General features: G+C 40.1%; 1 protein-coding gene across 8 annotated transcripts; it reads right to left on the minus strand.

Annotated features, from left to right (window-relative positions):
* Positions 1 to 15638: 15638 nt before the first annotated feature.
* Fndc3a (fibronectin type III domain containing 3A) lies at positions 15639 to 168622 on the minus strand. Of its 8 annotated transcripts, none has more exons than XM_021181265.3 (26): positions 168365 to 168622; positions 143649 to 143786; positions 115522 to 115597; positions 66322 to 66398; positions 57350 to 57587; positions 52157 to 52426; positions 50529 to 50587; positions 42256 to 42413; positions 42093 to 42152; positions 40972 to 41110; positions 38922 to 38975; positions 36298 to 36422; positions 34402 to 34576; positions 33181 to 33267; positions 31690 to 31828; positions 30595 to 30663; positions 28646 to 28764; positions 26560 to 26665; positions 26298 to 26473; positions 24966 to 25079; positions 24168 to 24317; positions 23789 to 24072; positions 23478 to 23690; positions 20664 to 20830; positions 19747 to 19874; positions 15639 to 17105 (listed from the first exon to the last, which is right to left on the minus strand). In XM_021181265.3, exons 2-26 carry the CDS (start codon positions 143745 to 143747, stop codon positions 16791 to 16793), a joined length of 3597 nt encoding a protein of 1198 aa, XP_021036924.1. In that variant the 5' UTR covers positions 143748 to 143786; positions 168365 to 168622; the 3' UTR covers positions 15639 to 16790. The 8 variants fall into 8 exon arrangements, with proteins under 8 accessions (XP_021036924.1, XP_021036922.1, XP_029325096.1 ...); XM_021181263.3 differs by lacking the exon at positions 168365 to 168622 and adding an exon at positions 167543 to 167802; XM_029469236.2 differs by lacking the exon at positions 168365 to 168622 and adding an exon at positions 167234 to 167256.
* Between the last annotated feature and the right edge of the window lie 119736 nt (positions 168623 to 288358).

Genomic DNA, 288358 nt, shown 5'->3' on the forward strand with positions numbered 1-288358 from the left:
GAACACGGGAGCAATTATTTTGTGGGACAACCCTATCTCTTGAGCCAAGATTATTGGTCACATTTATAGCATGCTTAGGAATCTTTTTTAAAAAGTCTTACACCTTGTAGTCTCATCAGCTCCCAGAGGTTGGTACTATTTGTTTTATGTGTAAGTAATGTGAGTCACAAGACAGTGGAGTGATTTATACTTAGTCAAACATCATGGAACTCTGTAGAGGAAAGACTGAACCCCCAGTGAACCACTTCTGAAGCCCCCATCATCAGCAGAGGAATTGGTTGGGTCCCCTTTAAAAATACTCTATGAAATTAAATAGCCAAAAGGTCATATCACTCAACACATTTTACATTGTTCTTTAGATATACAGAAGAGGTATCTACTGAATATTCTTTGTCTTAGGGTTAAAGTCATTGTCTTGGGGTTTTACTGCTGTGAAGAGACACCATGACCAAGGCAACTCTTACAAAAGACAACATTTAATTGGAGCTGGTTTACAGTTCATTATCATCATGGTGGTAACCATGTTGACATTTAGGCAGACATGATACTGGAGAAGGAGCTGGGAGTTCTACACCCTCATCTGCAGGCAGCAGAAGGAGACTGTGAGCCACACTGGGCCTACCTTGATCATAGGAGACCTCAAATCCTACACTTCCTCCATCAAGGCCACACCTACTCCATCAAGGCCACACCCACTCCAACAAGACCACACCTCCTAATGGTGCCACTCCCTATGTTTCAAGCATTCTTTGGGAGCCATTCCTATTCCAACCACCACAATCATGTTTCAGTGTTTTCAAACTGTTGTCCAAAGGTTTTATGTCGGTGGTGACAGGGACAGTGAGCGCCTGGGAAATGTGAGCCCTTCAGAATGATGATGGTGAGGTGCTACATAGAGGCCAAGGACCAGAGTGTACTTGACAGTGTCTTTGCTTTATCTTCACACCCCCAGCCCCACCTAGAAAGTATGGAGCTTGTTTTCTCAGCCCTTGAAAACATGACTAAGCTTCCTAGTATCTTCTCATATTATTCAGCTGGTGTTTTCTACATGGTTCTGAACAGACAAAGTCCCAAACAAGTAGATGAGGACAACTGACAAGCTAGTTCAGACATCCTTTTTTATAAACTAATTTCATTGCTTTCAGACAAATATTCAAATGTGTTACTAGACCATGCATCGTTTTAAAAAGTAACGTTCACACTGTTTTTCATAATGCTTATACTAACTCTGAATACTTAACATCATCCAATCATTTCAAAATTCCACAAATTATTCATTAATGTAATTTCAGCAGAATGGCTTATTTTCTGTTGACAGGCAACCACAATTCACAATTGCTGAAGGTTCCCATAATACTACCCTTACTAAATTGAAGTATTATAAGCATATTACAGAGTTGTTTTCATTAAAATTTGGAATAATAAAACTTTTAGACTGACCTGTTATTTCAAATCCACTAAGCAGATCACTTCAAACTGCAGCCTTGCTTTAAGTGGTAGACGCTGTCATTCCTTCTAGGCTTCACCCCCACAGTTACCTGGCTGTTGCCAGGTACTCCTCACTCAGTATAAAAGGGGCTGCTTGCCTCCTCCTCTTCTCTCTCTTACCTTTTTACCCTCTTACCCTCTTCCTCTCTTCCTCTGTCTCTTCTCTCCCCATTCCCCTTCCCCATCTCTCTCTATGTGTTCATGGCTGGTCTCCTCTCTCTCTCTCTCTCTCTCTCTCTCTCTCTCTCTCTCTCTCTCTCTCTCTCTCTCTCTCTCTCTCTCTGCCTTTCTCTGTCTCTACTCCCTCATCAACCCCCCCTCCCTATGCTCCCTAAACTCTATGCTATGCATTGTGTGGCTGGTACCTGTGTAAGACTCTAATGAGTCTTAGCTTCCTGAGGACCCCAGAGTGAACAACGTGGAACCAGGGATTGAGGCAAAAGCAAGAGGAATTTATTGTTCCAATGCATTGGGGTTATCTTGCCACTGAAGGAGAGGTGATGACCCCAGGTGGCCTTTTCAGTGAGTTTTTATACCATTTCCTGGGGCAGAATAGAGTGTCAGCAACTAGGCACAATGTGATTGGCAGAACAGTGTGACTTTTAAACTGATTGGTCCTTAGGGAATGAGGTGGCAAGGACGCCCTTTGTCTGCAGGTGGCCAATGGTCAGTGTGCCCTGCAGTTTTCCTGAGGAATATAATCCAGGATGGGAAGGCTGCCTACCATTGGCCTTCTCTCCCTTTCAGGAAGGAAGGGGTCTTTATGCTCTGGGGTCTTGGTGGAATTTTCCAAATGCCCCGAGCTTGACCACTTCATCTGTGGGGGGAGCGGGAAGGGATGCCTTAACATGGGCCCACAGAGGCACTCCTACCACACTGCACCATACCTCGCTCTACCAAACATATCTCTGGCTTCCTTTTCTTTTTCACAAAATACAACAGTAGAAGTGTTAATATACTGAGGCAGGAATAATTCACTGGGCCCCTTTTGAGGTGTTTGTTTGTTTGTTTTGTGTATGTGAGTGTGTGTGTGTGTGTATGTGAATGTATGTGTATGAATGTATGTGTAATGTGTAATGTGTGTGCATGCTTATGCTCAAATGACTGGCATACGGTTGTGCATGCCACAGCACATGTGAGAAGGTCAGAGTACAGGTTTGTGGAGTTGATCCAGTTCTCTCCTTCCATCCTTAGTGGGTTCTGGGCATTGAGCTCAGGTCTAGGCCTACACAGCAAGGACTTTAATTGCTGAGCTATTTCATTGGCATTAATCTTGCAGACAAAAAAAAAAAAAAACCTTGGGCACTGTCAAGATTAATTTTTTGGAAACAGAGAATGGATTAATAACAGAAAAGCCGTGATGGTTTCTCAGAGTTTTTGTGAAAGCTCTGAAGCTTTCCTATGTCCTTATTGAGACGTTCACTAAAAACACACAGATAATTTTGCGAGTTTTCATAATGATCCGAATGTGTGAATGTATGTGGGAGCTGACTGCACGGACTGGTTAATGCGGGGCAAGGGTCTGTCTCCCTGCAGGGTGAACTCTGTTCCTACGTCTCAAACTCTCTCTTTACAGTGGACAGCAAAGCAGAAGTCTGAAAGTACGCTCTGTCCCAAGGCTGCAGAGCAGGTCAGAACAAAAAGCAGAACAGTCTGCTCCTGCCCTTACCCCAATTCCCCTGCTATTCCCAGTTGGCCCAAAAACCAAAACAAAAAATATAGGATTACCAGGAAAAAAGCAACCGCTCCTTCAAAACGGTAGTTACGAAGCAATCAATGTGTCTATGGTCGTGTTTTAAGACAATTTGGTCACTTTATTATCAATTTGCATATGTTTATCTGTGTATTTGGCCAAAGCAGTAGACACAGAGGGAAGTGGAGGGTTGGGGGGAAGTGGGGGGAAGGAGGAGGAGAATATCTGGGACCTGCCACTGACCCCTCTGCTGCTAACTGGTGGTAATGGGAGACTAGGACTTGGACATGCATCTCCTAGGGGCTGTTTTCAAGTGGTGTCTCCACATTCCTCTTCGTACCCACACATTCTTCTGAGCACCTCCCTGTTTTCATTGGGGACCCCATCCTAAAGCTTTAAGTACTGCAAACTGCCATGGTGACATCTCAGGCAGTGGACTGTACGGCGGAGGCTGAGAAGGTTCCTGAACACACTCACTTCCAGCCTAAAGAAGGAATGGCGGGTGCCTTTCCTGTCCTCAAGACTAGAACTATTGTATCCTTGCTCTGAAGCCCTGATCACCAGCGAGGAAATTAAATAAAAGAGCCCGTTAGTTTGTGTGTCCCCATTCCTATTTTATTTGTATTTCATTCATGAGAAAAAAAATTCTTTACATTTTTGTTGCTGTTTGTTTGTTTTTGTGGACTTTAAATACCCGTGGGTAATATGATAGTTAACAAATATGTATAATATATTATTGACTAGAAAAATTCCATAATGCTGATTTCATTACTATAATCATATTTGTATATTTTTATGCTCACACATACTATTAGCAACCTTCCAAAGAAATACGAAGCATGCCCAGGACTTAAGTACTGGGGCTGAAGTCAGAACTGAAAAGTGAACCACACAGAATCCATGTTCTCCATTGCAGCAAGCTCTCTCTCCATAAGGTTACACTGTGAAATTAGTATGGCTGTACTTTAGAAGGCAGGACAACTAAAGAAAGAGGGACCAACACAGGGAAGGGACATAGGAATAAAGTCTCCTTTTGAATGCCCGGTCTGTCTTTCTTAAAATCTCAGCTAAACCCTGGATTGGCTGTGACGCCAGTACAATGCTTGTAAATTCTTCTGTTTTCTGAATTCTCACTGAGTGTATTAAGGAAGTAGAAACTGTCCAAAACATGAAAATGCAATGAGCTTTATATAGAAGCTATTATTTGAAGTCAGTAGCTGGGTTTACCTTTACCTGGTTCTAGAAGCATAGACTGTGCCACGCTTATGCTAATCTAGAGCCAATAGGTTTTCTGTTTTGTCTTTATTTATTTGTCTTTATCCTTAAATCTCTTTTGAAAATCAACTTCCTCAGAGAATTCTCAGATAGTATCAAGCTTTTTAGGCCTACGGAGCAAGCATCCCCTTCCTCAAAAGGTGTTCCTTTTGAGTATTTTTTGGCTATCTATCAGAGCCTCTCCGAACTGAAACGCCCATTCTGCGCCCTGACCCTGGTTCACCTGTGAGCTTGCATGGTCTTCTACTGCCATCATCTGGCAAGGCCCCTGGCTGCATGCTACCTCAATTAGGAATTCTGGGTGAGTGAGAGAAGCTGGGGCTTAGTGAAGACAGGAGACTGTGGATCAGCACGTGACAGGAAGAAACGGTTCTATTATGAGGGGAATGGAAGATTCCGCAGTGTGTGAAACAACTCACCCACGTCTATAGAGCTTTGCCAATGAAGACAATTTCAGTGAAAAGGAAGACAACTCCACTCTGAAAAGGAAGCAATGTGGGATGCAGCGTTTGGGAGGTTGAGGCAGGAGAATCAGAAATTATAGGTCATCCTTGCCATATCAAGCTGAGCTATGCAAAACCCTGCCGCCAAAATTAAAATATCCATTGTTAACAATTACATTAAAATCATAGTGTTAGCTCAGGCAAACCTTTCCAATTCTTTAATTAGTTAATAGGAAGTTGGTAGTGACACAGCTTGTCACATGTTTCTGTCTTCACTTTCGTCACTGTGTCATCTATGTTATTCGCTCTCAGGTGTCTAACTAGATAGAGTAGGAAAGCCGTACCTATGAGCCACATCTTAACACCACTTACGGAGTGCTCATGAATATGGGAGGGAAGCCCCTCCTATCCCTAGTGACCTACAGTTTCATAAAAATCATAGGTTTTCTTCTATCAAAAAAATTATAAAATACACAGCTTTCTAACTGCTTTCTCTGATTCTACTAACTTACAATTCCATGAAAAATAAAATTAGTTAGAATACTAACTTAACAGTATTTGCTGGTACTCTAATGACTATCTTGTTAGATTATTCTGTAACTATAAAACAAAACAAAACCCTAAACTGAACTATAAAGTATTTGAGGAGTAGTAAAAGACTCTTGGGGTTAAAGAGATGGTTCAGACCTTAAGAACACTGCCTGCTCTTCTAGGGGATCCAGGTTCAATTCCCAGCACGCACACTGTGGCTTACAACCATGTGCAACTCCAGTGCCAAGGATTTAGCACTCTTCAAACCTCCAATGGCACTAGGCATGTATGTGGTGCATTAAAGTACATGCAGTCAAAATAACTATACACATAAAATAAATAGTTTTTTAATTGCCAAAGGTTCTATTTTCAATAGATGGCAATTGAAAGGAACCCACACCTGGTCAAGATTCGGAGAATAAAAGACTGGAATTCTCAGTCTGAAATGGGACATCTATTATCACACCCCTCGCCCCAAGGCTCAGGGGTCATTGCAGAACAAGGGATGGACGAGTCTAAGAGTCAGAGGCAGATGTCGACTACAAGTGTTCTGGACACAGCAGGACGGTCGCACATATAAACTCAGTGATTCTGACAGCATGTGTAAGGCCTGTGCAAGCTCAAGCCAGATGGATTCCCTCCACTGAGAGAGGAGATGGGCACATGTCCCATCTCTAGCTGAAGAGCTATTGGCAACTGATAGCTGTGGACTGATGGAGGATCAGGCTTCTTTAAGAGTGTTGACACTGGCCGGGCATGGTGGCACATTCCTTTAATCCCAGCACTTGGGAGGCAGAGGCAGGTGGATTTCTGAGTTCTCGGCCAGCCTGGTCTACAAAGTGAGTTCCAGGACAGCCAGGGCTACACAGAGAAACCCTGTCTCGAAAAACCGGAAAAAAAAAAGTGTTGACGCTGGTAAGTTGATCATACTCTGTGGAAGGCCACACATCAGAGAATATATGGACAACACAAAACTAGACTTGGGTTTTGAGAGAGAGAGAGAGAGGGAGAGGGAGAGGGAGAGGGAGAGGGAGAGGGAGAGGGAGAGGGAGAGGGAGAGGGAGAGGGAGAGGGAGAGGGAGAGGGAGAGAGAGAAAGAAGAGAGGACATAAAGTTGGGTAGACAGAGAAAGGGTTGAGCTGGAAGGTGTTGAGGGAGGGGTGAGCATGGTCAAACACATTGCATGAACATATCAATGAACTAGTTAAAAAAGGGAAATGAAAAATCAACATATTGTAATAGAGGATAGTTGAAATATCAACACAGTTGGAGTTTTAAAATTGTAGTATAAAGCTGTAATAATCAGGAAGGTATGTGCCATGATTTAAATGCATCCTCACCAAAATTTAGAATATGATTATCCTTATCTTGTTAATATGGACCCCTCCCTGTGAAATATCCCAAAATTGAAGAAGAGGCTAGAATTTCCTTAATGCCAAAATTAAATGGTCATCATTAATTCAAACTACAAATACCCAGTAAACCAGGAACGGAGGGAACAGCCTCAATAAATGCAACACATAAAATGTTCATAGTTAACATTAAGTTCAGTGGTGAGACTAAGTCATTTCCTCTGTGACAGAGAACAGAGGATGCTCGCTCTTGGCAGTTCTATTTAGCATAGCACTGGGTGTCCCAGTTGAAGCAATTAGAGGAGAATCCAAAGGGAGTAATAAAAGAAAGACATAAAATTACTTAGGTTCAAAGTCAAAGTCAAAGTCAAAGTGCAGGCAAAAACCTCTAAACATTCAACAGAAGAATAGTTGACTGGACCCTAGACACACAAATTCAGAGGAATGCAGAACTCACTGACAAAGCCTTGAACTAACTGATATTCACAACGTTTCATGTGGAACATTTGCCAACACGTACCACATTTTGAGTCATAGAGAAATTTGAAAACATTAATCTTACTGTGTCCTTTGAGCAGAAAGTCATCTAAGAAAGACAAAACAACAACAACAACACCACCAGTACAAACAGGAGTTCAGGAAAGTTTCCAAACCTGAAAATTAAAATGCTTTGAAATAACTTGTTAACCACACAGCAAACTGGAAAGGATTTTCACAAATACATCACAATAGTGGTTTTCTGGAAGATTATATGAGGCTGCAACTTCTTTCCAGTTTCTCACTTTGTGTTGGAAAATGATTCCCAATAAAACTTGCCGGGCTGCAGTGGCATGTCACCCAATGAAGCAAGGCAGAGGTGAGAGAGAGGTCATGCAGCTTTTCCAGTGGCTTCTAGAACACCAGGTTGGTGAAAAACACTCACAGCGAGTATCTGAGGTTCTTTAAATTAGAATCATTCCCTCTGGCTCAGGCTTTGGAACACTCTCTCCAAGTTAGCAATGTGGGATTGGTGTGTAGCCCTGTTGGAGGAAGTCTGTCACTGGAGGTGGGCTTTGACAATCCACAGCCTCTGCCTGCTTTCAGTTCACTCTTAGATGTAATGTTTGAGGTTGAGGCTATGACTTCTTCAGCTTTCTGCTCCTGCCACTGGGCCTTCCACTTTTTGCCATCCCCTCACTCTGACGTGATGGATTCTTTACCCTCTAGAACCATAAGCCCAAATGAACTCTCTCTTCCTCAAGTTACCTTTGGCCATGGTGTTTTATCACAGCAACACTGAAGTAACTAATATCCGACCACTACCAGGCTAGCCTGGTGGAGGAGCACACACAGGGACCACAACTACATGTACTGGCTGATAATAACCAAGCACCCTGCAGCCTGAGTTTTCTTGGATGCCAATTCCTCTTTGTTTCCAGATGATCCAGCCTAGATTTTAGACTTCTGCAGCTATGCATGGGACAAGCCAATAAGCCCAAACTCCCCAGCTCGTAGAGCCTGAGGTAATGGTACATTATTTTTGGCCCTCTCGTTAGGAAAATGGCTTTTTGTAGAGAACAGATAACTAGAATAGAACCTAGTATCCTGAAACAGTTTGTTGTAATACAGAGCAATAAGGGGTTAAAGGGATGGCTAAGTGGTTAGGGGCATGTACTGCTCTAGCAGAGGACCCACATCTGAGCCATAACTGCTTGACTCCAGGAAGATCCAATACCTCTGGCCTCTGCTGGCACCTGGATTCTTGTGTATACACATCCCTATACACACACACACACACACACAATACACACATTTGTATAATTTTAAACATAGAATAAATCCTTTAAAAGCAGTGGTAAGACTGGAGAAATTGTTCAGTGGTTCAAAACACTTGAAGGTTGTTCTTGCAGGGTTTAAAAAACCCACCTAGGTCCATATGACCACCCGTATCTCCAGTTCCAGGGAATCAGATGCAGCCCTTCCTTTCTCAGGCCCCGGACACACACACATGGCTCACAGAAGTGCATGCAGGCAAAACATTCATACCCATAAAATAAAATCATGATTTTTTCCCCAAAACTTTTAGATGACCATTAAAAAAAGAGCAGTGGTATTGTGATGTAGCCTGCCAACCCCAGGCCAAGGGAACCCACCAGTGCAGGCTGCAGGCACATTAAGACCATTGGATGGAAGCCAGGGATCAAGATGTCTTGGGAACTGGAGGAGAATGAGTGGTCACAGGGTGGAAAGATAGTAAAATTCTTGCTTATCTGGACATGGAATGTTGAAAAAGTAACTCTGTGTGTCTGGGAAGAGAGTGTGTTACCCAAACTTCTGTCTTTGCCTCTGGAAAATTATGAGTGGAGAGAAATGAACTGAATAATGTTTAGTTTTAAACAAAGAGGATTTCCTGGCTTTGAAATAAAATGGCTCAGCCACAAGAACCCAATCCAATGCTTTGATATAAAAAAACATAAAAAAAAAAACCATTAAAAAAATAATGTCCTTTCTGAGAACACAAGGGTTATGTTGAAGATATGCCCCAGTGTACTAGCTAGTTATTTGGGGTTTCTTTTCTTTTCTCTTCTCTTCTTTTCTTTTCTTTTTTTGTTTTTGTTTGGTTGTTTGGCTTTGGTTTCCTTCTTTCCTTCTTCCTTTCTTTCTTAACTTCTTTCTTTTCTGTCAGCTTGATACTAGGTCATCTGGGAAGAGGAAACTAAGAAAATGCCCCCATCAGATGGGCATGAAGGCACACGATGGGGCATTTTCTTGACAAATGATTGATGTAGGAGGGTTCAGGCCATTATGAGCAATGTCATCCTGGGCAGGAGGTCCTGGGTTGTGTGAGAAATGTAGCTGAGCAAAACAGGGAACCAGTCAGCTTTCCCATGGTCTCTGCTTCAGTGCCTGCCTCTAGGTTCCTGCCTTGCTTACATTTCTGCCTTGGATTCATTCAATAATGGACTGTGAGTGTGATGCATAAGTCAAATGAACTCTTTCCTCCCCCACGCTGTTTTCATTCATGGTCATTATCAAAGCAGTAGAAAGCAAGCTAGCACACCCAGTTACCAAAGGATAAAGTCACCTTCTAGTCAAGGAGGTCAGAGAATAAAGTCCTGTCTTAAGTAGAGTATGTACCTTCTGTGCAATGGATTTTGAGGCAAAGCAAGTCTAGACTTTTTAAAGAAGTTACTTCACTGAGTCAGACCACAGCCAGGAACACTATGCTAAGAAGGGAGCTCCCGAGGCTGCCGACCAGTAGAAGCATGAGTGCTTATCAAGAATAAGGTCCTGGGCTAAATCCCAACACACACGGACAGGCACACACACACTCACACACACACACTCAACACATAGACACAGACACACAGAGATACACACAGACACATACTCACACACACACTCATACACATACACACATACACACAAAGACATACACACACAAACACACACTCACTCACACACACACACTCATACACATAGACACAGACAGAGACACACACACTTTAAGACCCTCATCCTAGCTGCCTGGAAGTCAGTATTCTGCTAGCAGCTTTCAGAAGATGCAGAACTCTCAGCCACAGCTGTACCATGCCTGCCTGGAGGCCTCCATGTTCCTGCTGTGATGATAATGGACGGAACCTCTGAACCTTTAAGTCAGCCCCCAATTAAATGTTGTCCTTTATAAGACTTGCCCCAGTTGTGGTGTCTGCTCACAGCAGTGAAACCCTATCTAAGACACATGCTCTGGTCACAAGAAGGCATGATGCTAATAAGTATCATCTAGAATATGAAAAAGAAGCTCAAGGAGAGATCTTTGTTTCTATATCTATGATATTCCTCACAGTGACATTTTCTAGGTGGTACAGGGCTGTCCCTCTAGTATGAGAATTCCAAAGAGATCTTGTCTGTCCTCCGTGCTGTGCTTCACACAGACGGCTTCATAGGCATTCTTGGGGACAGTGATCACATTCGGTGATGAACTGAGGAAGAAGATGCTGAGGGCAGCCTTTTCTCAGTCAGCATCTGACTTAGGCTGTAGTGGGGGTGGGCAGTGGTGGTGCAGGGATATAGAATGTGCCGATGTTCTGCCGCGTATCTCCCCACAGAGCCCTTGTGTCGATAAGTCCTGAAGTTCGTGGAAGGCTGTTGCAGGAGATGCTTTTCAACTGAGATGGCTTCCTCACTAGCCGGGAGCAGACACAGGTGATAGGCTGCTTCATCCCAGCATGTGCTAAGCATGGGGCTGGTATGTGGAAGAAGCTTGTCTCTGTTAATAAGATGAGAAAGTAAAGGAACCTATCACCCCGTGACCCTGCTAGCTTAGTTATCATTTGCAGCTGAGACTGTTCAAACGGAGTTATAGTGGCCTACAACATGAAGTAGGAACCTGTTGAGGCTGTCGAAATTGTGAGCTGGGCGCAAAGTCACTAAATCAGTGAGTGAGTAACCTGAGCTAGCTCTCCAGTTCTGAATCTCTCTGTAAGGCACCATTCGTACAGAGGGAGGTAAGAATGAGACCCTCAGGCTTTGTGGGACAGGAAAGAGGGCCTCTAAATATATGTTTCGACTATACATTTTAAAAGATTTATTTTCATTTTACTTATGTGACAGGCTGCATGCCAGCCTGCCTTGCTACTGGGGTATTGGAGCTTAAGAAAGGCAGAACATGTCCATGAGAGCAGAGCGGTCCCAGCCTGTGTTCTTCTAGGTAAAAAACAGAGATCTTGGATGGATGCTGTCGTTCTCAATCTCCTGCCTACCCAGATGCTGCTGGAGACAGTGTCTGTGAGTTCCCCTACTCACCAGGCAAGAAGAGGACAGCTGAGCCTGGGACAGGGTGGAATCCAGTTTGGATTTGAGTGAGTGCAGAGTACAGAGGAGCTGAAAGGGAAAAGGCCTTCTCTGGAAAATGTAGGTATGGCTCTTGACAACGAAGTTCTCCCCTGACAGTGGTAGATGGAGGAGGCAGTCCTCGCTTGTCCAAACTGTTCTATTCATGGTGGATATGAATGCGTATGTCCTATTCAGGGTGAACCAGGGATTAAACACCATTTGTGGGAAGGGATGCCCAGGAAGGGAAGCTCATTGGCTAAATACTCTGGGTCTCTCTAGATACCCCATTAGCATGGAGAACTCCAGGTCTTTATGCTACGTGACTGGTTGTCATGGTCCTCTCTGTGGGGGTTGTCATGGTTACACGTAGACAAGTGGATCCTGTCAGGGAGCTGGCTGCCTGCCTGCTGCTGTTGTCAATCTTGAGATTTCCTGGGTTTTTGAACCTGCTTCAACCTTTCCAGTTCTTTTATTTGGTGGCATGGTCCACTTGCCACACATTTATGTGTGTATGCATGCATGCATTGCATATATGTATGCATGCCTCCTCTGTGTGGGCACCCAAGGAGGCTACAAGTGGGAGTGGCCATTAGATCCCCTAGAGCCAGATTCCAGGTTTTTAGCACCCTGTATGGCTGCTGGGATCCCAACTTGAATCCTCTGGAAGAACAATATTCACATTTAAACTCTTGGCCATCTCTCTAGCCCTGTAAACTATACTTTTAAGCAGTTTTCAGACATGCAGTTAACAATTCCAAAGCAAGAGCCAGCAAGATTGCTCAGTGGGCAAAGACACTTTGCACTGCGTCCAGTGGTCTGAGTTTGATCCCTGGATTCCCACATGGTGGATGAACAGCGCTAGCAAGCTGTCCTCTGCCTCCGCACTCTGGCTAAGGCACCCTCCCTAGCAATGAAATGAGAATGTATACTAAAAAGGAGTCTTCAATACGTTCACCACTTTTCATCCACTGACTTTTACTTTTCGGTGAGCCCAGGATTGGGGTGGGTAAGAAAATCAGAACCCAGATTCGAATCATGCCACCCAGGCCCTGTTTGCTAAGTCTAAGACCCAGTTCCATCACCAGCAAGACAGTTTTGGTTTGATGGTAGTTAAAAACAAAGCAACCCCCCCAATAAACAAACAAACAAACAAACAAACAAACAAACACCTCCACCACCTTCTGGCCATTTCTTAACCAACTTGCAAAATTTCGCTCATGGTATTCTTTTTAACATCCCCTCCCCTCCGTCCTCTTCAGTTTTCTCTATAGGCCTAAAGTTCCCAAACTGATTCCGCCTGCTGGTTAGGGAATCATCTTGGTGGAGCAGTGTCTTCGGGATTCCTCCCACTGCCTCTACAGACCCTCCCTCCCTGCCCCCAGCCTGGACCTTCTCGGCAGAAGCAGTTTCCTGACAGCTGCTTTGTACTAATTGGACACGAGGTTGTGGAGGATGGGCTTGATGGATGCACTCGGGTAGAGAAGTTGGAGAGTGGCCATATTAAAGTATTGAGAGGAGTGGATCATCCCGGAATTTTCAGTGTTCATGTAAAAGATTCCGCCAACTCGGAAAGGCAACCAAGCAAACTATGAATGCCAGAACCTCCATCACCATTGCTGCGGAAACAAGACACAAGATGAGTCTTTGGTCTGGTTTGAGATCTCTGGCTTCTGTGTTACCATTAATATTGGCTCCTCACCAGGACTCCTCCCCGTTATCCTGTTGTTCCCGGGTCAAGGAGATCCTGCAGCTTTGGAACTGGCACTTTCACGCATCCCAACAATTCCCTGATAATATAGATTTTGGGGTGGGCCTGTGTGGTAGGCTCTCCCTTAACAGCACCACCAGGGGAAGCTTTCCAGCACTGCTCTGGTTAGGTCAGTTCCACTGTGCTGCCCAGTAAAGGTGTGGGCTCGCTCTCCCAAGTGCTGCAGCCTTAAGAGGCTGGCCCAACTCTCTCATGCCTTCACAGTCAAGGCAAGGTCCACTGTGTTACCCAGGCAAGGTGCAGGGTCAGCTCTGAGTGCTGCAGCCAGTGGGAGGTCAGGGCTAGTTCTCCTGTTCTCGAGACCCCAGGTCCAGCAATTGCAGGTGGCAAAGGAAAATGGGAGGGCACCATCCCTGGTCCCACTCCACTTGACACCAGGTGAGTGGAGGAGCCAGGGCTTCTGTGCTTTCACCTTGTAAGGGGTGGGGGCAGCTGGCATGAGTTAGTAACAAGCCCTGGGATGCTCAGGCTGATGCGTAAAACGTCTGCATCCAATGTTCATAAAACGAGAGGAGACAGGTGCAGTGTTGTATGGGACTTTGATGCCCTCTGAGAGGTATGATGGTTTTGATCCAAAAGACTTCTACCTCCTCTGCCTAGACTTTTGCAGTACCACACACACACACACACACACACAATGGCAATAAAAGCAACAAACCCCAGGAGTCTTGTGGGAGCTGAGTGTTAGTGGAAAATGAAGAAAAGTTGAACTTTTCAGTGGTGTGGGAGCCAGCAGCACCAGTAACAGGAAAGCTCTGGGCAGATGAGGAATTCAAGGATGGTCATGGATTTTATTCCTCATGGGCAAATGTACTTAAAATTCAGTCTTACTATGCTGTCCAATGTGGCACTTAACTCCCAGACTGAAGTGATCCTCCTTAAGTGTCTCTCAAGTGAAGGGAACTAGAACTTTTCTTTTTCTTTCCAATGGGAAGTTTATACCAGAATCATCCTTTTCTTTATTTAAAGCAAGACAATGAATCGGGCAAGATCAATTCATTAGGTAAAGCTTCTAAACTCTTTTTTCTTATTCAGACAGGGTCTCACTACGTAGCCCTTGCTGGCTTGGAGCTCATGGAGACGCAGTTGCCTCTGCCTCCCATGTGCTGGGGGAAAGCTTCTAATTTCATTTTTGAGTCTACTAGATTGAATTGCATACTGAGTATGTGTCCTCTCAGGCTGAAGTTCAAATACCACTGGAAAAATGTTTAAGCCCCTTGGACAGGAGATATTTCATTTTCTTATATAGGTAGCAAATGATGAACTGTTTATAAATACAAAAAACATTATCTCAAAAAAGAATGATACAACTTTTATTTTCCATGGATTTTACAGATACTTTTGCTACACAGTTTATGTATTCTTATGAGATTATACTTTTTCACTTGTATGAAGTTCAACCTTATACAATTTTAAGGTGGTATGTTTGGTAGTGTATCTATAATCTTTAAAAAGTTGAGTTTTTGGAATGTACAGTATATGAGGTAAAATCAAGATTACATTAAAAATTGTTTTCTCCTCTGCACTAACACTGCAGTGAGGCTCAAATGGCAAGTACACTATTAAATGACATTTACTATCAAAAATAGGAGTTCATTTGAATTACTATGAAAAACATAAGCCACTGTGTGGCACATTTTACCATTTTAGACATTCAACTATATAGAAATCTCTGGGCTCTTACACTCAGACTCATTTGTACTGCCAAATGTGGCACTTTTAAGAAATTCTAGAAAACAATCGTAATCGCAGTTGTATGGGGGACAAGTTATCACCCTATTCATAAGAGATTAAATAAAATGTAAACAAACAGTATATTAGAGTGACAGGGTTTTCTTACGCTTGGAGGAGCCAAGTTTATCCGTTTCTTTTTTGAATAAAGGTTAATGTTTTTTCTATAGCGCAGATCATTGACATAAACAATTACAATACATGCCCATTCTATTATAAGGGAAATTCTTCAGAGATCTTCAAAGTACAAAACATACATTTCTTTTTGACAGAAGTGCTTAGTAATCACTAAAATGCAGACCTCAGCAACTAAAAATTAGTGACTCGCTACTCTAAAATCCAAATAATAAATTAAAGAAGCTAGTTACAGATGTCTACAGATAACATGTGATAAAACAAAAAATTCATATAAATTCATTGCAGACTGTATTATTACTGGCAGTCATTGACATCGAGGCGAGATGTACAATGTGATATGACAAAATTCAATCTGATCATCCAATAACTCACAAATGCAAGCTCACAAACAATGAACTATGCAATTTGCAAAGTGCTCTAATGCAACGGTACCCACATGCAATCAACAATTTGGAACAGTATCCAAACAGACATTATACATTAAACATTAGTTTCTCAAGAAAGAAAGCAGCTTGAAGTTTACTGGTGCAAATTAATTTTGTCTTCAGATTTGGTACCCCAAACAAAAAGGTTGAGTTTGATTAGAAATTCTGACGGCAACAGCAGTAGTTACAGGAGATGCTGCAGAACCACTGGGAGTCCTTCAAAGCTAGCCTAGACCAGGTGATGAGTGTGGACACATCTCCTTACCTGACAGTCTGCACACAGACCCAATGTGAATGTGTGTGTATATGCGTGTACACACACACACGAGTTTCAAGGCCCAGAAAACAGAAGCTAAACGGGCTTCATATTTAGTTATTATTTAAAAGTCTTCTGTTCTCAAATCCCAAAAGAGGTACTGTTCAAGTAAAGATCCGTATTTCTGGGTCTGAGCTTTCTTGGTCTCACTTGTGAGTTCGTGTGTATGCATTTGTATATGTAAGGAAGAACTCCACACTCAACAAACAGCTTCTTTTTCACTCAGATTCCTTCATCCAGTTTTTGTTTGCTAAGCCCTCCAGTTATTCATCAAAATCCCACTTACCAAACAATTAAGACAAATGAGGAGGTAGAAGTATAGCACTAGATTGCTTTCACAGCATCAGACTTGAACAAGTTTCGTAGAGAACGTTAGTGTAAATTCTAGTCATTCTGAACTGTTCTTTCACATGGCAGTCATCTGCAAAACCCACAGACGTGGTTGCCACTGTTTTACTTATGCTGACTGGTCAACACGATCATAGCAGTGTCCTTTAGAAAGCTTGTTTCACTAGAAGGCATATCTGGGGTTTCGGGGAGGTGTGTAGGGGAGAGAGAGAAAAAAGAAGCAGGGAAAAAAGTCCCAACCCAAAACCAAAATACCCAGCCCTCCCCAGATTGATGTTTCTGTGCTGGATTTCCATGGAGAGCCAGCCTTTGCCTAACAACAGAAGCACTGAAATGCCAAAGCCATATTTCAATAGATAGTCTCAATGCCAGTGCTAAATGCCACCATTTTGTAAAAGCAATACAGAAATAATTTTAGTACATGACAAAATAAAATGTAATACAGTGTTAAAAATAAAGTTATATTTTCACTTGATTACGAAGTACTGAATGATAAAGGCAATCAGAATGGAGAAGAAAGCAAACACCACCAGGATGACTGCAGCACACTGCTCGTCACTTAGAGTACGCCGGGTCCGGGCACTGTCCACGCTGTCTTTGTTGCTGCTGGCCGGCGGCTCTGTCCTCTGGGAGATGAAGAACACTGTGGTGCTGTAGGGACCTACCAGGTCCTGATGCCCTGTAGGGTCTTGGCATTGGCGAATGGCACACACTCGAAATCGATACTCACAATTCAGCTGAAGGCTGGAATACCGGAATGAAGTATCAGGGCCCTTGTAAATCTGTTGAGGAAATATTAGAAAAAGAATGGAGTATAAAGTCTGGACAGAAAATACTAGCACAGCTACATTCTGGAATTATTTCAGATGTGAACACTTCTGAAAATCACTCATCTCATCCTGTGTATGTGCGGAGTGTGGACACTTGCCCACGCAGGCCAGAGAGCAATGCTGGCTGTCTTACCTTCTTCACTCACTCTCTACCTTATTTATTAGTATTTTCTGAGGAGTCTCTCATGAACCTGTAGCTAGCCTGAGGATTCCCCTGTCCACCTCCCAAGCACTGAAATTGTAGGCACATGGCTTTTATGTGGATGCTGGAGCTCAAACTCAGTTTCCCAGCTTGCATAGCAAGTTCTTCATCTGCCAGCCTCAATTTTTTTCTTTTAAATGACATTTAAAAACATGCAAGTACTTGCCTGTTTGCTGCAAAACTGAAGATGTGAGGTCAGTCCTCACAGTTTGTAAGGGAGTTAGATTTAACTATATGCTCCAAAGTGACAAAATACCAAATACAGAACTGGCCATTTGGTTTCCTCAAATAAGAGAAAAAGGCGGCTTTTTCGGTTGCTGTTCTTTGTGAACTCACTGTATGAGAGAGGAGATCATATAATCTTGTTCACTTCATAATTAGGGGACCTGACTACCTAAGTTGTCGATGGGTATCCACTGCAAATCACTTCTTCAAGAGACTGGTCATGTGGAGTCAGACTAGAATCTTAAAACCTAACTCTTTGGCCATGACTTAGAAAAGAGATGAACACTACTGGAGCTACATGGATTTTCCCTGGTGTGTCCTAGAAAAAAAAAGGAAGCTATACACCAGAGCTGGTTTCTCCATGACTAAGTGTCAGCACAGTACCCAGCAGACAGCGGATGCTGAGACACTGCCATTTTCACTAATGAGCTTCTCCTGCCAATGAGAAAACCAAGCCTTGCACTGTCACACCTCTTCTCAGGTGGCTTCTTTCAGCTGCTGGTGGGCTACAAGCCACACTTACAGATAGCCTCTCGTGCTTGCATTCTGTCAGGCTTTCTGCCTGTCCCAATTGCACTTATGTTGTAAATCTAGTTTCTAACAAACTAGTTTATTCTCTAAGAGGCAATGTAAGATCTAATCTCATTTTTAAAAATGCCTGCACAATCCAGTATGTAGTAGGTATCTAGCAAATTAGTGAAATTAGTGACTTCAAGTAAAAATGTAGAGGCTGATAGGAAAAAGAAACTTTCATTATAAGAAGCCACATTTGTATCTTAAAGAAACGTGTTCTGATCCTGAGAAAGCAATCAGTGTTCCAAGTGGAAATGTAGAGAGGATTCATGTCTGAGGTATGGCAGAGTAACTTACATAAGACAAAGAATTCAACGTAAAGCTGTATACATATATAAAGTCATTAATTAAAATAGGCTTTGATCTTATGGGTACAATAAAGTCATTTTTAATTTTTGTCTTCCCCTTCCCCTCTTTACTTAGGTATGGAGGATCTTGCTTTGTAGTATAGGGTGGACTTGAATTCAGAATAATATAATTAATATTACTTTTACTCATAAGGCTCAACAAGCTGAAGTGCTCAAGTGGGAGAGAGAAGAAAGCAATCCTAAGGGGGGGGACACTTGAGAGGGAAAGTGGATGTGGGGGGGAACCTGATCTGGTATTGGGTCAGGGAAAAGGACTGAAGTCCTGAGGACCTGCAGAAAGAATGTAAACAGGCAACCTAAGGAAATAGGAGGTTGGGGGGACCCCCACCCCCCAGAGTGCACCAGAGACCTGGGAGGAAAGAGACTCCCAGGACTCACAGGGAGGGACCTTTGATGAAATGCCCAACAGTAGGGAGAGGGAACTTATAGAGCCCACCTCCAGCAGGAAGACAGGACATCAAGTGAGGGATGGGGTTGCCACCCCACAGTCATACCTCTGACCCATAATTGTTGCTGTCTGAAAGAATTACAGGGATGAAAATGGAGAAGAGCCTGAGGAAAAGTAGGTCGAGTGACAGGCCCAAAGTGGGATCCAGCTCAAGGGGAGGAGGTCCCAAGGCCTGACACTATTATTACTGAGGCTATGGAGAGCTCACAAAAAGGGATCTATCACGACTGCCAACCGAAAGACCCAACAAGCAGCTGAAAGAGCCAGATGAAGATATTTGCACCCAACCAATGGACAGAAGTAGCTGACCCCTGTTGTTGAATTACAGAAGGCTGAAAGAAGCTGAGGAGAAGGGTGATTCTGTAGGAGGACCAGCAGTCTTAATTAATCTGGACCCCCAAGATTTTTCAAACACTGGGTCACCAAACATACAGCATGCACCAGCAAATATGAAGCCCCCAATGCACATACAGTAAAGTACTTCCAGGTCTATGTTCATTCAGGATGATGCACCTAACCCTCAAGAGACTGGAGGCCCCAGGGAGTTTAGAGGTCAGATGGGGTGGAGGGTGGGGGCATCCATGTGGAAACCAGGTGTGGTGGAGAAGAGGTGTGGGATGTGGAACAATTGGAAAATAAATAAAAATGAAAGACTAAAAATATGTACATATAAAATGGTATCTAGGTAATTAGGCGCAGAGGGAAGGAGCCAATGTTGAAGCGGAAAAGAAATTAAAAGAAAAAGGCATATAAAAAAAATGGTATCTTAACACATACCTGTTTGAATTCTGAATCTTTTCCCACCATAACTTGAAGATTATAAATAACTGGGTCACCCTTCATTGGCTGTAAATATTCCCATGTAATTTCACAAATGTGATCATTTATTTTCTCTATTTTGGGGGCTGGATGGAAGAAACGTAAGTAAGATCAGTTCCATTTGATTTCATTTGGCACATTACACAGATATAGATCAATAAAAATCAATAAATCTCAAAGCTTACTTATAAACTTAAATAGTGAACTTTTGCCACAGGCATGTAAAGGCATTAAAGAAACAAAAGTCTTTATGAAGTCACAAGACACTAACTTGGAGAACTCATCAACATCATACAGACTAGTTACAGACGGGGTCTGCTTAACAAATGACTCCCAGTGCCTGATACAACACTGTCCCAACAGTCTCTATTGCCAGTTCTCAGAGTGCAATGGATTTTCAACTCTTTGGATGATACACAAACTTCAATCCTTGCCAGAATCATTTAAAAATAACAGCTACTTTAGAATTAGAAATATGTATAGTGTATATATGTACATGAAGACACATTTGTATGTGAAGCCAAGCTAAATAAACATTTGTCTTTCTTAGGGAAAACCTGGCTCTCCAAATCTGAAACATTTAAATGACCAGAGTTTGTGATATTTAGTCTTTAAGTAACAATAGGAGAAACAGGAAGTCACCCAACTAAGAACACAATTTACTTATCTGATTTAGCATTTTCTGTCAGATCATTAAAGAGAGCAGGGACTTTTTGAGTTAGTGCAACACAGGAGACAGCTTTGATGGCTGAGTGGAGCCCTGAGCATGTGCTCTTATCTAACTGATCTAACTGATGGAGACACATTGGGTGCTAAATTTTAATCGAAATAAAACACTTTATTAAAGAAAATAACTTCAGGAGGTTATAAATTACCTTTCAAGGCAGCTGGAACAGATTTTGGAGTGGTGAAAACATACTCTTGGGAGAGAGGACCTTCCCCAGCTTCATTACAAGCTTGAATGCAGAACTTGTAGGACGTGGACTCACTGAGCCTTTGTACTTTGTATGTATGACAAGGCCCTCTGTACAGGGAGACAAACCTGAAATGGGAATAATCAACTTTACAACAGCAGAGAAAAATGCTTTCCAACCACTACAAGGGTATAATCGGGCTTGAGGTTACTGAGGATCACGTGGCTTCAAAGCCTGGAAACTCAGGAGTAACTGACAATTATGCTTTCCATCAGATAATAAGAATCACAGATGTAGATCTCCCAATCTAACCTGATACATAAAAATGATCACTAATCCAATGTTCAACCCTCCTGAGAAGGTTCTTCTCAGGCTTCTGGTACAGTGTTGACTCTTCCTGCTGCCTTTTAAACGCATCAGAACACCATAAAGGCACTGCTTTTATGAGTTATTTCTAACCAAGTCTTAATCTACAGCAGGAACTTGAGCTAAGAGGTAACCTGTACTTCAATTTCTCTTGTTTTTATCTGAAAGCAAATGGGGATTCTTAATTCATGGGCATAATCCTAGCTAGTTTAGTGACTTTTCTTAGAGATTTAGATAGTACTATGTGAGACTATAAAATTTCAAATAAATTGTTCATATAAAATATTAGGTAGATGCTTTATAATTATACATATTTTCCTTAATATATTACTTACAAATAGGATGTTTCTCAGTATTTTTAATGGGTAGTTTTAAAAAAAGTTGGAAACCAAGAAATGACTAATGAATGGTCAGACAACGCTAATGACCTGGAAATATGTTATGGTTAGGAATAGGAGACAGTTGATGACCTGAAGCAAAGAGATCCGCAATAAGCAGTAGCTGGATAAGCCTGGCTTCTGATCCTCTCAAGTACGTTTTCTTTGAAAAAGAAAGGAAGGGAGGTGGGAAACAAGCACAGATGAAAACTGCTGAAAATGAGAAAGTCATCCTTTGATGTCACCAGATGACAATATGAATCTCCATAAAAACAAAAAGGAGCAAAGAGGAGCTAGGGAACTGGCTCAGTAGGTAAGAGCACTAGCTGCTCTTGCAGAGGATCCCAGCTTGGTTCTCACCATGTATATGGTGCCTCATAAGCACGTGTAACTCCAGTTTCAGGGCATCTACCGCCATTGCTCACCTCTGAGGCTACTAGGCATGCATGTATCGCACACATACATACAGGTAAAACATTCAACATAAAATAAAAATTTTTAAAAATCTTTTAAAAAAGGACAAATAAATCTAAGCTATTAAGCTGGCATAATTTATTAAACTTATATGTTAATTTATAGATCATTAAAGGGCTTAAATTTTCATTTTTCCTAGCCATATTCACACCCCAGCAATTCCTCAGATGCTAAATGAATATAAATGAAATGTTTGCAATATTATATTTTATGTTTATCAGAAGCTTTATCTTTTGCCCACTAATTAGAATGCTTTCTGATAAACCTTTTTGAACTATCCCAAATGCAAAAGCTATAAGCTGGAGCAAACTTTTAAGAATCAATTCACCCAGTGCTTGTAGTATATGCTAAAAATGAATGGTTCTTTAAATCCTGCACCTTTAGCCAAGCACTGAGTTAGAACTGTTTCTAGCAAGCCTTCTTGCTCCTCACTCCAAGAGCAAATGATCTAACAAGAGTGAGAAGAATTTAAACAATTCACCGAGAACAGTTCATAATAAAACTACATGGTTATACCACACAATTGACAAAGAACCTTCTGGGGGAAAAATATACATATAATCATGCCATAAATAAACGCACAGACATTAAGAAACCATAATATGGCCATTAAAGTGTTCCTAAAAGTGATTAAAACCAATGTAAACCTTGGGAAAACTGTCCTTAGTACTTTAAATGCTTAAGTTGGGCAAACTTCTAATTATGTAAAAAGCACAGCAGTATAATTTATAATCTTAAAATATTACAAGATTACCAGCTATAGAAGGCACAAGGCAATGTTTATGTGGTATATACAGAGTAAATAAATAGTCCTAAATTGGTATTTAAATAGTGTTAAAAATAATCTGAATAACATACTCTAACTGAAACACAGGATTTACCATGGGGCAGTGTGGTATACAGGAAGCCAGAGAGTATGTGTAGAGGAACATGAAAGAGGCACATATCAGCCCTTGGATGACAGGCAGTGGGGTAACAACACTGGACAATCAATCACAGGCCAACCAGGCCTTGCTGGTGAGGGAGGGGCTACACTGTTGTTGGTTCGGAGTGCCCTTGTGTCGGGAGTGAGAGTCATAACTACACTTTCTATAAATTGTGTCAAGCTGGAAATCAACAGCACAGTCACTTAACAGCCAAGGTCAGAGCTCATGGGGCAGAGTTCAAGTGCAGCCTACTTAATTTCCCTGAGCATCACTGGAATTACAGCAGGAAAGCCATAGAGAGCCTTCTGAGATCTTGAAAAACATACTTAAATAATTTAAGATGGTTTTGATAAATAGCTTTATTACATTTTAATGAATTTTTTCTGTGTGTTGTTTGTGATACACATGCAGTGAAGTGTGTGAGGTCAAACAACTGGCAGGAATTGGTCCTATCCTTTCACTAAGCAGTTAACGGAGTGTACTCAGGTTGGGAGCCTTGGCAGCAGGTGTCTCTTCCCCCTGAGCCACCTAGTGGCCCTTTATAGTAGTCTTCATTCTGCTCTGGCAAATTATAACATTTATATACATTAACCCCCAAGTTGTACACATGAAAAGGGAAGTAGAAAACCTACCTTCCATTCTTATCTTCCATCTGAAGGTGGTACTGAACAGCATCTGTGGATAACGTCTTTGGAGTTCCTTCTCCCCACTTAAGCTTAAGGTTCTGGTGGTTAAAGGCAACACATTCCAGCCGAGGTGGATCAGGAGGAAGGGGCTTAGTTTTTAATTTAATTGTATGGCTGAAAGGCCCAGCTCCAAGGCTATTCAAGGCTTGAATTCGTATTCTAAATGACACATACAAAAAACAAGTTTGGTTTATGGCTATTTTATGTATTCTATCTTTCTGGTTTAGGCAAACATAAACAGAGATTTTGAGGTATACCTGTATGTTGTATCTGGTTGCAAACTGTCTATGATATAGCTTGTCATCTTTCCCACTGTCAAAGGCTGCTTATCTCCGAGGTCTATGCTGTAGGCAAGGATTTCTGAGCCATGATCATAAGGCTCTTTCCAGCTAATTGCAAGGCAGGTAGAGGGTGAGTAATGGGGGTATTCTATATCATCATCACTTATTTCTTGAAGACAAGTCACAATGGCAGGAACTGACGGTGGAGTCACACAGGCAACAACTTCGCTGAAAGGACCCGCACCTACAACACTCATAGCCTACAAATGAATAAAGTAAGTTAACAAAGACACAATTGTGACAGTGACCTCTAAACAGAAGATTCTGGACAGTGTGTGCCCAGGCAGTCACCTACCTGGACTCTGCAGTAATAGGTAGTAGCTGGTGAAAGTCCTTTTAATTCACAACTGAGGCCAGGCCCACAGTAACACATCTGCATACTTCCTTCAACTCCTCCCCATTCCAGCCGGTACTCAGTGACGTCAGTTCCATTACTCAAAGGAATCTTTATGAAAAGGATACAGTATTCTTTAATTCTTGACAGTAATTAAATATCTCTGGGGCAAAAATCATTCCTTCCTCTAACATGTTAAAAATGAGGTTCTTTGAATTTATTTAAAACATTTCAACATAACCAATAGTGTATAATTTTTATTCATTAAAACTACCTGAAAACCATAACTGCCTTGCAGTGGAAGAAAAGTATGCCCAAGAGTCAGAGTATCCTAGTAAAGACACTGCAGAGTAATCTGAAGACAGAATGTCAACTTACACAGATATTCCACAAGTTTCAAAGGAAATTAAAAATCAGTGACCAATTATAACACACAATAAATACACCGATGATAATGAATTTGAGAAAAAGACATACCAAATCTTATGACTGTTTGTTCAAAGTTCACCAATGGCTAAAATATCTCAGTAAAGAAACAAAACCTTTGATAAAGACACCAAGTGACAGGAACCAGAATCTGAATACCTAAGAGGCAAATCTATCTTACTCCAGCACTTCACTCATTTCTGCCTTGTGAATTTCTCTAGGACTCAGTTTTCACATATCTGAAGGAGCAAAGGGGAAGATAACCTTCACTCTTTTATATGCACTACTCTGATCACTTTGGGAAATTATGTAAGTTAGTGGAAATTACAGTACCTCCCAATTCACTTGTGCACAAGTTGCAGATCTGCATGTCACTTGAGGGGGTCTGCATTGGTCTGGTGGCCCAGGAGCTGTAGTGATATCGTATTTTTCTGAAAATGGTCCAAACTAGAAAAACCAACAGAACACACATTTTCCTTTTTCATCCTTAGATGTTCAGTGCACAGAATCCTGTATCTGAAGTCTTACGAGCAATTAAGTCCTTCAAAATTATTTGTTCATAATTCTACAGGCATTAAAAGTAAAAGACTTAAGAAGTATGGAAATAGACGCAGACTTTTACGTTTCATTTAATATACTTTGCTTCTCCTACTCCCTTATTCTCTTCATGAACTGCTTTTTGTAAAAAGAGTAGGGCACTAGTAAATTAAGGAAGTGAGAGGAAAGGAATGGTGTGAAGAGGGATGAGGGCACCAAATATGAACATGGGAAAGAGGTGGCACCAATCTTATAGGACAGGGTCAAAGATGGGTAGTTAGTGGAAATAAGGGAAGTAAATGTCCAAAGTTGTTTTGTCAAACTAGCAAAAACGCGTAAATGAAAAGGAAGACATTCCATTGAAAATGCTACCAGTTAACTGCAGCCTTGTGAGATTGCTAAGGGCACACAGACTGACAGCTAAATAAGGACTGTCTGCAGACTACACAATTCCATCCACAATATTTAAGTGTACTTACAGATTAAAATATAGTTCAGATGGAGACAGCTCACTCAAGTCTTTAAAACTGTGGTAAAGAGACCTGTGACCTTAAATTTTGAAAAGAATTACTTACGGAATAGTTTTGTTTTGTTTTGTTTTTGTAATGTGCCATACAACTAAGCAACTGCTTTGTCTTAGGGCATCTGCCTTAGCGGAGAGTTAGGGCATCAGCAGCTGTGTGGAAGCACTCTTCCAGCCCTAGCATCACCTCTTAATGCATTTTATGCATCTCTCTCTCTCTCTCTCTCTCTCTCTCTCAGTATGTATACAGACACATACATATACATACACACTTAAATAACTCATATAAACCATAAATGCTTAAATATCAGCATTTGCTCATGAAGCAAAGCATGAATCACATCTGGTTTGCAGTGAGGAGTAAATGCTGCATAAAACCAGTTTTGTGACCATGAAAAACAGGCTTTTAAACATCTGTAAAAGAAGCCATAACTCTTTCCAAGTGACACAACCTCTAACTAAGGTCTCAAAGTACAAAGACAGAAAGATGAGTTATAGGGCACGCTGTTCCTTATTTGTCACTAGAAGCTTATTAAAGCAAAATGGCTTGATAATAGGTGTGACAATCCGTGCTCAAGTGATGACTCAGCTGGCAGTTTGCTCACCCCTATTCTGTTTGCTGCACGAAGTCTGAAGCTGTACGTCTTTCCAGGAAGAAGGCTGCCCACTGTACACTCCACTTCAGAACCTTGGTAAACGTCTCTGGGCTCATCTTTATCTGCAGGAGTCATTTCTACTGCATAACAGGAAATGGGTGATCCACCATCAACCTGAGGAGGTCCTAAGCAGGGACATATTTAGGAGTTTAAACAGGAGAAATACTTTGGTTCTAACTTAATCATAATTCAGTACCAAGATGGAAATTACCCCATCGTAACTGTATTTCTTTTGCTTTGGGTCTACCCTGTAACCTGGGAGGGAGGCATGGGCCAGGAGGCACAGCTGGAGTCTGTACTAGTAAAGATTCAGAGACCTGCAGAAACAAAGCAAAATCAAACAAAAGGCTTAGTCTAAACAACTGGATTGCTTTGATAAAGAATTTTAACACAACATAAAATTGTATTAACAGTGTGAAATCATACTTTACTACCCAAAGAAATAACGTACTGAATAGAATCATGCCTTATTAAATCATTACAACATATTTTTATAGACAAAAGGACATGTACTATAACTACTATTTAAAAAACAAGTGGGAAGAGGAATATATCCTTTCTATAATGAAACAAAACAAAGTATCCAAGACAATAGGCAACTAAACAAATCCTGTCCACAGGGACCCACAACCCTCTAGTTGTTCCAACAGTACAGATGTTTTCTACTGCATTGTTTTTGGAGGTTAAGACTCATAGGATTGGTTTTTGGTGGTGGTGTTGTTTTTTTTAAAAAAAAAATTTTTTTTGGCTTTCTTTTTTAAACCGTCTTTTAACCTAAATGTTAATTTATTTATCGATCTTATTCCTCTAATATCAATTCTACAGCCAGTCAGTTTCTTTAGTAAGACACCTTTATTTAGTATTGCTTTGATTCCTATATTTAAAGTCATGTATTTTCTTATGTGACAAGAGTTTAAACCAGGGCCTTACAAATGCTAAGCAAGTATCTCACCATGGAAAGCTATCAGCCTCAGCCTTGATTTTTACTTAACGATTACCTGGCCTAGTTGTATATTAAGGTTCACATTTAATATTTAATTCTTTTAAAACACAAACCACTTGTTCAACCTTTTTTTAGACAGGCAATCTATGTAAGAATGCTTCACTGACATAGTAGAAATGAATTTCAGATGCTATGTTTGCTGTTCTTAAATGTGGGAGACTCTCCTTTTCTCCAGGTGGTTCTGGAATTCAGGAAGGAGTCTTCTACAGATGAAGACTGCTCTAGCACCAGGTTATGCCTTTACTACCAGGGAGCTTTCTCAAGGAATACAGAGAGCACGGTACCACAAGCCTGCTGGGCAGGACACACACTCAGTTTCACAATACTTGCAGGCCTAAAAAGAAGTTTAAACGCCATTTTTAACGAGAGTGTTTTCATTATGTAAACTTCCACTAGAAAAATATTATTATGAATATTCTAATAAGTGATTCTCGGTTAAATTCATTAAAAATACATCAGGAGCCTAGAGCACGATTCCAGCCCAGGAGTGAAGAACTGGAAGGCATGAGCAAGGAAAGGGGCTCCATATGCTGTCCAAAACTGTGGGGAGGGGTCTGCCTCATCCTGCTGCACTGAGCTCAGCGACTGGGGCTGCTTGTGGTCTGTGCCTGGGCCACAGCTCCTGGCATGCTTTAGGATACTCCTCCAAAACTCACAAGTAGGAAATGTAGAGACAGGGACTGAAGCAAGCATCTTGGCAGGGAATGGAGTACACAAAATATTTCTGTGGTTTGAAATGACTTAAAGATGAGGAAAAGAGCAGTCTCGGCCAGTTCTCTCATGCTCTTGTTTGTTCTCAAGCATACTCAAAGTAGAAACCCTCAAGAGCTCAAACAGTGGGAGGACTGTAAGCAGCCCAAACAGGCAGTCGGGAAGCCTGATGAAGACACCCTCACTGAATTACTGACCCATGAAAATGTTGGGACTGAGTAAGTGTAACTGAAGATGCTAAATGTACTCAATATTGAACCAGGCTCTGAAATACTAAAATGTTATATCTGTGTTTGAACAGTTTATGGTTTCTCCAGAACAAAATTTACAAAGCAGCAAATCAGTATCTAACTACTTCAATTTCTGCTAAATATAAATATCAAGTATCATCCTAGGATTTACCTAAATATGGACTATGAGTAAAATAACCTGTTAGAATATTCTGGTAAATGTAACAATAGCCAGGTTACAAAAAAACTACTCTTGCAGATTTGTCCACACATTTCACCAATAAGGGCAGGAAATGCTGATTCTGCTCCATGTGGTCCAAATTAAAGAACAAACATGTACATATAAGCATTACCGCACTCTGCCCTCCGTCACTAATGCAGTAAACCCGTAGGCGGTAACAGCAGCCTGGAGTCAGCCGGTCACAAAGATGTTCCCTGGTAGCGCCACTGTAGATCATATCCCATTTGTTTCCTGAAAAGTGTAGAATTATGCACAATCAGCTCCGAAGTAATGGTTAACATTGTGGCATCCTGGAGAGGGTAGGCATCTCAGGCTTCACTAAGTTAAGTGTGTATGTAACTGCTCCACTATGTTCATAGCAGCCTTATTTCCAGCCAGAAGCTGGAAAGAACCCAGATGCTCCTCAACAGAAGAATGGATACAGAAAATGTGGTACATTTACACAATGGAGTACTACTCAGCTATTAAAAATGATGAATTTATGAAATTCTTAGGCAAATGGATGGATCTGGAGAATATTATCCGGAGTGAGGTAACCCAATCAGAAAAGAACATACATGATATGCACACACTGATAAGGGGATATTAGCCCAGAAATTTAGAATACCCAAGATAAAATTTGCAAAACACATGAAACTTAAGAAGAAGGAAGACCAAAGTGTGGATACTTCCTTCCTTCTTAGAATGGGGGACAAAATATCCATGGATGGAGTTACAGAGACAAAGTTCAGAGCAGAGTCTGAAGGAAGGACCATCCAGAGACTGTCCTACCTGGGGATCCACCCCATAAATCAACACCAAACCCAGACACTAGGCAGAGGCCAACAAGAGCCTGCTGACAGGAGCCTGATATAGCTGTCTGCTGTGAGGCTCTGCCAGTGCCTGGCAAATACAGAAGTGGATGCTCACAGTCATTCATTGGACGGAGCACAAGGTCCCCAATGAAGAAGCCAGAGAAATACCCAGGGAGCTGAAGCCCCATAGAAGGAACATCAATGTGAACTAACCAGTACCCCTAAAGCTCCTTGGAACTATACCACCAATCAAAGAAAATACATGGCAGAAGCTGTATTTGTAGCAGAGGATGGCCTAGTCAGTCATCAATGGGAAGAGAGGCCCTTGATCCTGTGAATGCCCCAGTATAGGGGAATTCCAGGATCAGGAATGGGAGTGGGTGGGTTGGGGAACAGAGTGAGGGGAGAGGATTTAGAGAATTTTCAGAGGGGAAACCAGGAAAGGGAATAACATTTGAAATGTAAATAAAGAAAATATCTAATAAAAAAATCCAAAAAATCCAAAACAAAAACAACAAAAAAAGTGTGTATGTAACTTGTCAGAAACAATTCAAGCCTAACTTTATGTTTCCTGGAAAAGATTTAATTTTCTTTATGCATGTGGTCTACAACACAAATCTGCATGGCTTTGTTGAACTGAAATATCTCTGTACAATCTTTGGCTTAGACTGGTAATTTGTTTTTAATTAAGCATATTAAATGTGTTTACTGGTCCAGTAATAATATAACAAAGAATATAAAGGATCAGTATCATAACACATTTAATCATAATTATAAGACCTTTCTTTGCAGTAAGCGTGCCTTTTATAGAAATAAAATCTGATGAACAGGTGACTCAAGCATAAAGTTCATATGTCATAAAAACCTTAATTAGAGCTAACCTCCAGAGACCAGTTTTCCTGTAGTACACGTGGGTATAAGCCTTACTTAATAAGCTACTCTTTAATAAAAACATTAAATATATAGTATCTAAAATTGAGTCTGGATATGCTAGGTTTAAACAATATAAACATGAAAAAAAGAAGAAAAAGAAAACATAATAGAGGCTGACATTTGACCCACTGTATTTCCAGAGGTCACTATCTGAAGTGTATCATAATGGGCACAATCATAGCTGCCACAAACACCCTCACCCCTACCATCACCAAATCAAGCACAATTTGCAGCGCAGCAAAACTGTGTTTATGTCAGCAAACAGTGTATAAAGCCTGGAAGAGTGGAGGCTCATCACCAGAACAGGTCTATCAGCTGTACTGGCTATACTTACCATTAGAACCTTCTGCCATCTCCACCACGTACTTATTGATGGGTGCCCCTCCATTGTCTTTTGGTGGATCTATCACAAACAAAAGTGATATTATGGAAATCCCAATAGACAGAATACAAAGGCAGATAGTTATAGGGGGAAAAGAATTACCTGAAACAATTACTATTCACACATCCTTTGTCTACACTGCTGTCACCATTTTTCAATTAATATACCAGTCCTCCCACTGAACCTACCCATATAAAGTTGACTCTAGGGGCTAGTGAGATGGCTCAGAGGGTAAGGACACTAACTGCTCTTCCGAAGGTTCTGAGTTCAAATCCCAGCAACCACATGGAGGCTCACAACCACCCATAATGAGATCTGACGCCCTCTGCTGGCTGTATAATAATAAATAAATCTTTAAAAACAAAAACAAAAGCAAAACAGTTGCCTCTATAATAATTTTAGTGGCTACACAACATTCCATTCATGTAGCTCCAAAGGGAACTTGAAGTCTGTACTTGTAAGACTTTTTCAACTGTCTCCAAGGCAGGATTGAGCTTGCACACCCCACATGTAAGAGGGCATATGTTCTGCAAATGTTCCATTTTGTTGTTGTTTGACTTGAGAGCCAAGATGACGCAATACTGCTGGCTCCATGTTGAGCAATCTCTTTTTCACACGAAGCTGACCCTGTCTATCCTCTTACAGCAGCCTCCCTCCCACCCACCTAGTTCTTTTAGTGTCAAACCTAGTCAGTATCTGAGCACAGCTTTCCGCATACTGTGTCCATCAACAGTATCCCTTTCTCCTGAACAACTCCTTTGAGTCTGCCTTTTGTCCCATAGGAAGGTGCTACAACATCTAACAACACACACGATGAGCCATTGTTTGCGCATGGCTTACTATAACAATAATTTATCCATCTGGACATTTATATCCACAAATCAGGAACTTGAGTTTTAAACTAGTTGCTTATGGATTTTCTTCTTCTCTTCTAAGGATGAATGGGAAAATTTCTAGCAACAGGTACGATTTTATTTTCACAAGGTTGGTCTTAAAGAAAAGTTCATATTTAAATGATTTTTATCAAACACAAAATGAACATCTTACCCCAAGTAATTTTAAAGCCGTGCGAGTGTATCTTCCCTTTAACTGAAGGCTTCACAGGTACTCCTGGTTTATCAGGGCAGGTACTGAATTCCACCACTTCGCTAGGATTGCTTTTACCTTCTGAATTATAAGCAATGACCTGAGAACACAAAGACCTAATGTTCATTACCTGATAACACATTGAACCAAACAGTGAACAAAACACAAGCTCAGTGAAATGACTAAACATTTTGAGACTGAGAAAGAAGTCATCTCTGTTGAAGAACTGTGTGTCTTCATATTAAGTGTGCTTGTAATTGAGAGCCCTAAGTTATTCCCAATAGTTTCCTCTGATGTAAAGAGTGCAGCAGAAATGCCCTAGGCATATTATGGGAAAGTCTCTGTGGTGAGATCTGAGGGCCCAGGGAGGAACCAGGTGAGTGAACTTGGAAGTCAACACCTTTCAAATGATTCCACTTCAGAAGTCTTTAAATCTGAACCACTGGTTCCTGGATTCCTAGCCAACAGAAGCTACAAGATAACAAATACTTATTTCCAGGAAGGAAAAAAATGAGATAGATTTTAACATAGAAATGAAAAAAAAATTCAATCTGGGAGTCATTTTGATTTTAGAAATGATACCCACATTTTCACCTTGTCATGAACTATGTAATTATGAATGAGAATTTTAGTAACTCCAGCATTCTAAGTAACACCAGGGTCTGTGAGAACCTAGTCAAGGACAGTGCTCTGTCTGACTTTCTTGGGTCTTTGCACTGCTCTCACACATCCAGGTAACTTTCAGCATCCCACTATAATTTTAGGTTTGTTTCTACTAACTGTAATTATTAAATAACTCAAGTACTGGGCAAATTTAAGAGCCAAAATATATCCTAGAGTGATGCCATAGGAAGAAAGATGAGTTCCAGAAGTTTCCATACAAAATTTTTAATCTGTCACTACTGCCAACAAGCAAGTGCCACAAGGTTGAATTATAAAGTAAGGCATCACCACTTAGCACCATCAGTCACAACAAGAACAGACCCAGGCAAGGGTTGTCAATGGGCATTAAAACAAGAGTGGAACCCCGGTACAGAATACAATGGTTACAAAGGGCAGAGAATGATTTTGCAGCTAAGAAATTGGTAAATACCACCTCCTTTGAGGGATTATGACTAACAGTATATGAAGAATCTTTCTAAGGCATGATGCTAATAATCATTTTGGATATGTTTTAACATTCATATTTTAGTATCTGTACTCACATTATACAGTATTAGTAATAGGCCCACAAAATGTTAAAACTGGTTGTGAATGTAAATATATGAAGTTTGAAGAATATTATTATATTACAGTAAAAAGTAAAACAGAACTACCCATTACAAATGAAAGAATTAAAATTTAAGACCACAGGAACGGTTTGGAAGGACATATAATGTAAACATGCACGTGGTTTTAACTTTACAAGAAAAATAAAAAGAATACTTTTCTTAATGGGCTTTTAAAATTTACCTTAAATTTATACTTTGTACTTCGTCTCAGATTTTTCACTGTGTAAGCAAGATCTTCTCCATCATATTTCGGCTTAAAGCCATAGCCCTGGAAAGGGAAACACAGTTAGTTTCCATTAGGCATCTGCTTGCAGAGGTATGAAGAGTAACAGCAATGGGAAGGCCTGACTTACTCTTCACCTCTGACTGTGTAGATGAAGTCTCACCTTGACCCTTCTTCTATCTTTAGTGACTGAACACTGATAGGCTACAGGACCTTTTGTAGATGAATTGAGATAACTCAGTCTCAGTAAAATCTGAGAGCCAAGAGAAGGTCTTTGTGTTGAGGGTGGAACTGGAGCCAATGGCAATTTCACTATCAAAGGGATTTCCCAAGAACCAAATTTCTCAGCAAAGTCACAAGAACTAACCATACACAAGTCTTTAACACCCTTACTTTGCCTTGAATACATAACTGTGTTTAAGTGAACAAATAAACAGGTGACTGTCCTGGGAGATAAGGTACCATTTAGGTCCAATATTGCTATTTACAGTTCCAGTGACAATATTTCACTATTGTATTAGCTCCTATGATGAAATTATAAAAGTGGAGATGTAATTGAAAACACAGTATGATTCCAATTAAATGTATACATAAAGATTTATAGTATATTCACAAGAATGTGCCACTATTACCTGATCATAATCTTAAACGAAGCTGGTTTTGTTTAGCAGGAAATAGAGGCAGGCAAGTAGAATTCAGGATGCACTATACAGCCTCCCACGTAACTCCCAGTCTTCTGGGATACACCCACAAGCAGTACTGAATGTGACAGGACTCTGAAACTGCTCTGTGCAGAGGCTGAAAGCTGTGCTGACATTCCCTTTATTTCTTCCTAAGTCAGTCAATCCATGTCTGACTCTCTGGGCTGGGAGATGTAAGGTGCCATGATGGTTAGGTAAATGCTCTACCACTGAGTTATGCAGCCAGCTCTCAAATGCAAAGTGCAGTCTTTATGGTTTCCGAGTATAGACTTCAATATTCATAGAGCCCTAAACCTCTTATATACACCAAGAAATCAAGAGACTTGACTTTCCTACCAATCTCACTTATACAATAGCAGAGCAAGGCCTGATGGAACTTGGGGAATGAGCCAACTCCTGTGGTGACATTTACTGTATTGGGGTTAACATTGTACCAAAATTACTTCATCTCTTATTTAAACTACAGAGTCATACTTACTGATGTTTCCTCTTCCATCTCTAAAATGTAAGCAATCCCTTCATCTGATGGTGTTCCTGAGGGCTTAGTCCACTGTAGGGACAGCCAAGTAACTCCAGCCTTGGTCAACACAGGACTTGCGGGGACAGAAGGAGCACAGCCTGAGGTGTAGTATAGGACCTCTTCACTTAAATCACTGTTGGAACAAATGATTTTTAAAAAAGGAGTAAAAATTATTTTGTTGATAAAGAACCTCTTTTTCCCACTAATACTATTTCTTCAAAATGAAAAAATTAAATTTGTTGTTGTTGTTGTGCGGGGGTTCAAATCAAGAACCTTGACTGAACAAGCTAAGTTTGCGCTAGGCCTAGAAAATCAGAACTGAATGGACCTGAAGAATTGTTTAGGAAGCCCAGATACTAAAAGGTTAGTAATTCTTTCAAATGTGTAAGTTTTATTCAGACATTTTTAAGCTTTGGTAGTGAAATATATTCAGTCAGTGGGGAAAAAAAATACACAGTGGTCCGTAGGAAACAGAACGCAGTAAATCCAGTTCACTGTGTACTTCTGTTCATATGGTATGTATATGGAGCAGAAAAGACAGTTCTTATAAATGTCATTTTATGTGAAGAACATGTAAATGGTGTAATTAAACCCACCAACTCCCAAAAAGGTAAGCAGAAGAATTTCTAAAATAAAACAAAGGCTATTTTTAACAGGACACTTAAAAGGCCTAGGCTTGTCTGAGCTACACAGAGAAACATTTATGAAACAGAAAACAAGCCAGGCGTGGTGGCACATGCCTTTAATTCCAGCACTTGGGAGGCAGAGGCAGGCAGATTTCTGAGTTTGAGGCCAGCTTGGTCTATACAGAGTGAGTTTCAGGATAGCCAGGGCTACACAGAGAAACCCTGTCGAAGGAGGAGGAGGAGGAGGAGGAAGGAGAAGGAGAAGGAGAAGGAGAAAGAGAAGGAGGAGGAGGAAGAGGAGGAGGAGAAGGAGAAGGAGAAGGAGAAGAAGAAGGAGGAGAAGAAGAAAAAGAAGGAGGAGGAGGAGAAGGAGAAGGAGGAGGAGAAGGAGAAGGAGAAGAAGAAGGAGGAGGAGGAGGAGAAGGAGGAGGAGAAGAAGAAGAAGAAGAAGAAGAAGAAGAAGAAGAAGAAGAAGAAGAAGAAGGAGGAGGAGGAGGAGGAAGAGGAGGAGGAGGAGGAAGGAAGAAGAAAGAAGGAAGGAAGGAAGGGAGGGAGAGAGGGAGGGAAGGGAAGGGAAGGGAAAGGAAAAGAGAGAGAGAGGAGAGAGAGAGAAGAGAGAGAGAGAGAGAGAGAGAGAGAGAGAGAGAGAGAGAGAGAGAGAGAAAATATAATATGCACTACTAACAAGAGAGAGGGAGGGAGGGAGGGAGGAAGGGAGGGAGGGAAAACAAAACTCCAGATACAATTTAACGGTTACCGACTATCCACCTAAACTCAACAAAGCCTGTTCACCAGTGGCATTAATATGTTTTATCCTAAATATGATTTATTATTTCATTCACAAATAAACAATAGAAATTTGAGCCTTTCAAGATTAAAAAGGGGAGGTGCACTTTCTATTTGCTTCAAGCACCACGGTTATGAAACCCACTAGATTCTAAACAAAGCCATTAAAACATATACAGTGATTTAGAAAAACAGGAAAAAAATCCAGAAACAAAAACAAACAAACAAACAAAAACCCATAAGCCCTCTGGAGAGACATGTAAAGATTTAACTTATATTTGAGGTTGGAAAAGGTTTTGAGTTTAATCTTTATTGTCACCTCTATGTAACTCTCTTCTGGACTTTGCTACATCATAACTCTATCAACAAAATAAAGCAAACTTTTCAATGGGTAGTCTGACTAAATAATCTAAAATATATATATATTTTACAAATGTCTTACCTTAGACCATAGTCATTTTTGGCTGATAATCTAAATTTACAACCCATTGCTGGTGAGAGTTTGGTAATTTTAAATTGCTTCTGTGAGCCCATGTAACACTGACAGAATTCTCCATTTCCTTTCCCCTAGGAGAAATGGCTAGTTATTATATATAATATGCACTACCAACAAGAGACAAATCCATATGAGTTCCTGTTTGATAGTTGTTTACTAGATGGCACAGTATACAGCATCAGAACTCTGTTACACATACCATGGGTCTTAAGAAAAGGCTGAGACACTGAACATCTTATGTATGGTTGACTTCAGGTGCAGAATTCCAAGAGCAGAAGTAGCTCTCCAAGTAGCCAAGCATGGTTTCTTGAATTAAATATGGTGTTTCAGTCAATGCTAAATTTCTGGCCATAATAAGGTATGGGCCTTATAATCTCCACAGGGGACAAGTAGTGATGGCAACAGGCTGCTCTCTGAGACAGACAAGTAGCCACTTACCACTAACTCAGGAAAAGTTCTTTGTGAAGAGTTTATAAACCTATCTCCAAACCTCCTCCTAGACACTGCTAAGTGTCTTTAAAATAAAGGCCGGAAGCAGCAACTGCTTCAAAAGTTACATATAACACTGAAGTATTCTAGCAGAAGTGGGAGCAGCACAATTAGATAACAAAGAGGAAAAGTTAGGCCACCCCAGGACAACTGGAAACTCAGTAATGCTGGGTGTGAAATCAAATGGGCATCTCCTCTTTTCCCACCTATTTTTCACCCCTGTACCTTGGTCAAGGGCAGTTGGGGCTACTTCTGCTTCTCGGAGAATGACTGCATCTGGCTGTAAAACTGAACTGTCTTATTATTTTTAATAGTATTTAGCTAAACCTACTGCATAGTCTAAGCACAAAATCACATATTCTGAATAATGGTAGATTTTGTTCTCTTGTCTGGACACTATGACTATATCATGAGTTTAAAGTCATTAAATAAATTACAACTTCTTGAATAATATAAACTGGTATAATAGAATGTAGAGTAGTATATTTGGCTAGTGGATACTTTAAAAAGAAATCCCTTGTTTAGTAATGCTATAAAATTATTGAACAATGAATAAGGTTCTTATTCCTGCTACATTTTAGCATTTTCCCTCCCATCACCTATGAAGTCTTCTGTGATTTGTCAAAAGCAATTTTATTCTGAATTTTCTTAGCATTTTTGGAACAAAACCTTCTTAGTTATGCTTTATTATTCTTTTAATATATACCATTGAATCTCCACATTATCAATAGAATTTCCACTCTCTCTGGCACCTTTTCTTTGCTTGGTATAAACAACAGGATTAGAGAGAATGGAATAATTCTCAAATACAAGATAGAAACAAGAAAACAATGCATTAAAACTGTATAGCCCATTGTGTTGCTGTGGCTGTCAGAGATGCTCAAGACCTAATAATCCCTAGTCTCCAAATGTCACCTTAGATGGTGACAGGATGAACAATCTGGCTAGATTAAGGGTCTTGAGAAAGAGGGTTACCCTTGATTATGTGGACCAGCCACAAAGGTAAGCACAGACAGTCTCCTGAGACGGGCACTGAGTCAAGAGTACGGGATGGCAGCATGGCCATGGGCCACAGGAAACTGGCTGGGACAGGAAACAGTTCTAGAACCATTGGAAGGAACAGTCATGTTGACACATTAATTTTGGCTCAGTGAAAACTGTTTTATTTTTGGCTTTCAGAACTGTAAGATGTTGTTTAAATCATCAGTTTTATGGTAATTTTCTATACAGGAAACAAATAGTCTTGCTATTAAGGCTGACATGGGAAAAAAATAGTGCCTTTCCCAAGGCAATTATAAAGCAAAGCTGTTCCCCCCAACTCTGTCTGTCTATCTCTGTCTCTCTCTGTATGTGTGTGTGTGTGTGTGTGTGTGTGTGTGTGTGTGCTCGAGCGCGCATACACGCGCTTAAACCAGTGCCTCGAACTTGTTAGGCTCTACCACCAAGTTATATCCCAAACTCCTCAAGTGACTATTTTGATAGTATGTTGGAACACAGTCCATGAAAGAAGCTATGTAAGTTTTCTGACAACTTGTGAGAAATCTCCAAGTGAACACAAGTCTTGTAAACTGTTCCTCCATACCATTGACTGTTCCTCTATAGCATGGTTGTTCTTAGAATGTGCTTGGTGCCCCTCCCAGGAGTAGTGGGTAGAGTTCACTTTAGATTACTCACTACAACTTGCTATGTTATTTGTTTATATGCCTCTATGGAAATGCATGTTTTTGTCTTTGTTACTGTACACTTTACTCAAACCTCCCTTCAGACAATACATTGTCTGATGCTCTGAATCAAGCTGGCTAGTGCATGAGACTTTGTCGGCCTCACTTTCAGGCCCCATCTCCCACATTCACACTGCCAAAGAGAGTGGTAACAATGGTGGTTGCTGAAACACACACCATCCTCCTTCACGGGCAAGTCCGGTTAGTTATGTTCGCTAAGGACACTTACTTAACCATCTAGTTGCCCACCATACAAAATATTGTTTCCTAAGAGAAATACAACTAAAACATAGAAAACATTATTTTGTGTGAAGATACACCGCTTAAGTTTAACCACTAATAAAGATTCAATGTACTTACTTCATCCCATTCTAAAATAAAACTTTGGATTTTAGAACCATTGTCACTAGGTGCCTGAAACAGGGTCAAAAAAAAAAAAAAAAAAAAAAAGAGAGAGAGGGAGAGAGAGAGAGAGAAGAAATTAGACATAAATAACAAGCAACCTACTTTATGTCACAGATGTTGTCTGTGACTTAGCCTTTAAAAATGGTCACAGAGGAAATGAGTGCAGGTTCCATGGTTAAGAGCAATTGGTGCTCTTACAGACAACACAGGTTTGGTTACCAGAATCCACATGGTGTCTCGAAACCATCCCTAATTCCAGTTACTGAAGACCTGATGCCCTCTTTAGGCCTTGGTGGACATCAGACATACAAACTGCACATAAATACAAGCAGGCAAACACTCATATACATAAAAACTAGAAAAATAAAGCAAGAGGCCATCTACATAACTATATTAACTTTCATAATTCTTTTAAAAATCATTTGCCCATTAGATTTTATCAGGTTTAAATTCCCACTATTTTTACTGTAACTAACCTTACAGTGTAATTAGATAATCTGTAATATACCAAAGAACAGAGTGCTAATGGGTATGCTGCTAGACAGAGGGCTGTGCTGGGATCCCTGTTGCTAGACACAGCATGCCCATCACCCCAGACTGCATAATCTGTTTGGCTTTAGGAGAACTTCTTGGCATTTCACTATAGCATTAATCATTCTTGGAATGAGAACTCCAATCTCCTTTCCATTAAGTTTCCCCTCCTACAACTTCAATCCGCTTCTCTTTTGTAGAACAAACCATCTTAAAACTCTGTATCTAAAGAAACTCTACTCTGAGATTCCTAATATCTTACATTAGAATTTTACACAAAATATTGAGTCAGAATAGTAACTACTAATTGACACAGCAAAAACAGTTCCAAGTGATTACAATGAGAAGAGGGGGAAGAAACGATTCTTGGAAGTCCCAGCTGTTTTGTAACAGAAGAAAAGATTTCATAGACAGAGACTGAAAGTAGGGAGAAGGTAAAAATTTATTTTCCAAGAGTTCATGGCTCTAAATTGTCTTAGTCTAGCTGCTAAGTCGTCATGGTTCCTTTACTTAAAAAAGCTTTTTTTTTTTTTTTTTTTTTTTTGCGGGGGGGTGTGAAGATATAATGCCCACTTTCAATAACCCAAAGTCCACCTTCCTGTTGTCCTCCAAGGAAACTATTATGTGTAAAGCGTTTTACATACCTCACTGAATTATCACCCCATCTTTATGTTGTCCCTTTATTGAAATTATACAAAAGACAAAATGAGAGCTTCAAAGTAATTCAACTTACTAAGACAACTGAGAGAGAATGATAGCAAGTTTTAAAAAAGAAGTGGGGTAACGGGGACAAAAGTCAGTTGTAGTGTTTGCCTAACACATGGAAGACTCTATCATCAATCCTCAAGTCTCTGGTATGGGAGAGGGTATCCTCAGATTATTTAAAAGAGAATCAATTGGGCACCATCTTGATCAGATTGAGGCTTTTTTTTTGATTGCCAGTTGATGTGGGAGGGTCCAGGCCACCATGGAGATACTATCTCTAGGTAGGTGGGCCTAGGAGCAAGCCAGTAAGTAGTGTTCTTCCATGGTTCTACTCTGACTTCTAGTGAGACTCTAACCTGTGCGATAAAATAAACTCTATTCTCTTGCAAGTTGGTTTTCGCCAGTGACAACAGCAGCAGAAAGTGAGTTATCTGAAGGCATAAGAAGCAAGCACCTACTTTATTGTACAATGAGAAAAACATGCTATTTAAGTTAACACTCTTTTGGTCTCCAAAAACAATTGACATTTTTTTTTTTTTTTTTTTTTGGTTTTTCGAGACAGGGTTTCTCTGTGTAGCTCTGGCTGTCCTGGAACTCACTTTGTAGACCAGGCTGACCTTGAACTCAGAAATCCGCCTGCCTCTGCCTCCCGAGTGCTGGGATTAAAGGCGTGCGCCACCACGCCCGGCAACAATTGACATTTTAACACATGGAGAGAAAAGGAAAAAAGAAGAGTGTCTACTTAGAAATCCTCCATGGATATTCTTACCTTCCACTGCAAGGTGAGTGAATTTTTGGTCCGGTTGGCTATTCTTGGTGCATTGGGGGGATCAGGCTCACAGCTTAAGGTCGTAAAGCTTTCCGCTTCTGAAGGAATTCCCTTGATTGAATTGGACTCTGCCTGCACTCTATGGGATAAAATAGTTTTATCCACTTTTACTTTCAACAGTATCAGCTTTAAATATATACAGGTAGTAAGGTGACTTTCAAATATTCTACCAAGAAAATATAAGAATTATCTAGAAGTAAAGAATATCTCTTAAAAATAGAAAAATAGTATAAACCAGTGTTTTTATTTTACTGTAACTCAAAGTAAGAAAGAGAATTAAAATGTAGACATGTCTATACACACCCACAAACACACACACACAATTTCCCAAACTAATAATTTTCTAAAAAAAATATTTTTAGTTAACTTTCTATTCTACTTGACTTAAAAAAATTTGAATATTAACCCACGCTATTCATGATTCAATAATGGTGTCAATCCAGTTGAAACAGATTAGGTTGGACAATGCTTTGATTGGAAGTACAGAAAACTTACAGCATTAATGTAAAATGGGAATACTCCTAACTATAAATGTTCTTTTGAAAAACAGGGTGACCAAATATTGAGCCTCTGCTGGGGAGGCCTCTGAGTAAAAACTTAACAAAATATACTGGGAAACTATAAGATATTATCAGAATTGGTCCTATTAAATGTGGAATTCTGAGATCCTTAAAAATCCCAAGGTCCCTCCAAAACATGATGCAGATGACTACACATCGAGCATCGTTTATGATTCTGTGTATAAACACCTCAGAAGCTAGGGCAAGCTCGCAGGGCTAAAGCAAATCTTGCAGATCCTCTACAGAGTCCTTCTAACCCTTCACCTCTGACAGGGTAATTAGCTCTTTCCTTTACTTTACTGTAACACATTTGAGTTAAATATTTTTAAGTGTTGTGGATGATTTTGAGAAATGATAATAACGCAGTAGAAAAATTAAAGTCCACTATTTAGTTTAAAATATAGTCTAGATTTTAAAGGCAATCATTAATGACAACAACAAAAGCTAAGTCTCGCCCTCTGCAGTGCTTGTCACATGGAAGCAAGGGTACACAGTCCTTACTTTGCATGGTAATCTGTGGCTGGTTTGAGATCATTTAAAGTGACACTTGTTTCTTCTCCTCTGAAAAAGGAAAAAAAGAATACGTAATACAATTGGCAATAAGCCCTTTATCACAAACTGTTAACCCATGTAACATAAAAGAACAGGACCAGAAAACACCTACACATAAACACTTCTGTATTTCCCTTCCTTCCCAGTGCTGGACACCAGGACTTCATAATTAAAGAGCTCTGGTACAGCTGTCTCGTTCACTTCGCCGTTAATGAAGCTGGATGGTGGCGACCAGGTGAGCAGGACAGTCCTTGCCTGAATGTCTGAGGCCTAGGAAACAAAATGGCAACAGGTGAAAGCACTATGAATCAAATGCACAATGAGTAGTGAGCTCTCTGATGGGCACAGAACTGCACAAAGCAGCAGCAGCCCAAACTACCCCAAACAGCTCACAGCAGGATGCTCTATGCCAGAGGAGATGAATTTGTTGTGAAGACGAAAGACAGACAAAATAGAAAGACTGATGTGGTCCATTCCAAACTGTACAGTGAGTGCCACATTAAACGATGGGTGAAGGTAACTTTTAAACTCATCTGAGCATTCATTTTCTATTCACCAAGTATATATCAGGAAGGAAACAAAATGAATTAAAAAAATGAACGAAGGGCATTAATGTTTCAAGGAGACAAACCACAAATGCACCACACATTAAAGAGTGTAGGTGCAAGCACTGTTATAAAGGCAGCTGTTACAATGAGACACTGCTCTAACCACCAGACAGGAGAATATGAAAAAGCTGAGGATTAGTATGTTGAGGGTACAGAGAAATGGGCATGTAGAATGAGAACAGGAATGTATGCTGTTACAGCCCTTGCTCAGGGCTATTTGGGAAACAAGTAGTTTGTTCTACCTATTTACCTTCCTGTCTCTGTCTGTTTGTCTGTCTGTCTGTCTATATCTATCTATCTATCTATCTATCTATCTATCTATCTATCTATCTATGGTCAGCCTGTCTGTCTGTCTGTCTACCTACCTACCTATCTCAGGTCTCACAATATAGGCAAGGCTAAACCAGAATGTGAGTTCCTCCAGCCTCAGCTTCCTCAGTTCTGGGATTATAAACCTGTATACTTCCATGCCAGACTGTATTTACTTTTAGATTTAAGAATTTCACTTCAGTATTTTCTTCTCTCAGGACACTACCCTACAAACTGTAAAAGTGCACAAGTACACTCACTTCAAAATGTTCACTGCAGCATGACTGAGGGCAGCAAGCTGGAAACACAGGTGCTGGCCTCTAATACTGGTGCTACCTCTTAAAACATCCCTATTCATGTATTTAAAAAGAATGAGAAAAGTTTCATTAATATACTGGTGATACCTAAGGGTATGGAAAAAAGAAAAGCTGGGTGGTAGTGTATAGTACTTTGTTAAATAGTAAGTGCTCAAAGACGCCTGAAATGTACTATACAAGTAAACTTACTGCTACCTTTTGGTGTTTGTTTTCTGTTCATATGTAGAAGTTGTAAGAGGAAAAAAGACAAGAGGTTTTAATTGCTTTATACATACATGCTCTTATTGAATAATTCTGAGAGAGAGTATGTTTCTCGTATAGCAGTGGCCTAATAAAAGAGAAAGTGGTATAGGAATTAGACATAGTCTGAAGATTAGCACAGGAATGGGGCTGGTGAGATGGCTCTGAGGGTAAAGGCACTTGGTATGTAAGCTTTGTACCCCAAGTTTGTAACCAGAACCTACATAAATGTGGAAGGAGAGGATTGACTTCACAGTACTCTTCGACTGTCACATGAGTATCAAGGCAAGCACGCTTAGGAACACATGGGATGAATACAATGTAAAAGATCATATATATATATATATATATATACATTAATTAATTTCATGTATATGAGTATACTGTCACTCTCTCAGGCACACCAGAAGAGGGCATCAGATCCCATTAAATATGGTTGTGAGCCACTGGGAATTGAAACTCAGGACTTCTGAAAGAGCAGTCAGTGCTCCTAACCGCTGAGTCAACTCTCCAGTCTCTCATATATATTCTTAATTATTGTTTCCAAATGTAAAATTAAACCACATCACAGCAAAAACAAGCCTAATAGTGAATATAACTTTCTTTTTGAAAGTTCTCCAAGCCTGAATAATTTCCAAATTTTCTGCTTTTGTGAAGTTAGGGGAACACAAAAGTTTACTTACTGTAATGCTGTCATAAATTCTTCAATGGACTTAAAATGACTCTACATTAAACAGTGTCTATCTGGCTATTAGCTGGTAGATGGGACAGACTTTTGTTTTTGTTTAAACATAAGCACACTGTTCCTGTCACATGCATGTGTGCGCTCATGTACATCCCATTAGGTGTCTTGACCCCACAGAATGACAAGGTCAATAGGACTAAGGAGATGGTTATGGAGCTAGACTAACTGGCATTGATCGGCCTTCTGAAATCCATCTGCCTATTAGGCCTGTGGTTCATTACTGCACTTCACAAAGACAGACAGTAGGAAAGCATTAAGTAGGAAATCATGAAATGAAAACTTTTTTGGCCAATACTGAATTCTTTCCTGCTTCTTTCATTGGACTCAACCCTAAGCTTAAGATGTTATATAGCCATGCACTTATCAAAACTAAGAACACCGGGAAATCCTGTTACCTAAACACTATTTATCCTAAGGAGAAGCCAAGCTCTGTTTCTAACTATCACCTACACAGACTTTTCCAGGATTATGTTCAGCTTGGCAAATACAGCTAAGAGAAATTTTGGGCAGACTATTTTTGCAGCCCTTTGTTACAGAAAAATGTTTGCTCTCTACTTCTATTAAAAAGCTAGACTCTTATTCTTACATATATATCCATATTAAGTAAGCCATTTGAGAAATGCTTACTTGGAGTGAGCAATAGAAAATTATCTGAGAAGTTCATTTCAAAAAGAATTTTTTGTTGTCGTTGTTTTTGTAATATAAAACACAACGTCTTGTCATACACTTGGGCCAGGGGTTCTGGAACTCAAGATTCTTGCCTAGGCCTCCCAGGTGCTGAGACTGTAGGCAGGCCCCATGCCACCACACCACCATGCCTACTGCTTTAACAGATCCTGAAGGATTAGGAAAAATCTAATCTAGATCTCCTAAGGAAGGAAAGTAGGTGATTAATTCGGGAATGATTTAACTCCTAAGTTTATACAGAAAACTAACTTTTAAGGAAAACCTGGTAATTTCACTCTCATAAGAACCAGGTAGGTGTGTATGTGTGTGTGTGTGTGTGTATACGCTTGAGAGTGAGCGAGCAAGGGTTACAGGAGACTGGTAGGCAGTTATGAAAGTCCTGAAAATACTAAGTGACCAGAAATGACAATTGCAGCTCGGCAATTAACAAGAAAGAACGTAGGACAAACAATGCTTTAGAAGGCTGTTTGTGTTATTGGGGCCAGGTAGATTATAAAAAGGTTATCTAAAAGAAACAAAAGTGGACCTACACACAACTACTCTAAAATTCGTGTGTGAGGAGTGATGTGTATGTGTCAGGGACAGGGCAGAGAAGCACAGGTCTCAAAAATTCAGTCCTGCTGACTGCTGGAGAACTAAAGGTAAAGGAGGAGTCAGAGGTGAGCCTGACACTGCAGCCTACTCAGATAACAAGTGTCCACTGGGGATGTATGAAAATCACACATGGTCTCTCATTCTATGTCGTTTTCATTTTAGACAAAAAAGACGGAAAGGTTTTGAAAGTAAGATAAACTATCTTTTAAGTATTGCTGGCAAAGCAACCCATTCAAGTGCTCTTTAGGATGTCTTTCAGCTGATTTAGAAAATGGATGGAACTGTTTCCTCTTGTATGCTACTTTAGAAATACAATATACTTTCATATTTATCTCATTCGATTTTCACTGCTCTCAAAAGCAGGCAAAACATGCACACCTGTCTTTTTACAGGAAGAACATTTAGAAGTGTTAAGTGACTCACGGATGCTCAACCAGTGGGCAGTCTGAGTAGCCCAGAGCTGAATCCAACTCTGTGAAGCAGCTAAGAAGTGACACACCTGTGTAAGAACAGGTGTGAAAATGGACAGTGGTCAAGAAGAACAGGCAGACAATGAAAGCGACACTAGAAGCTGCTGCATTGTTATGAACCTGTGAGGCAGGTTGTTGTGTTTGCCAGTTTCTAATACAGTAAAACTTACAGGAAGCTAACCTTGAAAGGAACTCAGAATGCCATGGACTGTGACAAAGACTGTACGGTAAAGATTACAATATTTTTGAATTTCCAAAAAATGCTAAAGTAGAAAAAAACAGCCACACTCAACTGTCGGATGGATGTGTGATTAAGAAGTGAGGAGCTGGCCTGTAGTGCGCTAGCAATCCTAGGATGCAGGAGCCTAGGGCGGGAGGGCTATAAGCTTGCAGACAGCTTGGATCACATAGGAAGACCCTGCCTCTGAAAACAAACAAAGGACACACACAAAGTGAGAAAGGAACTTGAGAGCTCTGGCTATGAAATCTGAAGACAGACAGTTCTAGAATTCGTAAACACAGAGAATGGAAAATGGTTCTGAAGAAAGACAATAATGACCTAACAGCAAACACATTTACTTCCAGGCGTGACTGAAACACATGTCAGGATTTTAAACTCAAGAGTTCTATCAAAGATCCCCCACAGAAGAGAACTGCATGCTAGCACGGTCGGTTCAATATACAGGAGGCTATGGCACCCTTCTACTCTATCATTTGGAAGACATGGCTTCAGAAAGGCTTAGCCACATTCCAGGCCAATCAACCCTGAGAGCACGGCTCACTCTGAAGTAAAATGCACACTGACTTTCCCTACAGTGTGCAGCTGAGTTCCACAAGTGAACGTCTTTTCTATTTACGTGGGCATAAATGTATGCTGCAACTGTGCTCCTCCAATGGGCCACGGCCAGTGTCTTTTACACACTGTTATGTGTACAGTACTGCCCCACACCCTCTGCCCCATCCACAACCAAACACCCACTTTTCCTTGAAATTTCAGCTCAAACATTCTTTCAGAAGAAAATTTCCCTAATGCCCTTGGCCAAGGTTTAGTTTCCTTATTAAACACTTGGCAAGCATTCTCTTTGTTCTGGTGGTTCACAATACTTAAAAATGTTTGAAAATTTATTTTACATTAAACGTTTACTAACTGTATGTGTATAGGTGCTTCGCCTCTATATATGTCTCTGCATCACATATGTGCCTGCAAAGTCCAGAAAAGGGTGTTAGGTCCCTGGAATTGGAGTTATAGGTGGTTATGAGCTGCTGTGTGGATGCTGGGAATAGAACCCTGTCCTCTGAGAGCACCAACTGCTCTTTTCCTCTGAGGTATCTCTCCAGCCCTGACACTTAAAAACTGTACATTTATCATGTGATAATGGTTTTATTAAAGGAAGCTGTAGGGACTGGGACCACACTTTGTTTTATAGTCCATCTCCAGCTCCAAGTATGGCATTTTGTTCAGGGTCAAATATTTATGGTGTGAATAAATATATTTAATTTTATGATCTCAATACAAGCATGCAAACCACCAAAAAAATGACTTGTACTTTATAGCTCATAAAATTAATAATAGACAGCAAATTAATCACCCAATCATTAAATAAAAAACTAAAAGAATAAAATTATCCCTCCCCACTTTTAGTATTATACACTTTACTAAACTACATCTTTTTATTTTAGCAAGTAGATTATTTTAAAACTTCACTTTCTGTGGCCACTTTTTAATATTATCTACAAAAAATAACATTAGGTGTTATGTCAACCAAACAGAAATCTTACTAGGAATAGGTAGGGCCACTTCCTTTTCTTTCTTCTTTCTGTTTTTGGTTTTACATAGTTTACAACACCAAGAGATAAAGGTATGACACAGTAACCACGGGCATCTGGTTGGTGTGGGGCAGTCTACCGTCCATGTCATATTCTGCACATCCTCTGTGCACACAACAGTATTTCCATTCAAGCACTGCTGCTTGAACCAGATCGTCTCAGGACGCTGAAGCAGCTGTGTGTCACAGACAGCTGTGTTAGTGTATGTGTTTGATTTGGGAGCACACTGAGCTGCTAAACTGGCAGGTAGAAGGAAACTCAGCCAACTACTACAGAAAGCTGCACAGTTCTTCCCCTGCCATCACAGGCATGACACAGTGACAGTAGTTAAAGTAGATGAGGCATTCTGAAGAACCCACAGCTCTCCTAACCACACTACAGATTGTCTAGAACTGAACATGTAACTTTTAAGGTTCTTTTATTTTTAAGGCTGAATTACTTGCTGCTCACTGAAATTTCTCTTCTAATCCATACCACAGCATTAAGAGTGTTACTCTTTGTTCAACTACCTGTTTATAATCATGGCAAAACCATTCAAGAGAAGTCATGCTGGGCTTAGGACAGACAACCAACTGTGAGCCTTCTAACAGGTGACACCTTGGCATTGCTGCACACAGGTAAACTGCTGCACAACCAAAGCCATCTAAGAGACCATGCCAGAAACCCAGGAGTGATCACCCACAGACCACCCCTCACACTGACAGTGAACACTATCACAAAGATGGCCATGTGAGCCCTATCTTTTTTCTTAAGTGAACCCCTTGAGAAGCTCTAGGTCAGAGCTCTAGGGATTGCTTGCACTCCAACCCTGGCTCTTACTACTTCTTACTTGCTTGTTTCAGTTCCTATCTGTAAAACAGGGGAAACAGTATGTCATGAGCTATAGGAATTGAGTAACACATGTGCATCTCAATTACTCTGGAAAGAGACTGACATCAGCAAACTTTGTCAGCTACTGTGTTCTTCTACTTTTATTCCATCTACATGGTCCATTCTTAAGAGAAAACAAGTTAGAGTGAGAGAGAGCTCGAATGTTTGAATGTATCAGCGGGAGGTCACAGAACAAGAGAGACATGAGCAGCCTAGTTGATGAGGACTGATGCATTCACCCTTTCTAAACAGGCAAAATCAGAACAATCTAGAACACCTTCATGGAGAGGCTGTTAACAATGGCAACAACTTTTAATTTGTTTAAAACTAAGCAAAAAGCTCCAAGTGTGTTTCTTGCCATACTGATGCCATGTCTTCTAGGGGCAGAGAGGTGAAGTTCTTTGCTTTGTAAGCTGAGGGCCGTTTTTAACCAATGCAAAATGGCCTTGTCCTGGCTGGTAAAGCTCTGGGCAGCCTGGTTGATCCCTCACCACGGTATGCTGACAATGGTCCTTGCTCCTGCCTCCTGTCTATGCTCTGTCTGCACTTGTCTCCCTCTATGGAAGCCCAGTGGCATTTTCTTCATTGCTTCAATGTAAAATATTACTTTCCACATTACTCTACCTTCTATACTAGATTTGTCTACACATTTTTTTACTTATTAACATGCAGGAATAGCATAGTAAAATTTTTCTGGATGAGTGAATAAGTAGGTTAATTTCTTTAAGAATAACATGACACAGGAACACAAGCCATACATAGTAAGAGATTAAAATCAAGCCATGAAAGCAGAGTCTGGACTAATGGGGGCGGGAGGTGGGGAGAGGGAAGAGAGAAAAGAGCTACAAAGAGTGCATTGATCGCTGGACTCAGAAATGAATTCCAAACACTGGTATGAACCCCAAGTAACTAAAGGATGATGGAGGAGTGATTATAGAGATTTGTTTTTGTTAGGCTGTGTATCTCTGACTTAAACCTTTACATAAAAGCTAGGATTAAGTCTTAGTGACTGGTGTCTCTGCTAGCTTGCTTATATAATGGTGCAGAGTCACAGCACTTAGAAAGTAGAGGAAGAAAAGAACAAATTAGAGCAAATATTGTAGTTTGATGTTTTCACTAATTCGCACTAAGTTTTTTTCCAAGACTATATCATTGATTTATGTATAATTACGATATCAATTTTTGTCAATAGCACCTTTGCCTATTTCTGCTTTCTTCATATTTTGTTGATAAAACTATTACAATTGATATTTCTTGTTCCACCTTTTATGAATATGAATGCTGCAGTGAACATTTTAATGTAACTTTTAAACAGAAAATGTGATCCCAGCAGTATACTTCCTTGTTTCTTTTAGGTGTCAATGTAGAACTTCCTATGCTTAACAAATTTGAAATTTTTCACTTTGTATGACCATGCCATCTTTTGTATGAGCCCTTGGTAATGTATATACACCATTTTATGTAAGCTTTGTCTTATGTACTTTCTAACTTACTATACCTAGTGTTACAAAGACCTGGGAACTACTCGTGTTCTCCTTGTCTCAATCATGCTTCACCGAGGAAGAATCCCTCTCAGAACACTCACTCCAAGATGAGCCACTACTGGCCTCACATTTCTATGAAGTTAACACAAAGTCTAAGTGAGAATGACAAAATTCTACATGAATACATTAATTAGCAAACACACACACACACACACACACACATGAGCTACTTACCACTGGTTTGACAATGTTGGAAAGAAATGCTTCAAATGCTTTAGTTTCTTCATCTTTTTCTTTAAAAGAATTAAAAAAAACAAAAACAAAAAAGAACTTAAATGCAAAGTTCTCGTCCTCTCCTTTGGTTGTTTTCTAGTTTTTAATCCTTAGTCACACACAGGTGTCTGCAGCCCTTCACAGTTCATCTGCTTCGGTTTCTATGGTACTCGCATGTGTGCATGCAAGTATGCATGTAGACACCACCTATTGTGGCTGTTCTTACATGAGAACAGACTCTCACTCATAATGGACACACCCTCTCTCCTCTGGAAGGCTGCTTGCCATTCTCACATCATCCTTTTCATTGTTCTGCTTTGTACTCAGTGCTGTCTAAGATGGCTTGGAATTTACAACGTTCCTGTCTCAGCCTCCCAGGTACTGAGATTACAGTCATGCACCACCACACCTGGCTTTAACTGGTGAACTAAATATTTGATCATGGTTGCCCAGATAGATGCAATCTGCTGTAGTTCATAGCAACCACTGACATAAAAAACAGAATAAAACAAGCTAAAAAATAAAAACAACAACCAAAAAACCCTTTAGCTCAACTCACTTGGGACATTAGTGCAGAAAAGGATATTCAGACAATCTCAAAAATTGGAGAACATTTTAGTAAATGTTAACATACAAATCATGAAGCCATTAAAGCATTGATTAAAAGGTGCAGAATGAATGTTAAGGAAGATGGAGGTGAGCATATTAATACTTTTGATATTGTTCCCAAAGCTGGGTGCATCCTAGTTGCTGTCACAATAATCAGCTGCATCATTTGATAATTCAACACAGTAAGAATTACGAGTATCACATTAGACAAGTACATTCAAGGACTAAGAAGATTAAGCTGTTAGTATTTGGGAAAAGGCATGTTAGTCTGCCTCACAGGCACATTGGATGAAATATAGTATGGTCTACCTTTAGAAGTTAAAACAGGCAACAGTATCAAGGAAATCTATGGAAATTAAGATAGGCATCAGTGAGAGGCTTAGCATATTGTCAAAGTACCTGGGCACAAACCTCCTCACACTTGAGACAGGCTGTTAACCTAGCTTTTATTTACCTACAGAGACTTGAGTCTAATATATGATAACAAATAGTGTTCAGAGTTTATATGGTGACAGTCACATGTTAGGAGAAGGATCTAAAGAAAAAGTAAAACCTCTGAAGCAAAGGGAAGGAGAATACTATAACTAACTATAGAACATGCAGAGAGAATTGGTTAATGACATAACTAGTTATCATGTATTCATATATAATGAGGCTGGAAAAAATAAAGTTTTGGTACAAGGTAAAACAGCCTTATAAAAGGACCAGAAACAGAAGAAATGACATCTTGGTTAGTCAGTTTTCCTATCAAAGGAAACTTCTTAACTAGTAACATTCATGATAATGTGAAATTACTCCATTGAGATTTCCAAATGCTAAAGCAGCTGTCTAGCAATCATTAAGATTATAAAACATTTCTCACAGTTAAGAAAGCGCTAGGCTATAAATTTATGTGGTCTAGGATGAGATGGTTGAAGGGTGACAATATAATTTTGGCAGTGTAAATGAAAGCTATGAGAGACACTCATGCCCAGAGTTACCTTCTATTTCCGGGTCAACTTGTGTACAGCCTCTCCCACGCCCCGATCTGTTTCTTGCAGATCCTGTGTTCGCACCACTGGTGTTCTGCCCTTTTATGAGTCCATTGTGTTCACTTATGGGAGAAGGGCATTTCTGCGGTGATGGTGGGGGGCTGCTCATTTTATCTTTCTGTGTTCCTTGGCGATCCTTTAATTTTTTCTGCAAGCGTTCATATGTTTTACTAGATCTTTCATCTCTGAAGTTGGACCTGCCGTGTGTAGAGTGGGCATCTAGAAGAAGTAATGCACAAGTTTTAAGACTATCACAATCTCCAAAGGGTTCTGCTACAGCGGAAGCACAGTCAGTAAGCCCATCATCTCATATAAAGTTTATTATAAAATATTATGATACTATGTCTCCACCAACAGACTCAAGCAAGCTTCATGACTTGGTTACAGCTCTATGTAAGTTAGCACAGACATTTCTTTCCTTAACCATTTTCCTAACTATCTCTCCAGAGGACCACAACACTGGTCTGTAAGCTGCTGAGCAATAAGATCAGGCCGACCTGGTTACATGTTTCCTTCACTGTACTATAAGCTATTACCTCTCAACCTTCATCAATCTCAACCATATAAAACAGAAAAAAGATGTCACCAGTCTGAATTATAATTCTAAAACAGAAAATCATCTCTGAAAAAGCTGCAGGAGTTAGCAAACAAAAATTTAGTGTTAAATTTATGTTTTAATTTAAAAAAAAATTTTTATTAGATATTTTCTTCATTTACATTTCAAATGCTATTCCCCAAAGTCCCCTATACCCTCCCCCCGCCCTGCTCCCCTACTCACTCACTCTCACTTCTTGGCCCTGGCGTTCCCCTATACTGGGGCATATAAAGTTTGCAAGACCAAGGAAGGGGCCTCTCTTCCCAATGATGGCCGACTTGGCCATCTTCTACTACATATGCAGTTAGAGACATGCACTCTGGGGGTACTGTTTAGTTCATATTGTTGTTCTACCTATAGGGTTACAGACCCCTTCAGCTCCTTGGGTACTTTCTCTAGCTCCTCCATCGGGGGCTGTGGTGGTTTGTATATTCTTGGATCAGAGAGTGGCACCATTTGGAGGTGTGGCCTTGTCCGAATAGGTGTGACCTGGTTGGAGTAGGTGTGTCACTGTGGGTGTGGGCTTAAGACTCTCACCCAAGTTGCCTGGAAGTCAGTCTTCCCTAGCAGCCTTTGGATGAAGACGTAGAACTCTCAGCTCTGCCTGCGCCATGACAGCCTGGATGCTGCCATGCTCCCACCTTGATGATAATGGACTGAACCTCTGAACCTGTAAGCTAGCCCCAATTAAATGTTTTTTATAAGACTTGCCTTGGTCATGGTGTCTGTTCATAGCAGTAAAACCCTAAGACAGGGGCCCTGTGTTCCATCCTATAGATGACTGTGAGCATTCACTTCTGTATTTGCCAGGCACTGGCATAGCCTCACAAGAGACAGTTATATCAGGGTCCTGTCAGCAAAATCTTGCTGGCATATGCAATATAGTGCCTGCGTTTCATGACTGATTATGGGATGGAGCCCCGGGTGGGGCAGTCTCTGGATGGTCCATCCTTTCATCTTAGCTCCAAACTTTGTCTCTGCAACTCCTTCCATGGGTATTTTATTTCCTATTCTAGGGAGGAATGAAGTATTCATGCATTGGTCTTCCTTCTTGATTTTCTCGTGCTTTGGAAATTGTATCTTGGGTATTCTAGGTTTCTGGGCTAATATCCACTTATCAGTGAGTACATATCAAGTGACTTCTTTTGTGATTGGGTTATCTCCTCCAGATACATCCATTTGGCTAAGAATTTCATAAATTCATTGTTTTAAATAGCTGAGTAGTACTCCATTGTGTAAATGTACCACATTTTCTGTATCCATTCCTCTGTTGAGGGACATCTGGGTTCTTTCCAGCTTCTGGCTATTATAAATAAGGCTGCTATGAACATAGTGGAGCATGTGTCCTTATTACCAGTTGGAACATCTTCTGTGTATATGCCCAGGAGAGGTATTGCAGGATCCTCCGGTAGTACTATGTCCAATTTTCTGAGGAACCGCCAGACTGATTTCCAGAGTGGTTGTATCAGCTTGCAATCCCACCAGGAATGGAGGAGTGTTCCTCTTTCTCCACATCCTAGCCAGCATCTGTGGGGAGCCGGTGTGGCGGTAGTCCCAAGATGGCACCTGGGACTGCAGCCAAGTCTTATGACTTGCACCTGACTTCCTCATACACCTGAAAATAGCCACGTCCATTGTGAGAGCTGCACAGGCGCACCATGACACAAGATCAGGCCATTTGACGAAGGCCAATGAGCTGAGATTATGCTGACTGGGCTGATGGGGCATGGTTGAGGGGTTATACAAGGGATTGCGATTGGGGGCTAAAGAGATTCTTGCTTGCATGTTGAAAGGTTCCTGAATAAACTGCTTTGGGAAGAATGCTGTTTCGTCGCTCTTTTCTGCTGGTCGAAGACAGAAGCAACCAGCATCTGCTGTCACCTGAGTTTTTGATCTTAACCATTCTGACTGGTGTGAGGTGGAATCTCAGGGTTGTTTTGATTTGCATTTCCCTGATGATTAAAGATATTGAACATTTTTTTCAAGTGCTTCTCAGCCCTTCGGTATTCCTCAGTTGAGAATTTTTTGTTTAGCCCTGTATCCCATTTTTTTTTTTTTAATTAGGTATTTGAATTTCTGGAGTTCAGCTTCTTGAGCTCTTTGTATATATTGGATATTAGTCCCCTATCAGATTTAGGATTGGTAAAAAAATTTTCCCAATCTGTTGGTGGCCTTTTTGTCTTTTTGACAGTATCTTTCTCATTTTGTATCTGACATATGTACTGAGAAAAATATTTAAAAGCCTAATAAGGTCCCATTAACAGTGATTTATGAAAATTAGCATAATATTTTTGAAATGAATAAGGATATACAGGATTTACTCTTCATATGAACCAGCAACACTCTTAGAAAAAAACAAAGGTATATTTGCATAACCTTGGGTTTGGTAATACTTTTTAGATAAGACATAAACAACATAAACAAAGCAAAACAAACAGGACATTATTAAAATTAGGACCTTTTTTCCTATCAAGGGATATCACAAGGAAAGTGAAAAGACTGAATGGGGTGGAGGAATACCTGCAAACCATGGATTTGATAACATAACAATAAAATGCCAATTCTACTAAAGAATGAATATTTCCATAGCCAATGAGCATCAACAAAGTAAGAAAAAGGAAATCAAAACAAAAAAGGAAATAAAATTCACAAGTAAAAAAATGATTACGAAAGAAAGTACATTTTAGCAAGGACATGGAAAAACTGGAACCGTCATACACTACTGGTAGGGACAGAAAATGGGGAAACCAATGAGCAGGCAGCATGGCAGGTGCTATTCACATGCTCCAGCCCTTCTACTCAGAAGTGTAAAATATGCTGGCATTGAGATCTGTGTATGTTTGCAATAGCATCACTAACAAAAGTCAGTCAACATATCACATGTCATCAACTAATGAATGGATGGTACAAAATGTGAGGTGCACATAGTCTAACCTTCAACCACAGAGCCGATGAAATGCTACCGCATGTCACAACATAGACAAGCCACAAGCTAAAAACCCAGGCAGAAAATATCCTGTCTTACATGAGTATTACAAATGCTTCACATACATTGCTATATGCATGTCAGTGAAAAGTCTGGAACAGGCAAAAGCACAGACAGAAAGCAGCTGAGAGGGAAGGGGCAAAAGCAATCAGGACAGACTACTTGACAGGCTGAAGGGTTGTCTCTAGGATGGCAGAAAGGGTAACTTAGAATTACAGACTCCCTCATCTAAGAATCTGAAACCTGAAATGCCCCCAAGTCTGGAACTTCGAGTACTCATAATACACAAACACAAAACGCCATAACTGAATGGTGATGCAAAATTATTAAACATTATATGAAAATTATCATCAGGGTATGTATATGAAAGAGTCTGTGTTACAATTCCTTATATCCAATTCCTAAGATATCTTGTGTATTAGTGTACATGTACATGTAAAATAATCCAGATTTGGAAACACTTCAGAGAAAGGAACTATACTTAGTACCCTTTTTTAAACTGTAGTTTGGTTACACATGTGCATTTACATTTTAGCTATTCAAGATAAAATAAGATTATCCATGGAGTAAATAAAGCCTATGTTGTAACAGAGTGCACCGGAGAGAATTGAAACCACAACAGCTAACTACTCTGACCTTTCAGGGACAATCTTTCTGGACCTCAGCTCCTTCTTCTGTATCCTGGGAATATTACAAGAGCTAATGTATTCATAAGAACAATGTACAGTGAAGTCTGATCTCCATAACAGTATGCTAACAATGAAACATTTCACTGGTCCCATTCTGAGGATCCACACATGTTACTGACTAGAAAACCAGCACTGGCAGACCCTCAGACCTAGTTTCAAATTCCCAAACTGAGAGAGCCTTGAAAGTGAGGCTTCCACCGTCCTGAGCTGGTCAGTGCATTTATGGCCTTCACTATCCTTCAGAACACTGTGAAGTGTAGCTGTGCACACTTTTACTTCTTACCTAGAGATTGGGCTACACAGTTTTGATTTAAATGAAGGCTGATAGATATGCTCTGGCAATAGAACAGGAAGGCAGTATCAGAAAAGGAGATTCTCATAGAAGATATAAAACGACCTACAAGTAGAAAGATACTGTTTAAAGCCATAGCAAAGAAAAAGATTATAAAGATTATTGAGTTATGTATGTGCGTGAATGCATCAGTCTTGTCTTTTCAGCAATTTAATAACTGAAGACAACTTTGGGCTTCTCAATTCTTCATAGAATCCAGGAACTTTTTGTAGTAGCATCATCGCCTTTAAAGTTTAACAAAAGCTAAAGGTTTAAAAATATCCTTAGAAAAGACCTGTTGTCTAACATGACCCTGCTAGACTGTCTGATGTAAATCACATCCTGATTTTCTGTTTACTTATCTGTTTGCTGGAGACCTATTGCATCATGAAGACAAAGTTCCTAAATAGTACTTGGGTAACAGAAACACACTGTGCTATCATTACCATGTGCAGTTTCCTTTCTATGACACGAAGCGAGCATCTGTTATGTCCACGTAAGGGTTAGCCATAACAAGGCAGGGATGTTTGAGATGTCTTACCTACATCTGCATATACTTGTGAAGACTGATACTGCGGCATATACTGTGTTGCCATGTCGCCAGCTCCAGTCACTGGTGAGTACATATGGCGTGGTGGAGGGGGCATCATGGTCGGGACAGGAATGAAACCAGGCAGAGGAGGATGTGGGGAGCGGTGGATAACTGTGTGGCCACCAGGATGAAATTCTGGTGATTGCGGAACCACAACGACTCTCCGAACACCATTGTCTTCAATAACCTATAAAATGAACATCAGGTTACAAGTCTCTCCTGAAGGAAATAAGCAATTCTCTTCAAATATAATCTAGTAAAAACATGTATGTACTATTAGGTCTTAAAAGACTGAGAGTAACCATGAAAAAAATTTACTCAATACATTAGGGACTAAATCAGCACTAAACAACAAAATAGTTCTTGCTATACAATACGAATGTTATCTAAAGTAGATCTTAAAATACTGATGGGAGTGACTACACTATGAGTTAACACTGAGCTAAGACATTGCGTATTTAGCTTATGTATTAGGTACATTTGGTGGTTTGGGCACAATGGGGTCAAGAATTTTGTTTTCTAGATCATAACAGGGTGGATCAAAAAAACAAGCTGTAAGAAGACTAAAGAGCACCAGATATCTTAGGTCCAGGTTAATAAAAGTATTTGTGGCATTGTAGCTTAAAATTATATTTCCCCTTCTCTGGAACTCAGCAGGGTGTGGTGCTGTATCCCACTACCCAGAGGCTGAGACTATAGGATCCCAGAGTCCCCTGACAGCCTGGTCTACACAGTGATATTCTGGTCTGAAGAAACCAACAAACCGAAAAATGTTCCCCATCCTATACTGCCACATTCTAAAGTATTACAACTTTGAGAATCAATTTTTTAAGAAATAAACCCCCTTTGGATCTCACAGGACCTTTAGGAATGTGAGGGTTTTAGTACAGACAGGAATGCCTAAAAGGTATGAGATTTTTAATCTCAAAACTAGGAATCCTTTCACACCAAATGGCTAATAATACACTTCTGAAAAAACAGAAAAATTATTATACAAAAGTGCTCATTTAAAAACAAATCCTTTTATATGTTAAGGATAGCAAGTCTTGTATTTATTTATTTATTTGGCAAGTATAACATTTCTGTGGACACAGATCAACCTGAGTTACTTTCTACTTAAGTGTGAGAGTATTCCTTGACAACACTTGACTGGAATACCAAAGGAATTCACTGCTTATATGTAATATAGCTAACATATATACTCCACAATGCATGTTATTTCTATGCAAATCTTCAGGCAAATGCACAGCATGTACAGCGCATGGAATCAGATGCATCTGGAACCTGACAGGGAGTCTGGAGTGGTGTATACCTTTTCAGCCTCAACCCTAAGAATGTCCATTAGTGAGATTTTAAAACAGACTGAGTGAACTAGACCTCAATATCTGCTGTGACAGCATTTCCTCTGTTATCCCTCTCATTCCTAATTCCTAGAAGACAACTCACCCTGAAAGGATTTCTAGTTCTCAGTATTGCTCCAATTACCTTTCCTGGCTTTGTGTCTTTGTGTGGTATGCATGTGTACATGTTCTCATGTATGTAAGGGTGAAGGTATATGTGCACATGTGTCTCTGTGGAGGCCTAAGGTTAATGTCAGGAATCTTAATTATCCTCCCACCTTATTATTTTGAGGCAGGGTCTCTTAATCAAATGCAAAGCTGCTGACCAACCAGTCCTAGTAGCCAGGCTCCCCTGCTTCTGCATTCCCAGGCAATCATGTGGTTCAGTCCTGCTTCTGCGGCAAGTGCCGATGAGGCATCTCCACAGCAGTCAGCCTTTCTAATCTATTATTATTATTATTATTATTATTCTTTTCTTCTTCTTCTTCTTCCTTCTTCCTTCTTCTTCCTCCTCCTCCTCCTCCTCCTCCTCCTCTTCTTCTTCTTCTTCTTCTTCTTCACCAAATCCTACACTCTAGCTGCAGTGAGGATGGTCTTGTCAAGAAGTTGTCATTCTGTACCTTGTTCTTCTGTTGAGATTATTTTCCTTTTCATTTTGTTTCCTCTTAATCTATAAACAGGTGAATCCTATCTATCCCTCCAAATCCAGATACAACATTATCTCTTCCATTTAAAAATTATTTCTGAGCAAAACAAAGAAATGGACAATTTAGGAGAATTTTGTACAACATAGTGATATAGCCTAGAGTTTTCTGATCCAGAGTTCACTGTGCCCTCTAGAGAATATCTGGTTGTGTTTGGGGAGATTTTGGGGTCTTAGGTCAGGAATGCTGCTATCTGTCTTATAACACAGGGGATGAACCCGGTGTAAAAATTACCCAGAGAAAATGTCTACAGAAGTAGGTCTAGAAACTGTGACACAACTTTCTACTTGATAGGATTATTTTGGCTGCTGACTTGAGAATAGAGACATGAAGGACAAAGGTGAGGATACTTCTGAAAGCCAGCACTGTCACCTAGGCAAAAGCTGATGGTGGGCTACTGTGGGCTACAGGAGGTGGGTTAGGGTGCAGGCAGAAGGGGTTTAGAAGTAGCCCACATATGCATGTATTTAAAGGCAAGAAATTAGCTGACGATTCCATGTGGGAAGAGAAGAGAAGACTGTGCCCACTAACTGTGATGAGCAAGGCTGGGGCAGAACAAGTTAAGTTTATGGGGTTTAGCATTTAGGGTTTTCAAAAGGATTCAAGGATAAGAATTTTATAAATTTATAAGCCATCTAAGTGGAAATGTTTAGTAGACCAGTAAGAACCAGTTTGCACTTCCAAAAAGATCAAAGGACAGCCTGTACAACAGGAAGAAACCATAATTCCTTTGTGGAGTTCAGAAGTTTGTTAAGAGGTGTTAAGGGGGAAGGTTCAACCTGTAAAAAGCTAATGAGTCAGGTAGATGGTCAATATGAATTGGCCACTGATTTAGCTAATGGGTTATAAGACTGTGACCCCATGAAAACAGTTTTGGGAAATTCAGAGGGAAAACTGGCTAAGGTGCATTTAAAAGAAGAAATGAAGAGAATTAGAGTTCACAGCACAATTTTGGAAGTCTTGCAAAGGGGAATACAGAGACAGGGTCCTGGTTGTTGAGAACAGTGGACCAGAGACATCTTACATGTTTTTCACTGCTCACTGCAAATTATTTAATTCTTACAACAACACTGTAAGTTAGATACTATTATCTCTATTTTTGGATGGAGAAAAGTTAGATACTATTATCTCTATTTTTGGACGGAGAAACCCAGGCATAGGGATGTTAAGTAAATTGCCCAAGGCCAAAAGGGCAGCAGTGTGCAGGAACTCACGTTAGAACTCAGGCAGTTTGACTCCTAATTCCATATTCTTACTAAAGCAGAGCACAAGCTGAGGAGAGAGAAGTTATTATTTAATTGGGAGCTTTACTTTTGATCAATGTGAAGAGTTCTGTAGAGGATAGAGTATGAATGTATTTGTTGTCACTGGGTCCTACACCAAAAATTGTTAATTTGGTAAAAGATGTGCTGTGCTGTGTGTGTGTGTGTGTGTTTACCACAATTACAAAAGCTAAACTGTAACAGCAGAAATGTCATTGGGAAACAGCAGCCAAACCAAACCAAGAAAACAACACAAAAGCAACAAAGATCTGGACCAGAACAAAAGAACACAGACCACTTCAGCACTTCAATGAATGATTAGGAGGTCCAGAGACCTCAAAACTGCCTCAGGTCTCCAGAGCTGCTAAGAAAGCCAGCATGAAGACACCAAATTTCACATCAGCTGGTCCTCTGGCCATGAGGAGTAAAGTAAAAGTAGTAAGGAAAGTTAGATTGTTAGTAAAAATTAAAACACAAGATAAGCAATTCCTTAGCTACAGGTACCATCTAGGAGGTCTTATTTCTTCCATTGAAGGCAGAAAGGTTGTGCTTAGTATCTGGCATTTTATATGGTAATATGTGCTTTCCTGGCCTTAGTGACCAGTCTAAGGTCAATCTGTTTTGTTTTTCTTATTATTGGGAATAGTACTGGATTTTTTTTAAAAAGAGAAATGACATGTATGATTAGAAATATGAACACTCAGTTCAATTAGAAACTCATCACCACACTGACTCTTAGATGAGTTCCTCCTGTCTTTGCTTCCTTCCCAGGCTTGACAAGTTCCCCACCTTCAAGTTTTAAATGATAAATACTAGTACCTGAGCACTCTGCCAGGAAATCCCTATTTCCTGACACTCAAGTGTTTGTACATGCATGTACACGCTTGCGAGTGCACGCGCACACACACCAACAAGTTCACACACAGCCTCCGCCCTCTTGTCCTCATCTGAACTCCTATAAGTTTTCTTCTAGTCTTTTCAGGTCCATGCTCTTCCCATCTGGCTGCTTTCCAAAGACAGCATCAGGATCTGCTAGGAGGCAGAAGCTCTGAAGAATGTACTGATTCACCACTGGCTGCTGACATAATTTAAACTTAAAAAACCAAGCACAGCTTAAAAGAGTAACTTGAGACTTATAATTAAGCTAACATGGATCTCCCCACTACTTTACAAAATCTACAATCCTACAGGACCCCTCTCATCTGAACTACCACCTCCATGGCACCAAAAGAAATAAGATTATTCATGGCTGGGGGGGGGGGGGAGTGTCCACTTTATAGCCCAGGCTAGCCTTGAACCCGTTCATCCTGTTTCTACATCTTAAGCCCTGAATTAGTTATGAACCACCATGTCTGGCTCAAGAGGACCATATGCATGTGGAGGTCAGTGGCTGACATGAGAGGTCTTCCGTAATAGATACTTGCCCACTATTTCCTAAGGTAGAGTCTTTCACTGAAGCCAGTGTTCGCCAATTCTCTGGCTGTAGCTACTGAGCCTCTGCTGGGAATCTCCTGTGTCTGTCTTCAAATGCTGGAATCACACCTCACCCCTCTTGACTAATGTTTTGTTTTGTTTTGTTTTGAGGCAATTCTATTCATTCATTCATTCATTCATTCATTTATTTATTCTTACTATAAAATTTTGATTTTATTTTTTCCAGAGCAAGAAAGGTATCAAAGCATATTATATCATTAAACCTTAATGACTCTTTTTTTGCCATTTCTTTTTTTTCAATTAGGTATTTTCTTCATTTACATTTCAAATGCTATCCCAAAAGTCCCCCAATACCCTCCGCCCCCAAACCAATCCCACTTAATTCTTATGAAGGTGCTAGGGGATTTAACTCCGGTCCCCAGGCTTGTCAGCAAGCACCTTGACTACTATGCTATCTGGTAGTCCAAGGAGAATTTTTGATGATGCCATCCAAGAGTTAAAGTCAGGTATTTTATAAACTTTTCAGTAAGATATTAAGTTACTCCATGTTGCAATGCAAGGCTCATAAGAAATAACTTCACATTTGTCAGGGAGCTGCAGTTTCTTCTGTTCTTGTCACCATTTGCTTTTTTTAAACTTTACATTTCCTTTACTTTGTTCCCCTTTTGCTCTCTTAACTTCTCTGGCAAATATTTCTGCCTCTATGTTGTGTGTCAGTCTCCTGCTCCTTCCCTTTCTTCTTAAGGAGCATTAACAGCATATTACTATAGCCAACAAAAAGGACAGGCTCCAGAGCTTATCAATAAGGAAGGAGTATATATGGTCTCAGCTTACAGACCACAAAGCATCTTTTCTAAACAGCCTGTCTGGTTTGAAGCTTTCTTCCTGTTTTGAAGGGTAAACATACTAGAAATCTAACAGCTGAGGTTGCTCACTGTAGTGTAAAATGATAAAAGGACCTAGGCAGTGGTTATTACTATGTATCCCACTTCATTCCTGCCAAACCAAACAATCGACATTTTCTTATAGCCATACATATGCCTCCATCTTTCCCTCTACTTATGGCTTCTTGATGTGCTAGCATTATGCTCATGTGTCAGGTTTTGGACAATGTGTCAAGTGCTTAGCTGTGAGTACAATGTGGATCTTATTAAGGTTTTCTAGTATTAGAAATTATGTGCCATTGAACTGGAGTATGTTAACTAGGGGTAATGAGAACCTGCGCATATTGGCTTACTGTATACTTACAATATTTCAAAAGACTATTTTTGTCTTTAGATTATCTCATATATATACTTCAAACTAATAAATTTCCTAGAGACAATCTTGATTTTTAAATTAAGATAACAATAATAAACTCACCAACTTCCCACAATCCTTCCACAAAGATTATTATTAAAATTTACCAATTTATTTGACAAATACTTGTCAGATACCTACTATATCTAAGTACAAGAATTAATTAAAAGGCAGCTTCTATCTCCAAGGAACCTAAGATCTCATGGAAATAACAGAAATCTTAGTTTCTCCCCATCTAGGGAGTTAGGACCTCAATCTAGAGATAATGGACTGACTTCTAAGTATTCATTAGGCTAGCTGTTTGGTGTTGAGGATATAGTGACTGGTGTCCCTAAATGAGCTGGATAACTTTGGCCTCACTCTCTATTTGTATTCAGTTCTACTAGCTTCCACACTGCGCTCAGGCATGGGATAGACTTCAGTTAGGTCATCCACAATGGCAGTTTCTGTTTCTAGAACCAGTTTTCACCCAATAAAGGCAAGGCAAATGTCTACCTTTCTTTAGACTCCTTAACACCTTCCCTATGGCTTGCTCTGCTATGCTGTTATGGAACACAACCCAGCTCAGCTCTATTTTCACTTCTGCCTTTGCTCTCCTTGTACCAGACTCATTTGACCAATGACTGTGCTTTTTGTTTGTTTCTTCCTACGAAAGAAAGAAAGAAAAGGAAAGGAAAGGAAAGGAAAGGAAAGGAAAGGAAAGGAAAGGAAAGGAAAGGAAAGAAAAGAAAAGAAAAGAAAAGAAAAGAAAAGAAAAGAAAAGAAAAGAAGAAAAGAGAAAAAAACCCTTTGTAACCTTGAGGGAGAAGGGAGGTAGAGTCTTGCCTCTTTCATTTTCAAGGATGGCTGATGCAGACTACTACATATCTGTAGAATACTGTTGTGTATAAGAACTGGTAAACATTATCTTCTTAAGAAAGAAAATTAGTCAACAAACTGATAAACACAGGTATGCCAATAAAAGTGACTAAGTTTGCTTCTACACTCATGATTGAGTGAAATGAGAAGGTTGAGGGTTGTCATAAAAACAGAAAGTATTGTAAGAGAACAGAATAGGCTTGGCACATGGATTCACTCCTCTAATTCCAGCACTAGGGAGCAGAGTCAAGGGGATCATGAGTTCAAGGCCAGTCTAGCTACATAGTGAGAACCTATTAAACAGTAAGCCAAACATGAGCCCCAAATAAACAACCACTACCACTACCAACAAGATTCAAACCCCCACCACCTCTGCAAGAATATCCTGTAATTGGAATAACTGCCCCACTCATCTTTATGTAAACAGCATGTGAGACAGTTTTGGCAATGATAAGACTCAGTAAATGTTTGAACTGAATTATACTTGAGGATCATCTCTGAATACGTGAACAAAGTTTTGAGGAAGAGCAAGCAACATAGCAGAAGCAATAACAGACAATATGCCAACAAAACCTGGAGAAAATCACATCAACATTTTCTAATTTTTAAAGATCAGGAAAAAATAGGTGTTTAGGTCTGAAATGCATCAGTGAGCAAGTTAGTTAAGCCCATATGTAGAATGGAAACTATAGTAAGTGAAGGACTCAGTGAGTTTAAGTAGTGACAGTGACCAGAGGCTAATCTACAACGATTACAGGGTACTTTCTAAATATACAATCTCGTGTCTTCATCGAATTACAAGTCAAGCACACAGAGTCAAGGAAGCTGATATGCCCTAAACCCAACAGCCAGCAAAGGCTTGAGATAAAGGATTCAGCTTGTCTGATATTCCAGGCAACGTCTATCCTACCATACTAATTTCTGCTGTCACACAGAGGTATGTTTCATAATATAAACAAGAATCTACCACAATAGTCTACTGATATTCTGCTATAGTCAGGGAGGAAGTAACACGTGGTCTAAAGAGCACTTAAATGCAAATTTGCTTTTTAGAAGAGACTATGAGTATTCCCTAATAGGGACTTGATTCAACAAGCACTGAGCACAAAGAGTCTCAGTAGTGGAAAACACTGAGCACCTCAGTTCTACAATTTAATTTCATGTGTCTGTGTATCTGACCTAGCTATACGTAATTCTTTAAACTAGCAATTATGGTACAGATGGCACTGATCTCAGTCTCAGGGCTGCAGGGAATGGCTATAGTGTAGACAGCAATGATATCCCTCAGTCCTCAGTGCTGCAGGAGGGGCTTCAGTTTTTCTTTTTTTCTTTTTTTGAGACAGGGTTTTCCCTATCTTGGAACTCACTTTGTAGACCAGGCTAGCCTAAAACTCAGAAATCCACCTGCCTTTGCCTCTCAAGTGCTGGGATTAAAGGCATGCAGTACTACCACCTGGCTCCTGCAGTCTTAAGTGCTCTTGTATAAGAGGCAGGTACAGCATCAAACACATGCAATCCAGCCTCTCAGGAGGCAGGAAGACTAAGTCTGAGGTCAGCCTGGGTTAGAAGGAGACATGGAAACAAATTCTATTCACCACAATGTGTCCAATTGATTACTGGAAGTACCTGAAAACAGTTCTATGAAACAAGGCTGGAAGCACTAGCCTGGCTTAAAGTCAATCATCTAAAGAGCTCCATGGAAGCAATTTAACTTAGTTACACAATTTGCATATTCAAGGAGACAAAACACTAAAATTTCTTTTGGAATTTAGTGCTTAAAGGTAACTCTGAGTGGTGAATACTACCAATATTTTCTTCCCTCCTTTACAAATATAGTAAAATATTTAAAATGGATTTACTGAAGATACTCCTCTGGATAATATCCAGACCTTTCACAGCATATTTTCACCAGAATCAATGTCAAGGAGAGTACCTACCTAACTACCTACCTATTAACTATCTACACACACACACACACACACACACACACACACACACACAGAAATAAAACACAAAACGCATACCTGTGGGGCATATCCAGGAGGCACATAAATAGGAGGCACGGAACCATTTGGGGACATCATTGGAACCTGAGCAGGACCTGAATGGGTTACAGAAATGATGCAATAATCATCAGTGCTTAGGAAGGCGCAGAACAATATGATTACTTCACCTAAGCTGAACATTAAGCTAACAGTGGCTGTAATCTTATACGGTGGAAAGAAATGAACATTTCTGAGTTTTTATATACCATTTACTTTATGTTTTATGTAACACTTATTCATATAAGTTATATAGAATAACACATATGAGTTTTTATGTAACATTTACTTTCTGAAGTATATGTATTATCTTTAAGTACATCTACAGTTCTCAAACTTGCTCAGGTCTTATGGGTATCACCTAAAACCTAAAATTTACAGGCTTTCCAACATACTTCGTCAGTTTGTAATCTCAAATCATTATTTACTGTACAAATACCCCACGTGACTCTAATGATTGTGCAACTAGGAAAATCAAACTGAACTTTGAATTTAAAAATAACAATCAATTAGAAATAGAAAGTGAACCCCCACCACCACCACACACACACACAAACTCAAAGGCAAAAGGGGGAGTAGTGAGAGGAGGAATAGTAAGGTCTCTGAGGGGTTCTTAAGGGTAAAGACTTGTGCAGTGTAGAGGGGTCTAAGTACAGGTGGAGGAATGTACATGTGCATTCCTCTGAGAAAAGTTTGCTTTCCCTGAATATATTCTAAACAATGTGAACTTCATTTGCACTCTGTCTTTCACTTTTATGGTATCATCTTTCCAGATAACCTTTATAAATGCGATCTTATTCTCTCTTCACCTTTCTAAGAATAAAATAAGTAGTCTTGAAGTTTTATTCTTTCTAGAACAAAACCTCACTTGTTTTAAATAACATTTTAGAAAAATATCTCATTTGGATCTTTTCTCCCAGTAACTTTAGACTGCAGTATTTCATTTGCTCCAGTTTATAATCATTTGAAAGATCAACAGATCTGGTAAAAAAAAAAAAAAATGTTGGGGAGGGTGACCTCTTTTACATGCAGAGAATCTGCTGGTGAGGTGAATGGTATCACTGGTCGGGGCCACTGTGACTGAAAAGCAAGCAGGTCCCAGAAAATCCAGATTCCAGCTTTTCTAGGAAGGAGGAGGGGAGATCAGAGCTACCTGGGGCGATGGGGGCCCTTGAAGAAAGAGAAAAAAAAACATTAAGATACTGGGCTTCGAGAATAAAAGTACTAAGTCATGGCAAATAAGCGGAACTGAAAAGAAAGGGGAGGGAGAAGAGGAAGAGAAGAAAGACAAGAGAGAAGCAGGAAGGGAGGAAACATTAAATAGCGAAAAGGAGGGAATGTAGAAGGGAAGAAGGTAGAGATGCAAGGACGGAGAGCAAGAGCAGGCCGAGGTGGTTACTAGAAAGTAAGCAGAGCGAGTGCAGACTTCTGCAGTACACTGTGCCACCTACACGGTGTCAGCCACACACTTGTCCAAAAGAAACCTGGAAAATGCACGGAGCTGCAGTGCCCAGGCCTGGCCAGCAAGAGCTCTACAGCTAGCTAAGTAACAGCACGTCCTCCAAGTAAATGAAGGTCTTCTGACTATTACCTTAACACTAGGTTTTATGGGAGTGGTTTGCCTTCATGTGTGCTTAGCCATGTGTCTGGTGCCTGTGAAGGTCAGAAGAGAGTGTTGGATCTCCTGGGTCTGGAGTTATGGATGCTTGTGAGCCACCATGTGGATGCTAGAAACTGAACCCAGGTCATCTATAAGAGCAACAAGTGCTTTTAAATCCTGGGTCACCCCTCCAGCCCCTCTAAGTATTATCTTAATCATAATTCATGAACACTAATACTACAAGCCACGTTTTAAATGTATTTTTCTCTTCATAATCATTTAATCAAGCAACTAAATTTAACATTACCCACTTTCCGGAGAGAAATGAGGCAGAGGGAACTTAAGTTTGCTCAAGTGGTCCAGTTGGAATTTAAAAGCTAAGTTTCATTTCTTAGGATATACATCGCATGAACATTGAAATGCTTCTCACTGTCAGTAAGTGCCATGAGCCATTAGATCTTGTCTTTAAGGAAATTAAGTCTACCTTTGTTTTTATTTCCTTGAAAAACATAACAGAAAGCAGGACCACAATTCTAAATTTAAGTAAACATTACCTATTAATTTGCTAAATAGCATTTGTGAGCGCCTCTTTAAAATCTCTATTTAAAAAGGCTTCATTCAAAACACATTTCTGCTCTCTGGAGAAAGGGGGACAGTTGTACACTAATGGTCACTTTATTCATTAACTAATTCACATAAACCAGTAAACTAGCCTTCTAAATTATAAGACCCGCCCTAGATATTATTTATAAAATGTGAAAATTGGCTGAGAACCAGAGATTTTATTGAAAATTGTATTTGTTTACTTAATCAAGGAATTTAATACTTACTGAGCTCTATGCACTAAGCTTAGACTGCAGGCTCTTTGCACCCACTGCCAAGCTGAACCTTGTGTCAAGTCATTAATTGTCAGACAGAGATTGATGAAGATGATGTGGAAATGAAAGAAAGCAGACAGGCATCTTCAAAGCAGAACTGTTCTTTAATCAAAACAACTAAACCCGGTGTTCTGTTTCTCTGTGGCTAGAGCAGTAACTTTCAGGCGATGCACCCACACTCCCATCTCAGCCTCCACAATGCTAGGATCACAGACATGTGCCACTGGACTCAGCTCACAGTTTACTCTGATAGCTGCTGGAACAATTTATCATTTAGTTTCACAAAGGACTCCTTTATGACGTGATCACTTTGACTACTTAAGTAAATTTTCTAGTTCGGAGGCAGAAATGCCACATAGTTAGATTTTAAAAAGACAATTTATCAGTGCTATGTACATTTATCTAAAATAATGGTGGGATATATTCAACACTGAACACAACCTGCCACACCCCCAATACATAGACAGTAAACACAAGTACTGATATTCAGATCTACAATGCTGGCAGCACCATGCTGCTTGTCCTGCATGCATCAAACTCTAAACCCTGGATACTCACTGACACAATGCATGACTACCTCTCAGGTCCAACAATACTTTCTAACTCAGAAAGCTCTAGAAAATTAACTACAAACTGTCTTAAATCTGTATGCAGAAAAGCAGACTGTGTCCAGGGAAGAAGCAAGCCTGTCACAGGAGTACATAACATGTCCACCTGGCACAAGAAGGCTGTACCTCAACAACTGTAGCTACACCTAACAGCTCCTTCAGAATTGACAAGCTTTAGGCAAAAGCTACCCCAAAGCACAGAGTGACTGCATTACTGTTAAGGGCCTACTTATGTTTAAAATCTGCAAAAGTGGGTACAATTCTGTTTGTCATTTGCCTTAAATATGAGAAACTCCCCACCCCAATTCTTAAAGGTACCATCAATGATTTATACCTAGTTCATTTTACCTAACATAAACTAAACCTATCGACTTTCTTAATCTACCATTCATATTCAAATTTTTTCTTTATTTCTTTTAGAAAAAAACAAAACTACAGATTTGTCTAAGCATTTAAAATTAAATAAGCAACGGACTGCAGACTGCTGCCGCGCACAATGGCTTCCAAATTATCTGATGCCAATTTTCAGATCAGTCTTAAAAGAGAAAACACGAAAAAAAAAAAAAAAAATCAAGAGGCCAGCCAGAATGGGGCATGCTGTGAGATTTAAAATCACTCTAACTCATAGAGTCTACAATTTTCATAACCACATAACAATTTGTAGTATTTCTAAAGCGAACAGATTTGGCACTAAAAACACACAACACGGCTTTAGGTTAATACAAAAGCTTCCTATGTTTTCAAATAAAAGCGAATGCTCAAAATCAGCAAATCTTACCACTCATTTTGTTTCTACAGGAGCAGCAGCCAGCGAACAAGAAAACCCAACAAGGAAACGGCGTAGTACACGTTAGCAGCTTTAATTGGAGAACAGTTTCGCTTTTTTTTTTTTCCTCAAAGCTGGTAAGAGGAAAAGATCCTTTGACCGAGTCACGTGACCGGTATCACATGACCCGCAGTGAGCCGGGAAAGACCGGGAGAGGAAACAGCGCAGGGCGTACGCTGGGGTGCTACTGAAACAAAACACTTAAAGGTTTCTTCAGCTGCTTTCCTGACTGCAACACGTTCTGCCTTAAGAGCCAAAGTAAACCCTAATTCAAAAGAACCTGGTGGATAGGCACGCGATGGAAAACCATCCTCTTCTGTGTTCACGGTTTGGTTAACGCAGCCTGCTGATCTTTCACATAGAAAGATTGGGGTAAAATTAATTCAAAGCCTTGATCCAAAATATGAGTGTATAATTTGTGACCATTTCATGCTCGATACTTAAGCAATGCCTATAACACAGAGAGAATTGCCCACACAATAGAATTAAATGACAAGTTCCTTACAGGTGGAATATATTTCAGGCTTGTTTTGTTTTTCCTTAAAAGCTAATGAAGGCTTCCGTTTTTATTGTCAGTGTACTTTGTTTTTAGTGATTATTTTAAAAATAGAATTTACTCTTGACATTAAGGAAAGATCCTTAGTGGATAGTATTCTTAAAGCAGGAAAGTGAAAAATAGTTAATTGAGGTGAAAACTTATTCTTTTGGAAAAAGATATGCCCCGTAAATTACTTAAGAGGGCATATAAGTTCAGAGGAACTTTATCAATTGCTTACACACATAAGCAATGGCTGGGATCTGTGACACACAACTCAGTGGGGAAGATATCGGATTTGGGTACTAGATGATACTAAAAGTTAAAATGAGCTCCAATACTTACTAGCATGGCAATGTACTACTATTGGGCTCTATCTCCTGTGGAAAGGTTAAAATGATCAACCTCAAAGCACTGTTGGAGAATCAAGTTAGATAAACTAGTGCATGAAATACACTGTTTGGGACCTCTCAGTAACTGATAGGTATTGTAAGTAAAAGTATGATCGCTGACTCTCAGAACTAATGATTACACAGTGAGATGAACCATGTGGAGTGTCCTCCTTGTTAACGCAAGCTGAGGCATCATTACTAGAGAAGCTGAGGCAGGAGCAGCTAAGTTACTTGAGGGTACATAGGTAAAGGCATGGTTGCTTCATATGATAATCACATGTTAAAGTGCAGGCCCTATTTAAAGGCCCAGTGTCTCTCCTGAAAGTAAAAACAAAAACAATAACAAACAAACAAAAAAACCTGGCAGGACACAGCCCTGGCAACTTGACTCAATAAAAGCAAGTCAGCCAGCCAGAGGTGAAGAGACACTTGTTTAAAGTGGAAAAGGGTAATAGCTGACCTTTTATTCCATTATGAATGCATTTCCCCTGAGGCTGTGGGAATGGGCGCTTACTTCCCTGTTCTCTCTCACAGCGGCCACTCTGCCCTCCTATGCTATGTTGACAGGGAGTTGTATTTTTTTTTATTTCTGCCCCAACAGTTGCTGTCAAGACAATGACTTCAATGTCCAAACTCTAGATCTATGATTTCTCTGCTCCTTTTCCTGCTTTGTTCTTAAAGCTGAGTTTAGAGGCACAGTTTGAACTTATTTCTTACAACTCTAAGTACATCCTGTTTCACAGCTAATCTTACCAAAATCACTATAAAGAGACCTAATACTCTTCTTTTAAATTACTAATGAAGTTGGTTAGACAATATTTGATGGCATCCATTAAGCACACTGAAGTGACTTCCCTAAACCTAAGCAGTAGAGCCCAGTGATGGACACTGCTCTCCATCCAGCCAGGTTGTACCACTCAGGTTTCTGCTCCTCCAAAGTTTGCTTTTATTCTTATCTTTACAGTTTTCTAGTAGAGAAGTATATTAATGGTAGACTACTTAGCTACCCTAACAATGCACACCGTCCTAGGTCTGACTCCAGTATCATGAAGAAAAAAAAAAAACATAAAAGGAAAACAACCCTTTATATAACCAATTAATTTACTTAATTTTGAGGCTTATAAAAATTAGATAGTATTATCTTCTGTAACTTCTTCCTCCACATGCTGGATTCTGTCTAGGCATTTGGGACAGATTAGTAAATGAGAATGGATAAATCTTACATTTGAAGAGGTGGCTCAGGGTAAAGGTGTTTGCTACTAGCACTTGACAGCCTAAATTCAACCCCGAGTTTCCACATGGTGGACTAACACAACTAGACTCCTGCAAATTGTCCATATGCACGGCTTGGCACTTAACACCCCTGTCTTAAGGTTTCGTCACTATAAAGAGACACCATGATCATGGCAACCTTTTTTTTGTTGTTGTTGTTGTTCTTATGGAGTTGCCATTCCCTTCAGCTCCTTCAATTCTTCTAACTCTTCTATAGGGGTCCCCCACCTCAGTCCAATGGATGGCTGTAAGTATCTGCATTTGTTTCAGTAAAGCCACAGCAACTCTTATAAAGGAAAACATTTAACTGGTACTGGCTTACAGTTTCAGAGGTTTATTCATCATGTCAGCATTCAGACCAACATGGTGTTAGAGACAGAGCTGAGAGCTCTACATCTTGATCCATAGGCAGCAAGGAGAGACTGTGCCACACTGGGCCTAGCTCCAACAACAAGCTTCCCAACCCCTAGTGGCATACCCTTCCTCCAACAAGGCCACACCTCCTGATAACACATTTCCCTATGGCCAAGTATCCAAACACATATATCTATGAGGGCCATTCCAATTTAAACCACAACCTCATTTAAATTTTTTAAAAATAATGAAAACATAATAAATCAATCAGAGTGAGATGAACCATAAATGTTTGCAAGTATGTATGTTGAAAACATGTCTGAAGGTAAATAATATGACCAGTGATGATTCTCAGTTTCACTGAATGATCATTTTTTTTTAATAAGAGAAAGCAACCAGTATCAAATGCCTAAGGGACATGACAGGATGCTTAAGCTGCCTTAGAATACTAGAGTTACTAGAGGAACATGGCCAGACAGGTAGTGGGGAGACAGAAAAAATAGTCTCCTGGGCCTTGTAAGATACTGTCAGATCTTTGGCTTTTACTGTGCGGGAAACAAGGTAGCTACTGATGGACTTTAAAGACATTATCTGAAATATATCTTAAAGGAATTCATCTAACTTATACACATTGCTTGCTGGACTATAACACTTAAAATCCCTAAGTTAAGCCTTTTTATATAGGCCACGATCCAGTAATAGAAAGCACAAAGAACTGGACCTAAAGTATCCATGCAATATGAAGACACTTATATGAGCCCCAAAATGGGTGAGATGGGTCTGGGGATAAGAAGATGCAAGATGTGGACATGTGACATTTGAGATGTTCCAAAGGCATCAGGACAAAATACCTCATCCTAGAGACCACTTAACTATTCTGGGATTCAAAGATATATCTGAGAGATAGATCCATTGTCTGTGACGAATGGGCATTTAACCCATGAGACTTGCTAACACCAATAACAAGTGGACATGCTAAAGGGGAGACATTTCCGAGGTCTCCTGGCCCACACCTTTAAGATACTCTTCTATACCCAGGAAGAAAAATGCTAGACTTAGGATTATGTAATTGCTATTTTTGAAGAGCAGTACGAAATACTTTCCCTAATATATCACACTCCTTTCAGCATACATTGCATGAGAGGTTCTATCAATTCAGTCTCACTGCTACTTAGAATGCAGATTTAAAAATCTGGACAGTCTTATCTTGTTCTTATTGTACATTACCTAGTTCCTGTTTTGCATCTTTTTATTTCTATGTGGGTCGCCTCTTTTAAGTAGATTCCTAAGTTTTCAGCTTTCTAGGTACTTACTCCTTTGGGCTAAACTAACTGTAATTATCTTCTAGTTTATGCCTTGTTTTTCAAATACTTTATGAAAATGTACAAATGTTTCTAATTGAGTTGGAGTGAAACATTGTTGGACAGCACTGTGTGTGTTTAAAGATATCTCCAGTCCATAATTATGAGATTAATACCTCTTGGGAGCACACAATGCCAGTATAACATTTTGTGGAAAACCTTGTTTTAGGAGAGAATGATTACCTGAGGATCCAGTCTAACAAACAAAACCAGAAAGCTTCAAAAATCATACTTCAATTAACCACAATCAAAAAAATTTTCCCCAGACCACTCTGCTGAGATTATACTAAGGACAGCCACTAAGATCAAACTCTTACTGACAAATCTAATTAACATTGCTGACAAATCTCTGCTTCTCCTTAACATCTAATCCTTGATTTCAATCTTCTGATCATGCCTTTTAAGTGCTTAATGGCTTGTGTTCTTTTATTTCAGGTGTTGCTTTCCTGAAGGTTTGTTCTTGGCCTTACTCAAGATGGCCTTACTTACACTCATAAAAGCATGGGATAATGCACCTCTGCAGGCTTTTCTTCTGGGCTCTAGGTCTACAAAATGAAATCCATATGAAATTCAAATCAGTTGTTTTTCCTTCAGTACACACGCTACCTTCTGTACTTCCCATGGCTTTATTTTAACAGAAACTTAAAGGTAACACTAGATTTTCTTCTTCCTGCTCATCTCATATCATTACCTGGGAAGCTCTGACAGTTTCATCCCTTCTCTCCTACTGTTTTCATTGCCGAGGAGTAACAAGCTAAAACTATCTCAGTATCCTCCTAGTGGGTCTCCTAGTCACCAGTCCCTTGCAATAAACACCCGTTTCATACTACTGCTAAAATGAACTAAAAAACAAACCACTTGTATTCTCCTCTGCTTAAAAGTTTTTTTATTGATTATGAAAAAAAGGTCCAACCTGATGAAATACTACTCTATTCCTGTCAATACTAAGTGAACAATATCCTTTTTGCCATTGTAACAAAATATTTTCAAATGACTTTGATCATTATTTGCTATTATAATTAGTGATAGCATGTAGCAGATTTTTTTGTAGAGAGCAGATGAAGTCCTGAATGAATGTGTCATACTGTCAGGGTTATAACTAAGCAAGGACCCAGATACATAGGACTCATAGGAATAAGGCAAGGACTTCCTGGCTCAGGCTTTGGGAATGGTGGAACCTTTTGGGGTTGTTGGAGCCTTTTGGGGTCTAGAACTGACTCCAGGAACTATGGAATGTCAGCTAAAACCAGTTTGTTCATAAAAGTGTCAACTGCAGCTTCCTCCTCAGGGATCACTGTGCCTGTGAGTCCCTACAGAGTCCTCCTACTAAGGTTGGCAAACTCAATTCTCTAAACAAGCTGAGATTCCGTAAATCACACGTGGGATCCCACCTTGTCTGAAAATGTCTGTACTTTCTTCATTCCTCTTCAACCTAGGTAGGTCAAGTCCTAAACTGTGCAGAACTCTGGAGCTACCCCATCAAACTCCTATAGCTGTGAGACCTGAAAAGTTAAAATGCTTGTATCTTACTTTCCTCAGCTTAAAATAGAGACAACTACTGTTCTATATCATGTGGATATAATAAGGGCTAAATGAAGTTCACAGCATAAGCAAGGATACCCAATATAAGTAGTTGTGTTTGCCTTGACACACCTACCTGAAAATTGACTGTTTCAAAAAAAAAAAGGCTAGTAGAGTGTCAAAGTAAAGAATTAGTGTGGTGCCTTCTAGTTGGTGCCAGGCCACCTTGGATTCAAACTCGGCGGACATTCCCACTGTCCCCAGAGGACTCTCCAACCCCAAGGTGCCCTATCACTCCCAGGATCTTAGGATCACTGGTGAGTACAACACAACATCTATTCCAATAGGAACAGGGGCGCAGGAACCCTACTCGATCAGTGGCTCGGGTTTCTTCAGTCAGCACTGATCTACCTTGGTTTCAAACTCAGCAGAGAGCCCCATGGCCCCCAGAGGAGGTACCACTTCCAGGAGGTCTAACACACCCAGGATCTTAGGATCCCAGGAGATTGTTCACACCAGGATCTCAGGGTCTCATAGGAAGCTTGACTGCCAAGAACTCTGACACACCCAGAATCTCAGGATAACAGGATCCTGGAATCACATGATCACAGAGAAAGCTGGACTCTGAGGATTTCTTATTCAACCAGGATTACAGGAAGGGCAGGCTCCAATCAGATATATCGAGGTCAGGGAGTACTTGAGATAATCAGATGGTGGGAAGCAAACTTAAGTACAGAAGCAACAGAAACCAAGGTTACTTGGCATCATCAGAACCCAACTCTCCCACCATAGCAAGGTCTGAATAAACCATAACACCAAAAAAAAAAAGATATGGATCTAAAGTCACTTCTTATGATGATGATGAAAGACATAAATAACTGCCTTAAAGAAATACAGGAGAACACAGGTAAACAGCTAGAAGCCCTTAAAGAGGAAACACAAAAATCCCTTAAAGAGTTACAGGAAAATACTACCAGGTGAAAGAATTGACCAAAACCATCCAGGATCTAAAAATGGAACTAGAAACAATAAAGAAATCACAAAGGGAGACAACTCTGGAGATAAAAAACCTAGGAAAGAAGTTACAAGATATGAATACGAGAGATAGAAGAGAGAATCTCAGGGGCAGCAGATACCATAGGAAACATTGACACAACAATCAAAGAAAATGCAAAATGCAAAAAGATCCTAACCCAAAACATCCAGGAAATCCAGGATACAATGAGAAGACTAAAACTAAGGATACTAGCTATAGATGAGAAGGAAGATTTCCAAATTAAAGGGCAGGTAAATATCTTCAATAAAATTATAGAAGAAAACTTCTGAAACCTAAAGAAAGAGATGCCCATGAACATACAAGCCTATAGAACTCCAAAAAGTCTGGACCAGAAAAGAAATTCCTCCCATCACATAATAATCAAAACACCAAATACACAAAACAGAGAAAGAATATTAAAAGCAATAAGGTGAGCTAGGCGGTGGTGGTGCACACCTTTAATCTCAGCACTTGAAAGGCAGAGACAGGAGGATTTCTGAAAGAAAGCATTTTCAACAAATGGTGCTGGCACAACTGGTTGTTATCATGTAGAAGAATGTGAATTGATCCATTCCTATCTCCTTGTACTAAGGTCAAATCTAAGTGGATCAAGGAACTTCACATAAAACCAGAGACACTGAAACTTATAGAGGAGAAAGTGGGGAAAAGCCTTGAAGATATGGGCACAGGGGAAAAATTCCTGAATAGAACAGCAATGGCTTGTGCTGTAAGATCGAGGATTGACAAATGGGACCTCATGAAACTGCAAAGCTTCTGCAAGGCAAAAGACACCATCAATAAGACAAAAAGGCCACCAACAGATTGGGAAAGGATCTTTACCTATCTTAAATCAGATAGGGGACTAATATCCAATATATATAAAGAACTCAAGAGGGTGGACTCCAGAAAATCAAATAACCCCATTAAAAAATGGGGCTCAGAGCTAAACAAAGAATTCTCACCTGCGGAATACCAAATGGCTGAGAAGCACCTGAAAAAATGTTCAACATCCTTAATCATCAGGGAAATGCAATTCAAAACAACCCTAAGATTCCACCTCACAGCAGTCAGAATGGCTAAGATCAAATTCAGGTGACAGCAGATGCTGGCGAGAATGTGGAGAAAGAGGAAAATTCCTCCATTGTTGGTGGGATTGCAAGCTTGCACAACCACTCTGGAAATAAGTCTGGCAGTTCCTCAGAAAACTGAACATAGTACTACCAGAAGATCCAGCAGTTCCTCTCCTGGGCATATACCCAGAAGATGTTCCAACTGGTAAGAAGGACACATGCTCCACTATGTTCATAGCAGCCTTATTTATAATAGCCAGAAGCTGGAAAGAACCCAGATGCCCCTCAACAGAGGAATGGATACAAAAAAATGTGGTACATTTACACAATGGAGTACTACTCAGCTATTAAAAAGAATGAATTTATGAAATTCCTAGGCAAATGGTTGGACCTGAAGGGCATCATCCTGAGTGAGGCAACACAATCACAAAAGAACTCAAATGATATGTACTCACTGATAAGTGGATATTAGCCCAGAAACTTAGTATACCGAGATATAAGATACAATTTGCAAAACACATGAAACTGAAGAAGAATGAAGACCAAAGTGTGGACACTTTGCCCCTTCTTAGAATTGGAAACAATCACCCATGGAAGGAGTTACAGAGACAAAGTTTGGAGCTGAGACAAAAGGATGGACCATCTAGAGACTGCCATATCCAGGGATCCATCTCATAATTAGCCTCCAAACGATGACACCATTGCATACCTGATATAGGTGTCTCTTGTGAGACTATGCCGGGGCCTAGCAAACACAGAAGTGGATGCTCACAGTCAGCTATTGGATGGATCACAGGGCCCCCAATGGAGGAGCTAAAGAAAGTATCCAAGGAGCTAAAGAGATCTGCAACCCTGTAGGTGCAACAACATTATGAACTAACCAGTACCCCGGAGCTCTTGTCTCTAGCTGCATATGTATCAAAAGATGGCCTAATCAGCCATCACTAGAAAGAGAGGCCCATTGGACATGCAAACTTTATATGCCCCAATATAGGAGAACGTCAGGGCCAAAAAATTGGAATGGGTGGGTAGGGAAGTAGGGGGGAGGGTATGGGGGGACTTTTGGGATAGCATTGGAAATGTAATTGAGGAAAATACGTAATAAAAAATATTAAAAAAATAAATAAAAAAAATAAGATATGAAAAAAAAAAAAGAAAGAAAGAAAGAGCAACTTCCAAATTCATCTGGAATACCAAAAAAACCCAGGATAGCAAAAACTGTTCTCAACAATAAAACAACTTCTGAGGAAATCACCATCCCTGACCTCAAGCTGTACTACAGAGCAATTGTGACAAAAACTGCATGGTATTGGTACATTGACAGGCAGGTAGATCAATGGAATAGAATTGAAGACTCAGAAATGAACCCACACAGCTATGGTCATCTGATCTTTGACAAAGGAGCTAAAACCATCCAGTGGAAAATAGACAGCATTTTCAACAAATGGTGCTGGCTCAACTGGTGGTTAGCATGTAGAAGAATGCAAATCGACCTATTCTTATTTCCTTGTACAAAGCTCAAGTCCAAGTAGATCAAGGACCTTCACACAAAACCAGAGACACTGAAACCTATAGAACAGAAAGTGGGAAAGAGCCTTGAACATGGGCACAGGGAGAAAATTTTCTGGACAGAACACCAATGGCTTCTGATGTAAGATCAAGAATGGACAAATGGGACCTCATAAAATTGCAAAGCTTCTGTAAGGCGAAGAACACTTTCAATAAGACAAAATGACAACCAACAGATTGGGAAAAGATCTTCACCAATCCTACATTCCATAGAGGGCTTATATCCAATATATACAAAGAACTCAAGAAGTTAGACTCCAGAGGAACAAATTACAAAAAATTCTCAACTGAGGAATACTGAATGGCTGAGAGCACCTAAAAAATGTTCAACATCCTTAATCATCATGGAAATGCAAATCAAAACAACCCTGAGATTCTACCTCACACCAGTCAGAATGGCTAAGATAAAAAATTCAGGTGACAGCAGATGCTGCGGAGGATGTGGAGAAAGAGGAACACTCCTCTATTGCTGGTGGGATTGCAAGTTGGTACAACCACTCTGGAAATCAGTTTGGTGGTTCCTCAGAAGATTGGACAAAGTTGTACCTGAGGACCCAGTAATACCACTCCTGGGCATATACACAGAAGATGCTCCAACATGTAATAAGGACACATGCTCCACTATGTTCATAGTAGCCTCATTTATAATAGCCAGAAGCTGGAAAGAACCCAGATGTCCCTCAACAGAGGAATGGATACAGAAAATGTGGTACATTTACACAATGGAATACTACTCACCTATTAAAAACAATGAATTTATGAAATTCTTAGACAAATGGATGGATCTGGAGGATATCATCCTGAGTTAGGTAACCCAATCACAAAAGAACACACATGATATGCACTCAATGTTAAGTGGGTATTAGCCCAAAGCCCAGAAGCTCAGAATACCCAAAACAGAATTCACAAATGACATGAAACTAAAGAAGGAACACTATACTTCTATCCCTCTTAGAAGAAGGGAACAAAATACTTATGGAAGGAGTTACAGAGACAAAGTGTAGAGTAGAGACTGAAGAAATGACCATCTAGAGACTGACTCACCTGGGGAACCATCCCATAAACAACCACCAAACCCAGACACTGTTGTGGATGCCAACAAGCACTGGCTGACAGGAGCCTGATAAAGCTGTGCCTGAGAGGCTCTGCCAGTGCTTCACAAATACAGAGGTAGATGTTCGAAGCCATCCATTGGACTGAGCATACGATTCCCAATGAAGGAGCTATAGAAAGGATACAAGGAGCTGATGGGGTTTGCAGCCCCATAGGAGGAACAACAATATGAACTAGCCAGTACCCCCAGAGCTCTCAGGGACTAAACCACCAACCAAAGAGCACACATGGTGGGGCTCATGGGTCCAGCTACATATGTAGCAGAGGATGGCCTACTGGGACATCAATGGTGGGAGAAGCCCTTTGTCTTATGAAGGCTCTATGCACCAATGTCGGGGAATGCCTGGGCCAGAAAGCCTGAGAGGGTGGGTTGGGGGTGGGGTGGGGGAAGGTGTTTTTCAGAGGAGAAACCAGGAAAGGGGATAACATTTGAAATGTAAATAAAGAAAATATCCAATAAAAAAAAGAATTGGTATGGTGAACTCTGCTAATAGTTGAGGACATTATGAAAATAAAAAGCAAGTATGTTTTTAAGATTGTTGTTGTTGTCACAATCAGACAAGGATGAGGCCACAAGCACACTGATGCAAAGTACACTGTATAAACTGTAACACTCTCAATTCATCTCCAATATTTATTCTTATAGGAAAACTATTTGATGTAGATTACTAACTTAACAAGGTTTTAGGAAACATGTATGTACCTGTATCTTCCTAGTATAGCTGAAAGGTTATTTAAAACAGGGACCATAAAAAAAAAAAAAAAAAGGACCATATCATTAATGCTGAGTCTTTTAACTAATGGTAACTGAGGACAGAAATGGTAGTAACTCAGTATAGCATTGTATCTTCTTGGCAGAAGTTAGTAACATCTATGGCATTCACAAAAAGCAAACAAACGGTCTTATTTGCTCAAGATCATTAATATAGTAAAGAAGCTGAGCATGGTGGTATATTTAGGAGGCAGAGGCAAGCACCTGTCTATGAATTTCAGGTGATTCTGGTCTCCAAAGGGAGTTCCAGGCTAAGTAAGGCTATATAGGAAGACCTGGTCTCAACAAATAAACCAACCAATCATCTCCCTGAAAAGCAACAAAAGGGCAGGATATAATTCAATACATTCTTTTATACAATAATTCTTTAATCTTTTGAGAATCTCATACATAAACACATTGCAGTTACATCATTTTGCCCCCTCCTTCTCCCAACTCTTCCTGTGTTGTGCTCCTATCCTGAATTCATGACCATTTAATGTATAATTACACATGCAATGGCATATGAACATGCACACACATGGGTCCATTTAGTGTTGCCCATATGTACATGTGTTTAAGGGTAACCCACTTAGGATTTGGAAAACTTTCAGGGAATGTGTCCCAAGAGAAAACTTCCCTCCTTTAATAGCCACTGACTGTCTACAGCTCTCCATTTAGGGTTTCCATCTACTTTCACATGTAACTTAGGTGGGTAAGGTATCTATTCTGTTCAGAGTTAGAAGAGTGCAGCATCCCTGTCCTGTGTAGAAGATGTTATCTTGTACCATTCCTCTTGGTCCTTTCATTTCTACAATTTTGACCTCTCTTTTGTAGTGTTCTCAAGCCCTAAGTGTAGGGGTTCTAGTACAGATGCATTAACTGGAGCTGGGAACTCCGTGGCCATTTATCTTCTACGTTTGCATAAGTGTGCATGTCTGTTTAACCTCCATCTGTTGCAGAAAGAAGTTTCTTGGGGCTGGAGAGATGGCTTAGCTGTTGAGAGCACTGGGTGTCCTTGCAGAGTAGCTGGGTTTATTTTCCATTACTCACATGGTGGCTCACAACCGTCTGCAACTCTGGTTCCAGGGGAGCTAATATCCTTTCTGGTCTCCACATGCACCAAGTATATATGTAGTACACATGCACATATGCAGGCAACCACTCAAGCAGATATAAAAACTGTTTTTAAAAGAAGCTTCTGATAAAGAATTGCATTTATCTGTGGGTATAAGGAAAAATATTCAGAATATGGTTGGAAGCTATAGTAATTTATGAAAATGGCAGCAACTGGGTGTCTTTTAGGGTCTTTGATCCCACTAGGCACAGGTTCTTGGCTAGCTTTATTCTTTTTTTTTCTTTTTTTCTTGAAACACTACTTTGTTTATATTCATTTGTCAGTTAATTCAAAAATATTTATAAAGCCATGTTTCCAGAACATGGGTGCAACACTCCAGTAATGAGCAAAGACAGTAAACAATCATGTTTCTGTTTAAAGGTGAACAGAATTCATTTGTGTCCATACTACACTTTCATCATTCAGTCATCATCGGATAGACACCTAGGCTGCTTCCGCCTCTTAGCTACTGTCAACAGAGTGACAATGAACATTGCTGTAGTAAGATACTTAGTCCTCTGGGAAGTGGTATAAACGGGTGAGATGCAAGATGTATTTTTAGGTTTTTAAGGCTTTTCTATGCTGATTTCCATGATTACTGTACCAGTTTGCAATCCCAGCAATAGTGAACAAGGATTCCTTACCCCATTATCACCAGCGGCATTTGTCAATTGTTTTCTTGATCTTAGCTATTTTTACTGGAATAAGATGAAACCTCAAAGTAGCTTTAATTTGCATTTCCATATATATATATATATATATATATATATATATATATATATATTTTTTTTTTTTTTTTTGGGGGGGGGGTTTCGAGACAGGGTTTCTCTGTGTAGCCCTGGCTGTCCTGGAACTCACCCTGTAGATCAGGCTGGCCACACAGCTGTTGAATGCTAAAATACGATGTAGCCTTATGATTTATTTGTTTGTTTGTTTGTTTTTTCGAGACAGGGTTTCTCTGTATAGCCCTGGCTGCCCTGAAACTCACTCTGTAGACCAGGCTGGCCTCGAACTCAGAAATCCGCCTGCCTCTGGCTCCCAAGTGCTGGGATTAAAGGCGTGCACCACCAAGCCCGGCTAGATGTTGAATATTTTTACGTTTTAAAGTCATTTTAATTTCTTTTGAGAAATCTCTGTTCAGCCTGATAACCCACTCTTTAATCTGGTCATTTGCTCTCTTGACTATTTTTTTTAATTCTTTATGATTCTGAATATTAAGCCTGTTAGATGTATGCCTGGCACAGATTCTCTCTGCATGCTTTCCTCTTCACTTCACTGATAAATCCTTTCCTGTATGGAAGCTTTTGAGATTTATAATGTCCCTTTAGTCAGTTTCTTAATTCTTGAACAAAGGGAGTCCTGCTCAGAAACTCTTTCTGTATCTGCATTTTGGAGGTCCTGCCTCCGTTTTCTTCTATCACTTTTGGTATTTCAGGATTCACACTGAGGTCTTCCATTTATTTCAAGTTGATTTTTGTACAAGATGACAGATATGGATCTAATGCATTCTTTTCCATGTGGACATCCAGTTTTCCCTGCATCATTTATTAAAGATATTGTCTTTCCTCTATAGTATATTTTTGGCAATTTTGTCAAATATCAGATCGCTTTAACTAAGTACGCTTCCATTTGGGTCTTGTATTGTGTTGCACATGTCTGATTTAGTGCCAGCACCATGATGTCTTCATTATTGTAGCTCTGTAATACAACTTGAAATCTGGCATGGTGATCTCTCTGTTCAGGGTTGCCTTTGCTACCTGGATTCTTTTTTACTTCCATATGAACTTTAGTATTGAAGGATATTTTATCATACTACGAACCCCGAGATTGTGTTGTTTACTGGAAAAACCTGTTTCCAGTTGTGGTGTGGCTCGGCCCTTAGCACACACTTAATTCCCCTGGTTGGAATAATTATATGCCCTTAGCACTCATCGTTAGCCCCAAACAACGAAGGTGAAGTTAGTTTGTAGAAGGAAGCACCCATGTTTGAAAGTGATGTCTAATTGAGGGGTAGACAAGGTGATGAATCAGAGAAATATCTAGCAGAACAGGATATGCCTGTCTTATTCAGGGTTTCTATTCCTGCACAAACACCATGACCAAGAAGCACTTGGCATAGGGGTGAATACAGTCAAGTACATACAATACTTCAAAGAAACTAAGAAACTGTCTTTTGAAAGTCCAACACTGTAACTCTCATTCATTGCTGGTAGGACCGCAAGCTTGGACATCCACTCTGGAAGGCAGTTCCTTGGGAAGCTGGCAAAGATCTACCACAAGCTATAGCTCTACCACTTTTGGGCAATATCCAAAAGACTCTACATCTTACTACAGAGACACTTGCACATCTGCATTCTACTGATGAGCTGCTCTACTCATAACAGCTAAAACTGCATAGATATCTATTAATAGACGGATAAAGAAAATGTGGTACATTAATATGAATATAACTTAGTGTTAAAAATGGATTTATGAAATCTGCAGATAAATGGATGGAACTTAAAAAAAAATCCTTAGTGATGTAACCTAGATCCCAAAGACATAAATGGCATGTATTCACTTATATGAAGATGTAAGCTATTAGTCTTTGATTATTAGCCTACAATTCATATAATCACAAATGTTAAGTATAGAGTAAGGGATGGGGGCAGGGGAATCTTATTAGAAAGGGTAAGTAAAATAGGTAGCTATGGATGGACAAGGGCTAGGGAATCGAATAGGAAGATCAAACATGGAGGGGAAAGGAAAGAATGAGTAAAGCAGGGGATATCGGATGATGTTATGGGAGAGACAATGCGTCCAAACTCTACATCTCTTGTAACCAAATGAAATTCCCTGTGCCAGGAATGGGTAACACCTAGTTGAGTTGTTGGCCAAAGAAGCCCTATAGAAACCCCAAACAATCCAGGCTCAACAAACATACAGTAAGGCTCTATTGCTGAAGACACCACCTATATAACTAACTCACTGAACATAGTGAAGTTGAGTTGGTGCCTACCTAGACCCTTCACCTCTACTGACTAGTGTCCATGGTACTGGAAGGACTTTGCACATTACCATAGGAGAAAAGTAAACATCCACCCAGCTATAAACCCTGTGATCTACAATGGTGACCCACCTACAACAGTGGCACAAAAGTCGTGGGAGCAACCAACAATATCTAATTGGATTTAAGGCCCATTCCATAAGACAGAATCCATGCTCAATACTGCTAAGGTGGCCAAGAGCCTGAAACTAGATAAGCCATGGTCCTAGGGGGGAACCAAATACTACTGTCTTGCTAAAGAATTGTAGCAATAAAATGACTCCTAATGACATTCTGTTATACACATAGATCTGTGTCTAGCCCAACCATCATCAAAGAAGCTTCCTCCTAAAGTAAATGAGAACAACCCACAACTGGACAATGTGCAGAGTGGAAGACCTTGAAACATTCAATCCTAAACAGTATGTCTTCATCGAATTCCTCCCCTCAGAACTCAGAGAATTCTGCAGAAGAGGAGGCAGGAAGACTGTAAGAGTCAGTGGAAAAGCAGGCCAACAAGGAAACAAGACCTTCTAGATACAACTCACAGAGACTGAGACAGCATGCACAGGGCCTACACAGGTCTAAGCCACATGGGGTCCCAGGGCTGAGAAGGGAAGTGGACACAAGCCTGGATTCCCTAACCCAGAAGCTATCTCCAATTTGTAACTACTCTCAAGAAAAAGAATTAAGTTTTCTCCAGTAGTGTTTCATGGGCTATACAAACCATACTAAAGAGTAGGCCCCATGGCCAGCAGAGATGGCAAACACAAAACAAACTTAATGATAATTTTGAAGGTTTTTTTATGTCTTTGTCTGGGCATTACCCCCACCCCCATTTTTTAACCTTTAAATTCTTTTCCTTACATATTATAGTTTCCAATTTTGTTTTTATGTTTTGTGTATGTGTGTCTCTACATCTGTATGTTTCTTGTACTTTTTCTTTGGTGCCTTTTCCCGGTTTTTGGGTTTATTCCTGTTCTGGTTTATTGCAGGATATCTGATCACAATGTGAACCCCACAACTGTGTTATTTAGAAAAATACCAGTTTTTATTTGTGGTATGACTCAGCAGTAGCACATACCTTTAATTCAAGAGTTTCCTGCTTGAATATTATAAACAGAATTAAATAAAGTCAACCATAGGTCAAGAGGTAGAGCAAGCAACCAGTTGACAGGAAGTGAGCATAGGGATTATTAAAGAAAACTATAGAGAATAAGAGGGAGTCAGGAGGACTCTAGCTAACCAGCATCAATTGTCCCAATAGTCTCTTTCTACTCTTGCCTCTAAAGCCAGAACCACATGGCTGAAGCTGCCAAGTTCTACTGCTTGCTGGGGTAAAACACGGATCCCTTGCTCTATTACATCCTTTACTGCCTAAGCTGGGCTATCCTGAAACTTGCTGTGTAGACTGACCCTGAACTCAGAGATCTGCATATCTTTGTTTCATGAGCTCTGGGATTAAAGGTGTATACCTATACACTTAGAAATAAGCTTTTCTCTATTTGAAACTTGCTCTATTCCAGGATGGCCTTGAATACAGAGATCTGCTTGCTGTTGTCTCCTGGTATTAAAGGCATGTACCACCATGCCTGGGTCTAACATTTTCATTGGTATTATGTCCCAATATCTGGACATAAAAAACACAGGCCACACTTCATATTTTAACCTCCATTTCTGGATTTTAGTTTATGCCAGATTAAAAGTCCAAATGGAAACAATAACCAGGTATAACTGTCCTTTGTTCAACTGCAAATTCATAAACAATAAGGTGGGATCTTGTCCCAAGGTCACCTCTCCCTTAATTCCATTTAATATTCGTCAACACAAGATTTAGCTCCACTTCACTTCGTGTTACCCTTTTACTCTTCGAACCATACATTTTGTATTTTTTCTTTTTAAGCTTGCTCTGCTTAACCAAAATGTTCTCCGTGAGAGTAAACTAGAGGACAAAGTCTATGTTTGGTGTCTGAGTCATCCTTTCTCAATATAATTAATCTGAGTCTCTTCACCTTGGCCTTAGACAGATGCTTCAGCCAAGGGCAAAAAGGAGTAACATTCTTTATCAAAACATCAGAAGAACAACCTCTAGAGTTAAAATCACCCTTAGTACCCATGTCTTCTATATTCCTACTAAGATAGCCCATTAAGTCCCACTTAAAGCATTCCATGGCTTTCCAAATCCAAAGTTCTAAAATCCACATTCCTCCAAATAAAAACATGTCTACCACAGCATGTCTATCAGGTCTATCACAGCAATATCCCAGTTCCTGGTACCAACTTCTGTCTTAGTTAGGGTTTTATTGCTGTGAACAGACACCATGACCAAGGCAACTCTATATTATAAAGGGCAACATTTATTTGGGGCTGGCTTACAGGTTCAGAGATTCAGACCACTATCATCAAGATATGAGCATGGCATCATCCAGGCAGGCATGGAGAAGGAGGAGCTGAGAGTTTTACATCTTGATCTGAAGGCTGCTAGAAGACTGTTTTCAGGCAGCTAGGAAGAGGGTCTCAAAGCCCACCCCCACAGTTTCACACTTCCTTAAATAAGTCTATATCAATGGTGGGTGGGAAAGAGAATATAAAAGTAAATTTAGAGTCTTCACACACCACAAGGTATTTTGTGCCAATGCCGCTAATGTGTGATAAGAGAGATCTTTCAAAAACTATCAGGGACTGTGGAGCTTTAGGGCTTTGTTGATCTCATGAAGGGATGTGGTTCTTTATGAGAGAGAAGAAGCTGTGATATACTGAAAGAACCTAGACTGACATGTCAATGAAGTTTATAAAGTGATACAGCATTAAGGGGGGACAGAAAAAGAGGGAATCTGTCTGGGTCACTTGGAGTCAAATGTGACAGGATTCATGTCAAACTGGATTTTCTAGGGGGAGAAAAAACTGACAAAGCCATATATTCTAAAGAGCTTTTAAGGACCTAAGCACCAAGCAGCAGTTCATAAAAGACATATATGACAATGCAAATGAAAAATAAGTTTGTCCTAAGGATGGGCAACCATCCTTCCAGAGTGTGTTGTATATTTTTCTCTCTTACACATATATTGGGGGTAGAGTATGTTTGCGCAGTCTAGTGGCCATGTGTGACCCATGGAAAAAGAGCCATTGATCTGGCTGAACTTGTCAGAACCAGGCAATAACTCCAGGGGCAGAAACAGCAGGGCTGGAACATGGCCTTGTTCTCCCTCAGATCTGAGTGTGGAGGCACTGAAAGCTTGCCTCACAGTCTGCTGGATCCTACAGCAGCGTCAGTATCTTAGGGTGAGGAGGTTTGACGGCTAAGAGGAAATGACCGGACTATGAAGGGTTAGATGGTATGTCTCCCTTCCATGCCTGTAATAGTTAATGTCAACTGTCAACTTGATAAGATCAAGAATTAATTGGGCAACAGGGCACTGGGTATTCCTCGATTCAGTTAAGTGAGGTGAGAGGACTGTGTACTGTGCCTGGGACCATTCTCTGGGCAGGGTCCTATACTGTATAAACTGGACAAAATAATGCTGCAGCTTCTCTACCTTGATGGACTCTGAGTCAGGATGTCTTCTTCTCTCAGTTGCTTTTGACACATATTTGCTCACAGCAACAGGAAAAGAAATTAAGATAATACCTTTGCACATAACATTATTCTTTTGAGGAAACACTTGATAAAAGTGGTGTATCCTTTCATGCTTTATTGGACTTTATTTACATTTCTTTTTCTTACCCTTATCTACCCAAGATCCACTAGCATTGGCTTAGAGCAAATAGCAATGGGCCTTCAGAGACACCACCCCCCCACCTCCAGTTGCTGCCCTCAGTAAGAAAGGTTTCATTAGTTGTGTTAACCTCTGAGTCTCTTTACAGAGCTGAAAAAGCATCTGGAAAAACAGAGAACAGCAAATTAAAGAATTTAAATATACACAACACCCTATATAGGTGGAGAAAGGGCATTCCCAGAAGCCATAAAGTTGTTGAATATTTCTCAGTGCCAAAGGTGAGCCCCTTCCTGTGAGCAGTTGGCTGGGGAGACTTCTGAGACCCACAGACTATGACTACTGCCACTGATGTTGGCGGTAAACAAGAAACAGATGACAAGACCCTGCTGCTTAAGACACCACATACCATAGCTACATGAGATCAGGCTTGGACTGGGCTAACAGCGTGTTTGGCAGAATTACTAGTCATGGCCCTGCTTGGTATGGGACCCTTCATGCTGCAAACATAAATGAGCCTGGTAAGATATATTCATCAACATAATCATGGTGGGACAATAGTTATGAGTACAACTGTTTTCCTTTTATTTAAAGGCTGCCCCACAGCAGTGAACACACATCTGGTACTTCAGGTCAAAGTCTGTGACTAGGCAAGTCATAGATCTCAATACAGAAGCAACTGCTACTGTTTTATTAAATGGATGTTAGGGGCCTGTCAATCTGCCTTCTAAATGGTCAAGCCTACAGATCACTGCTGCTGTCAGCCTCAGCTATTCATGGAGGCAAACTCCATTTTTTACAGTGGACTTTCTGCAGAGACAACCAGTCAAGCTCATAAAAATTAGTAAATTGGTGTGGTACTGTGGCCCAAGGCTTGGCCAAACACAGAGAAAATAATGAAACATTTACTTCATTGCCATCAAGGCTGAGGGAACATGACCAAAGAGAAGTGAAAAAAATTAAGTGCCAGAAAAGTGGGTGGGGTGCTGTTTAGTTATTTCCTAAGTGAAGCATTTCTTCCTAGGAGTTGGAAGCCATGGTGACTTGGGAAGCCAATGCATCTTACAGAGAATCTAAGAAAGTTACAGCATTCAGAAGGCCTCTCCACAAGCTCATGACAGCAACTAAGGGGAGTGCAGAGGGTGTGCTCTCCACGGCAGACGACTGTAAGCAACAGGATGCAGACTTCATGAATTATTGGCCACTTGGAGCTGCGTTTGAGTCACTCATGTTTCTGTAAGCATGCCCAGTAAAGCCAGAAGTGGGTGGAATCATTTCTTTAATCTGTTATTCAGCATCCCATCTGGGGTAAACAAATACAGTCTCCCAGGCTGGGTCAGAGGGAACAAACAACCCTACCCTATGTCTTTTCAGACTTTATTAGCTATCTATCCATTTAATTCCTTAGCATTTAACTGGAAAAGTTCTTTCATTATAATTTTTGTACTTTTAGATAAAGCTGCTGCTGACTGTTACACACACAGTGATACATATGTTACTAATATCTTCAACAGGCTCTTTCTTTTTGTGAACAGTTTTAAGATCATATTCATATTAGGAAAACTCTGTTTCTGAGGTATTGCCTGATAAGCTTGGCATCAATTGTCATTATTGGAGAACTAAACATTTCTATTTTATCTTACTAAAACAGGAGCCATGACATCTTCAAATACTTTTACAAATATATCTTACTCAAGTTTCTTCAGCTTTAATTCTTGTGAATGTTTCACTAATTTAGACTACATTTTCTTAGTTTATTGATGCTATTAAATGAGTATAAATGAAAAGCACTGCCAAGTGATAGAATTATATAGTTAGGTAATAAAAATTCTTACTTTTAAAAAATGTAAGCTATAGCAAAAATATTTAGATTTTTATTGTCTGTATATAATTTACAGTCACCTGTCTTCCAAATGTTCCTTCAGCTGGTGGCCTGGTGACATCAAGTGGCTAGCAGAAGCAACAGCACCAAATAGTTTCACTAACACCAGGAAAGAAAGAACTTACTTGCTAGCCTTTTTATATCTAAGTGCTTTAGTTTAAATGTCTTCCCAAATTCATGATAGAAACTTAATTCCCTAATTCGGCATATACACATAAAATATGGAGGTGAGGCTTTCAAGGGTTAACTGGGATGAGGTCAGCAAGGTTAGGGAGCTGCTTTATAAAAAGATGGGAGAGAGGTATGACATAAGCTACTGTGCCTCTTGTCTCTATGGGAAGCCCTCTTCCACCCATTGAGAGGCCTTCGGCAGACATACACCATAAATATGTTTCCTCGACAACTATTCAGCTATTCTAACACAGTTTGTCACAGTAACACAATATAGACTAGTAACATCAAGTATAGCTCATGTCTTTGACTTTCTGTTTAAGATTCAAGTGCAAACTCCAGAGATGAAAAATCAAGTAAGAAATTGGAACTGCAAAGTGGTGGCCAATCACATTATACTGTTAAAAATAATTATGAGACAAATATCACGCCAACTAGATACTAAAATGGAACAAACCTGGAATGTCTAAACTAACTGGGTACAAGACTACCTTACTAATAATAGGAACTACTTAGTAAGATTATAAAACACACAGCAACAGTCATTTACTAGCTAAGTATGTGACTGAGTCAGGGTTTCTATTCCTACACAAAACATCATGACCAAGAAGCAAGTTGGAGAGGAAAGGGTTTATTCGGCTTACACGTCCACATTGCTGTTCATCACCAAAGGGGGTCTGGACAGGAACTCACACAGGGCAGGAAATTGGAAACAGGAGCTGATGCAGAGGCCACAGAGGGACGCTGCTTACTGGCTTGCTTCCCCTGCCTTGTTAGCTTGCTTTCTTATAGAACCCAGAACCACCAGCCCAGGGATGGCACCACCCACAATGAGCTGGGCCCTCCCCCTTCATCACTAATTGAGAAGATGCCTTACAGCTGGATCTCATGGAGGCATTTCCTCAACTGAGGCTCCTTTCTCTGTGATAGCTCCAGCTTGTGTCAAGTTGACACACAAAACCAGCCAGGACAACATGAAACAGGCAATTAGCACTGCTGACAGCCTAGGAATTTCACAAGCTGGGAATTACAGCTTAGAAAGGAATGAAGCAGAAAGTTACAGAAGAGAATGAAATGATCAAGATTATTACTTATACCTCAATTTTGGGGGACTTTTCTCTTTAATGGAAACTTATCCATTTTAAAGCTTAGATAATGTAAAAAACATAAATTAGTGGCCTAAGTATGATTCAGATTTATGGATAATTTCATTTATCTATGTACAAGTAATTGAAAATATCTATTATTAGATTTTCTATGCACCTAGATATAACTGCAATATTTAAGTAGAATAAATATGAAGAATTAACCATATATATCTTCAGGGCTTTACATGATCAGTGGCCTTCTGTAGGCAGAGTTAATTTTGGCCTAACACCATGGCAACAAAGTAAACCAATACAGGGACAGCTAGGTATGTGGCAGTAGCATGAAGTTATCAGCATATCCCTAGAAGATGGAGAGGGAAAGACAGGAGACCTTTCATGTTTGGAGTCCACCACCACTCTTACCTGAAAGTGCTCATGGGGAGTTGAAGTGCATGTATGGATATGAAAGGCCAGCTCAAGTGGGACTCCGTCTAGTAGGCAGCCTTCTTGAGGTCACCACCTGTGATGGGACTTCTCAGTGATGCAGCTTTCTGTAAATTACCCTGCTCCTGTTCGGTAACCTCTGACCAATGTTCTTTAGTTAATCCAAATAAACAGACTGGTTTCCATAGCTGCATTGGTATGAAGTTGTCTTTTTGTTCTATTATTGGTGCCCTATCTGTGGTAACATTTAACTCTCCTCAGAAAAAATAATATGACAAATAAGGTTAGATTCTAACTTTAGCACTAAGTTGAACTACATATAACACCTGAGTCAGGCATTGTATTTACCAAGCAACTGCTTCTAAACAAGAAGTTCTTTCTAGTCTTGTCAGAAGTCTGCAAGGATGCAGTAGTATCAGTCTAATGTGAACAATAATGAATCATCTAACAGCCCTCAAGATTTACTGCAGTACATTAGGTTAACTGTGTCTCAAAACCCACACACTGACATCACAGAGAAGCGATATGGATCAATGACGTAAACCCTGTCAGGATTAAACATTAAGGCCACAGAGGTTTGTGGAAAAGGTATACAAGTGGCAGGGCAGACCAGTCACCTGCCACTTGACTGTACCAGTCAATGCTGCAGTGATGCAATGGACTGTTTTAATTTTAGTTCCAGATTTCCATGTAGTAGATTCTAAATTAATTTTCCTTGGGACTTCTGTGGTTTAAGGTCTAGATATTTCAAAACATGTTAAGGGACTATCAGTCAAATAAACTACATGGAAAATGCCCTCTGCAGTCTGGCACTTTAGACAAGTCTTAATCCAGAGTATAGCACGAGTTATTATGCATAACATATACGGTGCTCTGCTTGACAAATCCCATTTAGAATCAGATTTTGAACATGACACCAGGATCCACTCCAATCTAAGGGTCTTCTTCCCACTCTCAACTGCTTCTTCCCTGTAATGTTTTTAGTTTTATTGTTATTTTGAATGTAAAAAAATGTTCCTAGTTTATGGTTACTGTAGGATTAGAGAAAACAAATGATTATGAGTAGCTGTGTGCAGTTTTAAAATAGCTTCTCAAATTACATGCATGCCGAGTTGAAATGTCTTATGGAACATAATGGAAACTCCTAGAAGCTTGACACAAAGTGTTTGCACCCTGCTATAGGCCCCTGGGAAAGGAGAGAGTCATCTTTACCCCAACATCTTCTCTTCAACTTATGTTCTCCTCAAAAAGCATCACTTCCCAGGAGGATGAGAAAGGTGGCAGGATATGAGCTGCAGGTATCTAGGACCCTTGTGCTTTCCCACCATCAGTCTCACACAGACTTGAGTTGCCAACAAGCTGAGGACTACTTCCCATCCTCAGGTAATCATTTTGGCAGAGTTTCTTTAGCCTGTCTAGGTTGTTGTTGGCACAAGGCCCAGACTTAAAAGGGACCTGCAGAAGGGACAGTAGTTAGGAGTGCTTGCTACTCTTGAATAGCATCAGTGTTTGATTCCTGGTCCTGGTCCATATATACATGGTGGTTTACAACTATCTTAACTCTAGCTAGCTTCAGGGATCCCAATGCCTTCTTTTGATCACCACAAGGACATATATGCATGCAGGCGAAGCATTCATACACATAGAATAAAAAATATCAATTTTTTTAAAAGTAAGAAAATAGTTTTCCTTAGTTTGTTTAATAACTATAGACCAGAGTGTAGCATCAGCAAATGTAACTTGCTGTGGTAGCTGTCTACACAATACTTCTCGAGGACTTCTAATGTGCTAAGAACAGCATCCTGCTTCCATCCATACCATCTTTCACCTGGGAATCACTAAGTCAGAAAGCCTTTTGTCTATCATTTATGTAATTTGGATCATCTGTGTTACCTCATATACTACCCTATCTATCCAAATTTCTTCACGCTATCAGGACCATAAAACGAAAAAGTGGATGGAACTTCCAGATGTTTATGATATCTAAATATCTAAAGATGGAAAGATGGAAAAGAGGCAGATTAAGATCTTACAAACGAAAAGAGAGGGACAGGGCTTCATGTCCCTTTCACTACCTTCAGGTTCAAATGTCACCAGCCTGGGAAGCCTTGTTTATGTGTATCACTCATGGTAAAATTGAACAGAGAAAGGTTAAGAGACAGGAAACACATTTATAATCTGGTTCCCTAGAACCAAGATACACACACACACACACGCGCACACACATATATGTGTGTGCGTGTGTGTGTATGTATATATATATATATATATATATATATATATATGTATATGTATATTCTCTTTCATTTTCTCTTTCCACATACACACACATGTGTGTAGAGGACAGCTTTGTGGAGTCTGCTCTCTCTTCCACCTTCACATGGCTTCCAGGGCTATGTAGCACTTGCCTTTGCTTGCTTAGCCATCCTTCTTGCCCCTGATAAAACTTTAGTTTTCCACTGCAGGGAAAGACAGGGCCAAGAGTAGGAGTTACCTAGTGAATGTCCATTATGAAGTATGCCATAGCCCCTGGCCTTGCTTGTAGGTTCCTGTCATGCATGCTAAATATACATTCTACTACTGAGCTACTTGCCCCGTTTCTATAAATATGAAGTGTTTAGTGTGGATACAACAGTATTTATAACATGAAGTATAAATAAGTTGTAGTCTATTTTCAGCCACGCTCCCTTGAACTGTGTTCTGAAGATACCTTTTCTGCCTTTTCTAATCTAGGTATGTTCCACCTTTAGAAGGACTACGCTGTTCTTCTGTCTCACAGGTATGTCTCTAATTTCACCCTGATAACAGCTACCGCTTCTTTAAGTGGCATCACTGCTAGAAGTGACTTCACATGCTCACATTTTTGCCTCCACACCTATTTGGACATACCTAATGCCACATCAGTGCTAGGCTTTGAAGCACCGCTCATGTCTCTCAAAAATTAGTTACACTTCAGCAACAAGAGTTATGGCAAACTTTATATCCACAGGAAAGAATGTGCATTAAGCAAAGGTGTTTTGTGTGTCCTAGCAAGTACCGGACGCCTGGAAAACAGGGTATGAAAGGTGAAAAACTGCAACACACTGTGACTAAAAACTGCTGACATTTCACTGAAACAACACAGGTTTTTTTTCTAAACATGTTGAAGGATATGACACAATGAAGCAGAAGGGAATGTCAAAAGAACTTTTAAAATAATCTTTAAAGATAAAAATAAAAAACTGTATGAGATTACAATCAGCATCTTCAATTGTTACTGGCAGACGTGGAATGAGAGAGTTCTGTTAATGCCATGAGTCTGCCATAGAGCTCATCAGCTCTGAGCCATACAGAGTACAGCACACAGATATTCTCCATCATCACTGGATTATTTTGTCACTCATGACATGAATGACATCTATGTTGTCTTGACTCTATAGCCACAGAGTATAATGGCTTCTCAGGCTTAAAATAAAATCACACACAATGTTTGCTGTTGTAAAAGGAAAAAAAAATATTTAATGTGAATCCTAAACTGGAAATAGCGACTCACATCTATAATCCCAGCATTTGGGAGACAGAGGCAAAAATATTGCTGTGAGTTTGAGGCTAGTCAGGGCTACCTAGTGAATTCTAGACCAGAGTGGGTTAAAGAGTGAGACCCTGCCTCAAAGCACACAGATTTCAAAAATCACAGTTGTGAAAGGTTTTTTTCTTTCTATTTTTGTGCAGGTAGGAAGGTAAACAAACAAGCAAATGAAAAACAACAAACCAACAAACCCAACATCCCTAAGATGTTGCAAAAAGGAGGAAATTAGGAGTGGTCTTTTCTGTTTCCTGGAATAGTCTCTTTACGTGTCACAGGGTATGAATCAGATTATATAAATTCATTGTCATTCATTCCAGGGGCTTTGGTGATGGCTCAGTGTATGCTTGGTGTAGCCTTGAGTTAAGAGCCCAGCACTCACGTAAGAAGCTATACACAGAACCTCTGTAATTCCGGTTCTGGGAGGCAGAAACAGGGGGATCCCTGGAGCTCACAAGCCAGCCAACGTAGCCCAACCAGCGAGCCCCAAGTTCTATAAGCTAACCTGTATCAAAAAGAAAGCAGCTAAGGAACATACCCAATATAGACCTCTGGCCTCCACACCAGCAAACACTCACGCAGGATAGTTTTGGTTTTTTTCCTATAGTGATATTCTTTGTATACCCCAGTCTTATCCTAGTGTCTTAGTTAGGATTATCATTGCTGTGATGAAACACTACAACCAAAAGCACCTTAGGCAGGAAAGGGTTTACTGGAGTTATATTTCCATATCACTGTTCATCATCAAAGGAAGTCAGGACAAGACCTCAAACAGGATAGGGACCTGGAGGCAGGAGCTGATGCAGAGGCCATGGAGGACTGCTGCTTACTGGCTTGCTCTTCACTCTTGTTCACCTGCTTTCTTACAGAACCCAGAACCTCCAGCCCCCCAGGGATGGCACTACCTCAATGGGCTGGGCCCTCCCCAGTAAATCACCAATTAAGAAAATGCCTTACAGGCATGCCTACAGCCCCATTTTATGGAGGCATTTTCTTAAAGTTCCCTCCTCTCTGATGACTTCAGCTTGTGTCAAATTGACATAAAACTATCCAGTAAACCAAGATATGTCTTCATAAACAAATATAAAGGTTCATCTTTTTTCTTGAATGACAAGTAGTACTTCCTCAAGTTAAAATTATAGTAGGCAGCCCTATCATATGTAAAGCTAAAGAAAATCTCTACATTTTTGATGCAGTGTTTTTCTCAGCAGGAGAGTCTCCTAATGGGATTGACTTGGAATAATGTGGTTTTTATTTTTAGTAAAAAACATGATCTGTTTGGACATTCTTTCATAAGGTTAAGAAACACACAAAAAGGATAAGGTAAGTCTGTAATAAATATTCTTTCCTCAGCATTCCTTTAGAGAATGGCCTGGTTAAGAGGATAAACTCTGATGATGAGGATGACTGATGACGATGAATAATTTTTAAAAATCCCCTTTCATCAATTCAATCAGGCTCACTCTCAAACTTTTCCAGATTGAGAAAAATCCTTAATGGCTAAAGATTCTATGGCTTTGAGGTGGCTATCCATCCTCCTCATTGCCAGAATTCTTTAAGCTGGTTCTATATAAAATACAAAACAGACATTTTTTTGCCCACTTTAATTTATAGAAAATGTACGGTTATCAATTTATAAACTTGTTATATTTCTCTTTTTTTCCTTTTCTCTTCGTTCCCACTGGTCACCAGTTTTTTCTGCACCCAAAATACTGTCTAGTGCATCTCCCCCAGCCCCTTTGGGGTAAATGGAGGGTCTAAATTTAAAGAAAAAAGTCTAAATATTTCTTAAAAATCTATTTTAAAAAGTTACATTTAGCTGGCTTGTGATTTATACAACCAAATTTGCCAAAATTATCAAATAATGTAGGAAAAAAGAAAACAAAATTTTATCAAATGAAGCAAACATGCCCAAATTATTTTCTATGCATCTATGTTCATCAAAGCAATGTTTTCTTAGCTCCTAAAGAGATAATTCTGTTTATTACTTTAATAATTCATAATCATCCTAATTTCAACTACACCAAGATTCTAACTAAAGGTTTTAATCTTCCATTTTCTAGAGGGAAAAGGTAGAGGGCAGGAATAACCCTGTGATTTTCCTCTAGGAAGTACATCATGATGCAGAGTCCCTGGTCTGGCTGAGATCCCCCTGAAACTCATAGATCCCTTCCTGCTTTCTCAATCACAGCACCATTTCATGCAATTCCTTAATGTTCTTTTTACTAGCAGTCTACTAACCTCATGGGGGCATGGGGATGAATTCTATGCTGTTCACCAATCTTTTAGATAGTGAACACACATACTTAGCAATAATTTATTTAAATTAAGTGAATTTTAAAAAGCAACCTCTGGGTCATATTTCAAGACTTACTAATTTATTCAATTCAGTATTTCCTGTAATCTACAACAATTATAAAATGCAATCAGTATTTAGGTCCCTGAAAGAATGACTATTACAAGTATGTTCTCTCTACCACCATGGCTGAATTTTAATGCTATTTTCTAACGTTTTCAGTTAAAAAGAGGCTTTTAAGCTTGCAGTTAGAGAAAGGCACCTTCTAAGTATATCCCATGCACAGATTGTACAAATGGAGGAAGAAGCTAAGCACTAATGTGTAAGAGGTATCATCTATTTCCTGACTGTAGATTCCATGTGATCAGCTGCCTCCAGCTCCTGCTGCTGGACTTTGCTACCATGCTGGCCTGAAAGAATTCTGCTCCAAGCTGCTGCTGTCAGAGGACTTCATCACAACAGGGAAAGCAACTAAGTTGCCTTCTATGATATATTTTTATTGAAATATTTATTAAAAACCCATTCAGAATTGTGTATAGTTCCTAAAGTATCTTTTTTTTTTCTAAAGAGCTACAACCAGCTACTATAAATCAGAAATCCTAGTCACTGATTCATCATGTGAATCAGTTACTTAATTATGTAAACTCCAGCCAATGAACAAGAGTTCTTAAGAAAGAGGGTGAGTATCTTACACACCTATTTCTTTTCCTGTCCTTTTTCATTCTGTGTGGGACAGGGTAGTGTGCAACCTTGACTAGAGCAATCTCCTAAGTATGACATAGAGCACAGAGACTCTACCTAACTACTGCCTATCTCTAGGTCAATTTTTATGAGAGGGGAAAAAACAAAGTTCATACTATTTGTCTTGGATTTCTATTGTTATGTCACAGTGACCACAAAGACATATTAGTTCGCTCACAGTTGTGAAATTCAGAATCTGGCCTAGTGTGACTGGTTTCTCCAGCCAAGGTCCCACAAGATGAAAACCAAAGTGGTAGACAGGTTGTATTCTTATCTGGAGGTTGATGTACTTTTCCAAGCTCCCCTGGCATGGAAGAACTCAATCTTAGAATTATAAGCAAAAGGGTACCATGTCCTCCTGACTACCATCTGAGGCCACAACTCCTTGAACACACGCAAAGTCTGTTTCCGGTCCACACTTCCATGTTCAAGGCCAGCACACAAACTCTTGGACTTGTAGAATGCCTCGCTGTGCTCTGATGTTCTCCTGGAAGAGGCCTGTCCCTTTAAAAAGCTCACAGGTAAGATTCGACCTGATTTAAGTCAACTGTATACAGAGAATAAGCCAATCAGAGAAACAAAATTCATCAAAATAAGTTTGAAAAATTATATAAGATTTATACAAAAGGGACAATGACCTTGGACTATCTTTGAATTCTGTAACATTACTTCAGGTCTCTTCTACTTTAAAAGATTATTTAAATGAAATTATATACAGATTATTTATATAATTTGTATTTTTAACAATTGCAATTGTTCAGTAGTAAATATAATTACATTGCTGTGTAACCACCACCTCCAGCCATCTTTGGATGAACTCACCAAGGAACCATCCTCTATTCTCCTTTCCCCAGGCCCTGACAACCACTACCACACATATGTCTCTATGACTGTCTACTCCCAGTACCTCAAATAAGTGGAATCATTTGGCATTTATTTGACCTTTTATGACTGGCTTATTTAACTTAACTGCTACGTATCATTGCATCTGATGCCCATACACATAAAAAGACTGAGGATTTCCAATAGGAGAAAAAACAGAAAATACAAATGCTATTAACATTATTCATTAAAAGTAACTGATTCTGGTTGTCTATATTTTGCTTTTAAACATAACTTGTGATGTTACCCTAATTCAACTGTATACGATATAGTTTCTTTTGAAAAGTAGCATTCAAATAGGTTTCTAGAATGAGGACTATTTCAGAATGTATTCAGGGTGAATTACTAAATAAAAAAAGGGGGTGGAGCTGCATTTATGAATGGACCATCTGCTTGATTCACTTCATATATGAGACTAAGTTTCAAAACTAGTATACTGAGTCACTCTAATAGTACTAATATTTTCCTCAATAAGGGAAATTCTTACAGGTTAATGTTTTAATAGAGTTAGGTGACTTCCAATGGCGAAGAAATAGCTACCTGCATTTTAGGGCATTTCCCAGGATAGTTCAGATTTTCAATGCAATGCATAAAGAACAAAACCCAAGAGTTTACTTTGGCAAATGAAGTTACTAATGCCTACTTATGTGGGAATGAAAATCTACTACATATTATTTTAACCTGAGTTACTTATTAGAGAGAGTTACTTAGACGTTTTAGCAAAGGTCAGACTTGTAGTAATATAGTCCCTGGACCAGTCAGTGGTCCTATAAAAAGTGTGAGCTGGATGGTGCAACCCTAAGCCAAGCACTCCAGAGCCTGAAGCAGGGATGCTACAAATTCCTGCATGGGCTACACTGTGAGATCCTATCACAGGCTGACAGACAGATGGACAGAAAGACAGAATGGCTATGTGCTTATCACCAAGAACACAGAGAATGGGGGAAACCAACACTTGATATGGATAAAGTAAAACCTGCTGTCATGGGAGAAGATTCAGGATCTGCTACTGGAAGGAGGAAGGTATGAACAGAAAACTCCTGATAATATCAATAGCAAAGAGGCAAGGAAAAACAGGACCAGGAAGGCTGCTGACAATGGCCATTGGAACAGCAGTAATGTTGACCTCTTATCTTGGGGGGGAGGGGGAGCAACTAACCCTCCACAGGAGAAAAGAAAGACACCCCAGCAACAGTGCTGTTCAGTAACTGCCACTTGAGTCACTGGGTACTGAAAGAGTGGGGTTTAATGCCATTTAACTGGTGAATAAGAGTCTCAGGACTCTCTCTGGTCAGGAAGGCAAGGCAGAGGATGGTGGTGAAAGCCAGCCTGGACTACACATTAAGACACTGTGGCCAAAGCAAAGCAAAGCAAAGCACCATGATCTGGATGTAAACTGGGCTCTCAGCTTCCCTAAGTGAAGCACAGTTGGAGGACTCAAAAATGATACTGTTCAACAAACCTATATTCACCTCAATACTTATCTACACATGTAAGTCAATTTGTAAGAAAATAGCAATTTTAAATCTCTACATCCAGGTCATATCTACAGCTCACCATTTACACACTATGAACACTTCCATATACCATCTGAACTGGTACTCATGGAGATGACAAGGCTCCAAAATATTCCCAAGTATAGCAAGTCCATTTTGACATACAATCCTAGCAAAGCAAATAAGTACACTAGTATACTTAAAGATGGTTTAGCAAGGGCTGCAGAGATGGCTCAACAGTTAAAGACACTTACTATTCTTCTAAAGGATCCAAGTTCAGCTCCCAGAAACCCATGGCTAGTGACTCAAACCATCTGTAACTTCAGCTCCAGGGAATCTGAATCCCTCTTTTGTTTTCCACAAGAACCTGTCCCCCCGCCACCCCCCACACACAAACCATGAAAAATAAATCTTAAATGTCTTCAGTTTAATATATCAACAGAATCTTGAGGAAAGGGGTATTTTTTTTTTAAATCAGACAATAAGATGAAGAGATAATTTTTGTTTGTTTTTGTTTTTGTTTTTTGAGACAGGGTTTCTCTGTGTAGCCCTGGCTGTCCTGGAACTCACTCTGTAGACCAGGCTGGCCTCGAACTCAGAAATCTGCCTGCCTCTGAAGAGATCATTTTTAAGCAAAATGGAAGATAGCATTCCTTGAACCCTTGAGGTAAGCTTTTACATGCCAGAAGAGGTCGGTATTGTTGTTTATGTCCCTATAAGATCACGACACTTTAGTGGAAGTGTCTCTCCTACACATTCATTAATCAGTGGTGGATACTAGTAAGCTATCTAACTCAGTCTGATCGTGCATGTATAACCACTTATCAGCCCAATTACTCTGAAATGTGCCTCTGCACAAGTATATTGTTAAATTTAAGATTCTCATTCAAAGTACACATTTCTGCAATTAACTAAAGAGGTCTCAGTCTAATTAAGAGTTTATTCCAGAATCAAGGAATCTTTAGTTAAGATGAACACTAGAATTTATCTAATCAAATTTTCTTTCTTTGCAAGAATTGCTTTTATAGTACCATCCAAGCAGAATATGAACACACACACACACACACACACACACACACACACAGAGAGAGAGAGAGAGAGAGAGAGAGAGAGAGAGAGAGAGAGAGAGAGAGAGAGACGGGAGGATCTTGGTATAAATATAACGAATGACTCCATTTATATGCAGCCAAAACAGATGACCATTCTTCCCTGAGTCAAACTCTTATCTCCTCACATCCTACTGGTCTCACATAGTATAGAAAAAAATGGACCCAAAGTCAGTTCTCCTTTCTAGGTTTCACAGGTCTACATTCTAATAAAAATGGTTTTACATTCATATGTTCTCCTGTTTTAATTTTCTTGGGACAATTCCAATGTGCTAATATTTCTTTCACATGTGTTAATATGATACCATGTAAAATGCATAGACCATCATCTACCCTCAATTTACATTTCTATTTTTGTAGTCTAAGACTTCATTTTCTTTTGAAAATAAGATTCAATAACATGACTCAGTTAGTTCTAGACCCACTAAAATTAGCAGTTTTTATTTATAAAGTTAAGTCTTCCTCTCTTCTAGTAGAGTAGACACTGCAAATAACTATGTTGCCACTGTTTCCCAAGCTCCTCTGTGTGTCTGACTCATCTTTGTGTGATACAAAGAGTGTCCCTCCTATACATGTTGATAATCAAGTAGGAAATAGTGAACAGTTAATCAATTCTGGCTGCAAAAGTGGTATCTGCACTAAAGTAAACATGCATTTAGTTTTTGGTTTGTTTGTTTAAGTAGAGAACAGTTAAGAGTACAATATGGCATTAAGAAGAAATCTTCCAAGTCAGACCACTTTGCTGTGTGCCTTTAAAAACTTAATCCCTCTTGGCTCTCATTGTTGACCTTAAAACAGCTCTTACACACACGTGGCCAGTCTAAACCCTCCTGGCCGTCTTCAATCCATGCCAACTACTCTCCCACACAAATGGTCTCCCCCTCCAAGCTCTGGGTCGCCAACCTCCTCAATGTTAGTGGTGCGTTCATCATACTCAGGGCTTTTTTCATTGTTTGAGAATTTCATACAAAATACAATGAATTTTGGTCAAATCTGGCCCCCAGTCCTTATTCTCCAATTCCTATTATCTGTCTCATCACATTTTCCTCTCATGCTCCTGTACTGTTTTTTTTAAAATGTAGTGTCTCCATTTCTTGTTGCCAATACATGTGCAGATACAGGGCCGCACATTAGAACATGAGCACTCTATCAGGGAGTGTGTGGGAAGGGCGATGACTCCCTCTCCCAGAGGCCATTCACTAACAACAGCTCCCCAGCTATAGTCAGGACATCATGAGCCCCTACCTACTCATACTAAGATTCTCGCTAGCTTGATCATGTGCTATGACTGATGCAGTCACAGATGCTGTGAGCTCATGTATGCAATGACCTACGTCTGTCTATAGCAGTGCTCTACTATCTCTAGCTCTTATACTGTTTCTGTTCTCTCCTTGACAATGTTTCTTGACAGCTACACTAATACATGGTTATCAGGTTGTGGGTGTAAGGATACATATTTATGGAGCAGTTTAACATTATGTCCACTCAGAATAATAGTGGATTCTTCCATAGGGCCTATCAACTACCTAGCCACTGATTCTTGGCCTAGTTAGCAGTATCAGGCATCCAATCCATCTTGTAGAGAGGTCTGCAAGTTCAATCAGGAAGAGGCTGGCTACTCCAACAACAGTCATGCTAGTACTGTATCAACAGTCTTACTCTGGCTTCTTGGGCTCACAGCTGAGCAAGAGTATTAATTCCTTCTCTCTCCCAAAGGCATAGCACCTTGTGGCACTATGCTAGCTAGTCAGTAAAGATGAAGCTTCCAAGTCAGTACCAGCTGCATTCCTCTATATCCTGTGACTGAACTATAAAGTATCTTCCGCCAGCATTACCCTGACACCAAAACTGGGTAAGAACAAAATGAAACAGAAAACTGTACACCAATTTCCCTGATGAATATAGATGCAAAAATTCTCATTAAAAATGACTGCAAACTGCATGTGTTCTTATACATTACATGATCATAAACTATAATCAAGTTGGTTTCATTGCTGGGATATGAGGAAGATATAACATGTGCAACTAACCAACATGCTATAATTCATAAACAGACTAAAGGATGAAGTTATATGAGTATCACAACTCATTAAGAAAAAGGCCTTTCACAGCATCCTGAGGAAGCAAGCTTAGAAAGAAGCACAGCTCAACATAGTAAAGACTATCTACAATGACCCTATAGTCCATGTTCTAGTCTGCCTTGTACTGCTATGATAAACACCATGAACAAAAGCTACCTGGAAAGGAAAGGGTTTACTTCATATTTCAGCTTCTAGTTCATCATGAAGTCAGGGCCTGAACTCAAGGTAGGAACCCCAAAGCAGGAATGCAGACAGAGGCCATGGAAAAGTGATGCTTACTGGCTTGCTCCCCTATGGCCTCTCAGCCTGCTTTCATATACTACCCAGGACCATCTGCCAAGGACTTCAGTTGACAATGGGCTAGTTCATAATGTTCTGGGGGGAGAATCAAGGACCTGTGCAAGAGGCTGTTTATGAGATATTTAGCTAAATCAAAAATCTAGCTGTAACCTGCCCATGTTCTGAGAATTTGTGTGAGGTTGAATTAAGAAGCAATAGACTGGGGGCTGGTGAGATGGCTCAGCGGTTAAGAGCACTGACTGCTCTTCCAAAGGTCCTGAGTTCAAATCCCAGCAACCACATGGTGGCTCACAAACCATATGTAACAAGATCTGACACCCTCTTCCGGAGTGTCTGAAGACAGCTACAGTGTACTTAAATATAATAAATAAATAAATAAATCTTAAAAAAAAAAAAAGAAGCAGTAGACTAAGCTGACAGAGGAAGTTCCCAGACAGCATGACATTGATACTACTAATATTATTATTATTATACTGTAGCATAATTATTACTACTTATTCTTGTATACAATAAAAAAGAGCAACAAATTTTTGTAAAATACATTTAAAATGTGTAGTCTGGAGAGGCATAGGGCACCAGGAAGCTTCAGGTTACAGAGAAGTTACTGCTAGAAAAGTAGTAATTCATATAGCGACTGGTGCCAGTGGAAGAGTCTCTGGCTCTGTACTAATATGGAAAGGTGCGCTGAAGGCAAGATCCCATCTAGCTAAACCACCAGGATGTGAAAGGAAAAGACCAAACAAACAAGTTCTCTGCTCCTAGAAAGCAAATGCCTAGTGGAGGGTTAAACCAGCGTCAGCACAGAGAAGCTATTGCAACTAAGGTCCAAAGAGGCCATATACCCACCCTTTTATTCAATATGTTCTTTATTTACATTTCAAATGTTATCCCCTTTCCAGGTCTCCCCTCCAGAAGCCTCCTACCACATCCCCCCTCCCCCTGCCTCTATGAAGGTGCTCCCCCACCTACCCACCCACTCCCACCTCCCAGCCCTGGCTACTACACTGGGGCATCAAGCCCTCAGGCCCAAGGGCCACTCTTCCCACTGATGTCCCACAAGGCCATCCTCTGCCACATATTTGGCCAGGGACACGGGTCCCTCTACGTGTATTCTTTGGTTGGTGGTCGAGTCTCCAGGAGCTCCAGAGGGTCTGGCCAGTTGACACTGTTGCTCCCCCAATGGGGCTTCAACCCCCCTCAGTTCCTTCAGTCCCTCTCCAATTCCTCCATTAGGGACCCCTCACTCAGTCCAATGGCTGGCTGCGAGCACCCACCTATGTATTTGTCAGGCTCTGGCAGAGTCTCTCAGGAGACAGTCACTGTCAGCAAGCACTTCTCGGCATCTGCAATAGCATCTGGGTTTGGTGACTGTGTATAGGATGGATCCCCAGGTGGGTCAGTCTCTGGATGGCCTTTCATTCAGTCTCTGTTCCACACACTTGTCTCCATATTTCCTCCTGTGAGTATTTTGTTCCCACTTCTAAGAAGAACTGAAGCATCCACATTTTGGTCTTCCTTCTTCTTGGGCTTCATATGGTCTGTGAATTGTACCTTGGGTACTCCAAACTTTTGAGCTAATATCCACTTATCAGTGAGTGCATACCATATGTGTTCTTTTGTGACTGGGTTACCTCACTCAGGATGATATTTTCAAGTTCCATCCAGTTGCCTGTGAATTTCATGAAGTCATTGTTTTTAATAGGTGAGTAGTACTCCATTGTGTAAATGTACCACATTTTCTGTATCCATTCCTCTGTTGAGGGACATCTGGGTTGTTTCCAACTTCTGGCTATTATGAATATGGCTGCTATGAACATAGTAGAGCATGTGTCTTTATTACATGTTGGAGTGGTATAGATGGGTCTAAAGAGGCCATATTTTAAAGACAATAAAAATGTAAGATTGGGGAGGGGGACCATGAGTTCTTCCTTTAGAGAGCTGCAGAGGTAGGTAGCACATGGCTGAGTCTACTTCCTTGCAAGCAGGCCTTGAAAGGTCACTGAATTAAGCTATGGAAATAAAAGTCTGGATTGTGATGGATACTCTATGATGTTGAAGATGCCACAGCCATGAGAAGTCTCCCTAGGAGGGCTAAACAGAGGGACCCGAAACAGCTCAAAAGAGATGCATGTTGCAGGCACCAAAGCTGGAGGGGCACTGCCACCTAAACCCTTACAAAGTGAAGCCCTAGATACTGTACATCTAGCAACAGGACTTAATGTGTGCCTTGCTGGGTTTTAATCTTGATTTAGTATTTCCTTAGGATCTCCCTATGTCTCCCTTTGGGAAGAGGAATATATACTCTGCCACAGTATGTCAGAAGTATGTAATGATGTTTTTTATTTGCTTGCTAGTTTTTTTTTTTTTTTCAAATTTTATGGCTTGAAGTGTCACAATTAACAGATTACCTTAAGTCTCAGAGGAGATCCTAGACTTGGACTTTTGAACAGTATCTGGGCTGTCAAAAAGTATGACAGCTTATGAAGTTGTGCTCAGTGTAATTTGCATCATATAATGGCTATGAGCCTATATGTGTATTCAGAATTAATATTGTGAAAATGGCTATATCACCAAAAGCAATGTACAAATTCAATGAAATTCTATTTTAATGATATTCTGGGTCAACTTGGTCAGTCACTGGGCAAGGGAGCTGTTGTGTAAGCCTGGGCCTAGTAACCTAAGGTAAATCCCTGGAAACCCTTAAAGGCAAAAGGAGAGAAGGGACTCTACAAAGCTCTTGTATATTATATACTGTGGTGCATATGTGAGCACGGACACAGATACCTGATAAATAGAAATGTTTTTAATTCCAATGACAGTTTTCAGAATACTAGAGAATTAATATGGAAACCCAAAACTCTAAATACCTAAAGCAATCCTCGGCAGAGAAAGAGCAATGCTAGAGATACCTCAGTCCCCAATCTTAATCCATTAAACAGCCACAATAACAAGAATCTGATAAAACAGACATGTACACCAAGAGACTAGAATGGAAGACCAGATAAAAACCCATATAGTTACTGCTACCTAATTCTGAACAAAAGCCGTCAAAAATATAAATTGGAGAAAAGATAGCTTCTTTAATACATGATTCTGGGAAAATTGAATTTCCTCACGTACAAGAATGAAATTAGATCCATCTTTTAACTTATATGAGAATTAATTCAGGATGGATCAAAGAGAAGTTCTGTTCTTCCAAAGAATCCAGATTCAGTTCCCAGCACTGATACTGAGTGGCTCATAACAACCTGTACTTCCAGCTCCAGAGGACCCAATATTTATCTTCTGGTGTTCACAAGCACATGGCATACATACACACACATAACACAAAAGAAAACTTTTAATCAAACTTCTAGAAGAAAACAGGTAAAACAATATCATTTATAGATAGAAAAATTCTTTAAAGGGAAAAGAAACTCTGTGCTGGCTAGGTTTATGACAACTTGGCACAAGCTAGGGTAGGGGCAGGGTACAGGGTCAACTGAAAAAGAAAAAAAAAGCCTCCATAAGATCAGGCTGTAGGCAAATCTGTAGGGCATTTTCTTAATTAGTGACTGACTGGGGAAGGCCCCAGCTCATTGTGAATTGTGACAATCCCTGGGCTATTTAGTGATCCTGGGTTCTATAAGAAAGCAGGCTAAACAAACCAAAGGGAGCAAGTCAGTTGACAGCACTTCTCCATGGCCTGTGCATCAGCTCCTGCCTCCAGCTTCCTGCACTGCTGACTTCCTGTGCTGATTTCCTTCAATGATGAGCAGTGCTATGGAAGTATAAGCCAAACAAACCCTTTCCTCCTCAACTTGCTTTTTCCTCATGGTGTTGCATCTCAGCAATAATAACCCTGACTATAAAACAGACTTCAATAGGAAAAGAAATACTTGCAGCAATTGACAATGGGCCTGCATGAAGGTAAAAAGAATGGGAGAGAAAATTTGCAAAGTATGTATTTAACAAGGATGAATAAAAAACCTCTAAGGAGGAACCATACAACCAAACAAACAACAAAAAACAAACAAAAGACCCATAAAATATAATCAACAAATGGGCTGATGAACTAAAGAGACAGTTCTCGAGGAAGAAATAAAACTGGGTAAGTATCTGAAAGTGTTGAAATATCATCAGCCATCAGGAGAACCCTAATAAAAATTTCTACAGGTCTCCATCAAACCACAAAGGGAACAGCTATCATCAAGAAACCAGTTCTAGGAACTGCTGAGGGCTATGCAGAAAGAGGAACACTTGCACATTACTGGAGGGAAGGCTAAGCAGGCACAGTTATTTCAGCAGTCAGTATAGAGGATGCCTGAGAACTGGGGAGACAATTCAGCACGTAAAGGTACTTACAATGTTTGACAACACAACTTCTGTCAACAGAACTCACAAGGTGGGAAAAGAGAACCAACTCTTTCAAGTATCCTCTGACCTCCACCATGTGTATCGTGGCACATTCATAACCACCCACATACACAACACATGCAGATATGCACACGCATGGGCACACACACACACACACACCCCAAAATAAACAAGTTTTAAACCCTAAACTGTAGGAAGTGCTGAGTATATACTCAAAAGATTCTAAGTCATCACACCAAAGAGATAATTACATGTCCATGTTCATTACTACTCTGTTTCTAACAGCTGAGATATGAAATCAGTTTATACATTCACCGAGAGGTGTTTGGAAAAAGAAAATTTGGTAATGTATAGAATAGAATTTTATACACTGGTAAAGAGGAACAAAACGTCGCTTCCAGAAAAGACATATAGAGCTTGAAAGCATTACATTAAGCAAAATTAAGTCAAATTCACAAAAACAAATAATTTTCATATGCAGAATTTATACTTGTATGTAAGATATGAAAGTAGAAAGAGATTATATTATGACAGGGAAAGAAGAGGTCTGAAGGTCTAAGAGGGTAATGTAATATATACAACATGAAAACAGAATGAGGAACTATTTGGCAGGAGGAATTGAGAAGTTCACAGTAAAAGGAAATGAAAGAACTGGAGAGATGGCTCAGCAGTTAAGAGCACTGGCTACTGTTGCAGAGGATCCAGGTTCAATTCCTAGCACCCACTTGGTAGCTCACAACATCTATAACTCCAGTTTTAAAGGATCTGATGCCCTTTTCTGGCCTCTAAGGGCACTAGACACACATGTACATGCAAGCAAAGCATTCATATAATCTATAAATAACTAATGTTTAAAAGAATAAAGTATAGTAATACATATCAGACATATATAAGATATATGCATATAATGAAACACATATGCTTACTTGAAAAATTTGCCACTTACTCTCTATGAAATATGCCTCTTCATGTTGTCAGTAAGCCTCATTTAGAAACCTTGCCTAATTCCTTATTCTCCTTAATATTCTATAAATAAGACTAGGAAAGGCAGTCACAAGCATATGATACAAAGATCTAATAATATTCAACCTACAAATATACTCATTTAATGTTTACATGACCTAGTTTTCAGTGTTTCTCACTAGGAAGACAACATGTTGACTTGCTTATCAAACCATTTTACCACTAAAATAGAGAAACATTAAGTTGTTGTTATTATTATTATGTATGTTTCAAAAATCTCTTAATGTACAATCAAGACAGACTCAAGATAGTATTTTCATTTCAAAAGTAATAATGTATTTAGGCTGAAACTATTGAGTTTCACCTAAAGATGGTCTAAGCTAATATGGTACAGGTCCCATCAAGGAGTTGAAAGAAAGTCAATCTGTAAGCAGAAGGATAAACTGGAGACCAGTCACAAGAGACTGACTTTTCCATACACCAGAATGAAATAACTCAATGATCAAAGGGAGAGCAGCATCAGGAAACCCAGGAGAGTACTCAAAAAGTTCACAGTGAACTGGGCTTGGTGGCACACACCTATAACCCCAGCACTGGCAGGCCCAGGCAGGTCAGGCAAATAGTTTCCAGCTTTCTAGACCATTATCTCCCCTCAAGAGTTCTTCCACATCCTCTAGTTCAAGTTGTCAGCATGCTGTATGGGCCATTTCAAGACCTGTCAGCATCTCAGCTCCATCTCCAGTTGTATTCCCCTTTAAACAACTTTTTTTTTAATTCTAGTCTCCATGGTTATTCAAATAATTCAAGTCAGTCCTTCCTTCTGATGTTTTTAAATACTGTTCACTCTGTCTAAAACACCTTGAGGCCTTTTATCCATCTTGCCAATTGCCGTTCCTTAAAGACAGCTCATGTGAAGAGCTGTCTCCGTTCAAAACTACTGTTAGAGGACCCTCACCATATGTTATTGTAACACCAAATCACTAAATGTGATCACTGTACTGACAGAACTGTTCACTTTTTCATTCCTTAATTAATACACTGGGTATTTGTTGTTGTTGCTGTTGTTGTTTTTAGTCTGGGGTCCAATTCAGGGCCGTAGTGGGCTCTACTACCAAGCTACATCACTAGCATTGTTACACTACAGTATTAAAAGATAAGAACCATGAGTTGGTTTTCCCCCAATTCCCAGGAACTAGCACAGTATACTCAGACTTCATGTACTCCCACGGAAAACATGATTAGTAGTTTATACTTCAACGAAGTGTGCTGTGGTAGAAAGGTACAAATTAAGCTCTGGCCATAACTAAGTGGACCTCACTAATTATGAGAGTCCAATGAAGGTGGCAGCAATTTAGACATATCTAAAGCTTTAATCTAGTTTTTGTTTCTATGAATTCTTCTAAGAGAGACATTCAAACATATATTTATGCTAGCCCTACCTCATCTTTTACATGCTCCTATGGAGATTTTCTTTTATGAGAACAGTAAAAGCCGTAAGGAACCTGTTTTTTCCTCTCAACTCCACTGTCCTGATTTTCATCCCCCGAGGCACTCATTCTCTTGGTGGCTGCTTCTCTGCTGTTGCTGCACTTCCTTCTGTCTACAGCTCAAATCCAGAAAGGGTCTTACAGAGGGGAGGAGAGGAGATCAAATACCCATTAACTTTTTCCCTATAGGCTTCTCTCCAAACCAGTCTTCACTTACTCCTCCTCCTCCTCTTTCACGTGCAGACCTCTCTCGTCTTAGTTATGGGTTCTATTGCTGGGATGAAACACCATGACCAAAAGCAAACTAGGGAAGAATGGGTTTATTCAACTTATGCTTCCATATTGCTGTTTATCACCGAAGGAAGTCAGGACAGGAACTCAAACAGGGCTGGGACCTAAAGTGGGAAGCAGATCTAGAGGCAACAAAGGAGTGCTGCTTACTGGCTTGCTCTTCAGGATTTGCTCAGCCTGTTTTCTTACAGAACCCAGGACCTGGTACCAGCCCAGGGATGGCACCACTCACTATATGTTGAGCCCTCCCACATCAATCACTAATTAGAAAAATGCCCTACAGCCTGATCTTATAGAGGAATTTTCTCAATTGAAGGTCTTCCTTACAGAAAACTCTAGTTTGTGTCAAATTGGCCTAAAACTAGACAGCAGACTTGATAATTCTGGACAGATGCAAACATAAAATAAGAGAGCTTTATTCTTTTTCCTTCATTAAAAAAATCTACACAGTAATTTAAAAACAAAGTTTCCAACTTTTATCATCATCATCATCATCATTATTATTATTATTATATATTATATATATATATATTATTATTATATAGAGAAAAGACTGTTCCCCAGTAAAGCACAGAAATGTGTCCTTGTACAGAATGCTAGAGAAAAGACTGTTCCCCAGTAAAGCACAGAAATGTGTCCTTGTACAGAATGCTCATATAGGAGTCAGCTCCCTTAAGGTCTGGTGAACACTGAGGCAGTCTGTACAGTACACAACTCTTCAGGTCCTGCAGGAGGCTGTTGCTGCTAGATACTAAAATCAAATGAAAGGAGTTATGAAGAGATAACTTACAGGAGGCAGCTACAAACTGACTCTTGAAATATAAGCTGTTTATCATTCTGAGATTAAGCCATCCGTACATTTTAAAATACAATAAAACAATCTGTTTTTTCATCTGCTAGTGTATTGGGGAAAATCAATATTATATTAATTAAAATGCTTTCTTGATTTATATTTATGAATAATTTGAAAGGCACACAAGTAAGCTATGTGATCAGAAATTTATATTCTATGTGATTCATAATGAAAACAAAAAATTCTATTTGAAGAAAAGTTAGTAAAGATGGCAAAGCTTTTTTAATGTCTATACTGCTTAATATTCTCTTGTCTAGATTCTTTCAGGAGTATTGATTATTTGTGTATTACCTCAACTGCAGCACAGATATTTTAGATTAACTTAGTGATATTCTAATACATGTAGGGTTCCAAGTTTGACTTGTGACTCCTGGCTAAGGTATTTTAAAAGATTCACCATCAGGCTCGGCTCTGTAGTGATAGGAAAGGGGCACTGAAAACTGTCAGCCTATGGCATCACAGCCAATGCTAATCAGAGAGTGTGACAAGTCCTTCACCCTCAGAAGTATTACAGTCTAGACGTTAACAAGGTAGGGAGTAACCCACCTCCATGGATTCTTTAATTTAAAGCCATGACTACTAGGTATTAGTCCAAGAACCAAAAAGGATACAAAGAATTGTAAAAAATACAAATCCAAAGTGTTCAGGTACTAGTTGAAAGTGTTCAGGTACTAGTTGAAAGGTAAATTAAACATAACGTACGTAATTTCCTAACGACTGAAAGGAATGCTGCACGCAGCTATAGCACAGGCACCTGGTAAGTCAGTTTCTCAACAGCTGGTATCAAGGGTTTCAAAGTAGTCTAGGCTCACCTTCTCTTAGCAGTTATACCCAGAACTTACAATATCTCTATTTACTGAGTACCTCAGAGGTAACAGGTCCAGTTTCAAGTATAATGTATGCTTATGAATGTGGTGGTGTGAATGGAAATGCCCTCCACAGTCCCACAGGGAGTAGCACTATAAGGTCTTGTTGGAGTAAGCATGGCCTTGTAAGAGTATATCACTGGGGTGGGCTTTGAGCTCTCAGAAGCTCAAACCAGGCCTAGTGGCTCACTGTATCTTCCTGTTGCCTTCAAATCCAAATATAGAACCCTCAGCTACCTCTCCAACATCCTGTCTACCTGAATGCCACCATGCTTCCCACCTTGACAATAATAGACTAAACATCTAACCTACAAGCCAGCCCCAATTAAATGTTTTCCTTTATAAGAGCTGTCATGTTCATGGTGTCTCTAAACAGCAATAAGACCCTAAGTAAGGCAGTTATTCTTACCCTGACCTAATACTGATGGGAACAAGAGCTGAACTAATATGAAATGTATTACTGAACTTAAATAACCTGCAGCACCTTATACCAAGCTACTAAGAAACAGCTAATGTTTAACTCAGCTTCTCTAACTCCAAAGACACTGACTTTTTGTTTGTCTGTTTGCTGACAGGATCTTACTATCTCAGTGATAAGGGTACTGAGCTGTTGGAAAGGTTGGCTTGTTCTGATGGACAAAGGGGGACTTCTGTCCTATGACACTGCTTATCTCTGGCTTTGTTGGCAATCTTTGGGTAGTGAATTTAAGCAAGTCAAAGACCTGAATCTTCATCATATGACATCATACCACATCCCCTCTTGTCCAAGTTTCCCCTTTTATGATACTAGTGACAATGGATGAAGGGGCCACCCTAACCTTCCTGTAGCCCTCACTTTCATATATGAACACAATGCTCACTAAATGGAGGTTGCTTTGCTCCTCCTCTCAGGGGAATGTGGTGATGTCTGGAGAGATTTCTATTTGTCATGAATCACGGAGGGTAAAAAATCACGAGTGTATAGAAGACAGGGACTCTACTAAACCCACTACAATTCATAGGATGGCTCCCAATAGCTGAAAAATATCCAGTCCAAAATGCTAAGGTGATGTCCAGTAAAGGAAGATTGCAGTGAATGTGGGAAAACATCTGAGCTGAGTTTAAAGCAGTTGGGTTAGAACCACCTGGAGTGAGGGGACAAGGGTGAATCCTAGAGAAGGAAACTCGTGCTGACTAGACAAGACAGGTTTGCAGTTAATAAGCAGACTTTTTAAAAAGCCTGAGGAAGACAGCTACAGTGTAGCTCTTAAAAAGAAAAGCCTGAGGGAACCACACTGGAAATAAAAACAATATTAGAAAACAGAATGGACCTTTGGAGGACTGAAAGACCTGGCTAGAGTCACTTACTTTTTTTGACTAATAAAATGTATACAATAGAATTTTATAGTTAGATCAATCAAGAAAGGAGAAAGAAACTAATTAGAGTTCTACTGCAATAGTTAAATGACTGGAGTACTCAAGCTTGTGATTGTGACACAGGGAGAAAGCACAAGTGCACACACTGTTACCTACCTGGAAAAATAAAAGGCAGATTTTCTCTTTGTTACAGAATGTAGCAAATTATTCCTCTTACCTGTAATGCACTGAAACTGTCCATCTTCTCTTCTTATTGTAAAGGCTTCCCCTGGATTAACTTGTACCAGAATAACCTGGAAACAATGGGAAGAAGAATTCATCAAAATGATAAAAGAATCAATCAGTATAGAAAAATGTGCAGCTAGTACTTGAGCATATGTGAGCTAATAAACCTTAGAAAATTGGAGATACTACATTGTGCTTATTTTAGTATTCAATAGGTCATAATCAGGCTAGAAAGAAAGAAAACAAAACAAAAAAAAATAACCTAATGGCAAATTTACTGAGAAGTAAAAAATTTCACTCAGTAAAAATGATGGAGTCAAACCTTACAATTGTTGATTACATATTATACTTTAACACAGCACTTAGGAATTGATAAACTGATAATGAGATTCTACTTGAATTAAGAGAAAAAGTTACATGTAAAAATGTGAATTTAATTTCATCATTTATAAGTAAACTATACTAATTTTCTGACATTTCAAACCTGATAAAACAAAAAACTGGAAAAATGAAATCTAGAGTCCTAAAATCCAGTCAAGATAATGATAAAATTCTTCATTTCATTATCTGTGCAGAATTGATTTCTCTGCTAAGTTTTCTATAACACTGTGATATTCTAAAAGAACTTCCATGTTACACTACTCAAGTATCCCGTCCCGGGAGCACCTCACTGCATCACCAGCTAATCAGTCCTCCCTTAGATGAGGAGTGCTGGCAGCCCTCACCTTAATGTTTCCATTAATGTAGACAACAAAGTTAGCTTGATTTCCTTATGACAGAGATGTAGAAAACAAACCCTGGTGCCCTTTACTCTATTACCTTAAAGTTCTCTCCTATGTTACACCCCCTCTCACAGTCTGGAAGCACACCCTTTCACTGCATCTTGAATATGCCTCAAGTTGTAGCATTATACTGTTTGATGCTGTAGCAGATCTTAATTTGCTGGTTTTTCAGTGCTGGGATCAAACCTGGGCTTTCACACATGATGGACAAGCAACCCACCACTGAGTAAATTGCCTTCCCTGAGAACTGCACTTCTCTGCTTCTCAGCATAAAACTCAGTGTGTTTTATACTAAGTCTTTTGTAAATGGCCTGATTGTGTCACCTTACTATTATTTCCTAGGCTTTCAAGTGTTTCTAGAAATTTGCATGACTGCTCTACATAATTTAGAATAATGTCTTACTATATTCTTATGTTGTAAACATTCTCTCACTTTGTTTTTGCCTTTTACTTTACTAGAATTATTTTCCTATTGTCAATGTTGTCTTTTTCTGTTATATTTTCTATTGTTTCCATATTTAATTTCTTTTATAGTTGTGTGATTTAGTAACAAGAGCCAGATGTATTTATCACACACTTAAAATGTGCTTGTATGTAAGTATGGTGTAAGTAAAATATAGCTAGATTTTAAAAACATCCTAGTACCCCCAAACCCTAACAGTGGAAAATACATCATTAGCAGCTTTTGTGTTTATTTCCCATTACTCCAGTATTCTGGGCATACTGTGTAAAAATAGTATAATTAGTTTTGCCTGTTTAAAAAATTTAAGGTGACTATTAAAGTCTTTTTTTTTTTTTTTTGGTTTCTATTGGGTATTTATTTCATTTACATTTCCAATGCTATCCCAAAAGTTCCCCACCCACTCCCCCACCCACCCACTCCCACTTCTTGGCCCTATCGTTCCCCTGTACTGAGGCATATAAAGTTTGCACGACCAATGGGCCTCTCTTTCCACTGATGGCCGACTAGGCCATCTTCTGATTCATATGCAGCTGGAGACACGAGCTCCGGGGGTTACTGGTTAGTTCATTTTGTTGTTCCACCTATAGGATTGCGGATCCCTTTAGCTCCTTGGGTACTTTCTCTAGCTCCTCCATTGGGGGCCCTGTGATCCATCCAATAGCTGACTGTGAGCATCCAAGTTTTTACATGGTTTGCATTATAATTTCACTGGACAACCTATCCAGAGGATGTATAAATACTTGTTTCTGATTCAACATGACTAGCTGATTTATGTTCCCATCATAATAGGCTGCATCGATCCAAACTGTAACTGGGCAGAAGACATTGTGTCATATTCTGTCGAAGAATCTGCCTTCATTGTGCCTGTGTCCTGAGAACTTAAGTGAGGCTGAATTAGAAAGCAGTGAACTGAGTTATTTGGCAGGAAAGTTTCAAGGCAGAAGAACATTCAGACTGTTCTCTGCTCTTACCCACATCTACCAAAAGAAAGAGCAAAAAGAAGGAAAAGTGTGAAGCTTGGAAAGGAAAGAAGTGTGATCAAGTTTAAAGCCTCAGATGAACAGCTGACTGTGAAGAGGCTAGAATCAATGGAGGGAAACTTCTTGCTCATTAGAACAATAGGAAAGGTGCCCGAAGGAAAGATCCCTACTCACTGAAGGTTTTGTGAAAATACAAACTGATTCTAAATGAGTGAACCTGGACTGAACAGGGTCCCCACTATAGATATTTCCCAAGGACCAACAAATAGAAGATAGTGCAGTTGTGGTCCAAGGGGTACAGGATACATACAGCTCCATCCAGCAACAGAAATGACAGCAATGCCCACAAGGTTCTGGTTTTGCACATGCAAACAATGCAAAGGGTCATGGAGATTTTGACAGTTCTGGAAAACCACTAAGACCAGACAGTATGTGGCAGGGCTACATTCTCTGTAAGGAAACCATGAGAGGCCACTGCATGAAGCTGGGAAGATGAAGATCAAGTTATAATAAAGATCTGGATGTGCAAAGGATCCCAGGGTGCTTGTCAAGGGAAGCTGCAGCACGGTAGTCATAGCTATGTGCTCCAGGCGTCAGAGATAGAGGGATGGGGTTAGTGTTGCCCAAGCCTTTAGAGTCAACCCCTAGATGATTCTATCATCATCATCTTCAGGGTTTAGTTTTTGCCTTAGTGAATTTCAGACTTGCTTTGCTCTAATCCAGTGGTTCTCAACCTGTGGGTCACTACCTGTATTGGAGGGTCTAAGGGCCCTTTCACCAGGGTCACCTAAGACCATCCTGCATATCAGGTATTAACATTAGGATTCATAACTAGCAAAATTAGTTATGAAGTAGGAATGAAAATAATTTTATGGTTGGGGGTCACCACAACATGTATTAAAGGGTTGCAGTGTTAGGAAGGTTGAAAACCACTGGTCTAATCTGTCCTAACCATGTCCCCATTTCTTTTAAAAAAAAAAAACAAAACAGAAATATTTACTCTATTCCATTGTATATTGGAAGCATGCAACTGTGTATCTTAAAAGCTCACAGCTAAGAGATTGTTCAAGTGTTAGAAGAGACTTTGGACTTCTGAGGTGTTTGAGATCATTAAAGAATTTGGGGACGTTTAAAGATGGACTAAAGGCAAACTGCTTTATGAGATGAACATTATTAGACTTTAGGAACCAGAGGTGAAATATTATGCCATAAATTGTCATATATTTGGTTATCAAGTTGAAAGGATGTAAATTTATGGTGGCTGTCTGTACTTATTCAACAAAAATTTATTAACTTCCAAAATTGAAGTTTATCTTATTCTAGGTAGATATAAAAGTGGAAAACAACCAAGCAAGCAGGATGACTCCATAGTGGAGTCTCTCCCTCTAAGGAGATACTGGTGGCAAAAACAAAGTCAGCAAGTCAGCTCTGAAAAGCACTCTGAGCAAGTGTTGCTACAGTGGTGGTCTCAGTGACCCACACCTTACATCCTGCAGTCCTCAGGGTCAAATGCAGGCTTCATCCTGTTATCACAATTACAGACACTGGGCTTTGAGCCCACTGGAAAATTCCCATTGAAACCCATGGGTAACAAGTCCAAATAATCTTTCTGAAGACCGAGAAGTGGAGAAAGAGAGTTCCTGACTACCCCAGTCTTAGCATTATCATAGCTTATTTTGCTGTATAGCTGCTGAATTTCATTTTGTGCTATGAAAGATTTTCTATACGAGTTTTTTGTTTTGTTTTGTTTTGTATTTTTAAATCCATGTTTAGTGCCTCTATGGTTTCTTCTCTTAAAAAATTAATTTTAAAAATTAAATTCTGTCCAAAACAAGTAAATTAAACATCTGGATCTAATGTGAGAAAACATTAGCTAATTATCTAAACAACCTGTCAAAACTATCACTATAATCTCCCATAATGCCTAAAAATGTAGTACATTATCAAGCAATAACTGTTCATACTGAGCCAAACTGTGCTGAGTACCTATGATAAATTGAGTATACTGTGGAGTCTTATAAAATATGAATAGTTTCTATATTAAAATTGTTCACTATAAAACTGACAAAAAGAAACAAAACTAAGAAAATCAAACACAATATACTGAAGCTAATATCCTAATAATAATAAAAAAGAGAAACAATCATATTATAAATTCTAACAAAAGGAGTAAGTAAAGTTTACTTCTTTATTTAAAAATCATTTATTAAAGAGCTACTTTGCAGAGACTAAGAAATAAGGAGGGCTTGGGGAGAGGGTAAGGCATGGATCTCTTTAGGAAAGGAGAACAGATTTTGTGGGGGCACGGGGAGCAGGCTGAGATAAAATGAGGAGGGATGGGGAAAGAATATATGGAGGGAAAAAGTACTGAGAGAGATGACTGGGATTGGGAGACATTTGGGGATCAAGGTAGAAACCTAGTAGAGCAAAACTCCCTGGAATGTACTAGGGTGACCCTAGAGAGGACACCTAGTAATGGGGTATGCAGAACCTGAACTGCCTTCTGTAACCAGACAAGGCTTCCCATGGTGGGACTGGGACACCAACTCAGCCACAAAACCTTCAACCTATAATCTATCCTTGCCTATCAGATGTGCTGGCGTAATGGTGGTACAGAACTTGTAGGAGTGGCCAATCACTGACTGTTCTAACTTGAGGCCCACAGTACGAAAGGGAGCCCGGGCCTGACACTGCTTCAATAGCCAGGAAGCAGAGGCTGGACAGCCCAGAGACTCAGGATAGAACCAAACACAACTGGCAAAAAGACAAATAAAGTCAATGAAACAATTTCTAATGATATTCTGCTATACTTATAGATCAGTGCCTAGCCCATTGCCATCAGTGAGGATTTAACAACTGATGGGAGCGAATACAAAGATCCATAGTCAAACATTTAGCTGGAGCTTACAGAACCCCCGATGAAAAGAGGAAAGAAGTGAAGAAAGAATTGCAGAAGCCAAAGGAGTCAAGAACACGATGAAAATATGGCGCACAAAAATCAACTAGACAGGGCTCATAGAGACTGAACAGGCAAATCACAGAACATGTATGGATCTGTGCTAGGCCCTCTATATATATAATATGTTTGTGTAGTTTGGTGTTCTTGTGGGACTCCTGACAGTGGGAATGGGAGGTGTCTCTGACACTTTGCCTGTTCTTGGAAACCTTCTCCTCCCAATGGGTGGCCTTATCCAGCCTTGACGTTAGAGTTTGCACCTCCTTTTATTGTATCCTGTTATGCCATCTTTAGGTGCTATCCCTGGGAGGGCTCTCTTCTGAAGGGAAAAAGGAGAGTGGAGGAAGGGGAACCTGTAGTTAATATATTGTAAGAGATTAGAATAAATCTGGAGGGAGGGAGGGAGGGAAGGAGGGAGGGAGGGAGGGAGGGAGGGAGGGAGGGAGAGAGAGAGAGAGAGAGAGAGAGAGAGAGAGAGAGAGAGAGAGAGAGAATATGCTATTGTGTAGCAAACACTCTTGTGGTTATGATGATCTCACAGTCTGTGAAGGGGAGAAGGAAATACTTGGCTGCCCAATCTGGGGTGTAATGAGTTAGATGTCAGGGAAAATGTTCAACAGGTAACTCTACAACTTTGAGCCATCACTCCAGGACAATCAGGGACAGTCTTAGAGGAGGTGCATTAAAAAATATGGAGACTCACATAGGCATTACCCTAGAAACCAGTGCTTAATCTGAGATTGTGATCATTTATGGTTTAATTTTAAAGTTTGTATAGTCTGAATTATTTAGAATACTACAAGAAGCCTGCCAGAGGAGAATATGCCTCCAGGGGAGTGCTCTGACCCTGGGACTCGGGGGAGATCACCATTTTCTCTCTAAGGTTCGTCCACTCAGGAGTGCACAGGCTGCAGAAGCTGCAGAGCAGCTGGGACAGGGACCTATATCTGCACCCAGGAGGTGGGGCTGTTCAGCAGCCCTCTGTGCACTGGTCTTGCTAGGAAAGAGCTGGTCTCCCAGGAGTGTTAACACAGGCTTACAGACTCACAGGAGAGACAAGCTCCAGCCAGAGACAGCAAGAACATCTAATACCAGAGATTAGCAGACGGCAAAAGGCAAAGGTAAAAATCTTAACAACAGAAACCAAGACTATTTGGCATCATCAGAACACAGTACTCCTGCCACAGCAAGTCCTGGTACCCCACACACCAGAAAAGCAAGATTTGGATTTAAAGACATATCTCATGATGCTAGTAGAGGATTTTAGGAAGGACATAAATAACTCCCTTAAAGAAATAAAGGAGAACACAGGTAAATGGTTAGAAGCCCTTAAAGAGGAAACACAAAACTCCCCTAAAGAATTACAGGAAAACACAACCAAACAGGTGAAGGAATTGAACAAAACCATACAGGGTCTAAAAGCAGAACTAGAAACAATAAAGAAATCACAAAGGGAGACAACTCTGGAGATAGAAATCCTAGGAAAGAAATCAAGAGCCATAGGTGCAAGCATCACCAACAAAATACAAGATATGGAAGAGAAAATTGCAGGTGCAGAGGATTCCATAGAAAACACTGACACAACAGTCAGAGAAAATGCAAAATGGGAAAATCTCCTAAAACAAAACAAAACAAAATCTAGGAAATCCAGGACACAATGAGAAGACCAAACCTAAGGATAATAGGTATAGATGAGAATGAAGATTTTCAAATTAAAGGGTCAGTAAATATCTTCAACAAAATTATAGAAGAAAACTTCTCTAAACTAAAGAAAGAGATGCCCATGAACATACAAGAACACTACAGAACTCCAAATAGACTGGACCATAAAAGAAATTCCTCCTGACACATAATAATCAAAATACCAAATGCACTAAACAAATATTGAATATTAAAAGCAGTAAGAGAAAAAGGTCAAGTAACATATAAAGGTAGACCGATTAGAATTGCACCAGACTTCTCACCAGAGACTATGAAAAGCCAGAAGATCCTGGACAGATGTCATACAGACCCTAAGAGAATACAAATGCCAGCCCAGGCTACTATACCCTGCAAAACTCTCAATTATCATAGATGGAGAAACCAAAGTATTCCATGACAAAACAAAATTTACACAATATCTTTCCACGAATCCAGGCCTTCAAAAGATAATAAAGGGAAAACTCCAACACAAGGAGGGAAATTATACCCTAGAAAAAGCAAGAAAGTAATCTTTCAACAAACCTAAAAGAAGATACCCACATGAACAGAATTCCAACTCTAAGAACAAAAATAGCAGGAAGCAACAATGACTTTTCCTTAATATCTCTTAATATCAATGGACTCAACTCCCCAATAAAAAGACATAGACTAACAGACTGGCTATGTAAACAGGACCCAACATTTTGCTGCATACAGGAAACCACCTCAGTGACAAAGACAGACACTACCTCAGCGTAAAAGGCTGGAAAACAATTTCCCAAGCAAATGGTCATAAGAAACAAGCTGGGTAGCCATTCTAATATCGAATAAAATCGACTTTCAACCTAAAGTTATCAAAAAAGACAAGGAAGGACACTTCAAACTCATCAAAGGTAAAATCCACCAAGAAGAACTCTCTTATATGAACGTCAATGCAAAAATACTCAATAAAATTTTTGCAAACCGAATCCAAGAACACATTAAAAGGATCATCCATCATGATCAAGTAGGCTTCATCCCAGGGATTCATGGATGGTTCAATATACAGAAATCCATCAATGTAATCCACAAAGAAAAAAAACATATGATCATCTCATTAGATGCTGAGAAAGCATTTGACAAAATCCAACACCCATTCACGATAATAGTCTTGGAAATATCAGGAATTCAAGACCTATACCTAAACATATTAAATGCAATATACAGCAAACCAGTAGCCAATATCAAACTAAATAAGAGAGAAACTAGAAGCAAAATCAGGGACTAGACAAGGCTGTCCACTCTCTCCCTACCTATTCAATATAGTACTTGAAGTCCTAGCCAGAGAAATTAGACAACAAAAGGTGGTCAAAGGGATACAAATTAGAAAGGAATATGTCAAAATATCACTATTTGCAGATGATATGATAGTATACTTAAGTGACCTCAAAAATTCTACCAGAGAACTCTTAAACCTGATAAACAACTTCAGTAAAGTAACTGGATATAAAATTAATGCAAACAAATCAGTGGTCTTTCTCTACACAAAGGATAAACAGGTGGAGAAAGAAATTAGAGAAGCCGGGCGTGGTGGCGCGTGCCTTTAATCCCAGCACTCAGGAGGCAGAGGCAGGTGGATTTCTGAGTTCAAGGCCAGCCTGGTCTACAGCGTGAGTTCCAGGACAGCCAGGGCTATACAGAGAAACCCTGTCTCGAAAAAACTACAAAAAAAAAAAAAAAAAAAAGAAAGAAATTAGAGAAACAACACCCTCACAATAGTCACAAATAATATAAAATATCTTGGTGTGATTTTAACTAAGCAAGTGAAAGATCTGTATGATAAGAACTTCAAACCTATGAAGAAAGAAATCGAAGAAGATCTCAGAAGATGGAAAGATCTCCCATGCTCATGAATTGGCAGGATTAATATAGTAAAACTGGCTATCTTGCTGAAAGCAATCTACAGATTCAATGTAATCCCCATCAAAATTCCAACTCAATTCTTCACTGAGTTCGAAAGGGCAATTTGCAAATTCATCTGGAATACCAAAAACCCAGGATAGCAAAAACTATTCTCAAGGATAAAAGAACCTCTGGTGGAATCACCATGCCTGACCTCAAGCTGTACTACAGAGCAATTGTGATAAAAACTGCATGGTACTGGTATAGTGACAGACAGGTAGATCAATGGAATAAAACTGAAGACCCAGAAATGAACCCAACACACCTATGGTTACTTATCTTTGACAAGGAAGCTAAAACCATCCAATGGAAAGAAGACAGCATCTTCAACGAATGGTGCTGGCTCAACTGGTGGTTAGCATGTAGAAGAATGGGAATTGATCCATTCTTATCTCCTTGTACAAAGCTCAAGTCTAAGTGGATCAAGGAACTCCACATAAAACCAGAGACATGGAAACTTATATAGAGGAGAAAGTGGGGAAGAGCCTTGAAGATATGAGCACAGGGGAAAGATTCCTGAACAGAACCGCAATGGCTTGTGCTGTAAGACCAACAATAGACAAATGGGATCTCATAAAATTGCAAAGCTTCTATAAGGAAAAGGACACTGTCAATAAGACAAAACAGCAACCAACAGATTGGGAAAAATCTTTACCAATCCTAAATCTGATAGGGCACTAATATCTAATATATATAAAGAACTCAAGAAGTTAAACTCCAGAAAACCAAATAACCCTATTAAAAATGGGGTTACAGAGCTAAACAAAGAATTCTAAACTGAGGAATTCTGAATGACTGAGAAGCACCTAAAAAAATGTTCAACATCCTTAAATCATCAGGGAAATGCAAATCAAAACAATCCAGAGATTCCACCTCACACCAGTCAGAATGGCTAAGATCAAAAACTCAGGTGACAGCAGATGCTGGCAAGGATGTGGAGAAAGAGGAACACTCCATTGCTGGTGGGATTGCAAGCTGGTACAACCACTCTGGAAACCAGTTTGGCAGTTTCTCAGAAAAATGGGCATAGTACTACTGGAGGATCCAGCAATGCCTCTCCTGGGAATATAACCAGAAGATGCTCCAACCTGTAATAAGGACACATGCTCTACTATGTTCATAGCAGCCTTATATATAACAGCCAGAACCTGGATAGAACTCAATGTCCCTCAACAGATGAATGGATACAGAAAATGTGATACATTTACCCAATGGAGTACTACCCAGCTATTAAAAACAATGAATTTATGAAATTCTTAATAAACAAACAAAAAAGACAAGGGATACTTCATACTCACCAAAGGTAAAATCTACCAATATGAACTCTCAATTCTGAACATCAATGCTCCAAATGCAAGGGCATCCACAGTCATTAAAGAAACTTTACTAAAGCTCAAAGCACACATTGCATAGCACACAATAATAGTGGGAGACTTCAACACCCTACTCTCTCTCATCAATGGACAGATCCTGGAAACAGAAACTAAACAGAGACACAGTGAAACTATCAGAAGTTATTAAACAAAGGGATTTAACAGATATCTATAGAACATTTTATCCTAAAACAAAAGGATATACCTTCTTCTCGGCACCTCATGGTACCTTCCTGCAAAAGCATATAATCGGTCACAAAACAGGCCTCAACCGATACAAAAATATTGAAATTATCCCATGCATCCTATCAGATCACCATACTGGACTAAAGCTGTTCTTCAATAACAACATAAATAATAGAAAGCCCATATACACATGGAAGAAAATGACAAAGTGGTTAAGAACCACTGCTCTAGATAAACTTACTAATACAGATATTTGAACACCATTAAAGATCATGGAAGTATTATAATAATATATGGAAGAAATTCTAACGAGTAGTAGAAAAGAAAACAAACGCAGAAACTAAAGCTGCACATTTTGGGCAGGAGCTCGGGTAGAGAGCACTTGAGGTTTAATGTTGGAACCCCAGTCAATTTTTTGAAGAGTAAAATGCAGACAAAACTGTACTCAACAAAAGATACTTAGGGAAGGATGAAAAGTTAGTACATTATGGGTCCAATTCAAAACGCTGGAATTGAACCCAAAAAAGTAAAAATAAGGAACAAAATAAGAGCAGAAATAATGAACCAAAAAAGAGAGAGAATAGAGGGTAGATAGTTGCAACCTCATGAAAGGTGCTGGAAGTAACTAGATATCCAAGAAGGGCAAATAGCCAAGATGCTCAAAACATACATGTATGAAAATATCACAATAAACCCAATTATGATATATAATTAATATATGTCAGTAAAGAGTTTAAGAGAAGATTCATAACCCTTGGAAGATTTTAGTCACATATCTAGTTTTAAAATAGGAACTTGTAAGTCTTTCTCTATGTAAGTTTTAGTTCATGGAATATCAAAATGATGGCTCTTCCAACATCTTTCCAATGCTAGCTCCTTGTTCTTACTCTGAATCCTCCGAACAGTATCTGTTCAAACGAATCCTATCTGATCACCAAACTGCAGGAAACACTACCCTGTACATTCTTATCATCACACTGTTGTGTGCCAAGCACTTTTCATTACCTATAACCATTTCTACATGTTTGTTATTTTACAGTATATCATTTCCACAATCATCAGAATGAACAAATACCTTGATCTGTTTTTTTATAAACCTCTGTACTCCAGCACCTGGCTGACAGTATGTTAAGACCTCCATGAAATGAAAAAAAAGGGTGAGCTGGGAAGTCTGCAAAATTCATTCATTCACTTAAACATTTACTAACTCTTATTAACTGTGCAGTGCTGTTCTAGATAATGGGGTCAGAGCAGTAAGCAAAAGAGACAAACAAAAACTGTCTTCATGGTGTATCTAGTAAAGTAAACTACAGGATTCAAGTTATTACACTCAATAACAACAATCAGATAATTATTTTTTAAGAATAATTTGAAAATATATAGCTAAAGAAGTAATACATATAGATGCATGTGTGACTGAGAATCATTCTCACTTTTCCTAACACTGATGATCAAACAAGGGCTACACTGGATGGGTCCCTGCCCACACACTAAGCTACACATAGGTTCCTGCCTACTCAGGTTTCTGGTAAATAATTAAGGTTTGACAAGTCCCAAAATTCAATACTTAACCTATCTTGAAATTATCTTGTTAACATGCCATTTTACATGGATCTTTCACAAACAAAATAGAATCTGCATGATCTCATTATAAATAATAGCATGATGTGGTAAGCAAGAAGAAGGGAAAAGAATGAGATGAGATACAAGCGAAAGACCAGTTATTTTACTTGGTCATTTTCTGTCATTTTTAAAATTCAGACAAAATAGGTTCTAAAAACTGTTTTTAGCATATTTATAACACAACATCTTAATACATACTATGTAATCTATTATAGTACACACAAAAAAATTCCATTAAATGTAACAAAAAAGGGTCAGGATTACAGGGCTGTAAATCTGGCCACTGTGTGTGTGTGTACACATACATACTATATATGTACATACACACAAATTCAGAAAAGTATTTCTATTATTTTAACTTCCTTTATACATAATAAAGAGGCCTATTATAGCTTGATAAGAGTCATGGAAGAGATCAAACCTAATGCATCTTTATAATGAAAAGTGTTGCATGTAATGCCACCTGGGAATCTGAACTAATGAATAAAAGTACAGAGCTGAGCTATCTATGCTTTGTTCAAGTATCTATAAGGTACACTCACTTATTAATAACACTTGCATTCACCTAATAACAAGTGCCACTAACCATCACTAAGTGTACTGTGAAAACACTCCTTTAAATCTAAACAGTGCTGAGTGCACCCAATCCCGGTTAGTTTAAGTCCCTTCCATTTAACATGAGAATGAGAAGCATAAACACCAAACATCTTTCCAGGTCTATCAGATAGAAAGGAGGACACTGACACTTTAAAATCACAGTCTCCTGCAAATAATGTAAAGAGACCAAAAGTCACTCTCTGTAGGGTGAGGAATGTGCCATCTTCTCCTGTGCAAAGCAGCAAAGCAGTGTTCCTGTAAGAAGTGCAATCTCTGGCATATCACCAGGCGGCAATCAGAAACCCACACTATGTTTTTTCTATATAAGGCATGTTAACTTCAAGTCCTAAATGTCAATAACCAATATGGAGTACAATTACAAATATACTTATTTCTCTAAAGGAGAAATCTTAGGATACAAGTCCTTTAAAAACATTTTTTTTTTTTAAGAAAGCCTTACTGTGTAGCCCTAATCCAAGCTTCTTTTACATTTTCTGGGGAGTATGATTTAATTCGGTTGAGAACAATAATACAAGTGAGAATGCCTTCGAGTCTTGACTAATAGTTGATAACATACAATGGCTAACTAAAGGAACAGAGTAGCTGTGATGTTTACATGAGTTACAAAGTGTCAGACGCTCAGACAGTGATTAGCATTTACTAAGCACAACCTAAGCAAGTTACTACGAGAACTGGAAGAGTGTTATCATGTTTTCATCAGTTGCTTGAAGGACTTGCCTCTGGCAGAATGAACCATTTTACACATGAGACCATGTAGGTGAGAACACAAAATTCTTCTGAATTGCTCCAGAATCCATGTTTTCTCCTCTGTGTGTTTCTGGGTCTTAATTCCCTCTTTGTACATGGAAACCAGTGGCATTGCTTTGAGTCTTATACCAGTGATGTTATTCTTAACTATCTGGTAACAATAACAAAGAGCTCACCCATCCTCTAGTTTTCCAGCTATCAATCTCCTCTATTCTTTTCAATCTAGTATTCCAATAATCAATAGCCTCACTTTAATGTCCAAATTCATGAATTATTTAAATACTATTCTCTAGCACAGACATTTAAGATTTTAATTTTTTTGCAGACATTTTTCTAAGTTGGGTGCTCTCAACTTTTATAACTGAGAATTTGGCTTTTTCTAAGAAACCCACGTTGTCTATCAAGGCTCAGACATTCTAAATCATAATTAAATCACCCTTCCTCTGTCTAACACTTGACACACACAACTGTTAACACACTGCCATCCCCACTACAATACAGCACTTCATAAAATGTCACTGTTAATGTTTACAGTTAGACTAGAGTACTGCAGTGACAAAAACAGAAGCTGACAGAAGCACTTGCTAAGTAGTCCAGAGTCACACTGCTCATCTTTTCATTCGGTGGCAACACCAGTTGTACTAGAACTGCAAAGACTGAAATGCCCTTCATTTGTAGTGTCAGATATAAAAGTTTCCTACTTAATGTGGTTACTGAACACTTAAAATAAATTAGGAAAAATGAATTCTGGGTTTGAATTCTGGACTCCTAACACCAACAGTCTGTTTCCAACTATGTTCTGAATTGATTTACCTAAATATATATATAATTTTACTATGTCTGAACTTGAATTTCTCTAAATTCTCTCAGAAATCAAGGAGGTACATTCATTACACAAACTACAGTTAGCTCACAAACAACTCTTTGTTATTTATAGATTACTTAAACACTTATATATCATTAGTGACTTACACAAGTCATTAAATTGACTTGGTAAGAGGAACTCTGAATCAGGCTTTATTGCATTTATCTAGATCCTACCGATCTGTATATAGGCTAGATGATGCAATATTTCATGTCCATAGACTGAGGTTTGAAAAAAAGTAAAGGAAAATTATCAAACTAATATGTTCTAAGGTGGTTTCTAGTTCTATGAAAAAAATGTTAACTTGACACCAATATTCAGACAAGTATGTCTGACACCAATATTTAGACAATAAGACCAGCAAACTATATACACAAACTCTAGTATTTGACACGTAATGAATGATCCTACTGAATGAATTATAAGCCATCTGAGTACGCACAGATATAAACTGTTGTATATGTACCCAAACAGATGAATAGGAGCACACACATATACACACATGTGGGCATTCACACTGTCTATATGCTGTAATATATAAGATAATGTCTTTTTCAACTATTGCCCAAATTATTTTACCTTGACCAAGTCACTGAAGAGGACTCTTTTGGCACTAGGCTGGAAGTGTTAATATTTTGAAGACATAGTGTATGTCAGACTCAGAACTTAATCCTTCAAAACCTTTTTCTGACTTCCTAATATGGCTAAAAACTCTCACAATCACAATTTCATACAGTGTAGTGAAACTCATCACTCTTGATGGTTGTGAATTCTGATTCATATTACAATACACCAGGGAAACAGCAGATAGAAGCACTCTACAAACCTTGACCTAATAAAGTGCTGTAATATTATACAATTAGCAATAAACATAAGCTACGAGCTGACTAATTTTTATATCAACTTGAAAACTAGAATCATCTGAGCAGAGAGAACCTCAACTGAGAAAATGCCTCCATAAACAGACAACTACAGACTAGAGACAACTGGACAGAGTGAAGAGAGTGAGAGATTTTGGAACAGACAGTACTAAATGGGATGTCTTCATCAAACTCAGGGATCAGGGAGCTATGCAGAAGAGGAGACAGAGATTCTAAGAGCCAGAGGGGATGGAGGCCATCAACCATGTCTTGTAGACACAAGAGGAATGATGTGCATATGAACTCCCAAAGCAACTGTGGTAGCATGCACAGGCCCTGCACAGCTCAAGCCAGGGGAGGTATCTATCAGTGTAAGTTCCCACTCCTAACCAAGAAGCTATCTCCAACTGACATGCCCTGTGAAGGAAAAATTCATTTTCTTCAACAGTCTCCATAAGTATGTTAAAAGCACTTAAGGGTAGGCCCCCTGCCCAGCAGATGATGACCAACACAAAATGAATATGATGATATTTTTGGAGACACTTTGTCTCATCACTTCATGCATTTTTGTATTTTTTTGTCTTATAGGTTTCTTTACTTGTGAATTATGGTTTCTGATTGGGAGGGGTGATGTTCCTGTGCTTCTTGTGTTTTCTCTTTGATTATTTCTTTTACTCGGGTTTGTTCCCCCACCCCCACCTTTTTTTTTTTTTTTTTTTTTTTTTTTTTTTTTTTTTTGCCTGTTTTTCAAAAGAGAGAGAAAAAGAAGGTATGGAATTGGTTGGGTGGAGAGGTGAAGGAGGACCTGGAGGAACTGGGGAAGCCATGTACAAAATAACTGTATGGAAAAAATTCTTAATTGAAAAAGAGAAAAGATAGACTATCAGTATGCCTGTAGCACATTTTCTTAATTAGTGATTGACAGGGAAGGGCCTAGCCCACTGTAGGAATTCTCCCTAGGCGTGTGATTCTGGTGCTGTAAGAAAGCAGGCTAAGCCAGTCACAAGGTCACAAGGAGCAAGCTATGAAGCACACCAACTCCATGGCCTCTGCATCACTGCATGTCTCCAGATTTCTAATTTGAGTTCCTGCCTTTGCCTCTCTCAATGGACTGTAACTGAGGGTATGTAAGCAAAATAAACCCTTTCTTCTCTAATTTGCTTTTAGTCATGGTGATTGGTCACAGGAGTAAAAATCCTAATACAAGATAGAAGCTAAAATAACCTCAGTGATGAACGGCCTACATATTTTAAAGTATTAATACCCTAACGATAGTTCTGAAAAGTTGCTTCCACCACCTTTTCACTTTGTAATATTTTTTCAAAATACAGGTAACTACAGATTTAATAAAAGTATTCTATAGGTTTTTTTTAAAGATCAATAATGCTTAAGTTAAGCTTAAAACTAGGAAACACATAGTTTTTATTCCAAGCTAACGTTTTTAGACAGTTCATGATCTTACTCCCTCATCTGTAAGTACATAATATTCAGATAAAGCCACGAAGTTGGACTGAAGTGCTAGATCCAGATGCATGGCCAAGCCCTTCTGCCAGTGTAGCACTTACTTACTGTTGCATGCATCTTCTTCAATGTCCTCATCCTCCTGCTGCTGCCACAGCTGTCAATAGCTGCTACGAAATGCAATAGCTTCTGCACCAACTACACATAGTTTCCATTGGCAAGATGGACTTAGACGGTCCTTGTGCTTAGTCTAACAAGGTAAGCCTATACAACTCCATTCCAGCAGCATTTCTTTCATACAAGTTTACAACTACCTACTGTAACATACTTAGATGTAAAATGGCAAGCTATAACTACTTATGAGTTACACTCATCCATATCCACCTCCAACCTTATTGTCAAATTAGCCAATGTATAAGAAGCTTCCCATTGTACATGAATGTATCTGGTTACCATAGCAACTAAATCAACAAAGAACTATAGTAGCATCTGGTTCTGGATCATCCAATATCCACTGGCAGAATGTAAGAGTATGTTACTGATAAATTTACTTTGTTTGGAAACTTATAGTTCTAGTTAACTTGTATTTCTGGATTTGGAGAATGTTAGTGTTTTCGCTTACATACAAACTATGAAGACACACGGGGAATGAAGCAGTGTCTGTGTGCAAGGTGCTTAGCATATACCTGGAAATAATCGTCTACCCATGGTATAAATCTAAAAGCGGCTCCACAAGTTTAACCCATTTGGAAGACATAGATGGAAACTCAGTGTGACAGCTATCACTGATGACTATGTTCAAATGATGTAGTGTTTATACCAGGTTATAACCCATTTCCCATAAATCTGTAGAATAAAATGTAGAAATAAGTAGCTTCTAGAATACAGTTATAAAACCCTAACCCATCATAAGCAGTAAAGTGTTCCTGGTGCTTGGGGATCCATACATGCAGGCCAAGTGTTCTATCACTAACCTACTTTCCTATCACCAAAGTAAATTTTACAGTACCTTCTTTAACTCAGAACTTTTATAGATTTTGTATAAAATCATCACTGGTTTCTTTCATTTAACATGCTTTCGAAGTCCATTCAGGAATTACAAATACTGAAGTAATTCATATTAGTATGTGGTTGAATGATATTGTACAGATACACACATCTTGTTTATCCATGTATCTGTTGGTGGATATCTAAAGTGCTTTCATCATATCTGTTACAAATGATGCTGTACAATTTTAATACAGACACATCAGACTATCTCATAAAGTGGACTTACCAGATCACATGCCTCCAATGCATGGAGTCCAACTTCTGCATGTTTGCCAGCATGTGTTACCATGTACATCCATGTCCTGATCCTAATCTGAGAGGAAGTGCACTCAGCTTTTCAGTAGTTGGTGTGAGTTCTGTAACATGTACACTTTTGAGATGGAAGAAGCTCCTCTAGCCTGCTTTCCAAATGAACAGATGCTGTTTTGTTTTCATCAGAAAGGGGAACTGAGTTCACTCCAATACGGAGGGGCCTATCAACATGACCATGTGGCTCTGGCGCCTTAACTACAGTACCAGCTGAAGACCCCTCTTAGTTGTCCTGTATAATCATCTTGAGATTGCTCGACTGGACTTGTTAAGATCCCGTATCTGTATTCATAAAGAACACTGGCCTATAGTATACCTGTGATGACTCTGTTTGACTTAGGTATAATACTAATCCTACCTTAAACATTTCTGGAATTTACAGCAGAAGCCACCAAGCCTTTCCTTTATGAGTTTTCATTTTTATATATGTCTGCATGTACACATTCACACACAAATTTTCTTTCCTTGGCATTATTCTAATCAGACTGAATTTTTTTCTTTATTCATTTTATTTTTTTACATCCTTCTAGATATTGGTCTAGTTCAAATGGCATGTAATTGTATAAACCAATTATCCTTTTTTTTTTCTACAAGACTTTATATTCTTGATTTCAGTATTGTAAGCCTTTTCTGTTAAGTTTGGAACCTATTAGAAATTTGGTTATCTTTGCAAAGAACTTTTAATTTGTTTAATTGGCTATCTTTTAGCCAATTTGTTTAATTGGCTGTCAGCTTGTTGGGTATTTGGAAACTGTAGTGTTACATGAAGCCTGCCCTATTATTTCATTTTTTATTTTAAAGTTATGTATATATGTGTATGTCTGTATGGGAGTATGTGCATATGAGTGTAGTTTCCCATGAAGGCCAGCAGAGGGTGTTGGCTCCTCTGTAATACAAGTTATAGACAAAGTTGTAAGTTGTCCAATATGGGTGCTAGGACCCAAAACCAAGACCTCTGCAAGAGCAGCCCATGCTTGTAACCACTGACCCATCTCTATAACCCCAAAATTGGTCTTTCTATTATAAAACTGATACCTCTAGTAACTTTTTTTAACTTACATGTAGTTCAGTTAGAGTGCCACTTCTGTTTTGGTTACAGTTTGCATAGCATATGTTGTAACTTTTTAATCTCAATATTTACATTACCTATATATTTTAACAGGCACTCAGTAAAGAATGCTGAGATACTTAATCCAATAAACTGGAAATAAAAATTTGATGATTCTGTATATGTTAGTTTGGCACTAAAGAAGTGCTGTAAACTCAGAACAACAGAGGAATCTTTAAGGAAAGCACACAATCTTTCAATCTTGCTAAACTTGTTAACTGGGGGCTGATAGAACCAGAGGGTGCTCCAGCAGGGTTTTAAGTCTAGTACCTGTACCATTCAGTGCCCCTGCAGCTGACTATCTGGTAAGGATCATTCATGTGATAGAAATGCCACCCTTAGTTCTAAATAAACCTTTATAGCCTTTCCTACAGAAAATCTGGCAAAAACAGCAGACTCATTTGTGATTGTAGAAGCATGTGCTGGAAAGACCAGCACAAAGGCTTATCTCCTTACATCTCTGTGTTGCTGTAACCAGTTTAGATTCCAGGGGAATCCTCAGCTAGATTCTTTGTCAAGTTCTCCCCAAATTAAGAATGTGAAGAAATTATATACCAAGTAATAATCTAGAACATTATTTTGCTGTTTTTTGGGTTTGTTGTTGTTGTTGTTTATTTGTTTGTTTTGTTTTGTTTGAGAGAGAGTATTGCCACACAGCCCAAGGGTATTGCTACATAGCCCAAGCTGGCCAAAACCCCAGACAATCCTTCTGCCTTAGCCTCCTAAGTATTGGGAGTACAAATGTGCATTATGATCCCAGTATTAACAGTGCTATTCTTTTAAAAAGCGAGCTCCGTTTGCACTGTTTATGTGGTTGGTGTAAACATGAAGCTAACCACACATGGAGATGGTAACTCAAGTTCATGGTTCACACATGAACTTTGTAAAGCTGACAGCATTTGCCACTCTCATTGGCATCTTCCAGGGTCTTTCCCTTGTACCTTTTCCTAAGCCGAAACAATTCTCTTCAAGGATTTTTCTCATTTCACTAATCTATTTTTGAAATGTTTTTGGCTACCTGTCAATTATCAGCTCAAATATAAAAGTCAAAATATAACATTTAAAACCTTTATCAATTATTTTAAAATATATAATCTCATATCTTTGAATATTTTTGTAAAATATTTCAAATAAGTAGTAAAGTATGAAGTATTATATTCTTTACTTGTTAGTATCAACCAGACATTTAATATTGGTCAATGAGACGTAGATGCTCTTTGGATAAGTGTTAAGTTTATAGGTGTGTGTGTGTGTGAGAGAGAGAGAGAGAGAGGGAGGGAGAAAGGGAGGGGGAGAGGGAGGAGGAAGGGAAAGAAAGAGGGGAGGGGGAGGGAAAGGGAAAGGAGGAGGAGGGGGAAAAAGGAGAGGGGGAGGAGGGAGGGAGGAACAGAATTTAGAGTATATTTTTTCATCATTAATATTCTTCACCTGCATCTGTATGTTTCTTTGGTTTCTGTTGTTGTTTTGGTTAGCTTATATAGTCTTTTTACCTCAACACTATCCCTGTATAATATTCCTGTAGTATAAATTCAGGCAATAGAATACTGGTACGAATTATCCAAGCATTCTCTCATGAATCCCCTAAAAAATCTATCCCTACTTCCCTACTGTGGGTCATGTATACCACGTTCAATTCTTTCATGCAAAAATGCAATGAGCTGTTTTGTGCATGTGCCTCTACATACATACATGGGCAAGATTTTCTCAGCACAGTAGCACACACCCTTCCCAGCACTTGGGAAGTAAAGGAAGGAGGATCAAGAGTTTAAGGCCAACATCTAGTATCTAGTAAATTTAACATCAGTCTTGTCTTGTAGCTTCAGATAACCCCATCAAAACAGAGTGCCAGCAGTACATGAGAGCTTTCACTGCTCCACCAGCCTTGGGATGTGAAGCTGGCTAATATTTACTTTCTTGTTAAGTTTTGTTTTGTGGTGCTGGAGACCACACCCAGAGCCTCCTTGGGTTTAATTTGCAGTTTCTTCCTTTAGAGCACAACTCCAGCCTCCCTTCTTTCCTCAAGCCTTTCATTTACCCAGTGACTCACTCCCAGAGGAAAGGGCTCTTTGTATACAGGCAATCTGTGGCTCTACTTTCACTAAACACAAACTGCACTCTGGGTAAAAAAGCACTCATCAATAAGCCCATCAAGACTACCAACCACTTTAGTTTCTGAGTTACATGGATAAAAAGATGATTAAGGGTCCACAACATATCTAAAGATACACATGGAACCCTGAGACTGATATTTACTGGCTAAAGAATGGGAGTATTATTCATGTATTCTCCTGGGGGGGGGGGTGTTCATAAAAGATAATTCCAGCTATGTTAAAATCCTGGACTATTTTTTTCTAGTATACTCAAGTATTGGCAAGTAATAAGCAGTTTTGGCATTCAGTACAATATGCTGATTTAAAACTGTGCACTTAGGGACATCATTATTTATTTAGAAATTGTATCTTTTATTAGGATCCTTATACATTGTCTGAGAGCAGTTCCCCTTGTACATGCTTCTGAAACTTGTGAACCAATTCTAATAAAGCAATAATATTTTAAGAAATATTTTCCTGACTGCCTTGTTATTTAATCTAACTACAAGCAAAATTTGTTTCTATTAGAACCAGAATCAACATCATTTTTTACACAGAGATAGGTAGACAGACATGTATGCAGCTAATTTTTAGAGGAAGGAGCACAACTAAACCTATATTATAAAGTATGTAATATTAACAGATTTGGTCTAAACCATGTGTATAGTGTTTCTTACATAGTATGATTACATATTAATGAATGATACTGAGATTGTTTGTGTACACACATGCATAATATAGGAATATGGGAAGATGCACATGCATACACATGTAAGTAGAGACCAGAGAATAACTTCAAATATCACTCTTCAGACAATATTCCTAAGAAAAGAAAAGAAAAGAAAAGAAAAGAAAAGAAAAGAAAAGAAAAGAAAAAAGAAAAGGGAGAGGGGAGGGGAGGGGAGGGGAGGGGAGGGGAGGGGAGGGGAGGGGAGGGGAGGGGAGGGGAGGGGAGGGGAGGGGAGGGGAGGGGAGGGGAGGGGAGGGGAGGGGAGGGGAGGGGAGGGGAGGGGAGGGGAGGGGAGGGGAGGGGAGGGGAGGGGAGGGGAGGGGAGGGGAGGGGAGGGGAGGGGAGGGGAGGGGAGGGGAGGGGAGGGGAGGGGAGGGGAGGGGAGGGGAGGGGAGGGGAGGGGAGGGGAGGGGAGGGGAGGGGAGGGGAGGGGAGGGGAGGGGAGGGGAGGGGAGGGGAGGGGAGGGGAGGGGAGGGGAGGGGAGGGGAGGGGAGGGGAGGGGAGGGGAGGGGAGGGGAGGGGAGGGGAGGGGAGGGGAGGGGAGGGGAGGGGAGGGGAGGGGAGGGGAGGGGAGGGGAGGGGAGGGGAGGGGAGGGGAGGGGAGGGGAGGGGAGGGGAGGGGGAAAGAAAGAAAGAAGAGAAGAGAAGAGAAGAGAAGAGAAGAGAAGAGAAGAGAAGAGAAGAGAAGAAGAAAAGAAGGAAGGGACAGTTTCCTCAACCACCTACAACTCAGGTAGGCTAACTGGCCAGTGAGCCCCATGTGTCTACCCATCTCATTCCCAGCACTGGAATTACAAGTGTATGCCACTATATCAGGCTATAACAAACAAACATACATACATAGATGGGGCACTGAACTTAGGTCCTCCTGATTTCTCTCCACATCAAATAATGGAGTTATTTGGGTTTGGTTTTTTAAACAAAAGAAGGCATTATTTTCTCATGAAGCATCATTGAAAGCAGCATGGTGTAGACACAAAAATAGGCCAGTGGGAACTAGGATTCTGGTTTCATGTTTAAATTCTACTGGTCTGAGAGCTTCTCAGGAAGGCTTTAACAAGAGCTATTTTAAGTTACAAAGCAAGGAGAAGGTAAGTTCAGCTGCTGTGAAACCTGTGGCCCAGGGTCTGCACTGGGGTCTGCACTGGGGCTCTGGGACACAAAGGTGTGAGCTTTTACTTTATTGTCTCAGGAATCTGAACGGTAAGGTTTACTAAGTGGGAAGAGCTTGCCACATAAGCTATCTGTTTTTAATGTGCATAATTTAATTTACAACTTTTAAAAATGAAAAGCCTGTTTACTTTCTAAAGTTCTCATATCTGAATTTCAGTTACTAGTAAATCTTATTTCCCATTAACTACACACAACCATCACGGAGTTAAAATAGCAATAGCATAGTGAATACTTACTTGTCTCAGAAATGCAACTTTTAGGTTTAGGTGGTATAGGGGAAAAGAAAGGAAACATCTCTACTTGTCTAAACTGCTGTCTTTAATTTCTTCTGCTCAAGCAAACATCTGGATCCTGGTGGGAACAGTGGGTTCTGAACCACTTCAAGCTGGATTCTTCTTTTCTCCCTATTCTCAGCTTCTTGGTAGCCTTGAAAATGAACAGTCTTAAAAATCACAGCAGCCACTGGAGGGGGTAAAATGATGGAGCATCATAGACATTTCATCCCCAAAGAACTATCATTATTGGGCTCAGCTAGCAGTTCCCTGGAAACCATGGTCATGAGGCTAGCAGCACTGTGTTACTGCATGTCTGTCTAAAACAGTGGCAGAGGCTGACACTGCAACTGCCCATGGTGATAACCAACAGGAAAGCAAGAAATCCACCAAGGTTCACGGGCAAAAAAGCTAAGGAACACGGTACACAGGCAGCTTCAAGCAGCTCCAACACATCCAAGCAGGCACAGCCCTGCTGATTTGGGTGCTGTATCACTGGTTACTAATACTCCCCTATATGCATGCCAAGTATAAATCCCTTCACTATAGATAATGTTACAAATTCCTATGGCTTTACCACCTCTAATATCTTCACAATTTTAGATCACTGACTCAAGTTACATCTTTCATGAATCTAGCCTGTTAATCTTATTTTTATGGCAATTAAAACCATGGTATGTGAGTAGAAATCTTACAGTCAGCTTGATCCCTGTTCTAGTCTTTTAGAAGCTATGTGACTTTACCTAGTAACGTACAACCAAACATTACTGTAATTCATAGTTTCTAAAAAATGGAAATGTTCATTTTGTCTCTTAAGACTTTGGTAAGAATGAAGGAAACAATATACTGACAGGGTGTGACTCAGCCTGGCCCATGGCAAGGGCTTGAACGGTAGCATCATACATAATTTACTGCCTCTGCTGATACATCCCCCAAATCCTGAAAATCCTTTGAAGTCTTCTCATACTCCCTTCCTTAAATCCTAAATCTGCTGGTACTTCTGTTCTCTCTACTGTAGAGGAGTCCTTTTACTAAATACATATGACTTTGCCCTAAAGTAAGATTACCCCAGCTCATAGGTAAACAATCAAATGTGAATGGAGGTCAGCCTATATTTGGATGTGACCAGCAACAACCCTCAAGGATAGTTCTCAAGTGAAGATAATTCAGGCAGAGCCACTGTTAACCTGTGATGGACACATAGCATGAACAACAAAACTTTTGACCTACTGTTTTAAAAAGGATACTTATAGTCATATTATCCTCCTTTTCCTGATTGTGCAACCTGTCTTGTTGAGTGTTCTGCTGTGCCCACACAGACTCAAATGAAATGCCTGGGAGATTTTATCCTCATTCTTTCTTCTGACTTTGCTTATTAATTCTACCTAATTAATATTTCACAAATTATTTATCATAATTTGACCTTGACTGAGGTTCTCTTTGTGTTTACTACTTCCCCAGCTTTATGTCCCTTAAACATTTTCATTCACATGTAACAGATTGCCTCTCACAGAAATAGCCAGTTCTCAAGGATAATAGAGGGCATGGCGGGAGCTACCCTTCTTATACCAAATCATCCAGTCCCATCGTTACAGCTTCAACCACCCACCTAGCACATAGTTCCCCTTTTCTAAACCATGGGGGATGGGGGTGAGGGCGTTACCAAGTAACTAAGAAACACTACTGGCATATTAGGACTAAGCAATCCCCTTTGTTCTGCCTTGCCTTTCATGAAGCCTCTTCCAGTGAAGTGCTCAGCCCAGGCTTCCTTGTAGCCCAGGCTGCTATCTCATTCCTGTAAGCCTTCTTTGGGAAACACAAATACTAAAAAGTTTCTGATAATGCATCAGCATCTCTGTATTGCCTCTTAGTCTCCAACATAAGGCAAAAGCCTGTGGACACAGATTAGACGGGACACAGAGAAATCAGTAAAACAGACTAACTAGATGGAGACAATTATGATTAAGACTCTCTCTCCACAGGACTTGGTGAGCAGTTCTGCTTCTATTGTAGTGCTGGGGGTCAGATCCAGAGCCTATCACAGGCTAAGTACATGATTTATCAAGCTGCATATCAGCCCAGCCCAAAATTATCTCAACCAACATCTTAAGTATATTCAATCCATTTAAAAGACAAATGCAAAGAAGTCAGAGAAGGTAAATTTAAATTAGAAAACTGTTGGGCTATGCTGACAGGAACCTGATATAGCTGTCTCCTGAGGGCCTCTGCCAGTGCCTGGCAAATACAGAAGTGGATGCGCACAATCATCCATTGGACGGAGCACAAGGTCCCCAATGAAGGAGCCAGAGAAAGTACCCAAGGAGCTGAAGGGGTTTGCAGCCCCATAGGAGGAACATCAATATGAACTAACCAGTACCCCCAGAGCTCCTTGGAATTAAACCACCAATCAAAGAACACATGGTGGAACTTGTGGCTCTAGCTGTATATATAGCAGAGGATGGCCTAGTCGATCATCAATGGGAGGAGAGGCCCTTGGTCCTGTGAAGGTTCTATGCCCCAGTATAGGGGAATGCCAGGACTGGGAATGGGAGTGGGTGGGTTGGGGAACAGGGGGAGGGAGGAGGAGAAAGGGGATTTTCAGCGGGGAAACTAGTAAAGGGGATAACGTTTGAAATATAAATAAAGAAAATGTCTATGAAAAAAAGAAAAAGAAAAAAAGAAAACTGTTGGGCTACATTTGAAACCAGAATCCCTGACTGCCCCTGACATGGACAACACGTACAAAGCTAAGCATCCCTCCTGTGATGCTCAAATTCCCCAAAATTGAGCAAAGGTGGAGCTCCAACAGCATTAGTCACTTCTACATGCTTGGATTCCTCTACCACTGAGGAGATCTCAGATCTAACCTAAAGCATACACTTTGGAAGACAGTTTGATAGCATCCTATAAAACTAAACACTGCTTTATGATGTGACCTAAAGCCATTCTCTTACTGTGTATACCATGAGATGAAAATGAGATTCACCCTGAACTCTGCACCAGAAGGTTTAGGTTTAAAATGATAATATAAGTGTCCAAAACTCAGAGTAACTAAAGTAGGTTTTAAAAGAAGACTAGACAAATGACCTAGTCTAAAACATCCACACAATGAGGTGTTATACAATAATAAAGCAGAAAGGGGCCATTAAACCATGACCAGACACTGTCCAGACTATATTGTGAAGTCAGAGTAACCAATCTGAAAAAACCTACACTGTGAATTCAATTACATGGCATCCAGGAGAGATAAAAGTACAGAAGACAGGAGGAAAACCATGGCTGCCAAACCTCCAAGGACAGTGAAGGAGATGAACAGAGGAAATATGGGGCTTTTTGTAGTTGGGGAGTTATTCCATATATGATAATGTAAGTATAGTGTATACACATGGCAAAACTCACAGGCTATAGAACACTGAGCAGAAAGCTTAACACTGACATTCACCGAATCATGATGTTTTGGTTGCTGAAGGACTACACATAAGATAGTGGCTCATTAGATTATATTAATTAGTGATATCATTTTGGTTGTAATTTATGTATTAATATTTAACACTAATGTGATAATGGAGGAAATCACTGAGAAGATGGTATATTAAAATTCTCCATATAGTCACTCAATTTTTCCTACAAGCCTAATAGTATTAAAAACATCAACAACAAAAAAAAACCCTCATTAAAGAAAGTTCTCTTTGAAACAAATAGAGACTATTACATAAAACCACACAGATCAAAATGCAGAGAACCAGAGATTAATCATGTGATACCCGTTCCCTACTGATATATCTAGAGCACAACTTCCCAACCTAATGTACAGGGATCATTATCTAAAAGGGGGGGGGGGGGAAGGTAAAACCAGAAATAGGAAGGTTGTTGTGAAACTTGTCTCCTAAAAATAAAGCCAGGGAGACTACACTCACCAATGTGGCTTCCTAAACAGGACCTGAACAATGACAACACCAATCAAACAGCAGGGGAAAGCAAGAGGTCCCCCCGCCCCAAACCCCCAGCCAAAGACCTATGGGCAAGGACTGGGAATGCCTAGTCGGGGATAAGTCTTCTCCAAGAAGACTTCCCCAATCGGTTATCCAGAATCAAGTGGTCAGCCCGTCAGCCCTGAAATCATATCCATACAGACAACATAATACAGACTGATCAGTGTGTGTATGTCTTTGTGTGTGTAGTTTCACACATTTAAATGCTCTAAATGGCTGTGTCATCTCTCCAGCCTATGCTGTATGGTTTTATATATTCTACCACAGCTATTGGACCACTATCCCAGATTAATGCTTTAGTGTGTGCTGTTCTCAACAGCCATTTGTACTACTGCTGCTATTCACAGTCTCAGATTCTATGGAACTTTACCAGTAAAATCTCCTTTTTGAGAGAAGAAAAACAAGACCTAAGTCTTTGTGGTTTTGGCTCAGCCTGGTAGTGTGTCTTCTCTCCAACAGAATACAGTTATTACAGGCAACCAGGGCAATATGCTGTGATTAACTCATTAATAGATTCATACTGAAGTCAGTGACTGGCCTCAGGCAACATATGTTTACAAAAATCTATCAGGAACTCATGAAAGTACCTAAGTGTCTGCCACAGCTGTGATTAGTGTGGGGGAAAATAAAACCTTACGGGACTTCCATCTGACCCTGAAAAGCAAGTCAGCAAAAAGAAGGTGAAGCTTAAGAAGGTGTGTGAGCACATATGAAAACAAAAACCAAGACAAAACTTTTCTAGCGGAAAGCAAGAACAAAAGCCTACTTCTACTGGTTACTCAATAGCAAAGACAGCAGCCCTTTAGGCTAAAATATCCACAATGACAAGACATGAGGTAAAATATATTTGTTTCCTTACCTGTTGTGTTCCATCTGCACTTACAATAGGGGCAGACAGAAGAGAGATGTCGCTACTTAAAATCTGAGCTGTGTCTAGCAAAGGTGGGTGTTCTGCCATTATCAATAAGGCATCAAGATACCGGAAAGCCCTCCAACTCTGCAAAACAAAAAGACATAACCACTGAAGTATACATCCAGAAAACACATTAAAATACAATCAGGAATTGCCTCACTAACAAACAAACTGTCCAAGGAAGACCAAAAAGATCACCTGACTTCTTTTCTCAATCAACTACTTGGGAAAATGTATTTCATACACCCTATCCAAGGTAACTATTAGTTATCCTCAACCTAACGCTAATACCACAAACTCTATTTACACTTTCTGCATCTCCATCCTTCCATTCCTAGATAGGGATTATTTAATTTACCCATCACTATTTAATCTACATCCTGAAAGACATCAAACAAACTACAATGGCTGAATGAGGTAACTGTACCTCTGACATTTTTCTTTGAGCAGACAAGGTAAAATTACAAAGGCTCAATCTCCCTCATCGTCCTGTTTGCCTTGAGGCACTCACTATACAAAAAGAATCATGATTTTCTACTGAATCCTCACACAAAGTAACACAGTTTAAGGGGGAGGGGGAGTTGTTCAGGATCAGGGCAAGAGCCTTCAAGTTTTAAGTTTTAAGCTCTTCCAGTATCCATTCATCTGCTCTGAGAATAACTGTACAGCACAATGAATCTTATGTGAATGAAAGGGTGTACTAGCACTCATACGGCAAGGTGGGATGGTAGAATTAGTTTATACTGCATGAACCAATAAACATCAGCAAACTGAGCAAAGTGACCACAGTCACAGGTGCTACTAACTCGACGCTGAGCTTTATGGAGTCATTTCTGGATGCCTGTCACATTCACCAAGTCAGTGCTAAGGGACAAGACATTCAATTTTCAAAGATGAAATTCACACTATTTTAAGTTGAATCTGCATAGAAACTCCCATAGAAGTTGACTCAACTTGACAACAATTTTCTGTTTAGCTGGATTAGAAAGTGCTGAGACTTTTAAAATGCATTCAACACAGGTACTTAGTGATGATTTCACACTAAAAATGACAATAGAGAACACTGTATCTGATTAGCTGTCTCATGGAAAGGCACACCACTTAAACAGTGTTTATACTACATACACATGCAAATGAACACATTAACTTCTGCCATAATGTACATTACTAAACTACTAAAAGACTGACAAAAAGTAATACTTTGAATCACATCAAATAATTTCTCTGTGGAATTTACAAAGAATTTTAAGGCGGCAAAGAATCTTTATGTTATTTTGACTCTTGCAACTCTCACAATTTTATTATGTAAGAGCAGACACTTTCAGGAAGTAAACTCCCAATTAAAGAGAGTGTGTAAGTACTTCATTTTTGTTCCCTGCTTCCTCTTTCTTTTTCTTCCTTCACCCCTCCCTCCCCCTTCTCCTTGTTATAATAGCAATGAACTTGTATTTCATTAACAGACAGCCTCTCAGTGTCATGCAGGCTAGACTCCAACCCTCCTCTGCTGTGGTCCCCTGGGTCCACAAGGCCACAAGCTCCTCCTCCTCCTCACTGCACTCATTTCTCTTCTCTTTTTCCTTTTCATGTGTGTGTGGACTGAGGACTGAGTTACATCACAGACAACTGAAGGAATTCAAAGTACCAATAAACAAAATATTCTCAAAATCATTTATTGGTTTGGAAAATTAATTTGAACTTGGAATGGCATATGACTGGGTGGGCACCCTTAGGAGGAGAAAACCTGTCTAAGACTATGTCAAGTGGCATTGAAACTAACAAAATAGCAATCAGTAACTAACAAAGTCTGACAATCATTTTGAAAAAACTCTTCTAGTATCTATCAAAGTTTGTTTCTCATGCTAGGATTTGAAGCCAGGCCAAGTGAGGCAGGCACTACCACTTAGATCTACAGTCCTATCTACCAAAGCTGGGCAGATACATGTAGTCGATGCTGTTTATGCTCTGACCATAAAGACTCACAACAGATGCCCAAAAGTAATGCATGCTCTTATTGAAAAATAAGTGGACCAATACACATGTAAGTATATGAGTTTGTAGCAACTTGATTTGTTAATAGTCCTTTAAAACCAGAGACAACCTAATGCCCCTTAGAAATCAACCAATCTATTCAATAACTATATAAACCAAAGAAAATAATAAACTGCCAATTCAGAGAACAAGGAGTAAAATTTCTCAAATACAATGTGAGTGAAAAACAGAGAGAACACATACTGTTCAACTCTGAAGAAAGCTCAAACACAATGTATTGTTAGAAATCAGCACACTGTTGCCTCTGGGGAGTTAAAGATGGGGGCAGGGAACAGTTTCTGGGATGCTGACTCTGTTCTGTGACTTGACCCAGGAGCTGTTAAATGGACCACAACTACTAAATTACAAACACTACATGTTCATCTTTCATGTACTGTTCTGTACATTTTTTCAATACAATAATCTTTGAAAGTTAAAGACCACATATCTCAAACTGTCTAGTAAAACCATTCAATAAATTCAATACTCATTCATGAAAAAGATAAAAACTGAACGCAAGAAAAAATAGAAGACTATATATGAAAAACCACAGGGAAGATTATATGTAATAACTAAGCCTGGAAGTTTTTTTTCAAGATCAGGAAAAGACAAGAATGCCCATTTCTATAAATACTTATTTCAAATATTTCCCTTATATTGCTATTATACTTATTACATATAGTTGTTTCACAAAGGCAACTTCTTTCAAGTTATTTCATATACTTTGACCATATATATTTATTCCCTATACTGTCTCCACTTACACTTCCTCCTTTTCCCACAAGTATTCTTCCTCTTCCTCTCCATGTGTCTCTTCTGCTTTCATGCCGTTCACTCATGCATGTGTGTTCACATACATGGTAGATTCATATCACATACATAGTAATAAATATATGTTTTGTTGTTCTAGATCCACAAGTGAGAGAAAATAATACTTGTCACTCTGAGTCTGGTATATATTGCTTAATATGATGAACATCCAACCAACCATTTCATTATTTGTATTGTTCTTTTTGCTTCCATTTCATTATTTCTTGCCTAATCTTTGCTATCATTCCAATATTCGCTAACTTTATATTTGTTCTTATTTTTCTAAGATCTTGAGATGCAAAACTCAACTGAAGGTGAAGCTGAAGAGACAGCTCAAGGGTTAACAATGCTGACTATTCGTTCTCAGCACCCACATGATGGCTCACAATGATCATCATTTTAGCTTCAGGAGGATCTGACACCCTCTTCTGACCTCTATAAGCACCAGGCATGCACATGGTACACACCCATATACCTGCAGGTAAGCACTCATACACATAAAACAGAATTTTTAAAAATGTTAAATAAATTATTTGGTATGTCTCAGATTTATTTTTTAGTATGTTAGCTATAAACTTCTCTTTGAAATGTTGTGATTAGGAGCTGGGACATGGGTCAGTGAGTACAATGCTTGTTGAACAAGCATAAGGCCATGGGTTTAGATCCCCAGCACCCACCTGAAAGCCAAGCATGGCAATGCATCGACACTGGGGAACAAAGACAAGTAGATGCAGATCCCAGTAGCTCCCTGGTTAACCAATCTGGCATAAGCAGCTAGTTCAGGTTCAGTGAGAGATCCTGTCTCGAAAACTAAGCTCAGGATATTAAGGTGAGGTAAGGTAAGACAGGATATTGGATGCCCTGGATGCCAGCCTCCAGCCCCCAATTGCATACTCATGAACAAGTACAACTGCACACATGTGCAGAACCCACCCACCACACATAACCAAAGATTTCTAGCTTTATTAAACTGCGATCAGTTAAAATACAAGAAAGTATTTCAATTTTCTTATACTCTTTAGACTCACTGTGTGTTCTAAAATATGGTCCCTTTCAATGCATGTTCCATGAACTTCTGAGAAAAAAAAATGTATATTCTTCAATGTTTGGGTACAATATTCTATTGATGTCTGTTAAGTCCATTTGATCTGTAATATCATTTAACTCTATTTCTTTTTGATATTTTTGTTGGAGTAAGATACTCAAGTAACCTACTGCCATATACTGAAGTCAATCTGTGCCTTTATATTCAGTAGTGTTTGTATTATGGGTACATCCATATTCAGCATACATACATTTAGAACTGAAATATCCTCTTGAGGGATTGTTCCCTTCAATAACATGACTGTCCTTATCATAATTTTGGTTTGAAGTCTTTGTGCAGTAATATTACTTCCTATACCCACTTGCTTTCTAGTTGTATGTACTTACTTGGAATACTTTTCCCCTTTTAACCTAAGGCTGTGCTTACCTTTGACAGTTGTATGTGTTTCTGATATACTATATGTAGATGGGTCTGGGTTTCTTTGTTGTTGTTTTGTTGCTTGAGAGAGGTCTCTCTATGTAGCCCTGGCTGCCATGGAACTCACAAAACTCTCCTGCTTCTGCCTCCTGAGTGATGGGATTTAAAGTGTGAACTATCATATCCTGCTTGGGTCCAGTGTTTTAATCCAACCTATAGGTCATTATCTTCTACATAGAAAATTGAACTAGGAACACTCAGTATTGTAAGGTATGCATTAACTCCTGTCATTTGGGTACTTTTATTTTTTTGATAATATCTGGTACTTTCCTAATCATTTGGTTACCAACCTAGTGAGTAAAGTCTCTTTTGTAGTTTCATGAATGTGTCTCTCGCCATTCAGAGTATAATTCCTTTTAAGTATCTTCCCTAATGTTTTGTTAGTAGTCATGAATTTCTTTATCATAGAAACTTTTTCCTTCAATTTTTAAGGATACCTTTACTGAGTATAGTAAATCTTGGTTGGCAACTATTGTCTTTCATACCTTGGTATATATTATTCTAAAAGCTCATAGCTTTTAGATCCTCTGTTGAGAAATCCATCGTTAAAGTTTCCTTTCTGCTGATGTAATAAAAAACAGACAAAGGCAACTTTCAGGAGGAAAAGACTTATTTGACTTATCCTTCCAGGTCACTGAGAGAAGTCAGGGCACAAACTCACATGAACTTCAAGGCAGGTCTGCTTGCTATTCCATACACAAGCATTACCTCTAACCAGAACATTCACTCACAGCCAAGAAAGGATGCAGAAATCATGGAGACATGCTGCATGTTGGCTCATTTGCTTGCTTGTTCTCATGCTCACACATAATTAGTTTCCTTATATAGCCTAGAAGAACCACCTGCCTAGGGAGTGGTACCACCCACTGTGGACTGGGTCATTCTATGTCAATTAACAATAAAGAAAATTCCTCAAGACATCCCACATATCAATTTGATCTATGGAATGCTTCAACTGAGACTCTTCCCTCAGGTTAATTCTAGGCTGTGTCAAGTTGTAAAGTTAACTAGAATGTCCACTGTTATCTTGATAGGTTTGCCTTTATAAGTGATTGGTGCTTCTCTCAGACAGCTCTCAATAGTCTCTGTTCTGAATACTTACTGTTTTAGGCAGAGTGTGATTTGGCATACTATTTTTTGAAATACTGCCTACATTGGATAGCCACCTCCTTCACTAGATTTGGAAATTTTCCCACGCCTGTCTTGAATACATTGTCTCTTGTCTTTTGCTCATTTTTCTTGTCCTATACCCATGATTTGTAAATTTGGACTTTTAATAGTTTCCCATAGATCTCAAATGTTGATTTTTTATTTCAATTTTGTCATTGAGTATTCTAATTCTCTTAGCCTGTCATCAAGCTCAAACACTAACTTCCATTTAATCCTACTGGTAAGGTTCCCCACTATGTTTTTTATTTCATTTATTGGCATTTTCATTTCCAAATTTTCATCTTTTCTTCAGTATTTCTACCTCTACTTAATTCCTCTTTCATATTCTGTAATGACTTCCTCATTTCACCCGGCTGTTTGTAGTGACTAAATATATCAAGAAGTTTATTCATATCCTCTTGGATTTCATTCAACATTCTTATAATTATTCTTTTGAATACTTTGAATTTTCATCTAATTCATTCTCACTGGAGTCAATTACTATTTAATTAGTAATTTTAAGGAATCATGTTGCCTTGACTTTTGTGTGTGTGTGTGTGTGTGTGTGTGTGTGTGTGTGTTGCTATTTTGGCACTTGTCTCTGGGATTAGGTTGTTTAGATTTATTTTCAGTCACACACATTCTTTTTGTAAGGATTTACAATGTTCAAATGGAACTAGACTCTAGTAAGGTTGTAGTTTTATTTTTCCTAACAATGACGCTAATTTTTGACACATGTATTCAATGAACTTATAGAAGTTCTAGCTAGAATAGCTATATAAGAAAGGGGGGAAAAAAGGCATTTAAATTAAAGGCAAAAGTAAAATGATATTTGCATACACCATATTATTTCTAGAAAATGTAAGGATTTCACAAAAGTTATGATTGATAAAAAAATTACCAAAATTCCAGGATATAGAGTCAATGTAGAAAAATGAGTTGTGTTACTATACACTAACAATGGACAATCTGAAAAAGAAATCAAGATTCAATTTACAGTAGCACCAAAAAGAATAAAGATGGGGCTGAGGACACAGCTCAGCAGGTAATTCTGTACGAGTCATGCAGGCCTGACACTGACTTCAATCTCCAGAACTCATATAAAAAGCCAGAAGGGGTAGCCCCATCTATAACCCCAGCACACTTTTGTTGAGATGGGAGACAGAGATAGGAATCACCTGGGAGCTCTTAGGCCAGCTGGCCTGGAGTAAGGAGCACAACCGCAGAAACAAGAAAAGCCCTACCTGACTCCTGAGTAATCCTCTGACCTCCACACATATACTATGGCATATGCATATGTGCACACACATAATAAACGAACAAGCAAGCAAATAAACATATACTTAAAGAAACTTAGCCAAGGAGGTAAGACTTGTACTCTGAAACTGTAATATTTCACTGAAAAGGGTAAAGATCCAAATAAGGAGAAAATACTATATGTTCATTTATTCAAAGATTTATTTTGAAGATTTTCAAACTCTTCAAATGTTCTACAGATTCAATGAAAGAGCATTTTTTAAGGGTGTTGAAAAAGTTGATCCTAAAATTCATATGGAACTTCAAAGGACTGTAAATAGCCAAAACAACTTTGAAAGAGAAATGAGATGCAAGATTCATACCTCCTATTCTTTAAACATATAAAAAGCCATGTAGTAATAACACATATGGTACTGGTATAGGAAAAGACAACTAGATCAATGAACTATAGACCTCAGAGATAAGCTAACATATGGTCAATCTTCTATGAGTGCTAAGACTACAAGATGGGAAAGGATATTTTCTTCAACAACGAGGTCATGAAACTGAGATATTCCCACACAGAGTGAATCTGGACTCATAACACATACAAAACTTAGTAAGTTAAAGATCTAAGAATAAGAATCTAAGTCCTAGATAACAATAAACAGGAAAGCTTCATGACACTGGGTTTCTTCTATATGTACATACACAGCAAAAGCATAAAACAGACATAGCAGTACATTTAACATGAATGTTCACACATCAGAGGACTCTACACAGAAACAGAGAGCCTTCAGAACAGTTTAAGAAACTGCAAACTGTCATAGTGAGGCAACTACAACCCAACACACTGGGTAGCTCAGACACTACTCAGTTTTGGAGGCTACAAAGTCAGGTGATGTGCTAGCTAGCTGGCTCTTCATGGACCTGCTTCCTCTTTCAGACAGCTATCATCTTCGTGTTTTCTCTAATGAGGGGGAGGAAGCGCCTGTGCCCCCTCTTATAAGAACATTAATTTCATTGTGGGAGCTCCACCTTTATGACCTCATCTTGGGTCTCATTATCTTCCCAAAGCCCTGCCTCCTGACATCATCACACTGAGGGTTAAGGCATTCAAATCAGAATTTTGGAGACACACATTCAAAACTTAACACTGCCATTACCTCTTCCCCAAATTCATGTCTTTTTCATTCTGTCACAATGGTCCCAAAAAGTATTAATTTGTTTTAGTAAAAATTCTAAAATTCAAATTTTCATATTAATATCACCTATACCAATCATTGGGAGAAACTCCTGACTTATTCCAACATAATTCTTTTTCTTTGAACTTGTGAACCCTTTAAATTGTGTGCTTACAAATATAATGATGGGATATAGAAGTTTTGTCCAGAAAGGGGAAAGCAAAATGTAATTCTAAAAATCTAGCAGTACAAATACCATAAGGTCTAAAGGCATAATTACCTTTGGTTTAATGCTCTGTTTTCTAGACCTACTAGAATCACACGACCTGACAAGGTGATCCATCCCTTCTAGGAGTGTCAGGGGCTATAACAATAGTAAGTCTCTGGCACTTGGTAGTCCCTCTTGTCCTTGGTCCTTTACAATCCACATGGCCAAGCGCAATAGATGACATAATCTCAATAGTTGAGAGGCTAACAAAGGAAGACTGCCATGAGTTTCGGGCTACCTGACTTACATACACAGTGAACTCCAGATCACCCTCAACTACAGAATAGGACTGCTTATTCAGGTACAGATTTGCTTTCAGCGCCCCAGTGGCCAACTGCCTTCTGAATAATGAAGCATTTGCTTTATCAAGCTTTGCAGTAGCTTAGGTGTCTCCTTTGAGATATAGACAAATGTGTCCATTTATTACCACTCTGGCTGACTATTTAAGGAAACCACTTCCAGATTTTTAAAGTTTGTTTTCCACGCAGTTCTTCCATCTTAGGTTCTTTGACAGGCACGTTATAATCTTCATAAGTTTTCTAGACTGCAACTTAATCTCAAGTCAGAGTCTGCCAGGACAGACTTGGGTTGCCCTGCCTGTTTTGTACCTGGCAACCTCCTCAGGAAAGCTCAACCAATCACAGGCTTATTTTATTTTCCCTCTTTTGTGGAATTCTAATGTCTCAAGTAATATTGTTCCAGGCCCTTTGTCTAGTTTTTAGTAGTTTCAAGACAAAAAGCAAATCCAATCCTTTTTACTTTCTAATGTCAAGGGACCCACATTTGTGACTCGTTTTTAGTGTACTCAATAGCCAGTAGAATGGTAATCACATGTGCTAGGACAAAATGGCTATTGTAGGAGGAACTCAGCCAAGCAGGCACAGCCGCAATGCTGGCATATGTGCTGCTGATACTTCCTCCCTGAACCAACCTAGAATCTTTCAGGACAACTAGAGACCATTGATGCTGGACCAGGCAATGGAGCCAGCCATTGAGAAAAAGATAGTTTCATATCTGGCTACTTGAGAGCCAATGAGATGCTGGGAGGGGGTATAAAGGTTTGCCCAGTTCCTGTAATAAATGAGTTTGGTTTTGCCACTTGCCCAACTTCCAGAGTCTGTGTCCTTGACTTTGTGCCTTTTTACCCCAATCCCCAAGGGTCTTGGTCAGGTTGCAAGCAGCAGGCTATGCTTTAAATTATGATTATTTTTTAAGTGTATACTCCAGACTTCACTTCTTGGAAATTAGCATGCTCTTGATTCGACCTTACCTAAAAGAAAAACTGAAGCTATTTACCTAGCTTTTACTTCAGTATAAGACTTGAAATTACTAGCAACCTCCAGAATGAGTTTTGTTCAAATGTGTCACCTTAAGCTGGGGTTGCATGGGGCCTCTAACTCAGGATTCTAGCACACCTGGCTGCATGAAACAGGCAGCGTAAGTACAAACCACAGGGATGAAAATTGGTAACCTGTAGAGCTATCCTTAGTTCTCACTTTAATTGATCTTGGAGTAGATGGTGTCTTTAATCAGTAAGGATTTTTAAGTTTAAAAGATTGTATTTTAAACTACATTCATTATTACTATTATTGTTACATAGATTATTAATAAATAATCTAAACATTTCTTACGACATATTTATCAAATTCAGCTCCACGTGTCTACTAGAAAGGAAAAATGGGTACAACAGGTAGGATGGGTGGGCCTCATCCCCAAAGGAACAGAAGTTTGGGGTCAGTATTGAAAGCCACTGTTACTACTTTTCTTAGTCTGATCTAGTGAACAGCATTTAATTACACATTCAGGAAATATAATCAGTCCCCATTCCCCCAGAACAAAACCACACTATAATGAAATCTGGATTCAGAGTAAAGTTAATTCCAAAGAATGCTTCACACATATGCACACACACACACACACACACACACACACACACACACACCATTATAGAGACACTCTGGGCAATGTAAGCTCGGCATGGTGGCACACACTGTAACCCCAACACTCTGGAAGCAGAATCAATAAGATCATTGTAAGATGGAGGCCATCCTAAGCTACACAGCAAACTCCTGGCTAGCCTGGGCTATACAGAGCAAAATCTGTGAGTCTCAAAAAGAAACAAACAAAAAAATAAAAACTATGTGATACAAGATATAGAAATAAGAGCAAGCCCAACCCAGTAACAGACTGAGATTGGCCACTTAACAACAACCAAACATGTTTTTTAAGTAGCATTATCTTCAACCCTTAGACCCTGGTGTCTTGGTGTGTGCAGGATGTCTGAGATACTTCTAGAGTCAAAAAGTAACTACACGTGGGTTAATTCTACTCTCATCTGCAGATATTTTATTGGCCTCTGTAAAAGTTATTACTTTTTATGTGATAGATCGTTCACTTTGGTCTTATAGAATTTCAAGTTCCCAACCTGACTCCTTTGACCACATTAACTGCTTAGCAGTTCTACTCACAGCATCATGGCTTGCACATCTATGCAGATGCTGCAGAGTTGGAGCAACTTTGCATACTTAACATGGTTAGCTTCACCAATTACTAGCAAAGAACAAATTTTATCACAAGAAAATTCTGTTTTGATGTTCTGTGAAACAGAACAGAGCCTTTCAGTAGAACACAGTAACTTAATGCAGTGCTTTCCCAATTCTGTTATAAACCTCTAACTACTCCTGGGCTAAAAGTTATTTTCCATAAGCACATCATTTCTCTCCATCCTGTTTATCAAGAAAGCTTGTCCTTACTCTTAATACACAATGATTTCTCTCCAGAGTTCTAACACCAAGTGTCTTTAGAGTTCTGGGGGTGCAAAACTTGTCTTACCTTCCTGATCCCCAGGAGTAGCTTTGAAAGAGGAGCTTTTTCATGTGACATGGAAGATGGAGGTATGTGGAAGATGAAAAACATTCACAATTATAATTTGTGTAGTGACAGAACCTGGGACTGTGCACTGCCTAAACAAGCACTCTGCTGCTCAACCACAGCTACAACTAAGAATTACATCTAAAAAGGTAAAGCAGGGAGGCAGGAATGGGAGGACTGTGGACTTGCTGGCCTGTCATCTGGCCTCTGGCTACCTAGTCTAGCCCCAGATTCAATGAGATTGTGTCTCAAAGAAGTAAAGGTGGAGAGCAACAGAGCAGAACACCCAGAATTTTCTGGCCTCTGCACATGTACTGGCATGTAAGTACATGCATACATCAAACACACACACACACACACACACAAAACAGTAAGATTACTTTGGATAGCAGTTAACTTACAAAAGTTAAGAATCACTAGTGTAATTCCTACTTCTTTGAATGTGTTTTACTGAAGCTCAGACACACCATTATATTGAAATTGTTATTCCCTTTGACATTTTGTTTTTGAGTCTTAGCCTTGAATAGCCTGTTATTTACTATAACATGTGTGTGTGTGTGTGTGTTCATGGGAGTATGTGTGTCAGTCTCACTTCATGTGTATTAGAGACCGATGTGGGAAGGCAGGCTTAGTAGCAAGTGTCTTTGTTTGCCGAGCCATCCCATTGGCCTTGATATTGTTATTTCTAAAACTATGAATAAACTTAAAGACTGACTGGGAAGCTTTCACAAGTGAAAGAAAATAATATTTAAAAATACACAGGAAAGGACAAAAACTAAAACTTCCCAATAAAGAAAATGATTTGGAAAAGGACCGATCAGAATTGCCCAAACCCAACTGTCTTCAGTTTTGTTAGCAGATTTGTTACACCACAAAGGCTTTACCTGCTGTCATAAACATATACATATAAGCATAACTTTTTCTTTATTGTCTCAAATCCAAACTCCACTTCTAAAGCTTCACAACTGCAGTGGGTAGCATTCCTTTTCCTCTGCATGTGCAAGTGGTATTCTAGAGCAGCTATTATACAAATAAAGTCACATGTACGACTCTCTTAGGTTTTTCATGCAAAATATCTTGAAGATTTTCATTAAAAATTACTTTCATAGCTCTATTCCATGTATCTGCTGGTGCCTAACTTTCTATTGTTAATTTATTCTTCTTTTGGAATTTATCTGTGTGTGTGTGTGTGTGTGTGTGTATGTATGTGTGTGTGTACAATGCTTGTGAGTGCAATACTCACAGAAATGAAAAGAGGGCACTGGATCTCCTGGATCTGGAGTTCAAGGTAGCTATGAAGCACCTGACATGAGAGCTGGGAATTGAACCTGAGTCTCTACAAGATCAGTACACATCTGTAACTGCTGAGCCTTCTCTCCAGCCTCAAGCTTTTCTTTTTTTCTTTTCTAGGCAAGGTCTCCTTGTATAAGTAACCATGCTGGCCTTGAACTCACAGAGATTCCACTTCCTCTACTTCATGAGGGTGGGGATTCAAGGCACCTGCCAACACATCTGGCATACTTGCAGTTTTCATTTATGTTTGCCTTCATCTGCAGCTATAGCCATGTAGTATCAACATTCTCCAGGAATCTATGAAAATATTTCTATATTATAGGTATGATTCAAAAGTGTATTGGTAAAAGTAGACAGAAACTGCTACTTTCTTCATAAAAAAAAAAAAACCTATTTATACTCTGTTCAGTAATTCTTGAGTGCATGTTTTCCAGTTTGACACTACTAAAATTCCCTGATAATTTGCTAGTTATGTACTTCAAAGTTTTTAAGTCATCTCTCACTGAGGTTTTAAGCTAAATTTCTCAAAATCCTCCTGTGGCTGTCTCCAGATCTTTTATAAGATCGTTTATAAGATCCATTTTGGCTGCACGTATGTGTTTGCACCAGTTACATCACTGATCAGCAGAAGATGTTCTATCTCCTGGAACTAGAGCTGTGGATGGTTATGAACCACCATGATGTGACTGGAAACTGAACCCAGCTCCTCTGAAAGAGCAACAAGTTCTTTTAACCACAGAACCATTTCTCCAGCCTCAAGATTTCTGCATTATTATTTCTATGAATTTATTGGTCATATTTTTTCCTATTTTCTATTAAGCTATCTTTGTTACAATAATTATAGGCAAACTTATAAAGCTCCAGTTTTTTTTCTGTTACCTGGTGAATACTGTATTCTAGTCTCTCAACTGCCTTTTTTAAATGATGCCAAAACTGGGCAGTCTTCACCTCAAGGATTTTTTAAAAACTACCCCCAAAATTTTTGACATTTAGTCTTTTTTTTTCCCCTCTTGGATATTTAAGTTCATTTGAAACTTAAGAATACCCAACTATATGGAAGACTTCCCTACACTATTAAAAGCTAAGTTTTCCATTACTCAGTAGTTCCCTATATTTTCTTTCTCTTGAATTTGATTCTGTCCCTTTGATAATTAGGCTTATCTCTACCCAGACTCTTACTGCTTTAAAGTTAGACTCCTGGGGCTCAAGAGTTGCTCAGTGGTTACGACCACTCACTGCTTTTCAAGAAGATTTCGACCACTCACTGCTTTTCAAGAAGATTTCGGTTCAAGCCCCAACACCCATATGGCAGCTTATAACTGACCATAACTCCAGTTCCCAGGGATCTCTTGCCTTCTTAAAGACTCTGCAGACACTAAACACATCTGGTGCACATACACACATGCAGTCAAAACACTCATACACATAAAAACAAATACATCTTAAAAATATAAAGCTTCACAAAGATTTGATTTTTACCTTTGATAAGTAAGCCCCCCTTGTATTTGGCTATGTGCCTCTATAGCTTCCTCCATCTTCCAATTTTGCAAGTGTCATTTTAAAATGACATTAAATTTCTAATTAAAATAATGATTTTTTATAAACTAATATGGTTAAGAACTGCCACTTTGTAATAATTAGTGAGTTACCAATTTCAGAAAATTTTCTCCATTAATCATATTTTCTTCATTTAGTTATTACACATTTTACAATTTTTAAAGTATTTTATAACTTACAATTGCTCTTTTTCTTAACTACTTCAAAAGTCAGTCACTGATGGTACAGAAAAACTTTAGTAAATTAACCTCATAGCCAGATATTTACTGAAACCCTTTAAGTAATTTTCAGTTTACTAACATGTGTGTCTCTGTGTGTGTGTCTCTCTCTCTGTGTGTGTGTGTGTGTGTGTGAGAGAGAGACTGAGGGGAGAGAGAGAGAGAGATGAGGAAACTAGATACTTTGCCAGTACGTTTAAGAAAAGGATGTCTAGTCTTACCACTTCTCTTCTAATTCCGTTTTGTCGTTGCTGTGGTCAGGGTGGTGGTGATGGTGACGGGGCTACCGGGAATAGAGCACAGAACATCAGCTATAGAGTTAAGTGTTCTAAAGCTAAATCATACCTCAGCCCTATTTTGTATTTTCTAAGTTTGCAATCATTTCTGTTATAAATAATAACGTACTATTCTCCTATTACAAGTTATTTTTCTTGTTTCTTAATAATCAGGTAAGAGTTTTGGACCAATGTTAATAATGTTCCTATCTTTTAATAAAAGTACTTCTAGTATTTCACTATGGCATTCAATATAAGTTCCTGCTAGAATAATTTTATAAGGTTATTTCTTGTTGATGGTGAGTTATTAGGACTGGTAACTGAATCTCAGAAAACAAATTTTAGCACTAAAGAGATAATTATGATTGTCCCTAAGATCTATAAATATGGCAAATTATATTAATATTTTCTAGAAGTGAACCATTATATACCTGGAATTCAGCACAGTAACATTTTTAGCACCAAAGAGATAAGTATAATTGTAAATAGTTGTATAGTAAATTACTTAACTATGTCTCCTAAGACTGAATCATTACATTCCTGGGATGCAACATATTAGAACTGGTATTAACAAAAAGCCCAGGTTCCAGCATCATCTGTACTCAAAGTCTGTATCACTAAACAGCTCTATGGTCTTGGGCATATTAGTTACCTTATTTTAAAAATGGTGGCAATGATATCTAAGTCAGATAGCTTGAGAACCAAATAAGCAGCTATGTATGAAGTTTGGAACAACACCTAAGGCAGAAAAAGCACTTATTTATTTATAATAAATAAATAAGTTATTTATTAATAATATTGTCCTAGCCAAGAACAGAGTTTGTAGCATTCAGAAAGTCAACAAACTAAGGCTTGGGTGTCAAACCTGGCCTGCTGCCTGTCCCATAAATACAGCTGAATTAGAAGAGAGCCACACTCATTTTTGTATAATATGGCTGTGGCTGTTTTCTGCTCCTGGTGTAGCTTGGCTTCAGTAGGTATACAGAGTCCTTGCCAACAACAATGCCTGAAATACTGATTCTCTGCTCCTTCAGTTCAAAACTGTCAGTAACAGCTGTGTTGTTCACAGTCCACTAGTTAGAAAACCTAACATACAAAAACATATATAATACACACACACACACACGAACAATGTACACAATCACAACACTCTACTGGAAACAGGGCTACTCGGGGTCAAAACCAGGAAAGAGTCACACAAGTAAAAAGGAGTAAGAGAAGAGGCATTTTATTTAATTATTTTAAAATATGTATTTATTTACATGACTTTATCGTTCATCCTAGTCTGTGAACCCAGAGAGAAGGCAGTATAACATTCATTTTATAACATTTGTATTGCAGGCATTGAAGACATTTTAATTCTTCAACAAATGATAGATAGATAAATTAATAGTGAAAATAAGAACAGGAAACTTGGATGTCAATAACTAACACATCTGTCAAGTTGCAGATATAAATATATTACGGCACTCATTCCATTCCCAAGAAATAAGTTCTGCCTTTTAATCCTTTTAAGCACTTACTATAAAGGACAGATATCATTCCATCCACTGGACATGGAGGACTCAGGGGTCACTGCGATAAAGTCGCATTTTTCTATATACCTGGAAAGACAACCGATAGTCTGTTACACCGCTCACCTCAGGGTCAAAGCTGGAAAGTGATGAGACACAATGGGGTGGCCAATGCTATCAACAGAATATGGATTTGCAGAGAAAGAAGACTATGGTTAAGTCAAGAGACAGTTTGGGATATCTTTAAATTGAGGAGTTATTCTAATAAGCTCATCATTTAAAATATTAGTCTGATGCAACCTAAAAAGTGGGTTAAGAAGGACACAGCAGCTCCTATACTTTACCCTAGGGCAGTGGTTCTCAACCTTCCTAATGCTGAGACCATTTAATACAGTTCCTCGTGTTATGGGGACCCCCAACCAGAAAGTTATTTTTGTTGTGACTTCATAATTGTAATTTTGCTGTTATGAATTATAATGTTAATATCTGATATGCAGGATATGTGTGTGATATGTGGCCCCTGTGAAAGAGTCTTTCAACCCCCAAAGGGGTTGAAACACACAAGCTGAAAACTGCTGCCCAACCATGTGAACCAATCTTAGTAAGTTTCAAATAACAGATATATAAATGAAGTACTGACATACTATGATATTTTCTTTAAAATACTGCTCTAAAGTAGTAGTTGTACTTGGGCATAACAATATACAAAGCAACAGAAAGGTACTTAATAAACTATTATGATAAAATGTAAATAATATTTATACACCAAACATTATAAATAAAAATACTACATGGGGGGAAAAAATCATGCCTTTAATCCCAGCACTCGGGAGGCAGAGGTAGGCAGATTTCTGAGTTCGAGGCCAGCCTGGTCTACAAAGTGAGTTCCAGGACAGCCAGGGCTATACAGAGAAACCCTGTCTCAAAAACCAAAAAAAAAAAAGTCAAGAATAAAACCATATTTGAGAATGCCTATATTACAAGAAGAAAAAACAGAAAATTTAAACAAACTGACATCATGAATTCTTTTTATTTAAGCAAATATTAAGACAGACTGATTTTGAAGTCCATGAAATAACTACTACTTCAACCAAAGCAGTACACGGTATGCACATGGACTGCCTCTCTCAAGGCACAACATACACAAGTTCAATGTCCTTTCATCAACATGCTCAGAGTCAGGAGTGCTCAGACACTGGAGTATCTGCACACACCATGACATATTCTGGAAATGGGAACTAAATCTAAACACAAAATCCACTTGTGTTTTATATATATGCTATATACGTGGCCTGGTGTTTCTACATACAGTGTTTTTAGCTTACCAACACCTTAACTGTAACCCAGCACTCCACATGAAGTGAAGACTTTTGCATCTGTGACATCATGGTAGCAATCAGTTTCACATTCTGGAGCATCTTGAATTTGGGGTTTGGGGTGCTCAACTTGTAATTACATTTAAAGAGAAGTCTTAACTATGCTGTGAAGTGTACTTAAGAAACATCTGCTCCAAATATGCAGCCAAGTGAGGAGATTCTCTCCCCTCCCATTATGTGGCTTGTGGGTTTATTAAAGACAACTACACACACTTAAATCAATTAAACAGATCCCTCACTGGAGAAGGAGGAAGTCACTTTGAAAATATAAATCTTTATGTACAAATATATATTAAGATGTGAGTTCTAAAGAAGAAAACAGAAAAAAAACCACTATTCAACACTACTATAGTCTGATTTATACAATAATCTGTCAAATGTACCTAACTTTCTTATCAAGTTTGATGGCAAAATACACACTACACTTTGTATTTCTACCAACTAGCACCTAAGCCATCTCAAAGAGTGAGGAAGGAAGAAAGAAGTCATTCCCAAGTAGAATACCTGGCAGGTTTATACAGGGCTTTAAAAGTAACTGAGTAATGGTCCTAAAATCCAATGACCTTAGCAGGTGTTTCTCAGTATTGTAAAGATACTGTCTTCTACTGAAGAACTACTTCACTCATTTCATATACCCATTGTCTTTCCACTATGGATACAGCAGTGAAGCAGTATGGAACAGATCAGCAAAGAGGGACAGAGGAAGAGTGTAGCAAGGACTGCTCTCAAGATTAATGAGTGAAAATTTTGTTATATCTTATTTTATTTGCAAAAAAAAAAAAAAAAAAAAAACCAGTTATGACTTTCTAGACTACTGAATACTTCCTGAAAAGGCTGATTATAGAACTCTGCGGAGTAAAACTCGACCTCAAAAGTTCTGGTCAGATTAGAAAAACAATCTGTTCAGCAGCTTCTGGTACATACATATGAGCACTGATGTAAGCACATACATGGTACCTTAACATGTTCATGTTTCAACCATCTTATTGAGCTCTTTACAATGAGTGTAATGAAAACAAAGCAGATATTCTCAATATTAAAACTTAGAAAACCAAACCATGAAATCCCATTCACTAATGAGTAGTGAATGTGGAACAAGGACCTGCACCATCCAAGGCACTTGGTCTCCCCCTTAGGCAGGGAAGATGGCAGGATGGTAAAGCAGAGGCCAATTATGAATTAATCCCTACACCCTTCTTTTTCCAAGATAGGGTCTCAGCTATGAAGCCCTGGCTGGCCTGGAACTCACAATGTAGATCAGGCTGGCTTTTAACATAGAGGTCCTCCTGCCTCTGCCTCTGGAATGCTGAGATTAAAGGCACACGCCATCATGTGTGGCTAATAATTTCTTCTTAAAGCACAATGTTAAGTCAAAATTGAATTAGGTAGCAATCGAGAAAGGTCAAACAAAACCTAATTCAAAAGGCTTATGCTGCCTTTAAACTTAAGATAGTAAAAATATTTATAAAGGAAGACAAAGTTATAGAAGCATAAAAGATTAATGTTTGGTTTGATTTTAGTGTTTTTAACAGAAAAATAAAGGGGAGAAACAGTACTAATTCTGTCTAGTCAATATCTCTTCTACTTTCTCAAACACCCAATACTCACCACATACAAAGCATATTTATGATGCCTGAAGCAAAAAAAAATATGTTCTTATGCTATCTACATTTTAATCTCTTGATATCACAAACTATGTAGCGGCCCTCAGGAACAAAGCCATACATAATCTCAGGCACCATGGGTCACCTGGTAAGAATAGGAGAAAAACAGTGAAAAGAGAGAAAAGTATCTTATCTTAGATCAGTGGTTCTCAACCTTCCTAAGGCTGTGACTCTTTATTTAATACAGTAAGTATGTCATATTGTGGTGAGTCCCAACCATAAAATGATTTTCGCTGCTTCTTCATAGCTATAATTTTGCTGTTATCAATCACAATATAAATATCTGATATGCAGGATATCTGCATACCTGATATGCAGGGTATCTGCATATCTGATATGCAGGATATCTGATATTGACCCCTGTAAAAGGGTCCTTCATCACCAGAGGAGTTGCAAGCCACAGCTTGAAAGCTGCTGTCTTAGAAGCACATGTTATAAATTTAGAAACTTCAAAGAGATGTTTCAAAAGGAGAAGTTTCAAAACAGTATATTTTAGAGATTTCTGGGTCTTCCCTCCTTCAATATACATGGTATAATATTTTCTAGATGAGTCTAGTTTATCAATCTGATTACCAATTGCTCCATAACAGTAACTATTCTTAGGGTTACTGCAGGATTTCTAATGTTTAGAACTCACCTTAGATTACTGTTTAAAACCAGGTTATTGGTCTCCTGCCATCACTTACAGACCTCCAGCACCCTAACCAGGGTTTCTAAAATGACAGTTGTGTACTTTTTAAAACCATAAACCCAGCGGAGTTGGTAGGTTTAACTTCACACACATTTTAATTCCAGCCTCGGTGTAGCTGTTTCAGTGCCCAACTCAAAGACAACTTCTTCCCTGTCTGAAACCTAGACTAGGCTCTTGCTACAACTTTACACAGACAATAATTACAGTAGTAGTTATTTTAGCATATTTTCTTTATTTTCATATACCACAAAAATATATAGCACTACTTCAAACACCATTAGAAAAATACTTTACAATATGTGTTATATGGACAGTTAGCCATTACTCAGCCAGATGGCTAACTCTAGCCTGCTGACATGGTTTTTAAATTAAAAAAAAATAATAAAATAAAATAAACAAGCAAACAAAAATATCCAACAGAGATTACCAACAGTTTTCAAGACAATATTACCAAGCAATCTATAAAAAGGCTGTCTACCCTTATCTAAGTTATATAAACATATATAATCTTTCTAATTACTAAGAAAACTGAAGCTAGAGATCAAAATGCTAAGCAAAACAAAACAGTAAGAAAGATAAACACTATTTTCTCTCATATACAGAATTTTTAATCTCTGTATATGGCATAAAAGCAGAAGTGTGACTGGGAGGGGTATTAAGTGAGAGGGAGGTGGGAGCAGGAGAGGGTAATGGAATATACAGAAATATGTGCACTCACCCCCCCCCACTCACACACATATATATACATACACCCAGACACACATACACACACATACACACACACACACACAAAATGAAAGCAGAAAAGGCATTTGGGGGAAATGGAGACCCGCAATTAGCAAGGAAGAGGGTCCAAAGATGGTAGTGGGGAAGAAAATGAGCCCAGTAAATGATACATATGTATGAGAATGTCATATCAAATTCTGTTTTTTGTATGCTAAGTACAAAACAAAGTGGTATGTGGTTCTGTATTACTTTCATAGCCAAGTTCCTGCTGATGCTAAGCAGAACTTTCTTCTCCAGGGCTTCCTACTTGACTCTTCATACCTCATGGGGCCTAGCTCCAATCTCTGCCTGATCATCTTTTTCTTAACACTTGTCCTTGGATGCTCCAGAACCACTCCTCTCACTACTACCTCCAACTCTCCCTGTCACTCTCTTTTGGAATGAGTTTTCCTTTGACACAGAAACCCTTCCTAAATTTCAAGCTGGACTTACTCCAAATGCCCAGACGGTTGTAGCCCTCCTTCACAGCACTTTCAGTCACAGTGGATGCTACACACTTTAAAGATATTGTGCTAAGTTTCTGTTAATGGTCTCCTTTGTTACTGTACAATTCTTAGATAATTTGTAAATTACTTGAAGGAACACATCCCACTGCTTTTGTATCCCTTATTTTAAATAAAAGCTCATCATTCCCTGAGTCTATGCCATCTCCTCCCAAGCACACTATCTTGCAGCAGCTATCTTGTGCAGAAAACTAGCCTAAAGCCTGGGAGTGGTTGACAGGGGATGGGGATCATCAGAAGATGAAACTCACAAAGAAGTTACTGGAAGCCCAGAGGCCGCATGGCAAATGTACACAGTATATATTAAGGCACACAAAACCCAACCAGTTGGAGAGAAGGTTAAGGATACTGATATAAAAAGGACTCTCTGAAATAAAGACTAGAGGATTAAACAGGATAAACACTCACAATACATGTAAAAGAACAAAATGTGCCCTTTATCTCCATGGGTCATCAATTTCTTTGTAATAAGGCACTCTTGATACACATGTTGTACCAAAGTGATCAACTAAAGTACTATAGGACTCAATGGACAGAATTCTAAATCTGACTTTTTTTTTAAACATTCAGAACTTATTTTAATAATTCTTGTTTTAGAGATTGCATTTAACAACAAAACCCAACAAACTGCTTATCAATACCAGGCTTATAAACATGGAAATCATATGCGCGTCCTTATATCATGAACCAAGACATAACCAAAACTCATTTTCATGAAAAAAAAATGCAGTAAAAATGTTTTGCTTTAAAATACCTATTTTGTTTACATCATCAAATGATATTTTAACACTACAGGCAAAATATAAGATGAATAAGCCATATATATGCCAAAAATATAAATATTTTCAAGTAGAAATATTACATATGAGTCTAAGCTATGGCTGAACAAATCATAAATTAAATGTCTTTTACTGAAGTCAAGCTAAAAGACAATATCCATTACAATATTCTTTATTTTTCTCCTGTGTTTTCCAGAATCTCTCAGCCTCCATCTCACTAGACAAGGAAAGCAGAGAATTTTTTTCTTCATTTGTATTCAATTTATAGAAATATAGAGATGTAAAAAGGAATCATTAAATGTATGGTAAAATAAATCATCTCTCAATTACACGGAGAGGAAATGATGACACATCACATACACACACACACACGCACACATACACACAAGGAAATGATGACACATCACACACACACACATACACACAAAATCTGTGTTTTCGAATGCACACCATTAATTTGGAAGAAGAAAATTCCCCTTACAATCATGCTTCCCTGAGGCTAGTGTTAATTAAGCATGAGGGTTTTTTTCCTGACCATTGGGTGACAAGAATTCAGACAGAAGGGGAAAAGGAAAGAGTTAAGGCAGAGGCATACAGGTGGCCAAAGGAAAGCAGCCTGAGAGAAAAACGTCCCACTTAACCTACAAAGCAAGCCTGGAGAGGATCTACAAAGACAAAACAACACAGAGAAATTGAGAAATTTAATATGAAAATGCTAAAATTGTTAAACGTAAAACCTAAACAAGATTTTTCTCTTATCACCTTATCTTCTCTCCTCCCTTTAGAGAATGTTATTGGTGGTAAATTACAAGTGGACTAAAAAAAAATTTTTTTAAACCCAACGAAAAGCCATGTTTTAAAAGACCTTATCATTGCTTTCCAATAGGCCCAACACCTGTCTCCATGGGTAACTGCGCTCATTAGTTGAGAAAAAAAATCAATTTAAACAAGAAAATGTTAAGAAGGCAGGGGGCTCATCTCTCTGGAACATTCTTAGGTGACTTAAACAACACTTCCAAGATGACAAGAATTACACACTCCGCAAATACACACAAACTAAATATTTATCTAAACTCGGGATATGAGCCAGAAATCTCAATTTGCTTCTGTCTGACATATGGCTCGGTTTTGACTGGCATATGTTTCGTACTGATGCTGGCAAAAGCATAGTGATTAAAATATTACAGAAAAGCTTCAACTGCTCTTTCATTCTTACAACTCATCTTAGCCAAGAGGCTGAGAGGCGATGCTATTTGCTTCTTATAACATGCACAAACTTGGGTTTCAAGAACTGAAACAGACCACAATAGGATGCAGCAACATCATTATGTGGCTCAGTGAGCACTTCAAGATTATAATACAAAAAGAGGAAAAGCCTTGTCCGCCTGCCACTGTCAGTAGAGGGACAGCTGAGAAGGTGCTCAAAGGAACTTACAGTCTCACTAAAACAAATATCTCTAGCTCACCGTCCTTAGCACCCTCGGCGCTCTCTCTCTCTCTCTCTCTCTCTCTCTCTCTCTCTCTCTCACACACACACACACACACACACACACACACACACGAATACCCCCCAATGCTTTTTATGAAAGGTGATAGTTTAATAAAACTACAATTACCTATCACACACGGTAAAAGCAGCAAGCGCTAGCGATCTGACGTCGAAATTCCTCGCTCCTTTTCCTTCACCCGGCGCGTGCCGCCCTTTCCCAGAGTCGTGTCAAAAGTTCACCCACGCAGGCTGCCGAGCTGGCCGAGCACCGCAGCCTCCCTTCCTCCTCGCCACCGACCGAACAGGTGGTTGCCTTACCTGGGGAAGAGGAGCCGCCAGGCACCGGCGGCGGCCGCCCGGGCGGGCGCAGACCCGAAGGGCGTGTTTTCGAGGATTTAACCCTCAGGTGCGCAGGCAGCGCTCCGCGGTCGCCGAGCCCCGGCAGGTGTCGCGCACGTCCCCGCCGCGTCCCGGGCCCGTCACCCCGCGGACGGCGCGGCCTCGCGTGGGGGCGTCGCCCATCCGCCCGCCCTCCCCGACGGGCTCAGCCCTCCGGCGGCGCGGCCCGCAGCCCCAGCCTAACGGTTTCCCCGACGCGGACTCCGACGTCCCCCTGCCGGCTCTCACCTCCGAATCCCGCCGCTCCGAAGCGAAGGAAGGCGGATCCCCCACCCCGGGCGTCTCTCCTGCGAGGCTCCGGCTCGTCCTCTCACTCGCTTGGCTGTGGGCCGGGGCTCCTGCGGCCGCCGCTGCGCTGACTGCTGTGGAGGGGGGTGTTGGGGAGGGGTGTTTCCCGGCAGTGACGGCGCCGCCGCCTCAGCCCCGCTCTTCGCTCCCTCTCCGCGTAGCTCCCGCTTTCTGTTTCACCCGAGGGACCGCGAATGCCGCCGCCGCCATGATTACTACGGAGCCGGGAGGAGGAGCCCGGAGTCGGCGCGCCCAGTGCGGCTGCGCGAGCCCCGCCGACGGCGCCCCCGGCCGCCCGGACCCGGAGCCCCCGCGCGCGCACACACACGAGCGCGAGCGCGCGCACCCGAACCGGCTCGCCCGCCGCCCCGCAAGCCGAGGCTTCGCGGGCCCGCAAGTGTGTGGCGTGCGAGCTCCGGTGCCGCTCTCCCAGAGCCCGGGAACTGTGCCGATGATTGACGTATCCGGGGCCCCACACGCCATTCCGAATGCAGTTTAGAAAGCGCCCCCCACCCACCGCCCCCAGAGACGAACCGTGTCAGCCCCTCTTCGGCAAGCCCCAGAACTTAGGATGCCGGCAGGTGCTTTTAGAGACAAGCCCCGGACGGGGAAGCGCCCCGAAGTGGGTTCAGACCTTTCCCCTCCCAGACGGTTAGAGCCCCGGCATTTTCTAGCACCCACGAAACAGATTTACGTCTTTCAGAAACGCACAGCTTAAAGCTACTGGACTCGGACCAGCCGAATCTAGTGGAAACCCGTTACCTTGACGTCTGCCACCGCGGAGAACGAAGCGGAGGCGGCGACAATTTCCTTAAGCCTCGAGCGATGGGGGGGCGGCGGGGGGGACGCTGCAGTAGCGCCTGAGGGCCGGCCCGGACTGCTTACTTTTGCAGTTTCACCGGAAGCCTTAGGGAGAGGGTCGTCTTGGGGAACCTGAGTCCTCCCCCTGTCCAGCCAAAACTGGTGACTGATGAAACCAGGTTCCACGTCTGACTTGTGGTTCAGTTTATTGGTTGCGCTGCGTTTTAAGATGGCAATCTTTTTCTTCTTCTTCTTTTTTTAATCATTTAACAGAAATCTCTCGAAGATGTACGTATTTCTTACGTTCTTAAAAAAGAAAAAACAAAAACAAAAACTGGATAATGAAATTCTTAGTGGATCATTGACTATCAAATAAGATACCCAGACAGTACCAAAGTCCCATGGGATTGCAGAGGTGTGCGCCAGAGTATAAAATCCCCACCTTGGTGCTGTTTTATTTGCAGTGTTCTTACTTTTCTTAAAGACCCCTCACTTGGCTTGTGTTCATCTGTCTGTACATCCACTTTAACCATTTCTATTTTCCTGTGGTGGTGTTTTTTTAAAGCCCCACTTTCTTCCTTCTCCACCTACTTTTCGCTATGGCTGCAGACAATGATTGATCCGATGTTTGTATCCACAGCCAGCTAATGAGAGGTTATTTTTCTTCCCGTCAACAAATAGGATAGTGATTCTATCAAATTGCATCTTGAGATATTTGGGGGTTGGGGAGGGGGAGCAAAAGTCCTTTCCCTGAGAGAAATGTTTCATTTTCTTTACTTCCAGCTTTGGCCCTCTTCCAGACAAAATTACTGGAAAGCTGATCTTGGAATAACAGAAGTATAACTGCTCATTGTTTTGCAATAGGAGACTTTATATCTGGATGTGGAGGACTTGTGTGGCTTCCCCTTACTGCTGCCCAAGTCTTGTTCGGTTGGAGGCTAAAGTCTCCAAAGTTAACTCCAAACAAGTATTTTCCAAAGCATTGCTCTTGTGAACTTCGTAAAAATGCCGAATCCTACCACTACTCCCTCTAGATTCTGGTTCCATGATTCAGTGGTAGACAAAAAATAATAATAATGAAAAAATTAAAAATAAAAAATGAACTTAAGAATAACCTGCATTTTTATAAGTATGTTTAAAGCCCATCTACATGCCACAGGCAAAGCAAGAAATAATAGACTAGTTGAAGGAGACAAGGGCATGTAATTCAAGACATCACTGAAGTAGACCTAGACACTTTGATATGGTGCACAATGCTGTGAGGAGGAGGGGGAAAACTGAGGAATTTATATCCTTTGGGGAGAAAGAAAGACATAAATACCCTAGCCAGAGAGACACAGGAATCTATGTTGGCTTTGAGCAGACATTTCTTTTCCTCATCAGTAAAATAAATAACCATTTCCAACCTTCACCCTCCTTGAGTTCCAGCAACAGTGAACACTTTGAACACCATTCTTTCTTAGACCTGCCTCCTCTTTTCCTGCATACTGTCTCTAGTCTCTGCCTGTGACACACCACTTGACCCTCTCTCCACAGCACCCCAGGACGACTTAAAGTCCCTTTGAAGGGCTTTCCTTAAACTCTCTTAGCCTAGGCGGTGTCACCCGAACCATAGTGTAAGCTATCACATCTACTTTCATATCTCTGCTCACCTGGAGCCCAGACTCTTGCATTCAGTGCCAAAGTCCTTCGCTTTACCGACGGGCATGCTACAAAATGTCCTAGGTTTGCAAGGTTTGGCCCAACTTCATAGTTTCCTGGTTCTTCAGCTCATCAAATCAAACATCTAACAATCCTTCCTGATATTTCCCTCACCCTGTCTTCCATATCTGTTGCTGTGCCAACTCCTAGAAATGTTTCCTCCAAAATCCCCCTAATGACTCCACCTCTTTCCTGTCACTACAGAGCTAACTTGGTCTAACTGCAGATAATCTGTGCGTTCTCTACTTTGCAGCCAAAATGATCTTTCAAAAGGCAAATAAGACTATGTCACTTGTTACATAATACTTTCAAATAATTTATTATTACTCTAGAATAAAACTAGAGTTCTTTCGGTGACCTTTAGACACAGTATCATAGAACTCTTCCCTTGCTTCCTGAGCTGAGGATTTCCTGACCATTTCGGTTTTTTCAGTTGTACTCTAATTGGAATAGTTGTATGCTCTGTACACCCGCCCTTCTTCCTTTTAACCGTTATCCCCTACTTACCCTTCAGGGCTCAGTTTGAATAGGACATTCAGTTTGAATAGGACATTCTCAGGGGCTTTGGGAAAGCAAAATCTAACACCCCAGATAAGGTTAAGATCCCTGATTGATATCAACAATCCCATCACCATGTTTTTTTAGTTCTTATGATTTACCACAACGTACAATTACATTTCTGTATATCTGAGTACTGCTCCTGTTGCTCATAACAACAAAGATGGTGTCTATTTTGGCCTGAGTAGTACCTGGCACATAGAAAATACCAAAAAATATTTCCTGAGTGTTGCTGTCCTTGGAGGTTTCTTTTGGTATTTTAGGTTGTGGGCTTATAGAACTAGGAAATGACAGATCACTGTCAGGAGTTGGATAAATGAGTTGGAAGACAGCTAATCATGGTGTCTCATATCACCAACAGCTTTCCTTGTAGATTATCTTTCCAAGGATATTTCCTCTCTGGTAGACAGTAGTGTAAAATAGACATAATGTCCCCAGCAGAGGAGAGGACCCTTAAAAAAAAATCACCCAATATAATAAAGACTCCTTGGTGCAGTCAAGGTTGAGCAAAAATTTTTGCAGGCATTTTTAAAAGATTGAGAGATTCTTAAGCTTCGAGTTCCTTAGCTGTGACTTACAGTCCATGTTGCCTCCTCAGACTATGGAGACAGGGAATGCATTCAAAAATGGAGCATGACGTGGGTTATCTGCCTTCTGTGCTGTGATTTGGTCTTTTGATCCCAAAGTGTCTTATTCTGGCATCTGTGAAACTGAAACAGATTAAGTTAATACTGCAAAGGATGATAAAATCTGAAACTTTGAAAATGTGAGGAGGTAGGATGGACTAAAAAGAGGAAAAGATGAAGAAGTCAAGTGTAGATATTGGGGCTGGAGATGGTACAGTTGTTAACAGCAGTGGCAACTCTTTCAGAAGACGTAGGCTTGATTCCTAGGACATACATGGTCCTCACAACTGTCTCCAACTCCAGCCCCAGGTGACCGGAGGCCTTCTTCTGGCATCTACCAGTATATATTCATACAGGCAGGCAAAAACCTAATACACATAAAAATAAACAAAATAATTTTGTAAAAGGAAACTGGAGATTGTCTTTTAGGCCACTTAACAAAGATGAGAGTGGGGAGACAGACAGAAAGAGCAAACAGAAGATTGACTGGTTGTATGCTGGCTAAATTCTCTGAGTAAGACTACTCGGTCCTAACTGAATAGAGCCAGAGAGAACACTTCTACCATTGGCTCTCACACTGAGTGCAAGGATAGAAGATGAAAATGTAGGTATACACCAGCTGTATTAGTCACTGTTTTATTGCTTTGAGGAGACAACATGGCCAAGGTAACTTAAAGAAGAAAACATTTCACTGAAGGGCTTACTTCGAGTTCACAGGTTTAGTCCATGACCATCATGGTACGGGAACATGGTGGTAAGCAGGCAAGGGTGGAGCTGGAGTAGTAGCTGAGGGCTTTGTTTTCTGTCTCTCCTTTTATTCAAAATAATCCCGGAAACCTTAGTTTTATTTCAGAACCCAGAAAGTCTACTAAAGTACTTTTCTAAGACTGAAAAGGAGCCTCGGTGATGGAATCTAGCATATGTGAGGCGCTGAGTTTGATTCTCACCGTCAGGAAAAAAAAAAGCAAAACAAAACAAAAACAGGATAAATAAACATATACATACCTACGCCTGCTCGCACACACACATACACACACAATTCAAGTCATTTCCTGAGTTGAGTAGTAACTATCCTAGAGAGGTAGTTCTTAAGTGTTGGCAAAAATAAAAATCACCTGGGATGCTTATTGAAGACCTAATAATTCAGGCTGTCGAGATGGCTCAATGGTTAAGCCCACTCGTCCTGAGTACCAGAGTTCCATTCCCTGCACCCACACCAAGCTGCTTATAACTGCCTGAAACTCCAGCTCCAGGGATATCAAAGGTCTCTAGCCCTTTCAGGCACTGGCACTCATGTATACACACACACACACACACACACACATGTGCACACATGATAGTTAAAATAAAACTTTTAATATAATACATGATATACAATATAATATATAATATGATCAACAGTGTATGATGTCCAACGTACCATGTAATATATAATATATAAATATAATTATTATATAATATACAATATAATACATAATAGGATGTACAATGTATGATATACTATATACTATATAATATAGTATTTCATTCCATTTCCCATACCTTTTCCTAGATTCTCCATTTTATAAGATCTCCAGGGCTTCTGCTGTGGATGACCCACAGGCCATACTTTAAGCATCTTAGAGTAACACAAAAACAGTTAACTTGCACGAGGAATTTTTTTTCCTCTGTGACATAGTATTAACTTGGATTAATAGAATTGTTTAAAAATTGCTCTTGCCTATGGTTCAAGATTTTATATGATTTCTTCCTTATAGAGAAACTAAGAAGGATTAAGAGATATTTTTAAATCATAAATGATAATCCTAATAGCCCAAATTTGTCACTGCCAATGATATGGTTTCAAAGCACACTATAGGGGACAGATCTTGCTTCCCAAATTGGAAAAGGCTCACATGCTTGCCTTATTTAAACTGAATAAGTAAGTAAGTTTTCCCATATGAAAGGGCTACACAATCCTAAGACAGCTAAGGTTTTTCTCTCGCTTGGAAAGAGAGTTTCCATATCAGTTCCTGGATCTGTCAGCAGCTCTTTGATGCTTTGTACATGTTTAGGAGAGTCTTACATCTGCCTTAGGTTTGAACGTAACCATGATTATTACCCAGCACAACCAGATGACATGTGAATCAATTTTAGAGACAGAAGAGGAAGATAGTCATCTATGAGAAAAACAAGCCAGTAGATGACCTGAGAGTTTAAAAAATATCCTCAAACCGCCTGGCTTCTCCTCCCTCCCCAACCCCCATGCATCCCACCATCCCCAAAAAGGAAGAGAAAAAATGCCTCAAACTAGAGCAATGCTTTCTTTCCCAAGATAGTAGTGAAATTTTAATCTAGAAAAACAAACTGTACATGAGTTTAGAGATGAAAATCCATATACTCTAAGTTCAAATGTAAGTTGCCGAATAGGAAATTCCTTCTCAAACTTTTGAACTAAATATTTAAGCAAAATTGCATTTTAAAACAACCAGACGAAATCAACTATTCACGGCAGCAGGCATATATTTATACAGTCATTTGTCTTTGTATAATATTTTAAACTACACCTTGGAATGAAATGGACATCTCTTACAGTGAGACAAACTTGTATAGATGTTGAAAAACTAGGGAAGTACTGATGTGTGTATGACTTTGCTTTTATGCAGAATTCCATGTAGACTTGGGCCATGTAGACCTAGTTAGCCTAAAACTCAAGAGTTCCTCTGGCCTTTGTGGCCTGGGTGCTAGGATTAAAGGCATGTGTCCCTATGCCTGCAAGCAAATCTTCACAGAGCATTCCATTTCCATAGCAGTGGTATGAGCTTGGTTTGCCTTCTCAGAACTCATGCTGGAGGCTGATTATCTTGGGAACTGAAAAGTTGGACACCTAGTTGGCCTGAGTCTTTACAGACGAGGCCTTGAGATGGGATGGGGAAGGAATGAGTCATCAGAATGTAGCCCTAGTGATGAATTTCTGTGGCTTTATGAGATCTGAAGCAATGCATGTTCATGCATGCCTCCATCTCTTAAGAGGGATGCCCTGTACCACCTCAGGAGTCTGTTGGAATACTATCACCACATGCAGCCTTTTACTTTGCACCTCCAGAACAATGGACGAAAATAAGCCTTTTTGCTATGGAAAAGACTCCTTCTTGGTATTATAATATTAGTAACAGAAGGTGGACAAATACAATATTTTAATTTCATAGACATTGTAGCTCTCATTGTGTAAACTCACGGTATAGACAACATTACCAACATTAAGCCATTACCACTACTGTGAGGCAAACCAGCTCAAAGCAAACTTTTCATATCATTTTTATGTTTTTCCCCCTCTGTAAATAAGCTTACTCTATTATCTCTGTTGACATGTTCAAATATGCTTTAGTCCTAAGGCTAAAGAGTCTAAGCTCAAGTTGTGACTCTAGGTATAAAAACAACTAGGTACTTCAGTGAGGTATGTAGGCATTAAATAAATGACATATTATTTTTTTCTTAATAGCAGTATCCATTAAACATATATGAGACTAGTTCTCTTACTCAAGAAGTACAGACTTCCTTCTAACAAGAGTCCTATTTAAATTGACAATCTAAAGTTGCTAAAGGGCCTTTTGCAAGGGAGAGAATCACTTAACAATAAAGAAATAGTCTTAGAATTCCATTTCTGATAAAGATTCTGATCAAAGAGCAAGTGCCTTGACTGCAATGGGTTTCTGTTTCATGCAAAGCCTTTGTTTACAATTTGCTTTTAACTTTAAATCCACCCTTTCTGCCATTTGTTTTGTATGTGTATACGTTGATGAACATATGTGTGATATTACATCTTCCTCAGTCACTGCTCTACCCCCAGCTCCCTTTTTTTTTAGAGAGAGAGGAGGAGGGGGGATCTCTGAACCTGGAATTTACTGTTTTGGCCAGACTCTCTGGACAGTGAGTTCTCAGGACCTTCCTGCTTCTGCCCTCTAGTTCTGGGGTTACAGGCACACGGCCAAGATCAGATGAGATCGGGCACATTCAGGGTGGTATGGCCCTAGACTCTTACAGGCATACTTACCTTTTTTAAAAAAGAAAAATGTGAGTGATGGGGGCCAGACTTAGTTGTACAGGGTTAAGATGAAGAAGTGCCCTACTCTACATTATTCATCATTATGTAATAATAGATTTTTCCAGATGTGCTCTGCCTTGAGAGACTAATTTACAAGCAGCTTTCGATTCAGTTGTGAGGGCGGAGCATGATTGTTTCCTAGGGTGGGCCAGCAAACACTACTATCTAGCCAGTACCACCCACATAGCACTGACTGATAATGACAAATCTTGAGCATAAAAATGATATGGGCCGGGGCCTAGCAAACACAGGAGTGGATGTTCACAGTCAGCTATTGGATGTATCACAGGGCTCCCAATGGAGAAGCTAGAGAAAGTACCCAAGGAGCTAAAGGGATCTGCAACCCTATTGTTGGAACAACATGATGTACTAACCAGAACCCCGGAGCTCTTGTCTCTAGCTGCATATGTATCGAAAGATGGCCTAGTCGGCCATCAATGGAAAGAGAGGCCCATTGGATTTGCAAACTTTATATGCCCCAATATAGGGGAATGCCAGGGCCAAAAGAATGGGAATGGGTGGGTAGGGAAGTGGGGGGCGCTATGGGGGACTTTTGGGATAGCATTGGAAATGTAATTGAGGAAAATATGTAATAAAAATATTAAAAATCAAAAAAAAATGATATGGTTCTTTACTTATTAGGCTAAATTAGGGGCACATGGGTGTATTAAAATCGTGTCAAGAAAAACCATACCCAAGGACTTATCAGATGTTCCAGATGGCAGAAAGGGTGTTACTCCTTCACCTGGACCTATAAAGTGCCGGGAACAGAGTACTGTGATGGAACAGCCTCATATCTACCTGTTATCTCATAGCTGGCATACAGCTTATGGACCAACAGGCAGAGAGTTCCCGACTATCCCTGGAGCGTCAACTCAGCTTGGTCACCAACTAGTGATAACACCTGCTCGACTGCCATCTGCCTGTCTACCTGCAAACCTTTCTGGACCTGCATCTGCCATCCCTGTGCCAACCCAGTGGCTCTGTCCGTTCACATTGAAACCAGAGTCAACTGTACCTTCTCTGTCGATCCTGACTCTCTCAGCCCACTTATGAAACATCTCATATTCTGATTCTGCTTAGCCTCTTTAACTTGAACTTGTTCTGTAAACTAGAGAGAGAGAGACCGACAGACAGACAGACAGACAGACAGAGGCAGAATTACTGTGTGATATGTGGTATGAGTTAATATTAGTAATTAAGATTGAAATAAAGGAGCTGGAGAGATGGCTCAGTAGTTAAGAGAACTTGCTGTTTGTCTAGAGAACCCAAATTCAATTCCCAGCACTCACAAGGTGGCTCACAACTGTGTCTAATTCCAGTTCCAGATGATCAAGACATACATTCAGGCAAAATATCCATACACACTATAAATAAATAAATAAATAAATAAATAAATAGGAATAGAAGACCTGAATTTGCCTCAGCTAGATCCAAGGTAGTAGGGATTATCTGAAAACTTGCTGCCACAGAAACGCCTTCACCATGTGAATTCATTGTATACATTTATTCAATGACAAGCATACATTTATTTAATAAATTCTGACATTGTGGAAGGACATGGGCATGTGTCTATGTTTCTGACCTAGCATGCCACAATCAAAACACAAAGCAAGCACTTTGCCCACTTGGCCATCTACCCAGTTCCAATCATTTCATGGGACTCTTCTTTGGAAAGCCGGTGCCAATGGATGCTCTACTAGTGAAAAGGTGTCTGGGATGAAGAACAGAAGACAGGTCTTGCTTTCTGTTGTGATGACCAACAGCACAGTTCCTTTAAAAGATGTCAGCTAGGATTCTCTACTTAGCCCTTTGACTTCTGTGGTCCTCCAGACTACCGCCACTTTCTCTACCTAACTCCACTTGCTCTTTCTGGCTTTTGTTTTGTTTGTTTTTGTTTTGTTATAACATCTATATATATATGACTAGTTTCTTAGACATGACTCTGTCTGAAATAATTTATCCTGGATCCTGATTTCTGAAGCCTTAATTTGGACTTTGACAGATAGATTATATATATACATACATACACACACACACACAATAAATATATATATATATATATATATATATATATATATATATATATATATATATATATATATTGGTTTTTCGAGACAGGTTTTCTCTGTGTAGCCCTGGCTACCCCGGAACTCACTGTAGACCAGGCTGGCCTTGAACTCAGAAATCTGCCTGCCTCTGCCTCCCAAGTGCTGGAATTAGAGGCATGTACCACCACTGCCTGGCTGACTGATAGATTTTTAATCAGGTTGGTTCAAAGTGCTTGAGGACTCCATGCCAAAAAAACAAAAAAACAAACAAAAAAATCGAGATATAAGAAGATAAACAGCTGAGATGAAAGTTGGTATAGAGTTCAAAAGGACAATGCGGCTAGTTGCTATGGGATACTAAAAGACAAGCATCATAGTTTGAAATGTTGAGTTTTTAAACTGTAATCTTCAAAATAACATTGTAATCAAAGCAGTATAAGTTTCACTCCATATGGGAGAAAGATAACTGGAGAGGTCTAATTTAGGCTCCCAGAAACCTGTGTTGGTATTATAGTGGTGAGCATACTTGCCTTCCATCTTAGTCTCCCAACAGGTGGTTAGCACAGTGTCAGGGCTGCGATTCAATGCTGTGTAGTACCCAGCGTCCTCTTCCCACTAGTTCACATTTCTTCAGAAAGTGTGGAATATTATGGAATATGGAAGAGTAGGCATCAAATGGAATATTCTGTTAGTTAAAAAAGCATTCAAGTGGGAAAATATCAGGTATGCCCAGAGTAAGAAGCCCAGAACAGAAATCCATGATGAGAGGCCTGGGGATGCAGAAGAAATGTATGGAGGCCAAAATCAGAATGATTTTAATGGTACATAAAGAATTTTTAAACAATTTTATAAAGGGCTGGGAAAATGAATGGGCAAAAGTTAAAAAGGTATTTATTTTAAAAGGGAAAAAAAGGCTATTAATAGCCAACAAGTCACTGTATTTGCTAAAGGTATTTAACTAACATATTAAAACAAAACTAAATAAAAAATGTTATGGCTTATTCCATTACACCAAATTTTCTTGGTGTGTGTGTGTGTGTGTGTGTGTGTGTGTTTGCTGTGATAAAACACTAACCAAAAGCAACTTGAGGAGGAAAGGGTTTATTCGGGATATGTGCTTTGATCCCAGTCCATCTCTAGGGCCAAAAGCAGAAGCAGAGGGAGAACCTGGAGGCAGGAACTGCAGCAGAGACAATGGGGGATAGAAATGGCTGCCTTCTAAGGCTTGCTCAGCCTACTTTCTTACATAACCTGTGCCCAGCTGCCCATCTTCTATAAGGATGGCACAACCTAGAGTGGGCCTTCTACACTGATCATTAATCAAGAAGATGCCCCCACAGACTTGCCTATGATCCAATAAGAAAAGAAAAGAGAAGAGAAGAGAAGAGAAGAGAAGAGAAGAGAAGAGAAGAGAAGAGAAAGAAAAGAAAAGGAAAGGAAAAAAACACTTTATAAGGAAGAAGACTCATTGTTCTCCCAGAGAAAAACATATTTATTTGTTTCTTGCTTCAGTCCCAAGACAATCTCCAGGACTATGAGAGATCAAATAACTATACTCACTGAAAGGTGACAGTCTTTGACTAATAGACCTTTAAAAGACATAAGGAAGAGATAGCAACATTTCTTTGACCAGTCAATGACACTAAAAAGAGAGATTTTGATCAAGTGGGACTCCAATTAGCCACCAATGTTCTGTTTTATTCTGCTACAAACCTGTAATTGAAACAATTGGGTTCGGACATGTCATGCTTGAGATCTTTTTGTGAGCTATCTTAGTTAGACATTCAACTGTTATTTATACTTATAACTTTGTTTCCATGGGAAAATGTCTTTGCAATTTCCAAACAGCAGACCTTGAGTCAACTTTTGGACTATAACTTGCAACTTGGGGAACCCCTGTGCTCTGAATGTAGATTTTCTATTACCAGTGCTTTAACACCACTGAATCTCAGAGGGTTTCAAATTTATTTCTTTTAAATCCAATACTTCATTTTAGAATAAGGGATATTTTTTAAAGTATCTTTTTTGGTATGAGCATGAGGCAAATCCATCAAATTCTTTGCCATCAAAGACCTGAGGAGAAAGAGTAATTCTTGTACATTCTATGTACAATAATTAAAACATATTTGAGTAGTTGTTTCAGTCTCCACAATGCAAAAGTAAGGAAAAGTCAAGAATTGAGTTGACCAGCCTTGAAATACCTGCCTGATATTCTTCCTCCATAATAACATTTGGAAACTGTAGGGAATGTCTTTTATCCATAGACTGGAATGGTAAAGATAGTTTTAGTAACTTTCTAGTGCATAAAAAAGTTGCAGGCTCATAACTGCAACTGCGAAGAAAACTGGTCTCATTTCCAGGAAATGAAATGATCTTACTGATCAAGAATAGGGTAGGGAACATGGGACTGGATTTCAAGTTCATTTCACTCTTTCACGTAATTTCTTACTTCCACTTAAACAATAGAGCCTTTGTAATAGATATAGAATATTAAGAAGTATCTCTCTTCTATCAGCCCTTATTCTCTAAAGATGTTACTTATTCTCATTAAATTCAGAACTGATAATCTGAAGCCACTGTATCAGTAAAGTTCTAGACAGCCTCTAGCAAGGCACACTAACAAGCAGTGGTATTTTTAGTGGAGGCTCGTGTCATTTTACCCTGAGATCTTTTTGTTTGTTTGGTGATTTATATAAGCCAGATTTATTTCTGGTCCATTTGTTGTATAAGGAACAGCAATGATATCATCAGCACATTAAAGAAAAGTTCAAAGTCTTAAAAGCATTTGCTTAGTAACATAGTATCATAGGCCCAACAAGTTGGAAGTGTTAGGTTTATTTAGAATCAGGCTGGTCCATTCTTTTATAACATATCTTTCAAATACTCCATCATGCCCTTCTTCCTGATGTTAAAGGAGTAAGACTGGGATTCAAAACTCCCTGGATGACTGAGTCCTCATTCAAAAGACCTTCCTCCAGACACGTATGCCCGCTGCCATTAATTCCAGTAAAATTGTAATTACCATAATTTCTCCCCATCCCACTGGGTTATTTGGAAGTATTTTTTCTTAGCAAACATTTTTTTCTTTTCTTTTCTTTTTCTTTTTGTTGTTGTTGTTTTTTTTTTTTTTTCCGAGACAGGGTTTCTCTGTGTATCCCTAGCTGTCTTGGAACTCACTCTGTAGACCAGGCTGGCCTTGAACTCAGAAATCCGCCTGCCTCTGCCTCCCATCATGCTTGGCCTTAGCAAACATTTTTAAAGCACACTTTATTATTTTTTTTTAGTAGAAGAATGTATAGAGAAAGGTATATAACTTGTTTCTGTTTTGTTTTAAACCACTTTCTTGTGAAGGCTTCCCATAAGAAGTTAACACATTTTGTGCATATAATGCAGTAAATTTGAAGAGAAGGATACATTTGAGAGACCCTCATTACAACCTATGCTGTAAAACTATTTATTCACTTTGAAAGTCTCACATTTTTTCCTCTTTGAATTCTAACTTTTAAAAAATTCCAGGTTGAGAACATGTTTTATAGAATAGTTTCTTTTTTGATGTTGTTAAACTCTCTGTTATGATAATATGTGGTCACCTAAGACTATGTAGCTGAAAGACTGTATTTCCCTGTTCCTTCAAAACTCTCCAGATCTGTGGAACTTGTTAATGTTTAACTTTTTATTTTTCTTATTAATCACTTTATGTTTCTGTTCTGAGTTTTACACATAAATTTCCACTGAGGTTATCAGTTTGTCTTCGTAGTAATTTAGTTACAGATTGCTTTACATCTTTGGGGACTATATTTTTAAATACTTACACGTTCAAGATCGTATAATTTGCATCCCTGGGATGAAACCAATTTGGTCTTAATTTATAATTTCCTTAATGCGTTTTAGAACTCAGTTTTCAACCTTTTTGTTGGGAAAAGACTTTGGTCTCTAGGCTTGTTTGTTTTATAACTTTATCTGGTTTGGTGTCAGGCTGACACTGGCTTCGCAGAATGAGTTTGGTAATGTCCCTCCCTTTCTACTGGGAGTAGATTGAGACATGCTAGTTGGCTCCTGCTTTAAAGTACAGTAGAATGCAGAAGAGAACCCCACAGTTCTAAGCCTCCTCTTTTCTGTTTCCAGGAGAATTTTCATTACTTCTCAGTCTCATTGCCTGCCCTGGGGTTATTTTAATTGTTTATGCCTTTTGGATTTAATTTTGGTAGGGTTGAGTCATTAGAAATTTGTCTTTCTTCTAGGTTCTCCAGATTTTGAAATAAAGGTTCTCAAAGAAATGATCTTTTGGGTTTTATTGAAGATTGTTGTGCTCATATATAATTTTGTTGATTTCTCGCCCTGCCCCAGTAGATTATACAGGAGTCTGTCAGTCTTGTTCTGTTTTCCATAAAGAACCACCTCTTGGGCTGACTCCATGCATTGCTCCTTTCCCTCTGCCTCACTAATTTCCCCCAGTCTCTATTTCATGCTATCTACAGCACCCGGGTTTATAGTCCCACCCTCAGGTCTTTAGGTGCGTCATCACGTTATTTGTTTGAGATCCCTCTGACCTTTATAAACCAAATATCCATAGAGTTTGCTGTTACAACTGCCTTAGTTGCATGCCAAGGGTTCTAGTAGACTCTTTGAGGATTTTAATTTGATTCTAGGGCTTTCACATTTTTCTCAAGATCTCTTCAAAGAAGAAAGGTATAGAGTTCAGGCCCCAAGCATTTGTGAGGGCTCTCTTGCTACTGGTTTCTATTTTTATTTCACTGTGGTCTGGTAATCAAAGGAGCTCTTCATTCCTTTATTTCCTTGTATGCATTTCCTATCTGTTACGTGGACTCCTCTGTAGACACCTGTTAAACTTGATTGATCTATGGCATAATTAAGCTCTAACATTTCCTTGATGACTGTTACTTTGGAAAATATATGGGTGAAATATTAAAGGTTCCTGCTGCTGTAGCTGGACATCTGTGATGTTTCAGTGTTTGTTCTGTGCAATTGGGAGCATACATATCTGGTGTATAAATATTTACAGTAGTTATATGTCCTTGGAAAGTGGTGGCCTATATATCTCTATGTAGTGGCCCTCTTTCTTTTCTAATCAGTTTTGTTCTGAAGTCTACTTTATCAGATATGTGATATAGCAGGATATAGCATCCATTTGTTGGTAGGTTGATTTTCAGCCTTGGCTTTTAGATGTAGTTGCCCTTTTTATTTATATAAGTATCTTGAAGACAGTACATATTTGAATTTCTTTTTAAAGACAAGTCTTACAATGAAGGCCAGGGAATTACTATACATGTCAGGCTTACCTTGAGCTCTCAGAGATCCACCTAAGTTCTAAGTGCTGGATTGAAAGTGTACTCTTGACTATGAATCTGTTGGTCGCTGGTCTAGTTGGTTGGGTTACTGGTAGTTCTTTCTTTCCTCCAGCGTTTGTATGAAATTCCCTACTGGATATAACAGATTTCTTACTGAACCTCCTGTCTTACTTTGTTCCTCTCATGAAATGGGTTCATTTCTGTCTTCCCTTGGGTAAAATGCTTTCTCTATCCTCTCTGAAGAGTATTTTCTAAAGTGCTAACTTTCTTCATCAGGAGGGGCCTTAGGATATATTTGTCTTCAAATATTCTTCTTTCTGCATCAACTTTAAGAGAGCCAGAGATCCATCCCATAATCAGCTTCCAAACGCTGACACCATTGCATACATTAACAAGATTTTGCTGAAAGGACCCAGATATAGCTGTCTCTTGTGAGACTATGCCAGGGCTTAGCAAACACCAAAGTGGATGCTCACAGTTAGCTAGTGGATGGATCACAGGGCCCCCAATGGAGGAGCTAGAGAAAGTACCCAAGGAGCTAAAGGGATCTGCAACCCTATAGGTGGAACAACATTATGAACTAACCAGTACCCTGGAGCTCTTGACTCTAGCTGCATATGTGTCAAAAGATGGCCTAGTCGGCCATCACTGGAAAGAGAGGCCCATTGGACTTGCAAACTTTATATGCCCCAGTACAGGGGAATGCCAGGGCCAAAAAGTGGGAGTGGATGGGTAGGAGAGTGGGGGGGGAGGGTATGGGGGACTTTTGGGATAGCATTGGAAATGTAAATGAGGAAAATACCTAATAAAAAATATTTAAAAAAATTTTTTTCTGGGTATAACAATACAGGTTGACAGTTAGTTACCTTCATAGATCCTTGGAATACATTCTTCCATGATTTCCTGGCTTTGGGGGTTGTTCACATTGGGGAGCATTGTTCTGATGTTTCTGCTTTTGTATGTGAGTTGATATTTTTTTTCCTTTACAGTTTTTGGTGTTCTTTGATTTACATTTGAAAAATTAGTACATTTTCTTTGTGTGTGTGATAGTATGTGTGGGCATGAAGTAGCCATGGAGCATGTGTGAGGGTTAGAAGACGATCTGTGGCAATCAATTTTCTCCTACCATGTAAGTCTTGTAGATACCACTCAGGTTGTCAGGATTGGGAGCAAGTGCATTTGCCAGCTGAGCTATCTCGCAGGCCCTTATTTTTGATAACATGACCATGACATAATGCAGAATTCTTTTCCAGCTATACCTCTTTGGGGCTCTAAATACCTGTATGTTTGAATTTGTTGAGGTTTGGAATTTCTCAGCTATAATTTCATTGAATAAATTTCCTAAGCTTTAAAGCTGTTTCTTAGCACCTTCCAAACACATACGTGCTCATGGTGCACGGAGCAAGTATCTAAATGCAAAATGGAAATTTTAAAACTGGGGGGAAAATTAGAGTCCCAAAGATAAACCAAACAGAAATTCTGGAAATGAAAGGAACATCAAATCAAATGATAATTTAAAAAAAAGAGAGAAATTATTTACCATACAAGACCAAGTAGAAGAACAAAGGCCAAAACAATAATATAGACAGACACATTTAAAGAAAAACTTTAACAAATATGAACAAAAATCCCCCAAACTCTAGGATATGTTCAAGAGATCAAACCTAGTATTACTTATTTTAAAAGTTCAGATTTCTTAAATAGAGAGAAGGGTTGCTAGTTTCAGTAATCCAAGCAAGCAAGCAAGCATATTCTTCCAGGGAAAGATGGTTCTGTGGTCCAAGACAACTTTCTGCCCATTTTCTCAGGCCTGATTTCCCCAGGTTGCAAACTACACCTCTATCTCAAGCTTTTCAGACAAGTCTGGGCAGAGCTCTCTGTGTGTCTGGAGCTTCGAGGAAGAGCATGGAAAGCCAGCTAACCTGTGTTTACCTTTATCAATCTCGCTGTAGTGCAGCAAGCTCCCCCCACAAACTTCCTGTAATCCATCTACTTATCCTCATTGCTATGGGCTATGGCTGGGGTAAGGAGAGTTGAGTCAGAGGGAGGGCCATGGGAAGACTTAGTGTCTGTCAGCTTTAGACTCTATTAGCACACACTTGGCTCCATGTTCCCAGTTCTTCTGCTCTTTGCTCTTTCCAATCATTTCAATCCCTTCTTCCTTTTTCTGAGTCCAGTTCCCAAGTTCAAAACTCTCTGCTCCTCCAGGCAATGGTGGGCTGTGGGAAAGGGTGGATGTTGCATATCCTTCAACTTCAGGCTCCCACATCCCTTTTCTGGCTCTGTCTGCAGCTCATTGTGCTCCCCCCTCTTCTGTAACACACTGTATTCAAACTTGCATTGACTTGCTAGAGACGGCAGAGTCTCCCCCGAATCTCAGAGCATACATGTCTGGTGGCTCCCAGCTCTGTGAGTGGCTTGCTGTGAGTGGGAGGAACTGGCTGGCTTCTTTACAGAGAAAACCTCATCTTTTTTCTGTAGCTCGTTCTCTTCTTTCTCTGTTGGTGGCCTTTTAACCTTGACTTTCTTCCAATCATATGTCTCTATTAGCTGTGTTTTAAGATAAGTGCTGTACACTTTTGCATTTTACTTCATTCATTCGAAAAATTATTATTGGAATTGGGCGCATAGGTTTTATTAGCATGCCAAAGAATCCTACCACATAAAAGCAATACAATATATCACCCCTGAGACCTCAGGATCCCTGTACCATTCTACCCACACCTGGATCCTTAAGACAGAATTAACTTCAGAGGATGAAAACTAGGACCACAGTGAGGGCCTAAGGGGAGTAGGCAAGGGAGAGGAGGAATGGGATGAGGAACTGTGGAAGGGGGATCCGGAATGCTGGGGAATGGAATATTATATATATAATATATATAAAACAAAAAATAACTAAGAAACACATTCAAAGAAACAAAACATATAAAACAGAATGGAAAAAGAATACAAGATATTATTGAAAAATATAGTTGATCTTAAAGGATATAAAACGGCCCAGAAATTTTATCAGATAGTGTAGGCGTTCTGGACAGTTATGGACTAATTATCTTTTACCTCTTGTTTTCATGGACACCATACATTAACACTGGATGGGTAAGGGTCTCTCCTGGCCAGGTAGGCACAGATCCTAATTGGTAGTTATTCTATTTAAAACTCTTTGAAGAAGAAAGGTATTAATTAGGTATTAGGCATTGCTATGAACATCCTGCCTTTTAGAAGCTCAAAGGGAAAGACAAAGGAGCTCCTTTATTCGCCTTTGTTAGTATTCCAAGGCAGACGGCAGAGGATGATCTCTTCTCAAACCATCTGTCATAGTTTGCTTTCCATTGCTGTAACCATCACCATGACCAAGAGCAACTTGGAGAGGAAAGGATTTATTTCATTGTATAATTTACTGTCCATCATGACATCATGGTAAGCCAACAAGCAGCGTTTCTCCATGGACTAGTCTTTCCCGTATCCTACACTCCTAGATTTTGTTTTGGTCAAATCTGTGCAAGAAGAGAGATATGAACACCTCAAATTTTACTTTTATTTAATATTAATACCTTAACATCAGAGTTTCCTGGTGTTAGCTAGATGTTTGGGTTTTTTTTTTATTTCTTAATTTTTATTTTATTGCTATGATAAAACACCATAACCAAAAGCAACTTGAGGAGAAAAGGGATTATTTTATCTTACAGTTTAGAATCTATCACTGAGAAAAGTCAGGGAAGGAACTCACACAGGGAAGGAACCTGGAGGAAGGAGCTGATTCAGAGACCATGGAGGAGCGCTGCTTAATAATAGCTTTCTCATCATGGCTTGCTCAGCCTGCTTTCTTTTCTTTTGTTTTTTTGTTTTTTCTCTTCTCTTTTCCTTTTTCCCCTTTTATTGGATATTTTCTTTATTTGCATTTCAAATGTTATCCCCTTTCCAGGTCTCCCCTCTAGAAGCCCCCTATCACATCCCCCTCCCTGCATCTATGAAAGTGCTCCCCCATCCATCTACCCACTCCTGTCTTCCCACCCTGGCATTCCCCCACACTGGGGCATCAAACCCCCTCAGGCCCAAGGGCTGCTCCTCCCACTTATGTCCAACAAGGCCATCCTCTGCCACATATGTGCTGGAGCCATGGTTCCCACCATGTGTACTATTTGGTTGGTTATCCATTCCCGGGAGCCCTGGGTAGAGGGATCTGGCCTGTTGACACTGTTGCTCCCCCCCCCCATGGGGCTGCAAACCCCCCTCAGCTCCTTCACTCTCTTCTCCAACTCCTCCATCAGGGACCCCATGCTCAGTCCCTTGGTTGGCTGTCAGCTTTCACCTCTGTATTTGTCAGGCTCTGGAAGAGCCTCTCAGGAGACAGCCATATCAGGCTTCCATCAGCAAGCACTTCCCAGCATCCACAATACCATCAGTTCAGATTTAGTGTCTGAATATGGGATGGATCCCCAGGTGGGGCAATCTCTCGATGGATGGTTGCTAATATAGCTGTCGCCTGAGAGGCTCTTTCAGTGCCTGACAAATACAGAAGTGGATGCTCACAGCCATCCATTGGATAAAGCACAGGGTCCCCAATGAAGGAGCTAGAGAAAGGACCCAAGAAGTTGAAGGGGTTTGCAGCCCCATAGGAGGAACAACAATATGAACTAACCAGTACTCCCACAGCAACCAGGGACTAAATCACCAACCAAAGAGTACAAATGGTGGGACTCATGGCTCCAGGTGCATATGTGGCAAAAGATGGCCTAGTTGGTCATCAATGGGAGGAGATGCCCTTGGTCCTATGAAGGCTCTATACCCCAGTATAGGGGAATGCCAGGACCAGAAAGCAGGAGTGGGTGGATTGGCCAGCAGGAGGAGGAAGGACAGAGGGGATGAGGGGAGGTTTTCAGAGACGGGGGTTTTCAGAGAGGAAACCAGGAAAGTGGATACCATTTGAAATAAAAAAAAAAAAATTCCAGGCCCACCAGTCCAGGATGGGAACCACCCACAGGAATTGCAGCACATGTTTGCCCACAGGCCAGTCTGAAGAGGAATTTTTTCAGTTGAGGTCCCCTTTTCCTAAAGGACACTGACTTGTGTCAACTTGACATAAAACTCGCCAGCATAGCCTGAATGTTTGCTTGTGCACAAATTAGTTCACCTTCGCAAATAAGGCTTAAATTATTCGGATAATCAGTGCTACCTGCCTCTGAAGTGAGATAGTGGTACAAAGACATGTGACTTTTTAGTTTGGGAGCTATGAAACATTGTGCCAACTCTTTGAACTGGGACAGGTCATCAAATAACTGCAGGGATTTGTTATTGAGAGCTTATTTACCCCTTGCCAGAGGATCTGTAGCAGTCATAACAGTTAACTGAATAGAATGATCAGTCTTTGAGCAAAGTCCATTTTATGACTTGCTGTTTATTGGGGCTCAGCCAACTCACATAGCTTTTTCACTTCCTTAGTTAGAATTCCAATGTCATCCAGCCTGAAGCTGGGCAAAGAGCTCATGATTTGATATAATTGGCATACTGAGGGGTACAAATTGAATTTCCAAACGATTTTAAGAATTTGCAAATAACAACTTCGAATATCTTTCTTTCATGATGATTGAAAAAGGAGTGTGTCTACACAGATTAGAGACTGGACTTAGATCATCATCAATTTAGACTGGATAATTAGAGGATATAATTTTTGGCCCAGTGGGATGTGTTTTGAATTCGACACCAGTTATTTTTAGTAGAAGGTAAGGTCTGAATATTTCAGATGAAATTGTACTATGTTAACTTAATTGTAAAGCAAGGGGCCTCGTTCTTTTTCTGTCATTTGCCTACTAGAAGTATGGTGTAATAATTAAAAAGTTGGACTGTAGTAAATTAAAAATAGGAAATCTCATCTTTAATAACTTGAAGAATTAAAAGTTTGTAAACCCATGGCAAGTCAGAGTGATGTTTTGTCTTTATGTACATAAATATGTTGATTTTTATAAAGACCAAACTTCTTGCTTTATTATAAGGATAGAGTTATGAATCAACATGCACTGTATTCTCAATGCACGAGGTTAAAAAAAAAGTATAAATTTAAATTACAAGCCTGTATTCATCGTAGGTGAGTCTTCTGCAGTTTTGACAGAAGCTTCAAATCAAGTGTTCTCTGTGTCCCCCAGAAAGGATGATTCAGAACTTGATGAGATCATTTGGGCCATCTAAGAAAGATTGTTACACCATGCTGTCACCTGAGTGCCCTATTTGCAATGATTAGGACAATCATTTTGAGTCATCAAACTTAGTTTATTGATTACACACTCGAAATCCAGACTATGTAGAAGGGAACAACACTAACAGCCTCTGTGGTGATGTGGGAAGTCTATTCTTAAACTCAGGAGTTTAGACAAGGTAATGCAAATAGACACACCCTCATTTTGCCTTCAGACATTGGCTTTCTCCAGAAATCTCTGAAGAATGACACCTCCGTCCCCCAACTGCTGGCCACATTGACTGATGTCTGCTTACACTGTTTCTGAGTGGGGCTTGTCCTCTGCCACAGATTACTGATTTGACCAAAGAACCACCCCTACTAAGAAACATCTCAAGGCCAATGACTGGCTGAGAGAATGGATGGGGGAGAAGGCTATGCCCTTGCTTCGGTTTGTGGCAATACCGGAGAGTCATCCTCACTCAATGAAGATCGAGTCCTCCATTGTGGGGGCTTTGCCAGAAATGCCTTTTCTCATCCTTTAAAGCATTAGAAGGGATGAATAAATAAATATGTGGGCAGATGACCAGGCAAATATAAGATGAAGAGAACCAACCAACCAAACAAACAACAAAACCCAGCTTTAGTGAGCTAAAGGGCCTACATTCATGACCTCCCAAACCACTCAAAATATGGAACATAACATTGTTTTACAGGAAGAAAAGGGGAGATGTACTTCCAGGTTGACTAAATCCCAATGATATTTCCCCGATGACATTTATAATCTTAACTTGTTAATGACCTAAGCCTCTTGTTATAAGACTTGGCATCTCCTGACTCCATGTAATTACACTACAAGTCACAGCTCAGTGAGAGCAAAGAGATATACTTAAGGGTTACATGAGTGTGCCAAGACTGAGCCATAAAGGACTTCTTTTTGTTCAGAAAGTCTGTTGCAGAAGGGCCCCTTCTCCTGTTGAACAAAGGGTGCTGCCTTGTCCTAGAGTACAAAGCTGCAGACTACAGATCGCTTCTGTGTCTGGGGTCCAAAGGGCTGTAAAATGATTCCATTGCCAGATGAAATAGCAGGCTCAGATTTCTCTTGTACAAAATCTTGGTGCATTCCATTCTTCTTCTTAATCCCACTGGCCAAAATACTCAGGTAAATCATTTCTAGGAATGGTTTGAAATGAGGATAGTAAGCATTTCCTTTAACCATATTCTACTTTTCTAGGAAAAGCACTTTCTTCTTTTATTGGTGCTTATTAAAGAATGTTTCAGTCACTTCTTCCTCCAAACACAAAATATATAAGTATTAAAATCATCTCCTCCAATATATATAAAGAACTCAAGAAGGTGGACTCCAGAAAATCAAATAACCCCATTAAAAATGGGGCTCAGAACTGAACAAAGAATTTTCACCTGAGGAATAACGAATGGCAGAGAAGCACCTGAAAAAATGTTCAACATCCTTAATCATCAGGGAAATGCAAATCAAAACAACCCTGAGATTCCACCTCACACCAGTCAGAATGGCTAAGATCAAAAATTCAGGTGACAGCAGATGCTGGCGAGGATGTGGAGAAAGAGGAACACTCCTCCATTGTTGGTGGGATTGCAAGCTTGTACAACCACTCTGGAAATCAGTCTGGCGGTTCCTAAGAAAACTGGAGGAACCCGCAATACCTCTCCTGGGCATATATCCAGAAGATGTTCCAACCGGTAAGAAGGACACATGCTCCACTATGTTCATAGCAGCCTTATTTATAATAGCCAGAAGCTGGAAAGAACCCAACAGAGGAATGGATACAGATAATGTGGTACATTTACACAATGGAGTACTACTCAGCTATTAAAAAGAATGAATTTATGAAATTCCTAGGCAAATGGATGGACCTGGAGGGCATCATCCTGAGTGAGGTAACCCAATCACAAAAGAACTCACAGATAAGTGGATATTAGCCCAGAAACTTAGAATACCCAAGATACAAGATACAAAACACATGAAACTCAAGAAGAACAAAGACCAGAGTGTGGACACTGTGCCCCTTCTTAGAATTGGGAACAAAACACCCATGGAAGGAGTTACAGAGACAAAGTTTGGAGTTGAGACAAAAGGATGGACCATCTAGAGACTGCCATACCTGGGAACCCATCCCATAATCAGCCTCCAAACGCTGACACCATTGCATACACTAACAAGATTTTGCTGAAAGGACCTAGTCTCTTGTGAGACTATGCTGGGGCCTAGCAAACACAGAAGTGGATGCTCACAGTCAGCTAGTGGATGGATCACAGGGCCCCCAATGGAGGAGCTAGAGAAAGTACCCAAGGAGCTAAAGGGATCTGCAACCCTATAGGTGGAACAACATTATGAACTAACCAGTACCCCGGAGCTCTTGACTCTAGCTGCATATGTGTCAAAAGATGGCCTAGTCGGCCATCACTGGAAAGAGAGGCCCATTGGACTTGCAAACTTTATATGCCCCAGTACAGGGGAACGCCAGGGCCAAAAACTGGGAGTGGGTGGGTAGGGGAGGTAGGGAGGGTATGGGGGACTTTTGGGATAGCATTGGAAATGTAAATGAGGAAAATACCTAATAAAAAATATTTTTAAAAAAATCATCTTCATGTATCCATATAGTAAAAATCCATTCACTTTATCATTTAGCACATGACTGTTTAAAATAGATGTGGATGTTAAGCGGGTGTAATATTGAACCAAATAATGACCCCTTTCAAAAGGTTAAGGCATGCATGTTTGTAGCTCTCTCCCAGATATGGTCCCACTGTAACCTTTGAGGTGGTCTGCAGTGACATTATTCATTTGAAATGGGACAAGCTATTTTTAAACAGCCACATTTAAAGTCACATTCAATAAATGGATTCTAGACTGAAAACCTATTAACTATTTATTTAAAAAAATAGTTGTTTAATTAATGGGGAACCTTGGTTACCCTGAAGTGCATTTGATGCATAAGGTAGTTAGAAAAAATAGAGAACATGGAAAAATTGGAGATGATAGTGACTTACTACCAAAAGCAACTTCTAGTGAAAAGAGCTTTTCCTAAGAAAGGATATATCCTTTTGAACCATGAACAAATATATTTTTTAATCCCAAAAGCTCTTCATTCAACATGGTTGACATGATTTTGGTCCAATAAAACTGCACTAATGCTCCCACGAAAGATATATTTTAAACAAAATAGCTTTCTGATGAACTGACAATACAATTCAAGCCAATAAAAGGAATTTCGGAAGCCTGAGCCAACTATCTTAAGAGGACAGATTTTAAAAGTAGAACACCTGTCCTCTCTTAGTTGTGTACCCACTGCTGAGTCCACCAGGCTCCAATGGATAATTTCAAACTCAAGGTCACCCAGACAGCCCAGGTTAATCTCAGTGTGTCACAAAACAAGGAATAGATACAAACATGGGAGAGAGATGTGCGGTCCTCAGAAAGGAAGGCCGAGTAGTAATGAAACAGGGCTGTAAAACACCTTGCTATCCTTGGAGTATCCGTGTGCAGTGGTAAACAATATATGAGTGAATAAAGTGAACACACACACACACACCTCTAATGAAGCCATTTTGACCCTGGAGATCATTAGGTATTAGAAACATTTAAGTAAAATAAACAAGTACAATAAAACAAAATAGAATAGCACACTTAGCCAAGGGAGATTACCTTCTGTCTACTATATGGAGATAAAGAGTAGATGCCACACATTCAAATAATTGGTATATTTGAGCTTAATAGACAATCTCCCTTTGAGGACTAGAAAGACCACATCTGTATTCTTGTCTCTAAGGCTAGACTGTGATGGTGACAGAGGCAGAGAAGAAAGTAAGGAGTGGAGTGCACTAATTTGAACAGCGTTGAAAAGCTCTGTGTGACTGGAATCTTTAGCATGCACATCATTTAACTTTAAAATTTAAAGCAAATGAGCAATTAGTTGGCTCTCTCCTAGAACTGAACTCCTCATTTGCCAAAGTGTCTCGTTGTTAGTGATGTGATTGCTGAAAGTATGCTACTTTAATAACTCAATAGGTCTTTCCTTATCTACAAAAATGCCTTCACTACTTGTTAGTTACTCCCGAAGAACATTTTTATGCTCTGTATGGCTCTCTACTTTCTTTTTCTGCATGTACTTTGTTGTGTTGGCCAGATGCTATGACTTGAAGCATTGTGGGAATGGATAGAGTAATTTCCAAAGATGGAAAGGCTTACCTTTTAAGACAATTGATAATCTATTCTGCTAAGTGGACATAGTATCAAATTACCCTCTAAAGTTATCTCTCTACCCATAAGTTGGTCCAGCTCTCAGACCCCATCTGAAGTGTATCTTTGTTTGGTGGGCAGTGGTTAATGAAGAGACTCATGATTGGTCAGAGTATAAAGAATAAGTGTCATGCTTAGAGACATCTATATCACCTCACAACCAAGGCTCGGGAACCATCAAGGAAGTGGGAGTAGAAAGACTGTAAGAGCCAGAGATCAGGGAGAACCAGACTGAAACAGTGCCTTTGTATGTGACATAAATCACAGCATCAGTGGTTGCCTACATAAGACTTGTACAAGATCAAGCTAATCAGCACTCTAGGATGGAAGGGGGAAGGTCTCATGAGGCCAAACTCCTAACTGAGGAGTTATTGACAGTGATGTATGCTGGGGAAGGGCAATCAGTATTCTGTAAAAGAGTGGCCACTAGAAAGTTGGTCATGTTCCAGTGGACAGCTCCACACTCATTGAGTATATGGACCACATAAATTAGACTCAGTGTGTTATTACAAATGAAAACAAAGCCAAATAGAAGACATGAAGTTGGGAGGGGTAGCAAAGTTGGGAGCAGACTTGAAGGAATCACGTGGAGAAATGAGGGTGAATCAAAATGCACTGTAAGAAATTCTCAAAGAATTAATAAAATAGCATATTAAAATGATAAGCTTGTTCTATTTATTTTTCTTTAAAAGTTTTAATTAACATGTTAATTTTACATATAAATTAGTGTGATGTTTCAGCACACACAGTGTGCACTAATCAAATCGAACCTTTTAGCATCGCCATCTGTTTTGGGCCTTTATTTACTCATCTCTATTCTGTATTCAAGCTGACTTAAAAAAAAAAAGCCAACAAGCAAAAACAAAAAGAAAACTGGAGCTTGCATGAAACTTAGCTGGTAGAGTAACTGCTTGATATCTGTAAAGCCCTGGTTTTGTCTGCAGCACGGCATAAAGTGGGTATAGTGGCATACATCTCTCCAGAGTATCAGTATTCTGGAAGTAAGTGCAGAAGGACCAGGAGCCTGAGGTTAGGCTCTACTACATAGCAAGTTAGAGGCCAGTCTCAGATACATTAGAGCATCTCATAACAAATAATCAGCTTTCTACATGTGAAAATTAATGTCTTGTATCTTCTGCTCTGTGCTTAGTTTATTCCAGTGATATGATAACTCCAGTTCTATCCATTCTTTTTTTCTGAAAAATGACAAGATTTCATTCTTCTCTATGGTTGACTAATATTCATATATACATACATATCTACATTTCTTCATGCATCTGCTGGCAGATTGAGCCCATATCTTGATTGTTATGAGTAATGCTGAAATGTGGGCATGCAGATATTTCTTTGCTGTGCTGATTTTAATTAAAACTTGTGCCTTCAGTTCTCTCCTTCAGTTCCCATTTTTATGTCAGTTTGCTGGCCTTGCTTTCTAACTGACTTAGGAAAAAGAAAATATTCATGTGCAATGCTGATACCTGGGTCAAAGAAATGAAAACACCTTAAGAGAGGTGAAGCAAAAACCTCAAACATGTTAATGCTAAATTCATAAACTTACAAATGCCTAACAGAATTCTTCCAACTCTATCAACTCTTCATTTCAAGCTGAAGACCAAGTGTTTCCCTGTCCTCTATTTATTCAGAAAGAAGACCATATACATTGTAAAACATCACCATTAACTTCTTCAAAATCTTTTCTTCCTGTAATCTCCATTCAGACAGTAACATCAGAGTCATGTACTACCAAGCTCCCACCTATGTGTTGTCTTGGGTTGTAGCTGGGCTTTGCTACTTTGTGGGTTTTTCTTCTTTTTACCCTTTATCCACCCAGTTTCACATCCCTATCACTAGATAAAAGAGAAAGGTATGTAGCTTCTAGTTAGATACTTTACTAGATAAAGGAGAGAGAGAAAGAGAGAGAGAGAGAGAGAGAGATCCCTGAATCTAATTTCGTTCCTTTTGTTTCTTCCTTGAAGATGACTACTAACAATCCACAACCAACCCCCCTGAACCACCACTAACCACCATCCCCACCTCTTGGGGCCCTGGCATTTTATATAACCTCTGAAAATTTCCCAGAATTTCAAATGTCATACAATCACAGAAACTATCTGCAGCTGGCAAAAACATGCCTCTGCTAGAACTCGAGGCAAATCATAGTTAACTGTTGTGAAGCCCCCCCCCCCAAGCCCCGAACCTGAGATTGAAACAAAAGCATATTCTTAAAATATTTCTGTGTTTTTAAATATACAAATATTCCAGCATTCTCATTACATTGGGTGTTATTTTAAAGTTTTTTTAGTTGTAGAAAGTAATAGATTCATTAAGTTTTCATGCATGTATATGATATTCTTTGCTCCCCACTGTACTCTCTTAACCCTCAGACTTTTCCCTTTTGTTTTCATAGGTTTTTTTTTCCTTCTAAAGTCCCTATATAAGAGAAAACATGTGACGCTTGCCTTTTTGAGTTTGACTTTGCTCACTTCATGATACCGTTGGCTCTTTGTACCCTTGCTGCCATCATGGTGGTTCAGGTCATTATCATGTCTGTCCTTGACTACTGCATGAATGCAAGATCTCCCGACTGGCCCATGGACTTCCAGCACTTCCCCTTTCAGCCCGGTTTGTGAAAGCAGAGATGACCATGGCATTTCCTGGTTTAGATCCTTCAGTGAGTCATCAGTGATGATGGATCACCACCTGTCACCAGCCCATCTCATTCTGCCTTTCCAGCTTTATTCCCCCCAACCCCCCATATTCAGCACAGACCGGCCAGATGACACTTCTGTACTTCTCAGCCTCTCATTTACCATCCTGTTTGGACAGGATGCATTTCACCTTACTCTGTTTTAAGACACTGTTTTAGTATTGTGTCTTCTAGTGATACTGTCTTCATGGGCAGAGAACCTCCCACACTTCTTTTTACTTCTGGGGTAGTTTGTATACATTCGTAGTTTAACTAACATGATATTGTGGGATTATGTGGGTACATGTGTATGTGTGTGTGTGTGTGTGTGTGTGGTGTATGTTTATATGTATGTGAACGTGTATGTGTGTGCGTGTCTATGTCTGTGTGTGTGCATGCATGCCTGTGTATATAAGCCAAAGTAGGGTTTTGTGTGTCCTGCTCTATAACTCTCTGTCATATTTCCTTGAGACAGGATCCCTTATTAAATTAAAGTCTAGGCTGGCAGCCAGCAAGTCCCAGCAATCTTCCTGTCTACTACTCACAGCACTGGGGACACAGTTGTTCAGGAAGCCATATATTTACGGAGCCATACTTACTAGCAGATCATCTTTTAACTGTTTGCAGTTACATTTTGCTTCTCTCACCTAGACTGAAAGCCACGGAAAGGTGGAGGCTATCCTATTTATGCCTGAGTCTCCAGGCTTAGCTTATTGAGCGATCCAGAGTTACCACTCAATACACGGCTTGGTGAAAATCAGAGTCAGCGGTTTATTGGATTTGCATAGGATACATCTTACTTTCACAATGGTGATAGAAACAACATAACCAGAGTGTTCTTATTACATTGAACTCCATGGAGGAAAGCCACGGGCCTCTAATTTGCATGGGTTCTGCAGATAAAGTTGTCTAATTCCCCAAAATCCTGAGCGAGAAAAAAACTGTACATTGCTCAGGAGAACAATGTGTTCTTTGACACCAACTGTGAAAGCTTTCAAAACAAAAATGTAAATTTTCTTTGCCTCTAGGCTGTTTTCACTAGTCTTTCTCATTTACGAGCTCACTTGTTTTCTTTATACAAAACGGATTTTTTAGAGTACTCTGTTGTTAAGAAGCATTCGGCAACCTCTAGTCAACCTATTTAGATTTCAGTATTCTTATCTGTGTAATGAGGCTAATGGTACTAAGCTGTTCTCCCAGGGATGTTTGATTAAATATGTGTCTTGACACTGCACAGGCCCTGCGTACATCAGCAAGGATTTTCAAAAATAAAATGTCCTATATGCCCAGAAAATGGTTCCATTTGGCATTGTTTGAAGAGCAGGCACATTTCCACAAGGGAACACTTGCACCATCAGCAAACATTCCAAAATAGATCTGAGGTAAAAAATTGTTATGACTGCAGCTAATGTTTTATTTGGGGTTGATAAGACAGGCAAGTATGTCAAAACATCTCCACCCATTATTTTTAATGGGGGAGAGCAAGCTTTAGTGAAATGTGCAATCCCTGTTCTGCATTCAGTATCCTTGCTGGCAGAAGATGTTTTAGTCTTTTCACCCTACGTATGCTGCATTGGATTTGCCCAGAGTGTCTTCCTTGTTACTTGAAGTGGGACCAGAGCCCAGAATTCCTGTGGTCATGCCCTGCCCAGCATATTTTCCTGTCCTTTAATGGGGCAACAGGGGCTGTGCTGCTCTTCCTCACAGCTCTGGCCTCGATGAATGGTCTCTCTTTCCATAACTCATTTTTCTACCATCCTGATAACTCCTTTACTCTTTCTACCTCTTATAGAAAAGATGTCAGTTTCCTTCCCAGTCCTGGGTGGGCCCTGAGAGACAAGAGAGGAAATGACACCAGAGAAAGGTGACAATAAATGGGAACCAGGGAGACAGTCAAAACAAATGCACCCCACTTTACTTCCAAGTTGCCAAAAGGCAGTAGGAGTAGTTTAGGAATTTTCATGAAAACAAAGCATTGAACAGTACTATGACTTCTATCCTCCTTTCATCTGGTCTCAACCCAGGTTGAATGATAGGTGAGTTAGCTAATTCTTGCTTCTATTATAGACACCTATGAAAGAGGAACTGCAGTCCAAATAGGGGAACTGGTGTGCGCAAAAGTTTGAGGACTGGGTAGAATCGATCTCTGGTCCATTCTTCCTCTGCAGTCTAACTTGGTGTGCAACAGAATCTGATGGAAATACCTTTTAACCTTAAAAATACCATTTAAGGAAGCACAGTGGACCCAGAGAAGACAATGCCTTATAAACATCAGAAGTCAGATGAACCCAGTGAATTCTCACAAACCAAACACACTCATTAACAAGAGCAATTTGAGAAACACTTCTCTCTGTGTTTGCTTTTACAGTTTAGTTTTCGGGGACCATTCTCTGATTCACTGAATCAGAAATTCAAGAGCTGGAAGCTCACATATTTACGTAAATTCCCCCAGCAAGCCTTTTGCAACCACGCAGGCACCTTGTTTTATTTGTAAAACAGTCCTGCTCAGCTCACAGGACTCATGGCTTGAGTAGGGTAAGACACTAGGGAGAGTCTCAGTCTGGGAGGAAGGTGGACTAAGGAATTGCCCTTTTTGGAGAAATGTTCTAACAGTAGTTTGAAAAGGGACAGATGGCAACCCCCCTCCAGTTGCCACTTAGCCTTCATTTCTCTTTTACTGTTTTCTCACTTGGTAATAGAACCCCAGTTTCAGCGAAGTAAATAGTCGTCAAGCACACACATATATGGCCACATTTGAGGTCAAATGTGACTGTGAAACTAATTTTTAGTCATTCAGACTTTCTGTGGAAATGTCACGTGTGAACTGGAAAAGTAGTGAAAGGTGAAGTACACTCTTCCTGATCCTTCCCGCCTTGCTGACCAATGGAGGGTAGACATGTCTGGGACTAGAGAGACCATCTAGGGTCAGATGTATGAAGGCCATCCATCATGAATGGGAGATCAGAAAGCCGGAAGAAGTGTAGTTTCCTTAGGAAAAATGTTAAGGATTTCACCCTGGATCTATACTACCAACTGTGAATTTTGAACAGAAAGCCATTTGTAGTTTAGTGAGTACTAAAATTTGAGTTTTATAATACCATATAAAAGTGTCAATATATCGAATTGAGATAAAGATATCCTCTTCTATTTGGGTATGTCTGAAGGATCTCAATTAGAAGTAGCCATCTCCCTAGAACTTAGTGTTCTGGTTTTCGCTCCTCCTTTTCCTCCTCCTCCTCCTCCTTGGCTAAAGAAATGCTTAAGAGAAAATTTTGGTTACGATAATCAACTCTTAAGGAAAACAAACGTGCTTTGTACTGTAGAGTAGGAGCTCGCTGTCTGGGAAGCGTTTATGTGAATGGCCTCTTGCCATATGCTTCATCTGAACTTGGGCACAGAGAGGTCTTAGCCTGTATCTGGAGCACTTTGGGGGCATTTTCCATGAAGTGCCTCACTCTGTGTAGGTGGGTGTCAGTTTCATCATGTAATAACTACAAAAGCCTTTTGTGGTCTAGAGGTACATGTCCAGCCAGGTGGAAACTGGTTCCACTTCCTAAAGATATGAAGCCTAGGTGTGTGGTCAGGTCACAAGCCAAGAAAGCAAGGGGGTGGGGGCTCTCACTTTAGTTCAAGTACCAGTGGAAAACAGATAAGCCAGGAATTGGATAAGGGCTCAGGCACAAGTTACAGACAGAGAGTCGATCCAAGGGGATCAGATATATGCATACAGAGAGAACTAACTGACTCTGGGGTGCAGCAAGACCAGTGCCAAAGCCCTAAATGCTAGTGCCTTGGATTCCTAACACTGTTTGCTCTCCCAGTGAGGAACCCACAGGACAACAGTCTGATAGGAGATAATAGAGCCTGAGGCTGAAGTGGGAAAGAGAAAGGTCAATGATGAATTGTAGATGTTCTTCTCTAAGACTTGAACTCTGTCCTAAGCACTCTACTACTGAGCTATGTCCTCAGCCCTCTTTTTCTACCTCTTATTTTGATCAGAGTGGTCTTGATCATTCTGGAAACCAGATAAGTAGGTTTTGAACTTGTGACCGTTCTTCCTCTGGCTCTGGAATAGCAGGGATCACAGGTCTGTGTCATCAGGTCCAACAGTGACTACATTTTTTTGTTCATTTGTTTTTAATTTAACAAACTCTTCTCAGCTTCATTTTCCATAACTGTAATACTGCAACTAAGAATACCTTGCTCACAGGTAAAAAATTTTTATGTGTAAGGAATTTCCAAATTGTGCCAAGGCATATAAATATAAATCATTATTACTATTTTGGGAGAAGGATGGCAGCAATTTAACTGTGCAGAGCCAATTTCCATCGCAGTTAAGATGAGGATAATTCATTCATTGCAAATGAGAGGGAGTGGGTTTATGGAGTTAAGATATAACTGGTAGATTTGTAATACAGACACACACACACACAAAGCCTATGTCAGAGAAAGAACCTGTACTCTTGCTTGAGAAAAGCACTAAGCTTTTCAGAAGATGGCCCTGTCATAGCTTTGTTTACTTTTAAATTTTCCAGGGCTCATACACTTTATTTCAGGGAAACGATGATTCATGAAAGCACAGCTTATAATTAACCAGAATTGAAAGTAGCCATTTTGAGAGTTTCTGCTTTGTTTAAGACAACTACTGGGGACCAGACAGAAAAGCCAAAGGCTGCTTGACTTTCACCATAAAAACCAGCAATGGGGCATCTAGGTTTACAATTGAGTTTGTTGTAATAAACCACATTTTATAGGTAACAGGTGTAGTTGACTTATAACCTCAGTTGGGTGAGGCTGGGCTCGAAAGTTGGCTATAAAGGGATTTGAAAAATTTTAAGAGAGTGAGTGATAGCCACGATGACTTTTAAAGGTGTCATTTTGGCAAATGATAAGTTACTAAAATATGTTCTAGTGCTGATAAGAAGTTTATCTAAAGTCGAAGTGAGGTTGTAGTGAAAATAATTCTCATTTTTTTAATTAGAAAGTGTTAATCTTTGGACATTCCATGAACTCAGTTGGCTCGAACACACATAGCCTGACTTTCTCAGCCATTCATGTTGGTTTCTTTCCCCAGCAAAGGCCACCAGCATCTTTGGGGATGCCTGTAATCTACTCAAACTATTTAAAACATTCTGTGCTTAAATTGAGGCCCGTTTTAGCTACTACAATTATTAGCTGCTGTATTTCAAAGGAAGAGAATGAAAAAAGAAAGGAAGGAAGGAAGGAGGGAAGGAAGGAAAGAAAGAAGGGGGAAAGGAAGAAAGGGGGAAAGGGAAAGGAAGGAAGGTAGAAAGAAGGGAAGGAGGGAAGGAAAGGGAAGGTAGGAAGGAGGGAGGGAGGGAAGGAAGGAGGAAAGGAGGAAGGGATGCCATGAGCGTCATCTCTTTCTTCACCTCCCTTCTCTGTGAGCCTTCCTAGGGCCCCCATGCTTGCTCCTGCTTGCTGAATTTTCTAATCTCTGCCCGCCTCTCATATTTCAGAACTGTCAGCTGCTCTCTGAGGTCACCCATCTCAGAAGTTAGCATTTCCAGCTGGAATAAAAGGGACATTCCCCCACTTTGGTTTTTGTTTTATTCTCAGAACGCTATCATAATAACCATAAAGAAAACTTGGTGGAGGAGGAGAGGTTGCAACTTCCCTTAAAACGATAGTTTCCTTTGTAATTTCATGTATTCATTTCATTATATATTTATTAAAAAGCTTCCTGTGACTGGGCTATATCCCTACTGTGGGGGATATTCTAGGGTACAATGATCCACATGGCTCTTCATCTCAGTGTGGAAGAACATAAATTAAAAAATAATTATATTTTCTCGGGAAATGTTAGATTTTAAGAAGAGATAAGGCAGTTAAGTTTGAGGAGCACAGGGTTGGATAAGAAGCAGTGCTTTCCCCTTGCAATGCAGTCTTGTTCTGTAAGAAAATGTATCCCCCTCTTCTTGGGAAAAAAGACAAAGAAACAAACAGATAACAAACCAGAATAGTAATTAAAAGCAAACAGATACTAGTAAAAAGAACAGAAAAGATGAATGAAGAAAACAAAGAAAAACCTCTCAATTCACCTGGTGATCTAGAATTGTTTTGCCACAATTCGGCATGCATTTGGCACTGTATATAGCTAATACTCACCAGAAGCCGATGTGGGTTCATGAATGGAAAATGGAGGAAACACACACACACACACACACACACACACACACACACGTACGACTGTACTGACCAAAAGAGAAACTGATGAGCAGCTGGAAAGAGGAAAACAAATTCTCATTGTTAAAATGTCGAACTTTGATTTGCACTTCCCTGATGACTAAGGATGTTGAACATTTCTTTAGGTGCTTCTTGGCCATTCCATATATCTCAGTTGAGAATTCTTTGTTTAGCTCTGTACCCCACTTTTTAATAGGGTTGTTTGGTTCTCTGGAGTTTAACTTCTTGAGTTCTTTGTATATATTGGATATTAGCCCTCTATCGGATATAGGGTTGATAAAGCTCTTTTCCCAATTGGTTGGTTGCCATTTTGTCCTATTGACAGTGTCCATTGCCTTACAGAAGCTTTGCAATTGTATGAGGTTCCATTTGTCTATTGTTGATCTTAGAGCATGAGCCATTGGTGTTCTGTTCAGGAAAATTTCCCCTGTGCCCATATCTTCGAGGCTCTTCCCCACTTTCTTTTCTATTAGTTTCAGTGTATTTGGTTTTATGTGGAGGTCCTTGATACACTTGGACTTGAGCTTTGTAAAAGGAGATAAGAATGGATCGATTTGCATTCTTCTATATGCTGACTGCCAGTTGAACCAGCACCATTTGTTGAAAATGCTGTCTTTTTTTCCACTGGATGGTTTTTGCTCCTTTGTCAAAGATCAAGTAACCATAGGTGTGTGGGTTCTTCTGAGTCTTCAATTATATTCCATTGATCTACCTACCTGTCTTTGTACCAATACTATACAGTTTTTATCACTATTTCTTTGTAATACGGCTTGAGGTCAGGGATGGTGATTCTCCCAAAACTTCTTTTATTGTTGAGAATAGTTTTTGCTATCCTGTTTGCTGTTGTTGTTGTTATTCCAAATGAATTTGCAAATTGCTCTTTTTAACTCTGTGAAGAAGTGAGTTGGTATTTTGATGGGGATTGCATTGAGTCTGTAGATTGCTTTTGGCAAGATGACCATTTTTTACTATATTAATTCTGTCAATTCCTGAGCATGGGAAATTCCACCTCATACCAGTCAGAATGGCTACGATCAAAAACTCAGGTGATAGCAGATCCTGGAGAGGATGTGGAGAAAGAGGAACACTCCTCCATTGTTAGTGGGATTGCAAGCTGGTATAACCACTCTGGAAATTAGTCTGGAGTTTCCTCAGAAAATCGGACATAGTACTACCTGAGGACCCAGCTATACCACCCCTGGACATATACCCAGAAGATGCTCCAACATATAACAAGGAAACATGATCCACTATATTTATAACAATCTTATTTATAATAGCCAGAAGCTAGAAAGAACCCAGACGTCCTTCACTAGAGGAATGGATACAGAAAATGTGGTACATTTACACAATGGAATACTACTCAGCTATTAAAAACAATGAATTCGCCGGGCGTGGTGGCGCACGCCTTTAATCCCAGCACTCGAGAGGTAGAGGCAGGCGGATTTCTGAGTTAGAGGCCAGCCTGGTCTACAAAGTGAGTTCCAGGACAGCCAGGACTATACAGAGAAATCCTGACTCGAAAAACCAAAAAAAAAAAAAAAAAAAACCAAAAACAAACAAACAAAAAAAAAACAATGAATTCATGAAATTCTTAGGAAATGGATGGGACTAGAAAGTATCATCCTGAGCAAGGTAACCCAGTCACAGAAGAACACATATAGAATGCACTCACTGATAAGTAGATATTAGCTCAGAAGCTTGGAATACCCAAGATACAATTCACAGACCACATGAAGCTCAAGAAGAAGGAAGACCAAAGTGTGGATGCTTCAGTTTTTCTTAGAAGGGGGAGCAAAATACTCAAGGGAGGAAATACAGAGACAAAGTGTGGAGCAGAGACTGAAGGAAAGGCCTTCCAGAGACTGCCCCACCTGGAGATCCATCCCAAAAACAGGCTCCAAACCCAGACACTGTTGAGGATGCCAAGAAGTGCTTTCTGACAGGAGCCTATTTCCCAACTGATGCTACAGTTTTGGTGTTTATACAGAGTATAGTTCAACCCTTGGTTTAAACTGAGTTTTATGAAATTGTCATTTTTATCTCAACAGTATTTAAACATGAACAGTGTTATGCAATATTGCTTGGCATAAGGTGGGTACCCCTCCCAACCATACTAGGCACCAGGATTGACATCTTCATTTAATATTTTATTTATTTTGAGATATGGTCACACTATGTAGCCCTGACTGACCTGGAACTCACAAAAGAGTTGCCTGCTTCCGCCTCTCCAGTGTGTTAAACAGGAGAATTTTAAATACAAGGTTGTTGGTTTTTAAAAAGTATTATTGCTTTTCTTTTTTACAGTTCAGTCATTACCCCCTCTCAGTCTGCCCTCCCACAGTTCCTCATCCCATTCCTCCTCCCGGTATCTCCAAGAGGATATTCCCCTCCCCCTCCCCAGTCCTTCCCATTCCCTGGGACCTCAAGTCTCCCCAGTGAGGATGCTTAAATCCCATTTGGGATGGAGAAGAAAGCAATTATGGGAGGCAGAGGGAGGGAGGGACCTGGGTAGGAGAGGGAAGGAGAAGGGAAAAAGGGGAACATGATCAGATAAGGAAAAAAAAACCACCAAAGCTTGAAAATAGAATAACATTTGTTCATTGATGATGCTCTTTAGATGTCCAGACCACAATCATGCCAAGTACATTATTATTAAAAAAAAAAGTAAGACTCTGAAAGATGTTCAGTGGTTAAGAGAACTGGCTGCTCTTGCAGAGGACCTGGGTTCAGTTCCCAGCACCCACATGTTAGCTCAAAACCACCTTTAACTCCAGTTCCAGGTAACCCAATGCCCTCCTCTAGCCTTTTTGTGTACTGGGCACAGATGTGGTGCACAGACCTATATGCTAGCAAATGCTCAGAAAATAAAAATGAATGTAAAAATTGCCAGCTTTATTAAGATGTACTTCACATACTGATTTTTTTTTCATTGAACACTATAGTGGTTCTTAGTCTAATTACAGAATTGTTGCTCTACCACCAGTTTCTAACTTTAAAATGTCTTCATCTCCCCTAAAATAAACCCTGTGTACCTACTAGTAATTAATCTCCACTCCACCCTTTCTCTTCATGGTGTTTTAGTCAGTGTTCTATTGCTGTGAAAAGATACTCTGAACAAAACAGTGTCAGAGGTTTAGTCCATCATTATCTTGGCAGGGAATATGGTGTCAGGCAGGTGGACATGGTGCTAACAAAGGAGCTGAGAGTTCTATGTCCTGATCTGCAGGCAGCTGGATGAGAGAACCACTGGGCTTTGATTGAGTTTTTGAAACCTCAAAGTCCACCCAAGCGGCACATCTCCTCTAACAGGGCCACAACTCCTAGTCCTTTCAAATAGTGCCATTCCATAAGCATTGAAATGTATGAACCTATGAGGGTCACTCTTTTTCACACCACTACAGCAAGTAATGATGGATTTTCTGAGTCTATACATTTACTTAGACCAGGCATTTATGGATAGACAAAGAGAATCACATAGCCTGTAGATTTTTATGATAGACTTGATAGACTTTTTTTTTTTGCTTAATTTAATGTTATTGAGGTTTGTACATGCTGCACAGCAATGAAGTGGAAATTTCTGGTTTCTTTGGAGAGTCAGTTGTGTCATGTGATGCTTTTCTGGAAACTGCCTTAGGAGAGGATGCTTTTGCTGCAGCAGACGCGTGGGAGGGCATTTTGCTGAGACCAGACAGGTGGTGTTTTTCTGGAAGCTGCCTGGGAAAAGGGCATATGCTGTTGTGCTAGAGCAGAAGCTTGAGAGATCACAGGATGTTTGGAAAAAAAATCTAAATATAACCCAACAGACAGTGGGCAACACTGGGTGGTATTGGTTCGCCTTGCCACTCTTTGCTGATCATCATCTGTCATAACTTTATAGAGAGAAATGCACCAAAGAACTTCTGGCGTTGTTCCAGAGGCTTCTTGCCACTTCTGTGGTGGACTCAGGCCAATTGGCAGAGCCTCAAGGTTTCTTCTGGATCAAACTGCTGTTGCTGATTCATGAATAGTGTTTGCTGACTCCTGTGAACTGAACTGCTGATATCCTGACAATGCAGATTGGATTCACCCCCAAAAAACTATTTCTAAACAGATCTACATCCCTCTTTGCCCTATTAACCTTTCCTTTCCAAGAACTCTGGTGGGTGGTGGGCTAGAAGGGAGGTTAAAGCACCTAAGAACACTTATTAAAGTAGGATTTGAAAAGTATAAGCCTACACAGCATCCTTTCTTTCTTACGGATGATCTTATTATTCCATTGAATAGGACATTTCTTTGTATTGCTTATTCATGGAAATTTACATTGTCTCTCATTACACTATTTTAATACCAATGCTATACACATTCTTCTATATGGTTTTCTGAAGAGGTATCTTTAGTTCTTTTAAAAACAGGACTGCAATTTCATTTAATAACTTGATATTTAACACTTTAAATAAACTATTTCATTTATTGTGGTGGCTAGATTTTTGGTCAATTTGAAACAAACTAGAGTCACCTGGAAAGAAGAAACTTCAGAGCTCAGTTGAGAAATTGCTTCCATCAAACTGGTCTGTGAACATGTCTGTAGGGTGTTTTCTTGGTTGATGATAGAGGTGCAACCCCTTTTATAAGTGGTTCTGGGTCATATAAAGAAAGCAGGCTAAGTTAGTTATGGAGAACAATCCCATGAGCCATATTCCTCTCTAGTCTTTGCTTCCATTCTTGCCTCTAGGCCAATGCCTTGGCTTCCTTTGTTGATGGACTATAACTTATATGGTGAAATAAATCCCTCCCTCCCAGTTGTTTTGGTCAGTGTCTTACCACATCAATAGAAAAAGCAAACTAGAACATGTATACATTGTAAAGTTAAAATAACTGCTAATTTCTAGGGTAAAATGGAAGGTAATCTTGGGTTTTTTGTGCCAGAAATCAAGGAACTGCTAAAAACAAGAATGGGAGGCTTGAGCTCTACAGGAATCAACTGTAAACATAAGGAAGAAGAACTATTGGCTACTACTATTTTGTTACATATTTGCAACATATATTATATACATAGTATCAAATGGCCTCCAACTGCTTCTCTGTATCCCCACAGATTCCTTTAGTTCTCAGCTTTTATCAGAGAATCTTTTTTTTTTTTTTGTAGTGTGTGGCAACTGACACAGAGTTGGTTCAAGTGTAGGGAATGAGTAATTGTGGCTTTCTCAGCCCCAAATTGGATCTATATCCATCTGCTTCCCATGTGACTCAGGGAGTGGAAGAGGAGATAGAAAGATTGTAAGAGCCAGATGCTAGGGAGAACTGCCATGAAACGGTGTCCTAGATATGACAGAACCATTGTACTCATGACCCTTAATAGCTGTGGTTGCTTCCACAGGATCTGCACAAGATCAAGGCAGTCAAAATGCTAACAGAGATGGGGGCAGGATTCGGACCACAAAGCCCTACTCTTAACTGTGGAGCTTTCACAGTTGAAGGCCTACTAAATTCCACTTTCTTCAGGGAAGTAGTGCTTGAAAAATTTCCATGCTCCAGTGGAATGACCCTATACCCAAGCATATACATATAGATAGTCCCACTTGGATCTGGGTCATGAAAGAGGACATGAATTTGGGAAATGCACATAGCAGGGGGAGTCTGAGAGTGGTTGGAGGAAGGATGTGGGATAGGTATGATTAAAAACAGTGTATGTGTGTGTGTGTGTGTTCATAATTCTCAAAAAATGAATAATTTTTAAGTTGGGGCATGTGAAAGGAGTTTAAGGAGCACCCTGAAGGAACTGTCCAAAGCTATTATTGAACAATTAGAACAACAAAGCAAACAATATTGTATTAGAATACAGCCTGAAGTATAAAAATAGCACATTGGACCCCACGGACATAAACACACCTTGGGGGAATAAAACAAAGAAGGGACAAGTAGTCCTAGCAGAAGAATTCGAACTCATGTCAGACATTCCCTCCTCTAGGAACTTCATTTCTCTTGAGTGTGGGCTGGGATGAAAGTCTTAACTCCAAAGCAGAAAGTATGGGGAAGGGCCAGAGAGTGGTTATTTATAGATAAAAGTCAATAATGACACCTAAACTAAGCCATGAAAGCTAGCATTACCAGTCACTCATGACATCAACAGCATGCATGCTTGATACAGGGGGATGAGGTCATATCACTCAGGTGGTCACTCCAGGTCATATCACTCTAAGCCCCATGAGGACGATTTAATTAAGTAAGTACTGCATGTAGCAATGTTGATGGTCTTCTGCAGATAACCCAATCAAGATTATGTAGCATTTGGTTAGGGTTTGTGTCCCCTGCTTTCTCTGTGGATTTGCTTTATCTCTTCTTACCACTATTTGCATTTGATAAATCAATAAGCCATAGTTACACTTAAGAAGATATGCATATACCTTGGCCTCCTTTCACCTGGACTTGCTAAAACACTCTGCAAATATCTGCAGTCCAAGACTCAGCCCTTTATATAAACAGTGACAGGCCCCAGATGTGTATTCTTGCACCCTTCTTTCTCTCAACCTTATAAAACTTCCTCCTTTTCTCTCATTAACTGGCTGTCCCAATGCCAAACTCCCCATCTTTCCACCTTTGCTTCCTGTTGTGCTGTTCTCTTGCCAGTATATAATATCTCAGTTATCACAATTATCATTCAGAGTCAAAAGAAACTGCAAGAGGGACTTCAAGTGTCTTCCTGCTATTGATTGCTCAGATTCACCCTTGTTTTATAGGTCACAGACTGAACTGACCACCTACTCTTTTGTTTTTAACCCACTGTTTGACTATGCCCAGTCTCCCACTGAGCTAGGTGCAGTTCAATAGACTTGGATTGACAATATGAAATGATCGTTTAAATAAAACCCCAATATATGTATTTTCTTTAGCCTAGCAGTAAATAATTTAGCCTTTGCAGTTCACATGGTCTAACTTTTCTGATGTGGCATAAAGATAGCCATAAATGATACTTAAACAAACAATTGTGGCTATTTTAATAAAACTTTATGATGAAGGGCTATAGATCAAATGTGAGCTCTGCTTTACCAGGGCTTGATTGGAGAATAGCATTAGATGAGTTTGCCTGCGACGGGACTGCAGAGCCCAGAGGACTCAACAGAACCCAGGGGATCATTAACGTTAAATGGGTTGCCTCAGGAAGAAAAGTCAACCAAAGAAAATGAGAAAGAGTGGTCTGTGGGGTAGGGAGAAAAATTAGGATGTAGTTGTGTCCTAGAAACCAGGGCAGAAAAGTATCTCCCTTATGGTCAAAAGTTACAGGGAAATGGAGCCGGGTGGCTGCTGTGTGAGAGTTTAGAGAACTCTGTCTGTCATTTAGAGAGCTTGAGACCATGGCATATTATGTCGGAAGTGAACAGAAAACTGGTGGTAGGATCATCAAGGCTGGAGCCCTATCCATGGTTCTAGGCTATTCAATGAAAATTTAGCATAGAGAGGTAAGGACTGAAGCTCTCAGACCAAGCAAGACCCAAGGATTGTTCCAGATAAACAAAATGATGAGTTTCAAATGGCATGTTCTCTGTATTCATGATGGTGAGACTGAAAATTAATTATCCTCCAGTCCAGTAAAAAGTCATGGGTTTCTGCTTGAACAATGTGTGGGTTGCACCTTCTTAGTAGGTGATGCCTTGCTGCCTGCTTTCCAGAGGGGAAACTGGAAAGAGAAAGTTTCCAGCAGGTTCGATATCATGTACGAAACCAGCCAGCCAACCAGCAACCCTTCCTGGGCCCCTCCTCTAGCTCTGTTTTTGTGCAGAGAAGAAAAGCTAGGAAGTTCTAGAAGGATTTAGTTCTTCTTCCTATAGTCTTCATTTCAGAATGTGCTCTTGCTTGGCATTTATGATCACACAGTTAATAATATTGTATAATCAATTTTGGTGGTTTTGGGCATCAAACCCATGGCCTTGCTAAACCTGGGTAAGCATTTCTACCACTGAACTACATTTCTATCTGTAGAAAAATATTTTAAAAAGAAAAAGAGTATTCAGTAGAAATCTTTTATATCTTTTCCACCATTCATATTAGCACATTTTAAAATTCAAAATAAGTGAAATGGAACTCTTGTTACTTCCTCTCTTCCCCACCCCCATCCCCATGGCCTCACTGTTCTGGGACATGGCCCTCAATGCCTAACCACCCTATCCTGGACTCAAAATTATTTAATAGAAAAGAAAACTCTCTAAACTGGCTACTCTTTTGTTCTAAGAAATTATCTGGGAGCTCTTGGAAAGCAAGGGACACAGATTAACCCTGCATCTAAACTTCACTTAAGGCTTGAGAACAGAGACACTGAGAGAGGCTTGTAACCGCTAATTTCGCCTTTTGATCAAGAGGAGTGAACTCGGTACACCCTTATTTCCTATCATTAGTTGGGCTCTTGGCCACACCTCTCTCTTAATTCTTTCCTGAGTCGATTTCTAATTTGCCTTTGGTTTCTGTATTAAAACAACAGATTGAGATCAAAGAGGATGATGACACGGAATACGTGGCAGGTGACTGACAGCTCTGTAAGAGGACTAGGGACTCCACAGAGTGCTTACTCAGAAGCAGTTTTCTGAGAAGTCCTTGACAATACATTCTGTCATAGCATGCATGAAGAGACTGTCCAAAGGTCATCGTTATTGCGTAATACTCATTCAACTGTTATTCTTTTATTGAGTGCTTCCCTTATTGTGTATAATTTCATATATCTACTGTATGGATACACACACACACAGTGCATGATATATATGAGATTTGACTAAAGAAAACATTGAATAATGGATGAGATATTGAGCAGATGCTTGAGTCCTGATTCTAACACTCACTCACTAGCTATAGTTAGATGGCTAACGGCCCCCGAGATATGGTCATTTAAACCTCAGAGCATGATTATTTTGGATCCGTCTTTCTAGATATTGTTGACATAGACTTTGAAGGGGAATCATCCTGAATTAGGTTAGGTCCTAAATTGAATGATAAATTTCCTATGAGACACAAAAGGAGAAGATACAAAAGCAGAAAGATGCCACTTGGAAGTAGAGGCAGAGGTTAAAGTTACACAGCCCCACACCAAGGAAAGCTAGGAGGTTCAAGCAGCTATAAGAGACAGGACAATGTTATAGGGTGCAAATCTATCTGCAATTGGATATTTAGATTTCTTGACCCCAGGACTAGAAAACAATAAAGTTTATTGTTGTAAGCGCCGATATTTGTGGTTATTTGTTAACAAAAAAACCATAAGAAACTCATAGATCAGTGATATAAGTTTTGATTAGCTCACTCCCCTCTATGTCCATTTCTGTCCCTATAAAATGAAGAGAATACCATTCACTCAGAGTTACTAGGAAAAGTCAAAGATATAATTTATAGAAACTGAAGAGCATGAAACCTGGAAAACAGCAAGAATGCAGCAAATGTTAGTAATCATTATTAAGGTATGGATGGTAATGTAGGTCATGTTCCTTGAGGTTGGGTCAGGATGAATTTCAGACTTATGCATGCTATTATTATGTTAATAGTTCCTTTTTACTGTTGTTGTTTATTTGTTTTGTTTGTTTGTTTATTAGTCTGGGATATCATTCTACCTTTAAAGCTGGGAGTCAGAAAGAGAAGGTGGCACATCATACAGATGAGCATCCTGCAATATATTTGTTTGGAAAACCTGCATGGGTTTTGGAGCATCTGCTGCTATGACAAGAACATGGTACACAAACCGTGACTGTTGAAGAGTTAATCAGCACTGGAGACAATTATTTGTGGTTATTTATGTCTCTCTAGGTTAACTGGAACCCCACAAGTCTTCCATGGTGAAGATGAAGAGTGGAAAAAAACAAAACCAACTGAATGTATATAATTAAATCAATTTGTCAAATTTACTTGTACTGGTGTTTTACCTGTGTGTTTGTGTATTGTATATATTTAGCTTCTGAGGAGAGTAGAATAGGGTGTTGGGTCCCCCGAAACTCTAGTTACAGATGCTGTGAGCTTTCATGTGGATACTGGGTATAGAACCCTGGTCCTTTGGACCAGCAGCCAATGCCCTTACTTACTCAGGCATCTATCTAGCTTCACATAATTTGTTTTAAACACACACTTCTGAAGCTGTTTCCCTATCCTTTTAGGACTTAAAAAATAGATTGTTTCCTTTTATGTAGATGATAGAATCAAATCATCTTAACTGTCAGAGAATATGCACTTGTAAAGAAATTTATAAATTTATAAAGAAGTTTGGAGGAGTTCAATTTCTACGTCCTTCTTTAGATATTTTTCCTGGGTCTTTAATGACAATAAATTTCAAAATTAGAGAAGTGACTGCACTCCTATATTCAAACTTATATTGTACCTCTACTCTACATGCACACTCATGGACTTTTGTGTTTCAAATAGGAACTCATATTTTTATGAAACTTGGAGAAATATCCCTAAACAGCTGTGAACACACATAACAGCCAAGCTAGCCAAATAATGTCCCTTAAACAAGACCTGTGATTCTACAAATGTATGCTATGTTCCATGTTTGACAAAGGGAAATCTACATCTAGAGACTGTCCCACTCCCAATTTCCTATGATTTACTGCCCTTTTGTTTGTTTGTTTGTTTCCATGGCCATTCATCTGTAACTTTTCCACAGCTGTTCACTTTCCCCTCTCAAAGTAAGACCCGCTCTGGCTGTTCATCCCGCTGCATGGATCTTTTTATTCACAGTGTACCGTATATCTTCCCTTCAGTTCCCATGCTGCTAATGCTCAGAATTTATAGTCCTATTCTTCAATTCTTCTTTTTTCAAACATTTTTTACATTTATGTATGTGTATGTTTGTATATAAGTGTGTGTGTGTGTATGTATGTATGTATGTATGCATGTATGTATGTATTTGTGGGTAGGTGGGACTGCATGTGAGCCTACAGTCAATTCCTTCCTTTTACCATGTGGATCAAGTTCAGGATGCTAGACTTGGTGAAAAGTTCCTCTTACTCTCTGAGTCCCCTCACTTACCCCAACTTGAGCGCTTCTTGCAGGCACACTGACCCCCTTAACATCTCTACTGATAAATGACTCCAAATTAGTTCACATTCATGTCTCAAACTCAAATCAAACACATGACATTTCTTCCAATCAAACTGTGGTGGTTTGGATAGAAATGCCCTCATTAGGTTCAAATTTTGCATTCTTGGTCAATAGCCAGTGGTGCTGCTTGCGAGGGACTAGGAGGTGTGGCCTTGTTGGAGGAAGTGTGTCACTGAGGGTGGATGTTGAAGTTTTAAATACTCAAGCCAGGCCCAGTGTCTCTCTTCTTCCTGCTGCCTACAGACAGGGATGTAGAACTCTCAGTTCCTCCAGCATCATGTCTGCTTGTGTGCCGCCATGCTTCCAGTCATGTTGGTGATAATGTAATCCATGGGGGTGATGTAATCTAACCCCACTTGAATGCTTTCTTTTATAAGAGTTTCCAAGGCTATAGTGTTTCTTCACTGCAACAGACTATTATCTAAGACACAAGTTAAGACAGTATTCCTTAACATGGGCTCAGTTTGGATTGTACTTGGAATTTTAGTTATGTGATTTTATTTTATTTTATTTTATTTTATTTTATTTTATTTTATTTTATTGCTATGTAAGTTTTGTTTCTATTAGAGCAAGACATGCCTCTCCTTCTGGTCCCTATCATATCATGTCTGTGTAAAATGTGATAGGTATTTGAATAGATTTGTTGAACGTTGAGTCAAATGCTTCTGAAGGATAGCAGAAATAAAAGACTGCAAAATTCTCTCATGCTTCTGGTAAACTAATAAGTCACCTCAGAAAATTCTCACATTATCTAATGGCCAGTAAGAGATTTTCACTTAAAAACCACTAGTCTTATGTCAAATAAATAATTCTACAAAATCAAATATTCACTCATCATGTACATATCTATAGATGATTAAGATGGTTAATATTTAATTGTTATTCATATTTTTAAATAATTATTTTTATATATGCATTTGTATATGAATATGTATATAAATGCATCCAGATAGACTTTGATTCCTTTTTTGCAAGCAGAGTACTTGAATGTATGGGATAAAGTTAGACTTCTATGGTTTAGAGAACACTGAGGACTTAAACATTGAGTTGTTTCTTTGTTTGGTCCTCTCTGTTATCAGAAGGGTGGGGTAATTCCAAATACACAGCATAGGATGGTGTCACACCATGTGTGATAAATGAATCCCCAGTAGCTTAGGTTTTAGTTCTGTTTGGGATGTGGATTTTTTTCAAAAAGAAAAACAAATGGTCTTTGGTAAGAGTATCTCTGTGACTTTTAAAAGCATGGAAAGATGGTTTGGATCCATCTGCCCCTTCAGCTCAAAAAGTTACATAGTCTCATGTGATAAAACTATGTATCCCCAGAGAGCATTCACTCTCCTGGCTCACAGTGGAGTAGGACTCAGCATTTGGATGTGCTTGGAACTCAAGCGCAGCTATAAAACTGTCTCTTTATTAAGCAATAGCCCACATGGCTTAAAGGAGTCAATTATGAGCCTCAGGAAGAAATAGCACTAAATATTTGAGGATTTGTTACACATAAATGGGAACATGCTTAGGAGCATGTAGGAAGTTTCATTGCACTGTTGCAACAGAATGATAGACTCTTTTGCAGAACTTATCCCTAGAATTTAGTTTCATTCATTTTTTTTTCAAGTTAGCATATAAAATCATGGGTCTCATTGCAACATTTTTCAAACATTGGTGTTATTTAGATCCCTTCCCACTGGTATTATTTACATCTCATTTGTCTCTTGCCTGTTCTCTTCATTGTTCTGAATAGCTCCTTCATTGGACATTCATGTTACAAGCATTTTATTACCCTTTTCCCCTTGCCCCTCCACTAAAATCTCTTCTCCCCACCCCCATAGTCCTCTTTCTAGTTTCATGATCACACACACACACACACACACACACACACACACACACATCCCGCTAAGTTCTTCATAGGAGAGAAAAGTTGTAGCATTTGTCCGAGACTGGAATATATTACCCAACATAATGATTTCCAGTTCTACACATTTTCCCGCAAAAGTTGTGATTTCATTTCCTCCCATTCTTATTGTGTGCATGTATCACATTTGAGACCTATTAGTCTGTTGTTAATGGACATACAAGCTGGTCCTATTTCTTTAGTATTATGAGTGTTTCAGGAATAAAAGGGATGTGCAAGTATCAACATGGTAGCATTTACAGTCCCTTGAATTCATAGCCATATGTTGCACAACTGCATCAGAGAGTAGTGCTAGTCTTATTGTTCTTCTTGTTGTTGTTCTTGATTTTGTTCTTCTTCTTCATCATCATCTTCTTCTTTTTGTCAGGAACCTCCATACTGATTTCTGCATTGTTTGTGCCAGCTTAAATTTCCATCTGTGGTACGTGAGTGTTCTTGTTTTACTTTTAATTATGTTTGTTTACATGCTCACGGGTGCAGCATGCACACAAGTGCTGGTAACTATGGAGGCTGGAAGAGGGCATTGGATTCCCTGGAGCTGCAGGTGTTTCTAACCTACCCATGGTGGGTTCAGGCAACTGAACTCTGGTCCTTTGGAAGAGCAAAACGTGCTCCTAACCTCTGAGCCCCCATCCCAGCTCTTCACCAGTCTTTATTTGCCAGCATTTACTATTTGCTTTGTTAGTGACAGCAGTTCTGGCTTGATTGAGATGAAATCTGAAAGCAATTTTAATTTCAGTTTCCCTGGTATTGAAAGCTTTCCTAAATACTCATTGGCCATTTGTGTTTTATCTTTTGAAAATTGTCCATTCAGCTCATTAACCCACTTGTCAACTGGAAGACGGATGTATGTGTGTTGAAAAATTGCAGACTTTTTGGTCTGTATTATGGATATAGTTGTATATTTGTAAAGATTTTCTCCTTTTCTGTAGGCTGTCCCTTTATTTTGCTTTCAAGATTTTTTTTGTACTTTTCAATTGCATGTTAACCACTTGTCAGTTTTTTAACTTGTTTAGCTATTTGTGTTCTTTTTAGAGATATCTGGCCTATTCCTGTTGAAGTATTCATTTACATTCTCTGCCCCATCCGCTTCAGCATTTTAGATTTTATATTAAGGTACTTGGCCCATTTTGAAATAGTTTTGTGTAGGGTGAGAAGTATGGATCTCATTCCATCCCTCTATCTGTGGAAATCAGTTTGCTATGCTCCATTTGATGAAATCTAGTTTGTTGGTTTGGTTTTATTGTTTACCAGTATGTATATGATTTGACACTTGTCCAAAAAAATTAATGTTATAGCTTTGCAGGTTTATTTCTGGGATACTCTATTATGTCATTGATTTTACATGTCTGTTTTGTGCCCATGCAATGCTGTTTGTGTGTTTGTTCATTTGTTTGTTTGTTTAGTGTGCATTAGTATGCATCCTTGGGTCACAGGAAAACTTATGGGAGTCAGTTCTCTCCCCATATCACACAGGTTCCAGAGGTCAGACTCAGGCCACCAGTCTTAGTGGCAAGAGACATTCCTTGCTGAGCCACCATGCCCTCATGCTGCTTTGCTGCTATCACTCTGTAGCATAGCCTGATCAGATATTGTGACGCCTCTGCCATTCCTGTTTCTGCTTAGGAATGACTTGGACCTTCTGTGAATTCCTTACAAATTTTAGGATTTTTTTCTAGTTCTATGAAGAATGTCATCAAATTTTATGGACATTTCATTGAATCAGAAGACTTCTTTCAGTTGTACAGATATTTGTATATAATTATTTTTTCCAACCCATGAGCATGGGTGGCCATTTCATCTTTTAGTGTCTTCCTTTTTTTTTTTTTTTTCTTCAGTGTCTTAAATTTTTCATTGTAGAAACCTTTAACCTCCCTGGTTAAAGCCTATTTTTGTTGAAGGTATTTATCAGATTTAAAAGCTTCTGGTAGAGTCTTTAGGGTTTGTCAAATTTAGGAACCTGTCATCTACAAAGAGGGGTAGTTTGGTTTCTCTACCTCACATGTTCCTTTTATTTCTCTCATCTTATTGCTTCAGCTAAGACTTTAAACTTTGTATTGAAAAGAAAAACCAGTGGAGAGAGTGAAGATTCTGGATTTTAGAGGGAATGTTCTTAGTCTTTCCCTGTTTAGTAAATGATGGTGTAGGTTTCTAATATATAAACTTTATTATATTGAGATATGTTCATAGATGCTTACTTTCCTCATTTAGCAAGAAGACACGCTGAACTTGTCAAATGCTTTTTCTGCATCTATCAGGGTAAGTATATGACTTTTGCCCATTTCTGTTCATATACTGAATTTATTGATTTCTACACATTGAACCAAACTTACACCCCCATATGAAACCAACTTAGTTGTGATGTGATTTCTTCTTAGCATGTTCTTGAATTCCATTTTTGTTGAGAAAATTTCCATGCATGCTCATCAAGGAATTTGGTCAAATGAGTTGCTTGTTGTTGTAGCCATAATAACCCAGAGCCTAGGAATGGCACTGCCCACAGTGGACTGGGGCCTTCTGTATCAGTTTTTCTGTATGTTTTAGGTAGAACAAACAAGTGCAAAAAAATTATTTTTCCCCCAGAAGAGATATTTTGTGTTCTAGTACATTGGCTCCCAAGATGCTAACGAGGCCATGGGAGCTTTTGTTCTTCCTCTGGTTTGCATCTGGACACATTGTCCTCGGGTCTCTGTTAATTTAATTAGAAAATCTTGAACTTAGTTTCTATTACAGCTCATTTTTCCAGGTCAGACTGAACACTTACCTCTTGATCGTCACAAGCTCTAATCTTCGTTCTGAATCCGGTGGCCACAAGGAATGTTCTGGTTAAGTCCTTAGGAAACCTAGTGCCAGCATCTAGAGGTAATCGTATCAGATGAAGATATTTTAAAGTAAGCAATTAACCAAGGGAAACATTCTCGGAGACATGCGGGGACAGTTTCCACTTCAGTCAAGAGAATCTCAGGGTCACAGGCAGGGGAGGGTTTATGATACTCTGTCTTTTGAACCCGAGCTGATTTCTCCCATTCTAGATTTTAAGCTTCCCTCTTCCACTATCAACACCCTATCTACAGGACAGACTTGGGTCTGGAATCCACTGTGTACTATAAATATGTGACCAGTATGGATAAGCTTTGGGTATGTCTTTCAACAATACAGATCCTATGCATATAAAAAAGTAACCAATGATTTTAAGCTATAACTGTTCTTTGGTAGTCTTACTTAAACTAAGTAAGACTGAAGTTGGTGATTTTTCTTCTCAAATTCCCCTGGGCCCTCCGAAGGTTCTCGTCAATATCAAGGTCCTGAAGGCAACTCGCTTTATTAATAATCCAGTGAAGCAAACTCCCATTTCTCTCAAGCACTTAATTAGTTAAGAATTTTTTCCGAGACATAGCACTTGCCTAGCATGCAAGAACCCAGAGTTTGGTCACTAGTACCATCTCCCACTGTTTTTGGTATCAGTTTTCTGGGTGGGGAGGCAACACACCCATAACCTGTGTATCCAGAGGCTGGGGTAGGAAGTTCACTAGTTTTGAGACTGGCATTTAGAAACCACTTTTGCTAAAAAGTATTGACTTCCCATATGAGCCCTCAAAATCTGCATGCAAATTGCTCAAGGGTTGACTTGTCTCAACCATTTCACCCCATTTTAAAGCTAAAGGCACAGAGATAAGCCATTGTCCTAAACCTACAATCATCCAAGATTCCAAGAGCTAAAGCTTGCAGTTATCCATGAGGGCCAGGCTTTATCCTGCACCAGAACCACTCATCTCCCCATGACCACTTTGTCTATTGAGCAATGACTTCTTCAGACATTCTTGCAAGATTAGATCTGAGACGATGACCAGAGACCGCACTTTGGCCAGGACTGCAAAATCATGCTTAAGCTTGCCTTCTGCTTCAGTTCTTTATCTAGCTTACAAGATTGTTATCAGTACCCTGAAGATGGACTTGGGGGTCACTTGTCCCATTGGTGTCACTGGCCCTTCTTCTTAATGCAGCTACAATGAACAGACTTCTCTCTGCTTTTCTGTAGCACTTTCTAGTTGGTGGAATGGGATGGGAGGCAGAGTCTAATATACTGCAACCCACCAGAGCTAGAGCTTTTGCCCTTAAATGTCTGTTACAGTTTGAGACCTGCCTGAGATGTGTAGCAAAATTAAAGCTATTTTGGAGGTAACATAGTGAGAATCTATCTCAGAAAGCCCAAAACCCAAAAAATGAACCAACAACCAACACACACATGCAACTTGACAAAATTTAGAACCACCAGGGACATGAGCCTCTGAGCCCACCTATGGGAGATTATCTTGATTATGTTAATATTCATCGAGGTGGGAAGGCATCCCCTTTGTTGAAGGACAGTTCTCTAGGCAGAGGATCTTAGACTGTATATGAGTAGAGAAAGCAAGGTAAATAATGTTATAGGTAGCCCCCCAGAGATGACCACTCATTCACAGTTTATTGTCAGTTGGAAAATCTTATTCTGGCCAGTTGAGACCACACTCAGGTATTTGTATTTAAGTATGGCCCCAGTGTCCAGAGGACAGTGTTTTTGAAGACAAAAACCACATCCTGGTATCTTGCTCAGCAGCTGTAGGGAGACTTCTCAGAAATAAGCAGTTTAATAGAAGGTAACTTAGCTAGGACATTTTGACTTTGGATCCTAGAATAGAAATGTTTAATTTTCCGGTGAGATTGTCCATCAAGGAGATCAAATTCTTGTTAAACCTGAAATGGCCTCAGCAAGAGTACACAATGGAGGCACGTTTTCCCTGTCTTGCACTGTCACAACACTAGCATGCATATATCCACTGATGCCTTCTGACTGAATGTAACTATAATGTGACTAGTTGCTCTAAGTTCCTGTTGCCATGACTACCATGCCATGGGAGATGGTAACCTGGAACTATGAGCTAAATCGCCAGTTCTCCCTAAAGTTGCTTATGCCAGGGTGTTTTATGACAGTAACAGAAAAAATGAACTAAGACAGCAGGCAGCCACAAAGTAATTTGATTAATTACATTGCCACTGTATGGATGACTGCTGTCCCATGTTGCACTGTCTGGGAGTTTGGCAGTGCATTCAAGCTTAATGATATAACCAAGCTAATCTTGAAGTGACATTCTTAAACATACTCTTAACCAATAAGCAAGGCAGGCACCCTTAGGGACAAACTTTCTGAAGTGGACTCCAAATCACAAGAATTAATCTCAGGAATTGGCCAAATGGAAATTTATGAATTGAAATGGTTTCAGCAGCAAAGGACATCATCAGAAGAGTGAAAAGCAAACCACACAAGGAGGGTGACAGCTTCAACAACTGCATACCAGACAGGAGAGATACAACTAAAAAATTAAACACACACACACAACTGTCTCCTCAACAAATGGGCAGAGGAACAGAATAGACTGTCTTCAATACATAAATATAAATGGCTAATAAATATTTGAAAAAAATTTAATATTCTTAACCATCAAGAGAACATAAATTGGAACTTCCTTGGGAGTCCATCTTAACCCAGTCAGAGCACCTGTCATTGGTAGACAAGAGAAGCTGCTGAGGATGTGGGAGAGGAGGAGGAGAAGGAGGAGGAGGAGAAGGAGGAGGAGGAGGAGAAGGAGAAGGAGGAGGAGGAGCAGGAGAAGGAGGAGCAGGAGAAGGAGGAGCAGGAGAAGGAGAAGGAGGAGGAGGAGGAGGAGGAGGTTCTAAGCTCTTGTCATGAATATGCAATTGTGCAGCCTCTACAGAAATTAGTGTGGTGGTTCCTCCAAACTGAGAACAGACTTATCACATGACCCAGCTACAGCATTCTCAGGCGTATACCCAAAGGATGCAAGAGAGATTCTTGCACAGCCTTGTTTATTACTGCACCACTCCTGATGGCAGAATTGAAACAAGCCTGTATATGTCCATCAACAAATACATGCTAATGAAAATGCAGTACATACACATGGTGGAGTTTTATTTGCTAATAATAATAATAATAATAATAATGTATTCATAGGAAGATGGATGGAACTGGAGAGCAAAGTGTTAGGAAAAACAAGCCTCAGACCAAAGCTACATATTTTCTATCAAAAATGGTACCTAGATTTAAAATTGCACACACAAAGTATGCGTGCACATTCGAGTGCGTGCATGTATGTGTGCACACGTGCGCATGTGTGTGGGCACGTACATGCAATATTGTGGGTCTTGGACATAGAAGAGAGGACAGAATGAATTCATGTGACCTGAGGTAGTAGTGGGGACTACTTTTTTGGAATAAACAAACAGTCAGCTCAGCACTGGCACAGCTGAGTGCAAGGGAAGGGCACAGATCAAAACAAAGTGTAGCAACACATATGCATGAAATGCTACAATGGAACTCATAATTACTGTATTAAGTGAAAAGGAATGAAAAAAATTCCTTGGAAAGAGCAGCCAGATGCTCAAAACACAACATTAAGCAAAACCACCCATCTCTGAAGACTCATGTCAAGTATGTTCAAGAACTGGAATTTGCATTCTTGTGATATGAACAGTGAAGTCTGGGGATAGGTGGAATGGGATGATTTAATTAGCAAGGAAATGCAATTTGGAATCTAGATGTCATATAATAAAATGTATTTGTCGGACTGTATTTAACCTATGAACCCTGTCTTAGTCAGGGTTTCTATTCCTGCACAAACAAAAGGACCAAGAAGCAAATTGGGGAGGAAAGGGTTTATGCGGCTTACATTTCCATACTGCTGTTCATCACCAAAGGAAGTCAGGACTGGAATTCAAGCAGGTCAGGAAGCAGGAGCTGATGCAGAGGCCATGGAGGGATGTTTCTTACTGGTTTGCTTCCCCTGGCTTGCTCAGCTTGCTTTCTTATAGAACCCAAGACTACCAGCCCAGAGATGGTCCCACCCACAAGGGGCCCTCCCCCCTTGATCACTAATTGAGACAATGCCTTACAGCTGGATCTCATGGAGACATTTCCTCAACTGAAGTTCCTTTCTCTGTGATAACTCCAGCTTATGTCAAGTTGACACAAAACTAGCCAGTACAGACCCTATATGAAATCTTGACACTGTTGTAAAAAAATCTATTGGAAGGCAAAATGAAATTCAATTGATAATTTCATCACTTATTATTTTTCTTTTCATTTTAATTTTTATAAATTATTTGAGACTTCCATACATTGTATTTCCATACAATTTTTTTAAAAACTCATCATATATTTGTACCAACATGATGAATCATAACAGATCCAGGGCTGGTAAATTTACCTTTAAAAGTAAAGAACAAATACACAGAAATAAATTAGTCTCAGATAAGTTTATCACAGGGTCTGGTTGTAAAGATTCTCTTTACTTAAGTTGTTCTTAGTGTTGGCTTAAGTTTTAATAAACTGATGTCTGACTTTCCCATAATCATCCTTATTCAAAATATATCAGATTAAAGAAAAATCTTTATTCCGGAAGCCACAATGCATTTCCAGGGTCAATACACTCAAAATGCAACACTCAAATAATAAAATGTAGCAAATGCCACATTTAGTCTTTCATGTACTTAGTATTTTGAAAACAGTCTAACAGTCTCTGTTTTTATCATTGTTATGAATCATAACACAGATGGTGGTTGAATTTCAGTCCAGTATCACAGACTGTTGGATATAGTGTTTGGTAAATGGCTTCATTTTGTCACTGATGGATTCAAAGAAGCTATGTCATTTATTTTGCTACCAAATAAGTCACATGTAAGCATTTACCTTGACTAGCCTGATAACCCGGCAAGTGTTTTTAATCTGCATGGAGAATATCTGACATCTAAACTCAAGCCAGAAAAATAAAGACAAAAGCCTAACTTTATTCTCTTTCATCTGAAGAAGGGCACTGTGCAAGCAAATGACAGTTGAATTATATAGTGGAGGGCGTCCCAATTTCTTCTCAGGTTGCTATGGCAGGAGCAACTTGGGAAGATAGGATTTCTTCCAGGTTCCTCTTCCACTTCCACTTCAGTTTATCACCATGGCGGAAGTGAAGGCAGCAGGAGCTGGAGGCTGCTGGTCACGTGGCAACCACAGTTAGGAAGCAGAGCCCTGTGAATGCAAGCTTGTTGTTCCCGTTGTTCTCCAGTTTTACAGTTCAGGGAAACAGTGCCAAACATGCGGGTGGGTCTTCCAACCATTAACATCATAAAGACAGTCCCCCACTACAACTTTTTCAAGGGTCGTTTTGAAAGTCAAGTTGTCATAAATGCCACACAGAAATGGCAACTGATATTGTAAATGGAATTACAGCGTGGTCTTCATGTAAGCCAGAGCCTTCTTCCATACTGATGAAAGGTATCCGTTCTGAGCTTCTCTGAGTAAGAGTCAAACACTGCTTGCATGCAGGACTCTGCACACTCTGTCACCTACGTTGCAGGACTCTGCATGCCTCGTCACCTGCATTACCAGGAAGGACATAGCTTCATCCTGTTCCTCCCCCCATTTTAGCTTCCAAGGCAATGGTCTAGGTGGTAAGAAAGTCCTGGTTCCACATCATCAGTAACTATGGAAACACAAATCAAAGCTCCAGATGATGCTTTGCACCAACTCTGTTGGCTAGAACATGGCACCCACAGTGAAGAAACAGAGCCCTGTGAATGCAAGCTTGCTGGCAGTTCCCTTTCTCCAGTTTTACAGTTCAGGGAAATGGTGACAGGCATGGCAGGTGGGTCTTCCCACCTCATTAACATAATCAAGACAGGCCCTTACAAGGGGACTAAAGCTACAAGTTTTCCAAGGGTGAAAAGAATAAAAGTAACAAGCTTTAATGAGAACAGAAACCGGAATCCTCATGCACTGTTGGTGGTCAAATGTTGCACTGGGCAAGCAGTTTAAAATCTCTCAAGCAGTTAAACATGATCTGATTGTATGATGCAGGATTCTATTCTTAGAGATGTACTTTAAAAAACTAAGAAGCAACCATAGAGACTTTTTACAGATATGTCTATAACAGCATTAATGATAACAGCCAAACAGCAAAACCAACACAAATGTTCTTAACTGAGGACTGGATAAAAAGCAGGTATAACAACACAAAGAAATAACAAACAATGAAGTACTCATACAAGATGTAACATGGATAAGACTTGACATTATTCTAAGTGAAAAAAAAACCTGCATGTATATTTGAATCAATTTTTATAAAATGTATAGGTAGGCATATTGGTAAAGAGTGGGAGTAGATTTGTGGATATACAAGAATTTGAGGGTGTATGGAAAGGAAATTACTGTTATGGGTGACATATATGGAGTTTCTTTGGGGACTAAAAGAAATCGGAGGAGCGGATACATGCCTGTGATATACAGAAAGCAAAGTTCAGACTTATAAAAGACGAACTTTCTGGCTTGTGAATTAGATGTCAGTAAAGATATTTCTTAAAAACATTACTGTATCTTCATTCTCAGGCATGAATGTACTTGGCTCTTGAACACTTTGCTTGTCCCACCCTAAGCCTTCATTGCTTGCGCTGCTTCTCTTTACAACTACAGTTCTCAAGGTTGTATCCACCAAAGGACCCTTCCTAGAGCATGCTTATGTGCCATGTCCCCTCCTTGCTCACTCTGACTGAAGCAGGAAGGTGAGTCTCTGTGTGTCTTAATCTGCTGTAGTCATGTGGACGCCTCATATGCAGTAGGTGCTCTAATCCTATTGAATCCAGTCTCATTTCTTAGGAAAAAAAATACTCATTGATTTCCTGTTGCTTTTAAGTTGAAATCTAGCATCCTTCCTGGATGACTCGCAGGGCCTTTTGTGACTGTTCTTTATCCATAGGCTTGATCTCTTCCTGTTCAGAGATCCCCATCTTTCCCTCTGGGCTTACTGAACCCTTTGCAGATCATGGGCTCCTCCTTTTACTGGAACATTCTCTCCAAATACTAGCTTGGTTCCTACTTTACCCATTCATTCTCTCTCTCTCTCTCTCTCTCTCTCTCTCTCTCTCTCTCTCTCTCTCTCTCTCTCTCTCTCTCTCTCTCTCTCTTGCGCGCTTGCACGCACGCGCGCACACACACACACACACACACATACACACACACAGAGTCATACGACATCATCATCTGAAGGTTCTGGTTTTTCTCTGGCTCTCTACTCTTTCTTCTTCACTGACATTATCCCTGACAAATTTGTTTCTAATCCCATCTTGGTGTTTCCTTTTCACTATCATTCCTGTTCTCTGGGTGTTTTTGACTTAAGGAGTTCTGCAATTTTTATATAAAATTAATGCCTTTGCCTTTGCTTTCTTTCTAAACACCACGAAGACTTAATATCCAGCCTGTTTTTATTGACTCTGGTCTGTATGTGACTGATTTATTGTTTTGCTATAGTTTTATGTGAATGTCACTGGAGTCCAGTCATGGGGGAATTTATACTTTCATTGTTCCTCAACTCCATTCTGTCAACCTTTTACCCGTCACTCTACTTGAAAAGTACTTATAAAAGTCAACAGTTATTTGTAAATCCAGCTTCTTACATCATAGGTCATGACCACATTGGAGTCATGGAACTGAATGGATTTGGGGGGCGGGGGGGAGGGAGCTGTGAAACATTAGCATTAGTTAATGGTCAAAATTTTATGTAAAATTCTATGTAATGAGTTTGTGATGTTTCCGGAATCTCTTACCTGTGTTGTTTGGTTGACTTTAGTATAGCCTTGGCTCTGAACACACAATATGAGGGCTTTGTACCTCACATGCCAGCCAGTACTAACAAGGCTGCCCCGAAACACCTCTGCTCAGAATCAGGATGATTGTCGTTTGTTAGGAACTGCAGTGTTGCTGCTCTTACAGAAACACAATGGTTCAGTTACAGAAAACAAAGACCTTGGACCTCTCTCTTCCGGCTGTTATTCCTCAGCATGCAAGTATCAAATTAGTTTATCTTTGGATTGTATTGTGTTAAGGGTTTGATTTGAAAAACCTCTGCTTCAGCTCCTGACTTGAGTTTCATTAAAAAAAAAAAACTTGTTAAACAAAATTTGACTCCAGTTAGGACAGAATTTCCAACTGCTGGAAATGTCTATAAACATACTTCTACCAGTGTGTGTGTGTGTGTGTGTGTGTGTGTGTGTGTGTGTGTGTGTGTGTTAGGATGCACTCACATGTGGAAGACGGAGGTTAACTACTTTCCACCTTAACTTTTTTGAGCTCCATTTAACCTGGAACTCACCATGTTGGCTAGATTGACTGGCCAGCAAGCCCACAGGATCTTCCTGGTTCAGGGCCCTCTCCCTTTCACTGTTAGGCCTAAGATCTAAGAGCCCCTGATATAAATCCTGGCATCTGTAGGTGAGAGAACCAGGAGCTGGGTGTCTGGTGGCAGGAGCAGATGGATGTCTCAACAAAAGAGAATTTATCTTGCCCCAGTTCCTCTGTCTTTCTTCTGTTTAGGTTTTCAGCCAATTCAGTGCTTGTCCACATTGGCATATCTGTCTCTTCCTTATTTAGTCTATTTATTCAATAACTAATCTCCTTTGTAAATGCTTTCATAGACACACCTAGAAATCATGCAGTACCAGACATTGGATATTTCTTAATTCAGTTTGACTCAGAGGGTAATGATGATACATTGCTCTTGGGGGTTGGGCAGGATAGCTGGTGTAATTGTACCCTTAGCTTGTTTGTTCTTCTGCATTGCAGAAGGCTGCCACCCAGGGTCTTTCCAACACTTCCTTACTAGCAGGCTTTACCAATATAAGATAAAAGAGTGATACAAAGATACTCCTTTCTTTCCTCTCCTCTTCTCTTGTGACAGTGTTTCCAGAAGCAGCCACAGCCATTTGTCCAGCTTCCCTGAATTCCATGTCAGCAGCCTTGAAGGACCACAGATTCCTTGGCCTCAGGCTCGGAGAACACTGCCTGCTTTTGTCCCTCCAACCTTGGGGTAGTGACAGCTTCCTGTTGTTGCTCATCTTTGGTTGCTTCCTTGCTCTGGGTTAGATTCCTAGCATTCTTTATCTCCTGCCAATCAACTTGATGCATTAAAGTCCCTTGAATCTACAAGTCACAGTACTATGTTGTTTCAATTTTTCTGGATGTGTATTCTGTGCATGTGTGTCTGCTGGTGTGTTTGCTTGTGTGTGTGTGTGTGTGTGTGTGTGTGTGTGTGTGTGTGTGTGTGTGTGTGTGTGTAGGCCAGACGCGCCTTCCTAATGTTTTGAGACAGGGTCTCTCATTGAACCTGGGTGGCCAATGAGCCCTTAGAGCCTTCCTGCTGCCTCCTGCAACCTCGGTGCTCAGTTCCAGGTAAACACTGCCATACTTGGGTTTACCATGGCAGACCTCCAAACTGAGGTATTCACAATTGTGCCACAGGCACACTCCCTATTCATCAATCTTGCCAGCCCCTCTTTTATTATTTTTTTCTCCTTTTACAGATAATGACTAAGTACAGAGGTAGTATCCTTTGGCTTCTTTCCTGTGTCCTGGCCTGCCCTCTGGGGAATTGTTTTGGTGATATTTTGCTCACTGCTTCCTCTGAAGTCTTTCCGGTAAGCATCTTGAAAGAGAGGCTTACCTACAGGAGTCAACCTGACAAGCAACTGCTGAGTAACTCCTGTTACCAGGCAATCTGTATGGTGAGTACAGTGAGGTTAGAAAAGGAGGCTGCCTATCTTTAAGGATATGTTGCTGGGGAGAGAACACACCCCCTGATTTCCTGCAAAATATATTTCTGGCATATCTCCTCAGTGTACCATTTTGTAAGTGCACTCTTGGAGATTGATATCTTGTCAAAAGCAGAGGAACTGTTGTTAGTGGAATGCCTTGGTTTTATGCTAAAAGTATTGTGAACATGTATTGTTTAACACGCCAGCTTCGGTAAGTGTTTATGTGACCATCCCCTTAGTTTATGGCAACATTTTCAGTTTCTTTCTGGTTTCTTCTCCCTGACTGACTATCTTTATCACCATAAAAGCATAAAAGAAGATTTAGAGATAAGCCATTTGGTAGGATGTCAGCCCCTTTTCAAAAGCTCTTACAAAAAGTTCTAATTCCACACTGTTTGAAGGAGGATGTGTATACTTAAAATAGAGGTTGAAAGTTTCGGGAATGCAGAATGTCAGAGTACAATTTTAAATGTAATTTACTTCAATTCAATTCCAGCTTTCTAGAAGGAAAAACGAGGTTTGGGAAAGATCAAATCTATGAGCAAAAACAAAACAAAAGCCCAAGTATTTAAAGGAAAGCAGCCAAAGTGTTACTGCGCAGAATCACATCACAGCTGATGTGTCTAAGGTTGAGGATTAGGCAATTCTGATTGTCATATCCACAAAGATTGTGAAGAGTTCTGTCAGTTGTAGAAGAGTGCTCTTCAGATCTCACTTTGTAAAGAGAAGCTACTTTGAGTCACACCTTTGGTACCTGCCACTGGATCCACATCATAGCCTTATTCTCTTGGGCGACGTCTGGCCAGTGACTGATTATGTCTTGGAAGTACAGCCTGGCCTTACTCCTAAAAAGCTATCCTTTCTGGAGTCTCTCTTGGCCTGGCTGAAATTTCCTGAAGTTGTACTGAAGCCTGCAACTCTCTCTATCCAGCACAACACCCCCCACCCCCACCCCCGTCCAGAACAGACATGTACACATCTTGGTCTAAAGGCTCTTCCTACTTCCATCTGTTCCTTTGCCCCTAAGTCTTTCATAGGTATTTCTCCCCACCTAACACTTTGGAAACATTTTTTGTTTAATCTGAAACTGATGTCCCTGCCTAATTTTTTTTCCACCACTGTGAAAAGATCTGTGGGAAAGTATCCAACCCTGTTCTAGAAACTTGAGGTCAAAAAGCCCTAGTTAACTAGTTAACTGCAAGTTTTTGGCTTCTGTTAAACTGCTTGCTTGCTTTACTACCCCCTACAATTGCCAACCAGGATGTAGGTGTTTTATTTGTTTTGTGTGTGTGTGTGTGTGTGTGTGTGTGTGTTCTTTGCCTTTAAAATATCCCTGTGAAATGCATTTGAGGGTGCTCTATGAAAAGTGTTTCTCTCAAGGCACTTGCTGGCTGGCTTCATACAGACTTACAATTCAGATGTTTGATGTGCTAAGTGGACTTTAGGTCTCTACACTACACTTACCTTGCAATAAAAATGATGGAACTGAACTTTTTCAGAACCTATAAACAGAGGCTCAATATCAGAATGGGCCAAGAAAACAAATTACAATCCTGAATAAGGAGTTATACTTCATTTTCTATTGTTTCTAGAATGTATTATTGATACAAACTTAGTAACATTGTTTTGTTAAGAGAAAGCCTTAAACATTCATTTCTTTTGGTGACTGAAAATGAATAAAAAGCCCACTCTCAAGTTTTTGTTTTTGTTTTAGATTTCAGATGTTTGCTATTTTTCTTGTGAATCTATCCCCTGTTGTGTGAAATATACTTACAGCCATATGAATATACTGGTTAAATTATGAAGAGACATTAAACAAGAAAATCTGCTAGGTCAGAAGCTAAAGGCCTTTGTCCTTTGCTCTGGAAGTCTTTATAGCAAGCATAAAACAGTTCTTCACAGAAGCCCCCATGCCCAAACTCAGGAATAGTACTTCAGAGGATTAAAAGAATCCTGCAGAGTGACTAGTAAGGATCTTGAGAAAGAATTATCCTGGATAATTTAGACAAATCCAAAGTAATCTCAGGGCCTTTCATACAATAGAGACAGAAGGGTCATTCAGAAGAGAGGAGCTGGTGTGAAGTTGATGGTTTTGAAAATGGAGAGTGTGACCACAGCCAAAGTACTCAGTGTATGTAACTTTTGCAAATGGAAGATCAGACATCTCCTACTGCCTGTGGTTTCATCATCTTCCACATAAGAAGGGGATCAACACCCTACAATCTTTGTGTCAGCCCAACCCTTTCAGAAGAATATCAGCGTTGAGAAGCATGCCCCTACCCTAAAAATTGAGTATGGAGCAGGGTAAAGGGTCCAGTCCTCTAGATAAACTGATCTAGTGGTGATATAATGAATATGGAATATTTCAGAATGCTTAACAAGAAGATAGGTTGAGGAGATATAAGTACCACACAGTTCTGACTAGACCACTTAGTCTAGAAAACTAAACTTAATTACACCCAAAATAATTATGATTTTCAAAGTTAAAGGTTTTGGGGATAATTCCTTTTAAAATGTAGATTATAGAAACTATTATACCCACCTCAAGTAACACTCAGACACCCACAGTGTTCACACAAATGTCTCCTCTGTGAGGACAGGATGATGTGCTGGGACTCTAACTTGTCTTGATGATCATGGGATGAACCTATAACTGTGGGGGAAATGAGAGAACAGCAGTCCAGGAATAAGTGTTATCTTCTGAGATGTTAAAATTTGGAACCCAGTTTTTCCCATTCCTCACTTTTCTTCCCCAGGAGTATGCACTTCTCAGGTAATTGCCCTAAGTACTGCTTACTCCTAGGTGAACCCAAACACACACCAACACAGAGTTCTTCATCAAAAGTCTGTATTTCTCAACATGAGCTGTGCTAGGGTTTGCTTCATCCTTGATACAAAATGAGACAGCAGAGCATGAGCTCCCTGCCTTGGAAAAGAAAAGATCTGTTAGAGAGCTTGACTAGGCTGCCCCAGAGTTAAACCTTGCCCATCAGTTTATACCACAGGACAGAAGGAGGCATGGCACGTTGGATGTGAATAGATAATCTGAATGACCGGAAGGGAAGGGGGCAGTCAAGCTTCCAGCAGAATGTCAGTTTTAAGAATAACCATGAAGAGGAGAAGTAGAAAAGTCACTCTTGGACATGAACTACCATAATGAGTTGTTTCAGACAAGTATCTTTGTAGCTGTTAAAATTTGGCAAGAAAGGTATCTTGGAAAACAAGTGTTTGTATCGTTTAAAATACACATTCCTTCAATATATTCAAAATTAAAAGGGCAAAGCTATCCTTAAAACAGAGAAACCTGACAGACTTCCCTTAATTAAGGGACCAAAGTAAATATCACTATAAGACAGTGAGCATTCTGAGCTTCCTGAAGTGATGTACAAATGCGGTGCTTCTATAGTGTTCCTGCTCAGAATAGCTGATCACCAGAAAGTATCATAAACGGCCTAAGCTGATGGACAGTCTACAGAACACCTGAATACAACAAAATATAACCATATCTGCTCTGCATATCAACACAACAAAATATAACCATATCTACTCTACATATCAATACAACAAAATATAACCATATCTGCTCTCAATCTCTCTCCTTCATCTTCCCCATACTCCTCTAACATCTCCCCTCACCAACTTTGTCTTTTTTTTTTTTTGATAACTCATCAAATCCAATTACTACTGCTCATAGGTCTATGGGTATGGGGCCATCCTCTGGAGATGGTTCCACTAAGAAGCCTCCCCCTAAAAAAGGCTTAGGGATTATCTCCAAAGAGGAGACTGTAAGAGCAGAAAGTAGGGAGGAAAGCAGTGAATGCTGTCGTCTGGACATCACTGTAGCTTTAAGAGCCGGGCGTGGTGGCGCACGCCTTTAATCCCAGCACTCGGGAGGCAGAGGCAGGCGGATTTCTGAGTTCGAGGCCAGCCTGGTCTACAAAGTGAGTTCCAGGACAGCCAGGGCTACACAGAGAAACCCTGTCTCAAAAAACCAAAAAAAAAAAAAAAAAAAGAATGCAGCTTTATGGTTTTCTTCCTTCCTTCCTTCCTTCCTTCCTTTCTCTTTCTCCTTTCATTTCTTTCTTTCTTTCTTTCTTTCTTTCTTTCTTTCTTTCTTTCTTTCTTTCTTTCTTTCTTTCTCTTGGCTATTTTGTGGGTTCTTCTTGGGTTCTTTATCTGTTTCCCACCAATATCTTCTCTGGCTTAGCTCAGCTTCTCTTGGCTCAACTGTCACCAACTGTCATCTCTTCTCAGTCTGTTAGCCCAATCCACTTTCAATTGTCTCTTATTTTCGCTGTCTCTTTATTTAACTCTGCTCCATCTCCCCTCCCCTCCCCTCCCCTCCCCTCCCCTCCCCTCCCCTCCCCTCCCCTCCCCTCCCCTCCTCTCCTCTCCTCTCCTCTCCTCTCCTCTCCTCTCCTCTCCTCTCCTCTCCTCTCCTCTCCTCTCCTCTCCTCTCTCTCCTTCCTCTCCTCTCCTCTCCTCTTCTCTCCTCTCCCCACTTCTTTTTCTCTTCTCTAGTCCTGTCAATCTTTCTTCTTGAATCAACTGTCTTCTCCAACCCTGCTCCTCTTTCTTTTGAAACCTACTCTTGTCTACTCCCCAGTCCTATAACTCTCTCTCTCTTGCTACTACTCTCTTCTCTACTTCTCTCACCCTCTGCTGGCTTTTTTATATCCTCTCCTGTTCCCGGAAGTCTAAGAGCTAACTGACCCTGGAAGCATAGGACCTTTTAAAGAGCCAGGCATGTAAAATTTTCATACTACATATGACATGGTTATCAAGCTCAGAAACTCACACTGTGTGCAGCTATCTGCATAAAATCAAGACAGCCCAAATTCCAGATAAGCAATGAAAGTGTTCTCCAAGCCCTGTTCCTCACTGAGTAGCTACTGGACTTGATACCTGCAGAGGGAGGGAGGATTATCTTTCCTCCCAATAGCTCCATGCAATATTTTTGCAACATGTTTTTTGGTTTGCAACTTTTCATATGGTTCCAGAACAAAAAAGAAAAGAATGAGCCCTTTCTTGGAAGTATCTCTTCATCTTTAGAATAATGCAATGAAACAGGGCAGAAATCACATAGAAGATTAAATCTGACGCTAAATCAAACATGTATTAGGTATTATTAATTCATAATCTACTAAATTACTATTACTATAGTACTGGGGCCCAATTTAATAAATATGAATGAATGGATTGGGGAATTTAAATATATAGAAAAATAATTTTCAACTCATACAATTTTGGTTTTATGGCAATTTCTCAAAAACAACAACCCTCTGAAGTAAGAATAGCCATAATCTAAGTATATTTATCAGAGAAACTGAACAAATTCATGGAACCTGGTTTTTAGGGAGGTTCTTAACATCTTGTTCTGTTCCTAATTATGAATAATTATCAATTATTGAATAAACTTAATTGTAGCTAATATATAGAAAGAATGTTGAGGGGATTGGCATATATTACCATTCCAGAATGCCTTAATTAAAAATAATAGAAAAGAAAGACATGACCTAATTCAATTCTGGATTCTAAGAACAGCTTTCAATCCTGAAGTCTCAGAAGCAGCAGGGACATACTCTGGGAAAACTCATTACCTGAAAAGAGACTTTTGTTCACCGAAAAGCCTGCATTACAGAACCACGGAAGACATGAAAATACGCACAACTCTCCAAAAGGAAATGAAATCAGGTGCAGACTCAATGCCTATCCAATTTAGATGATGGATGTAGCCCTGCCTCCTATAATACAGAATAGACATACTGCTTTTGGAAGTACAGGGTGCTGGGGGAATAGGAATAGAAATGGTAAGATTTTTGTATGATGGTCTGTATAGCTCCACTGCAAAGATGGGGGTGAATAGATGATTTTTCTAAAAGAAAAAAAAAAAAAAAACACTGGTTAATTCTTTGAGACCAGACTTTTGAGATGAGTGGGGGCCAAAGCATGGGGCTTTGTGCTAGAGTCTAGGCTACATGTGTTCTACATGAACTCATAGAACCTTCAGAAGCCATCATAGAAGTAGTTGTTAACCTTAATCTCTACTTTCTAAATGTGGAAACTGAGGTGCAGAGGCGACCTAACTTGCTCAAGTGGCGAGTAAGTGCTGGGTCAGGGTCCAGACTTCAGCAGCCTGGCTCCGGGGCCTGGCATTCAGCTTCTACACTTCATTCAATGCCATTTAGAGTTGATTCTTTATTGTATTAGGTTCACTTTTACCTTCTGCCCACAGAGCATCAATTTTCTATTGGCTTTGGATCTGTTGTAGCTGCAATCAATGTCTTAGAAGCATGGTCTGTTCATCAAACACAATGCTCCTATGAGAACGTGAGTCTTAAGGGCTCTGTTTTGCAAACTGAGGTTAAGTATCAGTCTCTCAGAAGATAGCTAGTAACTCGTCAGTCACGCAGAGTCAGAGTAATCAAATAATTAACAAGTAACCAGCCAGGGTAAGTTAGTGTCTAGAAGCCAATCAAATCTCAGACACTGAGCTGTAAACGAACTCTGAAGGGCTGTTATTTTCCCCCTCAGCTCTGTTTTCCTTTTCTTCCATTCCACAGAGTTTTAGTGAATATAAGACCACCCTGTTTGCATGTCATTTCCCAGATGCCCTTGAAGCCAGCTCTAGTTGGGCAATTAAGCGCCAACTGAAGGAATGTGAACAGGAGGAAATGTAGCAATTTCTACCAAGAAAATTGCTCACTGCAGACGTCTCCTCTTCCTGTTAGGTGAACAGCAGAGCTGTCACATTAACCCAGACCTGCCAGACTGCAAAGCCACATTTCTTTGGTTCTAGAGATGACTCATAGCTCTTAAAGAACTACTACTCTCGCCCATCACATTGGACGTGTCTTGATGACAAGACTATGTCCTGACAGCAAGGGGTTTGTTCTGTTCTTTGTTTTCCTGGCAATAGCAGCTTAAGTTCCACCATGATATCAAATGACTGGATTTTCCAAGTAATACGGAGTCCGGGATCTAAGCATTCTGAGAACTGCCACCTGGCAGTGTTCAAGATTTGCTAGTTAATGAACAGATCTACGGCCACTCAACAACCTGTGATTTCCCTGTGTTATTAAAATGGTGTGACTGCATAGTGTTTAAAGAGGCAGAAGGAAATATGGTCATGGTTTTTCTTGGTTTTTAGTACTGGGAATTGAACCCAGGGCCTCTGCCTTGTAGCTAAACACTCTATCATTATAATATACCAAGGCTCTCATGATATTTTTAAGTGGGAAAAAAACTATACAAAATGGTCAAGAGTGATTTCTGTAGATCTAATGGTAGATCTATTTGTAGTGAGCTGATGAAGTGGGAAGAATCTCCATTTTATGTTTTGTTTCTTTTCCTTTATCTGCCTTTACACTATTTTTTCCTGCGATTCATTTTTCTTAAACAATATTAAGATGAACTGAAAGTAAAACCTATGTGCAGACAAAAAGGCCACTCTTATAAATAAGGCTTCAAGCTGTAGTTCTCAGACAGCTGTAGGCTTGGTTCTCACTTGAGTAACAACAGACAAACATAGGTTCAGGCTGGTTGGTCATGACTCTCCCCCACCAATCTTCCTGGGTACTGGATTGTCTGAGCCTCTGCCATACGGAATGAGTAAATCCCAAGTTATCATAGTCACCTTCAGTCCCTTCACAAAGAGTGAAGAAAGAGCAGGGAGAAGTGCATGCCAGGTGGTTTAGATCCGACAGTACACCCTGTTCTCACACTGCAGCCATGAGCAGGCCTGTCGTGATGAACACGGGATTTGCTCATGCTGTAATGTCCCTGTTCCCAGCTCTTCATTCAGGTTAAATAAATGATTGGGGTGATTCTATTTTATTTTTAATTCTTATAATATTTTTGTTTAATCTTAGTGCTGTTGAAAGATAATATTTCTATTCTTTTTTTAAAAAATCTTTCCTAAAGAGAAAGGAAGAAAAATTTCTTCTCTTTCCAAAAATTCCGGACAGAGCTTGTTATTTTTCAGCTTTGTAACAATCCCATCGATTCGAGTTGTGATTATGCCCATGTCTGAGCTAGTGGCACCTATTACTTATAGGTCAGGAGCAGAGTTGACATTCAGTGCTGTCTCTAGGGTGAAGCTAATGAATTGTAAGATTGGTTCATGGTGAGCAAATTAGTTCTGAAACCAGGGGATTCACAAGTTTGGTATTTTCTTTCTTTGACTCACAGATTGCTGTCTGTGGATCCCTGCTGTTTGTCCTTTGGTTTTAAAGACATCAGCTCTTTGCTTCCTTTTCTTTATCCTCTTCATTTGAATCCTTTTTGTCAGGTAAATGAGTAACTTCTGCAATGCTGACTATAGTCTGAAGAATCCCGTGGAGCTTATTTCTTCTTGTGATGAATTCTGGTCAAGGACATATTAAATCAACGTCCCCTCTCAAAGGATGTGAAATACTCCCAGTTAGGGCTGTATTGCTTGCCTTCTGACTATCTGCTTACAGGTGGACGCAGAGGGAGGGGTGTGGGTAAGAGCCTTGAAGTTCTGAGTCAGAAGCGAAGTCCTGATGGATGAATAAGTATGAAGCTGTGGGTCTCGAGTTAGGAAAAAAAGAAAGGGAATGGACAATGTTTGCAATGCTAATAACATCTCTGAGGAGAGATTTCAAACCTGTACCTTAAACAGAAAAGTCAGTAATCATGGGGAATTCAACACGCTAGGACCAGTCTCTATTGTTCCTATATTCTTTCTCTTCTACAACCACTCTCCCTATTTCCTTAAAAAAATTTTTTTGGGCTGGTGAGATGGCTCAGTGGGTAAGAGCACCCGACTGCTCTTCCGAAGGTCAGGAGTTCAAATCCCAGCAACCACATGGTGGCTCACAACCATCTTTAAGGAGATCTGGCTCTCTCTTCTGGAGTGTCTGAGGACAGCTACAGTGTACTTACATATAATAAATAAATAAATAAAATTAAAAAAAAAATTTTTTTGCCTTCTTTTCTTTTTCTTGATACATTCTTGGCTATTCATACAGCTTCTTCATTCCTTAAGATGGCCACCGAATAGGCCATGCTAAAGCACACACATTTGCTGATAAGTATCTGAAGCACCAACTGCTAGTCCCCACACCAGGACAGCTGAGGCCAAAATAGATGCACTTTCTGCTTCCTGGTACCTTCTATCTAGCCACTCAGGCTCTTGAGAATGAAGGGCAGAAAAGAAAAATCTCCCAGCAAGAGTCAGCAGACATGTCACTAACACTTAGGCTTGCATTTTCAAGATAAATAGGATCTTTCCAGGTAGAAAGGGATGGAAAAGTACCTTTTACCCAGAGAGGACACTGCAAACTCCTTTCCTTAAAAAAAAAAAAAAAACCACATGGGTGTATAAACAGAATATGGCACATATAAATCATGGAATACTTACAATTCAGCAGTAAAAAGGCAAAATTTCCTGGATGGGTCTGCAGAGAATTGTACTGATGGAAAGGACTCTCAGAAGGTTGTATGCTGTGTGGCTGATGTCTTAGTACCTTTTCAAAATTATAAGGTTAGACAGTTATAAATTTGAGTGATTTCAAGAGACTAGGGAAGGGTTTTCAGTGGAAGAACTAGGTGTGGCTGCAAACTGGCCACTGGAAGGATTCTGCATCATGGAGATGTTCTCCAATTTGTCTCCATGGCAACTTCTGGGCTGTTATGTCAGTCTATGTAGTTTAGAAAGTTGTGACTGCTAGCATTTTGTCTAGACTCTGCCTCAGAGTTACCTGGCAACAGCCAGGTATGCCTGACTCAGTATAAAAGGGGCTGCTTGCCACCCCCCCCCTGCCTTCTTGGTTCTGCTCTGTCCTCTTGTCCCTTTCCCTCTCTCCATCCCCTTCCCCCTCTCTCTCCATGAGCTCACGACCAACCTCTCCTTCTCCTCCTCCTCTTCTTCCTCTCTCTCTCTCTCTCTCTCTCTCTCTCTCTCTCTCTCTCTCTCTCTCTCTCTCTCTCTCTCTGTCTCTCCCTTTCTCTGCTTCTACTACCCTACCCTCTTAACTCCCTCCTCATGCCCTAAACTATTTTATACTAAAACAAACAAACAAACAAATTTTTCTTAATACAAAATCAAGAATTAATAGCGAGGAAACATCTCCTTCCTTATGTATCATGAGATAGATCACACTGACTAAATCTGGGTGGGGGGGTGTTTGTTTGTTTTTAACATAAAATCTGGTTGTCTAGAATGTTCATCAACTGAGACATAGCTGGGTACCAAGTAATATGCTCACAAAGGTCTGAGTAACTGAACGTTATGTGGCAACATTTCTCAGTTTATAGAAGTTCCTTTATCCTCCCAGTCAGCCGATTTGGGGACATTATGGACACCATTCTTGCAAAACATTTCAGAGAAGGCCATGGGGACAGCCGTAGGGAATGCATTGGTTTGGGGATATTTCAGGCAGGCTTACTAAGAGTAGTACTACAAAATCATTTCTTGGATACTGGGAGTTTGGAAACCATCAAGGCCAGAAGCAGGTTTAGAAATTGCATACATAAATCTAAGACACAGAGAGAAAATACAAGGGAGCCTTAGTTAGCTCTTCACAGTAATAGCTTTTTTTCATAAAGGAGGTTAAATTTCATTCAGTGGGTTCTGTCTTAGAAGTCCATTTGTAATTTTAGAAAGAATCCTAACCCGGTAAGTAGAAATTACCATTTGAAGCTATTGCTGTAACCCAACATCTACAACCCAGATCTTTTTAGTCTTTTATAAGTTTTACGGTTTTATTGAACATTACTTAGATACATTGCTTCTTTATATTTTGCCTTTCAGAATAGCTTCAGAAAGGTTTTTAACTGTCTTCTATGTTAAGTTAAGCAGTGAGCTGACAGGACCTGGAAGGCATTCAGACTTTTGTCCTATCCACTGGAGCCACCCCTAGCTTGGGGCTAAGGTAGACAGAAGTGTAAGGCTAAGGTTACCCACCCTGGAGTAGCGCAATGCTCAAGGAGGAGAGCCTGCAAAGTCAGGCAGCTCCATGTTTGGTTTCAAATAGAAATATGTCCAAGGCCTCACTTAACTTGGCACCCAGCTACAGTACAATGTCTATAAGAAGCATTGCTGATGTGAAGAGAAACCTGAAGAACTCTCATTAGGCAAACATCCCACCAAGGAGTGTACAGGAGAATATAAGAGAACTTGAATATATGACCTCACCCATCTACCTGGAGTAAGAGATGCCTTAACAAAATATTGTACTATGTTTGACCATGTTTTATCATTGGTCCATGTTGGTTCATTTTACCCATGCATCCCCTGAGGTATGGATATATATATAGATGGTTAGATATTCCTCCCACACACTATGCTTGCTTCCACACAACACATAGGATTCTGCTATGCCTATTTCAGGAAGAAAAAACTGAGTTCTTAGGAGTTTGCATAGTTTAGTTAGAATAAGTAACGGTAAATAGCACAGTTGACTCTCTGTAATGACTTCCACTGTCAAACCACGGGATTCCTACTACTGTTTCCTTGAAGACAATGGAGGCCAGAGGTGTCTTGATTGCCTCTTTGTGAGTGCCTCTCCATTGCTCCAGGACTTCTTGGTGAACTTAGACCCATGCAATAAATATTTAGTACTCTTTGGGAGAGACATATTAGGATATTGGGGAGCAGAAACCTAAAAGGTGCTTCCTTGGCCTTCAGAAACTTTGATGAGGAGAGGACATTCACAGAAACACCCGCATGGAGTGTAATGTGGAGCGCAATAGGGATGGCTCAGTGCACAAAGGCACCTGGCTTTAAGCCTGACAATTGAGTGTAATCCCCAAGACCCACAAGGTCAGAGAGACCTTGCTCCCTTAAATTGTCCTCTGACCTCACACATACACCACAGAATGTATGCATAGGTAGATGAAATCAAAGAAAGGAATCAAATAAAAACATACTAAAAACTTTTTAAAAGTTACAAATAAAAGTATTATTGGGATAGTTGGTGGGGTAAGAATTTTTTTTTTTTTTTTTTTTTTTTTTTTTTTTTAGCCAGGAGTCAGTCAGTGCTTCAACCACTGAGTATGGAAAGTCTTTATGAAGAAAGAATACCAAAGATGGGATTTGGGGTTACTAATGATTTCCACAGAGAAAAGGGGCCAGAGAGGCTCTTCCAAGTAGAGAGGACAGTGAACATAAAAGCACGGGGCTGAGAAAGCCTGAGGCGTGCTTCAAGGATCTGAGTTTGAAGTGGACAAAGCTTGGAAGGGCGTTATTGGGCAGAGCATCCGGAAAGGGAAAGCGGAAGCTGGGTCTGAAGCTCCTCCCTGCCTGCTCCAGACAGCACACGTGGGTGGTGAGTGTGAGGAAAGATGGCGGGTGGGCGTGGAGCTAAGTCCTGTTTTGCAGCCTGGGCAGAAATGCATCTGGCCATGCTCTCCTCCTGTGTGAAGGGAGGGAGTGTTGGAGTTTTTGCAGCCAAGTCCTTTCCATCCCTGGAGGAGCAGCCAGAGGGCCTCATGTCTGATGCTCGTGACTGGGTGATGACACATGGCTGTGCTTCCGAGGTTCAATGCTTTTGCTCCATGACGATGGTTTCTCTTGCACCATAGGTCAGGTCAGCCTTATTCTTATGTCTACTGGTCACATGATCTCCCTTTGCTGCTGCTTGCTTAATAAACAAATTATTTTCAGTCCTCTGAGTGGGGCTATAATTTTTTTTTGAGGATATGAATACATTCTTACCCTTTTTTTTTTTGGTTTATTCTCCTGAGCAGTGAAAGACACACAGTATTCTTGCAAAGCAAAAAAATAAATAAATAAATAAACAAAACAAAACAAAACAAAAACGAAATGATGACAACAACAAAAACAGGTTATACTAGCCTGCTTCCTTCCACACAGAATGCCCAAATAGCAAGTATTTATATGGCAAATTGTTTAATCCTCTTAAGAGTCTAAGAAGTCAAATATTTAGACTTTTTCTTTAAATTAGTGTAATTAATTACATGATTATTTGAGCTGCTAACAAGGTACAGACATGTTCAAAGTAATTGCTGCCTATGTCCACTTCCTGGCCAATATTTTACCAGGCCCTGAGTTATATAGCCTAGAAATCAAGTTTGTCCTTTACTACAGAATCATGACAGGACCAGAAGAAAAGGTTCTTGTTGTTTAATCAGCAGGAGTGCCGGGGAAGCAAGAAAAAAAAATGCTATTGTGTGATAAGGGTCTGACTACAGACCACCAAGCAGGCACTTCGAGAATATGATCACATACACTACTAGGCAGAGAGAGAGAGAGAGTAGACGGCAGTGTTCTGTGCTAAGACTGGCTTAGAATGAAGTCAACGGCAAGAAAACTCTCATGTGAGTCACAGAATCACCAAGTTTGTACATGTTCACTTTCTCAGTCTTTCATTTCTCTCTCAGAGTCCCAGTAAGGGCAATCTCAAGATGAGGCAAGAAACCAAATCAAAGAATAATAAGAAGTCATTGCATTATCATTTTGGTTCTATCTTCCTTATTTGAAAGAAGAAGAAAAAATAGATACGAAAAAATAGAGAAAAAGCAAAACTGATCACATAGTCAGAAAATGCATTAGGGCCACAACTGTTCATGTTGTCACATCATACATACCAAGGAATGTTAAGATGGTGGAATACTGAAAAAAGGGCAGTCCTGCAGCTGTAATGTAAAGAATAATGGCTTCTAAAAAAAGGAGTATATTTATAGTTAAAAATTTAATTGGTTCAGGTGTAGTAGATGTAGTAGGTGAATGATTGTAATACCCACACCCTGGAGATCTAGGCAGGAGGCTTAAGGGTTCTAGGTTAGCCTGGGCTACAGAACAGGTCCCTGGGTGTAAGATAAAAATGAAATGAAGTGGGTAAATAAGTTAACTTAAATTGTACACACTTACAAGGTAAAGGTGATGTTTAAGTATATGCATGCAGTGTAGAGTAATAAAATCAGAGTAATTAACAGATTCTTCACACTGAAAGTTTATCATTCCTTTAGAGTAAGAGCATCCCAAAATTCTCCAAAGACCCAATAACAAGGAAATAACTTGACCTAAAAGAGTAGGCAAAAAAATCTAATTTCTTTTTTCCTAAATGAAGACATATAATGATCAGCATGTATGTGAAAAAGCTTTGCTCAGCATCTTTAAACATCAGAGAGATGCAAGTTAATTCCTGGGTTCCTGACAGCCAGTTCTACCCCCTTACTCTTCTGTGAGCTCAAGTTACAGATGCTGGTCATGCCTTTAGCTAGTCCTTCAGGGGGCTAGCGGCCAATGCTGGCTCTGTCCTGGGTTTGTCCTTGCCAATATTGAGTGCATTTGGAACCCATGTTTGTGTTCCCCTGACAACTGTCTCTGACCAGGAGTCCCCAGTACTGAGAGCCTATCATACAAAGTTCTTTCTCTAATGTCTAGAGGTATTCTAGTGGCCAGATTTCAGTTTATAGTCCTATGACACTTGCCCTGATATTCCCAAGAGTAGACATTTTCCACTAACATCCACCTGTTTCCAGCATCCCCTAGTTATTCCTTAGATGTTTTAGCACACCAGGACTATGTATCATCCTTATCTTGGAACAGTTCTTTGTTTTAAGAAGTTTTTTCTGCAAAGGAGACAGATGCATGAGCCAACGATTTTATTTCCAAATCTTAATAAGAGCATTTGTCCAAATGAGATAATTGAAAAGTTATGAGAACAGAGTATCCCTAAAGCAGGAGACTGTTTAGCAAAGGGTCTGAAGGTGGCTTCTGATGTCAGGACACTGGCCTGTATTTTAAGAAGGAGTGGTTTTGCATGGGCCCACTCTAAGATGACATTGGTACTGCTGTTTGGTTCTTTACAGTGTTTGTGGGTTGGACTTGCCAGCAAGTATAAACAGGCAAAGAATGAAAGCTTTCTTCCTCCATGTTCTTTATATGGGCTGTCATCAGAGGCGCTACACAGCTAAAGAACCCAACGAGTTTTCTAATTTACTCAAGCAGAAGTCTGGGAATGTGTGGGAATGGAATTCAAGGGTGTGGGATAATGGTGGAAGGAGCATTAAACCGGATCAGCCTGAGTTTATTGATATGGGTCCACTGAGTGAAGAGTCTGTGTTTAAAATGGAAGCTAGCACAGTTTTAAAAAAGAAAAAGAGAGTGTCAAAAGTTTGTCTGAAGGGTTGGATGAAGAATTTGTCAAAAGATGTTCTACTGAAAAGGAGTTAGAGATTTTTGCTATGTCTAGTTTAATGTTGATGATGGGTTTTTCTATGGCTCAGGGAAAGTGCAATGCTAAAGAGGGTATGTTGTGTAAAACCTCCACAATGGGCAGTCCCAGAAGACATGTTCCTCACTAACTCTATAACACACAAAAAGGTGAGGGGGCACTAGAACACTTGTAAGGCTTTGTCTTCACCCTTTTCCTTGTGCCAGACCTTAGGCCCAGAAGTGCTGTACAGTGAATTAAATGTAATATGTTCCATTTGGGCCCTGAAGTATCAAAATCCAGTGCTAAGGCAAAGTGATGGTAGATGTGGCAGCGGGCAGCATAGACAAAGCGATGTCCATAATGGTCAGACCCATGATGGGCAGCACAGACAAAGTGAATTTTATGGTGTCATGACTTCTATGGACCTTTGGTACTGGCTTATCAATCACAGTGTTCCCAGATATGAAATAGATAAAACGTCTACTGCATTTTTGCTTGATCTGTATAAGAAAAAAAATTCTCAAGCAAGTGAAATGGAGGCTACGTGGAATTGTGGCAAAAGGGAATCTTGGCTCATGAATCAATTTCCAGAGTGAGCCAGTTTGCAGACCCAGAACCCCTTGAGTGAAGGGATGGCCAGGTTCCCCCCCGAAAAAGGTCTTGTTAAAATAACTCAGAGTTTTACTGTAAGCCTTTCTCTGGTCCTCTCCCAGAGGCATCTATGACTTTTTTATAAGGGTAATTGTACACTGGGGGAAATGAAACAAGGCTTTTTGAGGCCTGTTGGATACTGGTCCTGAATTAACAATCTGGAAGATTTCAGGAAACATTGTAGCTCTCCAGTTAAAGTAGGGGCTTTGTGGGGGTCATGTGATTCATGGACTTTTGGCTGGTGTCCAATTCACAGTAGGTCCATATATATATGCAGAATTCTCACATTGATTTCTTGACCTGTGATTCTGTGATGTTTGGAAAAGCTGAATGGATGCCTTTAGAGCTGCCTCTGTCAAGGAAAATAGTGAATCAAAACCAGTATTGCATCCTTGGAGGAACTGCAGAAATTAGTGCCACCCATTGAGGACTTGCAAAGGTGTGGTGGTTCCCAAGACATTTCCCTTCATCCCTTCTAGCTGGCTAGATAGAGGATAAACAGATCATGGAGAACGACAGTTAACTATCAAAACCTAGTGATTCTGATTGCGACGGTTGTACCAGATGTAGTGTTTTTCCTTGAGCAGATTGACATATCTTCTGGTATATGGAATACAGCTGCTGATCCTACAAATGCCTTTTTTCTCAATATCTGTCCATAAGGACCACCAGAAGAACTTTGCTTTCAGTTGGCAAGGTCAGCAGTTTTTCTATACAGTCTTACTTCAAGGATATATTAACTCTCCTGTCCCTATGTCATTGCTTAGTTGGAAGGGATCTTGATCTTCTGTCTCTTACACAAAATATCACATTGGTACACTATGTTAATGGCGTTGTGCCGATTGGACCAAGTGAGCAGGAGGTGGCAACTGCTTTGTACTTGTTGGTAACACATATGTGCCCCAGAGGATGGGAAATAAATCTAACCAAAGTTCAAGGGCCTTCTACCTCATTAAATTTCTTAAGAGTCCAGTGGTATATGGCATACAGAGATATTCCTTCTGAGGCAGTGGTTCTCAATCCATGGGTCACGACTCTATTGGCAATTGAACAACCTTTTATAGGGGTCACATATCAGATATCCTGCATATCAGGCTACATTGAGATTCTAAACATTAGTAAAATTATAGTTATGAATTAGCAATGAAGATAATTTTGTGATTAGGGGGTCACCACAACATGAGGAATTGTATTTAAGAAAGAGCCCCAGCATCAGGAAGGTTGAGAACCACTGTTCTAAGGTGAGAGATAAGTTATTGTACCTGGTCCTTCCCACCACCAAGGAAAAGGCACAATGTTTAGTGAGCCTATTTGGATTCTGGAGACAGAACATTCCTCACTTAGGTGTATTACTTCAGCCCATATACCATGTGACTCAGAAAGCTGCTAGCTTTGTGTAGGGCCTGCAATAGGAGAAGACTCTTCAGCAGACATAGGTTGCTTCACAGGCTGCTCTACTGCTTGGACCATATTCAGGAGACCCAACGGTATCTGAGATGTCAGTGGCAAATAGGGATGCTGTTCTACTACCATTATGATGCCATCTGCTGCCATGCACACACCTGCTACCTCATAGTGTGTGTCTTATAGGTTGACTAAGGAAGAGAAGGCTAGGGCCTGGTTTACTGATGGTGCTGCATGTTATGCAGGCACTACTGAGACATGGACAGCTGCAGCATAACAACCCCTTTCTGAGGCAAGGCTGAAAACACTGGTGAAAGAAAGTCTACACAGCAGGCAGAACTTTGGGAAGTACACATGTCCATGCATTTTGTTCAGAAGGAGAAATGGCCAGATGTGCCATTGTTCACGGATTCACAGGCTATAGCCAGTGGATTGGTTGGATGGTTGGGGACTGGGAAAGAACACGGCAGGAAAGTTGGTGAGAAAGTGACCTAGGGAAGAAGTATGTCGATGGATTTCTCCAAATGTGTAAAGGTACTTGTGTCCCATGTAAACAGTCATCAAAAGGTGACTTCAGCAGAGAAGGAGCTCAGTAAGCAAGTAGATAGGATGATCTATTCTGTGGACAGTCAGCCTCTTTTCCCAACCATCCCAGTTAGTGTCCAGTGGGCCAATGAACAAGGTGGCCATGGAGGCAGAGATTGAAGTTAGGCATGGGCTTGACAACGTGGACTTGCACTCATCGAGGTTGATCTGGCTACAGCGGTTGCTGAGTGCCAAATCTGCCAACAGCAGAGACCAACGCTGAGCCTGAAATATGGCACCATTCCCTGGGGTGACCAACCAGTGAGCTCGTGACAGGTTGACTACATTGAACCACTTCCTCTGTGGGAAAGACAATGCTTTTTTCTTACTGCAGTATTTATTCTGATTACGGATTTTGCCTTTCCTGAACATAATGCTTCTGCCAAAACCACAATCCTTGGACTTAGAGAATGCCTGATCCACTCTCATAATATTCCACGCAGTATTGCTTCTGACCAAGGAACTCACTCCACTGTCAGAGAAATGCAACAATGACTCCAGTATCACTGAATTCACTGGTCTTACCATGTTTCCCACCATCCTGAGTCAGCTGGCTTGATAGAAAAATGGAATGACCTTTTGAAGACACAGTTTCATCTCCAGTTCGACTGTAGGGCTGGGACAGGGTTCTCCAGAAGGCGGCATATGCTTTGAATCAATGTCCAATATACGGTAGTTTCGTCCATAGCCAGGATCCACTTGGAGGAAAAGGCAATAGTTTCACTCACTATCACTCTTAGTGACCCACTCGGAAAATTGTTTACTACCAGTTTCCACAACCTTAAGTTCTGCTGGCCTAGAAGTTTTGATTGCCAGAGGGGAGGGTGCTTCTGCCAGGAAAGACAGCCCACTGAACTGGAAGCTGAGCCAGGAAAGACAACAAACATTCCACTGAACTGGAAGCTCAGACTTCCCTCTGGCCACTTTGGGCTTGTGACACCATTAGACCAACAGGCTAAGGAAGGGGATAACAGTGATTGATGGGTGACTGATCCACATTACCAAGGGGAAATTGGATTGCTTTTCCACAGTAGAGGTAAGAACAACTGTGTATGAGTACGGGAAAACCTTTAGGGCATCTCTTGGTGCTGCCATGTCCTGTGATTAAAGTCAATGGGAAATTACAACGCCTAATCCAGGCAGGATGACAAAAGACCTAGACCCTTCAGGAATGAAAGTATTGGTCATTCCTCCAGGAAAAGAGCCAAAATGTGCTGAAGTACTTGCTGAGAGTAGAGGAAATACAAAATGGTCAATAGATAGCAGTAGTTATAAATAACATCTAGAGCTATATGCACGGAAGCAGAAATGAAGATTAAAATTGACATGAGTGTTTCTATCATGTTTTGTTGAGAATCCATTTGCATAAATATTTATGTTTTCTTTCCTCAATTTCTTAATCATGTAATATAGCATCAGTTAAGAGAATATCAGTGATTATCACATTTAAGTTTTGAGATACCAAAAGATTGTCCTTCAAGTGACCTGGGCATTCATTCTAAAATTTATAATGCATTTGTAGTTGTATGAAAGATAGCTATATCATGATAATCAGAATTATGATCTAGTTATTGTTTTCATTTGAAAATTAAGCATGGCATAAGAAGGTATGATTGTATGTCAAAATGATAAGGGATGGACTTATGATGACTTTTCTTGGCTGTCAACTTTGACTACATCTAGAATTAACTAAAATACAAATGACTGGGCATACCTGTGAAAGAGTTTTTCTTAATTAAATCCTTTGACGTGGGAAGATCCATTTTGAATCCAGATATTTTGAGGTGAGAATTCCACCTTAATCTGGGTCACCCCATCTGCTGGTAGCCTATATAAAGACCATGGAAGAAGGAAGCTTCCTCTCCCTGCCTGCTTGCTCTTGCTGGCAAGTCCAGCACTAGTATTAAAGCCTATTTCTTCTGGATTCTGGAGTATATTGGAGACCAGCTGAGACATCTAACCTCGTGCATGGATGGAATAACTACTGGATTCTTGGCCCTTGCATCGGTAGACAGCTGTTGTTGAACTGGTTAGACTATTGAGCATAGTGTGTAAGAAGCCATTTTAATAAATCCCATTTATATTTACATATATTTATTCTATAAATTCTATTCCTTTAGAGAACCTTGACTAATATACCTAGTATTTATTTTTATAAATATTGTGCCTCTTTCTTGATTTATCAGCCTTAGCTAGAATCTATTATTTCCTTTTCCCAAAGATAAGAAATTTAGCTTATTTACAGAACCATGTTCTCTCTCCCAACTTTTTGTTGGCTAAGTATACATTGTGTAGATTTCCCCATATACTTAAATTAGTAAATAACAGTGTTTCAATTTTAGGGAAAAAATTGTTAACTTCATTCATGGGAGATGAAGATTTTTAACTCTCAGAATTTCTTCTACCAGATATTACATTTTATTCCTAACTTACATCCATCTAACCATTACTTTTAAGCTCTTTGGTGTTTTTATTTTTGTCTTCTGTGTTGTAGCTAGTATTAACTCTCACATGCTATATTTACAGTCAATTCTAAAATATTAACAATTCTACTTATGTAAGTAGTATCCCTAACCAGTAATTAGCCTAATTAGTGATTAGTCTCATAGAGGAGGAAATCAGCCTTATAATTAAGTCTACATAATTAGTAAGAGGATATATCCAGCCCCGACATCAAATGAAACACCTGTCTTATGTCTTACTCTTCAAACTTGTCTTACAGTATCTGAATATGTTCATATTTGGACAAATGGCTTTTTTTATACAGCTTTTTCCCCCCCTGGAATTTTCAATTGCCTGCTTCCCCACCCCATCCTACCCTCATTATAATAGAAGAAGTTGTTTCACATAAAAGCCGTGTCTGAGCTGCAGTGAGTGCTGGGTATGGATCAGCACTAGCCCCTTGAAACATTGTTCTTTACCTACTCAAAATAGCCACTATTATGAATTTGTTGCAAGCTGACTGTCTATGAAGACAAAGATCTTTAGAGAAACTTGCTTCAGGGCAACCCTTTCTTTAGGGCAGCAAGCAATGCTCTTGCTTATTTTGCCTCCTGTACTTCCTGTTTGTTTCTTTTACACATACCTTTTGCTTTGTTCCACAAAAAAACACTTGACCCATAAATCACTTGTAAACAGTCTTTTCAGGCTTCTCTGGGAACCAAAATGAGAAGCTGGTTGATAGTAACACAGGTATTGTCCTTAAATCACCAATGAGCACACACACACACACACACACACACACACACACAATCATGTTTATAGTAGTTTTGTCTGATTATGCTGTGCATCTGAAATACCAAGATTTCCTTAATCACCTGACTCCTGGGTTAGGTCCTAACTTTTGTATATTATATCTTCTTCTCACTAAGGTTAGCAATGGGGTTAGCAGTGAAGTTTGCAGTGAAGTTTTAAGTAGTTTTCCCACAAGAAAGTAGATTGGAGCTGTTATTTTAAATCATGACAAATCTGGAAATCTGCTTACATGAGCTTTGTGATCTGAAAACTTGGCCAAACATAGAATTATAACTTTGCAGCAGCCTCCTTGTGTCTCGTCAGTGTGAGCTCTGCGTGGCAGCCTAGGTCGAACGAAGGCTGACTTTTAAAAATGCAGTGTCTATCTGATTCTTTTGGAGAGGAAAGGTTGATTTTTTTTTCCACAAGACTTTCAGTGGACATTTAAAATTAACCATAGGGTCTATCTACTATGCGGGTATATGTTCCTCGTGGTTTTAATTTCTTTGAGGGTTTTATCATGAAGGAATGACAATTTTTGTGTCCAATGCCATCAGGAAAACTGGTCATTTTTGTTCTTTTTACTCATCCCTGGTTTTGAAAACAAGGTAATTCTGGTATCAGAGTGTGGTAATACTTTTTCCCTTTGTATTTTGTGAGACAGTTTGAAGGAAAAAACATGGAGTAGTGAACAACCCCAACTCCTTTCTCTGCTGTTGTTTTTGAATGAGTCTGCCATGTGTTTCTTTTCTCAGTGATAAGCCACTCCAGAGTTTTCCATGGAAAGTCTTCCACTTTCTCTCGTCTTTATTGTCCATTCACGGGACCATTCAAAGGCGTGATGGAAGCATTTAAGCTACTCTGCCTCCGAAACCAAATCTGTCTGTCTGTCTGTCTGTCTGTCTGTCTGTCTGTCTGTCTGTCTGTCTGAGGCCGGCTGTCACTATGTGGCACTTGCTCTATCCCCATAGTAGCCTCAGATTTGTGGCAGTTCTCTTGCTGCAGACTTCCAAGATCTGGGATTATTTTGAGTACTACCCCACACATTTCCTGAGCTAAATTTCTATCACTGGCACACTTTATAGTTCCTGAAACAGGGGCTCAGGGAGATGGAATGCTTTGTCAAACATCTATGAAGTGATCAAGCTGAGCGCTAGAACCCTGGCTTGCTTTCTCCTTGTCTAATGGTTTTCTATGTCTTACATGTCTCCACGCACTGTCCCCTCAATCATTGCTAATGGAACTTAATCCATTAGAACAGGACTACTTACCAGGCACGGTTTTGAGCATGTGTCTTTGCTCATTAGAGCCAGATATGATGAAAGACTCTAATTTGTATTTGCGTTGTATCTTCCCACCTGGTGACAAGGAAATATCAGAGATAAAAAGATTTTGAATGTTTTTAGTTAAAACAGAACAAAACAAAACAAAAACTCACTGTGTGAGTGTCTGACTTTCATTTACACAAGATCTTGAAAACAAATTGGAGGTGGAGTATGGAAATTACTCTAATTTTTATCTTTATTATGACTTGTGGGCATCACATGGGTAATGTGGTTCGCTTCCCCAAACCTAGAGGTGTGTGGAATGAAGGAATGACACAGATTAATTTTGTGTATTGTAGAATCCGAACACATCCACACCTGCCTCCCTTAACCTCATCCACACCTTTCTATATTTTCCTCTTTTTTGCCACTTTTTGTGTCTGTTAATAATTTTGAAAAAGGAAGATGTTAAATTATAGATTCATGGCTGTTGCTAACACATACAGGGCTCATTAAACAATGTAGATTATATTTTCTCACCTTGATTTGTATAAAAAACACAGTCACCATTCAGAGGGAAGTAGTAAATACTATAAATTCATATCCATTCTTTCTCCCCTCTCTTCTTCCCTCCCTTCCTTTCTCCCTTTTTCCTTCCCTCCCTTTATCTCTCTGAAGCTGTCTAATTACATTGTAAGGATAGACTCAAACTTGTAGTCTTTGTGTCCCAACCTTTTCAGTGCTGGGTTTATAGGTGGGCATCATTGTGCACTGCTGAGATTCTCATAGTCTTCCTTCCCAACCAGTCACAGAGCCCAGGGCTGTCCATGTATATGCTCGGCAAACCCTCTACCACTGAGCTATGCCTTCCCACTTCAAACAAACAAACAAACAAACAAACATCCCAATTATTTTGAGACAGGGTCTTGTTAAGTTACCCAGATGACTTTAAACTTGACCCCGTCTTGTTTCAGCCTCCCAAGTAGCTGGGTATGTGCTGCCACAAGCACTGTTGTAGTCTCTGTCAATCAGAAAAGTGAAGAATAGTTTACCCATCCAATGAACATAAATCTTGAGCATTTCTTGTATATCTAGACAGTGTTGTACAGCTGGGATAAAGAGTGGGCAAACTCTGTGTGACCATTTCTTCATGAAGCATATGTACATAATACATAACATAAATACACAAAGAAAATTACAGAAATTTAGGATAAATTACTGAGACAAACCATGTCTGACAACTGTGGATAGTATCATGGAGAGCCTTTCTGAGGAGGGCAATGGAGGTGTGGTCTGGATCCCAGGGAGTAGGACCAGAAGCACACACCCAGCAGAGGGAATGGAAAGAGTGAGGGTCCCTTGCTGGGAGGGGCATGGCAGAAACAGAAATAGACTCAAAGAGGTTGGAGGTGCAAGTTCAGAGAACCAAAAGTTTGTGAATGTGGGAAGGGAGGGAAGACATCCAGGGGTGTCTTCAGGGTGGTCTGACTGTGTGTGCTCTGTGCAGTGACTCTGCATATATGTGTGAAGCACAAATTGGAGGGAGGCCAAAGAGGACCCAGGAGGTCAGTTAACAGGGATAAGTTGGTAACCAGGTGAAATGGGGTGTTGACTCAGTCAAAGCATTATCATAGAGATAAAGGAAAATGAAGAGGTTCAAGAAGTTTGGTAGAATATCTAAGATAGGTTGTTCATTTATGGAGAATGACAAAGAGGGCATCAGAGATAATCGGTGTTGCCAAGATGGCTGCTTGCTGGAGGAAAAAACATGGTCTCTAAGTGTGATCTTTGGGGTAGGGTTGAAGATGGCCCCTGGCTTAGCATTCAAGGACAAGAAATGGAGACAAGAAACAGTCTTTTCGTGGGTATTTAGAAGATAGTTGTTTGAACTAAAAAGATTAAAGAGTGAGCAAGCCATCCCATGAGAAAAAAAAATCCTTGGTTGAGTCCCCAAGTTCCATTTATGATTTTAGACCACTATTGATTCCCATCATGTCCCGACGCTAATAAAATGATGCAACTGAAAAGATGAACTCCTTTTATTTATTTATTTTTTTTTTGGTTTGGTCTTTTCTGACTAAACAACATAGAGTTGCTTTAAACATCAAATATATTCAGCAACAGAAGCCACCACTACATAAATTCATTGCTACATAAATGACTGTTTGAATTCCCACTCTAGGGAATGTACAACCTTGACTTTTCACGTAAGTACAGATCACAGTTAGATAATTGTAAAAGGAGAGTTTATTTGAAAGGCAGATTGCAGATGAGAGGAATCAGACAGGAATGCCTGCAAGATGTTTCTGAATTCTCTCAACGTGGAGGTTTCTTGCTAAGGGAGAGGAGTGACTGACTACTTGCTGTCAATTGTAGGCAATTTGATGGCTGCCTGAGCTGAGAAACATAGCTACCCATTCACCTAAGACAGCTTCTGTTTCCCTGTTCTTAGTAGAAATCTGCAGTGGACATTAAGAGAGCATGCTCCACAATCACACTTTCTGCCACTCATCAGAGCTCCCAGCTACTGCACCAAGTCCCACTGGGGAAGGCACAGCCACGGGAGTCAGGAAAAGTAGATCTAAATCCCTGGGCCCTGGGCCCTGGGCAAACAATTTCATGTGTTTGGATCTTGTATTTATCGTGGAAAAAAAAAACCCGAAGAATAATTAGATCTTTTTTTAGCTATATATTGATGACTCATGAATCTATTTTTTCTTTCCAGATTTCTCTCCTCAGAGTCTTACTTTTATTCCATTGTTTCCTAGACACATTCTACATGTTTCAGAGGTAACTCAAATCCATTTTTTCCAAGGTCAAACTTATTTCCACCTCTAGTCCAAACATCAAAACAATGTTCCCATAAGGCTCCTATATTGCTGAATATGCCCCTTGACCAGCAAAGTTTGGACAGTATCTGTGACTTCACCTTCAATCCACTTACCATATCCTGTTTTCAGCTAGCTGCTCTGTCGTATGGATGCTATCTCCCATCTCTCCACCCCCTTTTATCACACTAGCAGAAGCCAGAGCTATCTTTCTGTCTAGACCTTCTGTGACCTGTCCCTTGTGCTCACATACACTGGACATCAGACCCATTCAGCTGATTGCGAAATGTTTCTGAGGCGAGCTCGCCACTGGGCTTTTATCAATACATCAGGGCTGCCCTCAACCTTGGTCAGAGAAACTTCTTAGTGCAGAGGGTGGTGGTTAATGAAGAGACTCATAACTGTTCAACATCCTCGGAAGAAGTGACTGAGCGCATCTGTGTCAAATTCTTTCTCCAAGGCTCCAAGGAAACACTGTAAAAGAGGGGACACAAAGAATGCAAGAGGCAGGGATAGAAAGGAGGGCTGTGAAATGTTGGCCTCTGGCTATGACATGGCCAGGAGGATTGCACTCATGAAGCCACAGCAACTGTGCTTTCTTGAACTAGACCTGCACAAGTCAAGCCAGTTCAAAGTTCTATCGTAAAGCAAGGAGAGGCTCCCAAATGACCAGTTCTGGCTGAAAAGTTAGTGACAATCCATGGATGATAAGGGGAAGATAGGTTTCGGGGGTGTGTGTCTTGTTTGTTTGTTTTTGTTTTTGTTTTGGAAATGGCCATTGGTAGGTCTCTCTGTGCCCCAGAAAGAATTCATTGGATTATTAAATTCAGTGGATTATTTTTTTAAAGGAATAAAAATTGAGCAATATGTAATTGGGCAAAGCAACTGAAGAGCATAGGGGCTCCATATGATCTGTAACAGGAAGCCTACCAAAGGAGACCACTCAGAGTTTACAGCCATTGAAAGTCTCTATTCCAGCTGGCTAAGGGTTACACTCAGGTATTCAGGACTCAAATGTAGCACCAAGTATTTAAAATATGTAAAGAGAAAAAAAATCACATCTTGGTACCTCACTTGGAGGTTTTATGACAAACAAGTTTAGCAGAAGTTAAGTTAGCTGGAGCATCTTGACCTGGTGTTCCTAGAATAGAGTTGGGTAAATTTCCCTGGGGTTTCCCATCAAGGAGATCAAATTCTAGTCAAACCTAAAGTGACCTCAACATTATACAAAATGGAGGCACCTCTGCACTGTCTTATCCTGTCATAGATTGAGATAGATTGCATATATAGAAAATTTCCAAAGAATAGTGTATATTATATAATATTGAATAATATGTTATATATGTAAATGGTTTTATAACCTAAAAAAAGAAAATTACAAGATTTGGTTCTGTTTGCCTATTATGTTTTGCCACATCCTATTGGTTTCTTTTTCTCATGACTTGTCTTGGGGAGCCTTCTTGCTCATGCCAGCCTCCCTTCTTCTGATAATGTGCTATCAAAGTAAAGCAATTTATTTGGAATATTCTTCGAGTCAAATTTCCAAGACTTTAGTAAATACTGAGGCTTTAGTTGGAATGAGGTTCCCTGGGGTTTTTGTTGGAATAAGGTTCCCCTGTTTCTCGGTTTTCCCAGGCTGCCATGTTTGTACCTATCTGTGACTCCTCTTAGTTTCTGGCTTAACCAGTTCCTTCTTATTATTCCATACTGAGCTCAAAGATCAGTCTTTTATAGAGGACTCTGATGGCCACCATAGTTAATTAATTCAGCTCTCCTCTCCAGACTGCTCCATGTCACTGTCTCAAAGTTACAGAATGCTTTAACTCACTGTAAATACAGTGTTCACTACCCACTTTGCAAATTTCTCCTCTCTAGAAGCTTGAAGGGACGTGGGACTCGATCAATCACTATTACACACTTGAAATTTAGACCAGGGTATGAACAAACTAGATACTTGGGTCAATATCCAGTGAATACTCTCGCCAGCTACCCACAACACCCGCCACAGGATCTTAAGACTTCTGGAGAGTGGAACACAGCTTCTGCTCCAATCCAATTGCGCGCGGGACCTGAGACTGCATTAGTTAGGGAAGCAGAAACTGGCCTGAGTAGGGCCACAGGCCTCATCCGGCCTGATCAGCGCAGGGGTAGCTGGAGCACAGGGTTGCCTGACACCCGCCAGCTACCCACGACCCCCGCCGCAGGATTTTGGGACTGCTGGTGAGTGGAACACAGCTTCTGCTCCAGTCCAATCACGCGGGACCTGAGACTGCTCTGGTTGGGGAGAGAGAAATCCGGCCTACATAGGGCCACAAGCCTCTTCCGGTCAGAAAAGCACCGGGGCAACTGGGGCGCAGGGTCGGCTGACACTCGCCAGCTACCCACAACACCCACCACAAGATCTTAAGGCTTCTGGTGAGTGGAACACAGCTTCTGCTCCAATCCAATTGCACGCGGGACCAGAGACTGCATTAGTTAGGGAAGCAGAAAACCGGCCTGAGTAGGACCACAGGCCTCTTCCGGCTGGACCAGCACCGGGGTACCCTCAGCTACCCACGACCCCCACCGCAGGATTTTGAGACTGCTGGTGAGTGGAACACAGCTTCTGCTCCAATCTTTAAACAGTGACAACGATAACAACTAACCCCAGAGATTACCAGATGGCGAAAGGTAAACGTAATAATCTTACTAACAGAAACCAAGACCACTCACCATCATCAGAACCCAGCACCCCCACTTCGCCCAGTCCAGGGCACCCCAACACAACGGAAAAGCTAGACAAGGATCTAAAAGCATATCTCCTGATGATGGTAGAGGAGTTCAAGAAGGACTTTAATAACACACTTAAAGAAATACAGGAGAACAATGCTAAACAGGCAGAAGACACTAAAGAGGAAGCACAAAAATCCCTTAAAGAATTGCAGGAGAACACTGCTAAAGAGTTACAAATCCTTAAAGAAAAACAGGATAACATAATCAAACAGGTAGAAGTCCTTACAGAAAAACAGGAAAACACATCCAAACAGATGATGGAAATGAACAAAACCATACTAGACCTAAAAAGGGAAGTAGACACAATAAAGAAAACCCAAAATGAGGCAACACTGGAGATAGAAACCCTAGGAAAGAAATCTGGAACCATAGATACGAGCATCAGCAACAGAATACAAGAGATGGAAGAGAGAATCTCAGGTGCAGAAGATTCCATAGAGAACATCGGCACAACAATCAAGGAAAATGTAAAATGCAAAAAGATCCTAACTCAAAACATCCAAGAAATACAGGACACAATGAGAAGACCAAACCTACAGATAATAGGAGTGGATGAGAATGAAGATTTTCAACTCAAAGGACCAGCAAACATCTTCAACAAAATTATAGAAGAAAACTTCCCAAATCTAAAGAAAGAGATGCCCATGAACATACAAGAAGCCTACAGAACTCCAAATAGACTGGACCAGAAAAGAAATACCTCCCGACACATAATAATCAGAACAACAAATGCTCTAAATAAAGATAGAATACTAAAAGCAGTAAGAGAAAAAGGCCAAGTAACATATAAAGGCAAGCCTATCAGAATTACACCAGATTTTTCACCAGAGACTATGAAAGCCAGAAGATCCTGGACGGATGTTATACAGACACTAAAAGAACACAAATTCCAGCCCAGGCTACTATACCCAGCCAAACTCTCAATTAACATAGATGGAGAAACCAAAGTATTCCACGACAAAACCAAATTCACACATTATCTCTCCACGAATCCAGCCCTTCAAAGGATAATAACAGAAAAAAACCAATACAAGGACAGGAACCACGCCCTAGAAACAACAAGAAGGTAATCCCTCAACAAACCTAAAAGAAGACAGCCACAAGAACAAAATGCCAACTTTAACAACAAAAATAACAGGAAACAACAATTACTTTTCCTTAATATCTCTTAATATCAATGGACTCAACTCCCCGATAAAAAGACATAGACTAACAAACTGGCTACACAAACAAGACCCAACATTTTGCTGCTTACAGGAAACTCATCTCAGAGAAAAGGATAGACACTACCTCAGAATGAAAGGCTGGAAAACAATTTTCCAAGCAAATGGCATGAAGAAACAAGCTGGAGTAGCCATTCTAATATCTGATAAGATTGACTTCCAACCCAAAGTCATTAAAAAAGACAGGGAGGGACACTTCATACTCATCAAAGGTAAAATCCTCCAAGAGGAACTATCAATCCTGAATATCTATGCTCCAAATACAAAGGCAGCCACATTCATTAAAGAAACATTAGTAAATCTCAAAGCACACATTGCACCTCATACAATAATAGTGGGAGACTTCAACACACCACTTTCACCAATGGACAGATCATGGAAACAGAAACTAAACAGGGACACAGAGAAACTAAGAGAAATTATGAATCAAATGGATCTGGCAGATATCTACAGAACATTCTATCCTAAAACAAAAGGATATACCTTCTTCTCAGCACCTCATGGTACCTTCTCCAAAATTGACCACATAATTGGTCACAAAACAGGCCTCAACAGATACAAAAATATTGAAATTGTCCCATGCATCCTATCAGATCACCATGGACTAAGGCTGATCTTCAATAACAAAATAAATAATAGAAAGCCAACCTTCACGTGGAAACTGAACAACACTCTTCTCAATGATACCTTGGTCAAGGAAGGAATAAAGAAAGAAATTAAGGACTTTTTAGAGTTCAATGAAAATGAAGCCACAACATACCCAAACTTATGGGACGCAATGAAAGCATTTCTAAGAGGAAAACTCATAGCTCTGAGTGCCTCCAAAAGGAAACTAGAGAGAGCACACATTAGCAGCTTGACAACACACCTAAAAGCACTAGAACAAAAGGAAGCAAATTCACCCAAGAGGAGTAGACGGCAGGAAATAATCAAACTCAGGGGTGAAATCAACCAAGTGGAAACAAGAAAAACTATTCAAAGAATCAACCAATCAAGGAGCTGGTTCTTTGAGAAAATCAACAAGATAGATAAACCCTTAGCCAGACTCACTAGAGGGCACAGGGAAAGCATCCTAATTAACAAAATCAGAAATGAAAAAGGAGACATAACAACAGATCCTGAAGACATCCAAAACACCATCAGATCCTTCTACCAAAGGCTATACTCAACAAAACTGGAGAACCTGGATGAAATGGAGAAGTTCCTAGACAGATACCAGGTACCAAAGTTAAATCAAGATCAGGATAATGATCTAAACAGCCCTATATCCCCCAAAGAAATAGAAGCAGTCATTAATAGTCTCCCAACTAAAAAAAGCCCAGGACCAGATGGGTTTAGTGCAGAGTTCTATCAGACCTTCAAAGAAGATCTAATCCCAGTTCTTCACAAACTATTCCACAAAATAGAAACAGAAGGTACTCTACCCAATTCATTCTATGAAGCCACAATTACTCTGATACCTAAACCACAAAAAGACCCAACAAAGATAGAAAACTTCAGACCAATATCCCTTATGAATATTGATGCAAAAATCCTCAATAAAGTTCTTGCTAACCGAATCCAAGAACACATCAAAACAATCATCCATCCTGACCAAGTAGGTTTCATCCCAGGGATGCAGGGATGGTTCAATATACGGAAATCCATCAACGTAATCCAGAATATAAACAAACTCAAAGACAAAAACCACATGGTCATCTCGTTAGATGCGGAAAAAGCATTTGACAAGATCCAACACCCATTCATGATAAAAGTCTTGGAAAGATCAGGAATTCAAGGCCCATACCTAAACATGATAAAAGCAATCTACAGCAAACCAGTAGCCAACATCAAAGTAAATGGTGAGAAGCTTGAAGCAATCCCTCTAAAATCAGGGACTAGACAAGGCTGTCCACTTTCTCCATACCTATTCAACATTGTACTTGAAGTCCTAGCCAGAGCAATTCGACAACAAAAGGAGATCAAAGGGATACAAATTGGAAAAGATGAAGTCAAAATATCACTTTTTGCAGATGATATGATAGTATATATAAGTGACCCTAAAAATTCCACCAGAGAACTCCTAAGCCTGATAAACAGCTTCGGTGAAGAAGCTGGATATAAAATTAACTCAAACAAATCAATGGCCTTTCTCTACACAAAGAATAAACAGGCTGAGAAAGAAATTAGGGAAACAACACCCTTCTCAATAGTCACAAATAATATAAAATATCTTGGCGTGACTCTAACTAAGGAAGTGAAAGATCTGTATAATAAAAACTTCAAGTCTCTGAAGAAAGAAATTCTAGAAGATCTCAGAAGATGGAAAGATCTCCCATGCTCATGGATTGGCAGGATCAACATTGTAAAAATGGCTATCTTGCCAAAAGCAATCTACAGATTCAATGCAATCCCCATCAAAATTCCAAATCAATTCTTCAACGAATTAGAAAGTGCAATCTGCAAATTCATCTGGAATAACAAAAAACCTAGGATAGCAAAAACTCTTCTCAAGGATAAAAGAACCTCTGGTGGAATCACCATGCCGGACCTAAAGCTCTACTACAGAGCAATTGTGATAAAAACTGCATGGTACTGGTATAGTGACAGACAAATAGACCAATGGAATAGAATTGAAGACCCAGAAATGAACCCACACACCTATGGTCACTTGATCTTCGACAAGGGAGCTAAAAACATCCAGTGGAAGAAAGACAGCATTTTCAACAAATGGTGCTGGCACAACTGGTTGTTAACATGTAGAAGAATGCGAATCGATCCATTCCTATCTCCTTGTACTAAGGTCAAGTCTAAGTGGATCAAGGAACTTCACATAAAACCAGAGACACTGAAACTTATAGAGGAGAAAGTGGGGAAAAGCCTTGAAGATATGGGCACAGGGGAAAAATTCCTGAATAGAACAGTAATGGCTTGTGCTGTAAGATCGAGAATTGACAAGTGGGACCTCATGAAACTACAAAGCTTCTGCAAGGCTAAAGACACCATCAATAAGACAAAAAAACCACCAACAGATTGGGAAAGGATCTTCACCTATCCTAAATCAGATAAGGGACTAATATCCAATATATATAAAGAACTCAAGAAGGTGGACTCCAGAAAGTCAAATAACCCCATTAAAAAATGGGGCTCAGAACTGAACAAAGAATTCTCACCTGAGGAATACCGAATGGCAGAGAAGCACCTGAAAAAATGTTCAACATCCTTAATCATCAGGGAAATGCAAATCAAAACAACCCTGAGATTCCACCTTACACCAGTCAGAATGGCTAAGATCAAAAATTCAGATGACAGCAGATGCTGGCGAGGATGTGGAGAAAGAGGAACACTCCTCCATTGTTGGTGGGATTGCAAGCTTGTACAACCACTCTGGAAATCAGTCTGGCGGTTCCTCAGAAAATTGGACATAGTACTACCGGAGGATCCAGCAATACCTCTCCTGGGCATATATCCAGAAGATGTCCCAACCGGTAAAAAGGACACATGCTCCACTATATTCATAGCAGCCCTATTTATAATAGCCAGAAGCTGGAAAGAACCCAGATGTCCCTCAACAGAGGAATGGATACAGAAATTATGGTACATTTACACAATGGAGTACTACTCAGCTATTAAAAAGAATGAATTTATGAAATTCCTAGCCAAGTAGATGGACCTGGAGGGTATCATCTTGAGTGAAATAACACAATCACAAAAGAACTCACACAATATGTATTCACTGATAAGTGGATATTAGCCCAAAACTTAGGATACCCAAGATATAAGATACAATTTGCTAAACGCATGAAACTCAAGAAGAATGAAGACCAAAGTGTGGACACTGTGCCCCTTCTTAGAATTGGGAACAAAACACCCAGGGAAGGAGTTACAGAGACAAAGTTTGGAGCTGTGATGAAAGGATGGACCATCTAGAGACTGCCGTATCCAGGGATCCATCCCATAATCAGCTTCTAAACGCTGACACCATTGCATACACTAGCAAGATTTTGCTGAAAGGACCCAAATATAGCTGTCTCTTGTGAGACGATGCCGGGGCCTAGCAACCATAGGAGTAGATGTTCACAGTCAGCTATTGGATGTATCACAGGGCTCCCAATGGAGAAGCTAGAGAAAGTACCCAAGGAGCTAAAGGGATCTGCAACCCTATTGTTGGAACAACATGATGTACTAACCAGAACCCCGGAGCTCTTGTCTCTAGCTGCATATGTATCGAAAGATGGCCTAGTCGGCCATCAATGGAAAGAGAGGCCCATTGGACTTGCAAACTTTATATGCCCCAATATAGGGGAATGCCAGGGCCAAAAGAATGGGAATGGGTGGGTAGGGAAGTGGGGGGCACTATGGGGGACTTTTGGGATCGCATTGGAAATGTAATTGAGGAAAATATGTAATAAAAATATTAAAAATCAAAAAAAAAATATCCAGTGAATAAATGGCACTTGAGGATGTGCAGTTTACTATACCCATATACTCAACAGCCTCGAATGCTGCCTCTTACATCAAGTGCTGTGAAACATGAGTGCTTTAACAGTGGACTTGGTGCTTTCTCTTGGAACCGATGTTGCACCTATTCTAAGTGTATTATCTCCACGAGAAGGTAATGCTGTCTATGAAGAAACACTCATGTGTATCTTTCCAAAGATCACAGTGCATGAAATGAGAAAGAGGCAGTAGTGTTTATTGCTTTTTAAACATATAAACATTGTTAAGTGGAAATCTTAGGAGGAAGCCTCATAGATGTCAGAAACAAGGAGGACAGCAAGGCTAAGCATGAGGCAGAAGCAGAGGCTTGTGGGATTTATAGCTTTTGCCTATTCTCTGTCATGCTTGCTTGCTTCTGGAAAAATTCTGAAGTAGTTTCCCTATTACTAGGTTAATGATAATATGTGGGATTTTTGAGACTTACTAGATGCCAAATACTCTGTATCATGAATACCCTGTGAGTATGTTGTCATTCGCTGTTCAAAATATAGACTCAAGAGTTCAAGAACTCACAAAACCCCATCTTAAACTCCTCATGGTGCCTTTTGAAGACAATGACAGTGACTTTTATTTCCTGGTGCCTTCCTTGGGCCACTGGTCTCCCATTGAGTGGGGGTGGGGCTTGTCAGCTTGACAATAGACAAGGATGGAGGTGATCACCTCCAAGAGGAGCCCATAGAGGCATGCGGCACCAGCTTCCTTTCCTTGTATTCTTTACTCTAGGCTAAGCCAGTCCCCACATCACACCAGAATACTCTAGCTGCCAATGGAGAAGTCCATCTGGAAAGGGGCTGAGTTTCCCTGCCACCAATGGTAACAACTTGAAACATGAATGAGGGACCTTGAAAGTAAACCCTGCAGACTGCACTACCAATAGTCATTTGATTGTAGCCTCATGAGAGATTTTGTGCTAGGACCATTATTCAGTTCTCTCCCCAATTTCTGACATATAGAAACTGAAAGATTAAATATATATGATTATATATATATATATATATATTAGCAATAGCATATATATATATATATATATATATATATATATATATATGCTATTGCAAGCCAGAATATTTTAGGTGATTTGTGACACTCAAGTTATAATCAGTTTTGCAGACAGTGAAATCGGAGATTTTTATCCCAGGTCTCTCTCCAGAGCACATGCCTGACTTTGGATGCGTGGTTTTCTCACACACTCATTTGTAACACAGTTGAAAGTTACACAGATGTGTTTCAACCTCTATGCCACAGGTGAGAAACAGAGATGAGAAATTGAGAAATGTCTTTTTAGACTTAGAATTTGATGTCAGGTGATCTAATTCTGAACACGTGCTTTTCATCACTCTAGTAAAAACCAAACTTTTCCTTCAAGAAAATTGCTGTGGAAAGGGAGTGTCAGGTATGAGATGGAGGAGAAAGCCTCTAGGTGTGCACACCCCTTCTGGGAGGCTCACAGGCGTTTGAAAAGAACAACTATTTAAACTCTTCTTATAGTATAACTAAATAGCTTTGTCACTACCCTTGGCTATCAAGATCTTAGGCGGGCAGGTCATTGTTCTGATACAGTGTTACTTAGATTGAAGAAGCTTTGCGTATTAGACGATATTTTATCAAAGTTAGCTTAGTTACCTCACAGCTCAGTTTCCGAAGTAGCAAAAGTTGGCCAGTTGACGACTGCTTTGGGCATGAACTATAATGTTCAATCTCTGTTCTCCTTGCAGCCCTTCAGTAGCCATCTTTAGGTAAGACACACACCACCAGTTTTTGAGAGAGGATGGAGAACAGACCAAGATGTATATTGTCTTTGAAGTAAGTCAACAAGTCAGTGATAATTGAAATGAGAAATTCTGGCAGGAGAAGAGAGAAAGGTGTGTGCTCTGTCCTTGGTAGACTTCTCGAGTCATTTGTGGAGTGGAGTATCTGGAGAGGTCTAGTGAGTCATGCATTGCTAACAGTGGAAGGAAATGCGTTTTCTAAAGCTGTCCGCTGTGACTCATGCCTTTTGGTTGGCATCTGCAGATGCTGGTACCCTACTGACTGGTGATCTAAGAGAAAGTTTCTCAGACAGACAGTTCTGACACGGTTCCCCTACCCCCCACCCCCCACCCCCGAACTCTGATACATTTGGCTCAGTCCTTTTATTTGGCTTGCAGGATGTTTGATTTAACATTGTGACTTATTTCTGGCTCGGTGGTAAAGGGATTGTTTAGTAACAGAATGGAGCATTTGGATTTTTGTGGCAGCCCGGGAAGAATGCTCTTATTTTACAAGGTTATAACTGAACAATGTTCTTTATACTGATTCATTCCTCATGTGGGAAAAATCTCTTTTTATATATACATACTCTCTATTGGATACATGAAGCTGCTTTACCTTCAATATTTGGGCAGAATTTTTAGTGAGTGATCTGGGAACAATATATGTTAATGAAAAAGACAGTCTTTTCTGCAGAAGGAAGCACAGAAGCTGCACGCCAGAAACCACCTAGGTTTTATTTCTAAGTCAGCCAGGTTTGCATATGACCTTGAGTCCACTTACTCATTAAAAAAAAAAAAAACAAACAAACAAAAAAACAACTTGGGCTTCCTCTCTGAAATGGACAGAAAATTACCTACCTATTTACCCAAGGCAAAACCAATTTCCTGATAGGAAGATGACTCAGCGGTCTAGAGCAGCTGTGTAGGCTTGTCCTGCACATCTTAAGGTAGCAGAGACCCAGAAATTGCTGACCACACTATTCAAATGCAGCTTGACATTTAAGGGAGGGAAGGAGATGGGGTCATTGTGGAGCTGTTCCTTGCCAAGCTCTGTCTGTGTTAGGTCCTGAGAGAACATGGCAACTAGATACACTCAAAGGTTCACTGTTTTGTCTGATTCTTGTATGTTTGGATTAGCCAGAGAGAGATGGAAACACACACGCACACACATACATACACACACACACACACACACACACACACACACACACACACAGAGAGAGAGAGAGAGAGAGAGAGAGAGAGAGAGAGAGAGAGAGAGAGAGAGATATTCCATTAATTTATAATCTGGATCTGAGCTTCTTTAAGTAGAAGGTCATTCAGTATCACTATTCAATAAATAGGACCCTAGTGCCTCTAAGCCCTCAGGAAGAGGACACTGGAGGATGAGGAGTTTAAAGCTATCTTCAGCTCCATAGTGACTTTAAGGGTAGCCAGAGATACATGTGTCCTCCAGTCTCAAAACAAAAACAATAAAACAATATAACTAGCCCCGGGAGTTTTTGGGAGAAGACTTTGATACTGGTTAGAGATTGTTAGAGACAGGCATGGAAAGAAGTGCTGTTGAACAGCTTGACCAATGGGACCTAATGGTAGCGTAGGTTCACACTGCCATGGTCCATGACCTCAGATGGATATTTTACATATCCTCCATGACTTTTCAGGCTACAGTTAGTGGGCCGTCTTCTCCAGTGCCTGCAGTGAGACGGTTTCATCCTGCCTCTGACCACCTTTGATGAGGCTTGGATGGACTGTGAATGTAAGAGCTTCTATAGATCTCAGGGGTAGGGCAGAACAGAACATCCTTAGGTTCTTAGCAAGGCTTCGTTTTCACTGGAATTCTTATCAAGTCATTGTTCCCATCAAAAGAACTTTGAATGGCCCTTTCTTGTCGACAGTAGAAGCACAGCCACGGGGACTGAGACAAGGGAGATTGGGAGAGAGGGAGAACACCAGCATTGCACAGGAGATTCCTTTGATCCGGCAGCTGCCAATCATCTGGTGCCTGCCAAGTCACCAGCGTTATTTGTTCCATCCAAACTTGTTTCTAACACTAATTTATTAATTTTTAAACTTAGCTTACAATGCAAAGGGTTTCTGGATGGTAGTTTTGTTCTTAGTCACCTCTCCCCTCTTCCCTCTCCTTTTTCCTCTCTCCCCTCTTTTCTCTCTCCCCTCTCTCCTCTTCCCCTCTCCCCTCTCCCCCTCTCTCCCCCTCTCTTCTCTTTCCCCCTCCCCTCTCCCTCCCTGTCCCCCTGATTTCCCCATGACAGTCCCATCTGACACCTAACAGTGCCATTTCCACTTTCAAGCCACCGGTGTTCATTTTCATACCCAAGGACCTTTTAATATCTTCCACTTTCATGGTCTCCCTTCCAGTTTCATGACCTAGTCTCTCTCCCCTCTCCCCTCTCCCCTCTCCTTTTTCCTCTCTCCCCTCTTTCCTCTCTCCCCTCTTTCCTCTTCCCCTCTCCCCCTCTCTCCCCCTCTCTTCTCTTTCCCCCTCCCCTCTCCCTCCCTCTCCCCCTTCCCCCCTTTCTCATACATACACACACACACACACACACACACAAAGTCTAGACTTTACATATGAAGGAAACTGGCTCACAGCAATCATCATTTGCTCTTAATTCATAGCTGAATATTCAGATGGACTGTGAATGTAAGAGCTTCGTACAAAAGGGGAAGAATATCTTTGTCAGCTCTACATAATATATTTTGTTCCATTTTGTAAATTGCCTCAGAACTCTGGTGAGTGTTTCTGTTACATTTTAAAGTTATGTGGTCCCACCTAGTCCATTGCATGTATAGGTGCCATATTTTGGTCCACCCCTTTGTTGATGTACACGTAGACTAGGTCTGTTTCCTCACTATGGTGAATAGGACAGCAATAAACATGAAGGTACAATTGGGTCTGTGGTGGCTTTAGAGTCTTTTGGATATACGCATAGGGATGGTATGGAAGGTCCTAGAAAGTTCTAGTTCTAGTTGTTGTCTGTTCCTCTGTGATAACTATTCTGACGAAGACGAAATAAAATAGCAAGTCAGTTTTCATGTTCATTTTCCTAATGGCTACAGATTTGAATCTTATTTCAAAAACTTATTGGATGCATACCCCCCCCTCTTTGAGGAACTGTTTAGTTCATTAGCTTATTACTGTTTAAGAGATTTGGAAGTTTAAGCTTTAATCTCAAATCGTTGACTTTTAAATAATCTCAGCACATATATGTATGTACATATATACACACACATTTATACACATACATATATGGTCATATGACAATACACAAAATGGGAAAAACCTTTGTCAACTCTACATAATATTTTTTCCCAGTTTATAGATTGCCTCAGAACTCTGGTGAGTGTTTCTGTTACATTTTAATGTTATATGAGTCCACTTCTCAATTCTTGGGATTATTTTCTAAGATATGGAAGTCTTTTTCAGAAATCTCTTGTCTATCTCTGTCTTGAAAGCTTTTGTTTATGTTTTCCTCTAGTGGTTTCAGAGTTACTGGTCTTACAGTACAGAAAGCGAAAGCGAGAGATACAGACCAGGTTTCATTCTTCTACATGTGGATATCCCGTGTCTGTAACAGTCTTGGTGTAGGAGTGTTCTACTCTGTTTTCTGTAGCTTCAATAAACACCATGACCAAAAGCCACCTGGACAGGAAAGGCTTCCTTTCAGCTTATTCTTCCAGGTCACAGTCCATCATTGAGGGAAAGAGGGCAGAACTCCAGGTAGGAATCTGAAGGCAGGGATATGGAACAGAAACTATGGGGAAATGCCACTTGCTGGCTTCCTTACTGGTTCTCTAAGACCAGTATTGTAAATATCTCCAGCCCCAACTTCCCAGAGACAGCATCACTCATAGTGGACTGGGCTCACCTCCATTAATCATTGGTGAGGACATTTCTGCACAGACATGACTGTAGGTCAATGGGATCTGAGAAATCCCCTAATTGAAACTCCCTCAAATGACTCTGAGCTGTGTCAAGTTGTCAGCTATAGCTAACTGGAACAGGAGGTTGTCCTTTCTCCAGTATATGGTTTTGGCACCATTGCCAAGTATTAGGTGACAATAGCTATGTGGGTTTGTTCCTTGATACTCCATTAGTGTACATATCCAGTTTTGTGTGAGTACTATGTGGTATTTGTTGCTATTATTGCTGTTGCTACTATGGCTCTGTATGATTTAAGATCAGCTACCTCCATTACTGCTCTTTCTGCCTGTGATTTTCTTGGCTATTTGGGGTATTTGCACATCTGCATACATCTTAGGATTCGCTTTTTTCAGATCTGTGAAGAAGGTCCCTGAAAGTTTGATGGGGATTGCATTGAAACTGTAGATTGATTCAGTCGTATAATTATTTTGAGGACACTAAAATACCCCAACCCCGCAGCATGGGGGGTCTTTCTATCTTCTAGTATTTTCTATAAATTTTGGAATGCCTTAAGGTTTTTTATTTTAGACATTTTTCATCTCCTTGTTTAGATTTATTCCTAGGCATTTTTTTTTATATTTTTATTACATATTTTCCTCAATTACATTTCCAATACTATCCCAAAAGTCCCCCATAGCGCCCCCCACTTCCCTACCCACCCATTCCCATTCTTTTGGCCCTGGCATTCCCCTATATTGGGGCATATAAAGTTTGCAAGTCCAATGGGCCTCTCTTTCCATTGATGGCCGACTAGGCCATCTTTCGATACATATGCAGCTAGAGACAAGAGCTCCAGGGTTCTGGTTAGTACATCATGTTGTTCCAACAATAGGGTTGCAGATCCCTTTAGCTCCTTGGGTACTTTCTCTAGCTTCTCCATTGGGAGCCCTGTGATACATCCAATAGCTGACTGTGAACATCTACTCCTATGGTTGCTAGGCCCCGGCATCGTCTCACAAGAGACAGCTATATTTGGGTCCTTTCAGCAAAATCTTGCTAGTGTATGCAATGGTGTCAGCGTTTAGAAGCTGATTATGGGATGGATCCCTGGATACGGCAGTCTCTAGATGGTCCATCCTTTCATCACAGCTCCAAACTTTGTCTCTGTAACTCCTTCCCTGGGTGTTTTGTTCCCAATTCTAAGAAGGGGCACAGTGTCCACACTTTGGTCTTCATTCTTCTTGAGTTTCATGCGTTTAGCAAATTGTATCTTATATCTTGGGTATCCTAAGTTTTGGGCTAATATCCACTTATCAGTGAATACATATTGTGTGAGTTCTTTTGTGATTGTGTTATTTCACTCAAGATGATGCCCTCCAGGTCCATCCATTTGGCTAGGAATTTCATAAATTGTCAATTCTTGATCTTACAGCACAAGCCATTACTGTTCTATTCAGGAATTTTTCCCCTGTGCCCATATCTTCAAGGCTTTTCCCCACTTTCTCCTCTATAAGTTTCAGTGTCTCTGGTTTTATGTGAAGTTCCTTGATCCACTTAGACTTGACCTTAGTACAAGGAGATAGGAATGGATCTATTCGCATTCTTCTACATGTTAACAACCAGTTGTGCCAGCACCATTTGTTGAAAATGCTGTCTTTCTTCCACTGGATGTTTTTAGCTCCCTTGTCGAAGATCAAGTGACCATAGGTGTGTGGGTTCATTTCTGGGTCTTCAATTCTATTCCATTGGTCTATTTGTCTGTCACTATACCAGTACCATGCAGTTTTTATCACAATTGCTCTGTAGTAGAGCTTTAGGTCCGGCATGGTGATTCCACCAGAGGTTCTTTTATCCTTGAGAAGAGTTTTTGCTATCTTCCTAGGCATTTTTATATTATTTTAGGTGATTGTTAATGAATTTTCCCCCTGATGTCTTTCTCAGCATAGAAAGTCTAATGGTGTGTGTGTGTGTGTGTGTGTGTGTGTGTGTGTGTGTGTGTGTGTGTTAGATCCTGATACTTTGCTGCATGTCAAATCTAAAGGTTTTGTGGTGGGATGTTTGGGCTTTTGAAGGTCATGTTGTTTACAAACACAGAAATTTTGATTTTTCTTTCTTATTTATGCATTTCTAGTTTCTTCTTTCTCTAGTTAAGACTTTGAAGACTGCATTGAATAAAATTGGAAAGTAAGCATCTTTCTCTGTCCCAGATCTTAGCCAAGTCTTTGTGTTTTTCTCCAATATAACTTTGCCATAGTTTTTTTTTATATACATAGAACTTTTTTTGAGATATGCTCTTTGCATTTTTATTAATCTTGGCTTTTATCACACAGGGTGTTAGATTTTATGAAAAGGATTTTTTTGCATTTATTGAAGTGTTCATGTACCTTCTATCCATATTCTATTCATCCGTTACCCATGGTTCATTGATTTGCACATGTTGAATTACTTTGGAATCACTGGAATGAAAGTGATTTTGTCATGGTTTATGGTTTTTTAAAATGTGTTATTAAGCTCCATTTGCAAATATTTCATTGAGAATTTTTGTGCACATATGTGTCCATCAGGGAAACTCATCTAGACTTTTTGTATTCTTGTATCCATATCTAGTTTTGGTATCCATGCGATCCTGGCTTCATGAATGGGTTTAGCAGTGTCTCTTCCCTTTGTCTTCTATGGAACAGATTAGGAGGCTTGTAAGCTTCTCCTTGAAGGTTTGGTAGAATTTGGCAATAAACCTATCTGGTCTTGGGAGTTTCCTTGTGTAGAAACTCTTTTTGTTGTTGTTGTTGTTGATCTGTTTTACTGATCTAATGTTGTTGTTTGTTATGCATCTATTAAAGCAATTTATTCCTTATTGAATTTAGTTGGGTCATATATATTTAGAATTGAGCAATTTTACTAGACTTCCTAGGTGGTTTTGTGTGTGTGTGTGTTTATCTTACAATATAAAGCTTTGCAGATTATAACTATTCTCTAGATTAGATTGGAGTCTGTTGTAAAATCTCTTCATATCTACCTTGAATATCCTCTTTGTTTTGGCTATTTTGGCTAGGCAGTTGTCAATCTTGCTCATATTTTCAAGGAATCAACTCTTTGACTGGTTCCATATATGTGCTTCTAATCATCAATGCATTCATTTCTTCCTTAGTCTTCATTATTTCTTGCCACGTGGTGTCTTAGGGTTTGGCATGCTTTTGCTCATTTGCAAGCTAAGCCCCATCACTGGATTACTTATCTGAGACAGCTCTGATTTTGTGATGTCAGCACTTATTCTTAGTTCTCTCTTAGCTGTGTCTCAAAAGTTCTAATGCCTTACACGAACACTTTCACTTGGTTCTAGGACTTTTTCCTGAATGCAACAGAAAACACAAGATCTCTCAAGATAACTTGGAAAGGGCATGATTTCTCCCATCTCTTTATCTTTTGCTTCAGTCTCTGCCCACAGGGAGATTGTTGCTAGTCTCAAGCAGCTAAGTTTTCAGTGAGGCCAAGAACCTTGAAGAGATTTAAGGTGACCCCACTTCTTGCAGTTCTCCAGTTGGAGGCTCCTGCCTGCCATCAACATGTTGCCTCTGATGGACATCAGACTTTGCACATACTTATTCTGTGACCAAGGCTCTCAGGGGTAGGCATGGAAGGCATGCTGGTGCGTATGTTCACTCTGCTGGTGGATGCTCTCTTGAAGACCTGATTTTCGCTGTGTATTTCGCTGATATCCCAGCTCTTGCCCAGGAACTTGCATCTGTTGTTGAAACGATGGCAGGTTCAGCACATTTCTCATATCTTGCTGTTTTTACTTGCTAAGCACATTCCTCATGTATTCCCCAAGCTAGGCACTCTAGGGCACTCATGTAGAATCTCAGCTTCAGGTTTTCAGTTTCCACTTCTGCCGCAGTCTATGTGTAGAGTACATAGGACCTGGCCAAGTCTCTGATGCTTAGTCAGTCACTCCTTTTCGCATCTTGACCAGAAGAAGACAGCACCTCTCTGGCAGCTACCAATGACCCCAGCCTTATGGGAACCAGTTGGCAATCATTCCTAGCTACTTCTCTTTGGAAACTTTTCTAATTTTACACCCTTTTGTTGATTTTTGTCCATTTTTATTTTCTCATACTTACATGCCACTCTTGTGTATTTCTGCTGCTTAGAGGGCTCTTTTTCTCATAGGAATAAAATTATTATTATTATTATTATTATTATTATTATTATTATTATTATATTCTGAGTCTTTCCCTCCATTGAGTCACTCAGAGGCAGCTTCTAATCTGCCATCTTCCTTAGAAGTCTTGAGGACCAACTCTAATCCCCAACAGTGACCCCTTCAGGAAGAGTTCAGGCAGAGATAAAATCTCACAGCCTTTTGTGTAGCAAGAAGCTCAGATTTATACACAAGCATATCAATCTTGATAGTGACTGTAGCACTATGTGTTAAGCATATTGTTCGAGCAGTAGGAGAAAGATGGGCTGGGTGACCTTTAAAATCCTGTGTTGCTATGGTATTAGCATGGCAGGGGGAGGCAGGAAGAGGGAGAGAAAGGGAGAGACAGGGAAATGACAACAGAGAGGAGAAACTGAATGTAGTACAGCAAGAGCAGGTAAGCAGACCAATTTCCCCTTTCTGTATAGTTTTATAAAGGCACAACTCCTGCTGGCTCAGGAGTGGAGATGAGGGGAAAGGGGCTCTACTAGAAGGGACTGCCAAGCCTGACTACCTGAGGGGTCACTTTTCACACAAGGGGCCAGCCCCTCCAGTACCATGACTCACTAAGCAATATCATCCAGGTGGCCTCACCTCACACTACCTCTGGGGATCCTTAAAGCTTTACATATCAAGTCATCTTTGAGTCAAAAATGTATTCTTCCTCGGAATGCTTCTGCAGCATCTTCCCATTACAACTAGGACACTGGCCCATCTCTCATCCTCAGGACCACACCATGGTAGGAACTTCCAGTTTCCCTCACCTTTACATCCAGAAACACACAGAGCCAAAGGAGTGGACCCGAGCTCAGATGACAACAATCAACTGAGAGCTTGTTCTGAGTCACCTTGAGTTTAGAATCCCTTAGCAAAGCCAGTCCTGCCGAGTGCAATTTTTCCTGGTTCTTCACAGGTCTCTTGTTAATGGCCATTTCAGACTCTTGTCTTGTTCCTAAGGCTTGTCTTCTCTTGCTGTATTATGTTGATAAAAATGGCTTTCTTTCTTAGGTAGCCGAAAACTCAGCTCTGGGCTTTTCAGAGCTCTGGGAGAAAATAAATGCAAAAAAAGGCATAGTGGTCTAATGATTAAGTCATGCAGTGGAGCCCATTTCTTCTGATTCCCAAAGAACCACTGCAGACTTCCCTTGCACAGGATAAAGTTTAAGGTGTTTTGTTTGTCTTTCCTATGGGGGTGAGGAGAGGGGAAAAGGCAGACTTCATCTTCCTGGTGGATGACTATGCTACTTCAGAGTCCCTCCCTAAGGAGACAGAAGCTGTTTCAGAATTTCACTGTCCTAAGACCAAGAACCCTGCATTTTGTGAAGTAGATAGACAAGGAAACTAAGGAGGGAACTAGCAGGATTCAGTGCTGAAACATGGCATCCTGGATCGTCTGAGCAAAGACTATGGTTAAGACAGTTATCTTAGAAGTCAGATGTGGACATTCCTATTCCAAGATGGTGTGAATGAGTTAAGGATTGCTGGGGCCAGAAGATGGATCCAAAGCTGGGTGTGATAACACATGCCTTGAATCCTAGCTAGCACTTGGGAGGCAGAGACAAGCAGATCTCTGTAAGTTCAAGTCCAGCCTGGTCTACATAGTAGGTTCCAAGACAGCCAGGACTATGTAGAAAGGGCCTGTCTCAAAGAGGAGAGACGGAGAGGGGGAGGGAGAGGGGGAGGGGGAGGGGGAGGGGGAGGGAGAAGAAGAAGAAGAAGAAGAAGAAGAAGAAGAAGAAGAAGAAGAAGAAGAAGAAGAAGAAGAAGAAGAAGAAGAAGAAGAAGAAAAGGAAGGAGAGACGGATCCAGCCCTGAAGAGAGGACTAAAACATTTCCCCATAATGTTTTTATCATAGTCATACACATGATAATATTTAGAGTGAAATATGTCTCATTCTCAGAGACTGTCTTATTTCTCTTTCTTGTCTGAATAGGTTTTACTTATCAAGAATGGCTATAACAGGTAGCAAAATTCTATATACAATGATGTACTATCTGGGCTCATTCATAAACATACAACCCTATATTAAGACACAAACCTCCTCCACATCTAATCATTTTGGTAAGGGAGTATGCTGTTTTCAGAGAAACCAGATATTCTGTGTTTCTTTTCAAGTGACAAATGAAATTCTTTTTTTAGTGTGTATATTTGTATGCATTCAGGTACACATTTGTGTTTGTGTGTGTATAGGTACACATGTATGTTTGTGGACAGACATGTGAAGGCCAGAGTATAAATCTTGGTGTTGTTCCTCAGAAACCATCTACTTTGGATTGAGAGATGAGTTAGAGCCTGGGGGTTTCAATCAGGCTAGGCTGGCTGACAGTGATTCCCAGGGATCCTCCTGTCTCTGCCTTCCTAGACCTTGGATTACAAGTGTTGACCACCAGGCTTTTTAATTTATTTTTCATTTTTTATTTTATTATGTTTTTGTGTGAGTTCTGGAGATTAAACTCTGGCCTTATATATACATGACAAACACTTTCCTGACTGAGCCATTATCCCAGGGCAAGAATCTTGTTTTTTATATCATGTTGACTATATATTCTTTGGCAGATGGGTCATATCCTTGCCTCTTTACTTTCTTGCAAGGGGCTCAGCAGCTTAAGCAGGCCTACCAGGACACTTTCACTTTTAATTAACCCAATCCTGGGAGCGTTATCACATAACACCCACTGGTCCTGCCCCTACTCAAGGTTGGGACTGGACAGGACCACCAAGCAAGAGACATCACTCATGGCACCCTCCTTTTCAGGTTGATTATTGCAGATGATGCCTGTCGTTTGTCTCTGAGCACATAGTAGAATCTGAAGACATATTTAAAACCACATCTCTCATTAGAGATCACTTTATCAAACTCATACTATCAGCCTTTTTCTTCCCCCTTTAATGTTCTCCAGATTCTTCTTTTAAAATATAAAGTATTAAAATGTTCTCTGTACTTCATATGGGATTCTCCAAAACTGAACACAGACTATACTAGCAAAAGCTAAGTGGATGCCCGTGTGGAACTCATTTTAAACAACAGCTGCTAAATGGCGACCTGAAACGCCGAGGACACCTAAAGCTAACACAAACAGCAAACTGTCTCAGGATGCACCCAAGATAGTTATTTTTTTTCTCTCTGTTTGCCCTATTTTGAGAACAATGATTTGTACAGACAAATGTACTGCAACGAACTTAGAAAATGCTTGAAATTGAGTTGCGAGACTGCAGGAAAACAGCCACCAAAGCAGCCTGATTTACCTCCCTAACATTGGTTGCCAGACGCTAACATCCAATTCATATCTGCTTTTTTGTGGGTGGGGGAGTGCAGAATGTTACACAAATCACTTGCTGTCCATTGTACATGGAAATCCTAGAATCACCGATTACATTTTAATGAAAATAATAAACAGGCATTCTGTTCCTTATATTATTATTTTGTGAGTTTAATCCACACACCCCCAGCATCCAATTGTCTCTACGAACCACACCAGAACCAACCTTCTGGCTGTAAAATTGAGGTTTCGGCTCTAAATGAGATGGCCAAGGCCGTTGCCTTGCCCTGAGACCCCAGTGGCTCTTATATTAGACAGCAACACCATCTGAACTTTCTCTTACAGCAGTGCGCTTGATTGATAGGCTGTTTTGAGAAGACAATGTCAGCGACCTTACTGTTCTGAGCCAAGCTCAGTTGGTGGCATGGTCTGACAACCTGAATATGTTTTTTAGCTGAAATGAGCAAGTGGCTGCAGTGGTCGCCACAGCAACGGAGTAGCTAGAACCCTCGGGAGCTCTTAGTGGAGGAATAAAGGCAGCTGCAAGGGAGACTTCAGCCGGGATTAATGGTGACTTCAGGATTAGGAATCCTTTATGTTCTTTCTAGCAAACATAGGTACAAACTGTGATTGTTCCTCACTATGAAACATACTGATTTTTTATGCAATATTTTCCTCTCCTGGATTTCATAAATGCTACATCAGTCTTCGTAACAGCTACCTGTTTAAGGGATGGGGAGAAAGAAGACAAAAACAGAAAGAAGGGGAAAAAATTATGGGTTTTATCTCATTTCTGATCACATTTCTAATTTTTTTCCTTTATAATTACCCACCAGGAAACGTTTATTTCCGAAGTGAATGAAAGGAAAGTAAGACACCTGGAGGAGGAGGTGGGCAGGGGTGGAAAACACAGAACCCAAGAGAGTTGTTTCCCAGCCACGGTCTGAGACTTAACCATTTGCTTGTTGGTTGCATTGAGGGATCAGTCACATCCTCACCTCTCTTGGTGCTGAGGAGAGGTGACATCACACCTGTTACTGTAGTAAATGTGAATAACTTACACTTGACTGATACCCTAGAAATTGTGAGGTTCTTAGACTGGCATAAAGGGAGGCGCGCCTGAGAATCAGAGACAGGAAGACCTAGGTTCAGGGTTTTCTTTCTTTACTTAATTTTTTGAGAATTCCATGCTGGGTGCTCTCATCATGGCCAGCCCCGCCACTCCTCCCACATCCACCCCTCCTTCCCTACCCACCCAACTTTGCAGCTTTCCCTTTTCTTTCCTTTCCTTGTTTTTAGAAAACATTAATTCCAGGCTGTGCTGCCTACATAGTCTTGGATGTGCAGCCTTCTGCTGGAACAACTTGCCAGATGCACCACTCTTAAAGAGAACAGACTCTACATCCTCCAGCAACTACCAATTGCCAGTAGCTCCTTGGCTAGAGGTGGGACTTTGTACCCTGCTCTCCTTTCCATGCACAATGTGGCCCAGGCTGTGCATACTGTCACGGCTGCTCTGAGGGCAGATGTAAGAGCTGCCCTGTTGTGTTCAGAGGACAGTTTTATTGTACTCATCTGCCACTCTGGCTTTTACAATATTTTGGCCCCATGAGCCTTGGGAAGTGAGAATGTGACACAAATGTCCCATTTAGGGTCGGATACTTCAGTCTCTTATCCTCTGTCATTTGGCCCGGTGGATCTCTGTTTTAATCACTGTCTAACACACATAGAAGCTTCTCTGGGGATGAGAACTGAGAGGTGTCTTTGTCTATGGGTATTTAGGAGTTAATTTAATACTATATCTATTTAGCAGAATAATAGTAGTTTCTCCCCTGGAGTCTGTGAGCTATCTGGCTACAGGTTCTTAGTCCAACAACAGTGCCAGGTATTTCATCTTGTGGGTCAGGTCTTAAGTCCAGTCAGAAAGTGTTTGGCTACTCCACTGATGTCCATGCCACTACTGTGTAAGTGTGTATGGCTTTCCTGGGACCTTTATAGGTGCCTGGAGTTGTCTCTGGAGTTCTGTGCCCTGCCCATGTCATGGGGCACCAGGTCTTCTCAGATGTGGTCTATATTTCAATTTGGTATGTGATGGGTGCTTCACCTGCACACACGGATGTGCACCCTACACATCCTTGGTACCCACAGAAGCCAAAGAGAGGATCAGATGCCCTAGAACTGGAGTTACAGACAGTTGTGAGCCACTAGGTGGATGCTGAGAATCAAATTCCGGTCCTCTGGAAGAGCAGCAAGTGCTTTTAACCACTGAGGCATCTCTAACCCCTTCTCCACCCCCACATTTCAGTGTGAGCTGCTACAAAGTCTAAGAACTCTAAAGTTGAACCCGAGTTTACAACTATGGGATGTTCTTAATTTTCTAGGGTTGGATAAAATTTTATTTACCATTTTTAAGGTTGTTTTATAGCTTTAAAAAATTTAGTCACATGGTATATAGGACTGTATTTGTGCTATTTGTAACTACAAACCTTGCAAGTGAGGGGGGAGCCCAGGCTGTTATACACATGCCAGAGAAACCTTCTCTAAAGGTCACTCTCTTGTTCCGTATATGATCTTGTCTATTGGGCCATCCAGATTTACCTACATTGCACACCATAGGCATGATGAGGGAAAGCAGGAGCCAAGCTGTGGTTCTAGTTTCCTTTCTTTTCTCTTCTTCTCTTCTCTTCTTTTCTTTTCTTCTCTTGACAGTTGTAACATATCTTAGCTGAAGTTGGACATTTCCAGTTATTAGTCCAATATTGACTATTGTAGATTTAAAAATCAAGTATGATTTGCTACTAGACAAGAAGCAGGTTCAGTCGTGGGATGGTCCCTAGTCTTTCAGCTCCCTTGGGTTGCCGTCATTCAGTGTCCTAGTTACTTTCCTATTGCCGTTACCACATAACCAAGGCAATATTCGGAATTAGAAAACATTTAAATATATGTAATAAAGGTTTTATTTGGGACTTAGGGCTTTAAAGGGTTAAGAATCCATCATCATCATCATCATCATCTTAGGACAGGAAGGAGCAGACATAGCTCACAAGCAGGAGACAGAGTGCTGTGAGATGATAGGAGGCCTGACACACCTCCTCCAACAAGACCACGCCTCTTCACCATTCCCAAACAGTGCTATCATATAGTCGCCACAGATTCAAACATATAACCCTATGGGGCCCACTCTCATTCCAATCACTACAGTGTGGGTGGTTTGGAACAGTGATTCTTAAACTTTGGATGGGAAAGTGACACCTGGAGAACTGGTACAACAGGGTTTGCTGGGCCCTACCCAGCCTCCAGAGTTTCTGATTCTCTATAGTGGGGTTGGAGCCTGAGAACACACATCTCTGACAGCTCCTCTGGGTGAAACACATGTTGTTGCTGTGGAGTCACACTTGTAGAACTCCCAATCTGAAGAACTGGTTGCTATTTAGAAGGGCCACACATTGGTACCGCAGGTCACTGAAAGCAGGAAGTGAGCTGAGACACAGCCACTTAGGGTGGTTAGCATCAGCCATGAAGATGAATACAACCAGTCTCCTAGCTGAGCCCAAGTGCAGCTTTCGAGTCTCCTGTCATAGCTGGTATTTCTTGTGGCTTTGGTTGTACTGCAGGTGTCCATTCATTGTCTGGTGACTCTAGCGTCGCTCAGGAGTTCCAGAGATCAAGGAGTCTGTAAAGGTGCAAAATCAACAGGCATGACTCATGAAGGTTCTCTTATCTGACACTTTTAGGGAACAAGATGACGTTTCCAAATAACTGAAGTCAGGAGCTCCCTAGGGGATGAGGCACCTTAAGCAGCACAGTGGATGCAGCTTCCTAAGATAATCACGCTCGAAAGCATCACCCCACCATGATCTGTACGCCTTCCCTTGGGTTATCCTTATTCAAAACAGAAACTTGAAAACTGAATTTCCATGATGCTCCAAAATGCCTGCTATGGGGGTCTAGGGCCACTGTGCCCTTCACCCTACTTAAACACAAGATCTGTATGAAGTTTATCATTTAAAACACAGGCCTCATTTTGCCTTAGTCATTTTAGACTTAATGTAATAGAGGTTTATTTTATGTTCACATAATAGCATTAGTGCAGTTGTATGTCAAATAGGGGCAGTGGTAAGAATACATGTGTATGTTGTTCAGGGATTCAGTCTAATGGTGGCACTGCCATTTTTAATGTCAAGTTTGCAAGGCTGCTCTGAATGTTGACATCCAGGAAGCAGAGGAATAAAGTGCATGGATTGTTATGGAGCCTCGGTCTGGTGAACTAAAACTTCCTTTGGCTAAGGTTTAATCATACAGGCACAACAAATTACAAAGGGTGCCTGTGATGGTGGGTGGGCAGAAATACAGACCTTGTCTGGGCACTCACTTTTCAGTGACAACTCTTTGCTAAAAAGGGGGAAATCACAAGGAAGCAGGGAGATAGCTTAGTGGGTAGGAGATGTTGATAGCATCAGGACCTGAGTTCAAATCCCTATTGCCTACATAAAGGGGAGGCATGGTTGGATATGCTGTAACACCATGCTTGGGAGGTGGGGACAGGCAGATCCTCTGGCCAGCCTTGATAAAACAATAATAAGCTTCAGGTTCAGTGAGCAACCCTGCCTCAAAAAAACAAGATGGGGTACAAAAGAAGAAACCCCAGTGTCCACACAGGGCTGGCCACACAGGGGCACGCGCACTCTCACACACATATGCATATGCACGTATGCTACACCCAAACACCCAATACACACACACTCCCTGTTAAAGAAAGGGGAAGCTAAACATCTATATCCTGAGTGGAAATATTCAAATGTATGCTTTCTCATCAAATCAAATGTAATGTTTCCTCTCCATACTGGATTGCTGGCCTTCCCCTTTGAAGATTGCTAGCACTCCCTTCAGCTGCGCATCTTCTAGCTTTCCTTTCTTCTAATCTCTCTGAGAAGAGTCATCAACCTCTCTTGAATACAGTAAGAAATAAAGATCTGTGCAAGCATTGCAGGAGTCCAGGTGTGCTACCGAGGCAAGTGAACATGTTTTGTAAAATCTATTTTTGTTGTTCTGACACTTCCTGCTCACTTCCTGTTTCTTTTTTTTTTTTTTTTCTGTTCTGAGAGATGCATCTGGAGAACACTGTTGTTTTAACTATGAAGCCCCATTTCAGCAAACCTGAGCTGATCTCCAGGCATAAAGCAAGGGCCTCGTAACAAAACCTTAACTTTTCCACAACTCCAATTTCCCAAAGGAGCATCTGTATGTACACGGCAACTTTATGTGTGTGGCCCTTTTTATTCATCTTAGCTCACTTACAGAGATGAATTTAGAAGACAGCCACTCTCTCTCCTGCTCCTCTTCATCTTTCCTGTGTGTATCTAGAACCAGGAAATGAGAGAATGAATCTTAGTGGAGTCCTGCTTGGTTTCATATCTGGTCGAGTTTTCAGTCAAGGGGACTAAAGAAACAAACCTTCTGGGAGGCAAAGGTCGGCCTTTGTTTTAGTTGTTATTTAAAGGCCTTTAATAATCAGCATGATGCAATTTTCTAGCTAGTGTTATTTGTTTATACATAAAATTTCCTCAGAGTTGGAGACACAATTTAATACCAGGAAAACAAACAGTAAAGCCCTGTCCTGCCAGGTCCTGTGAGTTTGAGTGTGTACGTTAGCTGCCTACACATTGCACTGCCTGTGATTTCAAAGGGTTCAGATGACAGGAAGGGAAAGAAAGACTCGTGTTCTCTATCAGGTATTCTTAGAAATGCCAACTCATTTTTCTAGAGTATATATAGCACAAGTTAACAAGAAAATGAATCACTTCCAGGACTGTGTGGGGACTGTGACATCGTAGTAACACAGCTTACTTTAGAAATTCGAAAACAACATCCTGAGTTAATAAAGCAATGAGTAGATTACTGAAGGGAGGCCACAAAGCAGGCTCAGCCTCAACTGAGTTGAGAGCTGTCAACAAAATTCACTGGACTTTGTTAAGCATAGTGGTTACTGTGCCTAATGGTAATTTTAGGTTATTAAAAGTAGGGATGGGGTAGGGTGGGGATACTCATTGCCACATGTGATTCTGTTTTGTCATGGTCTGTCATGAGTTTCTAAACTTCTGGTAAGTATCAAGCCTGGCCTAATACTCTCAAAGAGAATCAGAGCTGGGTATTGGTCAATTTGGTTACAAAAATCTATTCAACAAACCCTTTGGTCTACATTGCTATTGCCTGCAAAACATGCTAGAGCAAAAGTGACCCCAAGTTTTGGGGAGTAACCAACCTAAGTATTATTTGACTTAAGGCCAATTCCACAAGATGTAACCTATAAAACACACATACACACAGGACCTGGTGCTGACTCATGTAGCAGTGTAGACACTACTTGGGTGAATAAGTACAGAGACTACATAGCTCAGAGACCTTGGGTAAAAATCACATATTATTTGTGTGTGTGTGCGTGTGTGTGTGTGTGTGTGTGTGCGCGCGCGCGCGCTAATTAGTGATAAAATGACTCCTGATGATATTCTCTTATAGTCATAGATCAGTGTTTCATTGAGGTGTCATCACAGAAGCTTTCTTCTAGAGCAGATGGGAACAAATACCAAAGACCTACAGCCAGACATTACACACAGAGACCTTGCAACATTCTGCAGTACAAGGGTTGTCTCTATCAAATCCCTCCCCTCAGAACTCTGGGAACCCTGTAGCAGAGGAGGAAGAAAAGAGGAGGAGGAGGAACAAGTGTAGGAGCCAGAGGGGATGGAGGACCCCAGGAGATCAAGGCCCTCTGAATCAACTGAGCAAAGTCTCTATGAACTCACAGAGGCTGAAACAGCAAGCACAGGACCTACACAGGTCTGCACCAGAGCCTCTGTGTGTATACTATGGCTTTCAGTTTAGTGTTTTTGGGGACTCCTGGGTGTGTGAAAGAGTGCATCTCCGATTCTTGTGCCTTCTCTTGGGCTCTTTTCCTCCCGTTAGGTTTTGTTGTTGAACTTCCATATGATGGTCTTTGTTTTATCTTATATTTTATTTTGTTAGCTTTTGTTGTTATCTTTTAGAAGCCTGTTCTTTTCTAAATGAGGGACAGAAAGAGAGTGATATAGATGGGAGAGGATGTGGGAGAGGATGTGGGAGAGGGGAAACCATAAGCATGATATAGTGAATGAGAAAAGAATCTACCTTTAATAAAAGATTTGAATAAAATATTTTATTAAATTTGAATAATAAAATATTTGAATAGAAATTATTCAACAATAAAAAAACCTAGGACACTAGGAGAAAAGCAGCAGCACAGAAGTGATTTCGAATTCTAATAGGTGTCTTAGTTACTTTTCTATTTCTTTGAAAAGACACCACAACCAAGGCAACTTATAAAGTATAATTGGGAGCTTGCTTATATTTTTAGATGATGAAATCTATGACCACCATGGCAGGGAGCCTGGTAGCAAGCAGACAGGCACAGTATCTGAGTGCTTACTGATCCATACACAGGGAGCAGAGAGAAACTGGGTCTGGTGTGGGCATTTGAAACCTCAAAGCCCACCCCCAGTGACACATTTCTTCCAACAAGGTCACACCTCTTAATCCTTCCTAAATTGTCCACTAACTGGGAAACGAACATTCAAATATAGGAGTCCAGGATTAGGCTAGGATGCCCAGGATGGAGCCAGGTTTTAGGAAACCTAGGATTTGTACAGCTTATAAAATTATTGCCAGATGGGTAGATTTTCTTGGGTGGGTCCTTTGCAACGGTGAGGCCTTAAACTTACAGCTTCTCAGTAAATCATATTTTATCGAGCTACCAACATATCCCCATTCTGGCCCAACATTTTATATTAGTGTCCATTGAAATACTGTCATATGGAATTCTAAACGATAGAAAAGTCACACGCATACATCTATGAAGTCTCTTCTTGAAGTTTGTAACTTTTAGGATTTTGGAGATATTTTAAAAACTTGAAAAGCAGAGTAAACTCCATTAAACATTACCATCGCCTTTATTAATGGATATCCTGGCATCCTTTGTGTCTTCAGGAAGCAATCCAGACAAACAGATAAACAATTTCCATAGTAACTCTCAGCCTTATGCTCGAAAAAAACACAGAGTTAAATAGGACTTAAGATGGGCAGAATGACTGTTGCTTTGGGCAAGTCAACCACTGTTCATAAGAACCAGCGTTTTAAAAATTAAAATTGTTAACAGTCAATATTCATTGAACACGTACATTCTTGTTGTTTGTTTTTGTATTGTAAGACCTGTTATGTAGCCCAGCTGATCTCTAACTCATGATCTTTCTGTCTTAGTGTCTCAGGTCTTGGGATTACAGTGTGTACCACCCACACCTAGCTTTGAGTGTGTGTGTGTGTGTGTGTGCTCGCGTACATGTGTGTTTTGGGTGGGTAGCTTGTGCACATGATTATATGTACTTATGAATATGGGTACATGTGTGTGTTTGTCTGAATGAGGAGCCCAGAGGTCTTCCTTGATAGCTTAATATACTTGTTGGAAACAGAAGATCTCATGAACCTTGACTGCCAAGACTAGCTGGCCAATACGCTCCAGAGATCCCTGTCTCCCTTCCTTTAGCACCAGAGTTATAGATGTATGGTACTCCACTAGACTTTTACAAGTGTGCTGGGGATCTGAGCTCAGGTCCTCGTGCTTATATGATAGGTCTTATCTCCACTTAGCCATGTTCCAAGCCCCAGCCTTTGAGCACTTACATTCTAAGCCAGACAACATTCTAAACACTCAAACTTCATGAAACCCTTTCCCTTCATGAAAACCTTTCTCATATAGAGATAGAGTAACCAAAAGGGAGACTTGGTGGTCATCTAGAGACAGAATTTGAACTCAGAGAGTCTGAGGCAGACACTGGTATTATTGCTGTCTAGTGGGAGACACTGAAACTTAACGAGCCCAGTCACTTACTTGTTCAAGACTTCGCACTTAGAATTCCAGTCTCTCAAGAGTTTGTGAAGATACAAAGCTAGGTTTTAAACAAACACTTATCTGATCCAAAGCCTGAACTCTCAATTCTCATGTCCAATGTTCAAAGGAATGCCCTGACTTATGGCATTTAAACTAGGAACTGGGTGACAACACAAAGGTCTGGCACCCTTCCCAGTCACTGCATACGTGGCTAGTTCCTTATCAGCCTTTTGAATTCCATCTCTACCATGAATCTCAGTCACAGCTTCCACCATTCAGCATTATAGCTTCAACTACTTTTTAACAAAAGATCTGATTTGTTTTTAATGATGCCTACTGTCTGTGGGTAGATTTGTACATATGACTGTAGGTGTGGGCAGAGGCTATAGGCATTGGATGCCCTGGCACTGGGGTTACAGGCAGTGTGAGCTGCTCCACATGGATGCTGGAAACCCAGCTCAGATCCCCTGCAAGAGGAGCACCTGCTCTTAGCTGCTGAGCCATCTCACCAGCCCCAGGTTCAGGCTCTATCTGCCTCCTCCATATGTCATGAGTTCCCTAATGAAGAAGTCTGTTCTTTTACATCTTCTACTATCTAGGGGATGGCCTAGCACATGATAGTACTCAGTACAATTTTATCACTGGGAAGTACTGGGAGGTATCCATAAGCATTGTTTTAAGAACAACTTGTGATACCAAGTGGGACATTTAATCCCTCTGACAGTCTATATCCTTGTCTGGTCTGTGGACCACGGTTGATCATTCATAAGAGGTCTAATGCTCGGCTTCAAAGCCCACTCGAAATCTGTTAGATACATTTTCTAAATGGGAGCTGTGTGGTATTCCATTTTGACTATCTGCTGCTGATCCTTTGCCTTGTCTCAAAGCATCCTGGGCCAGGTTGGCAGTTGCCTAAGCTAATTTGTCTCCATGGCACCCAGCTGTGTTCCTTCAGAGCAAGAGGTACCACTTAATCACAATGGCCCATGCCAAACAGATAATGTGCTTCATTTACTGTTGGGTTTATATCCCTTCATGGCTTCTGCCCACGTTTCTCTCTAGGTCCTAAGGAGATCTTAAATGAGCATAAATCTGGTTAACTATTAGGAAGAGGAAAGAAAGGAAGAGGCTCCACAGACGAGGGAGCAGATAATTGGCTCCCCAACCATTGAAAGTTAAATACAGAGCCTCATCAAAGCACAGGGTTCTCCATCACCCACATATAACCTGGTTTGTTAAATGCAGCCGAGGACACAAAAAACCTCAGGACCCTGGCATCTTTAAAAGCTTTCAGAAGGACTTCAGTCAAGGACTGAAGAATCTCTTCCTATTCACCGTTGGCTTCACATTCCACTTTCTCTGGCTTTTATTTTTCTCTTATGTGAAATTCTTTATTTTAGGGAGAATTCTTTCTTCTATTTCTAAAGACCTTACTTTCAATCATGTCAAATTCTCTGGAGGTTTAGGAAGTCTTCAAATACCTACTACCACACAAAAGTGGATACATTCTCCAGCTGTTTGCTTTTAACATTTTAGAAGATTTATTCATTCAAATCAATGTGATAAGTGAACAGAAGGGCTTTCTCCATTTAAAAAACTAAAAAAGAACTTATCAAGTATAAACTTAACACTTTATGTAGCTAACCAATCACATATCAAACTCTAATAGCTTACATTTTTAACCCAATACTTCCAATTCTGGTAAATGATGTTGAAGATGTAATGAAAGATAATATTTCTTATTGAAAAAAATGTAGGAAAACCCAGACAGCCCATCTTTAGGAAAATGGCTAAACAAATTGTTGGCTACCGATTGAATAGTTTTCTGCCATTAAGAATGGTTTGTTTGGTTTTTTTCCTATGTCCTGAAAGTGAGGGTGGGCAGGCACTATTTGGGAAGAGAACTGGACGAGAGGAAGGGGACATAAGGACAGGAGCAGACAACAGAAGGGACAAAATGACAGTGTATGACAAGCATGCACATGAGTGCTTGGGTTAGACCCATTATTTTGGGCAAAAATAACTAGTGCTGGGAAGAGTAAATGCACTTTAAAAGAGGGGTGGTGTCTTAGTCAGGGTTTCTATTCCTGCACAAACATCATGACCAAGAAGCAAGTTGGGGAGGAAAGGGTTTATTCAGCTTACACTTCTCACATTGCTGTTCATCACCAAAGGAAGTCAGGACTGGAATTCAAGCAGGTCAGGAAGCAGGAGCTGATGCAGAGGCCATGGAGGGATGTTTCTTACTGGCTTGCTCAGCTTGCTCTCTTATAGAACCAAGACTACCAGTCCAGAGATGGTCCCACCCACAAGGGGCCTTTTCTCCTTGATCACTAGTTGAGAAAATACCTTACAGTTGGATCTCATGGAGGCATTTCCTCAACTGAAGCTCCTTTCTCTGTGATAACTCCAGCTGTGTCAAGTTGACAAAAAACTAGCCAGTACAATTGACCCCTTGTCAACTTGACACACAAATACATCACGAGTAAACCTCAACCCTTAGATCTTATTCATCCCCAAGATCTTAAATAACTTTAAAAGTTCCACAGTCTTTACATATTAAAAGTTCAATTCTTTTAAAATATCCAGTATCTTTTAAAATTCAAAGTACTTTAAAATTCAAAGTCTCTTAACTGTGGGCTTCACTAAAACCTTCCTTCAAGAGGGAAAAATATCAGGACACAGTCACAATCAAAAGCAATAATTAAACTCCAACTGTCCAATGTCTGGGATCCAACTCACGATCTTCTGGGCTCCTCCAAGGGCTTGGGTCACTTCTCCAGCCATGCCCTTTGTAGCACACATGTTGTCTTCTAGGATCCAGCTGCCTGTACTCCACTGCTGCTGCTGTTCTTGTTAGTCATCTCATGGCACTGGCATCTCCAAAATACTGCTCTCTTCCAATGTAACTTGGCTTCAACAATAGTCTCTCATAGGCTCTCTTCATGGTGCCAAGTCTCAACTCCTTTGCATGACCCCTTCAGTCCTGGGCCATCAATTGCAACTGAGGCTGCACCTTCACCAATGGTCTTCCATGGCCTCTCACAGTGCCAAACCTCAGCTGCTCTGCATGACCCCTTCATGCCTTCAAAACCTGTTGACACAAAACTAGCCAGTACAGGTGGTTTGTAAAAAGTAATTGCAGAGAAATATGATGTCCATTAAATATATCTCATGAGTATCTGGGTATATTTCTTTCTCTATTACAGACATTCTACCTAGAAACACACACAAATTTATACAGAAAGAGGTCTAGAGGAAATGTTAACTGCTGCTGATCGTGGGCAGTGAGAATATATGTCTGACTCCCTTTCATGTTAACCTTTTTATGTTTCCAAATGCTCTGCATTGTGGACATTTGACTGTCAGAATAAAATAATAATAATAATAATAATAATAATAATAAATGGTCCTTGGCACAAAATACATGTTGTATTCTCACTGACTTCAGGGAATACAAACGAAGGGCTTGTGCAGTGCACGCAGAGATCAGCTGCCTGCCTGCACGTCTTCCTTTGCACGTTTCCTTGATTTTGTAAATTGACTTGGCTAGGTAGACAATAGAACTTTCAAGAGAAGTTTCTCAAGTCCTTCAGACTAAGAAACCCACTTTGCTGCCCCCTGCCCTTGGTCCTTCATAACTCCAAACAGAACAGGGCGGGTGAGTACACAGGCAAGCGAGCTAAGTAAGTAGTTTAACGCAGAATCCAGAGTCTACTGTAGCTGGGGGTTACGGAGGAATCCGGACTTAGACCAGCCGCTACCTAGCTGCTCCTTAGTTTGCACACATGGATTAACCGACCTAATTGGGGTCAGCAATAAGCACGCAGTAAAAAGTTAGCTGTTTCTGAACTTCAAAAGAATTAGGACCCTTTCATCAGTCCTGGAGGCGGAAGCAGGGCCTCAGAGTGCAGAGGGCGAGCTACCTCATTGGTAGGAAGGAAGCAATTAACAGGCTGTCTGGTGTTTTGTTGGTGCTGGGGGTGGGGAGAGGAAGGACTGAGAAATCCCAGAAGGGCTGTGCCAGGGAAATGTGGAGCTGAAGACACCGTATCAAGGGGTCAATTATGGAGTTGGAGGCAGAGCAGGCAAGAACTCAGTGACCACCTTATTAGCAAAAGCCTAAGTGCCGCTGCCTCGGAGCCTCCAGCCTCCATAGGGAGGAGGGCCCTGCTGTTGTTCTTCGGTACCCACTCCTCAGCACAGTCATCCAATGCCTCTAGCCTCTGCCCACACCTACAGTCATATGTACAAATCTACCCACAGACAATAGGCACTTCCTTTACCACAACTAGGGAGTGCTGCTGGATGGCCAAGCCATCACCCAGGTACACCCTAGCAAGACAGTTGCGGGTCATCAAGAAAAAGTGATTGTTCTCCATGCCCACCACCTCTGCATTCGGCCACTGTGGATAACAGGCGTTTCCATCCTTCAGTACCCGGCCTCCACACACCCTGAAAATGAAATGTGCCCAGGATGACAGAAGAAGAATCGAACTTTGACATTTGAAGTTTTGAGTTGCTTAGAAAGAAATTAAGTCCCTAGAAAGCATTATAAAAACACTTTGCCCTGTCTGGTGGGAGGGATGGGCTGGGTTAAGAAGAAAATCGAGATGGTCTCCTTCCCTATGACTAGGGAGAGTTTTTGAGAAACACCCAGACTGTCCCTTCCAAAGACATGCAGGTAGTTCTTGGAGCATTGACAGACCCGAGTGACAGAGTGAAGTCATGTTTAGTTCTCTGACACCTGTCTAATAGATTGAGGCAAGAAAGGTAGTCAAAGCCAGCACTCGGGGGTATCCTTACAGGGTGTTCCAGTAAGATGTCAGCCTAACGATGTCAGCTCCCATTCTGGTGGTCAGCTGCTTTTCTTACTGTATCTCCTGAACTCACCTAGGTACACTTCCCCCTCAGGTCAATACAACAGTCTTCCTTCTGAGAGCTGGAGAGCTGAATTGGCAAGCCTCAGGTCCCATTGAGAGACTCTGTCTCAGAAAACTAAGGTAGATTGTTCCTCAAGGAACACATCCCATGTAGACCTCTGACTTCCATGCACACACACACACACACACACCTGGATGCATGTGCACC

The sequence above is a fragment of the Mus caroli genome, unplaced genomic scaffold, assembly GCF_978045245.1.
Source record: "Mus caroli unplaced genomic scaffold, Mus_caroli_1 scaffold_12, whole genome shotgun sequence".
NCBI classification, from domain to species: domain Eukaryota; kingdom Metazoa; phylum Chordata; class Mammalia; order Rodentia; family Muridae; genus Mus; species Mus caroli.

Bases quoted from the DNA above. Each gene is read 5' to 3' on its own strand.
- Fndc3a (XM_021181265.3), bottom strand. From the start codon at position 143,747: ATGGCAGAACACCCACCTTTGCTAGACACAGCTCAGATTTTAAGTAGC. The intron at 23,691-23,788 runs GTATACCTCAAA...TGTGTCATTTAG, and splicing joins CAACCAGATACAACATACAG to AATACGAATTCAAGCCTTGA. The intron at 17,106-19,746 runs GTATGTGTTAAG...TTTCCTCAACAG, and splicing joins AAGATTCAGAATTCAAACAG to ATTTACAAGGGCCCTGATAC.